The sequence below is a fragment of the Dermacentor variabilis genome, chromosome 3, assembly GCF_050947875.1.
Source record: "Dermacentor variabilis isolate Ectoservices chromosome 3, ASM5094787v1, whole genome shotgun sequence".
NCBI classification, from domain to species: domain Eukaryota; kingdom Metazoa; phylum Arthropoda; class Arachnida; order Ixodida; family Ixodidae; genus Dermacentor; species Dermacentor variabilis.
This window is the reverse complement of record NC_134570.1, coordinates 15,094,287-15,382,644: the sequence shown is the minus strand read 5'-3', so window position 1 is coordinate 15,382,644 and position 288,358 is coordinate 15,094,287. Positions and strand designations below refer to the sequence as shown.

General features: G+C 47.0%; 2 protein-coding genes and 1 pseudogene across 5 annotated transcripts; 1 reads left to right on the top strand and 2 right to left on the bottom strand.

Annotated features, from left to right (window-relative positions):
• Positions 1-58,119: 58,119 nt before the first annotated feature.
• Positions 58,120-58,292, bottom strand: LOC142576793 (U2 spliceosomal RNA; annotated as a pseudogene).
• Positions 58,293-76,853: 18,561 nt separating this feature from the next.
• Positions 76,854-108,520, bottom strand: LOC142575177 (solute carrier family 25 member 35-like). 4 transcript variants are annotated; one of them, XR_012826600.1, is made up of 5 exons: positions 107,338-108,510; positions 103,344-103,562; positions 85,228-85,401; positions 78,535-78,793; positions 76,854-77,148 (listed from the first exon to the last, which is right to left on the bottom strand). XR_012826600.1 is itself a non-coding variant. In XM_075684269.1 (4 exons), the coding sequence occupies exons 1-4, from the start codon at positions 107,710-107,712 to the stop codon at positions 78,641-78,643; spliced, it is 921 nt and encodes a 306-aa protein (XP_075540384.1). In that variant the 5' UTR covers positions 107,713-108,510; the 3' UTR covers positions 76,854-78,640. The 4 variants fall into 4 exon arrangements, 1 of the variants encoding a protein (XP_075540384.1); XR_012826601.1 differs by lacking the exon at positions 76,854-77,148 and adding an exon at positions 91,538-91,695 and having other exon boundaries at positions 78,659-78,793; positions 107,338-108,520; XR_012826602.1 differs by lacking the exon at positions 76,854-77,148 and adding an exon at positions 91,538-91,692 and having other exon boundaries at positions 78,659-78,793; positions 107,338-108,520.
• A 36,920-nt stretch (positions 108,521-145,440) lies between these two features.
• On the top strand, positions 145,441-265,521 carry LOC142575176 (receptor-transporting protein 4-like). Its single transcript, XM_075684268.1, has 4 exons — positions 145,441-145,975; positions 259,883-260,033; positions 260,111-260,278; positions 261,677-265,521. Exons 1-4 carry the CDS (start codon positions 145,830-145,832, stop codon positions 261,830-261,832), a joined length of 621 nt encoding a protein of 206 aa, XP_075540383.1. The 5' UTR covers positions 145,441-145,829; the 3' UTR covers positions 261,833-265,521.
• Positions 265,522-288,358: the final 22,837 nt, after the last annotated feature.

The following is a 288,358-nucleotide window of genomic DNA, read 5'->3' as shown; positions in this document are numbered from 1 at the left end:
CTTCACCACTACGACCCTGATGCTCCCACGGAAGTTCATACGGACGCCAGCGGAGTTGGCCTTGGCGCGGTCCTAGCGCAACGGAAAGCTGGCTATGATGAATACGTCGTCGCTTATGCGAGCCGTACTCTAAAGAAAGCAGAATTAAATTACTCCGTCACAGAAAAGGAGTGCCTAGCGATCATCTGGGCACTAAGCAAGTTTCGCCCATACATTTACGGCTGTTCTTTCGCCGTTGTTACTGACCACCACGCCCTTTGTTGGCTTTCTTCCTTGAAAGACCCTACTAGACGGACGTTGGGCGCTTCGCTTGCAAAAGTACGACATCCGCGTCATATACCGCTCCGGTCGCAAGCACTCCGACGCTGATGCGCTCTCTCGCTCTCCACTGACGCCTGATTTGGCGTCTTTGTCAGCTTCCTCGTCCAACCTGTCACCGTTCACCATCGTTGACATGCTCACAGAGCAGCGCAAGGACCCAACCCTTGCAAAGTTGCTTGACTACTTTGCCGCTCCGTCTGACGTCCCTTCGACACGAGCCCTGCGTCGCCAAGTAACCCACTTTTCCGTGCGGGACAACATTCTATATCGTCGCAACTACATGCCCGACGGACGCAAATGGCTCCTCGCTATGCCTCTTCATATGCGCTCTGACGTCTGCACGTCTTTTCACTCTGATCCCCTAAGCGCCCATGCCGGCATCCTCAAAACTTACACTATGTTGCGTCAGCGTTATCATTGGAGAGGCATGTACAACTTTGTGCAAAAGTACCTACCCAGCGTTTCACAGGACCGTTACAGCCTCTACCATGCCCGTCTCGTCCGTTCGACCGTGTCGGCATCGACCTCTACGGCCCGTTTCCATGCAGCGGGCGTGGAAATCGGTGGATTATTGTCGCGTAGATCACCTTACTCGCTACGCTGAGACTGCAGCTCTGCCAGCAGCGACCGCCCGTGACGTTGGTTTTTTTCATTCTTCGCAATTTTGTTCTTCGCCACGGTGCTCCCCGAGAATTACTGAGTGATAGGGGCCGTGTCTTCCTGTCGGAGGGCATCCATGCCCTTCTCGCTGAGTGCAGGATAATTCATCACAAATCGACCGCGTACCATCCCCAGACCAACGGTCTGACCGAGCGCTTCAATCGCACACTTGGCGACATGTTGCGGATGTATATTTCATCCGACCACTCCAACTGGGACACCGTACTTCCCTTTGTTACGTTCGCGTACAACACCGCGGCGCAAGCGACCACCGGCTTTTCCCCCTTTTTCCTTGTGTATGGCCGTGAGCCTTCATGCCCTTTGGACACCATACTGCCGTACCAACCTGACGCTACAGAGTATACTCCGCTTTCCGAAGTCGCCAAATATGCTGAAGATTGCCGTCAGCTGGCACGTGCCCTGACTAGTGAAACTCAAGAACGTCAAAAGACAAGACATGACCGGGATCATCAACCAGCGCACAACTTTGTTCCTGGTTCGCTTGTGTGGCTTTGGATACCAGCCCACATTCCTGGCCTTTCTTCCAAACTCCTGGACCGTTATGACGTTCCGTACCGTATCATCGAGGCCACTTGACCGGTAAACTACATCGTCGAGCCGCTCACCGTGGCACCAGACCTGCGTCGTCGTGGGCGCGAGACAGTACATGTCAACCGCCTGAAACCGTATTACGACCCGCTCATCTTTTCCGCGCCCTGAGTCGCCAGGATGGCTACGCTTCGCTCCCGGGGCATTGTAATGAAGCAGACGCGCCTCTGCGTATATGCCGTCTGAAGAGGAAGACGAACGGCCGTGCCGTGATCGCGAGCGAGCCCGGTGCTACGGACAGCCCTTGCAGTGCCTTGATTTATCTAGCATTTCACACCGTTCTGAACGACAATAAACCTCGTCGCAATATATATATATATATATATATATATATATATATATATATATATATATATATATATATATATATATATATATATATATATATATATATATATATATACACACACACACAACTTATTTTGATGAAGTGCCATCGAAGAAATCCGCCTAAACATCACAGAGCGTATCCGGCAACAAGAAGCGCTAATAGTTAGGCAGAAAATCAGACGTGATACAAGTGAATTGCTTCGTTGATGAAGCAAATCATAAGGCACCTTGCACCGTCCAGAGGGCGCTCCCATTCGTCGCCCCAGTGCGTGTCGGCATCGGCCGCTAGGGATATGAAGAAAACGAGGCGACGTTAAGGAAGTTGAGGACACAGGCTCCATTGTTCGTCTGGACGTTGGCACTTGTATCCCAAGCATGCAAGAGACACGCGGGTCACGTGGACATCTCGGCGGCCGCAGGTGTCGGTGTCTATAATTCGTCCCATTTCGCTTCACACTAGACTTCCGGCTGCTGCCAACGGTGGGATGCAATTCAGCGCGCGCGCACGCACCCCGTGCACGAAGGGCGCTGTTCTTGTTCCACGCGCTCGTATGCCAGTCGTTCGGCCTCGTGTCCTCTTGCAACCACATACAGTTGACCCGGAAGTTGCGCGCCTTATGAACATCTTGAAAACATCTTGCTACTGTAGGGGTGCTCTTTTTTTCTACATATCGTTACATTCATTTAGATGTAGAAGCTTGGGAAGACAAGGTACATCAGAGCCGGCCATACCAAAATCCGACGTTATGTAGAACGTTTGCATTTTGTTGCGTTATTTTTTTTTCAGTGTACTGACATTTACTTGCTTATGTGCACAATAGATGTGATTCTAATATGCGCTCGGTATAAGATTCGACGTTAATGTGTGGCAGACGCAACGAGTGGTCCAACTATGCGCAGGGTATGCGCCGCTTTTATTCTGTAATTGAGAACTATACGCTTGATTTCGTCACTTTCGTCATTGTTGTTGTTGTTATTTCGTTTCATATAGTCACTGCTATTTATCATCGATGTTTGCGGTGGCCCTCGCGGTGGCACATTTTCCCAGGCTCACATCGCTTAAGGAACAACGACAACAGCAAAATGGAAATATCAGGATAGAAAGCTGAGCGAGTTGGTAGCCTCAAAATAATTCCAATGCACCGAGCTAAGAAGAACACCGGCGAAAGCTACGGTTAAGAAGCACAGCGCACACTTCTTCGCAGCACGGCACAAATGGTCCTTCGCTCTCTCTGTATATGCGAGCAAAGAGAAGGAAACATACTTTTGCACGCGTGTATTTAACGCCTTAGGCCCCTGCGCGTCCAAAGTAGGGCGAGACAAAAAGGCCTTGAGCTGGAAACAGAGTGAGACAATAAACTTCAAGCTTGTTCTGTCCGGCGAAATTCACTTAGAATGTATGATAGTGAAAAAAAAATACAATTTTGTCGTTGATTTTCTGGGCTCCAAGACATGGGCCCTAGTAATATAACCAGCAACGTAGCCTGAACTTTCGTTTGGTAAGTGCTTCCAGACTGCTCATACCTTTTTCTTGGGAAAGGGTTCTCAAAGCAATCAATAAAATTTCTGACGCTGAACCGCCATCAGATTAGACAGATAGTCTAATCGTTGAGGCGAGAAGTTGCGCACATGTGATAGTTACGTGAGGTTAACTCTCCGTATACGTTTCATGAGCGTCGCAATGCTATATCCTCAACTGTTTCTAGCAAATCACAGTTATCTGCGTACATACCAACAACGACGGCGGAAGCAGCGCAATGAAACACCATCTTTGATGTAGTCTGGTCTTCAGAAACGGCCCGTGTGCTCGCATACACGCTGTCCACATGAATCAGTACGTGCGATGCGTCTTCATACAAACTCACTCGTATCGCTCTACCGTGAAAAGCAACTTGTGCAATCGCCCCGCACGACGTGAGCCCCACCGGCAGCACGGTCAGAAACGCTTTGCTTGTCACAAGTAGATGACAGCGATCAAGTTCTCGGATGGTGTTAGATATGCGTTGGGTGCGCTTTGCGTAATTGTCGGGCGTTTCTTGAAGGAATCTCCATGGAGTCGTCGCCGTTTCTATGCGTAGTTCTGGATCCTATCAGCTGCATTCCCTAAGTGCACTTTCATTTGCAGTGCCGCTGCAATATTGTTAGTAGCTCGCACAGCACCTTAGATCGCCTCAATTCAACACGTATATTTAAAGCGTCACTAATTATAACATAACGGTATTAGAACATCATTTATCTTGCTTGATTTTTCACGGCGTGGCATGCATTTTTGCTTTGATTAGTTCACCTCTTTATTACCCTCAAAATTACTTTAAAAATGCTTAAATTTAATTCAGGTAACATTTAACTGTTATTGTGGTCTTCATCTTCGGAACGCGACTCGCTGCGGTGTGCCTAAATGGCATCACTTAAGCGGCGTCTTGGCGCACCGTAGTGTGTAGCGCTAACGAGGCGTATACGATGACCAGCAAACGAAAATGAACACGCAGATGCGGCGTTGTGTTTGTGTGTCTTGAAGGACGCTTCATTTGGCGATGACAGGGTACTCTGAACACTTATAGTGTGCGACCTGATGCATCCCTTTTTTTCTAACATGTATTGATTTCTCATCTCTTCTGCCCTTACCCTAACCCCCTGTGCAGATAGCCAACCAGACACTTAAATTGGTCAACCTCTCTGTCTTTTACCTCTTGTTTTCGCTCCCTAAATATATATCACCGTGTTTCTGTGTTGATGGTTGATGGCTCTTCTTCTGTCCGCCACTTGTTTGCGCTGCACTAATATTCCAAAAGGATCTACGGAGTTTTGCTGACAACGCGTTCGCGGGTTTAATTCTTGGCTGCGGCGGCACTGTTGCGACGGAAAGAAAATGCGGAATCGCTCGTGTTCCTTAATCTGTGTGCACGCTAAATAACACGAGCTGGCCAAATTCGCCCGGAGCTCCCCACTACGGCATCACTTGTAGTACCCTGCTTCGTTTTGGACCGAGGGGCTAATAGGCCTTTGAAAAGCTATGCTGTTCATGTTGGGTTTCGTCTGCTTCGCCCTATCGCCTGATCACCCTTTCATCCCTTTCTTGCCGTTGGAATGTACCTTGAAATTCTCGATCAACTCGCATCAGTTCGAACTAGAGTTAATCAATGTTCCCAGTTAGGCTTGTTGGTTGTTCATCGCACGGGAGAACAGCGCAGAAGTCTGACAGCTCACAATACAGGACACAAGTTTGGTTTAACTTTCGAACTAGCAAATTGTAAAGCGTTGCAGAGAAGTGGTGACGGTTAGAGCAGCAGCTGAAAGTCAACATGGCTGACACTAATCTCGAACCGCACGGTTACATTGAGCGCTAGACCTGCCGCAGTGGCTCAGTGGCCATATGCCGTTCGGCTTCTGAGCACGAGGCGGCGGTTTCGACTCACTGCTACAGCAGTCGCGTTTTGATGGGGGCGAAATGCATACACGCCATTGTTCTTTGATTTCGGCAAAGAACGCAAGGCGGACAAGATTATAAACTAGAGCAGGTGACCTACTGTACAGTTACGAAAAGTTAAACACAACACTTTTATTTGTACCATTGAATGCAAATTTAACGAGCACACTATCAGTCAACCTTATTTCCTTTGGATAGGAGGAGTACGGGACTAAAAGCTTGAGCAGCTTGGCGAGGTCCCGACCCCGCTACAGTTGGCAAAACAGCAGGATGACGGTCAGTCATGCACAAACACTTCAAATAAATCGACGAATATTACATAACATCGAGTAACAAAAAATTTTGTAACAAGGCGCAAAACAATAGAAGCCGTTTGCATAGGCTTGAAATGGCATGAACAGGAAAAGCAGCGATCAACAAGAAGAGGGACAAAAAAAAATCCGAGATAATGTACTATACCTGAAAATAAATGGACTGGGCGAAGCGTTTAATGAGACAATTTTGATTATCCGAATGATTTAAACTTCACGTTTTAATAAGTTTAGAAGGGAAGGTAGCTTGTAGGACAAAGGTTCTTCATCATAGGTAGTTCTAGGGGTGGGTCAACACTACCTAAACTCTGGAAAGGCCTCTGCACTCCCTCTCCCGCCGTCTGATGTCACTGTACCTGGCCCGACCGTTGCCTGATCGTTCGGCGAGGCTATTCGGTACGGCGGTAGATGGCACCAGCGGTCGCTTTTCCGCAATGGTTCCAGGACTTACTTTTGGAAATGCGGTTGTTTGCTCTAAATCAGGGGTACAATCAGGACTTGATGGGAACCAAAGGTGAGTGGGTCGCCTCGCATTTGGCGCTCACGGGAAGACTACAAATGAAGCTGTGCAGGGTGATATGCGCTGGACTAAGTTTGAAGTGAGGGAAGCTCGTAGTAAAATTGACTATAAAGAATGGCTGAGGAATATGGAAGAAAGTAAATGGGCTGGTAGAGTGTTCAGGTATCTGTACAGTATAAACATTGCTTCACAGTGGAGGAAAATAACTAGGAAGCTTACCAGCAAGTATGCGGCCTGTAGGGTGGGCAACACAGCAATAAAGAACGTCAAGCGGAAAGTCAGAGAGGCTGAAATAATCTTATGGGTGGCAGCAATGGAAAAGAAACCTGCCATGAGTAACTACTTAAGAGCAAAAAACGATATCAGGAAAGAAACAATTTATGATAACTGAAAAGGAACTCAACAAAGCTCATTACTTTTCAATGCGAGATCGGGATGCCTTAGGACACGCACCTATAAAGCGATATATAAGAAGGAAGAAGCATGTGCTTGCTGCGGTAAAACTAGGGACACTATGGAGCATGTTTTATTAGAATGTGAAGACGTCTACCCAGCGGTCGATTTAGGTACCACTGGCCTCCTTGAAGCCCTTTGGTTCAGCGAGAGCAGTGGAAAAACAAACATGTGCGTAATAGGCATTGGTAAGAGGCGATAGGAGGATTGGTGGAAGAAAAGTAGGGAAACGACAAAACACGGAGACGTACAAAAGCAGAGTTCGCAATAGGGGGTCAGAAAATTTGATTTTGGGAGTTCATGGTGGTTTTTTTTTCTTTTTTATTGTTTAGATTATAGGTAGGACATTAGGCAGTATAATAGCAAGAGCTTCGTGGTGCAACCCACTGCCCCCTTCCAAAGGGGACGCTCATAACATCCATCCATCCATCCGTGACGGCGGCTTCCCGCAGCCGCGAATCAGTCGCCATTTTTTTTTTCAAACTATGCGGTTGCTTGGCCACGTGCGTGCAGTCCACGCAAAAGAATGGGTCATTTCTGTGTGCCACGCTGCAGAGGCAACTACGATAAGGGGCCGAAGGTTCGTTTGTTCTCATGTCCGAGTGATCCAGAACGAAGAGTCCAATGGCAGCGAGCCGTGCGACGTTCCGACGTCGACGTTGGTCGTCAGAACTATGCCAAGGTAGGCTACCGCTTTTCTAGAACAAAACGTGATTGCTTTGAGTCGTCTCGTTAACGCGTGTGGTATGGTTGCCTGTTTAATTTAATGCGATTGGTTGTGGTATGGTTCTCATGCACAGGTGTGTGAGCGTCATTTCAAGCCTGAGCATCTTCGTACGACGACGATATACACAGATTCCGACGGACGAACCATTGAAGCTCCCATAGGCCTCACACGTATTACGCATGACGCTATACCTAGCATTTGTCCTGGCTGTCCAAGCTACCTGTCAGATACGCGGCATCAACTAGAGGAGCCTGACCTTAAGAGAGAGCGCAAGGAAGAAGCACAACTCCAAGGAGCTATTAAACAGTCAGCCCTTTCTTATGCAACGGAGGTAAAAGATAACAAGCTGGAAACATTAGGTGACATTACCTCTCGTTTGGGACGTTTGCAGGAAAAGAAGTTCCGATCAGTAGTGAGCACTGACAACTGTCTAATATTTGCTCATATAGTACCTACAACACAAGCTCCAAAGCTTCGCATGTCGGTAACTGTTTCGTCAGACTTGTGCGTGCGTGTGTTTTCGAAGTGTGGCGAGCTGATTTCTGGCGAACCGCTGGAAATTCCGACGCGTCTTTCGAACCTCCGCGTGTTGACTCAGCTTTTGGACCGCGTCGAGGACTGCTACGCAAATCGAGGACCCCAGCTAGCTGATCGCATAAGTGGGACACTGAAGCTTGTGTGTGCCTTGTTTGATGATATCGTGGACGAAGGTCAAGAAACAGAGGATAAGACAGCCGCTCTTCTGTTGAATGCTGTGAGGTATTCTTCTGACTTTTTAGTTCTGTGTAGCATTTTGTACACAGTTTCACCTCACGCATGCAACCTTCAGCGAAGTAGCAATAACTTAGTCCTTCCTCATGTATCTACAATCAAGCGAGTTTGTACGACACAAGATGTCGACCCATCCAAAGAACAGAATGATGAAGGATTGTTGAATTTCATGAGACGGAGAGCCAGCTTGCTAAAACCACATGAGAGAAATGTAACGCTGATTTTCAGTACAGGGGTAGATGTCTAACAGGTGCTACAGCAAACTGTGCCGAGCCAGCTACGACGGCTCACGTGTTTGTGGTGCAGTCACTTCTTTCATCTTACACAGACGTCGCACACATACTTCCTGTTTCCGAAATATCAGGAGAGGAGCTGCATAATGTCCTCAGGAAAGTGATCCTGAGTCCAGAAGATGCTGGCCTCCATGTTGTTGCTGTAGTTACTGACAACAATTCAATTAATCGAAACTTAATGTCATTGTTTGGTAATTGCCGGCAAATAGACATAGTATACCCGCATCCAGCAAATTGACAGCAACCCCTCTTTCATGTCATTGACAGCGTGCATCTTTTAAAATGTATCCGCAATAATTGGCTCAATCAGAAGAGTGTTTATAAGTGCCTTTACTACCCTGCTTTGGAGCGTGATGAAAACCAATATGAGATAATGCGAGGAGCTTCATTCAATTCCCTCAGAAAACTTTACGAAGCGCAGCAGGCTAGTGAAGTAAAGGTTGCATGCGGGCTAACATATAAGGCGCTGCACCCAACTAATTTGGAGCGCCAGAATGTGAAGTTGGCTCTGAAGGTCTTTAATAGTTTCGTTTCAGCAGCCCTAAGGATCAGAAGCAGGGAACTCCAGCTATTACTTGCTGAGGTTACCGCAGAGTTCATTGACATAGTTGCACGGTGGTCGAGCATAGTTAATGTTACAACTCCTCACAAGGGACAAAGGCTGCGATACGTCTGGCAAGCGCCAATAAGAAACGTGGTATGTCAGCAGATACAATACCTGGACAAAATTGTCACTTGGCTTGATAGGTTGAGGGCAAAAGAACAGCAAGTTGGTGTCCTGACAAAGGAGACTCACTCAGCCCTGCGATTAACAACAACAGTTTCACGTTACTGCCTGGATGAACTTGGATTTAATTATGTTCTTTTGGGGAAGTTCCAAACTGACTCCCTCGTGGCCATGTTTGGGAAATACAGACAGCTATGTGGATCCCACTACAATGTCTCAATTACTGAAGTCTTTGAGGCAGAAAAGAAGTTACGCCTTCAGGGAACCTTGCTGCTGGCTGATTTTCCAGATTCCTGCAAACCAGATGGCAAAGAGCCGAAAGCCGAATTGCTGGTAGATAAGAGCGCCATTAAGTTGACGGACGACACTTTAAAGAGGCATCGTAAGGACATTCCAGCTCTTGTATACATCGCAGGCTTCTTTGCTCATGCTGCATTAAGGCGACAACCGTGTGTCGGCTGCCGTGCACAACTCACATTAGCAGAGAGAGACCTACCGCCAAGTGACCATGTGCTCATCGAAAACGTGAGCATAGGAAGCCTGAAGTTCCCCAGCCATGTGTAGTAAATGAAGTGCTGTGCACTGAGGTGGTTTTCAAACAAATGACCGATAAGCAGCATGAAAACTTGTTTCTCGCAGAAAGCAAGCAGAGATTGGCCCTGGAAAGCATAATGAAGTTTTTCTTTGCTAACAGAGAAGATCTGGAAACCTGTTCAAGCGGCCATTATCTAAACATCATTCTGAAGAATGTACTCAGAACAGCTAATAACACCCTACTGAAGAACTACGCAGCGGCAAATAAGGATAACATACAGAGAAGTCAGATCCAAGCAAAGCAAAGAAAGGTGATGACTCTCAAGTGATCGGTATTAGTCCGTCCAAATGTTTTGGTGGAGTTGGAGCACAGCACTTCTTCACCATCAGAAAAATTCAAGAATGTGTGCTTGTATGTGGTCACCAACGTGAAAGTTAGAAAACCATTTATAGGAGAGCAGTTTGTATATAGAATAGGGCATTTTTGTTGCTGCAAAAATGTTTAGCAAAAAGAGTTCTCGTGTGGGCAATGTGAATCTCATTGTGTAATATACATGCGATTCCTATGAATTGAACGCTTGTATTATATATAAAGAGGTTATGAATGTAATACTGTCTGCCTTGTTGTTGTAGCCTTCACAAAAAATATTCTATGTGTCTTAGCAGGCTGCCGTCAATGTAAAATATCAGATTTAATGTAAGTATAGTCAATCAAACTTTTCTTGTGGTACATTTGCATTGAATAACCTGTTATGTTTATTTGTAAACACGCGAAAATAAAGTTCACTCTGCAACTTTTGAGACTGGGGAGCCTTAGATGGGATAACTCGCTACACGTTCTCTTGAACCTACGCGCGCAGTGACACGAGGCGTGCGAGGGCCAGGTGTGGTGACGTCATCCGGCAAGTCTAGGTGGTGGTGGGTGGGTACAGTCCACATTTTTTTTGTGCCTGGTTGGACAAACACTTGTGTTTGCTTTTAACTTAGCAAGATTAATTATAGTATCGGCACCATACTTAATAAAAGCTTTACAACACAACATCAGCCTATAATTATATAAACAGAACACTGGAAGAATTTCATACTTTGTAAAAAGAAGTTTTGTAGAAGAAGCATAATGTACAGCAGCAATATCTTGTATAGCTCTTTTCTGCAGCAAATGCAGCTTGCGCAGTATGCTGCAGTACTGCAACAAAGAGGACACTAATGCATTGTAGATCATAATCTTCGCCTTTGTAGGAAGAATACATCGCGTACGTGCAAGGACACCAATGGCAGATGACATCTTAGAATTGAGGTTTTCAACATGTACATTCCATGCAAAGTGTTTGGAAAAATATAGTCCACGGGTTTTACCAGAATCCACCAACTCTAACTGCTGAGAGCCCAGAAATAAATTCAAGTTCTTTGTCAGCGTTTTTCCTTTAGGTGTGTACAATATAACCAGTGTTTTTGAAAGGTTTATTTTTTAAAGAATTCACCGAGGCCCAGGCATATAGGTCAGACAGCATTTTGTTAGCCATCGCTTCTATCTCTGTTTCCAAATTCGCTATAATAAAAACTGCCGTGTCATCAGCATACGAGACGAATGTTGCGTTGTCTGGCAGTGTACAATGTCATTTATGTAAATCAAAAATAATAGTGGCCCTAGAATTCTTCCCTGTGGTGCATCAACCACGACCGGCTTCCTTGCAGATGTTTGATTGTTTGTATGAACTAATTGTGCCCTGTTTGAAAGATAGGATTCCAAAAGCACGTGCACTATTCCACGCACACCATAGTTTTCTAATCTGCTAAGAAGGATGGTATGATCAATGAAGTCAAATATCTTGGAAAAATCGACGTATATGCCTAATGCCATTTCATTACTACTGAATGCACCTATATTTGTTTCTTTTTGAGTCAAGAGGGCTGTTTCGGTAGAGCGATGCTTCCTAAACCCATGTTGAAAATCTTGAAACAGATTGTATTGATTAAAAAATTATAGCAATCTGATATGCAATAATTTCTCGATACCTTTCGAAAACACTGGCATTATCGAAATAGGTCGATAGTTGTTTAGTGCCCCCTTATCACCGTGCTTGAAGACTGGAACGGCGCTTGAAGTCTGCATTTGTTTAGGGAATACGCTTGTAGATAAGTTATAAATATGGGTAAGAACAGGGCATGCAATATCAAGCACATACTTTATGGGGAGAATCTGGATACCATTGGTGTCCAGGGACCGGCTGTTACTTATATCGCTGACGCAAGAAAAGAATTCTAAGGGGCTAGTTGGGACAAGAAATAGAGTGTTACTAAACGCGCTTACAGGCAGGAACTGAGTATAGCTCTTGAGGCCATCAACGTCATTTAACTGGGGTTTTAATGAGAATATTTCATTAAACGCGTTTGGTATAGCATTTCCGGAAGGTTTCTGCCCGTTATAACACAAAACATCTGGAATAGCTGAAATTGAATTAGGCTTTAAGAAACACTCAATTTGCGCCAGATTACATCACTTTTTTATTGGCTGGGTCACTAGAAATTCCCACGAAATAAGCATCCTTAGCAGCCCTAAGCGGATTTGTGAGATTATTTCTACGTTTCCTAAACTACCTGACCAGAGCTAGATCTCTAGATTTCACAAATCGAGCATGCAGGTCATGTTTGTGTTTAACCATACCAAGACGCTCAGGTGTTCGCCAAGGTTTTCGGGCTTTGGATGACCGCGTAATTTTTTTCATGGTGAAGTGTTCATGGTAAGCTGTTTTGAAAGTGCTCATAAAAACAGTATGCGCCGAGTCACTATCTTCTGCTCGGTAAACGCTGTTCCAAGCTATATGAGTAATAGCTTGGCGAAATACTTCAAGATTTGATGAAGTAATGAACTGAATAAAGACTTTTTTTGTTTTACTAGCAATGCAATGAATTATATTTACTATTAATATAATACCCAGATGATCAGTGATATAAGCGTACGCAACTTCGGCCTCTAATGAATCAATATTAATGTTTGAAATGAATACATGTAATAGGGATGCGCCTTCAATAGTCACGCGCGTTGCAGTATATATTGTGTTTGAAACACCATAAGTTGTGATAAGAGATTGAAAATCCTTTTGCAGCGGGGAACACGAAAGCATGCTTATATTGACGTCAACACCTAAGATTACATTGATTTTCTCTTCTAATCTATAACTGAAAAGTTTTTCAAGAAACACAAGAAATCGGTTTGCGGGTTGATGGTGGTCTGTACACAACGGAAAACATATTGCCATGACTCTGCATTGTTAACACCTCGTAGTCAGAAGTTATAGCAGTGAATTCATCTACGGGCTTAGCCATATCGTCCCTGAGCAAAAGCGCGGCACCGCCCTCACGCTTAACCTGATGACTTCGGAAAAACGATTTATAGCCAGGAGGCTGAAACATGTGCGATGTGGGCGTCAACCAAGTTTCAGTTAACATCACTGCTCTAAACGGTACTCCGAAAGTGTCGATTAGCAAGGTCAAGGTGTCTGTTTTATTTGGAAGTGATCGAACATTTTGATGGAAAAACGTCAGTTCCGGCTTTTTAACTGACACTAACGGTTTTATTTCGGATGGAACATAGCCCATTATCAAGCCAAGTGAAACATGGTTAGACCCAATCAGCAAATTTTAGACTGGTCTCTTGCGCTTCCAATGACACACACCCGGCTGAACAAAACTGGACTGGAGCACGCATTGAGCGAGGAAGGTTGAGCTACAGGGAAGCGAAGGAGATACCAGCAACAAAAGCGGCATCAGATGTGAACGGACAAACGCTGCCATTGGATGCGACGAGACGGAGGTCCGACGGAGTCGAGCGCAGCAAGCGCGGACGGGAAGCTGGGTGCCGAACGCGTGCCGGCCTGCAAGCGCAAGTGTAACGACGACGCTTGGCGTCGGCAGTGAGGAACGTGACGGTCACAGAAACCAGAAGACCGAGGGACAGAAACGCTTCCTCGTTACGTTCGTGTATTTCTCAACTTGCCGATCGCTTCTCAGCACTGTGCCAAGTAAACAACACCAGCAACAAGAACAGACTCGAGAAGATGCAAGGCAGAAACACGTTCGGTGCATCGCATAGCATGACGCCCGTGCAACAATGTGAAATGACCGTAGTTGTAGTTGCGTTACGAACACTGGCACTTGTGATGATGCATACAGTAAATAAACTGCGCCTTAAGAGCCGTGGAGGTTCTGTGCAGTGTAAAAGAACAGCAGGCACGTGCGTCTCATCTAAGTAACTTAATGTGCATTCATGTCACGTTGATACACGGACGCCGCCCCTACGTGGAGACATTTGTGTCACTGTCTTACATTCGAGGAATCTCTTTACATCTCCTTAAACATTGCACTTAATTTAGGTCACTTGTGTTACATTTGTGTAAAATTATATCGCCTTTGTGTCACTTTGTGCAAGCATTTCTGTAATTAGCGGTACGTTCGCACATTTGCTTTAACATTTCCGTAAGCATCAAACAAAGCATGCCTTATGTCCAATGCTCGCATATATGAGTGGGATCCGCCGTGGAATCCCGACTTGTTGTCTGACGTCAGTAGACGAGACCGGTGTTTCTTTTTATGCGGACTACGTTCTTTTAAAAGAGAAACCGTCATAACTATAGGCTCCTGCCGTTTTGCAGATCGTCTACGTGCATAGGCAGATATTAGCAACACGAAAATTTCCAACGGTAATTTGGCTATTTAAAACCTAGAATATGAATTTAATTTTTAAAATTTTCGCTTTAAATCACAAGCTGTAATTGCGAAATCTAAACCGAGTAGTAGTGGCGTTCTATCCGCTCAGAGTAGGAGACGTGACTAGAGTAACACAACTTTCGAGATATCTGACACCAAAGTTTGCTTAATTCTGCCTCGTCATTACAGCTAAGATCGTCCCAAATTGTTAGAGGCATGCGTTTGGATTAGCGAAATTATCGCTGAATTTCTTTTCTTGCTACTAATGTCCACTTAGGGTATCCCATCTGCAAAAGCAGCAGGAACCCTGGTAGGATAATTTCTCATAAAAGAAAGAGCTGTACGCATAAAAAGAGACGCCAGGTATAGATACGTCATTCGTTATCAATAAAGACATTTGGAAGCGTTCGACCGTCCTCGTCTCTCTTGCGCTTTCGTGTCGCGTCTCGCGCTGGTGAAATTGTATAGCGACGGAAGTGCGGTTTAACGTTATAAACAATACAAAAAGCAAAATTTTAGGACTCGCTTCAAGTATAAAACAAATTAGAAGTTTTCCGAGCTAAATCATCGCAGGTCGTATTTATTTATTCTTTGAACCAGATATATTTGAAACAGGTTGGTTCCGCGCTGCCGCATTCAGTTGCGGCAAAGCCTTCAGATAACAAGAACGGAGAGAACTGCTACAAAGCGCGTGCCCAGCGTTATAACAGAACGCGGAGTATGTATCTGTCGAGTCCGCTGCTGCTTATCTATCTGACACTTATCTATAGGGTCTGCTGTCGCGCCCAGTAGTGTCAAATAACGCCTCATCACTGCACTTCCCCGAAGCTCTCCTGATTCGCAGACTCAAGTGAGATAGGATTTCAGCTTACTCACTCCAGCAACCAAGCAGGTAATTGCAGTCGGGCACTTTGGCCTTCTTCCGCAAACATTTCTGACCTCCTCAATGTCCAAAGCAAACAGAACCAGGACGGGAAGAAAACAGGAAAGAAGAACTACAGCCTCGAGGAGGCAGGCAGATCTAGTCTCGCGAGGCTTGCCGACCGCTGCTCCGCCTCGGCACCGCCTTTTAGAAAAGTTACGAGAGCGTAAAACGCAAAGCAGGGCGCTTCAGGGCGCTGCGTCGGGCGGGTCGACGCGGCATCGCGCGCTGTGTGGGCTGCATGCGCGGCCGGTGCTGCTGGCCGGCAGAACACAGCGTGGTCTCCCGTCTCGCACTGCGCTCCTGAATGACGACGCACTGAAAGACCATGCGTTGAACTACAAATGTATTTGGTGGAAAGCACATGCATGTGTGTCATCTCCTCGCCAAGAATGATCTCGCGAGCTTATAAGCTTGCAATATACCACTTAGTAATTCGATTCTCTTTTCTATCAGTGACGCTATACCGTGCTGATTCAATCATTCCTTTCATATTTCATTTTACAAAAGCATGTGCGTGTGTGAGAGGGACAGATCACATTTACAAACGGCTGGACCGTCTGCACTGGTACTACATCGTCATGTGGTGCTTCGGGGTTGGGAAATCCGTGGATGTGCTGATGCGCGAATGCTTTGCTTTTGCTTAAGCTCATCGCGGACCCGTTTTGAAAGAGAGTGGCGGTGCACGTGAAATGGAGGACTCATTATGGCAGCAATCTCACGTGCGCGCTCTTTGAAAAATATGTGTTCGTCCGGCCTTCACAACACAGCGGGATCTCGGTCTTTCTTGCCCTTGGCATATTGGGGCACATATTTCTCGCCGCAAAGTCTATACGTCTTTTTTTTTTCTGTCATCAGCCATGTCGATCATTTAGACTTGCCTTGAGCCTCTTTCAAAGATTATTCCCCATAATACCAACTGCAGACAGCACCTTCCCCATCCCCATTGTGCGTCTTGTTGGTAAAAATACATCCGTATTGCTATTCGCGGATTTTTTCCAAACCATCCAACTACACGGTCTGCTCGGTGCAAGCATCCAATACGTTGTTGCTTTCTCGGTGCAGCAAGCTTATGATTGCAACATATTCTTGTGCTAAATCGATCTCGAGAACTTCTGTCCTAGCACCGCAAGCAGAGCAACTGTACACCCTGCTATTTCTAAAGGCAGCGTTTTCAGAACGGGCGTGCGTTAAGCTTGAAAATGAACTTAAAACGACTTACTTTACCAAATTTGAAGATAATGGTTATATCATCACGGCATCACGACAGCTGATGGACGAAGAACTTTAATTTTTACGTATGGCTTCCTGTAATTTTATAGATGTGCTGCGCATATAAATGTACTTTCTTCTTAATAAAATTCAGTTGAAAGGCACTGCTCGTCCTGTCTCTCTGTGTTTTCATCTGTCCTTGTTTTGGTTGCGCCGCATTCTTATTTTGTGACAAACCATATGTAGCCTACTCCAAGATTCGTCTGATTTCCGTCTTCATATATCGCCTCCCTGTATGTGCGTCTGTCTTTGTGTCACTCCGTTCGACTGGCAACCCGTTTTTCCCAAAGCTGGTAGTTTTACACAAGTGTACAGCAGGGTTCAGCATACGACGAACTCACCGGCATTGCCCAGTGTGTTCCGCATGGTTTTGTTTATACGTCCAATAGGGATCAGCATCTCTACTAACGTATACGGAATACTTTCTCTCAGAGATGCACGAATAATTTTTGTACGAATCGTGTAGGCATACATAAATACCCAAAAATGTGAACGTGGGAACAGCTGTCGCCATAAGTGGAGCTGGATATATCGCACGCAATGCGAAGGATGTGGCTTCGGCTCCCACCGACTTCAAGTGTGTTTCTTTTTTTTCGTCCGCTTTGACTTCCCTCATAATTTTCGGCATTTCAATTAAAACCACAAGTTATTTCCCTTTTGCTTTCCTTCGCTTCCTTATCCGTTGGCTTCATATAGTTGTGACTAATAAATAAAGATTGTGGTGGATCCATCCTCTGAAGCTGATTGCCGAAGTTAATGCAATTGGCAATATTTCGTATCACGGGTGTGTAATTGGCGATAATATGCTTTATATGTTGTGATTATTAGAACGATGATTATTGCTATGATCAAAATGATGGTAGTAACGACAGAGTTGCGATATTCACTTCAAGAAAAATATTTAATGCCTGTCGCCGAATTTATTTGCCATCAATCAGCCACGAGCTTTTAATGGCTGGTTAGTTCCAAGTTTTGCCACTCTTCCCTCATGGCAGTTAGCTTTTTGTGATAATATAAAATGCGCACGAACCCTCAGATCTAAAATTACTATAGACCGTCTCGACTGGCGCAGCTTGAAACGGGCGAACGCGACGATTGATGCTCACCGCAATGTGGCACAGGTCGCAAACACAGTGGATGTGATCTGCATAATTTTATCACAGAAGCGGTTTTTCTTTATATAAACGCTCCCGCAGACTTCCGTCTCGCGGAAATTACATTGCATCCCCATTTTACTCGACACAGAAAAAAAACATTGTTAGGTTTTATGCCCCGAAACCACGATCTTATTATGACGCACGCCGTTTGTGCGGGGCTCTGGATTAAATTTGTACACCTGGGGATCTTTAATGCGGACTCAATGCGCGGTGCACGGGTGCTTTTGCATTTCGTCCCCATCTAAATGCGGCCGCCGCGGATGGGTTTCGATCCCGCGACCTCGTGCTTAGCATGCAGCGCAATGCCAAAGCCACTAAGCAGCCATGGTGGTTTCGACACAGGACAGCACACATATAACGAACGAGTCAGCCTATACGTGTAGCCCTCTGCTGTATACGCAGTAGCCAACTGCTGCAGATGCACCAGTCAGTGACTCTGTTCTCTACGGAATGACGCAGCGAAACTAGAACCGCTACATCTAGATATCCTCACTGCAACAGATATTTATGTCTTCAATTGCATCATTTCTTTAATAAGCACAATTTATTTATTTCGTACTGTTCTCATACTCTGACTTTCTCTGCAAAGTGTTTAATAAGCATTTTGCGCATTCACGACAAAATACAGCTAGTAGACAACTTGGGCGTCCGATGTTGGGGACACTCTTTAGTGTGCGAGATCGTCCAACCATCCAAAGTGGCTGAGGTAGCTAAAGAAAGCTTCAAAAATGTAAACCGTCAACTACCTCTGTTACATAATCAGCGTGGAATAAGCTTGTCAATATCACACTCTGGCCCTCTCATCGACGATCCACCGCAGTGGCGTAATGGACATGGAGCTACGTCACTGAGCTCGACGTAGCGTGTGCGGTTTTCGGCCGATGAAGGTGGGACGCGAAATCCCCAACATACTTAGTCAAGTGCATGTTAAGGAACTACATGAAGGTGGCCGAAATTAAGGTATAAGTGATAGTATATTCCTAGAAATTGACCGCATAGGTTAATAGGGAACAGCACGCAATCAACGTTCTGATGAGGCAACTTGTCTTCAGATGGCCATGGCGGCAGCAGTGGGACTGCACGGCTTAGGCTGTGTCTGCTCTTCTATTCCTCGCAGATTACATTTATGACGGATGAATTGTTCACGTTGCTTAAAATACTGCTCTTGCTACTGCCAAAGTCTATTTTTGTCTGTCTTTTTGTTTTTGATACAATGTCTCCTTAAGAGCTAAATATGGTGAAGGGTTTGAAACAGGATATTCGTGAAATACGCACATCTCTGGAAAGAGAATTTAGGAAGGAAGACGGAGAGCTTAAGAATAGCCTGAATCATATGAACAAATGTTTTGAAGGGATAGGTGAACCACCGTGAAGAATATTCAGAAATAAAACGTTGAAATCAAGGCTAAGAAAGCTTTCCTCACTTCCGAGTGCTGAAGAACCGCGTGCTCGAAGCTAAGCTAAAGGCTGTTCAACTAGACCGGTGCTCCAGGAATATGTCCCGTACCACACAGCAACCTCACAAGGGCGCAGGCCGTTGTCATCCGCCGAATTCCAAAGCCACGTCCTCTGGAAATTCGAGGGTCTTCCCCCAACCGGAGATATTCTGCCAGCTTCTTCAGAAACGACATGGTAGACCCTAATACGGTCCCCCTAAGAAAAAGTACAAAAAGCAATCATTGCCTGGGCGGAAGAGGTCGCCGCAAACAGGCCGCCATCTATGAAGCCCTGAAAATTCTTTTTGAATAAAGTTGTTTCTTACAGAAATAACAATCTGTAAATCAACGGTGCTCCAACTTCATAAGGCCAAACTATATCTACCATTCTGAAAAAAATACGGATAAGTTGTCAGTTAGGCCATTTGTGAAACTGACGTTGACATCTGTCACAGTTCCGACGAGGGACTCCGGGCAGTCTAATATGGTGGTTAGGGAAGTGGAGATTGCGGAAGCAGCTGTCGGGCACTTGCCTCGGCTACGCACAGTCTTATGTTGTGTGTGTTAATAAACACCTGTGCTGTGAGCCGAAAAAAAAAACACTTTTTGGTTTGATAATCACACGAAAAAAAAAAGCAAGGAATTGACGTTTCGCTCGGACACGGGACGGCTAAATTTTTGCTGGGAAGGCTGAATCTTCGCGGCCGCTGCAAATACTGCATGTCTCGGAATTTTATAAAATTGAATAACCAAGGTATCATGGTTTCTAATGATGACGTCACGTCTGGAAGTGCTATGCGCGCATCGTATTGACAGGCGTATTTGTTGGCCTTTTACCGATGACCGTGTTTCACCTGCTAACAAATGTTAAATGATATCGCTCAGCGTGAGACGTGCCTTCCTGCATCTGAAGTTCCTCGAGTGTTATCGCCATTCCTTGTCTGTTGTCACCGAACCTTGCACAATCCCATGCGCGGCATGAATTGTGTAAGTGCACTTCTGAAGGCACGCGGGCACCAGCAGTAAGTCGGAGCCTTCGATGAGTCATGTATAAAAGACGACGCGCTTGAACTGCAAATATGATATTCCACGAACGCCGACTGTGCTCGTCGCTATCGTTGTGCTTTGAGTGCCACTTGTTTTGCTGAGCCCAGATTCCTCCAATATAGAGTTAACGTTGTGAAGTCACGCTTATTGCAATGTGTCATTCTACGCCGTCACGACAACCTGACAATACACAGCTTTAGAATATCGTTTGTCGCCTTACGTACAGTCAACAGCAAAAGATTGCGGGATGCGCGAGCGCGTGGCAAAGCGACCCTCCTCCCCTTCTAGCGGTGAACCCCTGGTGTCGAGACCGACGCCTGCACGCGTGCGCGTCCCTCCGAGACTGCAAGCGTGCATGCTTCCGCGCTTCCGCCTTGCGCGCCGGCGATATCCGAATGTAGCCGCGAGGTAGCTCTCTTGCGATATGCGCCGTGGCGCATATCGCGAGAGGGCTACCTCAATTTTTTTTCAATTGCCGCGCAACAGGCCGCTCGAGGCGCTTTGCCTGTAGTCGCGGGCTTCTTTCCCGTTCGGAAAACACTTTTGTGTAGCACGTATTGAGCAACAGCAAGCTGTATCGGAAGTTTTTCATGTCGCTCTACAATTTTCTCATTGACACTTTTCATATAAGTATAATATTTGAGAAGTTGATTAATTCATTAAGACTAATTATCTAATTAAGCGGAATGAAAAAGAAATAGTTTGAGTATCTCCAAGCGACGGCAAACAACATTACCTTTGTTCTGTCCAGCCACGTGGCATTCGCATATTCTTAAGCTCTGGCTAAATTTAGCTGGGACACCCTGTATATCGTGCAACATGTATGTGCATTTAGTCGCTGTTAAACTATCCTGTGTGAGTGGAATTTTGACCAGGTTAAGATTTTTTCTTCCAGAAAGCATCAAGCTTCTCCACTAAATGTTCTTGCTTTTCAGTCAAATTACCCATTATCATCTTGTTTGTGGTACCACGACTCTTACTAATATCGGCACATCATACAGAATACAAGAAAGAAAGCTATCCGTAGTGTTGCGAATGTTCCCCACGACACCAACACCTTTTTAAAAAACTAAACTTACTTCCTATGCCTGATATTTATAAGCAAACACTAATTCAACGGTATAAGACAGGTACTAACAAAAATAATAACACTCTGAACACTATCTGGAACTTAACACGCAGAGATAGGAAGTTAAGTACACGCAGTTGAGAATTCTGGGAGATGCAACGAACAAGGACTAATTACACTTGCCAAATGTTGAGCTTTAGGTTACCGTCTTGTCTAAACAAAATCTACACTGTCTAACATTCGTTACGAGGCTTTTTGTTTTCTTTGTTCTCGCAAAAACAGAAAAATGGCGTTTTTTTTACTGTGTATTTGCCGAATTGTTCATTGCAGTGTGTATCGCGAGACACATTTGTTGATTTCATTTATGTAGGATGTGCACTCGCAATTAGCGTTATTGTCATTTTCTGTTTCAAATGTATCATTACATATGTCCATTCTATATGTACTATATATTCATTCTGTTTCACTCATATGTATTCTATATATGCGCTTTTTTTTTTGTCACTCGTCTTATTGGAACTATGATGACTTTACTGAACATGCAACACCCCACCTTGTGCTCTGCTACTGCTTGTTAAAGAGGACCGTGGACCATGTCAAGTCACAAAAAGGCTTTTTTGTTTGCAGTCCTCAAAATTTCGGTGTTGAAATAACGTGTACTGAATCGAAATTGAAATCCCCTTCTCAAGACGTTCGCTCCACGCTGAGTGCGTGTTCACATCGACGTTCAGCGTATAATTCAGCACCATAATGAACAGGCACATTCATGACCAAAACTGTTGAGCTTGCAAGCACGTGAAAAAGTTGGACGTAAAAGAAGTTTTAAAAAGAAAAGCGCCTTTTATGGTAAAAATGTAGTAGGCTCTATCGTATGGGTGAAATAGGTTTTCAATACAGCGGAGACACATTTTCAAACGTTCGGCCACACGCGTTATCGCATCGGGTCTTGCACGTATGCGACATCGCCTGCTCCGTCTTTCTTCTCCGCCTGCAGAAACGCATGTCAAGCTACGACACGCGTTTTAACAAAAGCTGTCCCTCTAGGAATGTTCGTCTCGTCATTTACTATACTTCCCTCGTTCTTACCACATGGATTCAGATTTATTTGTTCCAAAAAAGAAAAGTAGTTGCAACATCACAAATATACAGGCGAGGGTCCCAAAGTGAAAGAACTGTAGTGGGACCCTCGGTTAATAATAGCAATATTGATGGTGATATTTATATATAGTAAATGAGCATTATCATCAAATAACATGGCCAGATCAAATACATTATTATACATTTCATTTAAAATCAAACAGACACGAAAAAGCACGTTATAAAAGAAAATCGGGAAAGAGCATGGATTAAACGCAAGAAATGACATGCGATACAGAAGTCAAACATACACCGCCAGATCCTAGTTCAGTTATCGCAGGAATTGATGCTTAAGGTAATTTTTAAAGATATCAAGAGAAGCACAGGGTTTTATAGTTGATGGTAATTCATTCCGAAGAAAAATTGCAGCGAACACAGATATTTTTTGCCGTAATTGGTATGAACCACGGGTAACAAAAAGTTGTTAGCCGCAAATCTGGTTACATTCTTATTCTGCAAAAGGTCAACCGTAATGAATGGACACGTAATGTTATCATGAAGGAACTTGTGGAATAAGACGAGCATGTTAAACTGGAACAAATTATTAATAGGCAAGATATTGTACCCGCGAAGTAACACAGAGGCATTGGATTGCATGGCGCTAGAGGTGATAATGCGTATTGGCTGATTTTGATATGTTGAATTGATGATAAGTGACAAGCGTACGTGCTCACCCATGAAACAATGCCGTAATTAATGTGACTATGAATGAAAGCATAATACAACGCTAGCAGAGCCTCACGAGAAAAAAAAGGGCGAGGGTTAATTAATGAACGGATACTGTTACGGTTGGCGTGTAACACCCTGAGCAAGAAGGATGCTTGAAAAACCCTGCTCAACCGAAACGGAGGATGGATTCCTAATTTGCTATGGTTGTCTCGAGTGGTTGCCGGTCTGGCGGGCACCCCGCAGTGTTTACAGGCCCCTTTCTGTGTGTGTGCGACCAAGCGGAGAACCCTTTTCACAAACTGTGCGACTCTAGGAGAGACCCTTTCCGCGCACTGTCCGATTCCAGGGGAGTCCCTTTCCGCAAACCCACGTCGCCTAGAAGAAAGGGTCAGACGCCTACGATCCCGGACCCGCGGGTTGCCGCCAGCGGAGGCAAGCCCGGGCAGCGTCGCCTAGAAGAAAGGGTCAACCGCCAACTCCCGGACCCGCTGGTCGCCACCAGAGGAGGCAAGGTTTGGGTACAGGCTAGTTGGTATTCCATGGTATCAATCGTCACTTACAGCGTTGTGCCTCGTCTATGTATGCGCTGTAAGTGACGATTGATACCAAAGGAGGTAAGCCCGGGCAACGTCGCCTAGAAGAAAGGGTCAGCCGCCTACGATCCCAGATCCGTGGGTTGCCACCAGAGGAGGCAAGGTTTGGGTACGGGCTAGTTGGTATGCCATGGTATTAGTCGTCACATACAGCGTTGTGCCTCGTCTATGTATGCGCTGTAAGTGACGATTGATACCAAAGGAGGCAAGCCCGGGCAACGTCGCCTGGAAGAAAGGGTCAGACGCCAACGATCCCCGACCCGCGGGTTGCCGCCAGCGGAGGCAAGCCCGGGCAACGTCACCTAGAAGAAAGGGTCAGCCGCCTACGATCCCAGATCCGTGGGTTGCCACCAGAGGAGGCAAGGTTTGGGTACGGGCTAGTTGGTATTCCATGGTATTAATCGTCACTTACAGCGTTGTGCCTCGTCTATGTATGCGCTGTAAGTGACGATTGATACCAAAGGAGGCAAGCCCGGGCAACGTCGCCTGGAAGAAAGGGTCAGCCGCCTACGATCCCCGACTCGCGGGTTGCCGCCAGCGGAGGCAAGCCCGGGCAACGTCGCCTATAAGAAAGGGTCAGCCGCCTACGATCCCAGATCCGTGGGTTGCCACCAGAGGAGGCAAGCCCGGGAAACGTCGCCAAGAAGAAAGGGTCAGCCTCCTACGAACTCGGGCCCGCGGGTTGCCACCAGAAGAGGCAAGCCCAGACAACGTCGCCTAGAAGAAAGGGTCAGCCGCCTACGATCCCGGACCCGCGGGTTGCCACCAGAGGAGGCAAGCCCGGACAACGTCGCCTAGAAGAAAGGGTCAGCCGCCTACGATCCCCGACTCGCGGGTTGCCGCCAGCAGAGGCAAGCAAGTGCAACGTCGCCTAGGAAAGTGGGAGAAGCCGCCAAGCACAGAAGGGACTCAGTGCATGTCACGTGACGCTGACGTGAGCAAGATCCCGCCTACGATTTAGTGGGCCTATTTAAGAGGTCCCGCAATGTACTTTTTAAATTGATTCATTCTCTTCTTCTTATCCTTCACCATCCACTGAATAAACAGTGCAAGTTTCGCACTAGAAATCGTCTCGTCCTTGCCTGGCTGCCATGGTCTACTGGATGCCTGCAGCCCGCCGACAACGCTACGCTACCCAATAGTAACGCCGGCTGTGGTTCGAGAAACAGGCGTCGAAACAATACCAAATGCAGTCTTCTGCTTGAGAAGTTGGAAGTGACAGGGAAATATAAGGTTAGGGTCAAGATGTATGCCAAGAAAAGTAACATCGTTGTAAACGGGAATTGAATGAATTCCAAGGTTTAGTTCAGGCATAGAAGTTAAGGACCTCTGAGCACTTTTAAACAACATAAATTCAGTTTTTACAGGATTAAGAACTAAGTAATTGTTGCTACACAATTTCATAATGTTACTCAATGCAATATTTAACTTTGAAGTAAGAGCAGCAACAGATTTATCAAACGAAGATATGGTTGTGTCATCTGCGTATAAAAACGCAATGAACGTAATTGGAGGAGTTAAGAGAATTAATAATAATATTTGGGGTTTTACGTGCCAAAACCACTTTCTGATTATGAGGCACGCCGTAGTGGAGGACTCCGGAAATTTTGACCACCTGGGGTTCTTTAACGTGCACCTAAATCTAAGCACACGGGTGTTTTCGCATTTCGCCCCCATCGAAATGCGGCCGCCGTGGCCGGGATTCGATCCCGCGACCTCGTGCTCAGCAGCCCAAGAGAATCCGAAAGAACATTAATATGAAGAAGGAAAAGCAAAGGGCCTAGAACTGATCCTTGTGGTACACCCTGGTTAATACATTTTGTTACAGAGAAAGTATTTGCTACATGTACTGTGTATGGCCGGTCAAATAAGTAATCATTAAGAATGTTAGCGCAGGACCGGTTATACCATAAGAGTGAAGTTTGTTAAACAGGACTTGATGGTTAACCGTTTCATAAGCTTTATTGAAGTCTAAAAAAATAGATCCGTCTAAGTTTCCCGAATCAATACACTTTTTTATGCAGTCAGAGAGAGCACAGCTAGATTAATGGAACTTCCAGGTCAGAAACCAAATTGTCTGTTCTTTAGCAACTTAAACTTTGTTAAGTAGTTATAAAGTTATTTAACAAATAATTTCTCAATGAGTTTACTAAGGCAAGAAAGGATGGCAATTGGTCGGTAATTATTAACTGTTTGCGTGTCGTCTCTTTTTAAAAAAAAACAGAAATAATCTTAGCGTTCTTTTTTAAACATGGAAGGAATGCACCTTGTTTAAACATAAGGTTGATATGCCTGACACAAATTTTATATAAGCCATGCCGTGTATATTTAACATTAGCAATCGTGGAACACACTTCATTTGGTGTAGCTGGTAACAAGAAGAATGATTGTGTCGCACGGCTCAAAGTATTGTACTCCTGCGCACATAAGTCGTTATTAGTGTATACGGAAGTAGTCCGACAAAGCATTAGCAATTTCGTTGGGCTCAGAAAGAGTGCGACCATTGTAGTTTATTTTGGTTATAGAGGCATCAACAGATGACTTGTTAAGAAAGGAGTTCATCAACTGCCACTGCTTCTTGGGGTTATTCTTATTCTGCTCAAATTTATTTTCGTAGTACCTTTTTTTCGCCTGTCTAAGCAAAACGTTCAGTAATTTACAGTACCTAGTATATCACCTAGCTAGTCCAGTATTAAAGGGCTGACGTTTAGTTTTCTTGTACATATATTTCTTCTTAAACTTTCTAAAAAACCATCCGTCATCCATGGGTTGTGCGCATATTTCTATTTTTTCCCACATTTTACAGTGTGTGTGTGTGTGTTAGTCGAGATGGTTAATAAAAATAAAGAGCAGAATTTGTTTAGTGCTGCTTCGGGATCAAACATATAATTAATTGGCGACCAATCAGTTTCACAGTGATGGCTTCAACAAAGGTATCTGCACTAAATACCGAAGTAGCTATTATCGTTCTCGTGTATTGAGCTCCATCTTGATATATTTCTCTCCTTCTGTCACCTCTTATTCCCTTCACCGCTTTTCCAGCACGGGAATTAACGCTAGTTTAATTCAATGTTTCTCCCTGTCTTTTTTCCTATTCCTCCAGCTTGATCCCGCTTCCCCCAATAGGCCTGGAGCCACTATCTCATTTAAAAAGTTGGACAGAACCCATTCACGAAGATTGTCCCAGTTTTATTTCGCTTGAGGTCGCCTACGTTTAAAACAAGATTAGCGGAACCTGTAGCTTCCAAACGATACACAAAGTGTACGGGATGAAGTGCGCTGAGTAATGCTTTCGCGCCACCGAAATGCAACGCATGGCCCGGCGGCAGTGGGTTAAAGAACTACAACGCTTTGCGACAATGGACTCGGCACGCGTCCGCCCTGCGTGGTGCGGTATCTCGTGCGGCGATAAGGCTGTGCCCCCCCTCGCTTGCTTATCGGGAGGAGTGTGGTGTGACCGACTGCGAACACAAGCGGTGTTCCTTACGTTGCCGCGTGCTTCCTCTCCGGCAGCTTATCAAAGTATACGCATGCAAGCGATACGGTGTCAAAACTACGCAGAAGCGAGCGCCAGGGTGCGTTAGCCTGCAGCGGGATTCGACGAGAAGCGAGCGACGCCTTCGTCGAGTCTCCGCTGAACGGAGAAGCCACAAATAACGCGAGATATGCCTTCGTGGCAGAATACGTGAGCGCGCCTGATACGGTGTTGATATGGGTTCAAAAAAAGTTATCCTTTCGAAGAAAACGGCGAAGCTCTTGAATGGGCCAACACCCGCGCTTTGAATGACATTCGCGGAAGTCTGTAGCAGAGCGGCGCTTCGGCGAAAATCGTCAGTTTTCCGTCTTTCATGCATCTCTCCATTCGCGCTGAAACTGTGGCAGCTTTGGAACAGCCCCTGCCCCCCCCCCCTTTCTTTCCCACAGCGCGCAGAAGTCCGCCGCTATGTATTTTCAGTATAAAAGACTATGTCTACGCACGCACACACATGTGTTCATACATCTGCGAACTAGGGCACCGATTATTGTTCGATTTTGCAAGCTTCTGTTCGAGAATGTTTCTGTATAACTTTATCATTTACGTCCATGTAACACAAAGTCCCAACGTCAACCGTGTCTTTATTTTTCCTTAACAGTCCAATTTTACTTTTGCCCTCTCGCTGAAACTCCTTTTACTCATGATAAGTGTTCTAATGCGCTTGAGTAAGGAAATTTCATCTATAACTTGGTTGCGCGAGGCGGTGAAACCATTTCCATATAAGGGAGCCATGCTATCGGCTCAGGCCCACAGCGTCCTGGACTAGAGATGCCAGCCACTTCGGATGATTCTACCGTCGGCTCGCTCCTATGAATAACGTTTATTCCGCCTCCTTATCCGTTTTCTTTTCCTTCATTTTCTTAACAAAGTGGAGCAAGAGCTATGCGAACGCGCGCGCCGATGTCAACGTCCCTCGGAAGATATGACCCAACTTTTGGAAAACGAAAGGACACGCCTCGCAAAAGGGCAAGCGTTATTCTGAGACTTCGCACGAGAGGCGCATGCTTCTTAGAAATTCGGCAGTTCACCAGCCGACACTGTGGTGCGCTTGCTTTTCTTTCGCTACACGAACGCAGCTCTGTTTGGGACGGACCGTTGCTCAACGAACGGAAACACAGCCACGGTGCAAACACACGGTGCGAGAGTGGGTCGAGTGTGGGTCGCCCATTCGCTCGATCCCATGGCAGCAACTCTTGAACCGCGAGCCGACCCTAGCAATGGCGGCCGAGAGAAGCGTTGCCCATGTGTGGTGTAAGGTGAGCTGCTTTGACCGCTTAATGACGGACCTGCGGCAGTTGTTTGTATTCGGGATTTTTTCTTTCGCGCGACCGCCAGTTCTGTCGCTGTTTTCACTACAAGCATCCGCTTTACGAAGTTGCGATCCGGAATTCATGAATATAGTCACATGTTGCCCGCAGTTTGTTGCTTGCAAAGTGACGAGAGCTAGCCATGCCATAATCGTAATAAATAACAAAAACCCCACTGAGAATATGTACATTAACGCCTCGACGTTAACTTCTTCAACGCGTTTGCCGCATTATCGGGCTGTCTCCCCTCAACTCCACATATTTCTCGCGATGTTAGTAAATGGCACATCCGCAGGAGAATTTGACAAAATTGACCGTACTCTGGAATGCGCGCTTAATTCTTATTTGAGTCGTTTCCCACCGCGTTCGCAAAGATTTGACAAGTCTAGCACAGCATTCATTTCATTTCATGTCATTTATTATCACCTTGAAGGCCCGAAGGCATTACACAAGGAGGGGCAATACAAACGTGTGTAAGAGTGGTTTCTTGCAAAACAACTAAAATAAGAAAAGAAACACATTGCTGATTTTGTACGACTTTAAACAATCAAAGAAAAAAATTCGAAGAGAAAGCACGCGCAAATAAACGCTATATAGGAGACGTAAGTTTACGGATAACGCTACGAAGCGAAGAGCAGGACGAGACATACGCTATTGTCAATCTAGTTCTGTAATGTTTTGTGTTAAACAGTGAGCGTGATTGAGCTCCGGGAATAAGACGCGGCGGCGCTGCGAAGGTTACCAAGTTCGACGTGCTATTGAGGTACCCTATACACCAGGCTTTATACTATACTACGTTATATTGGAATTTAAGTCTTTAATTTGGAGGGTCACACCAGCTGGTGGACCGTTCTGTATACCACCGCAAGGGGCGGTGATGCCAACATGATTCCGATGCAGTCCATCGGCTCGGTCGTCTACCACACTACAGGTCTGCATGTGCCTGCAGGTCGGAAAGTCATCGCGCGTGGCCACTTTGTGACGCGACCATGTCCCTCTTTCCTCAGCCAGATAGCAGCGTAACACGGCCAAGGGAAAGTGCTGCTGACTGACCTAACGTCGGACACGTGCCTCCTCCGAGTGTCGCTGGCACACGGCCAGCGGTTTGGTAACGGGGCACGGCCGTCACATGCGCGTGCACGAATGTGCGACATTGGGAAACAGTCTATTGCGCTTGCGAGCAATGACGCCGTTTCGCCCACACCCCAGCTGAGCGCTGTCGCCAAACAGGACAGCGTGATGAAATAGTGTTTTTATCATCGCGAAGTAAGCAAGAAGAAGCTCTAGAATGCCACAATCCAGACGCCTGTCGGACAACAACATTTCCCGCTTGTCTTCGTCAGAGGGGCGCGCTTTTCAGTTCTGCTTTGCTCCCGCTTTTGCCTCGCGACGTCTGCGCTGTACGATACGTGCATGAATGCATGAAAAAGCGAAAAGGAAAGGAAAAGTGGATTCGCGGCGGTCTGGTTTAATCAGACATGTGGTATCCCTGCAGAAGTAGTACTATGACGCAGTAAGAACACGTATGCAGCTTACATGTAGTGTGATTGCTCGCCTCAGGGACGAACATCCATGTAACACGGCCAGAAACGACGCCGCCAAGTCTTTCAATCTATCGCTCGGACAGCGAAAACATTTCGGACATTTGAAAAGGCCGAAAGCCCGTGTTTTCAGCAGCGGACACGTATACGAGCGTGCGTAGGCGTTTGTGTCCCTGGGCGAAACGTTCCCCCTTTCCCTCGCGCGCGCGGCGTCAGCGCGGCGTCCCGGCAAGCCCGCACCATAGCCTCCTCTATGTTAAAGATAGACGAGGCGCTGCCCAAACACTGTGCGTGCTGCCGTCGACGGTTTCGTGGGCCAATGTTCCTTCGTCGTTCGTTCTCGAGCACAAGCTTTTAGAGCACAGCTCCCGTTCCTGCGACGAACGTCGGCGTCCTGCCTCGTAACCGTGCGAACAAGCACAGCGAAAGATGAGAGCGAACACGGAACATAGCAGGCGATGAAAGATAGCGAGAGCTAAGAGAGAGCGAGTAGGAAAGCAGAAGAGGAGGATTTATTGGAAGCACGATGCGGTGTTACGTTTCGCCTACGACGCGCGGTTTAGCCGGCGCGACTGCAACAAAGCGGCAGACATTTTGGCCCGTTCGGCGTCGCCGCTACGCTCCCCGCCAAGCGCGTCCAGGCATGTTCCGATGCCACGTGTCTTCATGTGCGTGTGTGAGTGTATGTGCCATTGTGCCCGACCGGAGGCGCTACGAGAGTAGAAGTCACCTTCTCCTCCCAGCCATTGTGCCCGACCGAAGGCGCTACGAGAGTAGAAGTCTCCTTCTCCTCCCAGCCATTGTGCCCGACCGAAGGCGCTACGAGAGTAGAAGTTACCTTCTCCTCCCAGTCTTTGTGCCCGACCGGCGGCGCTACGACAGTATGCGTCACCTTATCTCATTGTACAATCACGTGCTCGTCTATTGAGGGGTTCCTTCTTGCCCTCAACTGCGAGAGTATAAAAGCAGCTGCCCCCGGACGCCAAAGGAGGGCTCCGATTTCTTCTGTTGAGTAAAGTGCTCTCCCGTCTCTCTACTTCGGTCAACCTGACCGCCAACTCTTTGCGATGTTAAAATAAACAAGTTGTTTTGTTGTTACCAGTCGACTCATGCTTTGCCGGGACCTTCGGATGCTTCCAGTTGTACCCCAGGCCGCCAGGCCAACGCTACCCTTGGGGCTTGCGACCCAGGTGCAACCACGGTCGTCAGCGCCGAGTTCCCAACAGGTCGTACCATCGGTGCGACCACAACAACCGTTGCCATCGGTGGGATTCAAACAGCGGAAACCGGAAGAGGAGGGTATGGCGAAAGCGTGAGAAGAAAAGCGCAGTGCCGCGCAAGACGGACTACGGCGACGATGGCTACGAGGTGGCACCAGAGTAGCACGCGTCGTATGTGCTCGCTCACATTCGCTGCGCGAAGGTGCGAGCACATACGACGCACAGCGCGAGCGGAGGTCTGTCTGCAGGGGCCGCTGTGAATCGCGCCCACACATCACCCACCCGCAGCTTCTCGCAATCTCGAAGTGCCTCGAGCGGCCAAGTCGCGCGGCAATTTTGCGTGTATTCGCGGGCTTCTTTCACGCTCCGGAAAGCACTTTTATGTAGCACGTATTGAGCAACAGAAAGCTCTATCGGGAGTTTTAACAGCGGAGCTGTTCTAAGTCGAGCCTTCGCGCGGTGTCACGCAGGGGAGGGGGGGCAAGTTATAGGTGCAAACCCACTAGGGGAATGGGCCATAGGAGTGGGGAGGAGAGGAGTGCAGGAGCAGATGTTTCGCCGGCGCGCGCCCTTTCGCCCTATGGATTCCATTCGGCGCCAGCGGCAGCGCCGACGTCGCGCAAATCCCGAGCTTCGAGAGCGAGGAGCGCACGCAAAGCGCCAGCGGAGGGGAAGCCGCTACCTCCGTGGATGTAGAACGGGAAGCGCAAGCCAAGCGCCGGTGGAGGCAGGCTAACCCCCAACTTCGAGAGTAGCCAGGAGGCCGAGCAGAGACGTCGACGCAGAGAGATTCCTCACACGGAGGGTGCCGATGGACGGTTCAAGACAGAATTCCTCGACCGTGAGTGCGGCCACAGCTGCAAGGTGTGTCATAGACTGTGTTTCAATGACAACCTCACGCTACTGAAGATTGTGCGCACTCCGGAACCGAATCTCGTATCTAGCAAAACGACGACAACGAGACAAAAGAGTTTCATGAAAATCGCGCTAAACACGAGTTCAAACTTGAGAAAACGACCACCAGCTTCGCTGTTTTGACAGCTTTCACTGCGTGGAACTGGCTTTACTTTTTCATGCTACTCTACAACTTTCTCATTGACACCTTTCATCTAATTACAATACCTGAGAAGTTGATTGATTAATTAAAGCTAATTATGTAATTAGGCTGAATTTAAAGAATAATCTGAGTGTCTCCAAGTGATGGCAAACAACATTACCTCGGTTCTGTCCAGCTGCGTGGCATTTGCTTATCTTTAAAGTTTGGCTAAAGTTACGTGAGACACTCTGCATACAGTTGAAACTTGATTTAACGAAGTCATGAGCAGGCTACAATTATTTCGATAAATCAAGAAGTTCGTAAAATTGACAAAGGAGTTTTTCGGTCCCTCAAAATCTAAAATTGTAACGTAGCGACACATAAAGGCTACCGCGGCATTGTATTTGCCGCTAATCCCTCCATCTGTCACATAAACCATGGAATAACCCAGTGGCGTAGCTAGGTTGTCTGGCACCCGGGGCCCATAGGTCTTCTGTCACCCCCCCCCCCCCCTGATGTAGTCGAGGAAGGCGAGGATATCGACAATTTCCGGGTTTCAGCTCCAGTACAGCCACCTTGGATTCCTCGCACGTTCCCCCGGTTCCCCTCTCCTTCGCTTTATTTCCCAGAGATCGCGAATGCAGCAAATATACACGCTGTTCTTCCTGCGCCAAATAACACAGGGTGCTGCACTGATAACGTATGATAAGCCCATGTGCACATCTTCTGTCAGATTGTAAGGCTTGGCAGCCAATACAAATGCAGCATCGTGGAAAACATGACTCACGTCACAAGTAACAAAAAATATCTTTATAATAAGGTTTTAATTACCAATTTTAGCGGCAATATTGAAGCCAGACATTCATATCTTACCCAACAACAACTTCACAAAAATCATCGTAGGTACTACGGCACGCAGTATTTTGTCTGTGGGCAGCTCTGAACGAAAACGAAAATTAAATTGTTTGTCAGTGACGCTGATCTCCCCACCCTATTAGAAAACGCTACCTGCCTCCCCGCCGCGCGGGCGCCAATGCTATGACAATTACGAGTTCTCTTCATTCTGATCAATAAAGCCTTGTTTCCATTTGCTGCTATACGGACAAACGTGATAATCCGAGCTGCGGTACCACCACAAGATTGGGAACAGAATAGAGCACGCTTCGCGTCGATTCTTGGCGTCACCATAAAAAAAGAAACAAAAGGCCGCGATGAAGCCCGTGCCAGCGAAAGCTTGATCTACTGTTGGTCTGCACTCGCTATGGAGAGGATTAAGGGATCAACGTCACTGGTCCACTATTTCATATTTCTTTCGCTGCTGCCGTATACTGGGCGCCGCTCGCAGTGCCAAAGTATTGTAGGTTGTAGCACCCAAAACGATTTTGTTTAAGAAGTTTTTGTTGAGGTAATAATATGACTTTGAGTCCTCAATTCTCGAATTGAAGTGCTTCCTCTATAAGTACTAATTACGGGATTATTAAGGATATGGTCATTACTTATCTGCCGTATTTTTCGCGCTACTGAGTTCCTAGTAAGCACAAAAAGACATAACTTCATAGAATATCGATCGGAATACATCCTTACAAAATTCACCTTTTTTTATAAAATTCTGTGCAGCTGATACAGACACTGTACTGTTTCACTTCGCGCTAGAAGCCAAAATCATGTTACCGTACCAACTCGCCCAACTGTCTATCCTTTTGCACATGAAGTCACACAACAACTTTTCTGAAACTTTCGAGAGTAAGAAGGAAAGCGTGAAACATAACGGCAGGTTTCGCAGCGGCTTCTCGGAGCGAGCGGGAGAGGGGAAGTAAAAGCGAGCCAGACATCGCGGCGGACCCGCGACTACAGCCTGTCGAGTCGTACGCCGCCAAACTCTTCGGCCGAACCGAGTCTGAAGACGATCCAGAGAATCTCATTCGCGACTTTTGACGGCCCCACTTGTGCAACGTCGCTCTCAACGAATGCTTCGCCGTAAACGCGAGCGCCCGGCGCGCTGGTTGAACGCCCTCTTGCTGCTGTCTTTGTTCGTCTTCGCTGCGCGTTCTGAACGGAAGAGGGACCCGAGAGCCCCAACGCTTTACGACGCCTCACTGTATGTTTAGCGACTCCTGCTCCCAGCATGAACGCACAACGCGAGCGCAACCCACATGAAACGTTCCGCTAAGGCGAGTAGTTTAGCGACCATTTCTCGAATGAAATTTCTTTAGCCCGCGCATTCGTGCAATTATTTCGTGGGGCGTTGATAGAGAGTCAGCCGACAATTCTGCGGCGCAACGCATCGGGTGCATGAGCTCGGGCTACTGGATGCCGGAGCATTTGTTGCAATTTGCGCCCAGTAAAGTCGGCGGAAAGAGGGGTGTCTTGAGACGTATATGAAACCCCCCGCCCCACCCACTGGCCCCCTGCACCCGGGGCCCACGGCCCCCCGGCCCCCCCTGTTGCTACGCCACTGGAATAACCACCACCTATTGCTAACCAGGTCCTACTGTTTGGCGTTCCTTTTATATCTCAGGTTGGACTGCTATCGTTGCTGCTGAACCTAGATGAGAAGAAAAGCAATGAATTAAACGGTGTACCGAACTGTTTTTAGAAGGGTATCTGAGCCAGTAAGTAAATTCCTTTCCCCGATTTTTTTTCAATGTCGCTACGCGAAGGCCGCTTACCATCAGAATGGAAAGTCGCTAAAGTAGTCCCCGTGCTCAAATCAGGAAACCCATCCACACCAGATAACTTTCGTCTCGTATTCCTCACCTGCACATGTTGTAAATTACTAGAGCATATCATTTTAAAGTACATCACAGAGTTTGTAGAAGATCCCAGCTTACTTAATTCAAATAAACATGGTTTTCGATCCGGCCTATCCACCATTACCCAGCTAATTGAAACGGCAGAAGCTAATTGAGCTTCTACCGTGTGTTTCACACCAAATTGCTCTCTAAACTGCAGAAGCTGATTGGAGATGGATCAATTCTTTGTTGGATTAGAGATTACCTCACAGAGCGCTATCAGTTTGTACAGCTTGGTGACTATAATTCGGACACGGCTCGTGTTCTATCCGGTGTTCCGAAGGGCTCCGTACTAGCTACGCTATTATTTCTGCTGTACATTAATGACGGAACAAATTATATAAACGCCAATCTTTGACGATTCACGGACGACTGCGTGATTTATTGTGAAATGAAAAGCCCCAGTTACCGAGTGAACTTCAACAATGCCCTCAACCGCGTCGCACAGTGGTGCAATAAATGGCAAATGGTTATGAACACAGACAAAACTGTTTCCATGACAATTACGAAGGAAAAGGCGCCATTAAATTTTCAATATCGTATTAACGTACCGCTACGTAAAGCGCATGAGTATCGATACTTGGGCCTATCAATAACTTCAGATATTCTACCCCCAGCACAAAGCAACTCTCATACGTCACCCTCATTTGTCCAGTTCTTGAATACGCCAATATGGCCTGGTTTCCGCACGTGAAAAATGAAGCAGCCATGTCAGAACGCTTGCAGTGCAAGGCTGTACGGTTTGTCTTCAACAGATACCGTCGAACCGATTCCCCAACAGAACTACTGCATTGTGCATGCCTCCCGACGCTGAACAATCGAGCAAAGGTACATCGCTCGAAATGTTTATTCTTACTGCTCCACAATTGTTTTAAGATTGATCATTTAGCCTTTATCAGTATCAACCATTCCAGACATACACGTCACAAACATGGTGTCACACTTCAGGAATTTTCATGCAACAATAACACGTTTTGCTATTCTTTCTTTCCACTGGCAGTGCGCGAGTGGAACAAACTGTGCCGGGCAACAGAGCTCGCCTAAAATGTTTGTGCAGCTAGTAGAAGAAACACTCCTCTGGCCAAACGCACAATGAATATTTTTCCTGATATGACGTCATTTTTTGTATTGATACCTTCTTTTCAGTGTGTACTGTGACACTTTGTTCTGCATGTATATTAAGCGCCTAACTGTACCACTTGTTTTATATACGTACGTTGATACACAATAAGGATTCTACTGCTTGCCTATTTTGTGTGACTATCCTCGGACTTGCACTGTAATTATTTTGAGCAGTCGATTTTGCCGCTCTGTCTCCTGGTATATTTGTTTTTTTCGAAACTGTGTACCAACATGTTATTGTACCCACCCCTGTTACAGTCCCACCAGGGATTGACAGTATCTTGAGATAAATAAATTAATAACAAAAGCAACCACTGCCGCCCTTAGCGAGGAGGTGTTAAGTCGGCTGTTCCGTGCATGGGCGCGGCGTGCAACGTCGTCAAAGTAACACTAGGGGTGTGACCAGGGCGCCTAGATGTCTTGAGCGATAGCTGTAGAGCGCACACTCGAAGAAGAACCCGTCTGTATCAAAATTAGAAAAATATCACCTCTTTTTTTACTAATTTCAGGAAAGACTTCGTCAAATCGAGTTCGGCCAAGTTTGTTTCGTTAATTCGGGTTGATGATAATATTGAACCCTATGGGCACCATGAGGGGAATGTAAATTTCTTCACTAGATCGAGAACTCCGTAAAATCGGGTTTCGTTAGTTAGATCAAGTTCTAACTGTGTACATATATATATATATATATATATATATATATATATATATATATATATATATATATATATATATATATATATATATAACAGCTCCGAAGGACCGGGGATATTGGCACACTACAAGTGCATGCGCAAACAATCGTTTCTAAAATTTGGCTGGTTCTCTACACCGACCACTTGAAATGCCGACTAACAGAAGGCTCATTACGTCTCCTTTACAAAACTAACCTCCCTATTTTATGTACTAATGCACTGTATATTTCATTATTGCCGGTATTCTATAGCAATCTTTATTCATAATGTGAGTTTCTGATTTCTAATCGCGTCGTTATTTCATCATAATTATGCTTCAAACTGTGCTACTTGTTGCTGGGTGAAGGGAAAGGTGGGGCCAGTCAATCTGCTGTGCATGCAGCTTCTTTCTCACTTTCCTCATGAAAAAATCTGCAATATCTATACATTTTTGTGTGGAAGAAATACGTACTAAACATACCAAACCGTATTTTGCCGATCTCGCGTGCGACCGAGATCGCTGCCGCTCAAGTCTGTCGCTTGCCGCCAAATCTCGTACGAGCGACGGCTGCAGGCGACGCCCCGACGAGGAGGCAGAGCGATAGGCTTGCTTGCTTGCGGCCTTAGTAAACAACGCTGTTAGCGGAGGGCTCTTACTTTCCATTGGCCTTTCTTGGGTTTATTGCTGAAACGGCGCGATTTCCTAGCCAAGATACCGCCACTTGCATAACTAAACACATGGAGTGAAACTGAACTGAAAAACTAAACTGAAACTGAGTCATGTCAAGTTATCGCTTCTTGGGGCTCCGAACTGAAATACCTTCGGCAACGTTCCATTAGCCAGTACATACAGCCGACGGAAACGGCGACATTATTGTATTTCATCACGAGATCCTGCGGCAATGGGCACGCAAAACAGACTGAGTTTTTCCTACCGAGTAGAAGACATGTTCCGCCGCAACACACAGAGAAGCACCAGTGACGTAATAAAGGTCAAGCAAGTGTCGATGCTAAAGAATGCAAGGTCGACGTACATGGTGGTTCAAATAATTGTATAATTAAATGTTGATCATATCTCCCTATTCAATGTCTTTTTCAAAGTCTCATTTCGTATCCCTCCATGCGCAATTACATCGACCTTGTCTTCTTTAGCATCGACACTCGGTGCTCGGCCTCCTCCTTGTAGAATTTGTCCAAGGATCAAATACATGAATAATAACTGCATTTCGATTGCCAAAAATGCTGCAAACAAATTCTTGAACGCTACGCACTGTCAAGACAAGTAAAATATGTATTTTTTCATAAAAGACTATACTCGTAGGTCCCAAAAATTGTGCCCGAAATAAGTGATAACACACGGACTTAAAACTATCTCAGTCCGAAAGTGGACGTGGAGGAGCCCGAACGGCGAGACTAGAAATGAAATAGACTTCATACTCTGCGCTAACCCTGGCATCATACAAGATGTGGACGTGCCCGGCAAGGTGCGCTGCAGTGACCACAGTATGGTAAGAACTCGAATTAGCCTAGACCTGAGGAGGGAACGGGAGAAACTGGTACATAAGAAGCCGATCAATGAGTTAGCGGTAAGATGGAAAATAGAGCGATTCCAGATCAAGCTACAGAACAGGTATTCGGCTTTAACTCAGGAAGAGGACTTTAGTGTTGAAGCAATGAACGACAATCTTGTGGGCATAATTAAGGAGTGTGCAATGGAAGTCGGTGGGAACTCTGTTAGGCAGGATACCAGTAAACTATCGCAGGAGACAAAACATCTGATCAAGAAACGCCAATGTATGAAAGCCTCTAACCCTACAGCTAGAACAGAACTGGCAGAACTTTCGAAGTTAATCAACAAGCGTAAGACAGCTGACATAAGGAAGTATAATATGGATAGAATTGAACATGCTCTCAGGAACGGAGGAAGCCTAAAAGCAGTGAAGAAGAAACTAGGAATTAAGAATCAGATGTATGCGTTAAGAGACAAAGCCGGCAATATCATTACTAATATGGATGAGATAGTTCAAGTGGCTGAGGAGTTCTACAGAGATTCATACAGTACCAGCGGCACCCACGACAATAATGGAAGAGAAAATAGTCTACAGGAATTCGAAATTCCACAGGTAACGCTGGAAGAAGTAAAGAAAGCCTTGGGAGATATGCAAAGGGGGAAGGCAGCTGGGGTGGATCAGGTAACAGCAGATTTGTTGAAGGATGGTGGACAGATTGTTCTAGAGAAACTGGCCACCCTGTATACGCAATGCCTCATGACCTCGAGCGTACCGGAATCTTGGAAGAACGCTAACATAATCCTAATCCATAAGAAAGGGGACGCCAAAGACTTGAAAAATTATAGACCGATCAGCTTACTCTCAGTTGCCTACAAACTATTTACTAAGGTAATCGCAAATAAAATCTGGAACACCTTAGACTTCTGTCAAGCAAACGACCAGGCAGGATTCCGTAAAGGCTACTCAACAATAGACCATATTCCCACTATCAATCAGGTGATAGAGAAATGTGCGGGATATAACCAACCCTTATATATAGCTTTCATTGATTACGAGAAAGCGTTTCATTCTGTCGAAACCTCAGCAGTCATGGAGGCATTGCGGAACCAGGGTGTAGACGAGCCGCATGTAAAAATACTGAAAGATATATATAGCGGCTCCACAGCCACCGTAGTCCTCCATAAAGCAAGCAACAAAATCCCAATAAAGAAAGGCGTCAGGCAGGGAGATACGATCTCTCCAATGCTATTCACAGCGTGTTTACAGGAGGTATTCAGAGACCTGGATTGGGAAGAATTGGCGATAAAAGTTAATGGAGAATACCTTAGTAACTTGCGATTCGCTGATGATATTGCCTTGCTTAGTAACTCAGGGGACCAATTGCAATGCATGCTCACTGACCTGGAGAGGCAAAGCAGAAGAGTGGGTCTAAAAATTAATCTGCAGAAAACTAAAGTAATGTTTAACACTCTCGGAAGAGAACAGCAATTTACAATAGGTAGCGAGGCACTGGAAGTGGTAAGGGAATACATCTACTTAGGGCAGGTAGTGCCGGTGGATCCGGATCATGAGACGGAAATAATCAGATGAATAAAAATGGGCTGGGGTGCGTTTGGCAGGCATTCTCAGATCATGAACAGCAGGTTGCCATTATCCCTCAAGAGAAAAGTGTATAATAGCTGTGTCGTACCACTACTCACCTACGGGGCAGAAACCTGGAGGCTTACGAAAAGGGTTCTACCCAAATTGAGGACGACGCAACGAGCTATGGAAAGAAGAATGATAGCGTACCGGTAAGGGATAAGAAAAGAGCAGATTGGGTGAGGGAACAAACGCGAGCTAATGACATCTTAGTTGAAATCAAGAAAAAGAAATGGGGGCATGGGCAGGACATGTAATGAGGAGGGAAAATAACCGATGGTCATTAAGGGTTACGGACTGGATTCCCAGGGAAGGGAAGCGTAGCAGAGGGCAGCAGAAGGTTAGGTGGGCGGATGAGATTAAGAAGTTTGCAAGAATGACATGGCCGCAATTAGTACATGACCGGGGTTGTTGGAGAACTATGGGAGAGACCTTTGCCCTGCAATGGGCGTAACCAGGCTGATGATGATGATGATGAGTTCGAAACCAGCAACGCAGTGTAAGTCACTGATTTGGAAAATCTAAAGGCCATGAAATGATCAAGTTGAGGACAAATATTTTAATGAAACTTTGTCATTCCAGAGCCTAGTTTGTTATAAGATAGGATAGAAATAACTTTATTAAAATGCCGACAACCGGCGGTTTAACGCGTCGTGACGTTGGCCAAGCGTCGACCCGGGGCTATGCCCTACTCTGCACTACCCCAGTTCGGCCCGTTTGTGGTGAGTCGTGAGGCTTGTGCTTTTCGAGTGCACCCCGGGCCTGCTGGACGGTCCATAATTGAGTGTCCTTGTCTGTAGACTGCAGTGCACTTTGAAGTCCAGGCGGGTATGTCCTGGAGGTAGCTTCGGTTGGGAACCTGGCATAGTACCACATGATGTGCCATTAGTCCGCCGGACCCACTGCACAAACACGACACACACCACTCGGATAGAGTTCTGGGTGAAGCACGTGTAGCACTGCCGGGGCGAGGAGTGACCCGGTCTGTATCTGGCTTAGGATGACGGCCTCGTCCCGACTGAGTGCCGGGTGGGGAGGCGGCATCGTCCGTCGAGCTAAGGGGTAATACTTGGTAACTTCGCCATAACTGGTCACTCGGCCCTTGGTTTCGAACCACCACACGAACGATCACTCTCGGGGCGCGGAGGGTAAGCGCTCGCGCCACCGAATGGGCCGTCTTGTTGTTTTAACGCGATAGCGTTAAGGAGCTCGTGTCGCAGAAAAGCCGGTGTCGTCGGCGTCGGTGTTGGTGTCGGCGTCCGCGGCGTTGGCCGTGAGCGATAAATCACGGCAGGCACTTCATAAATAAAAAGCAACTTCCAAGATGGGCTGGGTGGGAATCGAACCAGGGTCTCCGGAGTGTGAGACGGAGACGTTACCACTGAGCCACGAGTTCGATGCTTCAAAGCGGTACAAAAGCGCCTCTAGTGAACGCGGTGTTGCCTTAGATACGAGCTGTTTCTAAGGCTCAGGCGTGCGTCGCTTGCTCAGGCGCACATTTCGTTGTCGCGCCGAACGCTGCGTTGCTCGACGCTCACCGCGTCCGATGCGGGGCGCGTAGTCGCTGCGCCGTAGCCCATTGTCTTACACCCCTTGGCGGGTCGACGGGAACGCTGTCGCGTTCCACTCTTGAAGGCGAAGCTTAAGCGTCCTCCAATTTTTTCGGTGAGGATGCGCACTCGCCGGCAACCACTTGATACGGATGGTGCTGCCGTAGTTTTGGAGCTGGAGCTTGCCGATGATGGCGGCCGGCGGCGCCCATACTCGTCCCTTGGCAAAGTTGCGCACGACGTTCCTCGAGTCACTGACCACGGTGCGGCACTCGGCCTCGGAGATCGCCAGAGCGATGGCAACCTCCTGGGCTTTCGTGGCGTCCGTGCACCGCACGCTCGCTGCCGTTGTCTTGGTGCCGGTAGCCGCCGCAACGACCACTGCCGCAAAGCCTTCCCGCTTGTGTTCCGCTGCGTTCACGGACCGGGCGTACAGGTCTTGGGCGTGTTGTTCGGTGAGCGCCTTGGCCCACGCCTGCCGCCGTTCTTTTTTGTAATTGGGGTGCATGTCCTTCTGGATGGGGTCCTTCTGGATGTGGGCCCGCGCCTCCTCATTCATCTCGCACGGTTGCCGGCTGGGAGCTTGGGGGTTGAAACCCAGGGACATCAGCATACTGCGGCCCGTCTTGGTGGCAGAGAGGCGCTCCATGTGCGCGGTGAGCTGCACCTCGGCTATTCCTTCTAGGGTGTTATGGACGCCGAGCTGCAGGAGCCGAACCGTACTCGTGGTCTCTATTAAGCCCAGCGCCGTCTTGTAAGCCCGTCTGATCAGCGTGTTGATCTTAGTCCTGTCAGTGACCTGCCCTTTGAGGTAGGCCACAACGTAGGCGATGTGACTCATCACGAACGACTCGACGAGGCGCACGAGGCTGTCTTCACGCATTCTCGCCCGTCGTGTTGAGACTCGCTGTATGAGCCGGATGGCGTCCATTGCCTTGGTGGTGAGCTTGTTTATGGTCTCGTCGTTGCGGCCGCTCTTGTTGAGCAGCAGGCCCAGGACTCTGATCTTGGGAACTTCGGGGATGCATTGCCCCGGTGCAGTCACGATGTTGATGTGATCCCCCTCCCGAGGGGTAGCGCGTTTCCGTCCCGGTCATAGCAGTGTGAGGACGAACTGCTCGGATTTGGCGGGTGAGCACGTTAGGCCGGTGCCGTCAAGGTGCTGCTCGATGGTGGTAACCGCCGCTTGCAGTTGTTGTTCAATGCTGGGGTCGGTGCCACCGGCTGCCCACATGGTAATGTCGTCGGCGTAGATCTTATGCCGGACGCCGGTCCGCGCTACTGCCTTCGCTACTCCGATCATGACGAGGTTGAAGAGCAACGGCGAGATGACGGGACCCTGAGGGGTACCGTGCTGCCGAGCTTGCGTTCGGGGAGCTTGAGGTCTCCGGCGTGCAGTTCCACCATGCGGTTGTTTACCTTGTTTAAATTTTTGTACATATGCAACGGCCTGGGAAAAATTTAAATGACTTTGTCCTTTGTTCTAATGCATTGCGCAGGAGCAGCTGTCACCTATCGTGTATTGTAATTACACCGAAATTATAGTCGCAACAGAGGGCACATATAAAAAGCAGGAGTTCTGCAAAATATACGAGGGCTAGTCAAATGAAAGTGAGCCAATGCGAATATATGACAAACGGGGTACTTTATTTTAATGTAGTCTCATGAGCATTTAGACATTTGTCCCAGTGCCTAACGAGTCGCGTGATTTCAGTCTCCTAAAATTCCTTGGATTGCTGCTTCAAAACGTCTGTAACTGACTCTTTCACGACTTCTTGCGACACGAATCTGGTTCCCTTGAGCTGTTTCTTCAACTGCCCTATAATGTGGAAGTCGCAAGGCGACAGGCCGGGGCTGCATGGGGGATGTTGCAGCGTTTCCCACTTGAACTTTGCCAGTTTTGTGTTAAGCGCATCAGCAACGTGGGTATGGGCATTGTCGTGGAGCAAGATGACCCTATTCAATTTACCACGTCGTTTGTTCTTAATTGTGGCCCGCCGCCGACCCAGCGTTTCAAAATATCGGAAACGATTGATAGTTTCTCTAGGTTTAGCAAATTCTATCAGTAATGACCCCTGACGATCGAAAAAAAGTCAACAACAGCTTTCCGGTGGAAATGACGACTTTCGCCTTCTTTTGTGGTGGTGAATTCGAATGTTTCCACTGTAAGCTTTGCCGTCGTGTTTCAGGCTCGCAGTAGTGGCACATATAATTCGTCCCGGTCACAATTGCAGACAAGAAGTCGTCACCCTCATTGTGATACCGGATCAGATGAGTCAAGGCAGCGTCGAACCTCTCCGTCTTCTGGTGGTGGTTCAAAGTCTTGGGCATCGATTACGCACACAAGAGCCGACAATCGGGATGGTAAGTAATTATGGTGTAAACCAAACAGTCATTGATCTTCACACACTCGGATAGTTCATCGATTCTTATCTTTAGTTTTTGCCTAATCAGCTCTTCAACCTTTGCAATTGTGTTGGGGCTGATTGCACGGTGGTTTTGGTCCAGTCTTGGATCGTCTTTGCAACTTTCACGTCCTTCTTTCAACCGTTTGCTCCAACGCTTCACAGTGGCAAATGAAATGCAATGTTCAACGTACACGGCAGACATACGGCGACTAATTTACTCTTGGGAAACATCTTCAGCTGTCAAAAACCTCACGACACCACGTTGTTCGACTTTTGGAGCGTCTGTTATATCACGCAACCATGTTCAACTCAGTGTATTAGGGCATTAAAGAACATTTATCCTCACACCTGCGTGTCACTTTTGTAATGAGAGATACCTGTGTGCTATGCGCATGCCTCACAGATCATGAACTGAACCATTATAGCACGGGATACGCTGGCTCACTTTCATTTGACTCACCCTCGTACATTAGAAATGCGAAGATACAATAAAATATACAAATGCGAAGAAACAGCTTGATAAAGGGCAAAAAAGTGTCACTGGAAACAAAGGTCACTGCACGCATACGCAAAACCTCGCAACAAGGCATTTAAATATACTTATATAAGTTTCCAATAAATCTACGTACGAGGGCAGATCAAAAAGTTCTGCAACTTGGCTATAACCAAGTATCTGACAGTGATTGCTCTCTACCTTTTGTTTAGGTCATCTCTGCAGCCTAGCAAGGTCTGAATATCAAGCCGTCCAGTTAATTACTTGGTCTGCATCAGTCAATGAAACATGGCGTCCTCCCACTATTTCAAGCTCGAGTACCGAAACTATATCAAGTGATTGTGCAATGAAGGAAGTTCCGCCAAAGAAATCCACAGTAGGATGGTTAATGGGTATGGCAGTGAATTTTCTTCATATGCTACCCATACTTGGTGGTTCAAGGAGTTTAAACGTGGCCGCGTGTAGGTGGAAGACGACCCAAGCTCAGGGCGGCCGACCACTCAGCCTCAGCAGAGAGCCTTATCATGAATAATCGCCGAATCAAGATGTCTGAAGTTGCCGGAGAATTGAACATTTCATATGGCACTGCTTTGACTATCATCCACGGTGTTTTGGGCATGTCGAAGGTGTCGACACGATAGATGTCACGGAACCCCTCAGCGCAAGATCGACACCACCGCGTGCATTCATCAAGGGAACTTTTGCAGCTGTATACAAGCGACCCAGAAAATTGTATCTCCCGCTGTGTGGCTGGGGATGAGACGTGGCTGTATCAGTGGGACCCAGAAACAAAGCAGCAGTCTATGTAGTGTAGGCATTCGGAGTCCCCTCCCTCGAAAAAATTCAAGACCCAACGATCAAGGAGGAAAGTGGTCGCGACACCTTTTTGGGACACAAAAGGGATCCTGCTCGGTGCTCATTGAGTATATTGAAAACAGTAAAACAGTTATAGGCGAGTACTAAGCCAACGTTCTTCGAAAACTACGCAAAACCTTCGTGTAAAAACACCGAAGATTAGTGACAAAAGATGCCCTCCTCCGGCACGATAACGCCCCGGTTCATAGGTCTCGTGCTGCCCAAGGTGCCATTCGAGAGTAGTTTCGAGCAGCTGGACCACCCACCTTACAGTCCCGACCTGGCCTTGAGTGACTTTTGTTTATTTTCGTATTTGAGAAAACACCTCAAGGGGGCGAGGTTTGATGACTTGAATTCGCTTCAAACTGCCGCAGAGGAGTGGCTTGGAAACCAGAAAGAAATATTTTTGTAAGGTATCAAAAGACTTCCAGGAAAGTGGTAGAAGTGCATTAGTGTGAGGAGAAATTGTGTTGAAAAATAAGAATTTTTCTGAGGTCTGGCAGTTTTCCTGATATGTGAGTTGCAAAACATTTTGATCACCCCCTCGTATCTGAGAAAAATTCACATGCAATGCGTCAAACAAGCAAATAAACATGTTGCCCAATCACAGATTCACAGATCACAGAATCCTAAGCCCCCCCCTCCCTACACTTTCCCTCACGTATCGCGTGCGAGGGAAGGTGGCGCGCTTCCAGCCCGCTTTTCTTCCTTGCGCACACAAGACTGAGCTACCATCGTCGGCTCACCCAAGCCGCCCCCTCCCCACCCCTACGCTTTCAATCGCACATGCAGCATGCGGTGCGTGGTCACGATGTTATCGCTTGGACCTTATACGGAACATGAGGGCGACGGCGACTGCAGGAATGCGCTTGGAGTGTCCATAAAATTGCTATCGCAATAATACAATAATAATATCTGGCGAATGAAGAATCCCGTGGCCCATTACTTTCCGCAAGAAGTAACAAAATCTAACTTTCACCATGCGACAATTCGTTGCGCCGCAACAATGTCTTCTTTTTTTCTTTTGTGAGGTGGGGGCACAGAATTAAAAAAAAACGCAAAGGAAACCATGTCTTCCACAATCGAATGCGTACTTTGGGCACCTAATGTGGCTACCGAAGGAATATCGAAGAAAACGTGAGACGCTTGGTCCACAGAGAATCGTACGCATACTACTCGGTATCCTACGCTGCTGAGACAAGACTTTCAAGGGAAGTTGCACTCAAGAGAACGCATTGCAATCCGTTGAGTCCCCACAGTGATGGCAGTGACCCATGATTGCTTCTTTTTCTCGTCTTCTAGCCAGAAAGCGGCCAAAGCTCTGCGAGGGCAGAATCCACTCGGCCAGAGAAAAACGAACGCGCACCGAAGTGCGCCGCGCGGTGGTCGGGACAACACGAGAAAAACGCGTGCGCTCTGGCTGGCTCTGGTAGCCCGCGGGTAGCGAGAACAAGAAAATTGAAGAGGCCCAATGTGTCTTGGGGAATAAGAATCAAAGTTAAGAAAAGTCAAAAATAACTAAGAACGTAGTTACCTTTGCTGGCTTTAGTGTCTTGACATGGATGCTTCGGCGCACGCGAAAAAAAATTTTGATATCCTTTTCTGTGACCTGAAGCACAAATGAACCACCAAAACGCTTCGTCTCATCGGACCTCGCGGCGTGCTTTGTCAACTTGTTTGACAGTGTGTTGATTTGGCTTGTCTTGTTGTATGGTCCGATGTACGACTTTAGAAAAGTCAATGCACCTTTGGCATCAAATGTTATAAAAACCCACAAATTTTCGGAATTAAAAATCTAAAGCATGACTTTGGAAATATCAATGCACCTTTCGCATCAAAAGTTTATGAGAACTTTATGCTCATAACGTTTCGGAATTCAAATCCATGTACTCCGTGCATTCCACGGCCTTCACAAGATCATCAATGTAGATATTTGGGCTTGTTGGTGTGATATTTTGAAGTTTCCCTTGTAGCGCAAAAAACAGGAGGACGCAGAAGAAAAAACCAGACACACAGGCGCTAACTTCTTACAAACAGCACATAAGACATCATGTCCATTCTGAGTGGCACAGCAGCTCTTCAAGAAAGTGTAGGCACAGCTGTGACTGCAGCAAGGTGTTCGCCAGTTTTACAGCCAGAGGACCATGACTACACACACCGTGTAGACTATCCTGAGAACCTGCCATCTTTTGCTGAATCTGTAGTGCCTTATATCGCAGGCTTTGTTGCCATAAAGGTTGCCGTGACAAACCATTGTGAGCAATGGGTGGTGGCTCTGCAAGCAAATCTGCAATCACCAACTAGCTAACCACCACCAACCCAACTAGCCCAGTTATCCATCATGTCATTTCTGGAAGTTAGCGCCTGTGTGTGTTTGTCTTTCTTTTCTTCGTCCTCGTGTTTGTTGCGCTACAAGAAAAGCTTAAAAAAGAACTCCACAAGATGCCGCGACGAGCCCGCTCGCCATCAAACGCCCTTAAAACTTTGTGCTCGGATGGGGCTCCTTGCGTTATGAGACTTCAGGTGCATGGGCATTGCCATAAAATCCAGCTGAAGTTTGCAATGTTCGCGCTGAAATGTCTTTTCGAGTGTGAAAAAAGACATTCTTGACAAAATCCAGTATGATTTCTGGAGCCAGAGGTTGTTTTGGTCGGCGGTGCATGAAAGCACGAAAAAAATATTTCGGTGAGGGGGGAGGGCTGAAACCCCATAGCCCCCCATCCCTGGCTACGCCCCTGAAGCTAACGTAAATAGGTATTGAGGTTGTTTCACTGACATTTAGTGGCACTGCATCAAACATCACCACGGCAAAGTTACTCGGTGCAGACCTCCGACCTAACTCTGAGCACTTTTCAACATGCTGTGAGAACCCGTGCGACCCTATCAAAAAGTATATATAATCTTGGATGCGTGTCACATGGTCAAGCTCATTTTAACCCCTTGGCAACCGTCAGTCGCTTGTTTGGTGGTGACGGCAACTATGTGAAGTGGGCATACATAAAAGTACTTCAAGGACTTCAACAAAAAGAAGGGCTGCGGCTAGGCAATAAGCTCAAGAATGCCCGCGTGAAATGAGAAAAGCAGAAAATGAAGGTGAAACTCGCTGTCCAGGGATTAAGTGCGTTAGCCGATGCTCCGGATTTTTGTGAGACTGAACTAAAGTTGCTCGAATTCAAAGGTGCAAGTGATACTGCAAGATTTATAAGAAATTTTAACCAGCTTTTTGACGTGCTCGACCCCAGAAATTGTCTCGCCAAGTCGTTCAAGGCACCATTGATAAGCAAAATGAAGCTTTCTGGAGGCTGTTCTTTTGCAAAGCCAAAGCCTACATAATGGCTATGAAAAATTCGAAATGGTAACCCATCTTAGAAAATGCAAAGAAGACTGGATTTTCTGGTTTCCTTGTGAACATAGAAAGCACTGAAAAAAAATATTTGACAAGCTGGTCGGTCAAGGCGACCTCAAGTACAACCTGACTAACAAAATGAGTCAAGGCCACGAGGAAACGTTTTTGGATGCATTAAAGGACGAGGCGGGTACAACAATAACCCGACAACAGGACAGTTCATCGCCTCGTACAAGCGTCTCCTGGTGCCAATTGAGGTTAAATCTTCAAGTAGTGGAAACTTCGCGCAAGATATCAACTCCATTCTGAGTGGCACAGCAGCTCTTCAAAAAAGTGTATGCACAGCTATGACTGTAGCAAGGCGGTCGCCAGTTTTACAGCCAGAGGACCGTGACTACACACACCGTGTAGACTATCCTGAGAGCCTGACATCTTTTGCTGAATCTGTAGTGCCTTATATCACAGGCTTTGTTGCCAGAAAGGTGGCCGTGACAAACCATTGTGAGGAATGCGTGGTGGCTCTGCAAGCAAATCAGCAACCACCCCCCAACTAGCTGCCCACCACCAACCCAACTAGCCCAGTTATCTATTCTGTACACCCCTAGTGAGGCAGAAGAGCCGAGGTGGGCTTGTTTCTTCTTCGCAGGACATAATCGAGATTCGCACGGCTGCTGTGAAGGTGTTCCGACGACTGCAAGCTGAATGCCCAAATTTGAAGTACGTTCATGAAAAGTCAAAATTCTTGGTTTTGGAGGTCCTGAGCGTGTCTTCAGGAAAGAAATCGTTTTAAAGCCTCGATGAGAATATCCTTCACTGTGATGCTTTGGACAACCACATTTATTTTCTGTGCAAGTGGCCAAACTCTACATAAGCATCAGACTCACATTACGGAAGAAAGAGGGAAATGAGTGCTGAAAAAATTATGTCTGCTCTTACAAGGCTGATTATATTTAAAAGCCAGTGATACAGACCCTTCACCGGTGTTCATACGCTTGCAAGGAGAACGCCGAAAGAAATCAAATAAAGTTGATTGCATTTGACTTCTTATTATTGACTACTTCCTCCTTAGTGCTCGCCATAACTAATAAAAACTACGGCGGGGAGACGCAGTCAGCGTGGCGGCCGCGCTGCGGCTCCCGTTTCTTGCCTATGGCAAGATGGCCACCACGCGCGCGGCGTGGCTTCACCGCCGCCCATTGGTAGGTAAAGACGACCTCCACTGTAGCAGTTTTATTTAAACCTCCTCGAGTCCAAGTGAATCGGCTCCATTTCCCAAATGTGTGCCGTGCGGCGGCTTTGCCTCAGCATATCTATATTTACGGCAGTGCACGCTTCACAGGCGTTTACTGCAATGTGGTAAAATTTCGACTATACTTGCTCTACTTACGCCCGTACAGTTAATTTTACCTTCTCTGCGACTAGTTCTAGCTTCTTGTCTCGTTGAGACCTACATTTAGGTGCCATTTGCGCGTCGCTGTAAGACGTTATGGAGGCGCGAAAGAACCGTTTCTTTCTTCTGGAATTGGTTACAAGATTACACAACCCGATTGAAGTCAGTCAGCAACTGAAATGAGTAATCTGGAGGTGCGACGGCCTGTTCCGTCACTCTTCCCGCGCAAGATTGCTCAAATGTGCGCCAACTGCACGTCTCACAGTGCCAGGAACGCTTTCGGACGTCTTTATAGGCGCGCCTGGTGCCCTACGAGTTCTTTTAAAAGTGAAGCTTCTCTTTGTGAGCATCGATGTATTTTGTGGCCGTGCCTGCAGACTTACTGCTCCTTTTCTCGAATAAGCCAACCAATCGCAGCGGAGCACGCGCGCCTCCGTGCATTCGCGGCAGCTGCTGCGCCGGAAGTGCGGGGGAATAAAACAAAGTTGACAGTGCCCTTACGGGATTTGAATGTGAAAGAATGAACGCGTCTCTAAGTTAGGACCTTAAAATTAATGCCTACCTTAATCCTCCTTGCTCTACTTTGCACCAACCTTATTCCACGTTAATCCACTTTAATCCACTTTCATCCGCTTTAATCCACTTAAATCCACCTTAATACAATTTTAACAGAGGGCCATGTCGGGGTTCTTTTTTTTTGGGGGGGGGGGGAGGGGGGGTGCACGGCGCCTGTCCGACGCCGTGGCTGTTCACCGTAGCATTATGCAGTGCGAGTCGCAGGAGCTCCAGCGCAAAGAACGCGTCGTCATCACTTGATCACGTGAGTTGTGGTACCATCGGATGATAACGCTGAACGCCGGACACCGGGTTTTCCGCTTCATGGGGCATATAATGCTTTCGCATTAAAAAATAACAAGAAAGCTCGCGTTCGCGCGTCCACGGCTGTACGGTAATGAGGAAGCAAGTTTCTTGAGGATAGAATGGATTCGAATTGCTCGACATACGCATGCGCATGCTGCCTGTGACCCTAATGCGTTCAAGGTGTCCTTTGTGCTTGCTAGTAGTCATCAATATCGCTAAATAAAAGGCTCAGTATAATTTATGTGCGCCGGCGTTCGTTCGTGTGCGTGCGTGCGTGCGTGCGTGCGTGTGTGCGCGCGTGTGTGTGTGTGCGTGCGCGTGTGTGGGGGGGAGGGAGGAGGAGGAGGTGCGTGTGTGTGCGCGCGCGCTTCGACACTTTATGCGCTCGCGCATAGCTTCGCTGCATATAGATTCCAACTGCTCCCCTTTATTTAAACGACAGAACTTTTCCGTATCGCGTGTGTCTCTGGCCTTTTACGTATAGAATGTCACGAGATCTCTTAACAGAGGGCAGAAGGAGCGCGATTGACCACGGAGGGTGGAGAAGGTAGACGACGGTTGGCTGGCTGCCTTTGTACCAGTCGTACGAAGCCACGATGCGTAGCCAAGCAAGGCGCCTTTCCTTGCTTGGCTACGCATCGTGGCTTCGTACGACTGGTACAAAGGCAGCCAGCCAACCGTCGTCTACCTTCTCCACCCTCCGTGGTCAATCGCGCTCCTTCTGGCCTCTGTTAAGAGATCTCGTGACATTATATATATATATATATATATATATATATATATATATATATATATATATATATATATATATATATATATATATATATATATGTGTGTGTGTGTGTGTGTGTGTGTGTGTGTGTGTGTGTGTGTGTGTGTGTGTGTGTGTGTGTGTGTGTGTGTGTTTTAAATAAACAATCAAGTTCTCCAACGGCAGGATTCGAACAGAGGACCTCCTGCACACTAGCTCGATGATCTAACCATTAGATCATGGGCGCATGCCATAATAGGCGAAATGGATGAGTGACGAATTCTGTTGCTTTACTTGCCAAAACCACGATCTGATTATCAGGCATGCCATAGTGGGGGCTCCGGAATTATTTGGACCACCTGGGGTTCTTTAACGTGCACGTCAATCTAAGTACACAGGTCTTTTCGAATTTCGCCCCCATTGAAATGCGGCTGCCGTGGCCGGGATTCAATTCCGCGACCTCATGCTTAGCAGCGCAACACCATAGCCACTAAGCAACCTCTGTGAATGTTGTATTTCAATATAATATATATGAACATTCCATGCGATCTGTCGCCGTCATCGATAATTATACATAAAAATACTGATTTCTTCAGTTTTATTACGTTTTCTAGAGAACATTACTGAAATTAACTGTTCACTTTCCCTTTTCATCTTAATATTGCTACGGAACAGTAATTGTGATGACAAAGAGGCCAGGAGGGTGAAGACGACAACGACGATTAGAGGCTAGCGCGGGCTGTTGCCTCTTGGCCAAGTGCGGCGTATTGCCTTGTAAATATACTTGTATATAGCTTTTCGTCGGCGTCTTCCTACGTAATATATCTGGTGGAGGTGGACGTTCCCTGTACCTCGTCACGGAGCTTCGAAGTGGACGGATGGCTTCGAATGGCTCCCGGCAACGACAACTCGACTCCGCCGGATCCGACACCTGCTGCCACTTCGCCGACCTACATCATGCTCCCCGCTCCCCGTGATCCTGGCGTATTCTCTGACAAAGATGGGGAAGACGTCGAGGACTGGATCAGCCTGTACGAACACGTCAGCCGCAATAACCGGTGGGACCCTACTATCATACTCGCCAACGTAGTCTTTTACCTCGGTGGCACACCTCGAGTTTGGTTTCGGACGCACGAAGATGAACTCACCAGTTGGGATTCGCTTAAGCAAAAGCTCCGAGGCTTGTTCGGCAACCCCTATGGTCACCAACTTGCCGCGCAGAAGGCGCTTTCCGGTAGTGTGCAGACGTCAACAGAGCCCTACGTCACGTACATGCAGGACGTCTTGGCTCTGTGCCGCAATGTTGACACACAGATGACTGAATGAGATAAAGTTTCCCACATCCTCAAAGGCATTGCCGATGACGCCTTCAACTTGCTCGTTTTCAACAACGTGGTAACGGTGGATGCAGTTATAGAAGAGTGCCGCCGCCTGGAACTCGCTAAAAGCCGATGTATCGACCAGCAGTTTGCCCGTCTGCGCAACACCCCAGCGACATCTTCCTGTGCCGACGCTCCTAGCCCCGCTCAACTCAACTGTGCCGACGCTCAACTAGCCCAGCTGTCCATACTTATCGTCCCAACAACACTGGCGATGTTACTAGAATCATCCGGCATAAGATCGAGGCCGCCTATCCGGCTGCCTTCGACTCCAGCCCCACCAACGCACCTGCAGTCACGGTTTCCCTGATCCAGGCAGTTGTCCGCCAGGAGTTCGCAAACATGGGTCTTCACACCATCTGCTCAGCCCATCGCCCTGATTCCCACCCGGCTTCTTCGATTCCACCCCGCCCCGCATCTTCTTACCCACCATGTTACCGCAACCCGCCTGAATGGCGCACTGCTGACGACAAGCCCATTTGTTTTCACTGCCATCGAATCGGGCACATTTTTCGGTACTGTCGTAGTCGCTGGAGTTCCCCGAATTGGTCTACTCATACTGCCTACTCTCGCCCTTCAAGTGGCCCTTCTCGTCCCTAAGCTGCCCACTCCGATAATGCCGCCACAGATTCTCCTGCACCGAACCGCCCCTATTATCGTTCGCCTTCGCCCCAACGACGACAATCTCGCTCCCCCCAGCCCCGTCGCTCCTTTTCGCCGACTCCCTTCGGACGCCGCTCCCAGCCGGAAAACTAGACGATGCACCGCCTCGAGGTGATGCTGCATTGCTCCTTACGCCGCGAAATCCTCTACTGACGTTGCCCACTCATCTGAACCTTCTTGGCGTGCAAGTCAACGGTATTTCTGTATTTGCTCTCATAGACACTGTGGCGCATTTGTCGGTAATGAGCGCTGACCTTCGTAACCGGCTGAAGAAAATAATCACGCCCGCCACGACGCCTGTTGTCCGTGTCGCCGATGGCGGAACAGCCCCTGTAATTGGTATGTGTGCCGCCCGCGTCTCCTTCGCCGATCGCTCCACTATCGTGCTATTCACAGTCATCGCCCACTGTCCTGTCCCCACGACATCATCCTCGGCTTAGACTTTCTCTCCGCACATTCTGCTCTCATCGATTGTTCCGCCAGTACTCTCCGCCTTGACCTCCCTGTTCTGGATCCCGCTGAACCACACCGCAGTCGCCTCAGTTCCGTCGACTTCGTTCGCTTGCCACCTTCGGCACTGACTTACGTTGACTTCGTGTCATCCCCACCAGTCCCCGACGGTCACAACATCGTGGCTCCTATGCAAGACGTCCTCCTTACACACGGGATCACAATAGCTCATACAGTTTTATCTATTACGGCGAATTGCGTCCGCCTGCCAGTGGCCAATTTTGGCTTGACGACACAATTGCTGCCACGCGGGATGTCTCTGGCCCAGCTTTGCTCATTTCAGGATCACTCAGTAGCATCTATAGCAGTAGACGACAATTCAGCCGATCCTCCTCTACCATCGCAGTCGGCAACTTGTACCATCGTCGACTTACAGAAAATGGTTGCGCCCGACATGCCGTCCGAGCACGCTCGTGAGCTCTACCACGTTCTGTTTTCCTACCACGATATTTTTTTTTACTTTAACGATCGTCCTTTGGCCCAACTACAGCTGTTAAACATCGCATTAATACCGGCGATGCCCCTCCTATACATCGCCGCCCGCATCGAGTATCACCGGCTGAGCGTCAAGTTATTCAAGCCGAAGTTTGCAAAATGCTTGCCAAGAACATTATTGAACCGTCATGTAGTCCATGGGCATCACCTGTTCTACTGGTAAAAAAAGAAGAATGGATCATGGTGCTTTTGCGTGGATTATCGGCACCTTAACAGGGTTGCCAAAAAGGACGTGTATCCCCTACCTCGGATTGATGACGCCCTTGGCTGCTTCCATGGTGCTCGCTATTTTTCCTCTATTGACCTTCGCTCCGGCTACTGGCAGATTGCCTTAGACGATCTCGACCGCGAGAAGACTGCCTTTGTAACACCCGACGGTCTTTATCAATTCAAAGTGATGCCGTTCGGTCTATGCAACGCTCCTGCCACTGTTGAACGCATGATGGACTCCCTTCTGCACGGTTTCAAATGGTCCACGTGCCTGTGCTACTTGGACGACGCTATAGTATTCTCCCCAACGTTCGCTACATACCTCGAGCGCCTCTCAGCAGTACTGGACGTGTTTCGTCGAGCCGGTCTGCAACTCAACGCATCGAAGTGCCAATTCGGCCGTCGCCAGATTACCGTCCTTGTACATCTCGTTGACGCGACCGGACCCAGGCAAGATCCATGCTGTTACGCACATCCTTGTTCCAAAGTGTGTCAAGGATGTACGCAGCTTCATCGGCATTTGCTCGTACTTCCGACGTTTCGTGAAAAATTTCGCGGCCATAGTACAATCCCTAACCGAGCTTTTGAACAAAGACGCCCCTTTCCAGTGGGGCGATAACCAGGCCTCTGCATTCTCGCTTCTAATCGACCTTCTCACAAAGCATTTCCGTTCTGGCCCATTTCGATCCTTCGGCGCCTACCAAAGTCCGTACTGATGCCAGCGGTCACGGAATTGGCGCAGTACTGGCACAACGCCAGCGCGGCCACGACCGTATTATCGCTTACGCCAGCAGGCTCCTCTCGCCCGCGGAGCGCAACTATTCTATCACTGAGCGTGAGTGTCTGGTCCTAGTTTCGGCGGTTGCAAAGTTCCGCCCAGACTTATATGGCCGACCTTTTCCCGTTGTCACAGACCATCACGCGCTTTGCTGGTTATGCTCACTGAAAGATCCTACAGGAAGACTTGGTCGCTGGGCCTTACGCCTCCAAGAATATTCGTATTCTGTCACCTACAAATCTGGCCGACTACACAAGGACGCTGACTGCCTGTCTCGCTACCCGGTAGACGATCCTGACGAGCTTGTAGTACCGCCAACGGCATTTTCTCTGTGTCTGCTTTCGCTAACATCGCCGATGAGCAATACCGAGACCTATCTCTGCGAGTACTCATCGAGCGTCTGCGCTCTACACCTACCGACGCATCCGTTCGCCGATATGTCCTCCAGGGCGGCATTCCGTACCGAAGGAACTTCCTCCCTGACGGATCTGATCTTCTTCTTGACGTGCCAAAACATCTACGACAGACTGTGCTCTTTGAGATGCATGACGCACCCACTGCAGGGTATCTTGGGGTAACCCGCACATACGACCACGTCCGCCGCCGCTTCTATTGGCCTGGTCTCGCTCGCTCCGTCCGACGCTATGTTGCTGCCTGTGATCCCTGCCAGCGTCGGAAAACACCTCAGGTGCTACCTGCCGGTCATCTGCAGCCGATAACCGTCCCTGTGGAACCGTTCTTTCGTGTTGGATTAGACCTCCTCGGTCCCTTTCCCACTTCATCATCTGACAACAAATGGGTAGCCGTCGCAACGGATTACGCCACCCGATACGCTATCACGCGGGCTCTCCCTACCAGTTGCGCCACTTACGTCGCGGACTTTCTCTTGCGTGACATTATCTTACTTCATGGCGCCCCGCGACAGCTGCTTGCTGACCGTGGACGTAACTTCCTCTCGAAAGTCATCGCCGACATTGTGCGTTCCTGCTCCATACAACACAAGCTGACTACCTCATACCATCCTCAAACCAATGGCCTGACAGAGCGGTTAAACCGTACTCTTACCGATATGCTGTCCAAGTACGTTTCCAAGGACCACCACGACTGGGACATTGCCCTTCCTTACGTCACATATGCGTACAATTCTTCCCGGCACGACACCGCCGGATTTTCTCCATTTTATCTATTGTACGGTCACGAACCTACCTCGCCCCTAGACACGGCACTTCTTCCTGCTGCGATCTCAACAACCGAGTATGCGCGCGACGCCATCGCCCTCGCCGACCATGCACGCTAGCTTGCCCGTACCCGACTGACGGCCTCGCAAACCCCTCAGCAGCGTCAGTACAACGCCCGCCACCGTGACGTACAGTTTTCGCCTGGTGCGCTCATGCTCCTGTGGTCGCCCTGTCATCACGTCGGACTTTCAGAGAAGTCCTTCCGCGATACACGGGGCCCTACTGCGTGCTGCGCCAGGTGACGCCTATGACGTAAGAAATTGCTCCTGTGCGTTCAACCTCATCCTCTACTCTGGCATCTAGTGATGTTGTGCACGTCAGTAGGCTCAAGGCCTACTACACTGCTTCCGAGTCCGGCGTTTAGTCGCTCCGGGACGGCGCTTTTGCCGCCGGGGATAGTGCTACGGAACAGTATTTGCGATGACAAAGAGGCGAGCAGGGTGAATACGACGACGACGATTATAGGCTAGCGCGGGCAGCCTCTTGGCCAAGTGTGGCGTATTGCCTTGTAAGTATACTCGTATATAGCTTTTCGTCGGCGTCTTCCTACGTAACAATATTAGCACCAGGTGGCGAAGTATGTATAGGTGTATTCGTGTTCCAATCGCAGAGACTGGTTCATAGAAGCAGCTGCATTTCATACCTAAAGTTAGACAGCTTTGCTTGCTGGAACGAATTGCAACACAGCTATACAGACCCGGCCAGCTTGTGCCATCGTTTGCCTATACGTAGTAGCCATGGCAGTACCTCTTCATGCGGTGTTTCTGAAGCGAAGCACCACGTCCCAAGCATCGCGAAAACACGCTTCGACGCTCCTCCTACTCTCCTCACGCCAGTATAGTGACGCGATAAAATGTGATGCGCTGTGTCCCCGCGACTCTCATCCCCCACTTCGTCTTTCATTGACTTTCATTGACTTCAACTGGAGGTTTAATCGCCTTCCATCTTTTTTTTTTAATGTTAATGCGCCGTTTCCTCATGACGATGCACTAAAGCTTCGATCACTTACTCCCACAGAGCGCGAGATCTCAGTGATTTTTTTACAGCACAGCTGTATCTGGCTAGGTTCTGGGAAAAAATTCCATGCGTCTATCGAGCTGTGTAGATCGAAAATTTCTCCATATACGTCGGTCGATCCCGAAGATAGTGCAATACCGTGCCGTCTCGCGGCGGAGGTGGAGCAGGCTTTAAGTACTCCGCCAGCTTGCAAAAGTAAGTTTAATATCTTAGGTCCAAATACAACCCGTATCTGATAAGAACAGATACTAAACTTTGTCCCGCATTGGGCATGTCTACGTTTGCACCGCCCTCTCTTTGTCGGCGTTCCAAGCACTTGCGTGTCTCCTTTCCTTTCCTTCCATTCTTCCATGGTGGCAGTCCGGTAAGCGTGCTGCCCGTCAGGACCGCAAGGCGGAAAGAAATGCGAACCGTCCATGTTGCCCCGATCCCGCAAACTTTGTGAGTTTGTGGGGAAGCAATTTTGTGTGGCCTGTGTTATGTATGACCGCTTGTGGTTTTAGAGTAACCTCACCGCCATTACTGCACTGTGGAACGTGGACCAACGCAGGATTGCCTCGGCTACGGTTAAGCAGTGTGTGCCCTCGGAGTGCGGTGAGGTGCGTGTCTGTTCTACGTGCTGGGAGTCATTAGGGAAAGGTGTCACGTTTCGCAGCAATACATGTATATACCCTCTGGTGCCCCATCATCTTCCGAGGCTCAACATCGTGGAGGAGTGACTAGTCGCGCCTTGCCTTCTGCACACGGAGTTTGACGCACGACAGTTCGCCATCGTACACAGCTTCGCTGGTCATCCATCTTCAGAGAGAGGAACGGCACCTAATTTTTTTTATATTGAGAATATTTATGCTCGGCGAGACAGGCCACAACTACACGCCACATTCCGGAAAAGTAGCAAAGAAAGCTCCGTTTAAACTTAGTAAAATGGACATCACATGGTGCAACCGCATCTGTTACTGTAAGAAATTACATCAAACTCTTTCTGCAAACTTCTATATGAACATTCCAGGATAAAATTGCGTCCTCACAGTTAATAAAACAATGTCCTACTTTCAGGCGTATCGCAAAGACGACAGTTAATGGATATGAAACGAAAATATCATTTTCCTGATGCCATATTCTAACTGGCTATGTTTCAGTGTGTAAACTGTAAAAGAAAATTTTTTGTAGATAGGAAAACTGAAATTTTCCACACTCTTGCAGAACATCATGTCCTGTTTAATGTATATCGAGAAGCAAATTCTCGATGCGAACAGCCCTCATATTAAGTCTATATAATGTTTTTTATCGCGACAAAATGAATACTCAGAAAGAAAACCGAAAAATTGACTGCGCGTATCAACTCCTATGAATAAGATCCTGAAATAGTTTTTGTAATAATTGTAATTAACACCATGAAAGAAAGAAATGCGCCTGCCGCCTACTGAATGAAGCGTTCGAAAAGAATTGTTCTGAAATTTAATTCGCCCGCTATGGAAACCGACTTCTCTGTTGCCTTTGTCAATTCCCAAACCTTTGCTATTCCCGACCTTTGCCACTCCCATAATTTACTTTGCCCAACTACAAAATGAATTGACCCACATTCAAAACCGATCTGGCCCACTACCAAAATTGGCTTGAACTACTATAATTTGGGTGGCCCACCCTCAGAACTGACATCGCCGAATTCTAGCACATGACCAAGTGAAAAGTATCGCGCGGAAGAGTCTTACTGCTTTCGCAATTAATGCACGTAAGGAGTGCCTCTATAACGTTTTATTCCTCAACGACCGGAGAGAGGCAATATTTCTTTAAAATGACTATTTTGACCACACGCCTGTTTTGTTCGCTGCTGACCTGTCATCCACTGTTTCGTGATCATGGGAACGCAATAAAAGCACATCGCCGACAGTCGGACTGCAAGGTAGCCTTAATTGTACGTAATGAATTACGTGTAAATAATTACGTGCAATTAATTACATTGTTTGTAATTTGGTAATTGATCAGTTACCTTTTGCGCAGTAACGCTCACTGTAATTCACTTAGTTTTTTCAGTAACTAATTATATCTAACCAGTTATTTAAGGAGATAAGGTAGAACAGGCCGTGCCGCATTGAGCAGGCGAGTTTGCCGGGAACTACAGCAGGATGCCCGCAGCTAGTCGTGCCACGTTGCAACCACGCGGTTCCGCATGTTGATAGAGGCACACCCGGCGCTTTGTCTTTGATTCATCCTACAGGCGAGTCGCACTGCCTGTATTGCTCGCGTGACATTCTGTGTCCCGTCATGGCTTCGTGTTTCTATGCGGCACGAACGGCATCCCGTCAGAAAGCTCATCTTCAGCGAGCTTACATTGCATAAATGCTGCAAATACGACGAGCAGGCCTGGCTCTCTCTCACTGCGTCTTCTGCAGCCCATAACACGTTGTTTATCTTCGCTAGGAATTTGTTTTCAAAATTTTCGGCGTTTTAATATTTTCAACATCTTCCCGCGTTTTCTTGTGAGCACATCACCAGTGACGCTGAAAGTTTGCTCGATGTGCGCGCCGTGCGGTGTTCTAATGCGCGAACATCGGACGGGAAAATCGGGAGTTTGGGAACTATACTAACGAATCGAAGTTGGGAGGAACGAACGTAGAAGTAAGCGATTACATTTTAGTAATTCTTACTTACATTCGTGGGACAGTAATAGTCCCTGTAATAGTTAAATTTTTGAATGACATAATTGTGATTGCTATCAGTTACTTTTTCTTCTGTAACGTACGTGCACAAGTCTGCTCCAGGGTCACTCTTCCTGTTTGGTCACAAATGACAAAACTGTGACCACCCAGTGACACCAGTGACGTCCTATCGATATTATATGGGCATCCACGGCCAAGACACTGGATATCCGAGGGATGCGTCGAATACGTCCTGCGGACATCCCTAACCTGATCGTTTGGCCACTTTTTCCGTTTCCTGCGGACACCCCTTGCCGATCTGCGAAGGATATCATGGGGACATGCTAGGTGCATATTTTACGGACATATGCGAGGGCTTTTTTCAGTGTTTGCCACAATTTGCATGACGCTTCAGCACACGCTATATGACAGATGCAACGCGCAGAGCGCCCACGCACGTGTGCGAAAGCGCAGCGTCCTGCTCCTCCTCGGCCTTCGGCCACGCACAAGTGTCTTATTGGACCAGCTGAAGTTTTCAGATTGTGTCAGAAAATTCGTGCACTACAACTTACACACAAGCTGCAGACACAAACCGCTTCGGATTGTAATTCGAACATGCGAGAAACGTAGTTCTGTTACTAGGAAACTCAAAGACAAAGCCTCAATTGGAGGACGAATATCACGTTTATGCCGGTCCATGTGGGGTAACCTTGAGGGATCCGTAGTAGGATAGGATATCCGAAACACAACTCTATATAGCCTACCTTACTTTATGTTTAGAGCATAATGGCTTACACGGTAACTCAGATCGACTATCTTTGCTTGAACGAAAGTGCGCCGACATTTCACAGCGCCTGACCGCCGACGTCACCCGTTATGTCAGAACATGCCGAGACTGTCAGCGACGCAAGACACCGCCGACAAGGCCAGCCGGATTACTACAGCTAATCGAGCCTCCTTGACGACCATTCCAGCAGATCGGGATGGACTTGCTGAGACCCTTTCCGACGTCAACAACCGCAAATAAGTGGATCGTCGTGGCGACGGACTACTCCACCCGCTTCGCTGAAACTAAAGCACTGCCGAAAGGTAGCGTAGCTGAACTGGCGAAATTCTTTATCGAAAACATCTTGCTGCGACATGGCGCCCCAGAAGTCCTCATCACCGACAGAGGAACGGCCTTTACAGCGGAGCTCACCCAAGCGATTCTGCAATACAGTCAGACAAGGCACAGGAGGACAACGACCTACCACCCACTGACGAATGGTCTTACGGAGCGGCTGAATAAGACCCTCGCCGACATGCTAGCGATGTACGTCGACGTCGAACACAAGACCTGGGATGCCGTCCTGCCCTACGTAGCATTCGCTTACAACACGGCGGTGCAAGAGACAACACAGATCACGCCGTTCAAGCTGGTCTACGGCAGGAAACCGACGACGACGCTCGACGCCATGCTGCCGCACGTCACTGACGAGGAGAACCTTGACGTCGCTAGCTATCTCCAGCGCGTCGAAGAAGCCCGACAGCTCGCCCATCTGCGGATCAAAAACCAGCAGAGGACCGACAGCCGACACTACAACCTCCGACGACGCTTCGTCGAGTACCAGCCCGGCGACCGTGTTTGGGTATGGACCCCGATACGCCGACGAGGACTCAGTGAGAAACTACTGCGACGCTATTTCGGACCCTACAAGGTCATCCGACGTATTGGCGCACTGGACTATGAGGTTGTGCCAGACGGCATTTCGCATTCACAGCGGCGCCACGCACGATCTGAAGTGGTCCACGTGGTGCGCCTTAAACCCTTTTATGGACGCTGACCAACTTCCTTATTTTGTTGTTTTTGTTGCTACGAGTGCTTTTTTATTACTTTCGTTTGTTTGCAGCACCGGGTCGATGCTTTTTAAGAGGGGGGTATTGACACGTGTACTTATCTTTATCGGGCGACCACGTTCCGCCGCCTAACGAATGTTATCGCATAGCGCGGGACGAACCTATATATATAGATGTATCTGAAGTTTCTGGAAAGTTATCGATGCTTCTATCCGGGCTGTCTGTTGTCGCCGAACCTCGTGTTATCTGATTTCATCGCGTAACGCGAATGGTGTAGAACTTTGTGGAAGGCACGCGGGTCCCAACAATTAGTCTGGAACGTTCGACGACTGCTGTATAAAAGCCGACGCGCTTGACCCGCTGATCAGATTTTCGACGATCGCTGACTGTGTTCGCCGCTCTCGTTGTGCTATAAGTGTAGCCTGTTTTGTGGGCACAGGTTCGCCCAATAAAATCTAGTTTTGCCTTTCACAGTATTGCTACTGTGTTCTTTGACGTCACGACCACGTGACAATATGCCTGTTTTTTACGGCATTTGACAACGTAAATGTAAGGAAAAATTATGGAGTTGCACATATAACTGAATTAGGTTACGGATGGCTTAAAAATTAAATTATTGAGGCCGACTTCGAACAAATTTGTTTTGACAATTGTGGGGTTTCGAGCACTCGCAATAGTGCGACGCCGTTGCGTTTCCGGGAACCCCGTTTCCCTTTCCTCCCTGCCTGGACGGGATGGCAGCGAGTCATAAAACACTGGCACTCCGCAGTCATCCCGGCCATGGGAAGATCAACGGGTTTCACCCATTGGCCAATTTTTTTGGCGGGATTCGGGCCCTCCTTGCGTGCGCCACGGTTACACGCGCGCAAGACGGGGCCTGCGAAGGCCACATCGGGACGGTGGCCCTTTGTCCGCCGCCGGCGATGGTTACTCCGGCTCTCCGGGGTCCCGGCCTCAGCGCACTCTTCCGTCGTCTCAACGTCCCGAGGCAGCGCCTTCCGGCCGTGCCCCGTCTGTTCTATTCCCATTTTCTCTGCTCCGGGGTGCGCGATGGAAGGCGCGGGCAGAAGGATGGGCAGCCTCTTTCTGCGAGGTTCTTTGTACCTGGTTTTCCTCTGTCGCGGTGCGCCGGCCACCGGCGGCCATTTGGCCATGCATTGTGTCGCAATTAGATTTAGATTCGGACGTGTCGCTGAAACTTGTGTTTGTATCGAACCCCAGCCTAATGACTACGAATTGCCCTGCACCAGGCCCTGCAGCAGCCCTCGCAGAAGGCCAGGGCTTCTCGTTTGTCTCAAACAGTCCAGAACTGTGCGAGAAGCTGCGCACGCCAACACTCACTGGCTGTAATAGCATACCAAGCAGTCTGGGACAAGAAATTAAAGAGGCCCAGTGCATGCATGCATGACGAATATAAGAAACAGCTAAAAATAGTACAAAGCACATCCACTTGATGTCAATAGGGATATCTATAAATGTTGCGGATACAACCATATGTAGTACAATGGATGTCCTCTGGACATAAGTGTGGTTAATACGGATATAGTAGATGTAGTAAATATATAGTAGGTGTTGTGCACATTTATGAAATGTTAAATATACCCAGCCCTGATATTCCTACAACGTACCACTTACATGTTCAGGATGCATCTGCGAAGATCCATAGTACATCCATGCAACGTTTTCTGGATAAACCTGGATATCTAATGGACGCACTGAATGTTCAAGGTGTACCATACTGTGTACATTTAATCGATTAATCTGGCTATCTGGGTGGGTGCTTTGTTATCCGCAACACCTGGCCCTTGGATTCTTAGCGGATATTTTAAAGCACACCACCTGCTCTGGGGGAGTTAGAAGATGGACTCCAAAGGAAAAAAGCTAGCAGCGTTTGCTTCGGACCAAGAGCTTTATTGTTTCAATGACAGCAGCCCGACATTTTTATGGGGTCTGACCTACAGAGCAGTCTGGACTTGACTTTGGTCTGTCGGTGCCTTCGAAGCAGAGTAAAGTGGTTCTCAGACATAGAAACCCACTGAAGTGATCACGTTCCTACTGTGGGTGAAGAAAAACCAGGCAAACGCTGGTGCCTGGTGTCCACAAATTATATTTTTAGCCGAGCCTGCTCAATCAGGCGGAAACCTGATTTCGCCGATTCCACTGCTTGCGCATCGTGAGCGTGCTGGGCACGTCCTCGTCGTCTTTTGTGACAGGACCATTGTGGCACCTAGCACTGAGCTGCAGCCCCACCCTCTCCCCCTTATATCGAGGAAGCCGTGAGCTGGACGAATGGCGAAGCGCGGATGGCGGTGGTGCGAAACGCACGCGGTGAATTAATAGGCCTGGTCGGGAGGCAATGTGACCGCAGAAGTGGCTAAAGCGTCTCAGTCCACGTAGGCAGGCTTCAGAGGGTCGACAAAGACCGCATCTTCTCGGGCGTTGACGAGCAGTAGAAAGTGTTCAGGCGCACGCTTGAGTACTTTGAACGGACCATCATACGGGGGTCGCAAGGGAGGACGCACAGCGTCGTGGCGCACAAAGACATGCGTGCACTTATCAAGGCCAGGGTTGGCGCATACACGCCGGCAAGAACGTCGTTGTTGGGGGGGGGGGGGGGGGGAGAACGACAGTACGCATAACGCTGCACAGATGGTAGGTGTAGTCGGAAACGTCAGCAGGTATAGTGGGCGAGTCGCCGAAGAATTCGCATTCGCTAAGGAGTTGTAAAGTGGTGCCAAACGTAAGCTCGGCGACGCTGGTGAAAGAGTCTCTGCAAAGAGCGGTGCGGATGCCAAGCATAACGAAAGGAGGGCGCTCGATCCATGATGAAGGAAAAGTCGAAGCCATGAGTGAAGCCTTCAGTTGGCGGCGAAAACGTTCAATAATCCCATTGGATATCGGGTGGTACGAAACTAAGAGGTGGTCTTCGTGTGACTGACGCCGAGTAGCCGAGATAAATTAGCGAACAATGTTGAGTCGAATTGGCGACCGAGGTGAGTCGTAACGGTGGAAGGAGCACCGTAGCGGCCAATCTAGAGTGTGATGAGTGCTCGAGCTATCGACTCCGCCGTTATTTTCAGAAAAGACATCGCTTCAGGCCATCTGGTGGACCTGTCAATGCAGGTTAACAGGTAGCGATGGTTCCCGCAAGGAGGAAGGGGGCCAACAATATTGACGTGCAGATGGCTGAAGCGGGCGTCAGGTGACGGGAATGTGCCAAGAGGAGTCGCAGTGTGGCGATGTATTGTAGACTGTTGGCAGTTGAGGAACGCGCGTGACCAGCGACGAAAGTGTACGTTAATACTGGGCCACACACAACGAAAAGTGATGAGTCGCTGTGTTGCGCGAATGCCAGTACGGCTAAAGAATGGAGGGCATCAAAGACGACCCGGCGTATGGCCGAGGCATGTAAGCACGAGTACGTCCAGTTGACTTATCACAAAAGAGGGCCGCGTCGCAGTGAGCAAGCAAGATATCTTCAAACACCAGAGAGATAGCGCTCGTGCGAAGGAGCTGGAGCTCGGCGTTAACACTCTGGCAGTAGCCATGACCGTGAAGTCGATGACCGGTCGGCCGTGATCCGTTGCATGGATGCCGGCGCGAGAAAGTGTGTCGGCGACGGCGTTGCCGTAAGCAGCACGTAAGCAGACTTAAGTGCCTCTGTAACTGTTTTTTCGTACTTAGGCCTCGTTGGCTCTGCAAGAGTTCCCGAAACTCGCCATGTTGAATATTTGGCTCCTTTTATAAGTCTACCGCTAAGGCCAGCCTATGGACAAAGATGCAAAATCCATGTCGTCACAGCGAGCTGCTGGAACTTGAAGGAAAGCCGTCTTTTGTTATTGCGCTTTTTCTGGCATGCGTCTTATCATTGTAAGGGTAGTGTTTTTGATATATGGTAGAAGGGTAGTTTACCGATATAAGACAGTGTTAGTTTAGCGCACGCTATATCATTGCGTAAGCTGTAATATAGCAGGTCGTTATTGCGCATGCGCAGAACGCTAAACGACTCAGCGTATAGCGTACGCACGCTATTTCTCAGATTTAGCGTTAGCGTCTTTGCGTGGTTTGCGTTGATTGTGTGAACTGCTTTCGCTTAGTCTCAGGCCGCTTCGACGACAGAGTGTTATGGATAACCTTGTGGAGTTTTCGAGATGGCTTCTCGTTTCGAACGAGTCGAAGCTTAACGAAAGAATGGGTGGATGGATGGATTTTATGAGCCTCACCTGTGGTGGGTTGCGCCACCAAGCTCGTTTTATTTTATTGCATAATCTCCTACCTAGGTTAAAGAAGAAGAAAAAAGAAAAGGAAAAAAAGAACACGATGAGTTCCCATTACCAAATTTTCTGACCCCCTATTGTGAACTTTGTTTTTGTACGTCTCCGTTTTTTGTCGTTTCCCTACTTTTCTTCCAACAGTCTTCCAATTGCCGCTTATCAAACTCTATTGCTAATATGTTTACTTTCCCTTTGCTCTCGCTGAACCGAAGGGCTTCAAGGAAGCCAGTGGTGCCTAAATCGACCGCTGTGCAGATATCTTCACATTCTAATAAAACATGCTCCATCGTTTCCCTAACTTTACCGAAGCAAGCACATGCTTCTTCAAGGCTGATTCTTGGGCTAGTTGGTACGGTTTACTCATTGGACGGACGGACGGACGGATGGATGGATGGATGGATGGATGGATGGATGGATGGATGGATGGATGGATGGATGGATGGATGGATGGATGGATGGATCTCAACCCTTTGAATCGGGCGGCTGCGGCGCGCGCCACCTAGCCTTGAATGGTACTATATGCATGCATACCCATGCATTTACTCCTTTACTTTTGCGTTGATATTATCTACCAATCAGATAGCCTCCGTTTAGTTATTTCTACCTGTTCAAAGTCTGTTTTACTTTCACTGTCTTTAAAACCCAAAGCTTTGAATAGTTCCCCGTTACATTCAACTGCAGAGTGAAGTTGTTTACAAGCAAGTGTCAGGTGTTCAACCGTTTCCTCCTCCTCTCCACAAGCCCCGCACAACAAGTCTATCTCCTGGTATCTGGCTCGATACGTTTTGGTCCGCAGTACACCTGTCCTGGCCTCAAACAACAATGAGCTTCCCTTTGAGTTATCGTAAATATTTTCTTTGGCTATTTCTTGCTTAAACATTCTGTATGTCTCTAATGACGATTTGGTTTGAATCTCTGTTTTCCACATACCCCTCTTTGTCTCGTTAACCTTTTTCTTGACGGATGATTCCTTACCTGTCACCCCCTGCTGCCCAAGTATTTGCTTGACAATTTTCTACTTCGCTTGCTCCACCTTGAGTCAACATTCCTCGTGTATAAGTAACTGAAAACCTTCCTAGCCCACCGCATTTCCCCCATTTTTCTAAATCGCCCCTCAAATGCTATCTTCCTACTAGCCTCTCTGCCCTCGAAAGAAGACCATCCCAGATCCCCCTGCACCCCAAGATTTGGTGTCTTGCCATGTGCTCCCAGAGCGAGCCTACCCACACCACGTTGCCTAGTTTGCAACTGTGCCCGGGTCTCTGCTCTCATACATAGAACTTCATTGGCAAAAGTCAGGCCCGGAACCATTACCCCCTTCCATATCCCTCGTACTACCTCGTACCTATTGTAGTTCCACAGTGCCCTACTCTTCATAATCGCTGCACTTCTGTTACCTTTAGTCGTTACATATTTTTCTTCGTATGTCAGATACTCAATTTCATTATTTATCCACACCCCAAGATACTCGTACTTATCGACTATCTCAAGCGTGGCCTCCTATATCTTATGCTCGCCGCAAATGTTATCATTAAAAATCATGACTGCTGATTTTTCTTTGCTAAACTTCAAGCCTAATCTGTCTCCTTCTGTACCACATGTGTCCTTCAATCCCTGAAGATCAGAAGATCAGAAGATACTTGTACTTATCGACTATCTCAAGCGTGGCCTCCTATATCTTATGCTCGCCGCAAATGTTATCATTAAAAATCATGACTGGTGATTTTTCTTTGCTAACCTTCAAGCCTAATCTGTCTCCTTCTGTACCACATGTGTCCTTCAATCCCTGTAGATCTTCTGTATTGTCAGCCATTAATGCAATATCATCCGCATGCATCAGTCCTGGTAATGACTGTTCAATCAATTTTCTTTGTTTGAAAAATGATAGGTTGAAGCCGAGTCCGCTTTGCTGTATTTTGGCCTCTAATCCTTGTAGGTACAGTATAAACAACAGAGGTGGCAATGGACACCCCTGCCTAAGCTCCTGCCGAATCATTACAGGCTCCAAAACCTGCTTTTCCCATTCTATAATCACCCGTTACATTTATAGATATCTTTTAAGAAATTGGTTGCTCCATCTTGCACTCCTAAAGTTTCCAGAACGCCCCACAAGTCCTCTTGAAGTACACTGTCATAGGCTCCCTTGATATCCAAAAAAGCCAGCCATAGGGGTCTGTGTTCCTTTTCAGCTATTTCAATGCACTGTCAGTGAGAACAGATTGTCTTCTAGCCTCCTATGCTTCCGGAACCCATTTTGTAGCTCTCCAAGCACCCCCTCGTTCTCTACCCATGCCTGCAGTCTGTCCTTTATAATCTCCATAACCACCCTGTAAACCACTGACGTCCTGTTATAGGCCGGTAGTTATTTATGTCAGCTTTGTCCCCCTATCCCTTATATAGCATTCTCATCCTACTTAGCCTCCATTCGTCAGGCACTTTACCATCCATTAGCATTTTGCTCACGACCTCCCTTAATGCTTTCTTAGATTTCGGGCCCAATTTCTTTATTAACATAATTGGAATACCATCGAGGCCTGCCGATGTGCTACTTGGTACCCTCTTCTCGGCCCTTTCCCACTCTCTTTGCCAAGCGAAAGCAGTGGATTGACCGGGCTATCCCTCTCCGACATACTGCATGTACCATTTCTCTGTTTTGTAAATTTTTTTCCTCATCATGGCTCCTATACCTCTGCTCTACTATACCTCTGCTCTAGGCTTGTCCTATTACCCAAGGAGTTCAGATGTTGCCAGAATTTTCTAGCTGCCTGTTTATCTTTTTTACTGTTTACTTCTGACAGCCATTGGGACCTTATTGTCTTGATTTTCTCGTTGATCAAATAGGATGCTTCCTTTCTGCATTTTATGTAGTTTACCCATTTTCTCTCTACTTCTGCTTCAGGTTCTCCCTTACTTTTCGAATACCTGTGTTCCCTGGAGGCTTCCTGACGTTTCTTTATGGCCTTCTTAACCTCTTCATCCCACCAGCTCTTGAGTTTTCGTATCCCTTGCCTTGTTTTCCTGACTCACGCCTTACCTAGCTCACGCTCAAATAGTCTCATTAACTTTGGGTAAGTCCAATCAGTTTAAATACCCTCTGATATTTTCTCTTCAATTTGTTTGGCCGCTATTTGCACTTGCTCTTCTGAGTAAAAAATCCCATCTGGCTCTTCCTCAGGCCTCTTTCGTGCTTTAGTTTCCCTCTTAAAACTCACCTTGATACGTTTGTGGTCCCTACCTATACTTCTGGAGCCCTGTTAATCTATAATCATGGCTCCTAATCTATCATACATCATATGCGACATTAACGCATAATCTATTGTCGAGTGTCGACCCCCTACCTCCCATGTTATGATCCCGTCACACTTCTCAGTAGAGTTACAGACAACTAAGTTATGCCTCTCACACATATCCAGCAGCATGTTACCTGTTGTTACGTTTCGCCTACGACGCGCGGTTTAGCCGGCGCGGCTGCAACGGACGCCGGGGCTTCGTTCAAAGCGGCAGACATTTTGGCCCGTTCGGCGCCGCCGCTACGCCTCCCCGCCAAGCGCGTCCAGGCCTGTTCTAATGCCACGTGTCTTCATGTGCGTGTGTGTGTGTATGTGCATGTTGGTGCCCACGCTTGTCGAAGCGCGGCAGCCGGGGAGAGGAGCTCCCCCAACTGTGAAGCGAGGGGGTCTGACCGGCGCCGACACGACGTATGCGCCACCTTCTCATCCCATTGTGCCCGAGCGGCACAGTCACGTGCTCGTCTATAGAGGGGTTCCTTCTTGCCCTCAACTGCGAGAGTATAAAAGCAGCTGCCCCCGGACGCCAAGGGAGGCTCCGATTTCTTCTGTTGAGTAACGTGCACTCCCGTCTCTCTACTTCGGTCAACCTGACCGCCAACTCTTTGCGATGTTAGAATAAACAAGTTGTTTTGTTGTTACCAGTCGACTCATGCTTTGCCGGGACCTTCGGATGCTTCCAGTTGTACCCCAGGCCGCCAGGCCAACGCTACCCTTGGGGCTTGCGACCCAGGTGCAACAACGGGCGTCAGCGCCGAGTTCCCAACAACTCGTGCCAGCGGTGCGATTCCAACACTGTGGAGTCTGTGTACCCGTCCATATCTTCAACATGCGCATTCATGCCTCCTAAAACAATTATCTCACATCCTTTTCCCAGCTCATTGATGTCCGCTGCTATACAGTCCAACATCTTTTTTTGTTTTCCTCTTTAGAATTTGATCCTGTCCAAAGGTATACAAAGCCTAGAAGTGTTTCGCCCCCACTACTTTTCCTTTTAGCCATAAATGCTCCTTGCATTCCTGTTTGACCCTTTGCCAATTTATATTTTTATGAATGGGTGCTCCAATTTCCCCGCCCTTTCTGCTACTCTGCACTCTGTTGCAGTATTCCGATGAATAATCAGGGTTACAGGACAGTTGTTCCATGTCCCTAAGATGTGTCTCTACAAACCTATAAACCATTAAGTTCTCCTGCCTTAGTTGCTCTTCGATTTCCTCCCATTTTAACCTATTTCGGCCACCTTGCATGTTAATGAACCCTATGTCTGACTTAATTTGGCTCTGGTGCTTACTTCTGTTGCCTCTCCTACAGTACCGATGCTTGCTTGTAGCTCCTGCCTCGAATCGTCCACGCCTACACTGGTTCCTTCAGGGTTCTGGGTCCCCCTAAAGAAGCTGTTGCCTGGCGACCCATCCTGCCCCCCATCCTTTTGCCAGTGGCACCACTGTAGTGAATGCCATCCTGCACAAAAGGCCAGGAGCCGGCTCCGTACACGTCCCTGTTGACCTCCATCACGCTGTACCCGAGTCGTCGGCTCAGACTCCTAATGACCCGATTGGCATCAACGACCCTCCTTTCTATCTGGTCAGTCTGACCCTGGACCTCTGGGATAGTGCATATGGTCACATGCACCCTCACGGAGGCCTCTCTAAGCTTACGCAGCCCAGTCTCAATGTGCCTCTTAAGGTCCCGACTTATCCCCTTAAGCACGTCATTGAGCCCAGCGTGTATAATGACCAAGCTGTCGCTCTCCGTGCTGTCCCCTACCACTTCCCGCGCCTTGGTCATCGCTTCTGCCATGCCCTTGCCCGCTCGCGCCTCCCTCCACCTGCACTCGCCCGTCCGCCTTCACTCTCGCCTTCATGCCTTCTTCAGCCCTCCCCACGTTGGAGTCACCAGGACCCTTCTGCGCGCGAACCATTCGCCTGGCCTACATTTGCCTGCACTGCCCAGCTCGTAGCACCGATACGGTGTCAGCCTTCTGGCACCTCTGGACTCCGAGCCTCCAGGCGCTGATGTTCCCTGTGGGCTCACCGCACACTCCAAGCACTCCTACACGTTGCGCGGGAGGCCAATCTCTCCGCCCATAGTCGAAGGTAGACCCACACTGCTTGGGGAAAGCTCACTCCTCTCTTTCAGTCAGCGGCCATGTGCTGCACTTTGCTCCATGGCCAGGTACTGTACAGGTGCTGCAGGAACTCGATCAAGCTGCGATAGAGCGGCTTTTTCTCCTGCCACTTTTTTCGCTGTGTGCTGATTGCATAAGGTGAAAATTGAGATTGTTTGATTTCATTGACCTCGTCAGGATATCGGGCACACAACGATACATAAGTTCACTAGCTTTATAAATAGAAATTTGAAAGCAAGAAAGCTAGAAATGAAAAATATTTCACGAGCAATTGGTACGGAAGTATAAAAATTAAAATCAAATGAACGTGTGACAAAAAGTACCACAGCACGGAACGCACCTCCAGCAGCAACGTTGAGGATGATGCTGCTGTTGACTTGTGAAGTGCATTGCAAGTCGCCCTGTGGGTGCGGCTGTGTGGCGAAGCTTCAAACGGTAATACGGAACTGTCACCGAAAACGAAACGTGACGAAGAACGAGTGCAAGGAAAATATTCTGACACGCGCACACTTTTTTGTATTGGCCAGGTCAACTGAGCTTCACTGAATAGGACAGGCAAACATTGAAGCTTAACGTCAAAAAGGTAATATTTATCCAATCATTCATGTTAGTTATGTGCCTATGCTGTGCTGAGCCTTTTTTCGTTTAGAGAAAAAGTGCGCTAAAGGTGCCATGTTCTGCCACAGTGCAATGTTACCGTTCGGCAACACACATTTTCCATGTGTGTGTGTGTGTGTGTGTGTGTGTGTGTGTGTGCGTGTCGCCAGAAGACGACAGCGATTAAGTGCGCGTGCACTGATGGTTTTGGCACCAGTGGATGAAAAAACCAACCGGCCGCAGTTGGGCACGAACTCACGTATTCGCATTACGCGTACGATGCTCTTACCAAATGAGGTAACGCGGCGCCGTTTTTCCATTCACTTTCTGGGGCATTTATGTTCATCTACCACAGTTAAAGGTGGAAGCGTTAGCCAGCGCCACACCATGCCACACCTCACGACTTTGACGACGGATGTGGGACATCGTTTGTTTGTCGCAAGCGTCACGTGTACGTGATCTTTTTGGGTGAAGACAACTCGTTAAGAAACTCGCACATGCTACCTCAAGGCAAATCTTGAGCGCCAAAAGCGAACATATACTGTCGCTACGTGAACAACCGAGGAAAGAAGGAAAACAAGAGGGCAAGGAAGTCCCGTAGGCTAGAGTCACTGGAAAAAATTTCAGAGTACTGCATTCGTTTTCCCCGCGCCGCCGACGCGTTCATTGGCCCAACCGTACCACGTGACTTTGGGGCGCCATATACCTTCCAAGCGCCGGGCGGGCCGGCTGAGTTGGAGCGCAGGCAGCGCAGGTTCCCAACGTTTTTTGTGTTCTGATTGTCGCGCTCGCATTTGACTGCAAGGCAATCATGCTTCGCTGCTGCGCCTTCGGATGCATCAACCAAACTCAGTCTGGAAAGACTTTTTTCTAGATTCCGACCGGGAAAATGACCGAGAGCGTCGTTCTGCGTGGTTACACAGAATCGGCCGGGAGAACTTCAAGCCTACAAAAAACACCCGCGTGTGCGAGGTATAAGTACACCTTGCTTGTGCTTTTCGGCATTGTTTTAGAAGATATTTAAGCGAAGTGCACGCGTTCTTAGCGACGCTACGAAAATAGTTCATTGCAGGGATCGTTCGCGTCTTGCACGCTTGACGCGGGTACACGTGTACGCGTTTGTTGCTCAACACACGCGGTTACTCCGTGCTCGTGGCACGCGAAGGCACACTTGTCGCGCGAGAATTCCGCGTCCTCACGTGCACCAGGTACTCGCATGATTTCTCCGCGCACGTGAGCGCGCTCTCGCCTCGAGTCACTCGACCCACATGGCACTTGTTTTTCGCAGATCGTGACGATCGCCGTCAATAAAAACATGGTCAATACGAGGCCCATGATACTTCCTTTTTTCCACTTATCCTTTGCTCATTTATACATAAGCATTTCGAGCTTGAAACCAATGGCCAGGTGATATTCACAACACATACTTCAAATTTTGAGCTTGTAAGCCGAGCACATATGCAATGAACTGAAGTCAGCATACATATTATGTTTTATGTTGAAATGATATGGTGCACACCCAAATAATGTTGTGCTTGATACATAACAAGAAATACAAAACAACAGAACATCCAGTAGCTCTAGTTTGACACTGTCACTATGCATGTTACATAAACCGCTCTAAAAGCACAAGAATTTTATACATCGCCTATGTAACTTAGAAAAAAAAAAGTGCTGCGTCACCAGCGGACGTTCCTGCTTTTGTTTGTTTTTTTACACAGGCAGCAAATCTTGGCAGTCTAAGAAAACAGTCGAAAATGTTGAGAAGTGTAGCCGCTCATGAACGCACCAGACAGCCCCGTTCATAAATCGCAATGTAGCAAACTCTCGCTCATTATCAGTGTACAGAAGTACATATATACGTTGCTGTAATTACGCAAATGGCTCATATTGGCCTTCCACAATATTTAGTGCGCAAAATGGTCATCGAAGTTGGTTTTTACGCCTGCTGTTCACAGATAGTCTTACGATCACGGCCAAACACCGGTGCGCACACGGCAGCCGCAGTGTGTCGTGCGTATACGGCGGCCGAAGTCGCCCGGCAGAATCGAGAACGCGCGGTATCCGTTTACAAACTAAATTAAATGTATCCGATTTAGCTTGTGAAATTATACAATGAACGTACGCGCCTGTGAAACTGTCAGGTGTTAGTTTCGTCCTGCTTGGAAACATTCAATAGAAGCCGACGGCGGTCCCCGATGTTCATACCCAAAAGCACAAGCTTGCCTCATTCCGGCTCGAATTGACGAAATGTTTCCTTCGTAGCTAGCTCCGCGGAAGGGGAATAAACGCGTGCATAAGCTCTCGACAGCAGCGCTAAGCTGCTGCCCACAATCGTAGCACAGTTCCAGCAGTAAACACGATCGGCGTGCAGAACAATCACCGGCTGCATTACTTCGCACAAAATAACATTTTCTTTTCGCTCTCAGCAACCATTATCTCCGGGCACAAAGTATTTGTACTTGAGTAAACACTCAACCCGATGTGTCACCGAACATCAAGCTCTTCCAACACGGCGGCCTTCCCGCGACGCAGTCGGCTTGGAAGGTATATGGCGGTGGCCGCTCAGTGTTGCCAGTCAAATCCCGACCTTTGCGGTACTCTGAAAATTTTTTAGTGACTCTAGTCGCACAACAATTTACTTATAAAAGTGAACACGAGTTTCCCCCATCCTTCACCTGTGGCAGCTAGCACTCCGAGACACTACAACACTGCCTTCATCATTGGCCCAGTTTATTTATCCAGTGCACTACCTTTGCGATTGACCCAGGTCGGCGGCAGATAGGATGTGCCCTGCATCGACTGTTGTGCAACGCTATACACGACAAAAATGAGGCACATTTGCGACCAAGCTCATCTTCGAAATAGAACAGTGCAATATGCATGAAGGACAAAGACTGACAACAGGGGCACCGAGTTGCCCAAATCTTGGTCACTCATCTGTTTTATGCTGTTTGATTTCCATGTTAACCTACCAACTCAGTAGGACAGACACATGTCTCGGTCATGCCTGCACTGGACTGCGAGCTGCAAACATGCAACAGTGGAACAGAACTACAAGCATTCAATTAGACAAGAACACAGAGACGAGCACAGTACAGTACAAAGCAGTACAAGCTTCGCCTACCTTGACAATAATTTTCCATGCTTTGTCCACTTGTTTTTCATTTTTATCTTTTTACATTTTTTTTCTTTTCCCTGACGATAATGGCTGGTGTGCTTGCAGCTAATGCATATGACCTGTCATATACTTGGCAATAATTCAGTCTCAATCATGTAGGGTCACCGACAGTTGATTGACAAATAGCTGTGCACATTTATTATTGGGGTATGATTCACATAGACTGTCTGGCTAGCATATTTGTTTCGTACTGTACAGTCGCACGTGGGCAGATAATGCACAGTGTGCTAACAAGTGCAATTATTGATCCTTTCCTATCATTCTTTCTCGGGTGTTCTCTCACTAACATTAACACAATGCCCTGTCTGATCAATGAAGGTAGTTCCACACGACAAAGGCAACTGACACACCACACGAGTGGCACATGAAATGGAAGGATTTTTGTATGCAATTTCACATTGTCTTCTCTCATTACTGCGTCTTCCTTTAAAAAAAAATTGAAACCGAGGACTACTTGCTGCCAGTGAGAGCCATAGACATAACAGTACGGCAGTGACTGTCCCTCAATCCACACTGTTTGGCATTTGTGCGCATGTGCTAAGCCTAGCTATGTTATCCAACATCCCTAATGATCATGGCAGCACCATGGAGCTACAACACACATCAGGCAAGGCCAATGTGCATGAAAAAGATTGGTTAATTGGAGTTCAGAGTAAAAGAGGCTGTGAGAGAGACACTATGAGACTGTAGTAGATAATAATGACCACATGGGGTTCTTTAACGAGCACTCAAAGCTTGGTACATGAGCATCTTTACCTGCTGCCTCCATTGGAACATAGCTGCAACAAACTAGGAATTGAATGCACAACCTTATGGTCACCAGCAGAATGCCACACTGACCTATCCCAGCATGTATGTGAATGGAGCTGTGTGCATGCAAAGTAAAACAGAGGAGACACAGCTTTAGTGTTGCTTTTTATTTTCCAGTCTATGCTCCAATTGTCCAATAGTATGCATCTTTGACGTAGTGGGAAACAAGTGTCGCACTAAATTATACATCTCGGGAATAAAAAAAAAATATATGTTTACCTGTGCTCTACATCTGAACCCACAGGTACACAAGCTAATGAAACACAAGTAGAGGGCCTCACCTTACCACTGCATGCACATACTCGTGCCAATATAAGGAAATAAACCTACAGGTATTGTTTTTAACATAAGGACACATGAAATGCAACAGCATAGCAGCATCTGCAATGAACAATAAATGTTGCTTTAGTCATACAAGGAAAAATAAACCATCTGAAGCACTCATTAAAAGCGGCAAAGAAAAATAGTCACTGGTAAGATATGTACTTCAAGTACAAATAGTGACGGCATGCAAGATGGTTCAACAAAAGTAGTTACGAGCACAGATGAGATTCTGCAATATTCAGAAAGCTCCGCTTTCTTTACGTGGTTTTACTGGAGATCACAGGTCAACAAAGGGGAAATTAAACAAAGATTTCCACCTCGAAATAGCGTTCTCATAGTTAAAGCTACACAGCTATTTTTCATTAAATGAAGCTGGCACAATTTCACAGGATCAGGCACTAGATTCCTCAATATAACATTAATGTTAGCATTAAACACAGATGAATAAAATATATTAACAGCATAGAAAGTAGCTGTATTACCCAACTTGTTCTACGATTATACCTGTACAAAACCATAACAACCATTTCCAACCATTTGGAGAGACAAGGAGCTTGCCGAAAAAGCACACGTTTTATCATAAATCGGCTATCAAACAGTCATCAATGCCCTAAAATAAGTTCCAGTTCTATGGGTGAGAAAATGTTGAACTAAAGTTAAAATACTCCTATATATTTCCTTCTAGCCAAGGTCACACACAAGCTTGCAGGTAAACCACTACAGTAAAAGACAAGGCAAAAGAAGCATCAGTGGAAATATATTCTTTCACAGGTGTCATAATAAAGGCTGTTGGAATAAACAGTTGAGGCTTTTATCGCTCATTCATTCAGAATGTACACTTGTAAACTCTCAAAACCTCTTCAGCATATTTTGTTCCATAGCTCAACATGCTCCTGCGCACTTGAGTGAATACATCCATGTAAAAACTGTACACACAGAGAACACAGGGCACCATCAGCATAGCCAATGCTGATGCCCTGCTGCCACCAATCCTAAAAACTTTGCAATATGTGCCTAGTGAAAAGTATGATACAGAGATCTCAGCCATGCTGCCAACAGTCTTCAATAAGCACACAAGATTAGCCATTTTTTATAAGAGTGGAGGGGAGCTTAAATACTGTACAGGGAGAGAAGCTCCATTCCTTATAACTGTAGGGCTTCAACAGGGCGAGGAACAATGAACCAGAAATTTTCCTGTCATTACAAAACACCACCAGTCCACCTTCAAGGCCGCACCACGCTTCGGATGCTGAACAAGACAGCATTTGTACTTCCTTGAACAAAGCCTTACAAAACAGCAAGTCCCATACTTATCTCTGCAGCAGATAAGCAAAGTGAACATTTGGCCCAAAGTGTTAAAACACACTTTCTTGACAGTGTAGCTGCAAAGAGGCAACGCACACACAAACATTAAAGATCATGCTGCATCACAATTGTGCCCACCTTCAGTCATTTGGTAAAGCCAAGCGAAGTCCTGGATGTCTGACAATGATGCCAAGTCTAAAGAACAAGGAAGGGGAGCAAGAAACTAAACGTGGGACCAGAATCGTCAGGCAGCCTCGACACTGGGCTGTGAGAAGAGTGCATACTCTCGCCGCAGTTCCGACCAGAAGACGAGACTCAGCACAGTGTGGGGGCCAAGCCTGAGGAAGCTGGCTGTCACGCCCTTGTAGAAACCCAAAGGTCCTTCTGTCTTGAACACCTGCATCAATTTCAACAAGATGCCGTCAGGCATGTTAAGCAGAAAACGCCGTTTGCATGGCACAGTTGGCAGCAGTTCTTCGGTAAAAGATTCATGCATGTCCAAGGACTTCCCAAGGTCCTGAAAAAGCACTTCGAAGGATTAAAGAAATATGTTTGAGGTGTTGAAAACAAAATGCATAACAGGCAAACTTTTCTTATTGTGAACAAACAAAAATGGTACACAAGAAAGAGCTTATCGATCAAACCAGCTGCTCGACCACCACCAGCCAGCATAAATCTAAACCTGATTGGGTTCACTTAACTTGCAGATAGCACCAGCCTTGAATCCATATTTTTAAGGAATATCTGTTAAGCACAATGAAAAATAACATTTAAGACATTCTAGCACTTCATAAATCTCAAAGGTGCGCTAACACCTTTGATACCCGAGAAACATGCCAGAATGAATGCAATGCTGTTCTATAAGTGGATTCTGAAAGAAATTTCTTGAAAAGTAAATAATACAGTTGGAGAGATAAGGAGTTCCACATTTACCTTCCCCATTCTCCCTCGAATAATTGCTTCCTCTCTTATTGTGCAGCACAGACACCAATGCCCTGCCTACGTCTTTTTTCCTTATGTTGTGGTGGCAACAGGCTGCACACACAGGTTCCACACCGGAAGCACAAGTACTACAGTACCAGCACCACAGGGCATGGCAAAAAAGATCTGCCCAAGACTCTTTGGACACCACCTAGTGGTGAACATCAAAGTCTCCGCTGCTGCTCGTTCATTTTCTCACACATTGTTAGTCACACTTATGCTGTGGCAGACGCCATGGCAACCTGTAACCCAACTGACAGTTGGAAACACCTCATTACCTAGCATGTCAGAGGATCCTTTTGGAATGTTGACTACAACTAGCTGGCCTGCTCAAAGGGTCATATAGTAGCTCCAAACACAATATATGCTTTCCAAATGTACATGTGGTTGACATCCATTGCTGCTGCAAGTTTGAAGTGAACCGTCATAGTCAGGGAGGAACAGCAGCACAGAGAGTGCCAAGGCATAGCACCATGGGCACCCCTGTATCATTACAACTGCCACTTCCCCATTTTCATTCCCATGCTTACGATTTCACACTCGTATGCTCTCATTAGCCATGCAGGGTTTGTAGCAGTTTTTGAAACCCTTGAACACAAAAATGACATCCTAAAGGACTTCAAAACCCTTAAAGGAGTACTGAAATATTTCTTTAACATCACTGGCTTTGGTACGATGCTTCTGCCATATTTCGGTCACTTAAGCATTCCTTTCTGCTTCAGGAGCTCAGAACCAACATGTTATGAAATCCATAGGCATGCACAGGGATACCCAAAAGGGAGGGGGCCAAGCCATATTGCAGCCCCCGCCCAGGTTGCACCAAGTTGGCGTGCATTGAAAAACGAGACTCTGCAACAGTGACGAATGCAAAAAACATTTTAAGAAAAAAATAAGAAAAAAGTCGAAAAGGTGCACTGCAGTTGATTGAAGCTACAAGCACTTGGCACTTCCGACCAGTCGCACCGGTTCAGCAGCGAAAAGGTATCCAGGGAGCTTAAAGCATAAGGGAGCATAAAGTGCAGCCTACTTTATGTATTTTGCCAGTGGTCCATTGGTGCTACCCTTTAGTGACGTGGGGGAGGTGGGGAGCAAATGCTGCTGAAGGATTTGTGTGCCATAACAGGGTGTCTACCATGTTGACATTTCCAAATTCCCCGAGTTTTCCAGGTTTTCCCTGAGTGCCGTTGCACACTTCCCTGAGTGATGCAGAACTATGTTTTACGTCAAGACGGGCTGAAACCATATCGCTTGATGCAGTCACTCTCTAGTAAGCACATGAAAAAAAATAAAAAGCGACTTAATCCAATTTGAATACTAAGGAGTAGTGTTTATGTTATTCAAAAAGAGAACAGAAGGCAGGGGTTAGTAAAATGCACAGCAAATAAAGTGTCTTCGAAAAAAATTGCAAATGAAGTCAGACATTCACAAATACGAATAAAAAGGAGATGCACATAGAAGCAAATATATTCGAATATGAGCTATTTCTATCAACTGATAGCAAGCTCATGCAGTGGTATGAGGCCCGAACTCTGTCAGAATTGAGATTCTCTTTCAACCGCTCGTCAGTCAACCTCAACTCTCCTGACATACTCTCAGCCCGCGCACGACGCGTGAGTGTTGTGTTTCACTGCTTTAATTAGATTATTTTGGTTTGGATGAGGGACACCTGCATCTCGCCATCAGCCAAAATTTTGTTTTTCGAGCTCAAACTTCTTCAAAACGGCGGCAGCAAGCTTCCTTTCCCGTTTATTCCTCAATGCATACATCATTTCTGTTCTTGTCCTCCTCCTTCCACTCGTTCACCCTAAGGACCATTTGAAGCATCTTGGCCAGTTGCACAGTACATGACCGATTTATAGAACTCCCTAGGGGTCGGGAAAACGGTCGAAAAATCGGCCAGTTGGAAAAAAATAAATGCGTGTCATTTACTGCCCTTAGGGGCTCAAACCTCGACAGGCACATTCGAAAACGCTCTGAAGGCCTGTCGGTACACATATTAGGCATATCGGCGCTCGTACTGCGACAGGAAATACAGGGTGCACCCGTGTATAATTAAGGAATGCATACTGTGTTCCGTGCCAATAGCCCCTTCCCACGCTTATGCTTCACTGCAATACTTCTGCGTATGCTTCACCATGTAACATTTCTGTACAGAGGCGAAGCTGACTTTCGGGAACCGGCATTATGCAACGCACCGTGTTTTCTAAGTTACTAAGCCAATCACGAGGACCACAAATTCGGAGTCCGTGCCATTGCTGACAGCAGCTAATTCTTTCAATAAAAATACTCGGCATCCGACGGCAAGAAGCTTCATAGCGAACGTCGAAGCAGCTAGGCCTAGCGTTGCCGCAGTGGTGGCAACGGCTGTCAGCGGATCTACGTGCAAGAGTGCCGGTTCGAGGTGGCGAAGTAATCAAAACAGCAGCGGTGGTACCTTTGATTATTGCAGTTCCGGACCCGCGGTCACGGCAAAACGTCCGGAAAATCAGACGGCGAAGAGTTCTTGCGTCCGAAATTTTACACGTTCTGATACGTTGACTCTATGGGTTATGTGGCGGTGCCGCGAAGCCGTCCGAATTATCGGGAATCGGGAAAGCCAGTCGTTGACTGCACACTGGCAACTCCTCCAGCCGACGACAGCGCGTCAAAGACGATTCATTACGATTCCTGTCTATTGCTTGAGCCAGCATTACCGCGACTTTCGACCCTTTCAACAAAATTGGCGCTAATTTTCCCTGATAGAGGCCCAAATTCCCTAAGTTTTCCCTGACTTTTTCCAGACTACTCAAAATCCCTGAGAATTCTCGGTTTTCCCGGTTGGTAGACACCCTGCATAAATATAAGTAAAAGGGCAATTTGCAAGGAAGACTGCAATAATTTTAGCATAAAAGATGAAACTACTACTTGACTAGACTGCCAACAACACTGAATGACGGACTACATGCAAAAATCACAGGCTATCGCGTTGGCTTCCTCCACGACACTAAGGTGGCTTGCATTATTTGTTTTGTTTATGCACTGCTTCAAAAACGTTTGTCATATCGCTTCTGATAATTTGCAGTACAGTGGAACCCTGATTATAAGATTTTCTCGGGAACGCGAAAAAGTGTAGTAAAATGCGGGCGTTGTAAAATCCGAACATAAATTATGCCTATAAAAATACTACTTATATTGCGCGATGGATTTACGAGAAACTTGAATGTAAACTACTAACATACTCTACAGGGCTTGAAAACCCAAATTACCAAAAAAGTAAATCCGATAAGAATTAATGCTGGAGTACAGGTACCAAACAAACCTTTACGGCACTCCACTGCCCACTGCCGTGATTCCCGCCAGCCGGCGTGAACTTTAAAAAAAGTCGGTTTCTTTTGGACCTTGTTTGATCCGTGAACCAAGAGCTTTCGCTTGAGTTGCGCAACATCCAAAAGGAGGTCCTCTGCGGCGTCACGTGAACAGATAAAGTTACGGATGCCGTCTATGTGCCGTAGCACCTCGGTGAACGTGGTAGGCACTCACAGGCACGGCATCTACAGCGTCATCGTTGTCCTCGTCCAATGTCGCAGCGGTGTCGGCAAACTTTCCAACAACGAGCATGGGCAGCCTCTCGGAACCATTCTCATTAGCACAGAATAGTGCTGTCACACACTCTTTACTACGCTTGCCACCATGACAGCTGTCACCCGTAAACGCAAGGGTTCGCTCGGGCTGCATATGGTAAAAAATACCACTCTCATCGGCGTTGAAAACGTTGCAGGGCTTGTATGCAGCAATCATCTCCGGCAGCGACTCCATCCACTCGTTCACTGTCGAAACGTCCACGGAAGTGCTTTCTCCGCAGGAGCGGCTGTACACAATTTTATTTCATTTTTTAAAGTGCTCCAGCCACCCGTTCGATGCCTGAAAGCCATCAATGCCCAGACGCAATGCAACAAGGTCCACCTTTTCTTTCAGAATGGCACCGTCAGCGTTGATCACAGAGCTCCGTGCTTGATGCAGCCGCTTGATGAGAACTTTTTCTAACTTCTCATGCTGTCCTTCTTTTGCCGCCGCTTTCCGCTTGAGCACGAACCTGTTGGCATTCTGCAATAACACCGCTTTGTTTGCCAGGACGGTCTTAAGTGAAGATTCGGGTATCTTAAAGTCCCGGGCAAAGCTGGCTTTCGTGGCTCCATGCTGCTTTTCCGCTTTCTTGATAAGATTCAGCTTATCACCGAGTGACAGAACTGTCCACTTTAGGGACATTGTGCGTCGCGTTGCTCCACACAACTCAACACCTCCACTGAACGCTGGTCGCTAGGATTACGCCATAGAACACGTGCGATAAACCTAGGCCTCTCCGCGCTACCTTGTCGGCGATCTGCTGCTGGGAAACTGGAAGGAGAGAAATGCTTCCCCAACATGACGAGAGGCAACACCGAGAAGAGAGGGAGAAAGTGATTGTGGAGAAGAAAAGGTGCTATTTCAGCACAGCGGGCGTCGCGGGTGGCTGCTGGTGGGGGGGAGAGAAACGCATGCGGAGAGACGGAGCGAGGAAAGAGACCCGCGGTACTTTCCTTTCATCCGCCGTTCCGTCCCACGCTTCGCGAGGGTCGTCGTATAACGCAGGTCAGGCGTAAAATTGCGTCAGATAACCGGGGTTTTTAATGCACTGCTTCAATGGGGACTTCGCCGGGTCTGCGCTAATCTGTCATAAAACCCAGGTTGTCGCATAACCGGGGTTCCACAGTACGTTGTTTAGCAGATGGAGAACAGAAACCACTCTTTTAACAGTTGGGATTTAATATTTGGCTTGTTTTTTCATTCAAAAATACTGAATAGCTCTTTTTTGAACATGAACACGAATAGCGAGTGTGCAACAATCAATTCGTATTCGCAACTTTGACTGTTTGCCCACCCCTAACACAGTCAAATACCTTTCTTATAACGAAAGTGCTCAAGTGCTCCAAAATTCTTCGTTATACAGGTCACTTCGCTGTAAAGACACAGCACCACACCACAGTTAGACAAAAAACAACCTTATCTAACACGAATTCAATAGATACTTAGAGAAGTATAGTAGGTCACTAAACTTTTTGTGTTCACTTCATTTGACAGAATGTACCGAGGTTCACAGGATGGTCCGAGGGGAAAGGCAGGAGCTACGCAAAGCAAAGCTGCACATCATCGAATGCTGCTATTGCTTCCCTTATCAAAATTCTGAGTTCACTTAAGGGATCTTCATCACTGTTGCCTTCGTTGACATTCACATCTTTTCTGCCCTAGAAGGCTTCAAATATGTCGCCGGTCGTCAGTTACGATTAAAACATCACGTCGTCACCAACTACGACCCATTCGTCAGTTGTCACAACCACTGATGCATTACAACAAGCAGCATACAAGTTCACTGATTCCTGGAGCAATGCAGCAGGGCTATTACTGATATAGGCATGCTCATCAAGTGCATCGCTAGCATTATACATAGCACAGAGCGCACCTTGGCGACACATGTGGAGGGCAACAACGGTACCACTACGTGAAGTTCGTTGTAAAGCAACAAAGAATCCATTGGAGACACCTACATTTCTTCATTGTAAAGACCAATTCGTTGTAGTGGTCTTTGTTGTAGAGGCATTAACAATATGTATGAAAGATAGAAATTTAACAGGTACATATTCAATCCTTCATTATACAGGCCATTTCAATGTAGAGACGTTCATTGTAGAGGTGTTCGACTATACTAATCTTGGCACACAAAAAAAAATTCCTGAGCTACTACTAAGACCTGTTCATAAGGGTTCAATAATACTATATAACAGCACAATGCTAGTGACTGCAGCTGACTAGGTATGCTAGGGAAAAAGAAATTACCTTTGCAAAGCAGTCAAACACGTTTTTATACATGAGGCCTTTGCCAGTAGCATCTGTAGGCTGGTTGTACAGACGCGTGCAGCAGACGTCAAACGGAGTCATGGTGGCCACAACCACCAACCCACTTGCTGAACTGGCCACGAGTGCTTCAAGCCAGGACCGCTCTCGAAATATCTGCAAGCAGAAGGAACACTGCATAAAATGCACAAGTTTCTCAATGCTGCTCATGAAGAGCAGCCAAAAGAAACCAATGCACAGCAGCAATGGGCTTGAGCCAGGTGTTGTTTCAAGGTGCCTGAACGTGCCATGTGATCATGATTTCATCTGCCAGCACAGCATCATAAATTTTAGCTGCAACTGGCATCAAGCACAGAGGCAAAATGGCACAAAATGAGAGTTGACCAGATCAGCTGGGATGAGAAAAATGCTTATGAGGCACTACAGAAAGAAGGAGACCATGTGTTCTAAGTAACATTGCAGCACAAAAAAAAATAGGATGTCCATATGGCTGCCGAGTTCAAATGAACAAAGCATGGCCCCAAAAAAAGAAAAACAAATAATGGGTGCACAATAGCTAATCAGGGCTTCTTTACTGGAGCACATTTATCATGGAGTAAATATTGACCCGACCATTGCCAACAAGTGCACCCCACATGTTCCTGGGCTTCCCTAGGAATGTCATTAAAGCTTGTGATATTAAGAAGCATGAAGCAGTGGCTCTCAAACCTCAGTGCTGAAGAATTCTATCACAACTGCATAATTATGCAGGCCCCTTATTATGCAAGCAAATAAAATTGGGTACTTGCACTACACATGCGAGCAAAAATAAGCCAAATGATCCGTAGCACAGCATGCTGATCAGTTTTGCGGCATACACAAGCATGTGGTAACTGGCACGAAATATCCCTTTCAAGAATGTCTAAAAAGTACGGCAAATACAATCGCACTGTTCTAGGCACTTTTCATAGTGGCAATATGGCTGCACAATTTTTCTTGCTTACTAACATGTAAACTGCATTAGCTACATTAAAGAGGCCCTGAAGCACTTTTCTAGCTAATCACAGAATGGCATCACTATTAAAGAATGTTCTCATACAAATTTCCTGCCGCAAACATTTTTTGTACCCTTATAGTATAAGCAAAGTTAGATGTGGTTATTGCACCAATGAGTGGCTTTCTCTCTCCTTTCGTCCTCACTAGCCTGCCGGAAGCTACACTGGGGAAGTGGCAAGGGGCAAAGGTCCACCCGAAAGTTGAGTGGCTCACTGGCGAGACCCTGTGGGGACAGCAGTATCTACGCTATGCAGCACGCAGCGGCTATCTAGGAGGCCACATAGTTACACACAATTGTCGTGTGTAGACCAACAATGCAAAGATGAAATGCTTTTTCCATCTTTTTGGGTTCTGAAATATATATTTACCTTAAATTGAGCAATAAAAGAATTATAGAGAATGTGCTCATGATCGTGAAATCAGCCAAGTTGGTGGGCTTCGCTGCTTGCGATGAGAACATCGTGAAGGCAAGAGAAAGCGATTTTTTACTGTTTCTGACATGAGATTGCAAATTCCCTGCTGCATGCAGTGCAATAACATTTGGCTCATATGTTCACAGGAGCCTCTTCCACAGATCAGCAGCATTTTTTTTTTTTTTGCTATGTTCAAAAAGTGCTTTAGGGCCCCTTTAACTGCAACTAACAACGTGGTGCTCCAATAAACACTGGACAATACCACAGGATTATGGCACAATGCCCCAGGCAACCCGTGAACCGGCAGAGTTGCATGCTTGTTGACACGGGTCCCTTTCTCGTCATTCCAATTTAAATGTGTTCCTGCAAGTGAGCCTTGGCATTGCTTATATAAAACAGAGAAACATCAATTATGATAGTATGGATGTGCACATGACCTGTGAAGATTTGCAAGTTCTGCATAAGCCAAGGTGGGTCATAAAATTCTTTTTTTACTTTATTATTTTCAATGCCGTTAAAAAATATTATGAGTGCTATTGTAGCCTTTTCCTAAAGGCACCTCCATGATAGCTTCGAGTGATCAGCACAGTGGTTGAACAGAAGTGTTGCTGGAGTCAACATCCTTACAAGGGGAACTTCTATTCAGCAAGGCAAAGACAAGCCCCCTTTCGAAACATTAGCTTCCAGTGGTATTTCTTGTTCTACCACTGTTCATCACTTCAAGCCTTTGTCTTCCTGTAATCATATGCCTTGTTTGGATACGCAATGGATTAATACAATAGAAGCACCACTTTAGTTCTGCTGTGATGGTTAGAATTCAGTTATAAAAGCCAGTAATTGGCATTTTTCTCCTCCTTAATGTGCCATCACTTTTCAGTAGACTGCAACAGATGCAATTTTCTCACCATTATTTTGTGCCTGGATTTCGACCGATTTCTTATTTACGATATGCAACTTTTGTTTGAACATTTCCCTCTTAATTTGTATTTTTGTATGTTTGTCTTATTATGCATTTGACATTGCATGCTGTCTAAGCAGATAGAATTTGCACATCAACACTGCTACTGCCATTACTTGTGCAAGCGCACTGTAGAGTGCAAGCATTTGCATATTTGAACCTACAGTAGGTGCCCTGCTACATTTGAAAGGGACACTAGAGGCAAATATTAGGTCAAGCTAAAGTAAGAGATGAATACTAAGCAAATCTAAGATGTGAATATTACCAAAAACAGAGCTTTAGTAAGTGACAGAATGAAGTAAGCATAGGACACGATTTGAGACTTGAAAGGGATTTTCCACCACTAGACCAATCACATAACACTGTTTCACTATAATTGTGTCACTAGTGGTCAAACACTAATAAAAAAGATTATTGCACCACATTTCAATATCGAAGATAATGCTGCTTGTCAACTTCAATTCTCAGAAAGAGCTCATTCACGCTACCCTTGACGATGCTGACCCAGGATGAAGAGCTTCCGTTTTTGCTCGTGCTCTCCCGTTTTGGTAGTTTCAACACTATGCAAGGGTGCGCTGGTTCTGCTGACTCGCAAAGCTCATGCTGACTGCATGAAGCAGAAAATGACCCACTCATGTAATGCTGCGAGCATAAATCACTGGAATGCAGGACAGCACCACAAGTCAACGTGTTGTTATCGGAAGCGTCAACAAGTTCCACAAGTGACAAGCTTTTAAAGATGATTGGCAGGTTGTGTTCATGATAGGCACGTGCTACGTTTTGGCCTTGTCAACACAATTTGGCTCTGTTTCCAACCACCCTGTCAGGTTTCATGCAAAAAAAAAAAAAGAAAAAACATAGCACCACTCACCGGTTACTCACTGACGGTGGCAAACAGTGGTGATGATGTATGTTTTGTCCCACTCCCTTGCTTATCAGGGGTGAAATGCATTAAAGCATCAGGGTGAAATGCATTAGAAATGCATTAAAGGTATGCAGTCCCTTCAGTTGCAATTTTCTCTGCAACGAAGTCGTTTCTCAGTACAAAATAAATTCTGCAAAGTTTCTGGTATGGTATTTTAACAGTATGCACTGATATTTGCCTTTAGTGCCCAGTGAGCTCAAATATAATAACATTGCACACAGTAAACTACTAAGTAAGCTTAAGTGTCAGTGCAAAGAATGATGCAGCAATCAACCAGGCCCAGCAAACCCGCTGTGCCAGTGATGGTAGCTATGCTCCTGCTCGCCAGAAAGCACAGCCTGTCAGAGTGACTGCAAGGTTTACATCCTAGCTCCTGCGTCAGCCACAAATGCAGCACAATGTGCGGTGCCATTTTAAAGCGAAAGCTTTAAGAGACCCGTTATGCAGAAAATCCGGCGGCATTGTTTGTGCACTGACTGTACGTTGTACATGCGCAAAAACTCCCAATGTAAGTAATGAATTAATAAAAATCATTAAGAGGTCGAAGAATGTTCACAGTGATGCCAAATTTCTCAGGAAGTTTCCTGTAACCAAAGGAAAGTAATTGAACAGTAAAGAAAATTGGGGTTTAGGTGAAAATAGAACCCAGGAACTTCAGGAAGCGAAACAGCCACAAAGGCTCATTGGTTCAAACGTGTTAGAGGGGGTCGTAGTGAATGTTTGTGGTCCGACTTAGTAAAGTGTCTTAGAGAAATGTACTGTTGCATACATGGTACTTATGAGCACAGTAATTAAGAATAGGTTAATTAGACTGAAATGAATAATAAATAAAAGTGTTGGGATGGTTCATTGCAGTTAAACAAATGAATGTGTGTGCATGTGTGACGTATCGATAAGCAGGCTGTTCTGACTTGGTAAAGTGTCTTGAAGAAACGTACCGACACACACATGGCAATTGTGAGTATATAAATTATGAATGAGGTAATTAGACTCAAGTAAAGGAGTGTGGTGGTTCACTGAACTTAAACGAATGAATGCATGTGTATGTGTGATGTATCGATGAGAAGGTTGTGGTTTGAATATATAGTATCGTTAATGAGTAAGTTAATTACAGGTTTTATGCGAGTGTTTGCATGCTTCACTGAATTTGAATTGAAGTGAATTATGTGAAGAGAATGATGTATTGAAGCAAAAAATTGTAAGAGAAAAAGTTTGATGAAAGCATATAATGTGAACAGTGATGTGATGGAAAGCAAATGGTGATACAAAGTAAACAATGTCATAGCAATGAGAAGCAAGTGATTGTGTGAAATTGATGTACAACAGGAAGTCGGTCATTGTATGCGTCGAGAGCATGAGAAGCAGGCAGTGGCGAGAAACGAGAGCATGAGAAGTAGTCAAGGCCCTTTAATGCTATTGCATTCTACAGTTAAATATGAAGCTTATGCGTTTCCCAAGTTTTTTCAGGGAAATCTACAGCTAAGCTCCATTCAGGTGTGTTTACATTTGCATGCTTCCTGTGCACAGTTGTCACAGTGTAAATCAACAAACTCCATCCACATCATTTATTTTATTGATGTCTCTCTATTCATGCCTTTCACCTATGACGAAGTATATGTCCCGTTCACTAATGAAGCAACCTTACTGGCTAGAGTAATGCTTCTGTTTGATTCTGCTCACAGAAAAGCTCTCCAAATAGATAACATCAACCACTGTCCAAAAATTATGCTCTTTGATAGGATTCTACTGCAAATACTAGCCTAATGCGACACCAAAGCAGCAAACGGAGCATGCACCACCACTGAATATACGGTGCACACTACTGGTCCCTGACTGTGCCATGCTTATTTTCGGAATATCATGTACCTATAAACCAATGAAAAACTTGTGTTGTTAAAGATGTGCACAAGGTGCTGCCACCTCAGGCATCACATCATGATACAGGAGCCAGAGAACACACAGTGTCGCTGTTACAGACTTTTGATGCTCTTTGTATTCTCACTTTCTCTGCTGGCAACTACATTGCTTACCCAATCAGCAAAACTGCAGTGTTTTCTCATTTCCTATTCATTGCACACTGAACATGCGACATGAAGTTCTCTTCTGTGCTCTTATGGCTATCATCTCACAATTCCTACTAGTACTAGAGGCCCATAACATGGCAAAACAGTTGCATTTATCAATGCCGCTGTACTCAAGCACTTTGTTCTCCAAACACGTTTCTTTCATTAATATATCCACAGTATTGCGGGTATTACGACCTTGGTCATTGTGATGAAGATGATGACAGGGAGCTTGGCTATTCTGGGACTTGGCTACTGTAAAATGCTATTCCTCGGAGAACCCGGGATCTCATATAATTAGTATTTATAAGCAAGTCAAAACACGCTGGTCTTCTTTCTTTTTAAAACTTTGCCAAATGTGTGCCTGTGTGCTTGCTCCACTTTGAATAACTATATACAGAACCCACAGTTAGAGATGAGGGCATAGCATGATCCACTGTTTACAGTGACAGTGCAATACACAGCATGTTAGCACTGTTGCTTATCAAGCCAGACTACTTCTACACCGTTCTTGTTTTTGCTTTGTCTTTTTCTTCTAATATGCTGGCTAAACTTGTGTTCTAGTGTTGGAACTCATTTTATAGTAGCAAAGGTTTATGACAATATCACATGAACCGATGAAGTGCTACTTTTCTAAGGGTTCACTCTTTTTCAGATCACATATCAGAGCAGAGGAGCACCCTGTTAGAGGTACCAGCATCTCATTGCAAACATTTAATATTAAGAAATAGAAGATAAGGCAATGGCAACAATGGCAGTTCAGTACACCTTTGTGCACATTTTCTTTCACTGTTGTGGAATAAAAGCGGGGAAGTGTTTGCCAAGCCACACGGTTTTGGATGGCAAGTACGGCTACAAAGCAAGAACACACTGTTGGCAACAGGGCTGCACAGCAAACCTTCCACAGTGCCGAAGGGGGCTCTCTGGCACCGCACGCTGCACCGGCCGCAGACAGGAGCTGCAGGCATGGGAATCACACCTCGAGGAATGATGTGTCCCCTTCCATTGGGTGGCTGAGCCAGGGTTCGAGCAAACACCTTCATGTCTGCACGCCTGCTTTATGAAACAAGGGGCGAACGCTAAGGCAGAGAGAGACACTCCGCTCCTTTCACGGCCATCTGTCGCTCACAGGGCAATGGAACTGCCTTCCATTGTGCAGAGATTGATAGGAATGCGAAAATAAAACACAAGACCATATTTGGAAGATGTTCAACATTTCAAGAAGAAAGAGCAAGAAAAAAATGTTTCATGTTATGTAGGGGTGTGCAAATATTCGAAATTTTGAATATGAATTGTCTTTTCTATACCATTGCATTCGAGAAATTGCTATTCGAAATTGTCGAACATTCCTTGCCATTCAAATATAACATTTATTACTGGCTACAGGGAGAGAGGCTTATACAAGTCAGGATTGTTATGAATGATTCTCTTGCAGGAAAGCGGCAGTTGTAGCCAAGAAAGCAGTTTCGAGGCAAACACATGGCATAGATAGCTACTGCTTAACACTTTCCTGTCTTTCAATAAGAATGCCTCGCTCTTAGGCAGCCTATATACGAATTTATTTTCTCGATTTAGGCTAAGTAACTTATTATTTGGCAAACATCTCCATGTCTGCACCTCTCTAAAACAATGTGCAGGGCTGTAGTACTACCGCTTCTCTCCTTCAACATAGACAGCATCTCGTGCACTTGCTGTTCCCTTGCTTCATTATTCTCATGATGCACTGAATAGCTTAAGGCAACTGTTCCCAATTTCTAAGCTACCCAACTAGACATCCAGCTGCAAAGGGTATTACATGCATTTATCAAATAATCTATATAACCCTCTCCTTTTTTTTTTTTTTTACCAAACGAACCCTATGCGACCTTTTTTTTTTTGTTTAGAAATGAGAAAATATTTTATATTCTATTCAATACTCGGAGGTCATCTTTCTCGAATATTCATGCTTAATTCAGCAATTTCACTACTCAAACACCCCTATGCTATGCAAAAAGAGTCAAATAGTTCATCACAAGTGGCAATCATCATACTTGTCAGCCCCAATCCACTTTCAATTGAGCTTTCAAAACGGAGTCTGGGTGCAGTATTGCAGCTGCATTGGAGATTACCAAGATGCCTACATTTTAAGCGAAAACATTTTTTTTATCTACCAGGCAAAGACAATTTGGTTGCAAATTTCACCATGCTACACTGCCATGATATGTGTATAAGTGTCTATTAATGTGTGACATAACTACAGCAATATTATTGTCAAGCACTAAAAACAAATCTAGAAAAAGAAAATTTTTCATACCATATTTCATTTAGTTGCTATGAATCGGGCACTTCCAGTTCCCCCCATTCTTCTCACTTTCTGCATGAATGTGTTTCATGCAATAATCAATGCACTGTACACAATACTGTACATCTTTTGAAAGAAATGTTTCTGGTCATAAGAGGATGTTTCAGCACTATGCGAATACATGGAAAATGTGCAAATACTCTCATTATGCAACTGCTGAATTTATTTGATTGAAATTCATAGCTTTTAAGGAAAGGTCATATTCTAGGAACTGTAGGTAGTAGACTTCCTATTCAGACTTCTTTCTGGCAAGATTAAGAAAAGAAATGGGCACATCAAGTCAACTTCATCACTTTACAACAAAAATAGATAGTGCAGTTCCGTAAACAGTATTTAATAGTGTGTTTAAATTATAAGAAAGTTGGTGCATTACATATGACTCCAGAAAGTGAACATCGGCAAATCATACATGAAGGATGTTCCTTACATATACTGTAACTTAACAAATTTTAAACTTCAGGCATAATTTTTCAATTTATTTACTCTGATTGAAATTTCATTATGTCCACCCACACCTGCACAACATCTCAAGCCTTGAATTAAAAACCAAGTAAGTGTCACTAAAATTTGCAACATTAGCAACAAACTTTATGAATATCAGTTAATCAAGTGAATGTCTAAAGACAGCACTGCTCCGTTTCATATGTATTTAAATAAGGGAGGACTCAAGCTAAAGCTTCCCCTGGCAGGTAATGAAAACAAATTGAATAATAAACTGTTCAAATATAGCCACTCACGAGTTTTTCAGCCCTTCCCATTCATAGTTAGAAGAAACTAATTTCTCTGCTTCAGGCTTCAAGTAAGGATTCTCAAGGATCAACTGCTGTTAATGTAAGAAATGTTGATTCAAAACTAGCTCTGTAAATAAATACAAAAATTTTGTGTACACAGGTCTGTACACAGTGAATTAATAACAACATTTAGTGAGAGCTTTCAACATTGGCTTTTAGATTTTCTACAGCTAGAGATAAACATTTATGTGGACAATCAGACTAGGATAGACAATTCGACGGCAAATGCAGATCATTATATGGTGTTGAAAGTTGGAAAACTACACTTTGGGGCACATATTAGGCATCAGAATGGAGGGGGTCTGAATTAATCTGACCCATAGAGCAAGTTCCTCATTCTACTTTATCAGAATGTGGTTGCAGCAGCCCAGAAATGAACCTTCTACTTGTGCTCAGCAGCAGAATATCGCAGCGACTGAGCTACCTGGAAAAATATATGCCTTGTTTATCCCTTGTACAATCAACTCCCGTTAATCCGACCATCAACAAAATTGACTGAGTTATCTGGTAGGTCAAATTAAACAAGATGCAGGAAAAATGCCAGAACACAGCCAATTCATTTGACAACAGTATTTTCCCCATTCTAACAAGCTACCAAAACAAATGTATGCATGTCCAAAGTAGAAGACTGATGTGGAAATGACATTAAAGCTTCTAAACAAAGTAGAAGAAGTTACTAATGTGGTCATTACAGGCATCAGGCATGTGCGTGCCGATTGGTCCAAGTTCGAATGATCTGGTGACAGCCATTTATGGATCGAAATAACCAAAGTTTGGGCACTGTTGAAGCTTGGGCAAGTTGGTGTGACATTCTTTCTTCAACAGCATTTCAATGTTGCGTATGTGCACACATACCGTCCTTGTCCTTTGTGCTGCTAAAGAAGAAAAAGTTTGGGCCCACAGAAATGCATGGGTGCTGGACAGGACCTTCGGCCAGGATTGAATTAACCGGAGTCGAAATAATGAAAGTCTACTGTATTCAATGAAGGGTCTAAAAGACCCTGTTCCAAGAGATTTTTTTAATATGTATATAAAATAATTCTGTATTGTCTGAATGTGTGGCAGTGAAGCAAATTCAATCTACAATCATGGGCAATAAAGACTCATTCTTGGCAATACCAGTACAAACTGACACTGTAACCTCACTAAACATTTGAAGTGAACCACTAAATTTATGCTCAAGAAAGATGTTTTCTACTTTCAACATTCAGTTCATGTTTGATCTTGTCGCCTAAATCTTTTTTTTCAACTATACCTAGACTTCCATTATTTGATTCTGGTTGATTCAATTTTTCAGAAAATTCGATCCCAACCAAAGGTCCCAGCAGGCACCAATACATTTATATGGGATGAAACATCCGTTACTTCGATCTCAAAATATGCCTTTGCCGAATAATTAGAACTTGACTGATCAGCTTCGCCGCTATACAGCTGCGACATGCGGTGAAGCATACCAAGACTGAAAAGGGGCTGTTATCACTGGACAGTCCAGTGTGCTTGGGGCACATTTCCCCCCTCAATACCCGAGTGCTCTTTGCAAGTTATGTCAGGCAACTAGAGCAACGCTCTCACACATGTTGTGGGAGTGTCCTGTTATATCAGCTAAAATGGCAGTAGCTCTGGAGGCTCTTGCATCGAAGTGGGCCACCACTCTGCGCAGTTCCAACTTCAAGATGGAGTGGGCAGTCCAGCGGACCCGAGAGGTGGCGACTAGGCAAGGCCTCAAAGTCGCCCGATTGGAGACCTGAGCCAAGGTCATTAAAACTTTGCCGGATTAACAATGAAGTTGTTTCCATCCATAAGCGTTTAATTATACCGTGCACGCGCAGTCTCCAGTCGGTACGAATACCTAGATGCTAAATAAGCATACTGGCAGCCATTCAGAGCCATTTCAGTGGTGATTTGAGCCCTCGTTTCCCCCACGATGCATGTCACGTATATGTGACTGTTAACGGGGCCCAGTAAACATTCCTTCATTATACATGCAAACAGACGCCGCGCACCAAGAAGCAGAGAAAAATCATCCGTGTTTTGGGAAAGTAGCAAGATGAAAAAAAGCTCAAGAAGTTCAGGGAACGTTTACAGCCAACAAAAGAGCACGGGTCTTTCTTAAGCTCTAAAGGCCTGCCAGTAAACTTATTAGGCATCTCGGTGCTCGTACTGGACACGTGTAAATTAAAGAACACATTCTACATCTCTGACAGGGACCCCTTTCCCTGGTTGGTATGCTTCACCACACAACAGCTGTATTGTGGCGAAGCTAACATCAAAGGCAAATACTGCCAAGTAACTTAACATGTTCCGGCGTTTTTTTTTTTTTTTTTTTCATTTCGACCCACTGGATAATTTGACCAGTTTCGTCGGTCCCGCCAGGGCCAATTAACGTAAGTCGACTGTGCACATATTCATTTATTTGCACTGACCAAGTGCAGTGTGCACGACATAAAAAACAAGAACAATAGTTTTCATTACGAGAAGCACAGAAATTATTTTTCCCGACTGCTTGTTCCAACATAGCTGGATAGAATGCTTATACGAAGTTCTTTTGAAACATCTGCAGGAACACCATAACAATAGTGAACCAAGAATGCTCTTTCTACGGTACTAAAAAGTGTGATCTCAATGCTGGACATGCCAGGTGCAGCAATGACCTCACTGATAAAACTCAGCAAAGGAAAGAGCAGCTAGGTGTTGGTTATTCTGCAAAGTGACACGTAGAAACTGTATTGCTTGAAACAGCACATGGAGAGTACAAGAAAAACAAGTGCTATCCATCAGCTGTCCATGTTTACATACGAATATAGAACTTTCATGAAACATAAAAGAAAGTACTAGCAAAGGATAAGCAACAAAAAAGATTTGGGAGCAGTGTCTGAAATTACCAAATTTGTTTTGGTCACAGAAAACTACGTGCATTTAGACATGATGGGAGGGTAAGAGAGTAGTATTTTTCAGTGTATAAAATAATCCACGTGTACAGCCGACAAAAATAACTGCAACGCTTCAAACTTTTATGAAAACAGTCTCCGTTCAGCGGATGCACGACTAGCTCATCCATGTCACGCATCTTCTGCCTGTTGCTCTCTGTTCCCCAGCTCACTCTTCAGAGATGCAAATAAACCTGGATTCACACGTCGGATTTGATCACAGACAAATCAGTCACATGATGTGAATCGGATCATTTTGCAGCTAGCATTCATGCAGCTGAGCTAGCCGAGATTCAGGACAGTGCAGCGTGCACCACACTGACCTGAATCACACCTCATGGTGGAATTCTGCCCCCCCCCCCCCCCACCAACTTTACTATTATATTTTTATGATTTTTGGTGCACGTTATACATGAAAAAATGTGTACTGCCAGAACTTGTTATACTGAATTCAAATTATTAGGGAAACCAAATTCTTGTCAAAATTTTCTAAGTATTGTAACATTAAAATTTGTATCTGCATCTGTAGCTGCACCAAATCTGCATCGGCACACAAAGGACATATGCAATACTCCACAATTGGAGAATATACACTTTAAACACATGCAGCAGGCTTCTCCACAGCACTTCGTCAATCAAAGTCAGAAAAATGATTTGTTTGGACGAAGTAGTTGTCCTGACATTGACTGAATTAGTCTTGTTCAGAATTTTTTTTTTTTTTCTTTGTACAAGCTTAACTTAGGCTACAAGAACAATTTTGAGAACGTCAAATGTTCGTTATAACAAGGTTGGACTGTCACTGTGTCCGCTGATCAGGATGGAAGCAGCAGTGCAAGATATATTTTTCTGCTGCTCAAAGCAGCAGATGGTACAGTAGAACCTAGTTCATACATTTTGGAAAAGGCCATGAGAAAAAACATACTAATCAGGAAAATGCACGATCCAAAGTACCAAAAATTTTGATGGACAACTATTGCAGACCTCTACGTAATGCGAGGCATCGCGCAGATCGTTGTGGCAAGAGACGCCGATGTGCATCTAGCTGTTGGTGCTCCAGTGGACCGAGACGCATTTTGTTATTTTCCTATTGTGTGGTGTTTTAAGGGGGCAACAGGAAACTGAAATGAAACCTAGCTGGTGGGCAATGCCGGATGCCACCGAACGCCACCTGCAGCAGGGAACGTCGGCACATATGGATTATCACCCACTAAAAGCATGCAGTACGCTACCAATGGCAGTACGCACCACGTGCTGTAAAACAGATGGGTGAAGATGCTTATCGCAATAGGTTTGGAGGCGGTAGCTGTGAATGCTATGTGCGACGACCCAGGCGGAGATCTGCTGATACCGAAATTAGAAAGTTTGCATGCAGTCATTTTCATGTGAGATGGGCAGCTCCTGTTCTCGATCACGCACAGCTCGCGCCGTTTCTTGTTTACATGGAATCTAGCGGCTGGAACACATATAATACGATCGCAATTTGTCGGCGTACTGAACACTGGTGCTGAAAAAAAAATAGTGTTTTCCAGGAACGTATGAACTGGTAAAGAATGAGTGTAACTCTATTGCGTCCTTTCTAGTGTTCTCTAATGCGAGCGTTGGTGCCAGGAAAACATACGTAATGGGAACATATCAACAAGGTTCTACTGTATTCTGAAGCCAATGCACTCTTATTAATTGCCAGCGCTTCAGTAATCTGTTGTTAACTGGTACAGGTCTTTTTCCACGATCACGGTGCTATGCATCGATCTTGATTGCATTGACTTACTGCACGGCCAGGTGCCCAGATGGTGCATTCTTTGAGAAGAGGGAGAATTAGGATAGAAGAGTTGTTCGCCAACTATCCCATTTGGCAGTTTAAAAAATTATGGGGTTCAATGTTTCAAAACTGCACAGTGGCTCACGAGTATTGGAAGGTTCCGGAAAACTTTGGTCACCTAGGGTTCTTTAACGTGCACCTGAAACTAGTATGTATATGAGAGTATTTTGCACCTCTTTTTTGTACTTGGCAACAGAACGCCCAGCTACATCGCTACCGCACCTTGTCATTTGACTGTCATAGGAGAGGGGAATTCACATACCATGTTGGTATGGTGCACACTCGTTCCAATGTTGCTTTGAGCCTCCCTAGATGCACACCCAAAGTGATGTACTGGTCCATTATAGACACCTTGTTCAAGGAACAGAAGACCACCAAAGCAAGAGGCATACAACGAAGAATGTCGTGTTCACGCGTTAGTATGCCCATGCAATCATGCACTATCTAAAAATGTTGCTGCAAATGAAGGCACATGCATGTGGTGATTGTGTTCTGAACACACAGAAGTGCTGTCTGATAACATTTTGTAAAAGAAAATAACAGTTGACACTTTGCACTCGCCTTGTCCTCTCGCAGTGCTTTTCCAAGTAATCCATTCAAGACCAATACCTACAATGGCTGACGAATGGCCACGCAAACAATTTTGCTTACGACGTTGGTGTGTAGGAAAGGCACCCGAGACAGCCAGGCCATTTACCAGCAGATACTTATGGTACGCATGGACACTGTAGCTTAGAATTATCTTAGGTGATGCCGAGGCTACTGACGAAAGGAAAAGTAGTGGCAGATCTCTCCAACTGCTGATTCAGAGAATTACTGTTAAGGAGCTAATAATACCGCAGAACAACACAAAGTGCAGCAAGTCTACACACACACCCACATACACGTCAAGTGAACAGTCTAAAGAAAAATGATGCCAAGAATACAGGCACTGCCTTGTCTCGTAACTACGAACTTACATTGCAAGAACATACTACAGTTGATCCTGAATATATAGAACTCGAAGAGTGCATGAAATAGTTCGATATATCAATAATATTATTCAAAGTATAATATATGCCTCTCTGAAAATCTTGTACACACGTCTCTGATAGTTCCTAGGGATTGCCAAAACCAGGAATTTACCAATTTGTTTCTCCAAGGCCATGTCAAACGCACAAAAGTTTACCGATATTTTGCACATACCTCAGAAGTCACTCATGTTTTGACATACTGTACTACTATGTTGTAAGGATGCCCTTTCCAGATGCCTTTCAGCACTTTTCACATTCATGAGTGGCCATGTTCGATGCCGAAAGGCATTGCTAAGCATTGGCAAATGGCATCACTAGAAAATAGCAGCCCTTATCGTAACACTAACCCTGAAAGCCCACATCGCCAGTCTGCAACACCACAATGCCCCTCACACATGCCGATGCTTTTGTTGCACATTATTATACAGGAAAAGCTAAAAACATGTGCAGGACAGAATCAAGCAAGCATGTGTGGATATGCAATGTGCCACCATTAAAGCATTTGTACTGCAAATTGCACATGGATATGCCTTGACAAGACAGCTTATTCTCATACTTCAGCATTGAGTTGACTGTTACATTCAAAAGTGGCTTTCAGCTTGCAGAGCATCCAAGTCTGTTCCGATTCACGTGTAACCCTGCGTGGACAAATCGCTTAGTGTGGACCATGGGCCCACAGATAGCACAGCAATGCCTCACATGTCCCCTGGTCTTTCCATGAAGTGCGGATGTGACATGTGGTGTTTTTCTTAACCCTTTGAAGGTTTTCGCTGTAGAGGTAAGGCGGCGCTAATCCATCCTGCATGTTTTTTTTACTTAAATGTATGGTGCCAATCTTAAGTTTAATATACTGTGCATATTCAACACTACTGGTTATGGAGAGCTACTCCCATGTCTATGGAGCTGCCCAAAGTCATTTGAAATTGCATTTCTACTAACCAAGGCACACTACTCGACTTGTTTATTTCCGAGCGCTTGCTCACGTGGTCATGCACGTCATCTGCTACTTCCAAAGCGTGTGTGGAGGAGGGGCTATCCTCATTTACAACCGCCGCTATAGTGTTTCAAATGCATTAATTCTGGGATTTTACATCCCAATATCAGGATTTGATTACGAGGCACGCCATAGTGGGGAACTCCAGATTAGTTTCGACCACCAGGGGATCCATAACCTGCCCCCAATGCACTTTTGCGTTTTACCCATATCAAACTGTGGTCACCACGGCGAGGATTTGATCCTGCGACCTCGCGCTTAGCAGTGCAACACCATAGCTGCTAAGCCAGCATGGTAGGTTATCTTGTTTCCAGTAGCTTAGATATAGCCGTGTGTGGCCAAAGTTCAGATACTAATAAGTTTTCTTTTTCTTTGTCTTCAGTTGCAATTTGCTATTCACACACACTGGATTGCACGCAGTTGCAATTTTGGTATGGCCATGCACAGTGCCTCTTCTCACGGCGCCTGCTCAAAGTTTTTCTTCCAACTCATTTCTGACCTGCTTCTTCTGATGAAATGCGTTTTTCGGACAACAAATTGTTTGCCATAAGTTTTGCAAGACATTTTTATCTATCTTTTATTGTATCATAAGCATGGAGTACATGCATATTTGTGTATACTGTTGGTGCGAGTCAAGAATTTTTTATACAAAATATTGCTTGCGATAAGTTTTTTTTTTCTGTATTCACGAGTTTTTAATCATTTCCTTCTACTGGAAACAGCACTAAAAAAAATGAGGTATGGGGACACTTTCTTTTTGACCCTCAGAATGTTAAATTCAAGCTGTAATGCATTGAAGTGGCGGTAGGGGTCGGATTTTTTTGTTCTTATATTGGTGTAACAGTTCTGCATAAACTCGCTAGGTGGACAGAAGTAATTAATAAAGGGAAAATGAGAAATCCACCCAATCATAGCAATTACTGCAAAGGAAACCCATAAGGGTTCCTCGAAAGGAAAGCCTCACAGTTGAAGAAAAATTAGTCCTGGTCCGGGACTCGAACCCGGGACCACAGCCTTTCCGGGGCAGCCACTCTACCATCTGAGCTAACCAAGCAGCTAGCAGATGGTAGGGCGAAGTCGAATTCATCAACTCGAAGCAAAGACAAGGGTTTGGCGTAATAGTTCTGCAGAAAACAGCAAGGCGGACAGAAGTAATTAATAAAGGGTAAATAAGACATCTACCCAATCATAGCAATTGCTACAAAGGAAACCCATATGGGTTCCTCAAAAGAAAAGCCTCACCTTACATTCTTATAAACACCTGCTTTACAAGAAAACAAGCCCAGTAGCACAGACATCTCCAGTAAGGCATCCCATGCTCAGAACCACTCACTGAAGAGATTGAGTGTCATCCATGCTTTTTGTTGAATGAGCATCAGATCGGGAGGCCCTTGACGTTCTTGAAGCAGAGTTGTGATCTGCTCTTGCTGATAACAAACGCCTGCTGTCTGCATGAGTTATCTATACATGCAGGGAGCAAAACAGACACACAACTTGCTCATTCTTCCTCCAAAGCAAGTGTTGCTATTGAGTATTGCTATTGAATATTTCAGAAAGTGGGAGAAGTGCTCGAGGCCCCCATTAGAAGTGCACTTGCACGGGTGCGGAGCAGCATCCAATGTATTAAATTTGCAAGAAATTTTACAAGGAATCTTTAAGGGAATGTTATGACTGCTCAACATAGACAATAATTTAGTATGTCCAAGTTTCATATATCTGGGATCAACTGTAGTATATGTGTTTCTAGGTTTTCTATTTCCAGATATCTGCAGTTACACTTTACTCACACATATGCAGTAAATGTAGCAAGGGCATCATTAAACATATTCACAACCTTAATGAGCATGTCAAGAAATATATGTATAGGTGCTCGTTCAAGAGGGTGGGGGGGATGCAGAGGGGGCTGCTCACTTACTTCAAAAGACATTAGCCATCATAGATCATCATCACTGTAATGAGAGTCTTTTTGGCAAAGTTCAACACTATTATACTCTTCTCTTACCAGCAACATGGCAAACCACAAAAGCAACAAAGTGAACCAAGAAGACTGCAGCCATTGGAAACACTGCTGTTCCTAAAGGATCACTAGGATTCTACACAATGTGCAAGCCTACAACAGATCAGCTGTTCTATTCAGCTAGCCATGTAACTGAACCTTGTAAAACCGTTGAACCATGCAGGTTGAATCTTCCATACAAGACCAGCACTGCTGCCCTGAGGCAGGCAAAATATATAACACAAATAATTCATGTAACGAAAACATCAACGCTATGGAGAATACATGTAATATTGCAGTTCTTGACTTGCACATACACAGATCTCATGCATATTCAAACAGGTTGCACTGTTTGACATGTGACATGCAGGCAAGAAATAAACATGTTTTAAGCAAAGTTACCGAATAGATATTGCTGACCAGAATGTCTTGTTTGACTGGTTGGCGTACCTTTGGCAACAGAATTTGCCACATAAATTAACACTGCACACAAACAGATAACACAAAATGTGTGCTTGTGGTGTGTATGTCTCTGTATGTAGTGCAATATTTTCACAGCAAATTCTTTCACCAAAATCATATACTAAAGTAAAATAAAGGGAAAGAACACTCCGCCATGCATATAAGAATTCTAGCTTTCAAGGAAACGAACCTAGGCAAATTACATTAAGCTCAGATGGCATTCAATGCCGAGCATTAGAGAAGTCCCTGTTGCCTTTCATGTTCACTAGGTTGCAGAGGAAACGTGTGACAAAACAAGTGACACGCTGAGCTATGCTGAGAAGCAGTAGACTTGTAGGACAAGCAGCAATGGAATACCCACAGCGATGTGGTTGATCTGAGACCTGATCTTGGAGAATGTGGTCAGCTGTACCGCTGAGCCAGAGGAGACTCGAAGCAAGGCAGCATTCACGCCTCGCCACAGGCCCCGTAGGTGGTCTCTGCGGTAGATGCGCAGAAATGCCGCCAGCATACCCTCATGGTTGTGCTGGTAGCCCACAGCTATGGACGTTGCTGACTGTGCCTGCAACTGCACCTTGACCTGAACAAAGAATGTGCAAAATGTAAAAGAAAGGCAGTAGAAAAAAAGGTGCCAACAATATCTTTTGTCTGTCAATGTGCAACCCAGTGAACTGCTAATCTATCTTAGCAATGGAGACCTTTGCACAAATTTCGTTTATTCATTGTCTTCGTAACATACACTGCTTTGTGTACGGGCCTGTGGAGGGGGGGGGGGGGGAGAGAGGATTCAACGTCCCACCCATAACTGCACCGTGGGCTATGAGGGACGCTGTAGTAGAGTACGAGGGGTCCTTTAACACGTACCTAAATCTAAGTACACAAAATAAGTACCTTCAAAATACAGCTGCTGGGGCCAGGAATCAAACCCATGATCTGGTGCTTAAGAGCAGAATGCCATAGCTACCGATTAATCCAGCCCTGCACTAACATCAACTTGCTTTTGCATTGGATCAGTTAGTGCAGCGACTTCCCTATTGTGGCATTACTCCTGCATTCAATTACCAAATCAATTTTTTTCCCAATGTTTTACAAGACTGAGCTGGTCTCAAGTGAAACTCCTTAGCTATGTCTTCACCAAGAATAAAGCTTACCTTCCAGCAATAACAACCTTGTGGTTGCTTTAAGGGCATAAAAAAAAATTACATTCTGGGGTTTTACATGCCAAAACCACAATATGATTATGAGGCACACCATAATTGGAGATTCTGGGTTAATTTCAACCTCCTGGGGTTCTTTAACATGCACCCTGCTTTAAGAGCTACTGCATGTACACATAGTCATGCTGAGTATTCCAGAACGAAAAAGGTACTGTACATGCAATGTTACCAGGAAAGTATGCCAAGAGTTGATGAACTCCATTTAAGAATAAGAGATTTTACTATCGAGTCCATGTCCACTGGTGTTTGATATTGCTGAACAATAAAGTGCTATGAACTACAATGAGCACTCCAGTTTTTACAGGTCACACAGTTTAGAGTACTCTGCACATGCTTTGCATAATAATGCAGAGATTAACTAGATCAGTACAATAACTGCAAACAGATCATTTCTCCTTTACATAATTCAAATAAAGGTGTCTGCAGAGTCAAAAGGAATCTACAGACCACACTAAACTTTGTCTACTCGTGTTTGTTTCCATGCCAGTAAATTCTGACTAAATCTGGGGAATCTGTTGAACTGGGGAATGAACAGAAGCTGTTGGCCACCTGCTACAGCACATTATGTCCAAAGACGGTACTGTTGCATGTCACTTGCATTTTTTGTTTAATGTGTGCAACTTCACTTGTACTGAACATTACACAACATGAGAATGCCACCAGAAACTGTTGCATTACACTTCCTTCTGAAGCACTAGACAACTTTATTCAGAAGCACCTGTAAAGGAAATGCTGGTTAACTAAGCGGTATCCAAATGCTCAACAGATATAAAATAATCTCGCCCAAATTCAGCAGTATCCTTTTCCCTGCACCTTTCTTTAAACATGCAAGAAACTGTACCAAAAAAAAGAAAACTTCATTCACAAATGAAACCCTTGTTTCACACATAACTGCCCTACAGAAATGTGCACTTTCACACACTGCAATGAATATAAATATTTCAATCATTTTACAACTAATGTAAACATTTTCTCCTGCTCTGCCACTTAAAAATTGACATTTTTCTCTAAGCGCAAAATTATTATATAACTTGTTTTCCTCACACTTCACTTCGCTCTCTTTAGAACAGACGTCAAAAAATTCCCCATGCCCTCTTCTGAAAGTCCACTTGTGGTCGTTTTTTTTTTTTTTTTAAAGCACTGTAAATAAAGATATTGACACTTGCTCTCAACAGCTCATAGGAAAAATAGCAAGTCATGTTGCTATGTGATGCAAGGAATCACGCCACTTTTAGTCCAGAGATAGGATGTTATCAGCTGCCCACAAGCTAAAGGCAGGACTAAAGTGTCACATCCAGCTCTTATCTACTGAAAGGAGTAGGATAAGGTGCCACAGACCCAAACAGATAAGCTTGTAACACAGCTATGATTGATCTAACCATGACATGGCAGTTTCAGAGCATCCCATTTTTTGCCACACACATGTCATTGCAACTTTATATATTAGTGAGCTTTGGCAAGCAGACTTCAATATATACGTATAAGGGGACATTGCACTAGCGCATAAAAAAAGACACACCAAACAAAAAAATATATGCAAGCTGCATTTGCAGCCTAAACATAGAAAGGAAGACATATAGGAGATGCACACGCGTACCCATTAAAGGGGCTTAAAATTAAGCTTTTCACAGACTTTTTATACTTTAAAGAAAAACATGCTGCTTTTCCAAGCCAGCAACTTCAGTCAGGTGCAGGGGCGCTACCCCGATAAACAACAGAAGAAATCCACAATATAAGTTCAGATGATGGTCGCACAGGTGTTCAACAAAAAAAAAAAAAAAAAGAAAAGAAAAGACATGGCTGAAACCAGAGAATGAGCCAGTGCAATGAAAAAGCTTGAACAAATGAAGGAAAATTCGATTACAGAAACATCCTGGCAGACTACCCTCACTTGCACATTATACTCATGCGACATGATCAGGGCTCCTGTTTTGCTGACTCATATTTGCATTTTATGGGTCAACAATTCGTCCTATTCACTCAGGATTAACCAAAACTCACTAACACGAAATGTTCAACAGACAGTAGACAAAGAGAGAAAGGAAGAAAATTAGTGTATCACTAAATTCTTACCAACTCACCCAGCTGACAACATCATAATGCACCAAAACTGGCAGTCGGTGCACTCGTTAGGCCCCCGCTTTACATTGTCTTGGGACATGCAAGAGTCTTTGCAAGAGCTTTTACAGGACAGACTGAGGGCTTAGCTGGTTTGGAATTTCATAGGAAAAAGCACAAATGCATGACAATGTTGTAAGTAAAACCTGTATTCATTCTTGCCTGTTGAACTTGCACACTTTGTTGTGAGAAGTTTCAAAGCCAATGCAAATGCAACCGGTCCACACAGGGGCACCTGCAGAACTTTCGTTGAGCAACAGCAGCCCTCACCTTCATGAGCTTCGTCACCAGGCAAGCTACAGGAGCCGTAGAACAGCTTCCAGCTACAGGCGCTCTTACTCATGGGGAAGCTATGGCCTTTCAACAAAGACCACGAAGGCTAGGCCCCTTCCCCAAATGCAGACCTGAGATGCACAATAAACATTTATCTTACTCCTGTCTGGAACATGGTTATTGAAAAAATCTGCATGTAGTGGCGTTTGCTAGGATATGCGTTAACAACCAGTCTTTTTTCCTATGGCTACCACTGCACATATGAAGCACTGCTTGCCTCAATTTTTTTTACGGGGTTTTACGTGCCAAAACCACTTTCCGATTATGAGGCATGCCGCAGTGGGGGTCTCCGGAAATGTGTACCACCTGGGGTTCCTTAAAATGCACCCAAATCTAAGTACACGGGTGTTTTCGCATTTCGCCCCCATCGAAATGCGACCGCCGTGTTGCCTCACGTCCAGGCATGAGCTTTTGCGTGACCCCAAATTCAGCAACCTTTCACAATGTGCATTAAAGCATCCTCAAGCTTCTAATTTATACATATAATGCTCACACCATTGAACCTCTCCCTACCTGTACCTAACGTGTTCCAAATCATGGAACAGTAGGGTCCATTTCCAGCAGCTAGCCACGACGCAATGCTAAATCTGTAACATGCCATTCCATAGCAATAATGCCCGAAACATGCAGATTACGCGATGCTTCGAGCAATGCACGCAATCTGCCCGCTCCTGCTTGGAGGCTCACCAGGTAGAGGGGACTCCCCACGAAGGCGCCGACGCAGCCGGCCACGGCGCCAGCCGCGATGCTGCAGGGCACGTTGATGCTGCCGTTCTTGTTTTTGGTGAGTTGCAGGTCTTCCATGATGTGGTAGGCGCCCAGGCGGGTGCCATTCATAAAGAACTGGTACCACAGTGCCGGCGACAGGCCGCTCTGCAGCGCCCGGAGGCCGTCGTGCTTGCCGATGGCGTAGAACGCGTGAAACACATTGCGGTAGTGAACTGTGTAGTGTCCGCGAGCCTGCAGCTCGCCCTGCAACTGAATACGTGTCTTCACCACTTCCAAAGGATTGGTGAAAAAGCCAGCACCACACGCGGCCAGTCCGCCAAGCAAAAATTCCATGCTGCGTGCCGCTGAGGCTCAAGGCAGTAGTAACCTTCAGCGGCCCGCACCTAAAGCTATTTCCCGCGCGTGATCTCGCTGCCGAGTCCCTTGCTCACCGCCTGCTGAGGGTGTTGCTGCTGTGCCTAACAACCACCCGCTGCCACAAAGAAGTGCGAGCGTTTGCGGATAGGAAGACAAGGCGATCGGCTGTCTCGAGCACAGACAGGTGCTCCAATTATTCAGTTCGTCAGACTCCGCGGCGCATAAGCCGCTATATGGACACGGGGACGGTATATATAGCAGCGGCGAGCCCCCAGGATCTCTTTACGATAAACGAGGCTGCGGTCCGATTTCATGCATAGCTGGAAAGATAAGCGCAGGGTTGCATCGAAACATCCTTGTTACGTCTAGGGAGGCGCGGTCGCGACAGGTATCAGAGATAGCTGGAGCGAAAGCGAGAATGAATGAAAAACTTGGCCCAGCCGAGCGCAACGTCACCTCAAGAGCTTGTTAGGAACTCACTTTCTTCTGCAAACAAAAAGTTTAGTGCGGTCTGGCACAGTCATAAATTGCTCTTATCAATAAATGTGCATGTCGGAATCGCTTTAGTCTCGTCAATTTTGGACAGGAAAGTAATAATTACCACAAAACATCACCGGCACACGTGCAGTTGCTGGCTCCCCGGTCGACTGGTGTCCGAGTCGGGAAAACGCAAAGTTATTTACGCACTTCTGAATAATGATTAACGGCTACGTCTGAAAACACAGACTAAAATTGTGCTTGCAAATGAGATCTACTGACCTAGTAACGCGAAATTTTTGGCATTTAATCGCGCTCCCAATCACTTCCGCAAAACGATTGTTGCGCCCTCTGCAAACAACTCTCGCAAATACAATATTTTATTTGGTTTCAGTTTCACTTTTGAGGCGGAGCCATTTACTGTTATATTATTGAGTGTTGCATTTTTATAATACAAAAAGTAAGAACGAAATAAACAATAGAAAAACCGCAAGTTTTAAAAGTTATGCTTTTTTTAAACGATGTTACAAGAACATTCTAACTGCTCTATCCTCACGAAGTTCGGCATCCGCGAGGCGCGCCAATTTTTTTCACTCATCATGTTCCATGAAATGAAAGTTAAAGCATATAAATCACACAAAAACACACTGGCGACTCTTTTGCTTTGTACAAAACACTATAATAATAACTTTTTACACTAGTTTCGGTTTCGGCAGCAAAGAGGTGGGCGCGCTGTGCATGATGCTCCGCCCAGCCATGGACTTGGACTTTCTCCAAATTGATATGTTAGAATAAGGAAATTGGTAGTGACAACGTGTCGTTGTTCAATGATCCACGACCGCTAAAGCAGTAACCGTTCTGCCTTGAGCGCGCATTGAACGGAGCGTTGAGGTGCAGAGAAGTGCATAAAGAATGTCTTCCATTTGCATCATTTTGTGCAAACATTTCCGTCATTAGTAGTTCGTTTTGCATTAATATTTAGACCCAACATTTCCGCAACCATTAAAGAAAGATTCGCTTACACAAGAGAACCCTAAGCAATGGAACATTCACAATGACCACTACAGGTTCATACGGCGTGTCGCTACATCGATTGAATGCTAATCGCATTAACGTCGACAGTTGTGGTTAGATGGGCTAAAATTCTCTTTATTAGCAACGCCATGATACATAGCCTTATTGTGTCCTACGTCACTTCATCTAAAGCCGTGCTAATGAGCTACATGACATCATCAAACTTTGTTCTTATCAATACTTGTTGCTTGGCTAGTTGGTTCATCTGATTCTCCGAAGTTAAGACGCAACCAAGAGCGGAAAGAAGCTTTAGGACAGGAAATAACGTCTGTGTCAGCGATACATCTGTTGCTTTACGAAGCACTGAGCGACAGTTTCTGCACTGTATGGTTGGATAACCATGCAAACTTTGTGTGAGTACTGTGCGTAAGCGTATGTGCGCGCATGGCCACCTTCGCCTATAAATATCATCCCGTCTGCTTTCAATAAACTAGTTGCAAGTGACGCTCTTTCCTGTCCTAAAGCTTTTTTCCGCCCCTAGGAGAATAAGCTTTGTTCTGTGTCATCAAGTCGTCAAACAGTGTTTGTAGAACAACTTTGATATCAAATTAGAGCCTCTTATAAGTGTTTTCCGAACCGTGATACTTGCTTAACTGTCAACCTTTTACGCGCGAGAAGCGTGTGGCAGTTTCTACAACATCGAAAATATACGTCAGTACTCCTTTAGATGGAAGGAAACTTGCGGCTGATGGGAGCCGTACCTACGAGTAGGGTACTGAACCAGAAGTCAACCGAACACCGGAGGAACAATTAAGCTGTATTTTAGCGCGAACCGGGATAAACCGGAATGTTACGAATTTTTTTCACTCCTGAACGAAACCGAAACGAAAAAGGCGAAAGCCTGTGCGCTCACGAGACATTCATTAAATTACTTGACATTCTCATTCGAATGTGCTGTTACTTCCTACTACTTGTTTTCTTCCGCCAAAGGTCGTGGGTTCGAGTGCCTTAATTAATTCTAGCATAATTAAATGTGCCTTAATTAACTTTGCCCTAAGTAATACCAAAGGTCGTGGGTTCTGCTCCCCCAGTGGTCGCTGCTTCGACCATCAATGGTGGCACCATCAGTTTTGGTATCATTGAATTTTGGTCCCGCCAAAGGTAGAGGGTTTGACTCCCACCAATGGTCGTTGGTTCGACCATCAATAGTGGCACCGTCATTTATGGTGTCATTGAATTTCGGTCCTGCCAAAGGTCGTGGGTTCGACTCCCTAAAATGGTCGTGGGTTAGAGTGTCTCAATTAACTTTGCCTTAATTAACACCAATGGTCATCGGTTCTACTCCCACAATGGTCGTTGGTTCGACCATAAATGATGGCACCATCAGTTTTGATGTCATTGAATTTTGGTCCCGCCAAAGGTAGAGGGTTTGACTCCCACCAATGGTTGTTGATTCGACCATCAATAGTGGCACCGTCATTTATGGTGTCATTGAATTTCGGTCCTGCCAAAGGTCGTGGGTTCGACTCCCTAAATAGGTCGTGGGTTAGAGTGTCTTAACTTTGCCTTAATTAACACCAATGGTTGTTGGTTCGACCATGAATGATGGCACCGCACCATCAGTTTTGTTGTCATTGAATTTTGGTCCTGCCAAAGGTTGTGGGTTCGAGTGTCTTAATTAACCTTGCCTTAATTAACAGACCATCAATTAACAGACCCTCAATGGTGGCACCATCTATTTTGGTGTCATAGAATTTTGATCTAGCCAAACGTCGAGGGTTCGACCACCACAAAAGGTCGTGGGTTTGACGATCATTTGTGGCACCATCAATTTTGCAGCCGCCGTGCTTGCTCAATGGCTATGGTGTTGGGCTGCTGATCACGAGGTCGCGGGATCGAACCCCGGCCACGGCGGCCGTATTTCGATGGGGGCGAAATGCGAAAACACCCATGTACTTAAATTTAGGCGCACGTTAAAGAACCCCAGGTGGTCGAAATTTCCGGAGTCCTCCACTACGGTGTGCCTCATAATCAGAAAAGGATTTTGGCACGTAAAACCCCATAATTTAATTTAATTTTGGAGCCATTGAACTTTGATCCCACCTATGGTTGTGTGTTTGACTCCCACCGAAGGTCGTGCGCGGCACCATCAATTTCGGTGCCATTAAATTTTGGTGCCATAACGCCGGACGATCAATTTTTTCTATAATAGCGGACAACGGATCTTTCGACCCATGAGACACTTAAGGCTTTCCCCTTAATATAACGGCTTTCGATTCAGGTAGGCCGTATTTCATGCGTGTATTGCTGCATTTGCATGCATACTATACGTGCCTTGCCTCATTTTATGGGTGTCTGAATGTTTCTAAACTCTCGAATAACGAGTCGAATATTCGCCTATTATATTTGGTTTTCGAATCTAATAGTTACTAGTCGCAAGTGCAAATATTTTTTTAATAGTTTTCGAATAATTCACATGGTCAGATCTGTACATTAAACATAAAACTGATGCAAGAAAGTCGCAGTTTCGCCCGCAAGACGAAGAATTGATAGTGATGGCAAAGTATGGTTAGGGATTTCGACTGGCTGTATAAATTGCAGTACACATTCGCTTACTAATTAAATTAACAAGCATGGTGTCACGCTCACACAGGCAAATATGAACAGGGGCGTTTCTCTGGACACTGTCAAATTCCACCATATTGTCAAATTTGGTAATGGTGGCATTTTGAGCCAATCATAGGAGCGCCAGTAGCCTCCTGGTCAGCGGCGAGCGAACTCCTTGTGCTGCCTTTCGTTTCTCCGCGTCTCGGAAATTTTACGCGACCTCTAACACCAGGCGCGCGGGAAACCACCAGCAATCTCTGCTCGCCCTTAGCCCCCGCCGCAGCTCAGCTTAACTTGTCGCAATAAAATGCGATACATTTCATGCCAGCAAATAGCGAACTTAAACAACAAGGAATTACCTATCGGAGCGGGCGACGTCGCTTAGGGAGCCAGGCACTTCCGGATAAACCGCGACGAGATATACGGCAGTGCGTAATTTATGGACGCTGCACGCTGCACCTCTTGTGACTAAATCTCAATACGCTTGGTTGCAACACTTGATAGAACAGTGGCCCCACCCAAGGGGTGGCACACCGGGCACGTGTACCCCCCTCCTCCCCCTCGAATTTACTGTGTCTATAAGAGGCCTGCCCAGAGCTTTTCCCCTCTTCACCCCCGTTCCCGGCCAAATGGGACCATTTCTGGCTACGCCAGGTACCATCATCCGCGACCATTTTAACTAACGAGTCTGCTTTTGTCACCTTGCCGTTGCCTTAGGCGACTCTCTTTCCGAGTGCAAACATATATTTTAGCTGGCCCACAAGACTGCCTTTCTAAATTTCATTACAACAATGTATAAGCACATAGGCTAGCACATAGGCTAGCACATAGGCTAAGGGTCAGTATGCGAATAAGTTGCATGCTTATTTGTTCCTAATATGTGCATAATAACGTGCGGCATATGACAGGAACTTGTCAATCTTGTGAATGTTAGCATCGTCTTTAGTTTTAATGCTGAAAAGGCTCTCAATTATTTAAAGAGTATTCAATATTCGATTCGCTTCGATTCGCTTCTGGCACCATCGGATTCGTATTTGGTTCGGTCTCAGAAATTAAAATAAGACTCCATACGCTTTGGCTATGTTTGTTGCACACCTCATCGCTTCCGCCGTTGAAAACACTCTCCAAGAACAGCAGACGCTCCGGAGGTATGAAATACGGCGCCATTTTGAAGAGGTCGCATGACGACGGTTTTGTTTGCTTGTGTGATTAATTAACACAACCCCGCGCAGTCGGCGTGCCTTGGTTGCCAACTGCTGTCTTTTTTGTTTTGTCTTTATGCTGTATGCTACACAGGCAGGCCTATAGCAGATGCCGTCAAATCCATGACGCCACCGCAGCAAGCTGGCGCGGGAACTTCAAGGCCGCGTCGCCACCCGTAAGCGATGTGACCTCTCTCTCTCTCTCTCTCTCTCTCTCTCTCTCTCTCTATATATATATATATATATATATATATATATATATATATATATATATATATATATATATATATATATATATATATATATATATATATATTGACGCGTCTATTCTAGGCAGACGACAACGAAGACAGGGACATTAACGTACTTCATCTAGTGGGTCAGTGGGATTCGGCGAGGACGAAGAAGACGTGCCTCTGGCCTGTTTTGTATTTGAAAAGCATGCTTACGGTTCAAACCTACTTAAGAGCTTATGATTCTTCGCTACGACGTGGACAATATGCATTTATTAGTGAACCAGGTCCATTTTTTGAGACCACGTGGTCACGGTTCCATACCCCGTAAGCTCTATTTGTGCAAGCACAATGAGCACTTTTAAATGTTCGCCTTAGAGAAATAATCCCGCTCCATAGGTCTCCGGGGTCACTGAAAATTGAATTTGCAGACATTTTTTCACACAATGCGAAATTTCTGCCCACAACATATTTGAATGACCGTTTGCAAGATTATTTGGCCCGTTTCAAAATAAACGTAATAGAGACCGATGCTTCTTCGTGTGAAGAGAAGGCAGGTGTGGGTATCTACTCACCATCCCTCAATTGGTCTTTTTCACTTCGCCTACCAGATTACACATCAGTTTTTCATGCCGAACTTCTGGCAATAGTTCTTGCCTTGCGGAAATTACCCATTCATATTACAAGAGTTATTATCGTCACAGATTCTCTATTTGTATGCAGTGCACTTACTGCGTCTACAAAGTCGCCAACCGGAAACACATTTTAGTCATTAGCTCCACCTCACTTAAGTTTAGTGCATATAGTATGGGTCCCTGGCCACCGAGACATTCATATTAATGAAAAAGCCGATTCCTTAGCAAGTGCTTCTTTAGCAGGTCCTGTGCTATTTGTGCTGCCGGCAACTGCGCACATTACTGCAGCCAGATATCGGCAATTTTATTTGAGCGAGGACAAAAAAGCTCTGTCATTAGCAAAATCTACAGATTTTTTACACTTAAATTATTCTTGGAACCGGCAATGGTGTCCTAACCGGAAATTTGAAGTTTCATTTACTAGGCTGCGTTGCCGTATTCCATCACTTAATTTTTACTTGCACAGATGTGGTCTGGCGGTATCCCCTCTATGCTACCTCTGCAATGAACCAGAAACTATAGATCATTTTCTATTATCATGCCGGCGGTTTTCTAATCATCGAAAACTATGTCTAGAAATTCCACTTCAAAATTTAGGATTACCTTTAAGCAGCACTGTTATACTCTCCCTTGGAGCAACAGTTTTGGGATATAGCCACAGGAACGTTTGCCTAGCCATTTATAATTTCCTATGTGGCACAAAAAGAATGCCTTGTAAATAGTTTTTAGTTTCAAGAATTGATTTATTTCTACTGCAGTTTAGAAAATTCAAAAAGTAAAAGCACAAATTCACAGTTCAGATCTTACTATTATTATTCCTAATTTACCTTACTCAAGTATAAGTATATCCTTTTTTTTAAATTCCTATCAACGCAAGGCTTACTATAGTATTGATCAATACTTCATCTCATGTATTCATAGTTTATTTCACATCTTGGATTATTTGTTTTCCTTTCTTTTTGCGTGTTATTTATTTATTAACCAATTTATTTTATTTCATTTATTGAGTCATATTACCACCCGATTCGTGGCCTATCCCCCTCAGTGGGTTTGTGCCATTACCTGAGGCTTCATCATCATCATCATCATCATCATCATCATCATCATCATCATCATCAAGTTGTCCTGAGGTTCTTGAACGTCCCCCTGTCTACTGTCCGCGTTGTACTGCGACACTGGTGGAGGTGCTGGGTACTGACCACGCCTGATGCTCGGGAGTCCTTCCGGGAGTCGTTCCTCTATAGCCCGGACGCGTTATCACCAGTTAAGACCCCAGTGCATCGCTTTAGTCGTCGACTGCTAGGCCTTGCCCCGGAGTTCTCCCCTCTTCAATCACCTCTCTCCAGGAGCTCCACACATCTCGCAAAGGCCGAAACCAGCCCACCGCAAGCACCTCAAAGCAGCCGGTTTTTCAGTCCACAGCCGTTCTGCATTCTCTGGTTCCCGATCGCTATCGCGGAGCAGTCTTCGAAGACATTGAAGACTGGCTTGACAATAATGAACGCGTTGCACAGATTAATCAGTGGACTGAGCAGCAAAAGCTCTCCCACGTCTATTTCGCCCTTGACGACAGTCGCCGTACTTGGTACGAAAACCGCGAAGCTATAGCCTAACGACATGGAATGACTTTCGTCAGAAAATCACGGATACTTTTGCGAGTGCCGACCGACGCGACCGTGCCCAGCAGATGATGGAGCTAAGGGTACAACAACCTAATGAGTCGGTCACAATGTTCGCCGAAGACATGGCCCGCCTCTTTCGTAGAGCCGACCCGAACATGACTGAAGAAAGGAAGTTGCGCTACCTCATGCGAGGTGTAAAAGAGCAGTTGTTCGCAGGACTTGTGCGGAATCCACCAGTCCCCGTCGCTGACTTTATAAAAGAGGCTACGGCTATTGAGCGGGCCCTTCATCAGAGATGCAGACAGTACGATCGACTGTCCACCAGCACCACAATCAATACCGCCGCAGTGATCTGAACCCCTTGCGGGAATTGATCAGAGAACTCGTCAGAGAAGTAGTTCAAAAGGTTGTGACACCGACAGTGGATAGACCCGTAGCGTCAATCGCCGGAGTGGTACGTGACGAAATCAGGCAGGCGTTACCGGCAGCGGATCTTCAAAATCACCAGCGTCCCATGACCTACGCAGCCGCTGTCCGATGTCCACCACCCGTCACAACCACACCGCCATACCACCAGCCTCCGACAGTCGCTCCTTGGTCGCCGCCGCAAGAAGAGGCTTCGAGGCGCGCACCCGTTATGCCGCTGCAGTCCCACCAGCAGCCGTCGTTCGCCGCGCCTTGGTGAACACCGCAAAACAACGCTACGGGACGGCCGCAATTTCGGAGGACCGACGTATGGCGTACCGTCAATAGGCGCCCACTGTTGCGTACTCCAGGGTAGCGTACCGTACTGCTGCTAAGTAGCGACGCCTGCCTATCGAAGCTCGACCGACATTACTCATTGGGTAGCGTGGCGTTGTCGGCGGGCTGCAGGCATCCGGTAGATCATGGCGACCAAGCAGGGGCGAGACGATTTGCTAGTGCGAAACTTGCACTGTTTATTCAAAGGTAGTTGAAAGAAAATAAGAAAAGCATGAAGTATGAAGTCTCAAGTATGAAGTCTCTCAAAGTACATTTCGGAGCCCCTTAAATAGGCTCTCTACAAGTGTGGGCGGGATCTTGCTTCCGTCGAATGACACGTGACAGGCACGGAGAGAGGTCGCCCGTGGGCTCCGGCTCAGGGGGTAGGGTGAATGACCTCTCCGGCGCCGTGGGGTCCGGCCAAGAGAAGGTGAAGGGGATGAGGTCGCCCGTGGGCTCCGGCTCAGAGGGTAGGGTGAATGTCCTGTCGCCACGTGGTGCCAGACGCCAACCCTAACACCACTCTGTTTTCACTGCGGAGGCGCCGGCCACATTTCGCGTCATTGCTGGCATCACGACACGTCATTTCGACCTTTTCGTCCGTGGTCCTATGGTCGACGTGCAACTGACGACTCCATGCTACGGCGCGAAGAAACTGCTTTTCAGGGACCTCCAATAACGCACCCGAATGACGAATCTGTGCCGCATGTTCAGTCCGATTTCGGCCGTCGGTCGCGCTCCTCCAACCCCTCCACGCCAGATGCCTTCCCCTACTGGACGTACTTTTGCTGACCTCCGAGCCCACGCCGGGGAAACTGAAGGCGGCGACCTCTGTGGGTAAGGTTGCAGGCCCACCGCAAGAAATAAAAAAACCCCGACACTCTCGCCGCAGAACGACGTGAAGCCGATAAACCCCTCCACCGAAGAAATTGTGAGCGCCGACATTGATGTTTTGGTGGATGGACAGCCGGTGACAGCGTTAGTCGACAATGGTGCCGACTTCTCTATAATGAGTCAGGAACTCGTCCTCCGCCTGAAGAAAGTAAAGACACCATGGACGGGACCCACATAAGGACGGCAGGCGGGCAATTACTGATGCCTATTGGAATATGTACTGCTAGAATTAGCATCCGGGATTCTTCTTTCGTGGCCACTTTTATCGTTCTTCCTGTGTGCTGTGAAGATTTGATTATTGGGATGGATTTCCTGAAAGAATATGGCGCCGTAATTAACATTCCGGACCGCATGGTGACTTTTTATAAGAGGCCTGGTTTAGTCCATTGCTTATCGCCGCAACGCAACTCCTTTCGTCTATAGCAGAAGACGACGTCGTCATCCCACCTCGATCATGTACCCTTGTTTCGGTAGCATGTGACGCACCGTTTCATTGCGAGAGAGTTGCCGACCAAATAACCACGTTGTTGCTTACTCACGGTATCTCGTTCGCACGAGGAATCGTAAATGTCACCGAGGGGCGCACTAACTTGTTACTAACCAATTTTAGCACAGAGCGATGGTACCTTCCAAAGGACACGGCTGTGGCTTATTTTGATGGTGTTGCGTATGTTCGTGGCTGCTGTTCGCTACTCGAAGAAGCACCTACGCAAGATCCAGCTTTTGCACTTGACGTAAGCACTGCTTTGTCACAGCACGAAAGAGAGCGGCATCTCACGCTATTGTCGAAGTTCAATGACTGCTTTGCGTCGACGTCCAGCGTTGGACGGACGCCTCTAACGAAGCATCGGATAATTACAGAGGATACGGCAAGACCAATTCACCAAAATCTTTATCGTGTGGCTCCCAGGGAACGTGAAGCCATACAACAACAAGTGACAAAAATGCTGGAAGATGGCGTGATTCAACCATCAACGAGTCCCTGGGCATCTCCTGTAGTTCTAGTTAAGAAAAAAAACGGCAGCTTGCGTTTATGCGTGGACTACCGAAAACTAAATCAAGTGACAAAGAAAGACGTGTACTCGCTTCCCGGTATAGATGATTCACTCGACAGGCTTCGTCACGCACGTTACTTCTCTTCAATGGATATTAAAAGCGGATATTGGCAAATCGAGGTACATCCGAGAGACCGGGAAAAAACTGCTTTTGTGGCGCCAGACGGCCTATACGAATTTAAAGTCTTGCTTTTCGGCTTGTGCTCTGCCCCTGCTACATTCCAACGCCTCATGGATACTGTGCTTTCGGGTCTGAAGTGGAAAACCTGCTTAGTGTACCTGGACGACGTCACCGTGTTCTCCGCAACTTTTGAAGAACACCTCGAATGGCTTGAAGCGGTTCTGCCGTCCATCCGGTCCGCCGGTTTCACCCTGAAGCCGGAGAAGTGCCACTTTGGCTTCGCGGAACTACAGTTTCTCGGTCACGTCGTCAGCCACGCAGGTGTTCGCCCAGATCTTGAGAAAATTGCCGCCGTAGCACAGTTTCCCGTACCATCCGTTAAAAAGGCTGTCAGGCGCTTCCTCGGCCTCTGTGCCTATTACCGGCGGTTTATTGCGGACTTTGCTCGCGTTGCGTCGCCGTTAACTCGCCTGATGAGAGACGACGTTGCTATTGTATGGGGTGACGAAGAGCAAGGTGCATTCAACGACTTGCGGGAACGTCTCCAGACACCTCCAGTGCTTGCTCACTTTGATTAAACCGCTCCTACATTGCTCCACACTGATGCCAGCAATGTTGGCTTGGGAGCTGTTCTTGTGCAGCGGCAGGAGGGCACAGAAAGAGTACTTGCCTATGCCAGCAGAACACTCTCACGCACAGAGGCTAATTACTCCACAACTGAGAAGGAATGCCTCGCTGTAGTGTGGGCGGTTATGAAATTTCGCCCATATTTGTATGGCCGCCACTTCCCAGTTATCGGCGACCACCATTCAGTGTGTTGGTTGACAAACCTTAAAGACCCTTCGGGATGACTGGCGCGTTGGAGCCTACGGTTGCAAGAGTTTGACATGACTGTCAAGTACAAGGCGGGGAAACGACATACGGATGCTGACTGCCTGTCTCGATCGCCGATAGAGTCATCTGCTCCACCCGAAGAAGACTCGGCATTCCTCTGTGTTCTGGACACATCCACCATCGCTCAACAACAACGGGACGACCCTGAGTTGCTTCAACTCATCAATTACTTAGAGGGCAGATCTGCGAAACCGCCTAGAGTTTTCGCAAGAGGACTGTTGTCGTTTTGTTTGCGGACCAAAGTCCTCTACAAAAGAAACTTTTCTTCGACCGGGTCCCCCTATCTGCTCGTCATTCCTGCAGCTCTTCGTACGGAAGTACTTCAAGCCTGTCACAACGAGGTGACTTCTGATCACTTAGGCTACACGAGAACGTAGGCCAGAGTGCAGCAGAGGTACTACTGGCCGTGGCTTAACACCACCGTGAAACATCACGTTCGCACTTGCCTCGACTGCCAGAGGCGCAAGTCGCCTCCGTCGAAACCAGCCGGCCTCCTGCAACCCGTCCAGGTTCCTCGCAGACCTTTTGAGCAAATCGGAATGGATATATTGGGTCCACTTCCTACTTCTACTGCAAGGAATCGCTTTGTTATCGTAGCAACCGACTATCTCACAGGTTACGCTGAAACAAAGGCAATCCAGAGAAGCCCAGCGGAAGAGGTGGCGCGCTTTTTCACTGAGCACATTGTGTTGCGACACGGCGCACCAACCGTCGTAATAAAAGACCGAGGAACCGCATTCACGGCTGCACGGCTACTGTCCGCGTTGTACTGCGACAGTATATATATATATATATATATATATATATATATATATATATATATATATATATATATATATATATATATATATATATATATATATATATATATATATATATGAATACGTTCTTCCGCAAGCGGGACAGCCGAAAGTGAACCTGGAGGAGCCCGAACGGCGAGACTAGAAATGAAATAGACTTCATACTCTGCGCTAACCCTGGCATCATACAAGATGTGGACGTGCTCGGCAAGGTGCGCTGCAGTGACCACAGAATGGTAAGAACTCGAATTAGCCTAGACCTGAGGAGGGAACGGAAGAAACTGGTACATAAGAAGCCGATTAATGAGTTAGCGGTAAGAGGGAAAATAGAGGAATTCCAGATCAAGCTACAGAACAGGTATTCGGCTTTAACTCCGGAAGAGAACCTTAGTGTTGAAGCAATGAACGACAATCTTGTGGGCATCATTAAGGAGTGTGCAATGGAAGTCGGTGGTAACTCCGTTAGGCAGGATACCAGCAAACTATCGCAGGAGACGAAAGATCTGATCAAGAAACGCCAATGTATGAAAGCATCTAACCCTACAGCTAGACTAGAACTGGCAGAACTTTCGAAGTTAATCAACAAGCGTAAGACAGCTGACATAAGGAACTACAATATGGATAGAAATGAACAAGCTCTCAGGAACAGAGAGAGCCTAAAAGCAGTGAAGAAGAAACTAGGAATAGGCAAGAATCAGACGTATGCGTTAAGAGACAAAGCCGGCAATATCATTACTAATATGGATGAAATAGTTCAAGTGGCTGAGGAGTTCTATAGAGATTTATACAGTACCAGTGGCACCCTCGACGATAATGGAAGAGAAATTAGTCCAGAGTAATTCGAAATACCAAAGGTAACGCCGGAAGAAGTAAAGAAAGCCTTGGGAGAAATGCAAAGGGGGAAGGCAGCTGGGCAGGATCAGGTAACAACAGATTTGTTGAAGGATGGTGGACAGATTGTTCTAGAGAAACTGGCCACCCTGTATACGCAATGCCTCATGACCTCGAGCGTACCGGAATCTTGGAAGAACGCTAACATAATCCTAATTCATAAGAAAGGGGACGCCAAAGACTTGAAAAATTATAGACCGATCAGCTTACTGTCCGTTGCCTACAAACTATTTACTAAGGTAATCGCAAATAGAATCAGGAACACCTTAGACTTCTGTCAAGCAAAGGACCAGGCAGGATTCCGTAAAGGCTACTCAACAATAGATCATATTCACACTATCAATCAGGTGATAGAGAAATGTGCGGAATATAACCAACCCTTATATATAGCTTTCATTGATTACGAGAAAGCGTTTGATTCTGTCGAAACCTCAGCAGTCATAGAGGCATTACGGAATCAGGGTGTAGACGAGCCGTATGTAAAGATACTGAAAGATATGTATAGCGGCTCCACAGCTACCGTAGTCCTCCATAAAGCAAGCAACACAATCCCAATAAAGAAAGGCGTCAGGCAGGGAGATACGATATCTCCAATGCTATTCACAGCGTGTTTACAGGAGGTATTCAGAGACCTGGATTGGGAAGAATTGGGGATAAAAGTTAATGGAGAATACCTTAGTAACTTGCGATTCGCTGATGATATTGCCTTGCTTAGTAACTCAGGGGACCAATTGCAATGCATGCTCACTGACCTGGAGAGGCAAAGCAGAAGAGTGGGTCTAAAAATTAATCTGCAGAAAACTAAAGTAATGCTTAACAGCCTCGGAAGAGAACAGCAATTTACAATAGGCAGCAAGGCACTGGAAGTAGTTATCATTCACATATAGGCAACCATAGGGGCCCGAAAAATTATTTGAATTTGCACCTATTTCTTGTAATTTTGTAAAATCTCAAGATGCTGCAGGGGCAAGAGGAAAGCAGTGCTTCACAGAGGTCCCAGATTTCGCCCAGTAGCAGCAGTACAGCGCACATAAAAATGCGCATTTGCTACGAACAATTTTATTAATTAAACAAATAATTTAACTTGGTGTTTACGTCTACAGCATAAATGTATCGATAGTTTACATAGCAGTATTGTCAAGGTTACAGGCAACGAAGTACAATCAACATAAATTACTTCCAATATTCACAAGGAGAAGACAGCAGATGTGAGCGACCTTGGAGCATTAAAACCCTATTTCCAGCAAAAACGTTTTAGTTTCTTGTAGTTATATCACATACTTAAAGAAATTCCCCGTATATATATGACTGTTCCGTCTGAAAGCTTGCCCGCATGTCATGCTTTGCCACCTTTGTGGTTGTAAATTTTTAACAAGCCAGTAATTGATCAACAGTGTTCTGTCAGGGCAGCGGCTTAAATCTTCCCGCTCGTTAGACACGTTCGAAACACTCTAAAGTGCTTGCATACGTAATTTATTGCTAAAGCCCAATTAACCATCTATTTTGAACTTCACCTGCACATCACTTTTTAACTTGTCCTTGAAGCTCCACACATATGGAAGTTGTCTCCTCTATAGTGCGGTGAGGACACCAGGCGAAACTAATATATCATGCATGAGAAACTAAAAAAAAGGAATGAGGGCTCAATAATTATTCGTAACGCTTCTAATTAAGCCAGAGACGTTAAAGCTACACGACACATTGCAAATAAAATGCTGCCCATTCCTTCAAAGTATAAAATAACTTAAACGCAGAGTGCTCTTGGGACATTGGGAAAGAAGGAGTATTTTAATGATTGGAAAATGTAGAGAGGTCGGCCGGATATTGGAGCATCTGGCCTACTACTCTACGTAAGGGAAGGGGAAGAGGGGAAGAAAAAGGGTCACAATGGGGGATGATAATGGGAGGAACGAAGTGAAGGAAACATACAACTGGTATCACAGGCGTGAGTCCAGGCCCGTGTCACCTAGGAAACGTGAAAATGCACGCATTGTGTCTGTCGTCTGCCAACTCTGTGGCCAAGCGCCTAGCAAGAGGTCCTCCGACAGTGGTCCATTTTGTAAATGTCTCAATGTATCTGCCATTGTCAGTCTTTCGCGCGCATACTCAGGGCGCACCACGAGCACATGTTCTATAGTCTCTACAGTACCACACACTGAACGGTCCGGGGAGTCTGTCCGTCCAATAATGTGCAAATATTTGCGCCTGAAGGCGACGCCTAATCGCAAATTGTGTATCAGGCATGCATGAGGGCGTGGAATTCCACGCAGAATAGGAAATTTCATATCGGGATCCAGCCTTTTAAGGCGGACGTGACGAGCGTCTGGCTGGGCCCAGTATCTTCTCGACGCACTCCTCATTAATTCCGACAGGAGGCATGTGATGTCCGGTCTGGAGAATGGCACTACAGTTCGCAGGCCATTGCTGAGGGCGCGTCTTGCTGCAGCATCAGCCATCTCATTACCGTTGAGCCCACAGTGTCCCGGGATCCATTGGAACACTATGCGATGGTGTTTTTCTTGAGCGCATGAAAGTAGCTCGGTGATCTACAGTGCCAGAACCTGATATGCGGTGTGACGCAGGAAGCATCTCAAAATTTGCAGCGCGGGTTTTGAGTCCGTGAAAATGCACCGCTCTTGAGGTCTTCCCCGCAGATGTTGCGAATCGCTTCCCGAATAGCCACAAGCTCTGCAGTGGTTGATGTAGAATTATGGTCTAGTATGAAACCTCGAGTCATCTGTTGGGCTGGTATCACCACAGCTGCTGTCGATGCCTTTGGTGACGCGGAGCCGTCTGTGTAAACATGAACATATGTCTGGTATTCTGACCAGATGTACGCGAGAGCAAGTTGTTGTAGTCCACTGACGGGAACCAATGATTTTTTTAGTATGCCGGGGACATGTACGCATACGGAAGGTTGAACCATCACCCATGGTGGTTTGACGGGGTGATATGGAAGGTCATAGCCTGATGTTATGTGGGGTAGATGGCAGCGGAGTGCACTTGTGAAACTGCTGTCCGGCCGCTCACGTAGAACCGACGTCAATGGATGGCAATGGTCTCGTGTCAGTAAGCGTAAATACACACGAAGTGGTTCGTGGGACAGGTATATCGATAATGGGCATACGTGGGCTTCCTCAATTGTGCCTTTGTTGGAGGCACGCCTTGGCAACCCGAGGCATATTTTGAGTGCCTGCGCTTGGACGCTCTCTAATGTCCGTAAGCAGGAAATGCTCAAGTTTGAGAGTATCGGAAGGCTGTATCGAATGTAGCCTACGAAAAGAGACTGATAAAGTCTTAGTAATGAGCCTTCCGTGGGGCCCCATTTGATACTTGTTGCGAAGCGAAGAACATGGCAAAACAGATTAAGTTTTTGCTTCAACATATGCCTTCAACATGCCTCGTCCATGACAAATCGCGGTCGATGATAATGCCCAAGAATCTGTGGTGGGAGACATAAGGTATTATGACACCGTTAATGGAGATCGGGTAGCGGCAGACGGATTTGCGCGTGAATGCAACCACAGCACATTTTTCGGCAGCTAATCGCAAACCCTGACGCCGTATGTATCGTGAAGTAGATGACACAGCCCGTTGTAATTTCGCACGTAGTTGTGGGCGTGTTGTACCAGAAGCCCAGATGCAGATGTCATCTGCATATGCACTGATGTGGATGTGAGGTGGAAGTTCGCTCACCAGGCCAATCAGTGCCACATTAAATAATGTTGGGCTGAGAACTCCTCCCTGAGGAACTCCACGGCATACCTGATGACGGTTAGTCACTCCGTCAGGTGTGGACATGTAAACGAAACGGCCGCTGAGGTAGCTCACAATCCACAGGTAGAGCCGGCCGCCAATACCCAAGTCATCTAGGGCATCGAGAATAGCTTCATGAAGGATGTTGTCGTAGGCCCCTTTGATATCTAAGAAAACAGCGGTGACGAGTCGGCGTTGACGTTTTTCATGTTCCACTGTCGTAACGAGGTCAATGACGCTGTCAATTGAAGAACGACCCCGCCGAAAACCGGTCATCATGTTCGGATAAAGATCATTTCTTTCCAGAAACCATTCGAGCCTCGCCAGGACCATTCGTTCCATAACTTTTCCAACACAGTTGGCTAATGCAACTGGGCGGTATGAGGTAAGCTCATAAGGAGTGTTTCCAGGCTTCAAGAGAGCAACCAGGCGGCTGATCTCCCACTGCTGCGGAACAATACCGGAGACCCATGTGTCGTTGTAGTAATTGAGCAGCGCAGTGCGACCAGCCCTGCCAAGGTGAGATAGAGACGAGTACGAAATCCCATCAGGGCCAGGAGCAGATGAATGCCGACACGACGCAAGAGCAGCCTCTAATTCGGGCATCGTAAAGAGCAAGTCGTAGTGGTCACTTGAGGAAGGTGGCGCACAAACTTCGAATTGGATTGAGGCTGGTTGAGCTGTGCCCACAATCATTTTGCAGAAGTCATCCGCTACCTCTACATCATTGCGGCGTTGGAAAAGGGCCAGAGCTCTGAAAGGGTACCTTTCTTGTGGGGGAAAACGTAGGCTCCTGACTACATGCCAAATACGTGACAGCGGCTTGCGAGGATCCAGTGATGAGCAGAACTTTCTCCAGCGCTTCCTTCCTAATTTCTCGAGATGGCACTTTATTTGTCGTTGAGCTCGGCGACAAAGGGCGAGATCGTACGTGGATTTCGTCCTTCTATATTTCCTTTCAGCGCGCCGTCGGACTGCGCGCAACCTCTCGAATTCCACGTCGATAGGAGACCCAGGTGTAGGTGCACATATGTTCCGCGTGGCCTCACCAAGGGCGGACGTGATCAAGTCTTCTATTTGGGCTGGTGACTCGAGATTCGCACAGGAATTCTCCACGAATGTCTTAAAAGTGGGCCAGTCTGCGCACCGCACATGAGACGAAGTGGTAGGTGCGAACCACTTTACGCAGATATACGTTGGCATGTGATCACTGCCATGTGTTTCCACATCACTGAACCATCTAATAGAAGACTGTAGTCGTGAGGAAACAAACGTCAGGTCCAAGCAGCTACTGTAGGACGTGCCACGCAGAAACGTAGGAGAGTCATCGTTAATATTGACGAAATCCTGTGAGTGCATAAAGTCGGACAAGGCTTTGCCTCGGTTATTCATTACTGTACTTCCCCATCGGGGGTGATGAGCATTGAAGTCGCCCACAATAATATGGGGAGCTGTGCAACTCTGGATTGCTGAGGACAGATACGAGAAATCAATGTGATCTCTGGGTGGAATGTAACCGCCGAGTATCGAGAAGACCCGTCCTTTAAGCCTTAACGTCAAGCAAATGTAGTGGTTCGTGTTGTGGGGCTGGAGGGCATGGCGGTAGTGTGGAATATCTCGGCGTATGCAGACTAATACCTTGCTGGTTTCATCAGCTTCTCGAGACCACAGCAATACATATCTAGAAAGGCGGAAAGCAGAAGGCATGTTGGGCTCACATATAACAATCACGGGGAAGCGGTATTTCTGGACGCGCTGTCGGAAGTCACTTAGGCGACCACGGAGGCCTCGGGCATTCCACTGCATCACTACACTGCGACGTATGTGCATCGACACAGAGGAGGGGTTGTGTGGTAGCGCCATAATGAACTACTGCAGTGCCGCCAAAAGCGGCTCAATTGCATCCAAAAACTGAACAACAACCCTTGCTGTTGGCGTATTGAGGCCTGAAAGCAGCGTGCGCATGGAATGTAAGAGTTGTTTCAGAAGAACGTTCACCTGCTGGCCTTCCGGCTTGTCCTTATTGTCCGCTGGAACGGCACGGAATGATGGACGCGTTGGTTCGACGACTTTGGATGACAGAGCAGGCGATTCCACATAAGAGGAGGTGGATAATGTACCCGCATCTTTCTGAACCACCGTGGTAATATGGGGCGCTGCAGCAGGCGGCGTCTTATCATTCTGCGGCTAAAGACGTTGAGGCAACGGACCTGAGAGTTGCTGTGACGGCGGCTGAGACAGACTAGTGACGTGTGACTCTAGGCGTCGGCGTCGGAAACGACGTTTGCGGCGACGAATAGACGCGGCCGCTTCTTGGTGACTTGAGTTGTCTTTTACCATCTTCTTCAGGATAAGCCTCTCGTTCTTCATCCTGGGACAGTCTTTAGCCGTCGCCTCATGAGCGCCGAAGCAGTTGGTGCACTTGACTGTCTCCGTCTTGCAAGTGTTATGCTGGTGTGATCCGCCGCATCGACGGCAGGATATTTCGTTTCTGCAAACAGCACTCACATGGCCAATCCTGTTGCATTTGTGGCATTGAACAGGCTTGGGAACATACAGACGGACAGGATGCCGCACATAGCCCACCTTGACGTGGGATGGGATAGAGTCGGCTTCAAAAACTATTTTAACACCCTGTGTTCGGCCGAAACGATGAATGTCGACTATCCTGGCCGTAGAAATGATAAGTGTCCGCAGGTCGCTGTCCGTTATTTCAGGGTCTACATCTGTAATAACTCCAGCGGAAGTCCGTTTTCCGTGAGAGAGATAGGGGCGGACCGGCATACCGCCTAACACTCCAATTTCTTTCAGTTTGTCTACGGATGCCCGAGATTTCACATCTACCGTAAAGACATTCTTCCAAGCGTTGATTCTGACCTCTTGGACTTGTCCCGGAATCAGCTGGTCGAAGAATTGGGACAGCCGCTGTCTGTTGATGGTACTCAAATTAGCCGTCTCCGTTGTGGCTACGAAAGCCACAGAGAACCCGTCAAGTGCGTCAACATTCTCTGTAGGCAACTCCCTCGCTGCTGATGTCCGGCGCAACGCGCCAAGTTTGTCAACAGTCTTTGTAGTCGACTCACCAGCTGTTGATGTCCGGCGCAGCTTCCTTTTCAGGCGGCGCGATTCAACAGGCGTGAAGCTGCTACTGTCGGAATCCATCTCAGTCACCGTGGAGTCATCTGCCGAATCTGGAAGCTCCACGTCGGTGACGGCTGTAGCACAGAAGGCATCGGCCGGCCGAGCAGCAGCTGGGTCGACTGCGTCGGCGGGAAGCTGCACGGGACGTGTGCCCGCCATCCCGAAGGATGACGCGATCACTGTGTGCGCACAAAATTAAAATGCTACAGAAAAGTGGAAAAGCCGAAAACACAGACGTTCTCTATCGTCACTTCTTCTTTTTTTTTTTTTTTCGACATTGGGAAACATAACTAAAAGCAGCAGCCTGATACTTTCGAACGCTTGCTTAAAATTTTTTTAGCGCTGTATTTGATCAATACGCATTTACCATCGCACATAAACTGGGCGCATTGTTCCCCTTACGTTCGCAAAATTTAACCTCAGTTAATTGTAGTTGTAATTATGCCAGCGCAACCGTCTAAGTTTTACACCGCTCGTAAAACAGACTAACAACGCCATGGACCACTTGAATGTGCGTATTCTACTGGAACATGCGCATTTAACCCACCAATTTCGAGCACTGCCTAGACATTGACCATGCCATGCCCCTAATTTTTCCCCAGATATAAACACGATGCCTTGTTTAGCTCACCGATCGACGCTCGAGAAACAAACTACGAATACCCGCCGTGGTTGCTTGATGGCTATATATAGTGTTGGACTGCTACGCACGAGGTCGCGGGATCGAATCCTGGCCACGGCAGCCGCATTTCTATGGAGACGGAATGCGAAAACGCCCGTGTACTTAGATTTAGGTGCGCGTTAAAGAACCCCAGGTGGTATAAATTTCCGGGGTCCCTCACTCACGCAAAACCCCATAATTTAATTTTTTTTTACTGCGAATCTCGTATGATGCACGAAAACACATGGCAAAACGGCAGTTTAGTAATAATCTGCAACACTTGCATTTAAAAGAGGAAAGTAAAAATTACGCAACCCATTCCGTTTAAAATTCTATTTTCACGAAATTTCAACAGTCTCTCGTGTGGTTGTTTTAGGAGTCTGGGAAACATTTCGATTAGCGGCAGCACAATGCCCTGGAACGCTTCAATGAGTAAATTTCTACGAACGCTGTAATGAACCTACACTGAACAAACATATATCGCTAGTCACTCAGTACATTGCTTCGCACTTCGAATAAATATAAACACCGTTCCCCCCATATTTTACCGAGGGCACCGGGGGAAGACAGGCATAACGCATAAAAAATTGAGTCGCTGTAACATACGCCAAAGAGGGTGAACGCGAAAGTCTGCGCGCTCAGGAGACATTAATTAAATCACTCAACATTGTCATTCAAATGCCTGTTACTTCTTATTACTTGTTTTCTTCCACAAAAGGTCGTGGGTACGAGCGCCTTAATTGACGCTACCTTAACTGTGCATTAATTAACATCGTTCCTGATTACCAAAAAAGGTCGGGGGTGCGACTCGCACCAAAGGTCGCGTGTTCGAGTGCCTTAATTAACTGCACATTAATTAACTGTGTCTTAACTAACTTCGCCTTAACACCAAAGGTCATGGGTTCGACTTCCACATAAGCTCGAGGGTTCGACTGCCACCGAATGTCGTGGGTTGGAGTGCCTGATTCAACTCTATCTTAATTAACTTTACCTTTTCTTTAGCACGATGAGCGTCATCGGAGCCAGTTGTGGAAGAAGACGGCGACGAACGCGCGAGCAGAGGCACGAGCGCGTGTCTGCACGAGGCGAGCCCACGTGACCTCCTGTATCGCACGCCGCGTTTTCCAGAGCATCGAGGGCATGAGCCACTTAAGGCTTTCGCCTTGAAATTGGGAGAAAGCGACTATTCAGTAACTTTTCAGAGCGCAGAAGCAACCTACACGGTGTAAATTTTCGGTACACGTGATCAAAAAGTGACCCTGATTGTTTCAAAATACGAAATATCTGATGTTATTGCTCCTGACGGGAAACAAGGAATAGTGTAGGTCTTATTTATAAACCGTCTGAAAATGAAATCGTCAAAGTCAGAAGTAACACATTCCTTTAGAAAAAATGCAATTCAGTGTTCTCTTGGTATTTAAATGGCTCTGCACGTTCGACCAAGGTCATTTTCACGAGCACATCTGCGATAAGTCGTGATTACCAAATCAAATTCGACAGCTATACCTGTAAGATGCTTGATTAGATTTTTGATGGTGATAAGATACTGAGACTGCAACGTTATGTAGACGATATCTGGACATAGATTAAATGGTTCGAGCATTTGATAACCCAACGATTTCATGCCGTAGGGCGCCCCAGTCGTTGGGCGCGACTGTTTATAATACTTTATCTGGACCTCCCCCTCAACCGCAGGTTGAGGGGGAGGTCACAATCACACAATCACAATCAAAACACAATCAGCAAGCCGATTGTGTTTTCGAATACGGATACAGCAGTCTGAAAAAACTGAACATGGTGCAAGTTGCGCAAGCAGACAGTTCGTTAGAGCGGGGACTGCCCAGCGCCAGGCGTTCTCCACAACGCGAGCGTGTGTGGCGAATCCCGCGCGTCGTCCGCTGCAGCACAAAAGACAATCCTCGCTCTCCAAGCAGGGGATGCGTACTACAGAAAAGCATCGCATATGTGGCCACTACAATAGCAAAATTTAGCTTCAGCTGTAGTTTTGTTGGACTTTCCAGAGTGCAGCCGAAAGTGCCTGCTTTCAAAAGTTGGGGGGGGATGACATACTTTGCCCCCCCCACTATCAGAAAGGGGGGGGGGCAAGTGCCCCCTTGCCTCCCCCCCCCCCCGGTAGATACTCCTATGACTAGCTTTCCAAAGACATTAAATTAATGGTTACTGAAGGAAGACCAGGAATTGTGAAAAAAGAAAGCAAGAAAGCTGGTGAGGAGAAGGCTTGTGTGCCGTAAGCACTCGTTGAAGCATAAAATGTAAAACTGCTACATGGCTAGACTACCGAAGACATAAATGACACGATAAGAGCAAAAATCACGGCTGTCATAAGGCTTTCAGCGCAAAGCGAGAAATGAAGCTTGCATTACCCATTTCGTTTCTGCATTGCTTCGAAAACTTTTGCCATTGTCTGACTTCTGACAATTCCCGATACTTTGTTTAGTAGACAGAGAACAGTAGCAAGACTTTAAAAATCAGTTGTGTGGAAATGGTTAGTTTCGAGTATTTCAAAATGTCGAATAGTTCCTTTTCGAACACGAATACGAATAGTAACTGTGTATATTTATATTTGTATTCGGAACTTGAAATATACGCCCACCCCTGGCTAGTAGTAGCAAGGCTGTATAGTGTTTGTGGCTGAATTATTAGTTTTCGAAATAATTAGTCAACCGCCGTTTTCTCCCAAGCGTTACGAGGTTTGTAGTCGGTTTTCCCAGTATCTTGGGGGAATTAAATGAGGTACCTTGTTTATATTTTGTGAAAATAAGGAAAGTCTTAACCGTGAAGAAACGTCAACGTTTAGGAAGCGCTGGGATTCAAAGCGGATAGAAGAATTAAAAGGTCAGCAATCGAGATAAGCAACTTAAATTAAGAGTATTGGCAGAAAAATAAAAGCAGGTTGATAGGACCGGATCCGTTCCAAGCATAGGTAACTGTGCAAGGTAGATATAGAGGCTACAAGGCAGAGAGACAAGATTAAGATATATATTGATGGGCATGTATAGATTACCTGATTGGCTTAAGCAGGCTAGGCGACTATTTGTCACCGCCCCGTTTCGATTCGAATGCCAATAAATCAAAATCATCGCCGTCGTCGTCATCATCATCATCATCATAGACATACAAGGCATGGATTCGACCGGCGACCGGACCGGCTGATTCCGACAAGGTCATCCTGGACCCGTATTTTGGTTTCGCCAAGGATTCTCACCTCCAAGGATGGCTCCGAATATTCCCCAACTTTCCACGTCTGCCCGATCGAACCTCAAACCGGCCTTGGACATGAAAGGTTTCCATCATCATCATCATCATCATCATCATCATCATCATCATCCAGTACCTTAGCCACGGGAAGGCACGCCAGGCACGTGCGCTCCTGTAGCTTTTTGACCGCTTACCTTCGGAGCCGCTTTATTATCGCGTTTTTGTTGAAGCACAACGATGCCCCAGCGATGTCGTACCATTGATGCGTCCTTTCCCTTCAGACGGGCCCGTCAGATAAGCTTGACGCGCATGCTCCGAGGTTCCTGGAGCGAGTTACGAACGACGAACGGGTGCTGAGCTGTCGGGATGGATTCGACGCCCGACGTTCAAGCCCGCTACTTCCGCCACCGAGTTTCTAAAAAAAAATATATTAAGTTATGAGGTTTTACGTGCCAAAACCACTTTCTGATTATGAGGCGCGCCGTAGTGGGGGGCTTGGGAAATTTAGACCACCTGGGGTTCTTTGAAGTGCAATCTAAGTACGCGGGTGTTCTCGCATTGTCGCCCCCTTCGAAAGGCGGCCGCCGTGCCGCCGAGTTTCTCTGCGGGCACAAGAGAACTGCTGTGTCACCTTATTGCTCTTCGACTCATTATTTTGACCTTCTTGCGCACCGCCGCTACTGTGTGACAGTATTCATTTCGGTAGTGGCACATTCATTTACCGTAGAGTATATAGCTTTACTTTATTAGGAGATAACGCGACCGTGTCATTGTATTGAAGAAGTGTTTTCACGAGGCATTTTTATAATATATGCGCACATATTCTTGCTCATCTCTACGGGCGTAAGCAATCTGTGCTCAAGTGCTCATCTTGTAATTATAATTTTCATTATTCTTGCCCTTCGTCACACGACGACGCCCGTGCACCAGCAGCGTCGTACAATGCCACGGATGAAAAGAAGAGAACGTAATCGGAGCGAGAACCTTTATTACGGTCCCGGAGCTCCGGTCTTATTCATAAGTTGATACGTGTCCGGTTTGGCACACAGCGTCATTGTCGTCTGCAGAAAAGTGGATTTTGGTGGCGCAACTTAGGCGAAATATTGCAAAACGTTTGCGGGACCATTGTTAAATCACCCCCCACCATTTCACGCTTAAGAAAGCTATGCAGAGAAATCATAAGCTTACGGAAAGCTGTCAGCTCTCAGATGCCAAGCGTGACGACCATAGTATATAGAAAAGTCTGGTGGGCAGTGGCGTAGCTAGGTCGTCTGGCACCCGGGGCCCATAGGTCTTCTGTCACCCCCCTCCCCGGGTGTAGCTGGCGGAAAGAGGGGTGTCTTCAGACGCATATGACACCCCTCCCCCCCTCCTCTCTGGCCGCTTGCACCCGGGGCCCACGGCCCCCCGGCCCCCCCTGTTGCTACGCCACTGCTGGTGGGTATGGCTCTATAACGACGCAACCATAGCCTCAGAAACGATGAAGCGGGCTGTCTGGAAACACCGGTGGTAATAGACTAATAAAGGCTGTTTATGAACGTTAATCACGCTTTTATTTTCCATTTTTGTACATAAAGCACACTGACTCGTGACAGCGACGGCACTTACCCGCCGCAGTGGCTTAGCGGCCATAGAAGCTGTTGCGCTGCCAAGCACGAGGTCGCGGCATCAAAGCCCCGCGGCGGCCGCATTTCGATGGGGACGAAACCCGGAATTCAGTGCAGCGACGGCACTGTTGGGCGCTGCACAAAGGGCTGCAGCTACGTTCACCGTCTTCAACCAAGAACCGCTCATATATCTAAGGTCATTCGTTTCACCTGCAGTGTCTCTGAATAGGCATCTATAGCTTCCGTAAGATTGCTTTTCAGTATACCACGGAACGTGATATTGCAGAAAATGACGTCTAAAATGGACAGCTGCAATGGTAAAATGGTAGACGAATAAATAAAACCAAAGTCTGTGCACATACGCCGGCTATATGTGTATAGCTGAGGGACGCTCCTGACACTGCCCAGGCGGCGCGTCCGAGCAGCGATCGTCAGCTCCTCTTGCGGCACCTTCCGTCAAAACTGACACTGACGGACCACGCTACTCACGCTGCCCTCGCGGATCTGCCAACGTGATCGCATGTTCATGCTTGTTTTGAAAGGAACAAATGGCGCAAGTTTTGCTATGTGGTTTCAGACCAATCTCAAAATTACACGGTCGGATACGCCCTGCCATTCGTCGTAAAGGGGAAAAGCTCTACGCTGCCGGGCGCGTTCACAGCGTGAAAGAAGTCGCCGGTGAGACTGTGCTGGCGAAGTGTCACAACCATTAAGGCAAACACAACTGCAGCGTATGTCTGGCCTGAGTAGGCTCAACTATCATATTATGCTTTGATCAAGCAGCTCAATTGAGTGTGCAGGCATGGCTGAGCTTATTAAGCATTAGGCGTAGTTGTTCTTATCCAACCATTTGAGTTACCGCAGACAAAATGTGTCCTTCCATGCTGCTGCTTTGACACGCTTGCAAAGCCTCATTTGCCAGGGAGGATGGGCGCCATATCTTTTAGAATTATTAAAAGGCTCTTTTAAGCAAATTGCACAAAAATGTTAATAGACTGCTATGTTCTGCCAAGCAACTGCAGTACTTTGTTTACACGCTAAAACAAAATTACACCCTTTGGGTTGTATCTTGCCACACAACAATAAACGTCATCTGTCTTGTCCGTATTTCCTTTCTTTAAGGCTGGGAGCCCGGTACTTCCCAGTAACGAACGGCATGCGCGTTATCGGCATGACATATCATTCCCGATAGGAAAGTAGCGGGAGCGGCGTTTTCAAGAAAGGAAACCCAAACAAGGCAGATGACGATTATCGTTGTGTGGCAGATATACACCCCCGGGGGGGAGGTACCTTTGTCCAAGAGTACACAACTGCCGAGGCACCGGCACGACCTTGAGCCGCTCCGGCCGCCAAGACTCTGGTGACCGTATTCGGCAACCTGGACCCAAGCAGAGCCACACAGCGTGAAGTGCTCAGCGACTCACGCAAGCCAGTACATCTGCAACCACCACGCAGTACGCTTCGTACAGCAAAATAAATAGCTCTAAAAGATATGGACAGTTTGCAAAAATATGTAAGTTATCTGCCCGGCAAGACTCTTTCTCGACCAAAAACTTCAGTCTACTGACTACAATAATTTCTAGTGCGGTCCTCCAGGAAGGAAGCGCAAGCACAAAACCACGGCCGGCCAGGAAATCTGTACAGTCGGAGAGCAGGCAGCCCTGCACGGCCGTTACAGCCTTTGACGCAGCAGTACCGCCGTCCCCACGCTATTTTTTCCTGGGCTGTTTTCGATGTCTTGCACATTTGCCATCGTAAAACAGTGGTATGAGAACGTTTGCCCGCAGGACGGTGGCGCACGTAGTTCGGAAGTTTCGAATCACACGCAGTAATAACAACAATACGTGCGCCAGCTGGATTCTACGCCGTCGACTGAAGTTGTATCAGTACCAGAGTTGCGCTTTCGACGCTACAGGTGGCGCGGCCGTCGCCGGGAAACTCCACTGTCAGGAGCCTATAAGCGCACACTCATAATCTTTTTTCGTTGTCCCTCGCCAGCACAAAGCTTCTGGCTTGTGTACACAAGGTATCCCACCTTACTTGAGCCAAACATTAAAAATATGCAAATGCCACGCAGCTGGACAGAACCGAGGTAACGTTGTTTGTCGCCCCTCGGAGATATTCAGATTATTTTTTCATTCAGCCTACTTAGATAATTAGTCCTAATAATGAATCAACTTCTCAAATATTATTAGGTGAAAAGTTTCAATGAGAAAGTTGTAGAGCGACGTGAAAAACTTCCGATACAGCGTTTTGTTGCTCGATACGTGCAGAGTGTTTTTCCGAGCGTGAAAGAAGCCCGCGAATGCACGCAAAGTGCCTCGAGCGGCCAGTCGCGCGACAATTTTGTGCGTATTCGCGGGCTAATTTCACGCTAGGAAAAACACTCTGCACGTATCGAGCAACAAAACGCTGTATCGGAAGTTTTTCACGTCGCTCTACAACTTTCTCATTGAAACTTTTCACCTAATAATATTTGAGAAGTTGATTCATTATTAGGACTAATTATCTAAGTAGGCTGAATGAAAAAGTAATCAAAATATCTCCGAGCGGCGACAAACAACGTTACCTCGGTTCTGTCCAGCTGCGTGGCATTTGCATATTTTTAATGTTTGGCTCAAGTTAGGTGGGACACCCTGTATATATACAACGCCGTCATGCTGCCGACGCGTGGTGTCCTGCTGCCTCTGACGCGCCCCTCTCCTGCCTCTAATATCCTGTTTGACGTGCAAACGTTTTTCAACGCCACAAGGACAATCACAGAGGCCGTGTATTTCGCGTAGCCTCTACGATGGCTAATCCTTCACCCTGCGCTAAGTCACCCCGGCGGCCGTGTCTCCTTCCTCACTGCTGTTCATCACAGCGCGCCAAGCGTCAACGTTGCACTTGCGAGGCAATTTGGCACGCTGTCGGGAAGACTCGATCCTTTGCGCTGAAGGAAATGCCAGCAGTGGCACGGGAGCAGACGAACAAGAGCGACTTAAAGGAAGAACGCACAGACAAAACGAAGAAGAAGAAAAAAAGGTCGAAAGCAACCGCCTGCAAACAGGACTGCACGGAGATTGTCGTGAGAATTGCGAGCATACTTTACCCAGCAGACGCTGTAAAAAAAAAAGTTGAAAAAGGAAATAAACTAAGAGCCCACGACTCACTCGCATCATGAAGCCAGAGACAGTGCGGCGCCCTTCCCCGTGAATGCGTCGCCGATTCGCGCGATGTCGGCGCCATGCCGTGCGGAAGTTGCTACGTTTCCACGCCGAATTTTACGTGCACTTCCACCAGGTACACAGTGTGCAAAGAATAGGAGAGAAACATATCTGTCACGATAAATTTAGGCTACGGATACACTGCGCACTTGACAAGAGGTCCGCTTATGATAATTCGTAATCTGGTAAAAGGATAGAATGATAGGCGATCGCACATCTGAGTACGAAGCAGGAAACATTGCGAAATTCGGCATCGACGAAACTGGCCAGGAGATTGCCGCGGTAATGATCGCACGTATTGTATGCTTAGTGCCATGTCGTGGCCAGCAGTCATGACGCGACGAAATTAATCCTGCGGAAAGCCGCAAGGAGCGATGGAAAGGAAAGTTGGCATCCGCCGGAAGAAGCTATGCAGAGGAAGCTGACGCAGCTTGCTCGGAAGTGACGGTGCGAATAGCGCCACTCCCACACGTCCCTTGTGCATATTATTGCACGCTGCCTTCAATTCTGGTCACGGTTCACTAGAAAGCCATCTTGGGACATATTCTGCCTGATTCATGCGGAATGACTCTGTCAAACTGATGTAATCATATTCATGCCGCCTGTTTTCGAGAGAAATGAGAATGAGATAACGTAGGTTGTTGTGTAGTCAAACACAACAGCAACGGAGTGCGCTTTGAATACTGTTAAACGACACGAACATATGATGCAGCGTCAGTGTGTCCACAGCCACCACACGGCGTTATAACTTTCCACCACCGCGGGTTTAGGCTAAGAAAAGCGCCTTTTTGCTATATCAAAAATGAATAGTATTATTTTTTATAATAGAATTATTTTAAAGCTTGCCTCTAGCACGCGCCTTTTTAGGAACATGCACAGACAAACTTTATTGACGATTATTTACGTTCAAACGCAAAGCACGAGCAGCCAGAGGCTTGGATAAGCAAATATTGACAAGTAACGCAATTAATCAGTTATTGACAAGCAAAAAATCGTTTTTAGATGACAGTGACTTCTTCATCGACTTTTCTGCCTCCGATTTCGCCTGTTTCAGGAACTCCTCTGCTTGAACTTACTCGTAGCAAGTGCTTGCATTGCGTTCTTTCATCATCGGAACACCTCCTACGGAAGGTTCGGAGAACGACAAGTGGACGTTATTCGCGAACTAAAGTTGTTTTTCATAAATCTTGACGCAACATACGTAAAATCGTGAAACGAGCACAAATTCGTAAACATTACGAAAAAAAAATCGGGAGAGTTCACCGCAAAGCGCATAATAATTCAATAATGCAGAAAAGTTATCATTACACTGAACTGACGCGAAACTAGTGCTCCGTAATGATACCATACCCACCGCAGCCACCACAAAATATTGACAACGTGGTTGACCAAGTGACGCTGGCTGACACACCCGCGGCTACAGAGAGCCACACACAGCACACGAGAGAGAACAACGGGACTGAATCAATACCAACTTGCCCAGCAAGAAGTTCTCGAAGGCTACAGAGAGGTTCAGCGGATGCCCCGCACGCCAATGCGGATGGATATGACGAAAAAAAAGAAGTGATGTGCACAGTTCACACACAGATACACAATATATATACACAACACTGAAAGTGACTCGTTGAGGCCAGTGTCTAAGAAAACATAGAAGTGCCTTCGTTGCGCAAAATGCAAAGGCAGTGCTGCAGTCCATGAGCCAAGGATCGAAGGACGACAGTTGGTGAAGGTCGCTGTGGTTTGCTACAACGCTCACCGCCGACGCCTGTGGGTTCGGCTTCCACGCAGCAGCGCCTCGCGTTGATATTCATTTTGCTTTATATCACTTTACTGAGAATATAGCAAATATATCCGTCGTTCATAATTAATTAATGATACATTTCAACTTAGAATCTGTTAACTTTACCATATAGTTTTTCTTAGCTTTATGCGCTGTTTACGAAGCGCTATTTTAAGCGTAAAACCACGTGTAAGTTTCACATGATGTAGCGCTTAGTAGAGTAGACCTTCTTCTTGCTCAGCACTACCTCCGCCAGCCTGCTTCTCGCTTTCACTTTCTTGTCAAGTGTATATATGCCTGCAAAAAAAAAAAAATAATAATAATCGCCCCGCTACATTGCATTTCACCGAATCAATGGTTTCTGCGAGTTACTTCCTTTTCACGTTCCATAAAGTTATTGGCGTAAAAGCCAATTTGGTATGAAAACTTGTAATTTATGTAAAAGCGTTACCTCGCTCACGTTGGTTTTTCAAAGGTCTCCGTTAACGAACCGATCAATACGACCCCCCGCTTGTCCGCTTTATTCGATGTTTAAAGACGGGTACCATACTTCTCAGTCTGTACGCGTTTAAGTTTCTTTCTTTCTTTCTTTCTTTCTTTCTTTCTTTCTTTCTTTCTTTCTTTCTGTCTTTTAATGTGTGCTATTCTTAAATTGGAATCTTGCATTCGCTATTTAAAACTGAATTTTTTTTTATGGACAAAAATATTTGATTCAAATGGCATTCTTGAGTTCATCTTGTCCGAAAAATTGCATTCGGGTCGGAGGTAATGCCCGCTCTGGGCCTACGAAAAAAAAAACAGGAAATTTGTAACAAACCCGCTTTTGCTACGAGTACAAGCGGTCGACACCAACGATGCCGTTTGCGCGGGCGGGGCATGCATAATTACTTCGGCACTGGGTCCAAAGAAGCTCAGAAAAAACAGGAGGAAGGGCGTCTCTGAGCATGTTTCGAAAAGGGGGAAAAATAAAAATTTAGTAAAGGCGCCAAACAGCGAGAGAGGAGGGGGAATAATGCGCTGTCGCAAAGCTGCGTTCGGCCTGCGACCCCTCTCCACGTTCGTGCGTAGACAAGGCGCGAAACGTATTTCTCTTTCTGCTGGTTCATTTCCTGAAGACCAAACTCGCGGCCTGTTTGCCTCTCCGAAAGAAAGAACGGCGCGGACAATGGGGATGCGGGGGGAACGCCTCTGCCCGCAAGTCAACGTCCCGATGGGGAGTCCGGTCCTCTTTCGTTTTGGCTCCAGAAGCAGGCGTGCGGCGGCGTGCTTTGACGACGAGCCGCTGCGCTGCCGGCGCCTCCGGCGATTTCGGCTCGGGTGGGCCGACGCACGGCGCTCACGCGGGGGTCACGCTGTGGAATGTCTACGGCGCGTCTCGTGCGCCGCCGAGGCTGAACCGGCAGCGTGGGCTCGCTGTTCGATGAAACACGCTGTTGGTCGAGTTGCTCGATAGCGTTTCCGAACGTGCGCCAAAGACAAACGAGGACGAGAGGGCATCGACCCGGACGAGCTTGTTGTGAGTTCACGACGGTCTGCTACTCGGCATCGGGGACACGTGAAAACAAGAAACGACGAACATAGCGCGGCTGTGCATCCCCGACACAGATGCCTGGTAGGCGTAGCACACATCCCAGGTAAACTGTGAACAACGCCTTTTAGAAGTTACAACGCGGCACGCTCACTCTGTTTTCTTCTGTGTCGCCGAGGTGAAGCGTGGCATCCTTTTTCTTTACGAAGTTAGTGCTGTACACTTGTTTCAATGGAGACCTGGAGTCGTACTCGCAGTGCTCTCAGTTAAAAAATGTTGTTTGCCGTGGACCGGCCGCCTTCGAAAATGATTTGTCCAGCGTCGCGATATTTATTTAGGCATTCTCACTTTTTTAAATTGTTATTCGGATATCTTGAGCAATTCCCATGAAAAGAGGAAAAGGAGGCTATCTATCTTCCGACTGGGCGTACTCTTCGGGCTACACTTCGGACAGGTATAACAAAGCAAAACGCGAAACAAAACAATGCTTATGGAAAATTAGTTCTGCCGAAGCCCGCAAGATGGATGAAAGTGCATGAAAGACAGAAATTGTTATCCACCTGAGTGTAGCCCGAAGCTACATACGGTTCTCAGAAGATAAGCTGCTAGAAGGAACTCTTGATATTCCCGCCTTCTTTTATATCTCTCACTCTCTCACAAAGATAGCGCCGCAATTGAAGAAAAATTCGTAAGGGTTCAGGATTCCAACCCGGGACCAACACCTTTCTTCGGTGCTGCCCGCTCTGCCATCAGAGCTAACTATGAAGCTAGCAGACCGCAAGAGCGAGGGTAAATTAGTCGACAACTCGAAGCAAAGGGGCATTGAATATGGCAGATCAGAAAGAATGTATAATATTTGCAGAGAAGACGTACATCAACACAAGCACTAAACAACAAGGCAAATAAACACACACACAAAACAATTCTTTCTTTAAGCCACGCTTTTGGTGAAGTACGCACGAGGCGTGTGGTAGTCATACAACAATGTGTGTCCAACTACACATGACACATTTGCATAAAAGCAAGCAGTCAGCAAAATATGACGAAAAAAATGACTAATTTAGCAGCACGCATTTGTACTAAATTTGATACATACGTCATGAACCAATACACTGTAGTATATTTTATATCTGCATGAAAACAGATAGTTGATTTTCTTAACGCATGGGCAAATTTCTTCTTAAATTGCTATACGTTAATCGTCTCTCTTGCATATTCGCTGATTTCCGGATGTTTATAAGATAGTGAAACAATTCGGTTAACTATATACTGCCCTCCGGAGTATTTTGGCCCGACCTACAACACGCAGATTATGTGAAATATTTCTGCTCAGGAACATGCCAGAAAGAAAAGTTGGAAATATTGTTTTCTTTTCGCAAATACCAGTTGAAATTTGTATACCAATAGAAAAGAATGGCACCGCCACGAAAAAAGTGACGTGTCCTTATTGGGTTGTGTGATTAATGAGACCTAATGCGAATTTTTTTAAAGGGAAAACTGTCTGCCTACTTGCATACGTTTTGTTACAGGTGCCAGCAGAGCAGAATGCAATGCATAAGTTGGGAAGACATAAGGAAAAAATGTAACTTACAATATCGTTTTTATTATTATTGCTGTTACTGTTGTGCTAAATGGTGTAGCGATCCCCATTACACGGTTGACTACACCCCATCCTTTCATTTCAATAAGTACATATAGCTGCTGCTTAACCCTGCTGACAAGAAGCTAATGCGAACTGCGAATAAGGCAGACAAACCTTGGTATTTTTACTCGAATGTTATCGATATGGTCAGACTTGCTCAGGTCCCTTCGGGAGCATACTAAAAAAAAATAATTATGGGAGTGCACCTGTGCAGTGCTTTAGATGCAAATAAACGTACAGCATAACATGTCAGCTTGTTTGTGGCCTAAAGAGCATAAATTACTTTTCCTTACGTTTGTTCCTAATTCTAATTGGCATAAAAGAAAGCCGTGCTTTTTCATTTATGCAGCCAGCAATTCAATTTCTGCTATTTTTTTTAATTTATGTTAAAAAGAGAGACGTTCGTGTTTTCCGCGCGCAAGACAACGTGAAGAATGAAAGGAACATTTACGATGTCCTTTATGTCCCGTACATGAAGAGCAAAGGGCTGAGGATTGACCCTCGCAGGACGCCGTTCCTGATAGCACCTAAGTCAGATTTAATGTCACGAATACGTGTGTGCTGTTTTCTATATTGCTAAGATAGCTTTTCATGAGAGATTGGCTAGCATATGCTCCTATACATATAAAAGAAAACATTATTTAGAATCAGTTTGGCCGCGGTCTAAGAACATGGGCCCTATAACGTAAAACTATTACAATATGTTTGTATTCCAATCTCCTGACGTCAAACTTGCGTAACCGTCGACGCAAGCATCGGGCGGTGACCCGCAGGGTTGTCTGAACAGGCCAATCAAACACTGTCCTCGTTTATGGTAGGTCACTTTTGTTTGCTTTAAAAAGGATAAACGAATAACATTTCCTACACTGAGCGGCTTGTCTTATCTAATTGGCTGACTAGAGGGTGGTGCCGGCGTCCGTGATTGGTCCGCTTTCCCTCACTTAGCTTGCGGTGGCTGGTCGAAAATCACTGCGGCATGCAACGGAAGGTTAAGAATGCCGCTAAAGCTGATAGTCAGCAAAGAGTTGGCAGAACAAGGTCGTAAACGTGCCGAAAGTTCTCGAAAACGTTACACGGCCACGCAAAAAGCGTTAGCGTACGCACATAAGCCTATGCTCTCCGGCAGGTGCGAGTAGCCAGTGCCTGAGCGATCGGCGGCAGCCATCTTTTATTCCTTTCGGAACGGGGCAGCCTGCGGCTATTCGGAAAAAAAATTCAGTTTTGTTCAGCTTATTAATGCGTCTTTAATGCGTACGCGTCACTTTGATTGGGTGAGTTTTCTTGGTTTTGTGACGTCGCTTGACAGGCAGGTGAAGTGGGCGTATTTATAACCCGAAAACTTTTGACCAATAGCCAAGGCCTAATAGCGAAAAGCGTCGAATCAAAAATAACTATTTTCATTTTGTTCTGTCCAATCCTGCATAATCAGTGTGTGCACGTCATATCAGATGGGCAGCTATCGCGGTTTTCGTGACGTCGCGTGACAGACAGGCGAAGTGGGAGTGGTCCGAAAAAGTTTTGGCCAATCGCGGAGGGCTGATTGCAGAATTGGAATAGAAAAGTTTGGAATAGCTTTACGTTATAGCGCCCCACTTGTAGGTTACACTTACAATACTTACAACTTATGCAGCATACTTACAACACTTATGCTGGAACAGAGATCGAGAGCACTGTAGCTCAGCCTTTTGTTAGAGGGAGAGAGAGAAAAAAATAAGGCCTACGACTACGCGTTTCACGTCGAGCCACACACACACGCAAAAAAAAAGAATAGAAGTCCTGAGGCGAACATATCTACGTAGGCCGTGTGCCACTCGAACTTAAGGACACCAGACACCGTTAAAACAAATAATAAATAGGGGTCAGCTGATGCTACATCTTACAGATCAGCTACGAATCAGCTACGTGTATATATATATATATATATATATGCATGCAAGACCCCGGAATGGCGTTGTAAACAAAGCAACGTGGCCAGCCTGACCAAGTGGACTGCTCTCGAGTTTCGGGGGCTCCGTGCAATGCGCCCCGCAGAGCTGAAAGCCGTATTGTACACGGCGCTCTCGACATGGCTGACGTCGGTGGTGCAAGAAGAGCGCCAGCCAACATGCCGTTCAGACAGCTTAAGTAAGCTGATGATAAATGAAAGGCAATACCCTAGTGTCATGGCAAATTCTTCTCGCAAGGTTGGACAAATCAGGGGTAAGCATCTTTTTGTCACGCACGTCTTACACATAGAAACACGGCTAACAAACTTGACGTCTGTCGGGAACACAGCAGTGTTAATGTACTACCGTGCAATGTACTTTGGAAATCCATTTGTCTACCACAGATCAGTTCCGAACAAGTGCAGCCACCTATGCCCTGCTGCTGCGAAGTGTGCACGCCGAATGTACAGAACCATTCTGCAAAGTCTCACTGGAGTGATCAGGAGACGATGCAGGCGCGCAAGTGCACGCTGGAAATTGCGAGACTCCACAGATGCAGCACCACTGCATTAAGACACAACATCGAAAATCCAAAACCAGGTCGCCTGCCGAAAAACAGTCAAATGAACCGGCGTGTGCGAAAACCGTCGCCAGCTGTGACCAAAAATATTTGCCACACAATCTCCCGAGTCCTCTCCAGATTTTCCCGGCCACCACACGGGAGATCTTCAAAGCTCTGGCAACACTACTTTCGTCTCGAAGAGGTGCTCGGTGGACTCGGAAACCTCCCAAGATTAAACGCCCGGCAGTGGTTGCACAAAAAACATCAGAGAGAGAGAGAGAGAGAGAGACTAAGGGGCAGTTCTACTCCTCACAACGCAGCCTTGTGACATTCCAGACGTAGTAAGTGAGCTGAGTGCAGAACATACCACTGCCGAGTAGTGACGCAATATGCGATGAATATATTGATAGGCTAACTTCACTACACGCAAGCAGAATGTTAGCAGACCTAGAGCATTATAGATGCTCGGTTATTTCAGCCACTTCATTTGTCTCGAATTGTTTTCAGCCTGCTATACTTAAGGGTGGTGTAGGCATTTTCCCCGCGTGTACGTTTGGTGTTAAAAACTACATAATATTTATAGCAGCCGCATGCTACGTGTGGAAGGCATCTTGTCAAATTTACGACATTTCAGGAGGAATGAGAAATAAGCGGAGTGACTGCGTAGTATCGCCGTTTGAGAATGCTTCCTCACCAGCATGCGAGTTATAACAAAAACCCCCGGTGCACCAGTAACGATGAATTTAAGTGCAGGGTGCAGAAGCGCAACTCTGAGACGCTGCTCTTTATTTCACGTATATAACTGATCGAGCAAGTGTTCCTGCAACAAAACTGAGATTAGCCCGATACTCCGTGATGTACTATGAGAGCAGGAATGATTTCCAGTCCCTGCTTGGAGCAAGACAAGGGATTTCCGTGACAGACTGAGTTGGTTAAGGACGACCACGTCAGTGGTGAGTTGCCGGATCGCAGCATCAGAGGTGATACACATGTCGCAAGCATGTAGTTGAGGACAGACTGGAAGCGTTCGTACTAATGTCATCTATCCTTGACCGGGTCCCATTGGCCAGCACACGTCCGGTGATCCGGTCATATCATCCCAGCTCGCCAACCCCGGTTCGTCGGGCCCAACACAAGAGGCATTTGACGATGCGATGAAGCGGCGCTGCATCTCGAATAGCGGGCAGCTCGAGTAGCTGAGTTGCGGACCGGCCGCGAACTAGGCGTCAGCTGCAACGGCGTCTCCCCTTTCCGCGCAGCGCGTCAGATCCGCATATGAGGACCACAGAATCCAACTGTCCCCGGTGAGCCGAAATGGTTCTCCCGAAGCGAAGCGTAACGTGCGAGAGGGCACGGTGTACAAGCGATCCGGAGGAGAAGGCGAGGGAACGCGTGTGTGTGCGTACTGCGGCAGCCGCGGAAACAACGGCCCGCTGCAGGCCCCTTCGTTCTCCGCCAAAAGCGGCGACCAACCAACACGCGCCGCCGCCGGCTGTGGCGTACCGCTCTTCTTTCCCGCGTCTAGTGCGCCTCTCGTGTTGCACACCTACTCGCACCCATCGCTCGCGGCGGCACTATGCTAGTGGCGGGGAGAGGGCGTTGAGAGGGACCCGACGGCAGGCGCGTGGACACAGCGCGCGGCTCCTGGGAGTCGAACGGGCACGCTGACAACTCCACCGACTCGGCAGTGAGTCGAGAAAGCCATCCGCACCATCCATGCTTGGAACAGCTGAGGCGAGGGACCTACAGGTGGCGGCAAGAAGCGGGGACCCGTGATACACCTGCAGGGGTGTGTCGACCGCCCGGTCGTCTGTGCCGCGTTCCTGCAGCGCTCGGTGCGGTGCCCGGAGGACAGCGAGCGGAAAGCAGCGCTGACGGCGATGGTCGTGTGCCTCACCTGGGGCTGCCAGGCCCCCGCGGCAGCCCTGTGCGCACCCCCGGTGCTGGGCCCGCCGCAGCCTCCGCCGCCGACGACCGCCACAACGTTCTGCTCCGTGATCCCCATCCACCCCTGGAAGCAGTCATAGTGAGTACGCCACTCTGATCGCGGCGGCGGTGTGCCTCTTGCGCGAATCAAGTCTCGCAGCGCGATACTCAGATGGAACGCGCTCGTGAAGCGAAAGTTTGGAATACGTGCACTGGTAAGTGAAAGGCAGTTAAGGCAGCTTCGCGGCTCGTTCCTTCTGACTTCGTCATATGGGCCTTTGGAAAACGCTTACGCCACCTCGTGCACCACGGAAACACAGCCGTTATACACGTATGGTTATCGTTGATGGGTTGGTCGGCTCTAACTGAACAGTCTGTTTTTGCAGGATTTCCATGTTTAATAAATAAGAGCTGCTCACAACTTCCGATAACTCTGGCACAGGATTTGTGTTCATCGTAGAGTGTCGCGGGTCACTACGAGGTCAGCTCATCGACCAAGTGTGCGCACGTTCCAAAATACTTACGCTAGAGGGATAGCGTGTACAAACAGCGACAGCGTATTTGTGCTGCTTTCGTTGAGACGAGACAGCTGCCGCCTGTTGGCACGAAATTGGTGTCCGACCCTGCAGATATATATATATATATATATATATATATATATATATATATATATATATATATATATATATATATATATATATATACATACATGTGTGTGTGTGTGTGTGTGTGTGTGTGTGTGTGTGTGTGTGTGTGTGTGTGTGTGTGTGTGTGTGTGTGTAAAGAGATCTTGTCATTATCGTTACTCCGAAACGACATTTCGAAGTCCATGCAGTTTCTTTGCACAGACAATTATAACAGCTGGCGCCCAGGCCTTGTAACCATGCTGGGAATCTGTGCAATGTTTCCGGCGAAAGAGAGTAAGGGAGTAAGCTTCATACCTTAGTTACTCATGCACATGACATCGTAACCACCGTGGGCGATACTTTCATTCATTCATTTCGGCATTACGGTGCATTACAGCATGTACAAAAATGCTGGGGGCACAGACTAAAAGCCAGAAGCTTGACGGGGTCTGTACCCTATAGTTGCACTTTCCCAAGGGCAACAGGAAATGTTTGTATGCCACAAGCTTACGATGCCAAAACTATACGTTTGAAGAGAGAGAGAAATTTATTTACAGAAAGGCAGAGAGGTCAGCCTGAGCTATACCTTGCTCTGGCCTGCTACTCTACACTGGGGAAAATGGACGGGGAGGGAAAGGGCTGATGAATGATGATGGTATAAGGAAGAGATGCGTATATACAAATTCACAGAGTTGTGGCATCTCTAAAGCCGTGCGTCCTGCCCAGTGGCTTGGAGAAAAGCTATAGCGGCACTTGTTACCAGGGCTGCACTGTTTGCATTAGGCCAAGGACCTAAAGGAAACTCGTCTGATAGCAGTCTCTTATGGATCGTTGCAATGGAAGAGACAAGTTTCTGTCGTTCTTGCGCGTACGCGCGACACACGCAAAATATATGTTCAAGTGTTTCTGGCACCTCACAGTATTCACAGTTTGTGCTAGTATCACTGGCACCTATCCGATGTCTATAACGGTTGGTGAATGCGACACCAAGGAGAATCCGGTGCACCATGCTCGTGTGGCTTCTTTTGAACTTGTGAGGCATACGAAATTTCCTTTCTTTGTCCCATTTGTGTAATCGCTTGTGTCGTCGATCTGGTCGGATCCAGTGTTCCAACGTACGGTTGCGTATTACGCAACGAAGTAGGGCGTTTGTGTCTGTTCGTGAGAACGGAATTCGTACTTCACAAGCATTATCTAAAGCAGTTTTCGCTTCAGCGGCTGCCTGTTCGTTCCCGATCACGCCACGGTGTGAGGGTACCCATTGAAAGGTGACATTGTGGCCATTTCTAGTTGCGTGTTCGAGACGCTCTGTAATTTCCACAGCCATGGAATAATACGGGCCCCGTCTGAGGACACAGTCAATCGTTTGAAAAGCTGGCTTGCAATATCAGAATGTCGTCCACGTGTGAGGAGGCTCCTCAGAGAGAAATCAAAGCGCCGCCTCTCAGATAGCAACAAGTTCTGCGGCAGTTGATGTTGAGCTATGGTCTAGTTTAAACCGCCGAGCGATGATCATATTTGGATTTGGAAAACCACTCAAGGCGCTCTAACCTCCTCTTTTATGGCATTCAAGACACGGGTGATTCGGAAGACTGGGAAACGTCCGAGCAAATAGTAACTAAATTCTGCAAAGATCAACTAGGAGTATCAACAGCTTCAATCGCACGTGCGCATCGCCTCGGACGATTCTCAAATGAACGCACTGGACCAATTATTGTGAAATTTTTCAATGAAAAAGAAATCGAAACAGTGCTTAGTAATGGCCACAAGCTGAAAGATACTAACTTTGGCATTTCTCGTGATTACTCTGAGGCGGTTCGCGATAAAAGACGTAAACTTTGGCAGTTCTCTAAAACCATAAAGAAAGAAAAAGACCGTGTAAGCCTTGTCTTTAACAAACTAAAAATTAACAAGGAAGTATACGTATGGGACACTCAAGCAAATTGTGCGAAGCTCGTTTCCCCGGTTGTGTCTCCAGTTTCACATAGCGCCAACTTTTCAACTTCACCTAAGGTTCCACAAACATTAATAAATAGTACGATTAATACTGAGGACGGTTGCTGCTTTTTATACACTAACATTAGAAGCGTTATGTCTAAAAATGTCGCACTATCTTCACTAATCGACTCAACATCGGCAACAGTAATAGCATTAACTGAAACTTGGTTGAACGATGCTACTCCTAATGAAAACATATTCGTTTGTGAAGCTGATTTTAATATCTTTCGTTGCGATAGGAAAAATCGTCGAGGTCCTCCTTGCAATAACCAGACAGTATGTTGTAATGCCCGTTGTTATTAGCACTTTCCTTGAATGCGTAGTAACTTGTTTTAAATTCAGATCAAGTAACTTAATTATTGGTGTCTTTTATCGCCCACCGGACCTTACTCATGGGTTCACAGCGGAATTTCATGGCATTTTTACTGAACTTACTCATCGGTTTCCACATTCTAATGTAATCATTTTTGGTGATTTTAATTTCCCAGACATAGCATGGTCCACACAATCAACCTATAGCACACAGTCTGAGTCGCATGCGTTCCTCCAGTGTTGTCTTGATTTCAGCCTAACCCAATTAATTTCAAGCCCGACACAATGTTCTGCGCACTCTTCTAATATCCTTGATATGATCTTAACGAACAATCCTGATATATGTTCTGAAATAACTCAGATTACTGGTCTATCCGATCATGATGTTTTAACTGGTCGCTTTGTTCCTTCACCTATCGAAAGGCAAACTATCAGCAAGCAGATTAGGTGTTACAAAAGAGCTAACTTTGATCGTATTAACAATGAACTATCGCTTTTTTCTATCGACTTTCTGAGAGATTACTTGTCGCGGACAGTAGAAGAAAACTGGTTACTACTTAAAAACGCACTCACTAACCTCATAGATAAATACATCCCGGTCATTTCCATAAAATCCGACAACACTGCTCCTTGGTTTTCGCTGAACCTTCGTCGCCTAAATAACAAGAAAAAAAGATTATTCAGGCAAGCTAACAGAAATCGATTATCTAAATCCTGGCGTCGGTACAAAGCATGTGACGAAGAATACCAAAGTTTACTCAAAGCCACGCGCAGACAATTCTATAAACGGGACCTCTCATCGATGTTAACAACTAACCCTCGGCGCTTTTGGCGTGTCATTAATCCCAAGCATAATTCTGACATCGTCCTTACTGATCATGACGGCGCAGCGTTAACTGACACTGATTGTTCCGAACTACTGAACGAAACCTTTTCATCGGTATTCACGCGCGAATGTTTGGAACCGTTAGCCACCATGACTCGCACTGGTTCGTTTATGCCGGAAATAATAATTACCGATTCTGGAATTTATTCTCTCCTCACTAATCTTAAGATTTCATCTTCCGCTGATAATACTGGCTTAAATAAGACAATTCTAAAAAATATTGCCCCAAGCATCTTTCCAGTACTGTCCGCCTTATTTTCACAATCACTATCAACAGGCGTTATTCCTCACGAATGGAAGGTGGCTAAGGTAGTGCCATTTTTCAAGTCTGGGGATCGTTCTTCACCGCTTAACTATCGACCAATTTCTTTAACAAGTAACATTTGTAAATTAATCGAACATATCATACACTACCAGGTCATTAACTACCTTGAAGAACATAACCTCATATTTAAGCAACAGCACGGTTTTCGCAGAGGCTATTCATGTGACACTCAGCTCGCTGGTTTTATTCACGACATACATTCATCAATAGACACCGGAATTCAAGTAGATGCCGTATTCCTAGATTATTCAAAAGCATTCGACCGTGTCCCTCATCGTCGACTTATTCACAAACTTACACAGCTGGACATTGACTCTACTGTTGTAACATGGATAAAAGACTTTCTTTCTAACAGAATGCAATTTACATCGGTTAACAATCACAACTCATCTCTAGTCCCCGTAACATCTGGTGTACCACAGGGAAGTGTGCTTGGGCCCCTACTTTTTCTAATTTATATTAATGATCTACCAGACGGCATCAAATCCAATATCAGACTATTTGCTGATGATTGCGTCATATATCGTAATATTCACTCTAACTATGATCACGACATTCTTCAATCTGACCTAAACGCAATAAACGTATGGCGTTCAACTTGGCTAATGCCTCTAAATCTGACTAAAACTAAATTCATGTCTTTTACTAATCAGGCGCCCCGAACATCAACATCTTACATCTTAAACAACAGCCTTGTTGAACAAGTTTCCAGCTACAAATATCTTGGCGTACACTTAACCCCTAACTTGACGTGGAATAATCACATTAACCATATCCTCGCTTCTGCAAACCGTTCGCTTGGTTTCCTTAAACATAACCTCAAACAAGCTCCCGTACACTTACGCAAATTGGCATACACAACACTAATACGCCATAAAATAGAGTACGCGTCAGCCATATGGGATCCCCATCAAGCATACCTAATAACTGACTTAGAAGCCCTGCAGAACCGTGCTGTACGCTTCATCTTTTCAGATTATTCACGAGAAACAAATATAACAGCATTAAAAAATCGCGCCGAACTTGAAGCCTTGTCACTTCGCCGTAATATATCTCGTTTAACACTATTCCATAAGCTCTACTATCACGTTTCCCTTCATAACGAGTTCATGCGTAAACCCTCAGTCATTTTTCCGCGTCGGGATCATTCTTGCAAAGTTAAATGCATAATGTGTCATTCCCTCGCATTTGGTCAGTCATTCATACCTCGCACCTCGAAAGAATGGAATAATCTGCCATCGCACATTGTCACCGAAACAAATGCCTTAAAATTTACAGACGCTCTACGCAGTACCATGAATACCTAATATATCACGTCTGACTCTCTGATTTGTAAACACATTTCTTTTTTCTTTTTTTGTTTGTTAATGCGCCGTTAACCAAGCTTCCACGACAGTGTCACATTTTGTACAAACCATTTAGAGTTCCTGTACTGATAACTATCATTATTTTTTTGTGTTTGTACGTTGATGCACTGTAATTAATCTTTTCCCAGTTTTGTTTTTCCATTGTATTTACATTACGCACTGTTCACCTCTCCTATGTAACATTTACCTATGTAATACCCTCCCTAGAGGGCCTTTAGGGTTATTGTGAAATAAATAAATAAATAAAATATATGGAATGACGAAGGCTGCAGTGGAGGCATATGGTGTGACAGAGCCATTGGTATACACGTGTACAGTATGTCCGTACTCTGCAGAAATGTGCAACAGGGTCAGTTGCCTGAGGCCAATAGATGCAACGGATGACTTTTTTATAATTCCAGGGATCTGTAATGTAACGACGTTTGAAAAATAAAACTAAAAGTGTTGAAATTAACATTAAAACGGAAATACTTTAGTTTTATGCGCGACATCAAAATTTATGAAAACTTGTAGATGATTAAACAAGCTATAAAAATATCGTTCTTTTTGTCAGCGCAAAAACCTATTTGTTTTATTCCGATGTTTCCTAAACGCTTGTAAATCGGAGGCGCTTTTTGTCCTAAGGAACGTTTGAAACAGTGCATTTATATCGATGATAGCTTTCAAGCATGCCGATGTAAGCCGCGGCTTTCTTGCCTTACGGGGACGCGTCTTTTTGATGTAAGCAAAACTAGCGGCGAAGGCTGTGCTAGTTTTGTCCACTAGTGGTTCGCACGCGCGAGTAGCGTCACCACTGCCACAGATGGTGGAGCGCCGGTCGGCGGTCAAGCGGAGTGGAACGAAAACTGTGTTACGGTATGTGACAGAACTTTCGTGTTTGTTTTTTGAGCTTCTTTGTTTAAAGCTTTGTATTATGTACATGGGCAAATGGTCACTAATATGTGATCCGAGAACTCTTGAGTCAGTTGTCTGGTTTTGACAGTTTGTTATAAAAGCATCAATACATGTTCACGTACTTAACTGTATACGTGTCGGTTGTTTTATCACATTTACCAACGCATTTACTTCGAGCAATTCCGTAAGTTGTGCCTGCGGCACTGAATTGCTCAAGAAATCAATGTTAAGATCACCTCCCAAAATTAGTTTGTAATTATTGTCGTTGATTCAAGCGAGAAATTCGTCTAAAAAGATAAAAATGAAGGTAGTGTCCCTCCAGTTGGGCGACACATAACCGATAAAATACCATATTTGCACTTCACCGTAAGAATTTCACAATCATCTGTAATTCGAGAGTAATTCGAGAGCAGTTCGCTTTCAAATCTGTCTTGAACTATTAACGTAAGACCACTCCCTTTTTTACCGCGACGTTTTAGAAGTGCAGGCAATTTGAGTTCGTGCCTGTCTGCTGCACGTGTTCGTCGATCTTCATTAGGTCAGCGGCACATGTTATTTGAAGCGCATTGGAAGACTCAGTCCTTCTTACGAATGTTTTACCATCTGTGGTCCACACAAAGCGTCATTTTCTTGTTCCTTCTTTTTCTCAATGGTCATGGCAAGCAACTTTTTGAGCTGTGGACAAAGATGCTCATTTGTGCGTACGGGAGATTTTCCAGAACAGCCGATGTCAGCCACGGAAGGACGCAGCTTTCGTGCCTCCCGAAGCCCAGAGTCGCGCTTTGACCTGTTTTTGAATTGAACAATGAGCGAACACGGTGGCACACATCAATGTCATTTTTCGCGATGGGTTCATTTATCGCATTTCCAAGCACGTCAAGCATTTGAAACAAGTTTTCATTTGTAGCAAGTGGTACATTCAATGTTTTTGTTACGGGAATACTGTTCTAGCGCGATCGTGCTCTTGCCAGTGTCAGAAACCTAGTTCTTTAGTTTCACATAATCCTTCATGAGTGCCTCATTTCGAGTTCTAACATTGACACTTATATGCTCTTAATTATGTCACGTATGTCTGGACATTTATTTATTTATTTATTTATTTATTTATTTATTTATTTATTTATTTATTTATTTATTTATTTATTTCGTGTACTTCCAAGACCCGAAGGCGTTCAAGAAAGAAGTGGCGTCAAAAACAAAAAAGTAATGCAGTAAAAGACAACCGAAATGTTAGCAAAAGGCATTCTGAACATTGAAGTTGGCGGAGTCGGTGATGAGTGCGACTGATGCGGAAAGGCGATTCCAGTCCGTGCTTGTCCTAGGGATCAATGAGTCATTGTAACGGTTTATGCGACACGATCGCACCCCGACTTCTAAGGCTGTGGTCAGTGCGGGACGAAATATAAGACGGAGTAGGAAACAAATGTTTCTTTGAAAAGGGGGGTTCAAATGAAACAGTGTAAAAAAGGCAGAGACGGGAACATTTACGGCCTGACAAAAGATCAGGTAAGTTAAGAGTTCGTTTCATTGATGAGATACTTGCATACCGAGAATAATTAGACAAGATAAAGCGTGCACCTCGGTTTCGAATACTTTCCAGAGTAGAAACTGATCAAGACTGAGTTGGATCCCAAATGGCTGAAGCATACTGCAATTTGCAGCGTTTTATGAAGGGTTAACTTGAGGGAGGAAGGGCCCAAGCAAAAATTACGGCGTAAGTACCCAAGCGTGCGGTTAACGTTATTAGTAACATAGTCAATATGCGAATGCCAAGAAAGGCTTTGATATGTGAAGGCCGAGATACTTGTAAGACGTAACTGACGTCCCCACATGAGTACCATTAATAAAGTACGTGTACATGGCAGCGTTACGAGATATTCGCATGGCCTTGCATATATTTGAATTAAGTTGCATGCACCAATTAGTACACCATTCAGTTACGCGATTAAGTCGTCCTGCAGTTCTATAATCGGAATTATTAGTAATTTTACTGTAGAGAACACAGTCATCCGCGAATAGTTTTATGGGAGAAGAAATAACGCAATACGACAGGTCGATAATATAGATTAAAAAGAGAAGTGGACCCAGGACTGAGCTTTGAGGAACACCTGTTGGTACATTCGAAAATCGAGAATTACAGTTATTAGTGTTTACAAACTGCGTCCTGTTAGAAAGCAATTTTTTTATCCACTCGACCACCTTTACATCCAGGCTTGAAATGTAACCTGGAAACTGCGCCACTTGAAATAATTTTTCTTTAAAAACTAGCATGTCTAACATTCGTACTCCCAAAGATAGAATACGATGCATCTATCTGGTGTCCTTCCCAATCATATCTCGCCTCTGACCTAGAAACAGTACAAAACCGCGCTGCTCGGTTTACAACTTCCCAATATTCTAGTGAAGTCAGCGTAACCACAGTAAAACGTACAATTTAATTACCATCACTTCTCTCACCCGATCATCTCTCGTCTCCGCTTTCATCATTCACCCCTACCCTTCCCCCCCCCCTTTCTTTCCTTTATTTTTTTTTCTGATCCATTCGCACTCTAGGCATTCTGTGTTAAACCCACTCCAACACGGATATCTTCCCGCTTAAAACACAGCAGTGCCATAGAACGCATTATCACCCGGACGCCTCATTTTCCCCGATGCAATAACCCATTGGAACATCCTTACAGACAGCAAGATGGCGATTCGGCCTGATTGGTCGATGTTCAAAACACAATTCAGCCTTCCAGACAACTTAGTCACTGACTGTAAATCATTCCGGGAAAAGTTCCCTAAATAACCATCTTGCCTTTTTTTTTCTTTTTCTTGCTTCCCAATTTACCTTTGCTTTTGTATATTTGACATTTTGTAATATTTGTTCTGTTATTTTTTATGTTTCTGTTCGTTATGTTCTGTTAGAGAGAGAGAGAGAGATGCAAATGAGAGAAAGGCAGGGAGGCCAACCAAAATGAAAGCCTCCGGTTTGCTACCCTGCACTAAGGGAAAAGAAAGGGGAAGTAAAGACGGAGAGAGTAGCGGGGACAAAAGAAAGGCTTGAAAAGAAAGGACGGGATCATTATAGTCTTTCTAATTAATAAGCCACTGCCACGTAAAAAGATCAACAAAGCCTCGACCGACTTCCGGCGCGACGACAGTTCCTGTCGGCATTCCAAGACTGTCTGTCCTGAAAGCGACCTGTCGTCAAGGCGTGCCAACACGGCCGCTAGCGACAGCCGGTGCGCGCTGTATCATTATGTTCTGCTAAGCATGCAGTAGTGTCGCGTTCGTAGAAGGAAGCAATCTTCTGTAATGCCTCCTGGCTTTTAAGGTGTGCAATAAATGAAATTAAATGAAGGCTGCTACATTCAACTGACCCCCAAACACTATCGCCATCGTTGGTTTGTATTACTGAAACCTAATTTTTAAAAATGCGTCGCTGATCCTTTGTTTGCGTCACTAACTTTCCCGATCGCAAGAAAAGATCGATATATAAGTCGAGACAGCAACGTTGCCCTCTTCATTGGGTACGAAATCGTCCTATAACCAGCCGGCGAAATAGTGCTGCTCTTCGATCTACCTTATTGACCCCACATCCCAAGAGAGAGAGAGAGAGAGAGAGAGAGAAGAAAGGCAGGGAGGTTAACCAGAGGCGAGTTTCCGGTTTGCTACCTTGCACTGGGGCGGAGGATATAGAGTTTGTAACGGCGACAAAGAGCGAGACGAAAAAGAGGGAAAAAACGAACACAAAGAAAAAGAAAGAAAAAACAGGCAACAGAAAAGGCGTTCCAATCACAGGCGTTAACGCAGGCCGGTCGATCTCAAGATGCTTGCACGGCCTTCTGATGCGATGTTAAGTCACGTCGATGTTTCAAAATCCTTTCTTCCGACAGAGGCTCGTCGTCCAACTGCTTCAGCACGACAGAAAGCGATCGTCTCTGCACTCTGTACTGCGGGCACTGGCAAAGAACGTGACGAATTGTTTCCGTGTCGCCCACATTCCAAACTATCTTAACTCTGATAGCGCCTAAATTGGTACGCATACACTAGTTCTTACAAAACGAAAAAGTGACACCTCTTGTTTTAAAATTTGGTCACGGAAGAGTGCACAATGGGATGAGATCGACTGGAATTCCTTGAGCTTAGCTGGTCATGCTGTATAATGTCTCGCGGTGATATAGTTGACGTTTTCGACTTACGATGCCAGTGCTGGCGCTCTGACTTCATTTTGTGTTTCTTCAGATGGTTGTGACTAATAAAAAAAATTGAGCCCCTTGGATCTCAATCTCGCTCATTGCATGCGAAGTTGTACTTAGCACCGCTTGTATTGGTTTGTAACGTACTGCCGAACCCCTCAACAGCGAACGCCTCCACTACGAAATGACCTGAACAACAATAATAGTGATAACGTCCTGGCCGCATTTCTATCGTTCATATAACTGAGAACGCTTCTACAACAAATATCTACAACAACGAATTTTCCTGTACAGCGAAGGAATTTAGATTTGTCGCTTTACAACGAACGCCGCGCACCGGTGCCGCCACTGCCCTCGAGAGACGCCGTTGAGCTTCGCTCTGCACTGGCGCCAACGGCAGCGCTAGCGACGCACCCGACGAGCGGGCCGGTCTCATCGAGTGTTGCAGCACTGCTGCACTGGAATTGATCAGCTCGTACGCTGCTCGTTGTGAAGGAACAGCGGGTGCGAGTACAGCTGACGAATACGCCGTAGTTGATGGCAGGGTGATGACGTAAATGAAACTGACGACCGACCACGCTTTCAAAGCCATCTAGGGCGGAAAGGGCGCGAATGTCATGGAAGGAAACAGCGATGAAGAGCTTGTAAATTAACCAAGAATTTTCGCAGCAATAGAGGCGATAGCGGAATTCTCGAGGATCTGCAGCTTTAACTTACGTCGCTCCCGCATTTCGCCACGAAGCATGCAATGTACTTCGGTGCAATCAGGTTGACTACAATCGAAGATTCCGTAATAGGAAATGTGCACGAAAAAGTGGCGGCTTACTTCGCTAAGTCTCTCTTGAATCCGAATGAAATGAAGGTTCTCTCTGGTTGAACATTCTAACCAAGCTTAATATCACCTACCACAGTCAACATGGAGACAAACACCCAATACCACGCGACATTCAGCAATGGATACACGCCTACCCTATTCCGAAAAACATGCACCCAGACCACAACAAAGAACGCAGGAAGGCACGAGTTACCTCCCTCATCAAAGCTTATGCCAACACCGCGGGCGTCACCTTCGTCGACGCAGCTGAGTACCAAGATGGACAGCGCTTTGCGGCGGTTACCACAGCAGGCGGCTTGCTCCGACATGCTGCCAGCATCGTTACCCAAAATGCCGAGACGGCCGAGAAAGTGGCCATCGCCCTGGCCACTCTTGACCCAGCCTGTGACACCATACTGAGCGATTCTCGCACAGCAATCAACAACTACATCAAAGGTCGTATTTCTCAGCAATCACTCCGTATCTTACAACAAGCCCCGCATTCGTCTGAAAATCAAATCACCCTCGTCTGGATCCCAGCACACGCCGGCGTTGTCCACCCGGACCTCACCAACCTCAACGAGGTTACACACTCCGTAGCACGAGGACTAGTCAACCGTGCCGGAGACGGTGCAGGTGCACCCGCAGGACGCGACCGCCTTACAAGATACAGCGACCTTGTGAAGTCATTTTACCTCGCAAGAAGAACCTTCCCCACTCCTCACCGCAAGTTAAACAGAGCACACACAGGCAACCACCTTTCGCCTGTTACAGACGAATACATACCCCTCCCTCACACGCTATCACACCATATACCCCGACATCTACCCGAGCCAGACGTGCAAGGTCTGTAAAACTGAATCAGCAACACTCCCCCACATGCTATGGGAGTACAAACATCAACACCCAGACCTTAATCCCGTGACGCTCTCGTCGAGATGGCACGCCGCCCTGCGCAGCTCCCATCTCGACGACCAACTCTGGGCGACCCAGCAGGCCTACGATGCGGCGAAGAGGCAAGACCTCGACGTCCCATCGTGGGAGGCCTAGGCCCAGCCGACTGAGCTGCTGGTGCTCATTAAAGTTCACTCTCTCTCTCTCTCTCTCTCTGGTTGAACATGCTTAGCCTGCTCTATAGAGTGAGCGGTACGCGGTGCGTGATCTTTACAACGAAGTGAACTGTATAACGAAGGATTCTGGAAATTTCCATGCTCTAGACACTTCGTGCTGCACGTGCGTTCAATTAGACAAACAGGTTGAATGAGGTGACTTCATGCTTAGTGACTATGATGTTGTACTGCCAAGCACGAGGTCGCGGGATCGAATCCCGGCCACGCCGGCCGCATTTTGATGGGGGCGAAATGCGAAAACACCCGTGTACTTAGATTTAGATACACGTTAAAAAACCCCAGGTAGTCCAAATTTCCGGAGTCCCCTACTACGGCGTGCCTCATAATTAGATCGTGGTTTGGGCACCTAAAACCCCATAATTTAATTTTTAATTTTTAAGGTGACTTCGTCATTTGTTAGTCTGCTACATTGCCGTCTAATGCGTCACAATCCAGATATGCATGTCCATCACGAGCTTATGTGCTTTTGGTGGCTACCGGTGCCTCCGATCTGTGCTGCATTGAGTCGGTCGCGTAGAAGAAAGCAGCTTACTTAAGGTATAAAGGGTCCATGCAACATCAAACGAACCACATGTCCCACGCTGCACAAGAACTGCTCAGGTGGCTCACTCGCTTGGAAAGACGTGCGTCACATGTACACATATCCCGCTATAAAGCAGTCGTAAGCGTTTATTTTTTCTTGCTTCTTCTTTTGCATTAGCGGGCATGTTTATTGCTGCCATGCCGCTGGTTGTGTGCACAAGTCCCTCTGCAAAATTGTGCCAATTTGAGTTTTTCGTTTCTTCTTATTTTTTTCAACCACTTGGCATCTCACGTCGCCTAGCGCCATTCATGCAGAGACAGAGAGAGAGTGAGAACACATCATTCATTTGGTCTTGGTGATTGGAGCTTCTTCAACCCCTCCCACGCCACGTCCACTCGTCAACTGCGAACGTTCAGCGAGTGCCAGCAGTCGGCACCTCTTCCTTTTGGATCCCAGAATGCCAAGCACAATTGCTGCACATCCGCAGAACCGACGCGCAGCTGCGGAGCTGTGCGTATACCGATGAGGATAATGAAAAGTGCGACCTGGCGATAAAACTCAGTCGGGGCAACCCCGTTCCATAAATATCGTGCCAACCCCCGGTAATCGCTAAGGAAGCTTTGATGATAATTGAATGAAAGAAAATACTTTGTTAAATGTATCTGACGCATATACTGAACGCCAATTCGGCGTGTTAAAATTCGTGTTAGGTTAAAATTGCACTTTAAAAAATTCGGGAAGCAGGCAGGCCAATACATAAAAAAGCTGCTATCCAGCTTTAAGAAAGGTATTCTCTTGTTCCTGTTTTGCCCAGTCGCATTACCTAGAGTAATTGTGTTTTCTACCTGCGAGGATAACATTATATACTGTGTTTAGTTCATAATAAGAGGCCTATTAATGTGCTGGTATTCAAAGTTATAAGGGCTTACGCGTCTCTTGATACATTATTCCTGCTTTCTGAAATAAGTTTTTATTTATATACACATACGCTCATCTGTACTGGACCCTTGCTGTACTAGTAAGTTCTTGGCTATCGGGTCCTATACCATATCATCTTTACATAACCGATCCAGCGTCAGACAGACAGACAGACAGACAGACAGACAGACAGACAGACAGACAGACAGACAGACAGACAGACGGACGGACGGACGGACAGACAGATTTTTCTAATATATGTGTATAAATTGTATCAGTTGTACACCTCTCCCCCTTTATGTAATACCCTCATCTGAGGGTCATAGGGTCATTATTGATTGATTGATTGATTGATTGATTGATTGATTGATTGATTGATTGATTGATTGATTGATTGATTGATTGATTGATTGATTGATTGATTGATTGAAGCAGATATCTGGAGGTTTCATGAGGCTCATAGCTGGCACAGCGAAAGCTTACGCAACGTTTCATCTAGGAATTATCGAGAGCTTGATTTCTATCCACGCTGTTTCGCGCATTGATGTGGGCAGAAGGAAATTACTTCTGTTAGATGAAGCATGATGGAAACGTGGCGCCGCGAGCCTTCGCCCGTGGCTCCGCGCGGAGAACCGCGGGCCGCGTGCCGGGCGCGTTCGCTGTCCGTGGCTGCCGCCTCGTAGACGCCGAGTTGCCGCAGCGTTCGCACGTTTCGTTGCTCACTTTGTTCGGAACATGACACGCGTCACTAAGTTGCCCGTGCGAGAGAAACGCGCCAGGTATGCAACGTCCGTGGGCGACGGTGCCGGGGAGATCGCGAGCGTGCGATTTTCGGCATACGCTCAGTCATTCAGCTTGCATGAAAAATACCAGACCATAGAAATAGTGTGTCAGTCCAAATCCACTTACCGACTGCGTGCAGCTCGAACAAGGCAGTGCAAAGGAGCAGCACGCGTGCATTCTCCTTCCGTCCCTTTCCAGCTGTAAAAAGCGTGCTCACTGTTGGCGAGGTTGAATAAGTGAAACTTGTCGTGATAACCACTTGCGCATTGAAGAATCTTCATACGCACTGCGCGCGGCTGCTGCCATGAAGTGTGCGCGGAGAAAACGTGCCCGTCTGCGTGAGCGTCGAGAATAAACGTTCCTTCACTCACGAGACCCTCCGTGAGAAGTGCAGTAAGTCCAATTGCGTTACGAGTGATGCACCGTAGGATTTTTCTGAAGCTCCTTGGCGAAGAAATGTATTCCGTTTGATAAAGTCGTATCTTGACAGAACGACACGGGCCTGTATTTCAATTCAGTCTAATTCAATTTTATTGTTAAGTAACTTAGTGCAGAGACAGTTGTATACAATACAGGAAGTGGTCCCAAAGGAAAAACTGCAGATAACAGGGCTACCCCCTGTTATCGGCAGATCATTCTGTCGCTAACATTCGTGTCAGATAAGGACTGTGCTTATCTTCATAGAAAGCAAAGAAGACAGGTTCGCAGGAAGCTGAAAACTTGGAGTGATCCCTCCGAACGAGAGCTGTCTTAGGCTGGAACCAACGAACGAACACTCACCGGCATATACGTTGGCTCCACCATGAGACAGGTCTTGTTCGACCACTGTGGATCAATTTCTATGCGAAACGTAATGATGACTGCCATCATTTTTCAAGGGTGAATTCTACTCGGTCACTATTTACGTGCGTTTCTTTCCTTGACGCGCCTTTTTAAATCGTTGCTTATAAAGTGGCTAGCAAGCCAAGCGGTTCAGGAAGTCCCTCGTCGGAAGCTTCGGGCTGGTCAGACGGCCAAAGGACGTGTCGTCCGGATCCTGCACGTGGCTGTGTACGGCAGATGCTCGACACCTGCTGTGGCTGCGCATGCATGGGGCGCTGTGGGCGCCTGTATATATTCTGTGTAGCATCGTCACTCGCCGTGTGCATGTATTCCACGAGAAGCAGCAGACCGTTTAAGACATGCGTGCTTCCGCTTCTGCGCCCGGGGAAACGTGCGAGGAGGCTAAAGATTAAAAAAAAAACAGAATGAACCCGGATGTACGAGTAAAGTACAACCGTATAGCTGCAATTCATGCACAAGGCGAAGCTGTAGGCGCGGTTTCTTGATTATTATTATTATTATTATTATTATTATTATTATTATTATTATTATTATTATTATTATTATTATTATTATTATTATTATTATTGCTGTTTTTTTTTCACTGTGCGCCAGCACTCAGGCGTCAGTATTATTGCTGGCCACACTAAATGTTTGTTTGATCGGTCGATCGATTGGTCGCTTGATTGATGCCTGGTGGTAAATATTGCTAATTGGAAAGAAAGAAATGAAAGAAAAAGAGCCACCTCCAATCAGATTCTGTCGATATATCGGCTGCGGGAAAATCAAGGCCGCGACGCCACTCGCGCCTGTCGTATCATCTCCGTCTGTAGTCAACCGTCGTTGACCAAGCCTCTGATTACGGTGCGACTGACCTCGTTGACATTCGAAGAGCGTGATATGCCAGTCCAGCATAACTCGGCATGTTTCATTACGGCGTCTTTTCAACAGCGACGAACGCATGCGTCCCCACCAGCGCGCACTTCGCCATCCACTGTCATTTCTCCGCATATGCATCCGAGCACGGACACTCGCACACAGATACACGCCGTTCGCATCTGCGAACTAGCGAACAGAGCTTTGTAGCACGAAGGTACTGGGGATCCAGAATGCGAGCGAGGCACATGTACAGCGGTCCCGTCGTGCGATTTAACGGAGTTGAGCTCGAACGCGGCTGCCCCTGTCGGGGCCATAGCTGCCTTGGCGTGTTTTCTACACCATGAACCAAGAGCGCCAAGCGACCAGCTCTTCCGAGGCCCATGTTCTAAACGGGCGTGCAAAGGGCCTTCGGCCAACTCACCGCTCTGTTTCGATGGAGCATTTATCTACCGCAACGTCATTTTCCAACGAGCAGAAGACGCAATCGGCGACAGAGAACGCCGCCGCGCGTTCCTCAACAACAACGAAGACGCCCGAGGTGGATACCGCGGGAGTGGCCGCCGATCCCATCGTCGCCAATTTTCCCTCCCAACAGCGAGTGGTGGACACTCTGACCGGGGAAAGGATGGAGGAAGATGCTGCCCCGAACATTTACGACGACAAAACCGACGACGACACAGGTGGCTGTTGGAAGACAGTCATACATAAGCGACGCATCCGTCAAACGCGCGCTAAGACGCAACCCTCCGAGAACATCTTGGGCATTCCGGACGCCTCCCAGCCTACCGTACGCAAGCGCATTCGGAATCAGAACTTCCCTCAACTTCCTTTGCACGATGAAAAGATAATTCTGCGGCCTCATGGAGGACTTTGTCTCGATAAGTGGACGCGCCCAGAACCCGCCAGTGCTCTATGGAGTGCAGCCGGCTTGACCACCGACGATCGTCAGGACATCATATTCCGACTGCGACCTCAGCAGAACTTGGCAATCATCAGCACACCCCAGTCACACGTAGCCGACGCATTGTACAAGGTGAGGAAGCTGAACCTTGGTCAGCAGGTCTATCCCATCACGACATATTTTGCGGCCCCAGACAACTCATGCAAAGGAATTGTTCCTGGTTTTTTGCCCGGTACACCGTCTTCCAAGCTAGTGGATGAGCTTTTGGCTCCTGGAACTCAAATACTTCAAGCACGAATGATGGGTCAAACCAACGTTGCGTTGGTAACATTTGAAGGACTTAAAGTGCCTCGCTACGTGCGTTTCTATGGTGCAGAACTCCGCTGCTACCCCCATCGACCCCGCCAACTGGTTTGCAAGATATGTCACAAGCTCGGCCATTGGGCTGATTACTGTCCTACGCTGCACGTGGTCATTTGCGCGACGTGCGGGACTGACAACCCCACCCCGTCACATCCGTGCACCCCACACTGCAGATCCTGTGACGGCACCCACCCTACAGCGGATCCAAACTGCCCGCGGCGTGCTAGGCAGACACTGAACAAAGCTTGGCTGCGGAAAGCTCTCGAGAAAGAGCAGCGTGAACTCCAACCCTCCAGCGACCTGACGACTACCACAGATACGGTGGAGACCCGAACGTCGCGCGCCCCAACGACGGAGACCAGAAAAATCCGGTCGGAGACCCGTTCGAGATCCCGTCGCAAGTTCAAGTCTCGGTCCCGATCCCGCGAGGCATCGGTGCGCCTCACAGAGAAGCGCCCTCCTTCCCCATCTTCCCAACAACCCTACAAGAAGGCCCTGCAGAACAACGCCCAAGCCAAGGTGACCCTGGTCTCTTCAGTGGTGCAGCGGACCCCGGAGAAGAAAACAGCAATGGAGGCGCCTCGGTAGGTAGGTCTGGCGGAGCGTGCTCCACAGCTCGCTCCGCCCCGTAAATCTCTCCCTACCCCTTCCCCTATTACCAACTCGTTACCAAATCCCGATCCTCTAATAGAAATAGCCCGCCTACGTCGTGACATGGAGGCGCGCTGTGAGCGCCTGCAAAAACAAATGGACGCGCTGGTGGCAGAAATGAGCACTAGTATGCAGGCGGCTCTGGACAGGGTAGAACGCCAAATGGAGGCCCTTCAAATAGGGATTACGGAGCAAGTAAAATCATGTATAGAGTGCACTTTCGCACGCATGCAAGTTCCTGAGCTTAGCGGTAACAACGAAAGCGCGCTTTCCGACCAAGGCTCTCGGCCGCAACCTTCAAATATGGGCACCCGGCGCCCGCATCCCTATGCACGACCGCCTGCTTCCTTTCGCGATGATGATGGCGCCGCGTAACGCGGAGCAACTAGTGGTGTGGAAGTGGAATTGTAGGGTATTCCGCCGAAAACGAGGTTCCCTACAGCAGTATATCGCCACATCCACGAACCCTCCCGATGTCATCCTCTTACAGGAGGCCAATTGCACCCCTTCTGTATCCGGCTACAGCACGCTCTCGGGTGTCTCTCCTCTTGTGGGAGCCTTAGTTTCGAAACATGTTACATGTCGCATGCATACCACTAACATTGACATTCCTCACCAAATATTGGAAATAATTACGGAAGGTAAACGCAGCGAGAGTCTGTTTATACTCAATGCATACCAATGCATACGGAGTTCCCTCTGTTCGCGAACGCACTGTTTTCAGCCCCTACTAACAGAATTTGGTAGGTTTGGACGGGTTTGTGTAGTGGTCGGCGAGTTTAACGCTCCGCTTACTGCATGGGGTTACGTTAAATCGAAGGCTAACGGGACCCGCTTATGGAATGCCATCTGTAACATGAGATACACACTGCTTACCGACCCAGAGCACCGCACTCGGATGGGCAACAGCGTATCTCGTGACACCTGCCGTGACCTTACCTTCGTGCGCAATACTAGCTCAGTCGTTGCGCACGGGCCTTTAGAGGAGCACCTTGGTAGTGACCACTACATTGTGGCGACCACCTTGTCATTACGGGGTGCGCGCAGGCCCGAGCGAATGTGCGTATATAACGGATTGGGCGAAATTCAGGGTACGTCGCCAGGACCCACCTGAGCGCCAAGGGTACGAACGCTGGCTTGACTCTCTCGCACAAGATCTAGAGGCCACCACGAGCACACTGCGCACCACAACCGAGACACCAGACATAGACCCGCATTTACTTCATCTTTGGAACGCCCGCAGAGGGTTGACACGACGATGGAAAAGACAACGCCTCAACCGCAAACTTAGGAAACGTATAGATCAAATTACACGGGAATCTCAGGAGTATGCAGAGATCCTTACGAGGAATAACTGGCGTGGATTTTGCGATCGCCTCTCAGGCACATTGAGCACAGCAAAAACGTGGTCGATTCTTCGCTCACTCACAGATCCCACCACAACAAAGGGAAAAACATTTCAACAGCTGCACATCCTAATGCACGAGTGCAGGGACGATGTCTCGACACTCCTCAGAGAGCTAAAGAAGCATTTCATACCCACAGGCCCGCCGCCGCAGTACCCTGACTATCCTTATGTAGGCGAGCCGAACGAATTGCTCGATGCAGACATCACATCTGACGAGGTGCGGGTGGTCCTACAAGACCTACGCCGCAACACGGCACCGGGAGCCGACCACATCCGATTCACCATCCTTCGTAACCTCAGTGACGCGGATATTAACCACCTCACCCATACCTTCAATGATTGCTGGCGCAAGGGCATGCTTCCCCAAGCATGGCGACACGCCATCACACTGATCCCCAAACCGGGCAAGCCTGTTAAGGTTGAAAACTTACCGACCCACCTCCCTAACATCCTGTATTGGTAAGCTCATGGAGCATGTACTCTTGCGGCGTCTGCAGCCCTTCCTCGAAGAAAAATAATTCTTTTCTAACTCTCAATTCGGATATCGGGCTCATCTGTCTGCCGAAGATGTGCTTTTACAATTGCTGGAGGAAGTCATAGGACCTCCGTCGTCCGCCCAAACGAGAGCACTCATCGCATTAGACCTAAAAGGGGCATTCGATAATGTTGAACATGACCTCATCCTTCGCAATGCTGCACATTCACACTGTGGAATTCGTATGTACAACTATATCCGCGCATTTCTTCGAAATCGCACAGTCACCGTAGGAATGGGACCTCATCGATCCGGTATGATTCGCCTTGTAGGACGTGGGACACCCCAGGGCTCAGTTCTTTCCCCTACTCTATTCAATATCGCGCTCGCAGGGCTCCCCCGGCTACTCGACCAGATACCTGATGTCGCCCACGCTATTTATGCGGACGACATTACTATCTGGTCGACACGGGGTTCCGACGGAGCCATCCAATCCAAGACCAACTGCAACAAGCAGTCGATACAGTTTCCGAGTACGCGAGAAAATGCGGCTTAAGATGTGCTCCGGAAAAGTCGGAGCTCATAATCATTCGCCCCCGGAGCCGTTCCTTTACTCCCCCTATCACTGTGCACGTGGATGGCACACCGATACCACAGGTTAATCGTGCTCGTATCCTCGGCCTTCACGTCCAAGCGGATGGCAGGTCAAACTACACTGTTTCCCTTCTATCCAGACAGATTGAGCAAATTCTGGCCATGATCCGGAGGGTCTCCAACAGGCGCTCGGGCCTTCGAGAAGAGGACCTGCTGCGCTTGGTGGAGGCATGCGTGATCAGCCGCCTTACATACCATCTCCCATTTCAGCGGTTGACCCAAGCGCAACAACTTCGCATAGACGCAATGATTCGCAGAGCGACGAAGCTGGCCCATGGCCTCCCGAACTATACTTCCACACACCGTCTCCTTAACTTAGGGACACATAACACACTAGGCGAGCTGCTAGAGGCACATTGGGTCAGCCATCGCCAGCGCCTCCTACTCACTCCTACTGGTCGCTATCTTCTCACACGACTAGGATACTCTGTCCCACCCCTTGAGTCTGAAAGCCGTCCAACGATCTTGTCGTCAGCGATACGCCAAGCACTAAGTATTCATCCATTGCCACGTAATATGCACCCCGAGCATGACAAAGGGCGGCGCAAAGCCCCTGTACGATACATTGGCGCATGCTTGCAAACATCCCGGAAACACATACTTTATAGACGGACACATCACGCACTCAAGAGGGCTATACCTCAGTAGTTTTGGATGGCACCGAATCCCTGAGAGACTCTGCTGCAATGCGCGGAACAAATGCCGCTTACGGAGAAATTCCCGGTGTTGCTCTTGCAATTCGATGCGCCATCCGTGTTCCTGAGGAAGTGTATATATTGAAGGACTCGCAACAAGCATGCCGGGTGTTCCTATCAGGACATGGCATCCCGAGAGCGCCGCACCAAATTCTCAAACAGATCCCGCAAAATACACCAACCACACCTCCCCGCATCCACTTACTCTGGACCCCTGGTCATACCTCGCTGCCGGGTAACGAACGCGCACATGCGGTTGCCCGAGAAATTTCCCTCCGGGCAACTCGGCGTGGTGAGGCAATTAGTTCAGAGTGGGGGGATCCCTTGCTCCGTTACAAAGACATACTCCGTCATTATACACGCATTCGTCGCACCCACGCCGCACCACCGCCGTCCTTCTCGCGGGAAGAAGCAGTGGCATTACGCCAGTTACAAACCGCAACTTTTCCAAATCTTGGCTCTCTCAATAAATTCTACCCACACTGTTATGCAGATCGTTGCCCTGGCTGTGGCAGCTCGCCCACAATCTTCCACGTCACGATTCAGTGCACTGCAAACCTCTTTCCTCCCTTGCCAACTCTCCTTTACCCCCTACGCAACAAAGAGCTGTGGGACGATGCCTTCCGCGACGGACCTCCCGAGGTACTCCGAGCTGTGATACAGCGGACTCGAAACATCGGCGGAATCATCTTAGGGAACCTGGACTGAGGGTTACTCCCACACTGCTCTCGCCATTCAAATAGTATTAATAAAGATGTTTTACTCTCTCTCTAACGGAGTTCGCGCTAGTGCTTTCGCAGCACTAGCCTTTATGTACCGCGGCGAGCATAATACCTATGTTATCCATCTCTCTCTCTCTCGAGTCGAGGTCGATGTTCTGCAAAGCCAGGTGTGGATCCAGTGTAGTCACCAGCGGGTTGTGGCTCACAAAGCACACGGAGAACAGGAGAAAGAGGGAGGGTGGGGCGTCACTAGCTCCCCGACCCCCCCTCTGCTGAATTCGCCAGTTTAAGTAGATTGCATTTGATGGCCGTCATTTTCCGGCATCTTCATATGAGCGTCACATATAACTCACGTTGTCATTCATCAGGTTTCTCGGGCCGTCAAAGTGACAAAATTATGGTCTACAGTTTCGTGCAAGAACCTATAATAGATATAATTACGACTTCCGCTGTTGTATTGATCTCTAATCCACTATCCTGGCACTACGATGAGAGCAAATCAACGTATAGCGTGTGTTGTGTTTGTGTGGCGGAAAGGGGGGGGATTAAGTGGGGGAGAGCGCACGCGAAAGACGACGGCGTATTCACCGGCTGGTTTGTGTTCTTAACATATTGTAATCTCCACAGCACACGGCTGCAGTTTCACGTTTGCGGCACGCCGCGAAATTCGACCTCGGTCACGCGCGGTGACCGAACGCCGGCTGGCGGCCGCGCACGATCGGCGTCGGGCTCGCGGAACCTGACCACGAGCACCGCTTGCGGAGAAGTGCCAGCGCGGCAAAAGCCGCCGGGACCCCTTTTGCGCGCTCGCGGGCGCCCAGAGCAACACGCTCTCGAGGAGCAGCTCGGAGCGACAGAAGGACTTCGGCCGCTCGGACGGCAACCCGACGCCCGCAGGAAATGCGTGTTGGCTGCCAGGAAAACCGATACGCTTCGAGCGCATTGAATGAAGACGGACGGGCCAGCTCAACGCCAGGTGCTGTCGCCGGTCGAGACCTCGTGTAAATACGTGTTCGCAGCTATACGCACCAGCGGTGAGATAGCACTTCAACTGGCACACCATCGCCCTGTTCAGTTGTAGTTAGCGCTGTGGTGCGACCATCTATGCATACATGTATAGCTGGATTTTAATAAGCGTATAGCTGGTACGGGATTTTATTACCGATACCGGTTAGGTGGTTCCGGCATTCCAGCTATATCTGGACTTCATACATGCTGCCCGGTAATTTTGGTGCATAGTGGGGGATTGTCCTGCGTGTACCCACCCCAACGTCACTGGCAGAAACACAAGCTGCGTTCATTCGATGCGACGCCACGGCTAGCGATGCGTGCCTTCAAGCAACCTGCGGGAACTCGGCGGTTGTATCGCGATAGCAATTGTGTGGACACTCCAGGCGCATCTCTGCCGTCGGCGTCGGCGTGAGGTTTCGCGTAAAGTCTCAAGATGAAATCTTCGGCCCTCGCCGTATGCTGTAGGTGTGAGTGGAAGCTTGCGAGGTTAAGCCGGCGAACGCGACTCAATCTCGCGTGTGCGAGCGAGGAAAGCGGGCCAGAAGCGCGCCCTCTCCTGTCCCACGCGAGGCACGGGGGGAGGGCGGGAGGCGAGGTGGGGGGAGGGCGTTCTTCTCCGGCGAGAGCTGCTTGGCATCGGCCTGCGGGCGCCGTATCTTGAAGGCGATCCGCCAAACTGCGCGCCCGCGCGGACCTCATCTTCAAAGCGATCTGCGATGTTTGCAGAGGGCGTGTATATAGTGCCTGTAGCTTCGTATGCTCTGTGCTTTTGACGTTTCGTTCGCGTTGAAGCGGGAGATGCACGACAGTCAGTTCGATCGCCGCTGCGGCTGCGATTCCTCACTCCAGCATTTCGACAGCGAGTTTCTGCACTCATCGAGAGAGATGTGCTCATGTTTACCTGCGCGCGCGTGACACCGTGCTTGTTAATTTAGTTAAAACACGTTGGCTGGCTAGTTGGTTTGGAACATTGATAGAATGTGTAAGCGCGACTGAACGAGGACGCAGAAACAAACAGACACACAGAGACAGCGCTGTCTCTGTATGTCTGTTTCTTACTAGGTCTTCGTTCAGTTGCGCTGGCATAATATATATCACTGTTAATTTAGTTCGTAAGCGAATGTTTACAAGTTAACACGGTCGATAAAACTACTATACTTAGTTCGTATAGCTATCTAATAATTTGCTATCGCAATCGCTGCTTCGCTTTTCGGCAGAAACTGCGATTTTTTTTAAAACGCCACACCTCCATATTGAGCCAATGCACAGAAACGCATTGACTTCTTCGAATAGTGTTTATTTATTTATTTATTTTTGTTTGTTTGTTTGATTGTTTGTTTGTTTGTTTCTACTGAATGGAACGCAATGAAACACGGGCCGCGCAGTCTCTGGTAGCACCTGATTACAGCACGTCAATGTCTATACGGGATCTGTAGCCTAACCAGCCACAATGCGTCGAGGATTGCGCGCACAAAGCATTGACATTGCGTGACATTGCAAAATCTATTTTGTTCCGCTCAAAACCGGAGTGGCGCTGGCAGTGTTGAATGGAACACCGCCCAACATATTTTATTTGTCGCCTAGGGTGCTCACTGACGCTCGCAAACTGAAACTGAAAGGCTGTCAACAGCACAGCAGCTTGCACGCGGCAATTGACAGCTGTCTTCCACAACGTTCCTTATCCTTCACAGTGTTCATTGTAGTTCAAGGCTTTTCTGCGGCTTTTGCGAAATATATGTATCCAGCATAATCGGGGCAGCATTACCAAGGCGTCGGTGAATAAGTGAACGAATGATTGGCACAAGAAATCAAAGAGTTACAAGATGCGTTTCTTCTTCATCCTGTTATTATAACGCTGCGACGCTTGTGTGAACATGACCCCTCTCCAAGAATGTATCCTATTTAATGGCGCCTATCCTTAAATTTCACCGCCGATAAATCCAGTGTTTACTGGCGTCTGTCATCGGCATCGACCACGTCACTCTTTGTACGCCAGTTCTCGTCATACCTTCGGCATTGTCCATCGGTCAGTCCTTGGGAGACCGGCAAAGTGATCTTTACAGTACATGCCACCTGGGTCCGTTCTGACGTCCTATCGGCGCCGACGCCAGGCCAAACAAGGGAGGCTGCATCGTTGTACACCTGTATATCATCTTCCGCATTGACTTCTGCAGTACACGTCCTTTCTACGGCGAAGCTGTATGGTTATGCCTGCCAATGGGTATGTGGCGACAGTAGGCAAAAACTCGGAAGACCCACGCCGCATGCGACGCTGCAGGTTCCTTGCAGCGCCAGCAGATGGCACTCGCCTTCGCGCATAGCGTTCGCCGCGCAGGCATTTCCCGGCAAAGATTTCGGCTGCATAAGCTGCAGTTGCCGGGAAGCGGTATCTGTAGCATAAAAAGCAGGGAGAGACGTTATTACACTTTCATGTGAAGAACCCGCCTAGCAACTGATTTCGTTTGTGTGGTGATGGTGCTATGGAAAGGCCACGCACAATTAGGACTCCCGATGAGCAGCGTGAATGCGATGCGCGGCGACGGGATGAGCAACGTCAATATACACGACGGCGTCGTGCTCGGGCTAAGCAGGACACAGCGGCTGCTGCCCAAAGCAAGCCACGTACGGACGGCTGAAGAGCAGCGCGCAGGCCGTTGAAATGGCTAATAATTGGGTAAAGTGCATGTCGCTATGTGAATAATTTCCAGCTACGTCGCGATGGGTAACCGTTCTAGTTATCGTTTACAGTTTCGCTGTCCAACCACTTTCACAGCCTGGATTGAAGACTCCATCCCTTTCTTTTTCGACACGGGGGGTTCCTGCCAAGGGGAGCGGAGCGCCCGCGGCCGGCGCGTAGCGAGTGAGGGGGGCGTAGGTTAATGCCACTTTAGCGGCCGCAGACTAATAATTAATGACGCGTTATTTTGTTTCATGTGTTAACGACACGTTGATTTATTGCAAAATGTCTATTTGGAGGCTATACGTAAATTGATGGCTGAGTGGAACATACGCCACGCGTGCCCTTTGTGGCACGTTCTGAAAAGCTCTCCTCACGGAGACCACTCTGGAAGGACGAGTGTTCGTGGCTCCTCCTTCGCCTACAGATGAGGTACCCGCTCTTCGTTAAGCGCGCTAATCCCGCTATTCGCGACTCGGGCGGTCACTCTCGGCAACCGCGCAAGCCCTCACCCCCTGGAAATGGTGCCTTTCGCACGACTCTTCCCAAATTGACACGACAACTGCATCCGGTAATAAGTCTGTGGATTCCCGGTGATGTCTGGTGATGTTCCACGCAAAGACCGTTCGGCGCAGTGCGCCCGTCGCTCGTCACCAATTACGAAACGCTAACAACTGCGGAAAAAGGCGACGTGGCCGTGAAAGAGAAGCGCCAAGAGCGCATCTTTTGTCTCGCACCGTCCCCGAGCAGAGACGGGCTTGACGGACGGGTTTTTGTGCCGCCGGCGTTTTCTGACGTTCCCTTTCGTTGTGTGACGGAGAACGCGCGCCAGCCGACGCCGGCGGCGGGCGCACGCAGCCGTGTCCTCCGCGCAGTCGTTGCGCGCGTCGTAGCCGTCGGTGCACCCTCCCGACTCGTGCATTATGCCTGCTTTTCGCTTCAACGCGCCACGGTTGCTTACGCGCGGGCATTAGTGTGAAGCAATGAGTGCGCCGAGATGCCAAAGTGTATGCAACGTGGCCTTTGGGTCTCGTGTTACGACTGGCTTCCCTTGAAAAAGAGACAGAGAGAGCGTAAATAAAAGAAGAAAGCTGGAAGGACTTGAGTTTTCGCTGTTTCTTTGTTTCTTTCTATGCGAATGCACAGAACCCATAGGCCCTATAGCCTACAACTATTCCAATCTGTCTTCATTACATTGCGTTCCCGCCGACACAAGCACCAGGCGGTGACCCACAGTGTTGTTTGAACAGGCCAACGAAACGCTTTGCTCGTTTACAGGAGCTTTTCTTTTACCTTTCCTTCTTTCTTTTTTTCTTTTAAAGCGAATAGCATTGCCTGCATTGAGCAATTTTTCTTATCTAATTGGCTGACAAGAGGCGAGGAGCACGCAGAAGTGAAGAAGGTTCTGATGGGGCCGGGGCTTGCGCAGTGTAAGTATAGATAATCGTATGAGGAGGATAGTACTACTGCCGGCGATGGGCCCGCTTCTCCCGTCTTGGCCGTTCGAAAATCGCGGCGGTGTGCAGCGGAAGGGTAGGGATACCGCTAAAAACGATCCTCAGTGAAGAAGAGCTGGCAGGGCCAAGTCGTATACGTGCCGAAAGGGATCGACAACGTGATGCTGCCAGGCAAAAAAAAAAATTATTATTCGGAAATAAATCCATTGTTTTCCCGGCAGCTCCGTGTAGACGATCGGCGGGTAGCCATCTTCTATTAATTTAGGAACGAGGTAGTCTATGGCAATTCAAGAAAAAGGAAGAAAATCAGTTTAATTGCGCCTATTAATGCATCTGTAATGAGTACACGTCACTTTGACGTGGCGAGTTCCCGCGGTTTTGTGACCACGTGACCGGCACATGAAGTGGGTGCAGTCCGAAAGCTTTTGATCGGTAGTGGAGAGCTGATGGCGAACAAGGCGTAGAATCGGAAATAATTATTTTTCTTTTGTTCGGGTTAATCAAGTGTAATCAGTGTGTACATATTATATCAGATTAGGAGTTTTCGCAACTTTCCTGGCGTCGCTGACAGGCAAGCGAAGTGGGGGTGGCGAGAAACATTTTGGACCAATCGTAGAAAAGTTTCGAATAGCTTTACGCTATAACACCCCAAGTGCGACGTCATAAGAAAACAGATTCGTGCATAAACTCCTATGGGAGTTGTCCAAAAATGCGTAAGCATTGTACCACTTGCTCATCTCCACGAACCCCGGTGTCATTATCGACGTTGTTAAACTTGATCCAACCAGTTTAAACCATCGACAACCCTCATCGGTCGTTATTAGCCTTATCGAACTCGATCCTACCATTATCACCCCTTACCGGCCTTTATCAACCTTATAGGACTTGATCCGACCCTTACCGGTGCTTGTTAACTTTATCAGAATCACTCCGACCATTATGAGCCCTTATCGCTAGGGTTGAGGGTTGGGCGATTTGGTATTGCATTCTGAAACTGGTACAGCGCAACACAGAAAGGAAGAGACAAGCCAAGTCAGCCAGATGAAAGAACAGAGCGTTGAAAGTCAGATGAAAACAGAACGTTGGAAGTCAACGCTCTGTTCCTCCGTCTGACCGGCTCGGCTTGTTTCTTCCTTTCTATGTTGCGCTGTGCCAGCTTTAGAAAGCCCTTATCGCTCTTTAACATCTCATCCATCCGCGTCAAACCATTATCAACCGTGATGATTGATGAACTCACTGATCGTCTGTGTTGCGCGACACGAAGCGCATGAGCCCTCAGAGATCGGCGGCATCTCGGTCGGCAAAGGAGCAGAAGGCGCAACCCGCGGCCACCGAAACGCATCGGGGATGTGGCGTGCTTGGCGTGAAATCTTCACGAAATTGTAGAATTTTCCTGGTGTCTATACAATGCTCCAAGTCGTCTCTACATGATGTCTTAGAGATGCCTTTTATTCCTCCATCACCAAATCTTTCAACGAAGTCTGCACAGAAACCGTTCTTTCTTTATATTTGTGCCGCCGGTACAACACATTCATATGGTTCAGATATATGTACCCTCTTCTGCAAGCGTGGATGTTTTGCCCAGTGGCTAAACACTCGGCTTCTGTCCGTGGGGTCGTAGGTTCGAAACTCGCTACCGCCAAAGTCTTTCCTTTAAGATTTGTTTTGTTGTGTGCATTCATTTCTTTATAGCGGTGTCATACGTGACAGACGGACGGGCGGTTTTGCTCGTTGGGTAGACATAGAAATTCTTGCGCATTTAACAGAGCACGACAGTCTTGGCTGGTTTATTGGTAACGTAGTCTTGGCCATGCAGTTGGTGCGGAATTAATTCTAGTGAAGCAACACGTCGTCGGCTTTTAATTTCTATAACTTCATTATTTTAGGCATTGTACGTTGTCAACGTTACTAGTGTTCCTTTACCACTCTCCACTTATTTATTTTTTTTCAGGAAAGGGGGCGGGGCGATCATTTCGTTGTTCCCACGACTGCTTTTTTGTTTCTTTCCGTATTTCTCACTCGTGTTTGGAATATTTGATTGATTTATGTTTGATATGTGACATATTTTCACGTTGCGAATTTAATGTGTAATGTTTGGTTTGTGCGTATTTCCTCGTGTTTTGACGTTGTCGCAAGTTTTTTTCCCTTTGGGTATCCCATTCCAAGCTTTTCGTGTTTACGCTAGCTTTTGATGCATTTCAGTGGGTATACGTTTGATCCGCGGCTCCATGGTGTTTACATGCCTATCTGAAATTTTCAGTGCCCCTTTTATTTGAGCTTCATGTATTTTAGGCCAAACCCGCATTTGTTCACCTTTTGGCCTGCAGCATGAAATGAATGTTTGAATTAATTAATCAATTAATTAATTGATTAAAAATTTTCGGTGTCAGCGTGGACAGGTAATGATGGCAATGAATAATACATGGAGGACGTTTGTGTCATCACAGTCATTGTAATCATCTTAAAACTCAACTTAAGTAAACTTAAAAAGCGGAAGCACGTCACGAGGCACCTGCTCTCGTGGAACAAGCTGAGCCCATGTCGGCGCCTCGGCTGTCACGCTACATGACACTTTACTAGAGGTTCGACAGGCCTCTTATGAATCAGAACCACGTTGCCGAGGACGGCGTCGTGATTTAAGAGGAAGCTCGGTAGCTCCTATCTAAATACAAGTAAAAGGAGAATTCGTCTTCCTCGGCAACCACTGCACCAAATTTGGTGAGGTTTGTTGCCTTTAAAAGAAAAACGTAAAATATAGTGACTGCTGGTTTCGAATTTCTTATTTAGGTCGTCAATATTTTATTAAATATTGGCAAAAATCGAAAATCCCCAGAAAACGAAACTATCAAGTTTACAACTATGTAACTCCGCAATGAAAAATCATATCACAATTCAGTGAATTGAATCTAATAGTACATCTAAAGCGCACAAAATTGATACGTTACACATGAATCTAAAAAAATTTGGTAATATGAATATACAGCTTTTGCAGAACCCTTGTACATAACGTAACAAATTCACGTTAGATATAAAATGACATATTGAATTTGTCCGCTTTTAATGACCTAATGGGTGCCGTTTACAGAACCTCGATATCTATTCTTTGTGCGGAGCTATTATTTGTAAACATTGTGCTTCTATTTCTTCAAATTTGCGAACTTTAAAAAATCTTTTTAGCAAAATTCAGGCCCTAAATCGAAATTCCGCTTCCAACAGTCACTAGAATTTAACTTTCCCTCAAATGCAACAAATTTCATTGAAATCGGTCCAGTGGTTATCTCAGAAAAACGTTTTTGCGTTTTACATGTATTTGAATAGGCTGAGTCGGAGTTGGACCCGAGCTAAAGCTTCCTCTTAAGTTCAATCACAGTATGCTGTGTATTCTACGAAAGAAAACGCAAACAAAATGTCGGTGTGTGGGTACGCCCCACGATTCTGCGTATCGAAGCGTACATCTAGTACATCGCACTCGTCCGTGTAACGGGAAATTTTATATTTATTTATTTATTTCATTTTATTTATTATTACCCTCAAGGCCAAAGGCATTAACGAGGGCAGTGGGTTACAGCAAATAAGGAAAGAAACAAATATAAGCAGTTAGGACGTTTAAGTACAAAGGCTTCTGATTATACAGTTTTAGCTCAACAACGTCATGATAAATTGGTAGCAAAGTAGGATAGCAAAACGGTAAATACAAAAGTACTTAGGTTACAACCATACAGTAAACAACAAGAACAAAGAATATGCTTCAATTATGCAATATTAGCTAGAAACGCTAGAAACCTTTGGTTATCGTAAATGGCTACGACCTCACCAGGAAGATGGTTCCATTACTGCCCATGTGCTCGCTGTGACTAGCACTTTTTTTGTTTCTATCATCATCAGACGGTTCACGGCGACGTGGAATATGTCAGGTATATTTGTTGAAAAATTGCAAATGCGCGGTAAATGAAAATAAAAACAAAACATAAACCTTGGCCGAGAGGTTGCCACGACGACATGGAATAAGAGAGAGCGAGCGGCGAACATTCCCCCCGCAATTCTCGGCCGCGTTCTCGGCCCAGAAACGCAAGCTGCGGGCACAGCACGTGTGCAAGAGACGTGAAGCAGGCCGCTAACGATGACGACGATGCTGATGACGATACCGGCAGATCATCCATCGGAAAGAGCTAAATAAACAATTACCCAGGAGCGGTTTCGTGTGCCCGAACATGCAAACGCGAAACGCAGGGGTTAACGCCGACTTCAAACAGCTTCCTATAACGTCACACACTATACGGCGACACATACTATAGTGGTAGTTTTCACTTCGCTTCCTGGTCCTTCACGCCCGGACCCAGTTTCGAGTCGCGTCGTGGTGTCACACGAGCGGCCGCCACAGTGCGGAACTGCGTTGGTGACGCGCTCTCGGTGACACATGTGTTCGGCGCACCTGTGCGACGGCGGCCACGCTTTCGTCAACTGCACTGTAACCGCGACAGCCGCGACCGACAATGAAAACAACACTTGGGGCGTACGGAGCTCGTAATTTACCACGGGCCATATGGCTAACTCCTCGCAGCAGGTTCTGCGGCCTGTATGTACAAGCAGCCGTTTCTTGCTTTCATTAACGGCGAACTTATTGAAAGCGAGACCACCAAATAGTGAACTCGAAATCTGCTTACGTGGAATATCGCTATAAATTGGAGACGGAACGCCATGTCGCTTTGTCCAATTTACAATCGTGAATCAAGCATCGCCGCGCGACAACGTTTACTGGGTTGACTCTGACCGGCTGGCTGGCTGAGTAAGTGAGTGAGTGAGTGAGTGAGTGAGTGAGTGAGTGAGTGAGTGAGTGAGTGAGTGAGTGAGTGAGTGAGTGAGTGAGTGAGTGAGTGAGTGAGTGAGTGAGTGAGTGAGTGAGTGTTTGAGTGAGTGAGTGAGTGAGTGAGTGAGTGAGTGAGTGAGTGAGTGAGTGAGTGAGTGAGTGAGTGAGTGAATTTTCGAGGGCTTCTCTTGTGCTTTGAAAGACGTCATTTATCAGGGAGCAACGGGAAAAAGATAGTCTACTGAAAACAGGTTATCTCGAAAATACATAAAAACAAATACCTGCAATTTTCGTTTGTTTTGTTGCAATAAATGGCACGAAAATGACAGAAAACTGTTTTACGTGCTATTAAATGCCATAACGGTAAAATCAAGCCTCTAAAGTTAGAACAAGGACTATCGAAAACCTTTTTACTCACGAAGACTTTGGAGGCGCAAGTTCATAATCAGCGCATGGTATGCAAACTCCACAATAGCCTGAGGAGGTTATGCTGAAAAGGATTGCTTGATACCATACAAAAATTACTAACTCGATGTAAGGCCGAGCTTTAAGGACATCAGATGCGTCGTGGAATTATGCTGCACGATTGACAGCAAAGCAGTCAAGTCCACGAGAGAGGGAAAAATAATTCGCACTGCGTGGTGAGCACAGGTTGAGGATCGTGACAGCTGCGAGAGGACGACGGTGGCACGAGCGTCGCCTCGCGCTCCTCACAAGAGCCGCCGATGAAAACAACAGCGCGAAAGGTGCCACTCTGCGACAAAGAAGAACGCGGGCACGACCCGATTTTCTAAGCTCCCTTTATGGACTCCATACAGTGTTATATATTATAGTGCGATTAAAGGCACTTGCAATCGCGCTCTTGATGAAGGTCGGGCTCCGGCCTAAACGTAAGTAACGTCCTGTTATTTCTCCTACGTGCTTCTTTATATATCAAAAGAAGCCAACAAGCAAAGACACCAAGAACAAGACAACACAGGGCGAATTACTTGTACTTACTAATTGAATTAAAGAAATTATAGATTAATGGAAAAGGAAAGTGGATGAAAAAACAACTTGACGCAGGTGGGGAACGATTCCACGTCTTCGCGTTACGCGTGCGATGCTCTACCGATTGGGCTACCGGGTGCGCAGTTTTCCCATCCACTTTCTGGGGTATTTATGTGTTACTACTTGAACTCTGGGAGCGTTAGCCAGCGCCACCACCCTCAAACTTTGGGGGTGGATGTGGATCATCCTTTCTGCCTCAGGCGTCACGAGTACGTTATATATATATATATATATATATATATATATATATATATATATATATGCTCAGTGGGCAACGCATTCAGCACTGTTGCATGAAGATTCGTCGAGTTTGATGTGGAATATCCGGACACTTCCTACCACTATACTATTTTTCATAAGTTGGCTTACTCACACGTGTACAGATAGCTGGCTTGAACACCTGCGCAAGGTCATGAGTTTGACAGTTGCTGCCGCTGCATTTGAAGGTGAATACGCTCTAAGCGGTGTCCCTTCTACGCGAACAGCATGAGGAAGGAGCCTCCGCCTTCGAGACGCCTTCGAGCCTTGCGAGCAATAACATTTTCGAAATGTTGTTGCTGTTCCAAGTTGATTCAATCAATCTGTGCAAGTTAACCTCTTCCAACCATTTTCCCCATCAGAGTAACGTGTTGAAACCAGAAAGCGAGCAAAATACGGAAACCTTTGTTACCCGTTTTCTCAAAAACGAGCTGCATGAAAGGCCTTCGTTATCCATTAGCACCAAGAAGCCATCAGCTTCAAATAACTTTGGACGTGTCGAAAAGTTCGATCAACACTCGTCTGGTCAGCTAGGCATATGTGTATAGAGATGCAAAGGTATGGTCGCTAACCAAGTCAAAAGTTCACTGCCTTTCGGAATCCACGCGTGTTTGTTTACGATGCAGCAGACATTATACAGGTCGCCGTCAGTTTAAGTGCGCATAACGTGATCAGGATTAAACTTGGGACTGATGCCGTCCGTCTGGTTCGTGGTGTCGGGCGTCGGCACTGTCAAAAAATTATTCGAAACCCGTCCCCGTTCCTTTTCTCGGCATTTTCAGGTTCGAGAAACGACCGCAAAGCTCGCGTTCGCATTCTCGAAGCTCGTATTAAAACGGCAGTGTGGTTAAACCATGGTATGCGTTATTCGCCCAAGTTCGTTCGCGGTTTTGCGGACGGCTCGGCTTCGAAGAGGTTGCCTAAGCCGAGTGCGCAGGCAACCGGTCGAGTGATCGCGCGTCAGACGCAAGCCGGCAGCCGCAGGCCGTGTGCGCATGCCATTACTGCGCCGTTGCGCCACACGTGCGCCTTTTCTCCACCCGGCGAGATGAGAGAACGGGAATCCTCGGCACAGTGCTGTGCACCGCGAGCGCGCTTGCTGCACGTGGCTGCCGCTTCGGGACCGCAAGACTTTGCGAGTGATGACGGCGTGCACATAGCTGCCGCTCAGCACGGCATCACTACTGGGCTATGATTTCCGCACAACGTAGTGTGTGTGTCTCTTTTAATGCGTTAGCATGAGGAATGTCAAGGCGGAAAAAGTACGTGTGCTCGAAATGTGTGAGGCGTGGGAAGCTGGTTACGTGGTAGGGTTGCGTAGATATATATCTTTAGTTACTAACGTTCCGGCCGTGGCACGGCCTTCGTCAGAATATATTTTTTTGTACTCTGACGAAGGCCGTGCCACGGTTGAAACGTTAGTAACCAAACCCGCGTTTTTCGCATGTGTGCTACTTTCTAAACTGCGTGCATACTAAACCTACAGAACACTCTATCTATTATTGCATATATATGAACGAGAAGAGAAAAAACCGAGGGACCCGATTTTTCTTAGTTAAAGGAAGCCAACAAACAATGACGCCAAGGACAGCGTAGCGGAAATACTCCGTAGTTTTTATTGAGTCAAAGAAATTGCGAATAAATGGAAATGAAAAGTGCATGAAGAGGCAGGTCGTGTGTCGAGTGAGCTCCAGAGCGACACTTTGCAGCGCGGTGAACTCATTTTAGGTCGCGGATCCGGGACCTTAATGCTAACGCACTTCTGCCGCATTTACCGCTAAATCGCCACTGAATCCCTTTTTTTTTCTTTTTAATTTGGTGGACTCGAATGTATTAAGTTTGGGGTTTGACGTTCCACAGCCACGATTTGATCACGAGGCACACCGTAGCGGGGGAGTGAGCGAGCGAGAGAGCTCCATTTCGAGTCGGAACGATTCGCGCCCGGCGAGTTAGCGGGCACCCGCCGAGCTTAGTAGGGCCGAGAGTTGTTGCCTCTTCCTTGGCCCGCTGGACCGCCCAGAGTTGGTCTTCTAGGTTTGAGCTGAGCAGCGCGGCCTGCCATCGCGCGCGGAGGCTGTCGATGGAGACTGCGCTCGCATTGTCCTGTATTAGTTCCTGGCATTCCCATAGCATGTGTTGTAGCGTGGCTCTTGTGCCACACTCTTTGCATCTATGTGTTGTGTATATGTCTGGATAAATAGCGTGCATTAATATCGGGTTCTTGTAGGGTTTGGTTTGTAGTTGTCGCCACTGGACAGTTTACGATCTAGTGAGTTGGGGATAGGGTGGTGGATAAGTGCATCTTTGCATTTTGTAATGGTTGGTGATGTCGTTGAACCTGGTCAATCTGTCTTCCCATTCCCATACTTCGGAGGGGCCTGTCGAGGGGTCTACGTTCATCGTAGCTCGGAAAGTCAGTCCTCGAGCTACGTTGTGTGCCGCCGCGTTAGGGTTGTCCTCTCCCGTTTAGTCGGTGGTGTGGGCTGGTATCCATAGGATTTGGACACACCTGTCTTGCCTTGTTGGTTTGCCTTTTATGAGTATGTTTAGCGCCTCAACTGAGATCCGGCCGTTCGCGAAGTTGCGTACTGCCGTCGGGGAATCGCTGGGACTCGGGATTAATTTTGATCACCAGCGGATCCTCAGCGTGCCCCGAAAGCACGGGGCACGGCGTTTTTGCATTTCGCCTCCATCCAAATCCGGCCGCCGCGACCAGGATTCGATCCCGCGACCTCGTGCTTAGCAGCGCAACACTACAGCCGCTAAGCCATCGGGGCGGATTATTTGGTGCACTTGTCGCCAGGAATATGTAGGTACTTGAAGAGTTACTAATGCATTTTCGAATTATTCGCTTCATGACATTTCTTGAAATTGCGAAACTGGAGCCGACCAGTAATGTCATGTCTGCTCAGCAGAAATCCTCAGGCTACAACCATTGTCGAGATCCGCCCTAAGAAGGTGCTACGGAATGCATTCGGCCATTCCAGTTCTGTGTCCTAAAAGCCTACCTCGTGCAGTTCGAGACGGCGTGAACTAAAACTTAATTTGCACATTATGGCAGGTTTTGGGAGCGAATAGCTGCATTTGTGTTAAGCAGACATAACTTCACTACTGCTCGTCTTCACTTTTTCTATTGCAAAGTGTGCCTTAAGGGTAATTATTAAAGAGGCAATTAGCTACCTGGACATTGCGATTTGTCGTGCTAGTAAAGTCCGCCTCATCGGGTACTCCGCCTGAACAAACAGAGATTGCACTGTCTTGCAACAGGTGTTCGAACTTAAAAGAAGTGAATGCATTGTATTTTGCGGATATTGTGATTAACATTTCACGTTGAGAGACCGGCAATTCGGAAAACTGCACAACCACGCACAAAGTGCGGCCACCTTTTAACGAGAGCGATCAGCGCCTGGTGCACGTGCCGCTTCCTCGGCGTGCCTCGCGCGCAGGTCCGCGGTTGCAGTGCGCCAACATGCAGTTTTTTTTTTCTAAATATCGCTGTTGACATACGTTTGCGGGATAAACGCGTCTGCTCGGATCCGTGACAGAGAGAGCAAGCTGCGAGTTTCCACAAAGCCAACTCTTCGCAGTAAATGCGCTATATATAGATCTAAAGACAGATGGCGCCACCCCGACTTCTTGCGAGCACCTGACGCGGCCGCATAAGTTGACAGCCATTTTGGTAACCGGGAAGCAATGCCTTTCGCGGAAGAAAAGTGACACATAGAACGAGTAAGAAAACGATACCCACGTACATCGCGGTCGCTTGGCGCAAAAAAGAAATTGAAATGTTTCCGTGGCTCGGTTTAATCCGCTTAGCCTCTCGGTGCAAGCGCCCGATAACCCTGCAGGCGCACACGTGGCGTGTGTGTGCTCACACATGCGCGAATAGCTGAGAAACAGCGCTTTCCCGTCTCGTTTGTCGGACTCTGGCGGTGCGCTTTCCTGCGGGACGGTGTCCGTGTACAGGCGTACAAATGCATTGGCGCGAGCAGCGGGCGCGCTTCGTGTTTGCGTTCGACCGCACTTCGCCGACGTCGTCAATTCTCTCCCGAGCTCGTGCTGCCGCCCTGCTGCTCGTTCTGCGCCGCGTCTGAAGCGCGCAACATCGGCAGAGAGGGTGTCACCCGTAGGCGAAGGAGGCAAGGCACGGGGGGGACCACGCTTTCCTTTTTTTTCTTCTCCAACGCGACTGCCTAAACCACTCGCGAGTGGTGCGCCAGGGCAGGAGGCTCTCGCATACCGGCGCATCAAAGCGAGCAGAGCAGTGCGTGCAAGCTGCGACGAGGAAATGACCGAGCCTTTTTTGAGGGAGTGGTTGGCACGCTAAATGCAACAAGAAAAAATGCTTACAGTCCTCGCACACAGGAAAAGTGAAATGAATGAAGAGGAATAGACGCTATACGATGCTGATCCAGGGAACGAAGGCGCTGGTTCGCCGAACTCCGTCGGATAAGCTGGCGTGCGAGCGCGCTTGTAGTCCTTGTATTCAGATCTGCATGCGCTCTTAATGGACACTGGAAAACATGCACCGCAGTCGTCACTGCCGCGGGCAGATCGAGCTGCTGCATCAGCTTGGTCATTTCCTACGACGCCGCAGCGACTTGGAAGTCATTTAAGGACGACGTCGAGCCCTGGCTCTCTCGACCGTGGTGAGCTGACCTTATATCCGCGACAAGTTGTTGTCCACGTCGTAATGCAGAGAGTGAACCCTGGAGGGCTGCTTTACAATCGCAGAAGATGGCGTTTCCTGATTGACGAATCCAAGCGCTGCACGCAGGGCTGCAAGTCTGGCGGCCGTCGTCGATTGCAAATGGGCTGTTTTGAATGTGACCTCAATAGATTTAGCCGGGACGAGCGCTGCAGCTCCTGAACTAGAGCGCATGGCCGATCCACTGGTGTAAATATGTAGGCAGACACTGTGGAGTTCGTAAAGTAGTAACTATGTCGCCTGTTTCAACGCTACTGACAAAATTTATGCATTCTCGATGACTTCGATATGCAATGACTTCGATAGTAACGCTGTAGTAACGCTAGTAACGCAATGATACGCTGCAATGACTTCGATAGTAACGCTGAGTGGTGAACAGTAATGATACGGTTAAAAATCGTATGCGGCCTAGCTGTTGGTAAGCGTGCAAGATGGCAAAGAGGTACCGTTTCAACATGTCGAATGAACACTCTTAGAGCGTCGACCGCAATGTACGTTGCTATCGGGTGGTCACGCGTTATGGCGATAGGGGCTGTTGTGGATGCACACTTATACATGACGGCCTAGACACGTGAGCATGCCAGGCAAGCCACCTCAGCGCCTTCCCGTGACTTTCAACCGTGCTTCCAGCCACACGATAGGCTCGTCAATTAGTACAAACCTATAGGTCGCCGCATATATCCGATAAGGGAAAACAAGCCAAATTCACGTCCCAAATGCATTCTCAGAAAAGTAGTGACCTGGTAGAGTTGGTATAGATTATGTCCTTCTTTTTCTGTACTATGAAAATTGAAGTTTATTGTTGCTTATAGAGAATAAGTGGCACACCATTGTTCTTTTCGGAAGAAATTCCTAGAGAAAATTTGTCTGGAGATCGAGCCTCCTGTCATATGGCGGATGAGTAAGTGTGACTGACGATGTCGGAGCTGCAGCGAAATATAAGATACAGAATAAAGTTGTTGCTAATCAGTACAGTCAAAAACACTGACAGAAAAAGTGTGATCAAGAGCAGAATTATAAAGTTGATATTCACTATAACCAGATCAGACGCTTGACCAATGTTTACATGATAATCAGTACTGACATACTACACATAAAAACAAGGCGACGACGAATTTGCAATTTCACATATTTAGCAGCTGCAGAGAAGTGCGCATTGAGGCTTTTAAAGAGGCCCGCTCCCATGGGTTCCTCGCAGAACTTTCCACTCGACCATTTCGTTTTTCACAGGCGTCGAACCGCGATGACGCCGCGGCGCACTGCATATCAGGTCAAAAGCCACTCAAGCCGAGAAAATCTTGGAAAAAAAAGAGTAAGATCTGGAACACGAACAGCGTAATAACGAGACAGGAAAATGAGGCAGACAGAATTATATGGCTGCGCAACAGAAAACTTTGTGTTCTCGTTTTCTTAACAACGCCTAACACGGCAAAAGGCTGAAGTAATCATAGCACTAGAAGTAGACTGATGACTCTATTACACGCACGTCATCTGTCGTTGGTGTGTGTATTCCGTCTGCGAGTGTTACCATCTCTGCCACTCTCTGCCACCGCACTTGAGATACAGCCATTGAGCTGGATGCACTGCGGGCAGCGTTTATTTCCATCATAGACCAGACAGCCGAGTCTTGAGCCATCTTCTCCGACTCACTAGCTGCACTGCAGTCCTTGAAGTCACCACACACACAGGAATCGTGGACATCAGGCGCATTTGAAGCCTGCGAACGGCATTGCAACACTGTGTTGCCATGGTTACCTGTCCGCTGCGGTGCACGAGGCAAATGTTCAGGTTCACTGTGCTGCCGAAGTTGCACACGACACTTCGACAGAATTGATCCATAGGTGTCGCCCTCAAGACCCGGCGACTATAGCTATACGTTGCGCATTGTCGCGTGCATGTACGGCCGGCTGTTGAGCGCCGCAACGGTGTCGTCGTGCTCGCGACGCCACACTTATGCGTGTCCGCTTGCGGCCGCATTTGCCCGTGCTGCTTGGTTTGGTGTTCCAGCGCACGTGTGTTTCGCCTGGCACAAATAGATGTTGCATTCAGAACGCACAGACATCGGCAGCACAGGAAGAGGCACGGGCGGCAAAATCGCTGCAGCAGTGCAGTCCGTTAAAGGGCACCCATACTCCGTCGTTTACTTGGTGAGATGCGTTCACTGCGCTGCTGCAGTTCGTCGTAGTTCGCATGCTAACGCGAAGGTAGTGACTGAAATCAAAACACGCCATCACGCCAGCTGCTTCACCATTTCAATGTACTAGCCCAAAAAAATTTCCTTGATTTCCACAAATTCCTCTTTCTCCCTAAACAATGATGAACATCCCTTGATCCAAGGAAACTTCACCAGAGATGGCAGTACTGTGCGAGGCACTGACAAGCAAGATCAAGCATGCCTTCATCGCATCGTACTTAACGTTGCCATCATGAACTAATTTAGGTGAAAAAATTCATTGGACAGACTTGCCAATGTGGTCTGTGTGTAACACTTCTGAAGACTCGCAATTCGTACTATGTGACTGCTGCAGCTATTCGTCAGACAGACAGTGTTTGAAGGCCGCCAACGCTCGTAGCGCGACTTAAGCTTGGGGTAGGGGCACATTCTTGGCCCGTGGAAAGACAACGCCTGCGCGTTGCGCGCTGTTTAAATATAGGAAAGCGCTGCTGACGTGTACAGAGTCCGCGAGCCTTAACGACACCTTCTCATCATCATAATCATCAGTTTAATTACAGTCTCATTCATTATATCTATGTTACATTCATCTTCCTGTTCTAAAAACCTCATATTTGTTCGCGAGCATTAGTCTGAATCAAATCGATGTTGCTTTGACTGCTTCTATAGATTGGCCTAAACTGCTTCTAGATCTTGACTCATTTAGCTTTATAACGAAAGTTTTTAAATAGCTATATTGTGTAGTTGTGTACCTGTGAGTTTATGCGATGTTAGTGTGTTCAAGTGGTCATTGTGCATATCATAATTATCACCCTGCACCTGGCGTAGCATGCTGGGCGATCAGCCAGGCTAGTATCACCAGAATATCGCTAAAGTTTGTATCTTTTTCTAGCTCTCTCTCTGTGTACATAAATCTGTGTTGCGAGTTAAACTATGGGTGTGGTATAACCACACGTGCGAAACATGCACAACGAAGCTTATCAGTCTGTGTCTTTTCGTGCGTTTGTATGCGCGCATGAACGGGCGTTCATCTTGTAGACAGACGTCGTGTTCGCAGCTGAATTGAACGCTCGAGCTGCAGGCATCCTAGGTGGCGCGCTCAAACGCTCGCAGTGGGATCCGAACGGCGCGGTGTGGCGCCCCTTATCTTTACTGGCTCGCGCTACGGGCCGAAATCTTTACGGTGCTGACACATCGGCGCCAGACAGTTTTTACGCCAACCGTTGACGGCAAGTCGGGCAGGCACCTCGTTGCCCCGGAAAGGGCGCACAAGAACACGGAACTGGTCAGCTATTGGTTCGTATAATATATAATCGCGCTCTGTGGTCCCATTATCTTGACTCTAGATTAAATTCTGGGCTTTTAATTATGTGCCAAAACCAAGATATGATTATAAGGCACGTCTTAGTGGGGATCTCCGGATTAGTTTGGCCACCTGGGGTTCTTTAACGTGTGCCCAATGCACGGAACGTGGGCGCTTTTTTGCATTTCGCTCTGATCGAAATGTGGCCGCCGCGACCGGGATTTGATGCCGCGACCTCGGGCTCAGCAGCGTAACACCGACGCCACTGCACCACCACGGCGGGTTACCGTGACTCTCATTTAAGGAAGAAAAAAAAAACGAATGGGGATGAATGAATGAATGAATGAATGAATGAATGAATGAATGAATGAATGAATGAATGAATGAATGAATGAATGAATGAATGAATGAATGTTCGTTTGTGCATTTCCCACTGGATATATCATCACAGTTCACTGCGTACAAAGCCGCCCGAAACCGAAAGGAGCACAGACTCCATCGGGAGGGAGGCCGTGCCCACTTCCCCTAAATAGGTTTACTGACTGCGTGTCGAGTTCGTCTCTCCTGCCGAGCAGGACTCGTCGGACACAGGCGAAAGGTTTCGGCCTTCTTCTGCCTACCGCAACTCATTCCCTTCAAGAACTATCTCAAGAGTGAACCCATCTCCCTGTTCTCGCAATGGACAGAGCAGACCAACTACGTTTAAACAGCGCCTTAGCTAACTGTTCCTATCAAATTTCAATCGTTTTATATTGTTTCATTTTATTTGGTTTACGGTCTTAATTATGGCACCCACTTTCTAAATATATTGCATCTTTTTTCAGCGTTTGCGCATTTCAGCGTCGTTTTACTGTGATTCTATGTATTATTACTCTTCAACCACGCACCCCCCCTCCTCCCGGATTGCATCGGACCTGAGGGTGACAATAAATAATTGGGTGATACAATGAATGTCATAGAATGACGGCCCTGGCAATGCTACATTACGAAATAAAGATACGAGGAATTAAAAAAAAACTGAGATGATGATATAAAGAAAAAAATTATGTTAAGAAAAAAATTTCAGAGGGGAAATAACATAAATTGAAAAGTGGCCTCGCTGCACGTTTTCCCATAACACAAAACTCAACCGCGCGTGAATTTTTTAGGACAACAACAACAACAAAACGAAACCTGGTATTGAAGCCAGCGCTCTGGTCAAGATAACAGCCGGACACGTCGAGAACGGTCATATATTCAATGTGGGCAGTCTGAGAAAATATGATGCACAAAAATAAAACTGCACGGTACCCTGAAAACAACGCAGAGTATATTCGTAAGACGCCTGAAGTCGCGAGACAGTTCAGGTGTCCGGGTGGGAAGTGGGGCACTTACGAGACCCGTGGCCCTTTCGTTCTTCTTCCTTCATAATATAATGTACTACTACTACTACCACTACTACGACGAAAAAACAACTATAATAATAATCAATACGCCAATAATATTTAACGTGGCCAGGAACAACAGTGCTGGTGCACATAGAAACAAGAACAAAAAAAAGATATAGAAATGTAAAACAACAACTAAAGTAACGGGATAAAATAAGCCAGACGAGAAACGAGAAACGACTGCAAAAGCAGGTAAGCAACAAGGCAGCGAAAGCGGGACGGGGTGCACACACGCAAGGAGAGGAGCGCAGCGAGACAGAAGGCTCGAGAGAAAGCGGGAAACTCCGAACAACAACAACAAAAAGACAACACGATGTTAAAGATGTCAAGACAGAGCAAATAACAGTCATACAGACTTTGCATTCTCTTGAGAGGCGAGTGTACGCCGAAAGAAACAGGAACGCGGACGGGTCTGTGCTCCCTGGCAGCCGATCTTCTGCGGAAACCGCAGTGAAACCGAAGCTAGCAGGTCCGGCGAGCATGTAACATTTCCATGAATGATTTTGTGTAAAAAGAGCGCGTTGGTACGACTACGTCTACAGCAAAGTGGCGGAAGTGTGGAATGATTAGTCAGAATTGAGAAATTATTGATGCGCGAGGTCCGAAAACGATGTTTATATATGGTTATGAACTTTTTCTGTGCACGCTCATTTAGTATGCTATTTGAATTGTTTGTGCACTTCCACGCCTCTGGGACGTATTCCAGTTATGGGAGGCATATGGAAGTCAAGTATTTGAGGAAGGGAAGTGGTGTACGGAATAAGTCTGCAGATGGAACCGAGCGTGTGCAGGCCACGTGATTAATTAACTTAATTAACATACTATCAAAAAGCACACCGATATTGCTTACTTCAGCTACCCTGGCCAGAACTGCACGATCAACAGAGTGCTGCAATACGATATTATATATGTTTTGATCGAATATGACTAAATTCTGATTTCAGATTAATTTAAGGTCAGCCCGTTTAATTGGCAACATTCAGGGAATTCTCTTCAGCGTCTTCTCGTAGGCGATAGGCTGTCCATTAATTTTGACTACGTACGGTCTCATTGCTTTTCGCGAGAAAGCGACCATAGAGCACTTCTCGGAGAACACCTCCAGACCTCTCGCTCCAAGATAACCTGATGTTAGCGTGGCCGCTTTTTGGAGACTGGCGCGCACTTAGGGATGCGTCGCTCATGATGACCAAATGCATATATCGTCTGCATAGATCGATACATGGACGGATTGGGTATGAACCAGGTCGATGAGCACGAGGTGAATTAGAGTGGGGCTCAAGATTCCGCCTTGTGGTACGCCACGGTAGGTGTTGTGTTATGATGACGCACCATCCCCTGTTTGCACAAAGACTGACCTGTCCTTCAAGTAGCTGAATATCCACCGAAAAACAAGGCCGCCTAGGCGTCCAAGGCGTCCTCCTGTCAGCAGAAAGGCTAAAGCCGCACCTCGCGACAATGCACGAGAAGGTGGCGTATGCTTGCGCGCTCGCTTGACGTTTGTAGCCGACATTATATAGACACTTACATATATATATATATATATTCTTCCGTTTCTCTACCTCGGGTGCGCTTTAGAACCACGGCGCTGCAATTATGCTTCAGTAATTTTCCTTTTCTTCTTTTTTTTTTCCTCCCTTAAACTCGTTATCTTAACTACTACACGTAGAAACAAAGGAACAGCGCTCGCATTCGATTACATAAATGAGAATATATATATATATATATATATATATATATATATATATATATATATATATATATATATCGAGAGAGAGAGAGAGAGAGAGAGAGAGACAATATTATCAGTCATAGCACTCGTAGTACAGCCCTCTGGGCCGTTCTCTTTTCGAAAGTAGTCATATTCGGGTAAATTCGCCTCTCGTTTTATCTATTGCCGAATGGAACTCGCTACCTGCAAACATTGTCTCGCTTACGGAATCATCATCATTTCATGCAGCACTACTAACCTGTTTAGAGTGTGTCAACCTGTCAGAACCCACATTTTCTTGAATATTTACTTAAACAGCGTTTTAAAGTGCTTGGCATTGTGTAAAATTCACTCCGTTTCATCTGCTATGTATCTGTGTCGGCTGTTTACCTAAACGTTTATTTGATCTGAGTACCCATCGTGTTCCGATGGGTGCTGATTGTTTGCATCACATTCTAGGTTCTTATGCGTGTTTCACACTACTAAACATTGTATAAATTTCGTTACCCTTTTCTTTCTTTCTTTCTTTTTTTTGTTTGCTTCTGCTAGATGTTTTTTATGGTTCCTAATGCCTTCATATATTTACATTGTACAGATTTCACTCATGCTTGAACTTTTTCGTCCCCCCCTATGTAATGCCCTAATGGGCCCTTAGGGTACTCAAATAAATAAATAAATAAATAAATTATAATTAGACAAAGGTATTTCGCTCTCGGGAGCATCACTCCTTGGGACAGTTACTCGGCCGAGCTTCCCACGCCAAGCGTGCCGCGCTCGCCAAGCACCTGCTCAAGCTTTTCGTCGTCTCTAGAGCCGCTCGAGTTCCCTCCCATCGACGGGCGACCATTTTTCCAAGAAAGTATGCCTTCCAAAATCGACAATCGCGGACAACATCAGTCTCTTTCCACGTAAGTACAAGGCTCTGGACAGGAGCTATGCCGCTTCAATTTAATCTGGGGCCTGACGTACCAACCGACTGAGCTATCTCTCCGGGCAACATCCGAGGGTCACGAGTTCAAATTCCTTGTTCTCTTCCTTTTTTTAATTTTCCTTCTTCCCCCCTTTTTTATCTCTTTTCTTCTAGTTTATCACTTCACCAGGGAATTTCATATCTTCACCACGACCGTCCGCACGGGGACCCTCTTAAAAAAAAAAATTCTTGAAACACTAGTAATTTTTTTTCTCCTCTATTATGTATGGCCACTCATATGCAGGTCATAACCTACCAGGTTTCTCCAGTTTAGTGCCATCTGTGCGGTTTAACCGGGCTCAGATTGGTCGACCATGACTGATCGAAGAAGGCACCACTGTAGGTTAAATGAGGCGTACAACTCCTGCGGTGGCGAAGAGGTACAGTATTCGCCCAGCGTGCAAAATGACCGTGGTTCAAATCCCGGTGCTGCGCAATTTTCCACCGAAAAAAAAAGACAAGAAAATCCGCGTGTTGACAAAATTGCATATACAGGCCTGGAGTGTGGCCTGATCCCGGTGACCAGAACCGGTAACGCGCTCTCTCACCAGAGCAGGATTGGCCACCCTGGTGCAGTACTTGGCCACAACCTCCTATATGAATACAACAATCAAACCCCGGCCCTCAGTCCCCAGCAGCCGCGAAGCAACTGACCACGGCGGCGGTCAGACCTGTGACGCAGCAGAGGGTGCTAAGAATCCCTGGCTCCGGACAGGCCGCCATTGCAATCTGAACCTGGCAACGTTTAACGTTAGAACGTTATCTAGTGAGGCGAGTCTAGCAGTGTTGTTGGAGGAATTAGAGGGTAGTAAATGGGATATAATAGTGCTCGAAGGGAGGTTAGGAGGACAAAAGAAGCGTATAAAGTGCTAAAAAGCGGGCACGTCTTGTGCTACCGGGGCTTAGCGGAGAGACGAGAACTAGCAGTCAGATTCCTGATTATTAAGGATATAGCTTGTAACATACAGGGATTCTATAGCATTAACGAGAGGGTGGCAGGTCTTGTTGTGAAACTTAATAAGAGGTACAAATTGAAGGTCGTACTGGTCTACGCCCCTACATCCAGTCATGATGACCAGGAAGTCGAAAGCTTTTATGAAGACATGGTATCGGCGATGGGTAAAGTCAAAACAAAATACACTATACTGATGGGCGACTTCAATGCCAGGGTAGGCAAGAAGCAGGCTGGAGATAAGTCAGTGGTGGAATATGGCGTAGGCTCTAGGAATAGCAGGGGAGAGTTATTGGTAGAGTTTGCAGAAGAGAATAATATGCGGATAATGAATACCTTCTTCCGCAAGCGGGTTAGCCGAAAGTGGACGTGGAGGAGCCCAAATGGCGAGACTAGGAATGAAATAGACTTCATACTCAGTGCTAACCCTGGCATCATACAAGATGTGGACGTGCTCGGCAAGGTGCGCTGCAGTGACCATAGAATGGTAAGAACTCGAATTGGCCTAGACTTGAGGAAGGAACCGAAGAAACTGGTACATAAGAAGCCAATCAATGAGTTAGCGGTAAGAGGGAAACTAGAGGAATTCCGGATCAAGCTACAGAACAGGTATTCGGCTTTAACTCAGGAAGAAAACCTTAGTGTTGAAGCAATGAACGACAATCTTGTGGGCATAATTAAGGAGTGTGCAATGGAAGTCGGTGGGAACTCTGTTAGGCAGGATACCAGTAAACTATCGCAGGAGACGAAACATCTGATCAAGAAGCGCCAATGTATGAAAGCCTCCAACCCTACAGCTAGAATAGAACTGGCAGAACTTTCCAAGTTAATCAACAAGGGTAAGACAGCTGACATAAGGAACTATAATATGGATAGAAATGAACAAGCTCTCAGGAACAGAGAAAGCCTAAAAGCAGTGAAGAAGAAACTAAGAATAGGCAAGAATCAGACGTAGGCGTTAAGAGACAAAGCCGGCAATATCATTACTAATATGGATGAAATAGTTCAAGTGGCTGAGGAGTTCTATAGAGATTTATACAGTACCAGTTGCACCCACGACGATAATTTGAGAGAGAATAGTCTAGCGGAATTTGAAATCCCGCAAGTAACGCCGGAAGAAGTAAAGAACGCCTTGGGAGATATGCAAAGGGGGAAGGCAGCTGGGGAGGATCAGGTAACCGCAGATTTGTTGAAGGATGGTGAGCAGATTGTTCTAGAAAAACTGGCCACCCTGTATATGCAATGCCTCATGACCTCGAGTGTGCCGGAATCTTGGAACAACGCTAACATAATCCTAATCCATAAGAGAGGGGACGCCAAAGACTTGAAAAATTATAGACCGATCAGCTTACTGTCCGTTGCCTACAAAGTATTTACTAAGGTAATCGCAAATAGAATCAAGAACACCTAAGACTTCTGTCAACCAAAGGACCAGGCAGGATTCCGTAAAGGCTACTCAACGATAGACCATATTCACACTATCAATCAGGTGATAGAGAAATGTGCGGAATATAACCAACCCTTATATATAGCTTTCATTGATTACGAAAAAGCGTTTGATTCAGTCGAAACCGCAGCAGTCATGGAGGCATTACGGAATCAGGGTGTACACGAGCCATATGTAAATATACTGAAAGGTATCTATAGCGGCTCCACAGCCACCGTAGTCCTCCATAAAGAAAGCAACAAAATCACAATAAAGAAAGGCGTCAGGCAGGGAGATACGATCTCTCCAATGCTATTCACAGCGTGTTTACAGGAGGTATTCAGAGACCTGGATTGGGAAGAATTTGGGATAAGAGTTAATGGAGAATACCTTAGTAACTTGCGATTCGCTGATGATATTGCCTTGCTTAGTAACTCAGGAGACCAATTGCAATGCATGCTCACTGACCTGGAGAGGCAAAGCAGAAGGGCGGGTCTAAAAATTAATCTGCAGAAAACTAAAGTAATGTTTAACAGTCTCTGAAGAGAACAGCAGTTTACGATAGGTAGCGAGGCACTGGAAGTGGTAAGCGAATACATCTACAGATAGTGACCACGGATCCGGATCATGAGACTGAAATAATCAGAAGAATAAGAATGGGCTAGGGTGCGTTTGGCAGGCATTCTCAAATCATCAACAGCAGGTTGCCACTATCCCTCAAGAGAAAGGTATATAACAGCTGTGTCTTACCAGTACTCACGTATGGGGCAGAAACGTGGAGGCTTACGAAAAGGGTTCTGGTTAAATTGAGCACGACGCAACGAGGCATGGAAAGAAGAATGGTGAATGTAACGTTAAGGGATAAGAAAAGAGCAGATTGGGTGAGGGAACAAACGCGGGTTAATGACAGCCTTTCCACAAGAACCACTTTTCTTAGTTGAAATCAAGAAAAAGAAATGGGGGCGTGGGCAGGACATGTAATGAGCAGGGAAGATAACCGATGGTCATTAAGGGTTACGAACTGGATTCCCAGGGAAGGGAAGCGTAGCAATGGGCGGGAGAAAGTTAGGGGTGGGCGGATGACATCAAGAAGTTTGCAGGGACAACATGGCCACAATTAGTACATGACCGGGGTAGTTGGAGAAGTATGGGAGAGGCCTTTGCCCTGCAGTGGGCGTAACTTGGCTGATGATGATGACGACGATGACGACGACGACGACGACGATGATGATGATGATGATTATGTAGGCACTTCAAAGCTCCGGCCCAATACTGGCGTAAAATGTGGTGCTCATTTTGGAAGTTCAGGAAGGGTTCGCCTCATTACCCAATAAATAATGATGATAATGTTATTTCGAAACTTGAATCTCTCTTGGACAAAAATGCCGGGATTTCGGTAATGAAAGAACTGTCAAAAGTTCTGACCGGCGAGCTCTCTATTTCCAGAGGGCGTTGGGCTATCCACCGTTCCGAAGTGCAGATATGTGTCCCTAACTACGGTGAGGGCTGATTGTTTCTCTTTTGCATACAAACAATGCTCAGTGAAGAAAGGCGCAACAGGGGGCCCGAAAATCTTAAGATTGTGCCTCGTTGTCACTGTTCTCAGAACTTTTCTCGTGATGTGGGACTTGAGGTCAATCTTGATCACCTGGAGTGCTTTGAAGTGCACAAAAAGAAATGCACGCTGCACGAGCCTGCATTTATGCGCGTCCATCGAAATGCCACCGCGGCCGAAAACCGAACCCGCGACCTTGGGCTTGGCTCCGCAACGCCACAGCCGTACAACGGTGGATTTCTCGTGGCATCTGTATAGTCAAACTATAAATTTCAGATAACTCTTGTAACCAGCGCAACTTGCTTCATTCTGAAAAGGAAACACTGCGCCAACAACGGGGGCCAAGGCAAGGAGCGCTGAGCGCCCTACCTTGCTTTATCGATTTCGTTCGAAGATGCATCTCATATTTATAGAACATTCACCATACATTGGGCAGTGGATCATTAACACCATCTCTGTGACGTATACAACAACTTGTTTATAGCGATGCGGAGAAAACCGGCAACCAAGTATCACTTTGAGACATTACACACGCGCGCGCGGTGACATGGAAGCGACACATGTGACCTGCTAGGTGCGCTAACGCTGTGACCTTGCCGTCTTTGTTCTGTCCTTCTCTGTCACGAAATTGCACTGCTTCTGCTTGATTTATACTGACCCGCAAATTAAACCGTATATTGTACGCATTTCACAATGAAATGATCACTCCAAAATGGGCGTTTGCATTGTTTTCCTGCTGCAATTCTTTTCTCTTCTATTTATTTGTTGCGTTCGAGACAGGTGCGAGAATTAGACGCCCCTCAGGCTCTCGCATATGTGATTTCAAGCTGTATACAACGGTAAATTTACGGACGCACATCCACCAGTGCGTGTATTTGCAAGTTCATGTCCGATCTCCTGCAGCGCACAGACCTCGTTCAAATACACGCACTCGTACACACGTCGCTTGCCGTGCGTTCGTGCACAGTATCGGGACCGTATGACCTTGAGAGCCACCGAAACTGCCCAGCGTAGCCGATCGTTTCGCCTGGGAGACACTTCTGGCAAACGGTGCTTCCGACGCTTCCTCCATCCGCTGTAAGGCTTAACCGCTGTGGCGCTCAAACGCTCACTTCCGCGTGCGCGAGTGAACGAGCTGACGCGTGTATGATCAGCGCTGTCGTCGCCACCTTTGGAGCCCATATCTTCCCGTCAAATCTCACGGAAAATCCGGCGGTACAACCGTTACTGCTGTACTGCGAACCGTAATCACCCCTTCACCCGACTTTTCTTCTCCTTCTTGTTCTTGTTCTTTGAGGGGAAGACCACCTGCCGCCACAGGTGATCTCCTCGTAATCACACGCAAAGAAGCTATTAGGTAAAGCTGATCCCCACGAGACTATTGATAGGGTCAGTCACTCTACTACTCGTCGTTTCCATTTGTTACAAGATATTCTGAAGCAAGGAAGGAAGCAGGAATAAACGAAAAGACAGGGAGGTTAGCCAGTTCTCAGACCGCGGCTGGCTACCCTGTGCTGGGGAAAGAGGGTAAGGGAATGAAAGATAACAGAAAAGAGAGGTCGCAAAGAAAAGAGAAAGTGCAAAAAGGAAAGGGGAAAGGAGAGGAGAATACGGCACTGCTTAAAGCCTGTCTCTAAGACCAGTTCTCCGCAAGAAGCGCAACAACGCTTTCAAAGCCTTCTGTGGTGGGGACGGTCTCGGCCAGTGTCCCATCCGACAAAGAATGTTTGTCAAGAATATCTAACACACTTGAAAGTGCTTTCCTGGGCGCACTGAAGCGGGTACACTCACAGAGAAGGAAGGCGATTGTTTCCTCGCACATTCTAGAACTGCTACAGTGCAACAAACGAATACAAGCCCAACAGAAGCCCAACAAAGAAATAATGAACGAAAGAGGCCGGTAGTCATACCATATTTACATAACGTCTCTAAGAGATTAAAAATGATTGGCCGCAAGGGTAGCGTGAAAGTAATGTTTTCCGCGCTGGATACGGGAGCACGCACCCAATCATGGTGGAGGTCAAAGGAGACTACATCCTGCGAGTCCTGGAGCTCCATATACAACACAACCGTAAAAGCGGAGATTCTATCCAACGCCTCAGCAACCAAGCTATTCAAATACGAAGGCTGCTCTCTCGCATTGCCACCAAACAAACGGGAATGGAAGAGGACAACCTGGTACGATTAGTACAAGCCTTTATTATCAGCCGCATCGTGCACGTAACACCCTTCGTACGCCCTCAAACGCCGAGAAACACAGGGTTAACATGATTATAAAGAAGTCATACAAGCAAGCCCTGCACGTCCCTCAATCGACGGCGAATCAGAAGCTAACAGAATTGGGCCTACATAACACCATTGATGAGGTAATTGAGGCCCATCGCATTGCCACTACGAGCGGCTCTCACAAACGAATACCGGGCGGCGTATCCTCCGCACAATGGACATCCAATACCTTACGGGAGCCAAGGTCCGCATGCCCCCAGACCTACAAGGCACGTTCCTCATCCCTCCCATCCCACGCAATATGCACCCTGCCAACAATGCAGAACGGCGCGCCGACCGCGCGAGTCAGCACAACAAGCTTTACGAAGGGGCCACGCATGTGGCTTACGCAGACACAGCGGAGTACGCGCAACTACCGGCCATGGCCCCAGCTGTGGTCGCGGGGCCGAACCATACCACTACCACCACCAGCTCCATAAGCAGCACACAACCCGAAGAGGGCAAAGAAGCTTCCATCGCCTTAGCCTACTCAACGTCTACGGGCCCTTGCATCATTAGAGACTCCAAGATGGCTATCCGCAACTTCACCGGAGGCCTCATCTCACCGCAAGCAAACCGCATGCTCTCAAGCAAGCACATCCCCATCCCGTCACCGCCGCGTTCAGTTTATCCGGGCCCCGGGCCAGTCGGGCCTTGCCGGTGACGAAGCCGCTCACGACGCTGCCCGTGAAATCGATCACCGGGTGCGTCACCCGTCATCGGAGCAGCGACCTGCCGCCCCCACTCCCACCGACGATCCGCAGCTCAGCACGCGGAAGAAGAGGCAGTCGTCTCCTGGAGCGGCCACGCGAAAAACAGAATGGTTACACATGTTGAAACACTCATGCATTACCGTAAGGCCAAAATGAAGTACCCACCTCCTGACAGGTCACTCAGTAAGTACCAGTCAACAACGTGGCGATTGTTACAGACACGCACATTCCCCACACCCTCACTGTTAAGTCACATCTACCCATTTGTTTACACACTAACATCACAATGCAAAGCGTGCGGGGCGGCTCCCACCGATGTCGACCACACTATCTGGGCATGTCCCACAGCGACAGACACCATTAAACGCAGCACCAACCCTACGTTTAAATTCACCGCGCCCCAGCAGCTGTGCTGCTGAGCTCACGCCCGGAGGATTTCAGGGCAGTCCGAGTGGCCGACGACACCGCCAAAGGTCGGGGTCTCGTCGCTGCCTGAGGAAGGGGGGCTCCGGTGGGGCTAGTCTCTCGGCCCCCGCCTCGCTTGGCCCCAGCAAGGACATTTAAGAAAGTTTTGTATCTGTTCTATAAGCACGATATTCGATTACACGTTTCCGATTACGAGAGCCGAGTGACCTAGCAATGTTTATACTTCAAGGTTGTCGGCTCCAGTCACCCAAAGAAATGTACAGTGAACCAGAAAAGTTCGCCGACCACGAGATCTCAGAAAACGTTGAATTTCCGAGGGGCCTTTAACAGCAGTCAGTAAAACCGAACATCACAATGTGTTCCACATATACTGGCAAAGGTTGTAAATACGAATACTAGGCTGCATTGTGAGGCTGCGCAGATATTCGGCTTTCTCTCGGGTTTTCGTGTTCAATAAAGTTTTGTGGTTGACTGTACGTTGATGACGGTCTAGCAGTGAGTGCCTGAGGAGAGCCAGACGGCGGAAAGGCGGCGAAAGAAAGGCAAGTCTGCGTCGCTACAGCACCGCGATGGTTCCCGGAAATTCCCGCGCGCGGCTCCTTGGTCGGTGCGGCGGGCTGCCCGGCGGATGCGCAGCGGCGCGCTTCGGGCCCATTGTGCGCGCAGCCAGAAACGGTGTCGCCGCCGCCGACGACACGCGCGCGCACCCAACGGGAGCGGAAGCCCGACGCCAATCACGAGCGTTCAAGCGCCCAACGCTAAACGCAAACATTCAACGCAAGCAGGGGGCGAGCCTCGCACCCCAAGGTTCCGAGACGGGATCGCAAAAGTGTCTTAAAGCGCTCGCCCGTGCTGCTTCTGTTTTTCGCGTCCGGACCTGCCCCCCGGAATTTGTGTACCGGGGATACCTGGCATAGAACGGCCAAGTGCCAACCGCAGCCCCTTGAGGCGCACGTGCTCTCTCGCGCGAGGCCTTTGTGGCGTCCGAAGCTGCTGTGGTCGGTGGCGGTGCATGATTGAAATCATGTAGGACGACCATTCCACGTAGAAATCATTCAGAACGAATGGTCCAAATCTGGCCTCCGTGGTGCAAACGATGCGGGAGATGCGCAGCCGTTGCCATGGCGTCGTCGCCGCTGCTCCATCGCAATTCCATTGCCGTGTTGGTCGTGCTGCCGTCTTCGTCGTGCCGTCATCTTCGCCGTCGTCGTCGCGTTGTCACGTCGCCGTTAACTTGTGCCGTTAATCAAACACCGTTACGAGATCAGCCGTGTACTTAGGAAGTATTGCTAGCGTGTCCGCTTGAATCCTGCGGTTCGCACAAAATATTCGCTTATACTTTACAACTTTCGATGGTTCCTGCGCCATTTTTTTTTCTTTGTTGCCTAAACTTCTACGCAACTCACCGATTACCTCGGCCAAGTCCAGTGGGCATCATGATCGCTAGCATACTTCAATATGTCGTATACTCCGGTCCTGAAGCGGATATTTTGTTTCTCGCCTGCTTATCTAAGAGAGCGAATTCCACGAAGTACTGCGCAGAAACTGCAAGAAAAAAAGAACTGCACACGAAATTCCACTGCCAATGAAATTTCACTGCACAGAAAACCAGGCGTACCCGCCGTGGTTGCGCAGTGGCTACGGCGTTGCGCTGTTAAGCACGAGGTCGCGGCGGCCGCATTTCGATGCGGGTGAAATGCAAAAGCACCCGCGTATACCGTGCAGTGGGTGCACGTTAAAGCACCCTGGTGGTCAAAATTAGTCCCCGGAGATTAGTCCCCGTACGCCGTGCCTCATGATCAGATCGTGGCTTTGGCACGTAAAACACCAGCATTTATTATATATATATATATATATATATATATATATATATATATATATATATATATATATATATATATATATATATATATATAAAAAGCGTGCTTTCGTGCGCGCATCCTTGGGCGCCCGTTCCAACTGATGTGATGATAATAGGTCCTCGGTTGGGTTATTGCCGCAGGGCTCCTACTTTCAGAGCGCTCGTAGATCGTATACGTTTCGTGTTCTCGTCATCTTTACGCAAAATGAAATAACGTAGTGATAAATGGCAAACGACAGTATTTTCCAACCTTGTACGTTGTGCAAAATGGAAAGCGGCGAGACAAAAAGTGAAAACTGGCGTCGAGTTCAGTTCACACTAGTTCGAGGCCCTCTAACCAAGCAAAACAGCGTGAAAAGAATTTACATACGCTCAAAACCTACGAAACAGGCAATATTTCGAACTCAATACACCTTCGTACACTTAATTATGACAAAATATTTAATACTGAGCAAATAACTCAATATTACTCAGAAAATCGTAAACGAAATACTATAAAAAGTGTGTGCGTGTGTGTGCTATGCAATATGCGATTGCAGATATGCAAGTGCGTGACCATTTTGTTCGCAGTGCCTGCGGTCCCCCATAGCTCGGAAAATATCAGCTGCTTGCGACAGTAAAACATTCTGAAGCTTTAGATTAACATTGTTTATCTACCGTTGGCGTTATCAACCGTGCCCTCTAATCAAGATCGGTGTTGTGCAGTGATGTGACACTCGGTCTTGGCTGAGAGGGTAGCGGTAGAGCCTCATAGGTACAACACTTCTGCCGTCGCGTTTTTAGAGCGAGATAGATATCTTCGATGGCCAAGCAAGCGAGTGACCACCAGACGACGTCGTCCTTCCGGCATTGTAGCGGTCTACCCTTTTCGGAAATTGTGAGAGGACGATGCACTCAGTGACGCGATCGGTGCAGTTCAGTGAAAGAAGAGGATGACCCCGCTCTGTCCAGTGGCGTACCAGCTACTTTTCGAGGGGGGGGGGGGGGCAAGTCATCCCTCCCTCCCCACCTCTCTCTCTCTCTCTCTCTCTCTCTCTCTCTCTCTCTCTCTCTCTCTATGTATATATATATAGATATATATTGGAAAGTGATCTTTGCAGTACGTGCCACCTGAGATCGCTCTGCCGCCTCTACTCCGTCCGCATTGACGCCACGCCAACAACGGCAGCTGCACTACTCTAAACGTGCATATAGCTATACAATTTCCCCCTTGACTTACACGTTCGTGTTTCGCATGCTTTATCACAAAGCCCGACGCGGAGGGCTCCTTCCAATGGGAGCGGGCGAGCCGGCGCGCAGCGCGGGTGCGTGGAGGAGGAGGAGGTTACGTAGATTTAGCGGTCAATCAACGATGACACGTTCTTTAATGTGTTAGTGACGTGTTGATTTGTTGGAAAATATTCATTGGAGGTTATACGGTAGTACACGTTCACGAATAGACGGAGAATGCATACTCAGAGCGGGCCCAGGTGGCACGCCTCCCTTGCGGATTACCCCATTGCCATTGCAATAAGAAAGGCTCAGACATGCGTAAGTGAAAGTTATCTTTGTCATCGACAGATCTGGTTTTCAATCGTGCATTATGAACCATTACAGTCTAGTGTTGCCAACATTTGAGGAAACGTGTCACTGAAGTGAGACAAAATAAAAGTCGCTAAAATTCTCGCTATAACTGTGAATTGGATTTTAAGAATGCAGCTGTTTTGAAACATTCTAATATTAGCTAGCTAAAGAAAATAATTTACCCAGACGTGTCACGCTAGTCTGGTGTTCGTGCATCTGAAGGAAAATAGTGAATTTACCAACAGAGTATAGAGGGTTTTAGCTTTAGTAATGTATTTACTGTGGGATAGGCGAATATCGAAGTTTCGAATAGGAATAGTTGTTGTGTAATATTTTATTGGTATTGGAAAATGTACTATTCGGTATTTTCGAATATCAAAACTAACCAAATATTTCGCAACAAACGACTGTTCAAATCGGGTTACTGTTCTCCACCTGCTAAACAAAGTATCGCAAATCATAATTATCAGAAGTAAAACAGCGACAAAGTTTTCGAAGCGATGCAGAAACAAAATTGGCACTGCAAGCTTTGTTTTCAGTTCTGCGGTAGAAGTGTGGCACTGTTTAACACTCCTTGAGGTTACATCTTGTGCGCACGCGTAAATAACGCATGGACGTGGCACAACGTGCAGCGCAACGCGCGCGTAATGCAGAGGTTGCGGCTCGCACTGTCAGCCGAGTTGAGCTTTCCTCCATTTCCCATTAGATTCTCCTTTTTGCACTTCAATTCGAAACGACAAATAATTTGTCCTATGCTTTTCGTTTCTTCATTATCTGTTGGTTTCGTATGGTTCCTACTAAGAAATACGTGCGAACGTTCTTACAAAAACGGTGCCCTTACAAAACCGGGCCCCTCGGTTTTCCTTCTTTTCGTCCTATACATGACAATCGGCTATATTGTGCTTATGGCCTGCCAATAAGTCTTTCTTGCAGCCTAGTCATGTAGGAGTTTTATCTCTTACGTTACAACCAGTGATGTTGTTTTTTTATCTTGTATAACGCTATGTATTCTGTATAGGGCAGACAAATACCTCCTTAGCGTTTTATTTTTATTTTCCATAAGTTCTGATATTTTTTCAACAACTACACATTATGCGTTTTTGAAAAGTTCGTTAGTTTCAAATGCCTGTCATTCTTGCAAATCTTGTTTGCCACCAAGCTTAAAGGTGTCAAGTGGCTACTCGTGTAGTTTCTTTTCATGACTGTTGTGATCTTGTGTTTAAATCGACCTTAATTGTGCGTTATAGTTAACTGTCTATGAAGTGTAAGCATGTTTCTAATTATACTGAAACAAATATTCCTGCTGTACATATGTGCGTCTGCGTTTGTCTATTCGATATTCATACTTACTATTCGTATTCGATTCGTATTTGAAAAAAGTCGATATTCGATCGCCTACCTCTAATATTTACATACTGGACTATGACAGCTTACATTCTTCATTATCCTCAGATTGGAAGGCTACAAATACACCACCATTCAAAAAGAACACAAGCAACGTAATTTTCTTAGCATGAAAATGCATTTAGTCTGCATATTATCCATACATTTTTTGTGCTTCCCGACATTCGTGGTAGCAGAACTAGATTCTGTGGAACGCGCTTGGCCGCATGTTGTTAACATGGCAACGACAATTACCCGAGCTCTGTACAGGTTAATACCATATTTTCGCCCTTGATCTACCTGAAAGCCGCCGTGATGTACCGATTGGTCCAAAAGGCGTGAGAAACGGAAGCGATTTGTTCAGTCGCACGTGAACGAGCTAAGCCGTCCCGATATTTACGCCTTTTTTACGCAGTCGATATGTCTCATGCGTCTTCTGTGTTCTAAATCAGAACAGAAAATTTATTCCTCTTGGTTTTGGTACATTAGTTTTCTGACACGTTAGCCAAGCGCCTACCAAACGAATGGATTTAGTGACACCGCTGAACCCGCAGCGTTGAAACGCATTCAAATAGGTTTTGTAAATGATAAGGAAACTTCAATTTTGTGACCACCATGTCAAGGCTATGACGACCACTGCGCTGCGCGCTGTTATGCACAATCACAATGTGAAGGCTACCAATGTGAAGGAAACCGTTGGTTCATCATGGTCATGGAGCCTATGCGTTATAGAGCGAGTCTCGGCCACTTACATTTGCTTTTGAATACCAAAGCGAGTTCTTGAAGGCCATTTTCCAAGCAATTTTTCTAACTTATAAGTCATCAAACTATCGCCAACTGTTCATTAAAGTCTCTAAAAAAGTCACTGATTGCTAAATAGCAAGCTTTGCCGTAAACAGGTAAAAAGGTCACTAAATCTAGCGTCAAAATCGCTAAAATGGCAACCCTGATAAACTACCAGTAAATTATGAAAGCAAATTTGATTTCGTGTTTTCAAAGATGGTTAGGCTAGAAGGCCCCAACAAACACTGGATGATGCAAGTGATGGCAGATTAAACTTGTTTTGGACAGCCTAGCGACAGCTTTCTCAGCAATGCAGGCTTGCAAAGCACGCCCCGCAGGCGTCTCGCACCGCAGAGTACGGGGTTGGCTGCTTAGCGCGGCCGGTCCAGCGTCGTCTGCTACAGCACGTGGAGGCGAGGCCCGGAAGCAGGCGATGCGTAATAAATAGATCGTACTTATGTGAGCCCAACTCTGAGAAAAAAACTTGGCCTCAGCTGTTGTTTTGTTGTATTTGTGCAGTGTGCAGCCGACAGTGCCCGCTTTCACAATTGTGTGCGTGTAGGGGGGGGGGGGTGGAGGGATAAATGGCTTACTTTCCCTTTTTGATTCTGACTGCGGGGAGAAGGGCATATACCCCCCCCCCCCCCGAACCGGAAGATACACATATGACAAGCACGGTGTCACGCACGTACAGGCAAATATAAACACATCTCACTCGATGACCACGAGCACTCGTTGTTACAACGCTGACGTCATGAAGAGCGTCGGCAGCGAGAAGCGAAGGCTCCGTGCTGTCTCAGTTTCACCACGAGAAAACCTTTCACGACCAAATAAGTGAAAGCAGTTTGGATAGTTCTGTGGACCTCAATTGCACTATTGACAGACCAAGTAGCCCGAATCAGTTTCTAGATAAAGACTTGAAGGACTACTGCAGACTTGCAGAGGTAGGGAAATTTACGAACTGTTACCGAGTAGACTCTGTGTGCTATATATATATATATATATATATATATATATATATATATATATATATATATATATATATATATATATATATATATATATATATATATATATATATATATATATATATATATATATATACCAGTGATTAGTGCGCTGAAGAACCAATGTGGCCGAGACTCCAAGTGCAGCTGGTGGAGAGGCCAGACCCCCATTATGAGTGCTTCAAGCCACTTTCTGTAGACCCGAGCGATCTTGGTTGGGCCTATAGGCGCATATATTCCCGGGCTTCAAAGGGAGGGGGGCAAATGACCTATCTTGCCCCCCCCAGTTCTGAGAGTGGGGGGCAAGTGCCCCCCTTGCCCCCCCCCCCGGTAGATACGCCTATGGCTCTGTCACGTGACTCTGACGTAATCACCCTACGCCCACCTCCTCCTCTTCGGAGGAGCCTTGCACCTTGACCTCTTCGCCTCTTTCCTTTTCTTCTTCCAGCTGTTTCCGGTTACAACCCACAACGTCAAGCGCCCTTGAGTGATCCACATAAGGGTATCGCATTAAAATGAAAGTTACAAGAACACACTATTTCTCTACGGACTTACTGTCTGTATTATTGGTCTGTATCAGGCAGATATGTATCTATTCGGAGATCAATGTTCCTTTAATTGACTGGGTTAATTTATCCTTATCGTGTCGTATGTGCACAAGCTTTATTAGCTTAACATTAGATTTTAACCTATTTCAACCAGTTAATTAACCAACTCATAATTCCAATCTTTTGGATTTCATTTTAACAACAGCTCCAGGAACTGTCACACGCATAACTTATTTAGATGGATTCAGTGATCACCAGCTACTCCAAGTGGCCATCGATATTCCGTACGCGTCCACCGGTTTCACAACAAAGCAAATTAGAGACTACAATAAAGGTAATTGCAGTATCATTAGCTCAGAACTAGACAACTTTTTATTGATGTATTGGAGCCATCTTTTTACAGCAGATCTGTCAATGAAAATTTGGTTATACTCAGAGATAAGCTGTCTGCATTAATTGAAAAGTACATCCCTCTTGTTACTATAACTAACGATAATTCCAACCCATGGTTTACTAAAACTCTTTACAGAATGAGAAACAAGAGAAAACGCCTATATGAAAACGCGAAGTGCGTACAAACAACATTGGTTTGGGATAAATACAAAAACTACCTAAAAGAGTACTGCGCAGCTTTATTGGTCGCCAAAGATAAATATTTCTCAAATGATCTACCAGGAATCCTTACAAGTAATCCAGGAAAATTCTGGAACATATTTAACCCTAGTAATGAGTGCAATAATATTTTATTGCAGAATAAAAACAACTCACCTGTTCCTGACAGTCATGTCCGACAGCATTCAACTCATTTTTCATTTTTCACATCCGCCTTTACAGGAGAAGATAGTTCTAACATACCTTTTGTACCCGATTTTGATTTCTAGTACATGGCTCCCATCACTATCACTCTAAAAGAAGTGGTCGATTTTATAGATAACCTTAAGATGTCTCCATCCTCTCGCATAGATGGTATAAATTCTAATATACTAAAAAACACAATACTAGTAGCGAGCAATATTCTGCTACACCTATTTAACTGATATGCTTCCTACATACTGAAAGATAGCAAAAGTAGTGCCTGTCTTTAAGAAAGGTAACAAGAGTTCTAGTGAAAATTACCGTCCTATATCACTAACGTGCATTTGCTGCAAAATGTTAGAACACATTATCGCACCCCGCATATATTCTCATCTTGAATTTAATAATTTTTTTACCTGAAACAGCAGGGTTTCCGAAAAGGAATTTCTTGCGAAACCCAACTACAAGAATTCACGTGAGACCTGCACTTTGATATGAACAGTAATAAACAAATCGACTGCATCTATTTGGACTTCTCTAAAGCATTCGATCGTGTAGCCCACAGTCGCCTGGTATCAAAGCTCTATGAAATTAAACTTGACTCACTTACCCTATCATGGATTCGTAATTTTCTTTCTAATCGAGAACAGTTCACTGTTGTTGGTAACTTTTCCTCTGCCCTGTCTGACGTCACCTCCGGTGTACCTCAAGGCTGTGTACTCAGACCTCTTCTCTTTTTAATTTACATTAACGACTTACCGAATAATATATCCTCTTCTGTACGATTATTTGCTGACGACTGCATTGTATACCGTTCGATTGACTGTTCTGCTGATCAAGCGGCACTCCAATATGATCTTGCTCATATCAGTGATTGGTGTGCTACGTGGCTCACATCCTTAAACGTCTCGAAGTCCAAAGTAGTTTTCTTTTCTCAAAAAACTGTTAACTCTCACTTTTCTTATCATTTGGATTCTAACATAGTTGACCACACCACAGAATATAAGTACTTAGGAGTGCTCCTTACGCACAATCGTTCATGGACTAATCACATCACCTCCATTTCAGCTAACGCCTCCAGATCATTAGGTTTTCTCCGCCGCAACTTAAGAACTGCGCCTTCACCACTAAGAAAACTAGCTTACATAACTATTGTACGGTCACAAATTGAGTACGCCTCTTGTATATGGTCTCCTCAACAAAAATACTTCATCGACTCCTGGAGAGCATTCAGAATAGAGCGAGCAGTTTTATTTCAAAAAATTATAGTAACTAGTCAAGTGTAACCCAAATAAAAGTCGATCTTTCGTTGCAACCACTAAGCACTCGCCGTAATATTTCCCTTCTATTATTATTTCATAGATTCATTCACACACTTGACCTATCGTTATCAAACCTGAAAAAAGCATCCTCGACGTCACAAAGACTGAACAATCAGTTAAGCTACACCCGAATTTATGGAAATACACGCGCTTTTAATTTTTCAGCTTTACTCCGTGAGGTCCGTTTATAGAACGCTCTACCAGGTGTTTGGATCGGACTGCTGGTACGATCTGTTGGGAACTCGGCGCTGACGCCCGTGGTTGTACCTGGGTCGCAAGCCCCAAGGGTAGCGTTGGCCTGGCGGCCTGGGGTACAACTGCAAGCATCCGAAGGTCCCGGCAAAGCATGAGTCGACAGGTAACAACGAAACAACTTGTTTATTTTAACATCGCAAAGAGTTGGCGGTCAGGTTTGACCGAAGTAGAGAGACGGGAGAGCACTTCACTCAACGGAAGAAATCGGAGCCCTCCTCTGGCGTCCGGGGGCAGCTGTTTTTATACTCTCGCAGTTGAGGGCAAGAAGGAACCCCTCAAAAGACGAGCACGTGAATGTACAATGGGCTAATGGTGACGCACACTGTCGTAGCGATGCCGTAGCACCATGTCGTGGCGCTGCGCACGATCTCGTAGCACCTGGTCGTGGCGCTGCGCAGCACACTGTCGTGGCGCTGCCGGTCGGACACAATGACTGTAACGAGAAGATGGTCCCTGCTTTGGCATCGCCTGTTTCGGGCCCAATAACTGGAAGGAGATCCCTGCTTTGGCCTCGCCTGTTTCGGGCACAATGACTGGAACGAAATCCCTAGGCGGTCGCATCGCCGCAGACGCGCCTGGAAACACCTGGCGATGAGTGTTGCGGTGACGACGATCGGGCCAAAATGTCCGCCGCCCCGCCGCCGTCGCGCCGGCAAAACCACGTGTCGCAGGCGAAACGCAACAGACCGCCCCGCCGGGGAAAGGAGATCCCGATGGACAGGGGACTGCATCCGCTGTCCGGAGGGATGTCGCTCGATGATGCTCATAACCGAAGTCGGGCGTCCCTTGACGTTTCTTGAGCGCAGCGCACAGAGAAGGCCTCGTTCTCTCGTTCAGGTTCGCACGGGACACTGCAAAGTGACTTCGGGAGAGTTCACATTTTTGTTCTCGTTCCCGGCAAGCGTTAGAACTACGCTGAAAACTCAACCGCTCAGTCAGCAAGCACGGCACAACCCTCACTAAGCCCTGCCAGGCTCTTTCCCCTTTTTATACCACCGCCTAGTTCCTTACAGTAGTCTAGCATCACTCAGAACGCGTCCACAAATTGAAAAATTGCACTAGAAAGCATATCATCACTTTGAAACACTAAACAAAAGCAATATGTTAAAAAAAATCCTGCCTCAGGAAGAAAAACATCAGTAACAAACAATTTTGAGGCTGATTCCTACGTTAGGGGCTTCGACTTAAGCCATCGGCGTTACCGTTGAGACTCCCCTTTTTGTAACGCACCTCAAAGGAATATTGTTGTAAAGCGAGGCTCCAGCGCAGGAGGCGGCCATTTTTGGGAGAGATGGTCTGCAGCCATTGGAGAGGGCAGTGATCTGTCTCAATGATAAACCTCGAGCCGGCTAGATAGCATGACAATTTCTGAACGGCCCACACGAGACATGCACACTCTTTCTCGGTGGCGCTATACGCCTGCTCACGACTGGTCAGCTTACGACTAGCATACAGGACGGGGTGTTCTACTTCTCCATTTTCCCGTTGGCACAGTACAACGCCCATGCCTCGCTCACTAGCATCGCATTGAACAATGAACCCTTTTGTATAGTCTGGCGATCGTAGCACAGGCTGGCTTGTTAGGGCACTCTTTAGGGCGCTAAAAGCTCTTTCCTTTGTCTCGTCCCAGACGACTGTTTGAGGCTCTGTCTTTCTTAGAGCATCCGTCAGGGGAGCCGCGATATCAGAGTACCTAGGAATGTACCTCTGATAGTAGCCGGCGACACCTAAGAACGACCGAATATCGGTCTTTGTGCGCGGTTGCGGAAAGTCTCGCACAGCGGCCACTTTTATTTCAGAGGGGCGGCGACGACCCTGACCAATCACGTGACCGAGGTAGACAACCTCGGCCTGTGCTAACTGGCACTTAGGAGCCTTTACTGTCAAGCCTGCTTCGCGCAGGCGGGTTAGCACTGCCCGCAAGTGTGTCATATGCTCAGACCAGGATGCGGAGAATATCGCTACGTCGTCTAGATACGGTAAAGCGAATTCTTGCTGTCCCCGCAACACTTTATCCATGAGACTTGAAAAACAGTATGGCGCGTTCTTCAAACCAAAACTCAACACTTTAGGACGGAATGTTCCCATTGGTGAAATGAACGCCGCATACCTACTAGCCTCTTCTGTAAGTGGAACCTGCCAATAACCCCTGACAAGATCTAGGGTGGAAATAAACTGAGCGCTACTAACTTTCTCAAGGCGCTCCTCGATGTTAGGGATCGGATAAATTTGATCCTTAGTGATGGAATTAAGCCTGCGGTAGTCGACGCAAGGACGAGGTTCCTTGCCCGGTACCTCAACTAAAATCAAAGGGGAGGTATAATCACTCTCACCTGCCTCAATAACACCGAGCTGTAGCATTTTCTTTACCTCAGCCTCCATAATATCGCTCTGGCGGGGTGACACCCGATACGCCTTGGATCGTACTGGCTCTGTGGAGGTAAGTTCTATATCATGAGTAAGTACAGAAGTCCTACCAGGCCTCTCAGAGAACAGACCTTGAAACTCTTGTAATAGCTGGTGTAGTTCGGTTTTCTGCTCAGGCGACAGCGGTGCTTTACTGATAAGGTCACTAATGACTTGACCGGTGTCTTCCCTGTTCGTCACTGAGCCTAGTCCTGGAAGCTCGACTGGAAGCTCTTCAGGAACGTTTACCATCATGCACACCACTGCTTCCCTTTGTCTATAAGGTTTGAGCAGATTACAGTGGTAAACTTGCTGTGCTTTCCGCTTTCCTGGCAGACTTACCACGTAGTTAACGTCCGACAGTTTCTGAACAATTCGCGCTGGGCCCTCCCACTGCACGTCTAGTTTGTTGTTTAGCGATGTGCGCAATATCATGACCTCATCGCCAACCTCAAAACGACGGGCCCTGGCTGTCCGATCATAATAAACCTTGGCCCTCTGCTGGGCCTTTGCCATTGCTTCACCTGACAACTCCTGTGCCCTTCTTAAGCGTTCGAGGAGCTTAAGCACGTACTCCACCACGACTGGGTCGTCGCCCCTACCTTCCCATGATTCTCGAAGCATGCGAAGCGGAGATCGAAGCGAGCGACCGTACACCAGTTCAGCTGGCGAAAACCCCGTAGCCGCATGCGGCGCGGTCCTTAAAGCAAACATCACCCCAGGCAGACACAGCTCCCAGTCAGTTCGATGTTCAAAACACAACGCTCTCAACACGCGCTTCATGACGGAGTGGAGCTTCTCAACGGAATTCGACTGTGGGTGGTACACTGAGCTGTGTAACAGCTTTACCCCACACCTTTCGAGAAAAGTTGTCGTCAAAGCGCTAGTAAACACTGTGCCCTGATCTGATTGAATTTCTGCAGGAAAACCAACTCGCGCAAATATGGACAGTAGTGCATTAACTATCTCAACTGAGCTGAGTTCTTTAAGCGGCACTGCTTCAGGGAACTTTGTCGCTGGGCAGATCACAGTCAAAATGTGTCTGTACCCCGTGGCTGTTACCGGCAGAGGTCCCACTGTATCAATAACGAGCCGTCTAAAAGGCTCCGTAATGATAGGTACCAATTTCAACGGCGCCCTCGATTTGTCCCCTGGTTTGCCCACCCGCTGACAAGTGTCACATGTCCTCACGAAATGGTCTGCGTCCCGAAAACACCCTGGCCAATAGTACTCTTGCAAGAGACGGTCCTTAGTTTTCTTAACTCCTAGGTGTCCGGACCACGAACCCCCATGTGACAAGCGCAACAGATCCTGACGATAGCATTGAGGCACGACCAGCTGATCGAACTCCACTCCTCGGCGGTCTAGATACTTCCGGTACAGGACTCCACCTCTTTCCACAAAACGCGCAGTTTTCCTGGCGATACCTTCTTTGACATTGCAGCGCACGTTTTCCAGGCTGCCATCCTTTTTTTGCTCGGCTATCAAAGCCGTCCGGCTGACTTTTAGCAACCTATCAAGTCCGTCTGACGTAGGCGCGATGAGCAAATCAGTAGATAGCTCTTCTAACTTTCCCGCGTCGGGATTTTCCTCTCCAGTATCTGGCGCCTTCAACGCTACAGACTCAATTTTATTCTGTTCGGGCGTGCTCTGAATATCAGCTTGCTGCGCCTCTGACCCTTTTTCGTTGTTTGATAACGTCGGCCCCGCAACTACCGCCTTTGCAGCGAGCTCCCGAACCTTCGATCTGGTTAAGGCCTGAACACTAGCTTCACCAAACAAAAGCCCCTTCTCGCGCAGGAGGTGATCGGACCTGTTTGAAAATAGGTACGGGTACTGGGGTGGCAGCATAGATGACACTGCCGCCTCTGTCTCAAGCGCTCCGAAAGGTCCTTCAATAAGCACTTTTGCTACTGGCAGACACACGCTATGAGCTTCCACGGCTTGCTTGATCCACGCGCACTCGCCCGTGAACATATGGGGTTCTACGTAAGACGGGTGAACTACATCCATCGTAGCTGCGGAATCGCGAAGCACTCGGCACTCTTTCCCGTTTACGAGGAGGTCTCGCATGTAAGGCTCAAGAAGCTTCATGTTCTCGTCAGTGCTGCCTATTGAAAAAAACACAACTTTTGGTGTTGTTTCCGGACACTGCGCCGAAAAGTGACCCGGCTTCTGGCACGTATAACAAACGCCCGCTCGCCTCATCTCGAACCGCTTTCTGCGTTCGGCTTCGGCTGCCGTCTCTTTACGTTTGGTCGGATTGCTTTCACTCGCATCCTCACTACGCGTGTCCCCCTTAAATCTCATGGGCGTGAACCTTGGCCTCTCAGACTTGGAGCCAAATTCACCCTTTTGACCGTCCTTAGCTCCGCGAGCTCGACGCGTCACAAACTCCTCGGCTAGCTCAGCGGCTCTAGCCACCGTACTCACGTCTGGCCTATCCAAGACCCAGTATCGCACGTTCTCCGGTAACCGACTATAAAACTGTTCTAGCCCGAAACACTGCAGAACTTTATCGTGGTCACCAAACGCTTTCTCTTCTTTGAGCCACTCCTGCATGTTCGACATAAGCCTATACGCAAACTCTGTATATGACTCACTTCTGCCTTTCTCATTTTCCCGAAACTTCCGACGGAACGCTTCCGCAGACAGCCGGTACTTTTTTAGCAGACTCGATTTTACTTTGTCGAAATCCTCTGCTTCCTCTCTATCCAAGCGAGCGACTACGTCGGCCGCCTCGCCGGGTAACAAAGTGAGCAAGCGCTGTGGCCACGTTTCCCGAGAGAACCCCTGCTTCTCGCACGTTCGCTCAAAGTTAACCAGGAACAAACCAATGTCCTCTCCAAGCTTAAACGGCCGCATCAGGTCAGTCATTTTGAACAATACGCGTTCTCCTGCACCGTGTGCCTGACTTCCATTACGAGCGCGTTCCATCTCTATCTCGAGACGCTTCATTTCCAAAGCGTGTTCGCGCTCTTCTTTTTCTTTCTGCTCTTTAAGTTCGCGCTCCTGTTTCTCTTTTTGCTCTTTAAGTTCGCGCTCATATTTCTCTTTTTGCTCTTTAAGTTCGCGCTCATGTTTCTCTTTTTGCTCTTTAAGTTCGCGCTCCTGTCTTTTTGACCTCTCCTCAATAGTCTCAAGGCATTCCGACAGCTCGTCATCCTCAGCCTCTAACTCAAGAATAGCCTTTAGCAGTTCTGGTTTTCTGAGTTTGTCTGAGACATCCAGACCCAACTCTCTTGCAAGCTCCAACAATTTCGGTTTGCGCAACGACTTCAAATCCATGGCTGCTCTGAATGCTGCTTTCTCTACTGCTTACTATTGTCTTGCCGCAAACTAACCCGGCAGCAACGACAACCACAATTACCAGCTCTGTTTCTGACACTAACAAAAGCCTGGCAAAGCTCAGAAGAAGAAAGTCCCGCACTCACCAAACCTCGCAGGCAGGAATTCCGCGCAGTCGTTCCGCTGCAGGCAACCAGTCGTCACACAGGGCTCGTTGCACTGCTCCCGGATCGTCGATGAGCTGCTCAGCATACTGTCAACTGCATCTCTCTGCTGCTGGCCTCCGTTGTCGCGATCTCGCCGCTGGCAGACCGTTGTTTGAAGTCGTAGGCGATCTCACCGCTGCCAACCAGATATTTGGATCGGACTGCTGGTACGATCTGTTGGGAACTCGGCGCTGACGCCCGTGGTTGTACCTGGGTCGCAAGCCCCAAGGGTAGCGTTGGCCTGGCGGCCTGGGGTACAACTGCAAGCATCCGAAGGTCCCGGCAAAGCATGAGTCGACAGGTAACAACGAAACAACTTGTTTATTTTAACATCGCAAAGAGTTGGCGGTCAGGTTTGACCGAAGTAGAGAGACGGGAGAGCACTTCACTCAACGGAAGAAATCGGAGCCCTCCTCTGGCGTCCGGGGGCAGCTGTTTTTATACTCTCGCAGTTGAGGGCAAGAAGGAACCCCTCAAAAGACGAGCACGTGAATGTACAATGGGCTAATGGTGACGCACACTGTCGTAGCGATGCCGTAGCACCATGTCGTGGCGCTGCGCACGATCTCGTAGCACCTGGTCGTGGCGCTGCGCAGCACACTGTCGTGGCGCTGCCGGTCGGACACAATGACTGTAACGAGAAGATGGTCCCTGCTTTGGCATCGCCTGTTTCGGGCCCAATAACTGGAAGGAGATCCCTGCTTTGGCCTCGCCTGTTTCGGGCACAATGACTGGAACGAAATCCCTAGGCGGTCGCATCGCCGCAGACGCGCCTGGAAACACCTGGCGATGAGTGTTGCGGTGACGACGATCGGGCCAAAATGTCCGCCGCCCCGCCGCCGTCGCGCCGGCAAAACCACGTGTCGCAGGCGAAACGCAACACAGGTAACATCGCCTGCCAATCGAAACACAGTGCATTTCGCAATCTCCTAATCGATCAATATGCCGTTTCAATCGTTTAACACGTCTTGCATTCTTTTAATTTCTTTCCTGTATGCTTCTACAAGTTCATAAAAGAATATCACTGATCCAAATTTTTTTTACTATACTTAATAGTATATACATGCAAAGACGTTTATAATGTGATTATGCTACTTTGTTATTGTGTTTACTGTTTCTTGTTATTTCTCTTCATATTGTATTTGCTAATGTCGTTTTAAGTTTCCTTGTTGCGTGAATATTCCATTCATTGTACTGATGTCAACACACAATGCCCTTACACAATGCCTTCTCGAAGGCCCGTAAGGTTCACGTAAATAAATAAATAAATTAGGTGGGATACGAACAATATGGAGGTTGGAAAGCAGGACGGATCCTCTGTTGACACGTCGCCTAGTTCGCTGAGCTTGCATAATATCCAAAGATGCAAGAAACGGTGTGTTCTTGAGCTCCACACAAGCAGGCGTTCTCCTCGCATTTGAGGGCGTAAAAAAAGAACAGCCAGAACTGCGTCAGCGCCAAGTGCACCGACACTCCTCGATAGCTGCTGTTGCGTTTCGCCTGCGACACGTGGTTTTGCCGGCGCGACTGCGGCGGGGCGGCAGACATTTTGGCCCGATCGTCGTCGCCGCAACGCTCATCGGCAGGTGTTTCCAGGCGCGACTGCGGCGATGCGACCGCAAAGGATCACCCTCGCATTCCAGTCATTGTGCCAGAACCAGGCGCTGCGAAAGCAGGGATCATCCTCTCATTACAGTCATTGTGCCCGACCGGCAGCGCTACAACAGGGTGCTACGAGATCGTGCTCGACATGGTGCTACGGCATCGCTACAACAGGGTGCTACGAGATCGTGCTCGACATGGTGCTACGGCATCGCTACAACAGGGTGCTACGAGATCGTGCTCGACATGGTGCTACGGCAGCGCTACGACAGTGTGCGTCACCATTAGCCCATTGTACATTCACGTGCTCGTCTTTTGAGGGGTTCCTTCTTGCCCTCAACTGCGAGAGTATAAAAACAGCTGCCCCGGACGCCAAAAGGAGGGCTCCGATTTCTTCTGTTGAGTGAAGTGCTCTCCCGTCTCTCTACTTCGGTCAACCTGACCGCCAACTCTCTGAGATGTTAAAATAAACAAGTTGTTTTGTTGTTACCAGTCGACTCATGCTTTGCCGGGACCTCCGGATGCTTCCAGTTGTACCCCAGGCCGCCAGGCCAACGCTACCCTTGGGGCTTGCGACCCAGGTACAACCACGGGCGTCAGCGCCGAGTTCCCAACAGATCGTACCAGCAGTCCGATCAAAACATCTGGTTGGCAGCGGTGAGATCGCCTACGACTTCAAACAACTGTCTGCCAGCGGTGAGATCGCGACAACGGAGGCCAGCAGCGAAGAGATGCAGTTGACTGTATGCTGAGCAGCTCAACGACGATCCGGGAGCAGTGCAACGAGCCCTGTGTGACGACTGGTTGCCTGCAGCGGAACGACTGCGCGGAATTCCTGCCTGCGAGGTTTGGTGAGTGCGGGACTTTCTTCTTCTGAGCTTTGCCAGGCTTTTGTTAGTGTCAGAAACAGAGCTGGTAATTGTGGTTGTCGTTGCTGCCGGGTTAGTTTGCGGCAAGACAATAGTAAGCAGTAGAGAAAGCAGCATTCAGAGCAGCCATGGATTTGAAGTCGTTGCGCAAACCGAAATTGTTGGAGCTTGCAAGAGAGTTGGGTCTGGATGTCTCAGACAAACTAAGAAAACCTGAACTGCTAAAGGCTATTCTTGAGTTAGAGGCTGAGGATGACGAGCTGTCGGAATGCCTTGAGACCATTGAAGAGAGGGAGACTGCAAAAAGACAGGAGCGCGAACTTAAAGAGCAAAAAGAAAAAGAAGAGCGCGAACTTAAAGAACAGAAAGAAAAACAAGAGCGTGACCGTCAACACGCTTTGGAAATGAAGCGTCTTGAGGTAGAGATGGAACGCGCTCGTAATGGAAGTCAGGCACACGGTGCAGGAGAACGCGTATTGTTCAAAATGACTGACCTGATGCGGCCGTTTAAGCTTGGAGAGGACATTGGTTTGTTCCTGGTTAACTTTGAGCGAACGTGCGAGAAGCAGGGGTTCTCTCGGGAAACGTGGCCACAGCGCTTGCTCACTTTGTTACCCGGCGAGGCGGCCGACGTAGTCGCTCGCTTGGATAGAGAGGAGGCAGAGGACTTCGACACAGTGAAATCGAGTCTTCTAAAAAAGTACCGGCTGTCTGCGGAGGCGTTCCGTCGGAAGTTTCGGGAAAATGAGAAAGGCAAAAGTGAGTCATATACAGAGTTTGCGTATAGGCTTATGTCGAACATGCAGGAGTGGCTCAAAGAAGAGAAAGCGTTTGGTGACCACGATAAAGTTCTGCAGTGTTTCGGGCTAGAACAGTTTTATAGTCGGTTACCGGAGAACGTGCGATACTGGGTCTTGGATAGGCCAGACGTTTGTACGGTGGCTAAAGCCGCTGAGCTAGCCGAGGAGTTTGTGACGCGTCGGGCTCGCGGAGCTAAGGACGGTCAAAAGGGTGAATTTGGCTCGAAGTTTGAGAGGCCGAAGTTCACACCCATGAGAGCAAAGGGGAACACGCGTAGTGCGGATGCGAGTGGAAGCAGTGCGACCGAACCTAAGGAGACGGCGGCAGCCGAAGCCGAACGCAGAAAGCGGTTCGAGATGAGGCAAGCGCGCGTTTGTTATACGTGCCAGAAGCCGGGTCACTTTTCGGCGCAGTGTCCGGAAACAGCACCAAAAGTTGTGTTTTTTTCAATAGGCAGCACTGACGAGAACATGAAGCTTCTCGAGCCTTACATGCGAGACCTCCTCGTGAACGGGAAAGAGTGCCGAGTGCTTCGCGATTCCGCAGCTACGATGGATGTAGTTCACCCGTCTTACGTAGAACCCCATATGTTCACGGGCGAGTGCGCATGGATCAAGCAAGCCGTGGAAGCTCATAGCGTGTGTCTGCCGGTAGCAAAAGTGCTTATTGAAGGACCTTTCGGAGCGCTTGAGACGGAGGCGGCAGTGTCATCTATGCTGCCCCCCCAGTACCCGTACCTATTTTCAAACAGGTCCGATCACCTCCTGCGCGAGAAGGGGCTTTTGTTTGGTGAAGCTAGTGTTCAGGCCTTAACCAGATCGAAGGTTCGGGAGCTCGCTGCAAAGGCGGTAGTTGCGGGGCCGATGTTATCAAACAACGAAAAAGGGTCAGAGGCGCAGCAAGCTGATATTCCGAGCACGCCCGAACTGAATAAACTTGAGTCTGTAACGTTAAAGGCGCCAGATACTGGAGAGGAAACGCCCGACGCGGGAAAGTTAGAAGAGCTATCTACTGATTTGCTCATCGCGCCTACGTCAGACGGACTTGATAGGTTGCTAAAAGTCAGCCGGTCGGCTTTGATAGCCGAGCAAAAAAAAGGATGGCAGCCTGGAAAACGTGCGCTGCAATGTCAAAGAAGGTATCGCCAGGAAAACTGCGCGTTTTGTGGAAAGAGGTGGAGTCCTGTACCGGAAGTATCTAGACCGCAGAGGAGTGGAGTTCGATCAGCTGATCGTTCCTCAATGCTATCGTCAGGATCTGTTGCGCTTGTCGCATGGGGGTTCGTGGTCCGGACACCTAGGAGTTAAGAAAACTAAGGACCGTCTCTTGCAAGAGTACTATTGGCCAGGGTGTTTTCGGGACGCAGACCATTTCGTGAGGACATGTGACACTTGTCAGCGGGTGGGCAAACCAGGGGACAAATCGAGGGCGCCGTTGAAATTGGTACCTATCATTACGGAGCCTTTTAGACGGCTCGTTATTGATACTGTGGGACCTCTGCCGGTAACAGCCACGGGGTACAGACACATTTTGACTGTGATCTGCCCAGCGACAAAGTTCCCTGAAGCAGTGCCGCTTAAAGAACTCAGCTCAGTTGAGATAGTTAATGCACTACTGTCCATATTTGCGCGAGTTGGTTTTCCTGCAGAAATTCAATCAGATCAGGGCACAGTGTTTACTAGCACTTTGACGACAACTTTTCTCGAAAGGTGTGGGGTAAAGCTGCTACACAGCTCAGTGTACCACCCACAGTCGAATTCCGTTGAGAAGCTCCACTCCGTCATGAAGCGCGTGTTGAGAGCCTTGTGTTTTGAACATCAAACTAGACGTGCAGTGGGAGGGCCCAGCACGAATTGTTCAGAAACTGTCGGACGTTAACTACGTGGTAAGTCTGCCAGGAAGGCGGAAAGCACAGCAAGTTTACCACTGTAATCTGCTCAAACCTTATAGACAAAGGGAAGCAGTGGTGTGCATGATGGTAAACGTTCCTGAAGAGCTTCCGGTCGAGCTTCCGGGACTAGGCTCAGTGACGAACAGGGAAGACACCGGTCAAGTCATTAGTGACCTTATCAGTAAAGCACCGCTGTCGCCTGAGCAGAAAACCGAACTACACCAGCTATTACAAGAGTTTCAAGGTCTGTTCTCTGAGAGGCCTGGTAGGACTTCTGTACTTACTCATGATATAGAACTTACCTCCACAGAGCCAGTACGATCCAAGGCGTATCGGGTGTCAACCCGCCAGAGCGATATTATGGAGGCTTAGGTAAAGAAAATGCTACAGCTCGGTGTTATTGAGGCAGGTGAGAGTGATTATACCTCCCCTTTGATTTTAGTTGAGGTACCGGGCAAGGAACCTCGTCCTTGCGTCGACTACCGCAGGCTTAATTCCATCATTAAGGATCAAATTTATCCGATCCCTAACATCGAGGAGCGCCTTGAGAAAGTTAGTAGCGCTCAGTTTATTTCCACCCTAGATCTTGTCAGGGGTTATTGGCAGGTTCCACTTACAGAAGAGGCTAGTAGGTATGCGGCGTTCATTTCACCAATGGGAACATTCCGTCCTAAAGTGTTGAGTTTTGGTTTGAAGAACGCGCCATACTGTTTTTCAAGCCTCATGGATAAAGTGTTGCGGGGACAGCAAGAATTCGCTTTACCGTATCTAGACGACGTAGCGATATTCTCCGCATCCTGGTCTGAGCATATGGCACACTTGCGGGCAGTGCTAACCCGCCTGCGCGAAGCGGGCTTGACAGTCAAGGCTCCTAAGTGCCAGTTAGCACAGGCCGAGGTTGTCTACCTCGGTCACGTGATTGGTCAGGGTCGTCGCCGCCCCTCTGAAATAAAAGTGGCCGCTGTGCGAGACTTTCCGCAACCGCGCACCAAGACCGATATTCGGTCGTTCTTGGGTGTCGCCGGCTACTATCAGAGGTACATCCCTAGGTACTCTGATATCGCGGCTCCCCTGACGGATGCTCTAAGAAAGACAGAGCCTCAAACAGTCGTCTGGGACGAGACAAAGGAAAGAGCTTTTAGCGCCCTAAAGAGTGCCCTAACAAGCCAGCCTGTGCTACGATCGCCAGACTATACAAAAGGGTTCATTGTTCAGTGCGATGCTAGTGAGCGAGGCATGGGCGTTGTACTGTGCCAACGGGAAAATGGAGAAGTAGAACACCCCGTCCTGTATGCTAGTCGTAAGCTGACCAGTCGTGAGCAGGCGTATAGCGCCACCGAGAAAGAGTGTGCGTGTCTCGTGTGGGCCGTTCAGAAATTGTCATGCTATCTAGCCGGCTCGAGGTTTATCATTGAGACGGATCACTGCCCTCTCCAATGGCTGCAGACCATCTCTCCCAAAAATGGCCGCCTCCTGCGCTGGAGCCTCGCTGTACAACAATATTCCTTTGAGGTGCGTTACAAAAAGGGGAGTCTCAACGGTAACGCCGATGGCTTAAGTCGAAGCCCCTAACGTAGGAATCAGCCTCAAAATTGTTTGTTACTGATGTTTTTCTTCCTGAGGCAGGATTTTTTTTAACATATTGCTTTTGTTTAGTGTTTCAAAGTGATGATATGCTTTCTAGTGCAATTTTTCAATTTGTGGACGCGTTCTGAGTGATGCTAGACTACTGTAAGGAACTAGGCAGTGGTATAAAAAGGGGGAAGAGCCTGGCAGGGCTTAGTGAGGGTTGTGCCGTGCTTGCTGACTGAGCGGTTGAGTTTCAGCGTAGTTCTAACGCTTGCCGGGAACGAGAACAAAAATGTGAACTCTCCCGAAGTCACTTTGCAGTGTCCCGTGCGAACCTGAACTAGAGAACGAGGCCTTCTCTGTGCGCTGCGCTCAAGAAACGTCGAGGGACGCCCGACTTCGGTTATGAGCATCATCGAGCGACATCCCTCCGGACAGCGGATGCAGTCCCCTGTCCATCGGGATCTCCTTCCCCCGGCGGGGCGGTCTGTTGCGTTTCGCCTGCGACACGTGGTTTTGCCGGCGCGACTGCGGCGGGGCGGCAGACATTTTGGCCCGATCGTCGTCGCCGCAACGCTCATCGGCAGGTGTTTCCAGGCGCGACTGCGGCGATGCGACCGCAAAGGATCACCCTCGCATTCCAGTCATTGTGCCAGAACCAGGCGCTGCGAAAGCAGGGATCATCCTCTCATTACAGTCATTGTGCCCGACCGGCAGCGCTACAACAGGGTGCTACGAGATCGTGCTCGACATGGTGCTACGGCATCGCTACAACAGGGTGCTACGAGATCGTGCTCGACATGGTGCTACGGCATCGCTACAACAGGGTGCTAGGAGATCGTGCTCGACATGGTGCTACGGCAGCGCTACGACAGTGTGCGTCACCATTAGCCCATTGTACATTCACGTGCTCGTCTTTTGAGGGGTTCCTTCTTGCCCTCAACTGCGAGAGTATAAAAACAGCTGCCCCGGACGCCAAAAGGAGGGCTCCGATTTCTTCTGTTGAGTGAAGTGCTCTCCCGTCTCTCTACTTCGGTCAACCTGACCGCCAACTCTCTGAGATGTTAAAATAAACAAGTTGTTTTGTTGTTACCAGTCGACTCATGCTTTGCCGGGACCTTCGGATGCTTCCAGTTGTACCCCAGGCCGCCAGGCCAACGCTACCCTTGGGGCTTGCGACCCAGGTACAACCACGGGCGTCAGCGCCGAGTTCCCAACAGATCGTACCAGCAGTCCGATCAAAACACTGCCCGCGCGTGCCTCGCGGGCGGCGACCTCGTTCATCAGAGTGACGTCTCTCTCCTTTACAGACTTTTGATTCCGTGCACACTATGACGCACTCGGGCACGCTCAGTACACCTCGAACTTTCGGCTAGATGCCTCCGAAATGGGTGCGGTCAGCCTGTAATGCGATTGCATTATAAAAAAAAAAAAAAAATCGCGCTGCTTACAATTGAGGGCTGCGCAAAGCGAGTGTGAGTCTGCCTCGACAACTTCGATAGTCTGAGGCGTGTGAACGCTCTTTGTTTTAATGTAGCACTGAAAGAGAAAGTGTGTGGTGGAGGAGGGGACACAGCTGTATAAAGTAGAAACATCACTGCGAAGCCTCAGTTTTTGTAGCCATTCCACTTTGGTTTTTTTCCTTTGCCCTGCAAACTAACAAAGAAACCGAGGTATTTCTCCACGCTATTGTGCCGTCCTGGCCCGTACCACGTCCTGCAACGACGTTTTCGACGTCAACGCAGGCCGGAGGTGCTCGCGCACAGCAGGGAGGGCGACGCGTGCCTGTGCACAGAACTGCGGCGCATCCGCTTCGCTCTGTCGAACGCGCACACCGGCGGCGGCGTCTCCTGCGAAGCGCTCCCGTTTGCGCGGGCGACAACCGTTTTCACGGCTCAGCGAGCAAGGCGCGCGCGGTTTACCTGCCCGATTGTATGCTGATGCCGGGACGGGTGCCGTACGTGGAAGCCGCCCACACCGGCGTGCACCCGTTACATTCGCCCGAGCACTGCGCAGTTCGCAAAACCGCACCGTTACGCGTATACGCTGTGCGCCAGGACAAACATGCAGTGCTGCCGACGCGTTTTCGGTGTTTTTGTGCCGCTGTTTGCCGGGGTTCGTTGGCAGCCAGACGAGTCGCAGCGACCGCGCGAATGCCGGGGAGACGGGGGCCAACGGCTGCGGTGAAGCGTGCGAAGCGCCGGAGGCTCGGTCTGATCATTTAGAGCCTACAGGGGATCGCGAGAGCTCGGGTAGCTGGGTGTTTACGTGTAATTCGAGAGCGACAGGAAAGACGCCGACCACGACGGAATCATCAAAAGTTTAGATAGCTTTTCTTCCAACCTAATAAAGAGGATGATGTTTCGGTTCGCGGGAAGGAAGCTTGTCTACGGTGACGTCTAGGAGCTGCACCCGTGACAATCCATCTACCACATGTTCGATTGCGTGCGCGCTCGTTGTGATCGAAGCCTCCACGTGGGAGACGAAATTCCATCACGTGATAGGCTCGACAGCACGCACTGTTTCACGACACTATACGCTCAAGACGCGCGCGTCACCGGCACGCTACAAGCTCTGAATCGCAATCAGAACAGTTCGCTAAATATATCTTCACCAGCTGAAGAAACATTGCTGGCTTTAATTTTTGAACCGTCAGCCGTAGAAGCAACCTAGAGCTCTCCACACAATCGGCGGCGGCGCCTCGATGCAGGGGCTTTAAGACAACCTGCTCAGGTTGCACGCTAAGAGAACGAGCTCTTGAATCCAGGAAATGTATAAACGGAATACCCGCGACACCATGTTCTCAGCGACAGTAATTAAATTTTGGCACGCGGTAAAGCGTTCATCGGAATATCGCTTATAAAGGTGTTTCATCTAACTAGAACCAAAATTTAAGAATGGAATGGTACACCTTAGAGGTTTAGACTAACGCGATCAACGGTAATGATGTTCTCATTATGTTCTTGAGTTAGGCAGAGTAATTTTTAAAGTGCGATTAGTTAGTTAATTATTTAAATTTAATCATGCAATATTTTAAACATTTGTTTATGGCAGGAGTTGTATTTGAAAAAGTTGTCTAGAACGTGTTTATCAGAAACACCGAATGAAGTTGTTTCCGTGTTGTTATCTCTTGCGTGTTTCTTTTTTTTTTTTGTCTGGTCTCTGAGGAAAGTTCGCGAAGTAAACAAAGAAGTTGAAAAGCGATTGAACCCATATATAACTGACTTCAGTGAAAGAAAAGTTTTCCCTGAGCGAGTTGTGGGTGAGAATGGGGTGTACGAACCATATAGTTTACTCTGAGGTCCGCAGTGCCTCAAACGATAGCTTTTGCGTCTTCGAGCATAGGCACAGCGTCTCAACTGCAGCGTCTCTAAACGCTAGCTTTTAAAGATGGAAGAACGTTGAGAGCGTTCACCTTACCACCGCGGTAGTAATACCACCGTTCGAAGCGTGCTTTTTCTCAAGCCATCCATGCGCTGCGCAAAACACCGCTACCACCAACTCGCCCAAGCTTCCACCCTTGTACCGGTAGCAGATCCACATTCGGGAATGGCGCATATTGACGCGACAGCATTAAGGAGCCCGTGCCGCGAAAATCCGGCGTTCAGCGTCGGACATCGCATTGACACAGGCCTTCCATATGGTGCAAGGAATTGACTGAACTAATTGAATTTCTCAAGCCAAAATGCGTAGAAAACTTGTAAGCTACTACTTGCACACAAAGGACATGCATGATAGCTAGCTCTCTGATTGTAATTTGACTATATGAGAAAACATATTTCTGTTACTCGAAAAAAAAAAAAGCCTTCGCGTACACTAACCCGCCGCGGCGTCCGCCATTTTGCGCGCGCCCGTGCGATGGGTGTCTTGGGGGCCACGGAGCGGCGCGCCCGGTTCCTTTTTAGAATAGGGGTCCCAATAGTTTGGGGCCCCAAAGAGCTTTGCGGGTGTTAGCGTTGGGACACGCAGGAGTGAGAAGATTTAAAACAGGGCTTTGCGTTTGCAGAAAGCGTCTTGCGCTGACAGCGCCACTACGGCGTCAAAGAAAAGCTATTAGAATAATTAAATAAAATATACCATCTTATGATAAGAATACTAATTTTGATTTTCATGTTATCGCGTTCAATTACAATTTAGAGGCTATTCTGTAAGCAGCAAACAATTAGTTGCGCTTAGTTTTGAGTAACCAACTTTAAATGCCTTCACGAGCCAAGCTAAGCCGTGTTATACCTACACTCTTAGGCAAAGTTACACCCTTTGGCTTGCCCCTTCTGCCACACAACAATAATCGTTATCTGCCTTGATGCGTTTCCTTTCTTTAACGCTGCGAGCCCGTAACTTTCCAGTAACGAACGGCACGCGCGTTATCAGAAGGGGCACTCCAAAGGCTGTAAAATGTTCTCTGCTGATAACGCGCGTGCCGTTCGTTACTGGAAAGTACCGGGCTTGCAGCGTTAAAGAAAGGAAACGCAGCAAGGCAGATAACGATTATTGCTGTGTGGCAGAAGGGGCAAGCCAAAGGGTGTAACTTTGCCTAAGAGTGTACGAGCCATGAAATCCACAATCGAATTCGAAATCAGCGACGTCTAAAGAATCAGTCTTCATAACACACGCTAGTTGAGAAAAAGCGATAACCAGAAATGTTTGCTTGGCGATCCAAAATTACCTCATTGAAACCAATCGATTTCCATATTAGATTGATCGTACTCCCTCCCAAACATAGCTTTGTTTTATTTCTTATCTATTATTATTATTATTATTATTATTATTATTATTATTATTATTATTATTATTATTATTATTATTATTATTATTATTTTATACCCGGTTTTCATCTGATTATTTCCTTTTTTCTCCAAACACAAAACGTTTACGTTTCAACTCACACGCGCAAATTGTTAACTACCTTGTTATCATTATTTTTATGCACCTAATTGAACCACCCGATTCTTGGCCAATCCCCCACTGTGGGTATGTGCCACGGCCACTCAGGACAACAACAACAACAACAACAACAACAACAACAACAACAACAACAACAACACTTCTAGCTTGCGCACTTCGCGCGTTACCACGAATCGAGCCCAGTTTGGTGCTAGGTTAGAGCCGTGGTTAGAGCCGTCGCTTCGATGGGTGCCGCCATGCTTGTTTACGCAAATCTTTTGGGGCAACTTTTGGGGCTCCCGCTAAATCAGTGAAATAGCGTGCCTGACACAAAACCCAAACGCAGCTTGCGTCTCGCGCATGCGCAGTGGCTTCGACGCTACTTTATTTTTATTTCTTTTGGGGGGGGGGGGGAGGCAAACGTTTGGGGCCCCTATTCCAAAACTATTGGCGCTCGCCTCCGCCGCATCGTGGCCCACCGCAAGAGGCCGCGGTTCCACCACAAAGCTTGCCTTCGTGCCTAGCGTTCGCGACAAGCGTTTCCAGGTAAACACTGAGGTTACATGCGCTCCAGTTGCCGGAAAGCTTGAGAAGCAGTCAGGGATCTTTGAATGCTATTGCGTTCCACTCTTAAGAGGAAGCTTTAGCTCGGGCCCAACTCCGACGCGGCCTATTCAAATACATGTAAAACGCAAAAACGTTTTTATGAGATAACCCCTGGACCGATTTTGATGAAATTTGTCGCATTTGAAAGAGAAAGTTAAATTCTAGTGACTGTTGGAAGCGGAATTTCGATTTAGGGCTTGAATTTTCTTAAAACGATTTTCAAATATTTGACCGTTTGAAAAAAATAGAAGCACGAAGTTTATAAATTCATAGCTCTGCATCAAGAACCGATATCGCGGTTCTGTAAACGGCATCCATTAGATAATTCAGAGCGGACAAATTCAATATGTCATTTTACATCTTACGTGAATTTGTTACGTCGGTTACAACGGTTTTGCAAAAGTTGTATTTCTCTATGATTAAATTTTTTTTATATTCATGTTTAACATATCAATTTTGTCCGCTTTAGATGTACTATTAGATGCAATTCACAGAATTGTATTATCATTTTTAGTGGTTAAGTTACAGAGTTGTAAACTTGATAGTTTCGTTTTCTGAAAGTTTTCGATTTTTGCCAATGTTTAATAAAAAATTGACGGTCGAACTCAAAAATTCGAAACCAACAGTCACTAGATTTTAAGTTTGTCTTTTAAATGCAACAAACCTTGTCAAATTTGGTGCAGTGGTTGCCGAGAAAAACGAATTCTCCTTGTACATGTATTTAGATAGGAGCACTTGAGCTAAAGCTTCCTCTTAAAGGCGAAGCTTAAGCGTCCTCCATTTTTTTAGACTGTACTATCTCATGGACCAGCCTGCGAAGGAGGCTAGAGACATACCCGATGCAGAAAACTCGATTTTTTTTTAATCACGTAACATGCGCTTTTGAGTGTCCGAATGGCAGAGCTCCCATCACGTTCCAAAAGAAAAAGCAAGCCCGCGTCCCCAGTCATAGTATAGCTGACAAGTGCGTTTGTATTCGTGCTCAGCGCCTCTTGTCGTTTAGGACAGCGGCGCATTTCGACCTTCAGAACGAGGGCGTTCGTGGACGCCGTAGCCGCTTTCCTTCTTTTGCAACGTGCATGCAGGCTTTTTTATTTTTTTTATGCGAAAGCATCGAATGGCCCATTGAGCGAAAAAGCCGGCGTCTGTAGCAGTTAAACGGCACCTAAATTCCCGGTGGCTGCGACGCCACTCCACGAGCGCGCTTCGACGGAGCCAAGCGGCCGAAAGGCAACATGCGCTGCCGCACTGCCGCGTCGGGTATTGATGATGATAGTGATCTAAAAAAAGGAAAGACGCTTGATTCTGCAAAGGGTACTGCGTGAGGGGAGAGGGCATTGCCGCGACACCAAGTCACCCTCGCTCTTGAAAGCTTGTGTTATTCGCGCGTTTCCTGTCCGCGCAGGCTCTCTACTGGGTTCTAACTTCGCCTCGCTAATCGCCATCTATAAAGAAATGAATGCATAAAAAAGACAATAAATTCGAAAGAAAAAACATTGGCGGTTGTGAGTTTCGAAACTACGACCCCACACTATATTCACGACCCCATTATATCAGTTTGTATAGGTGTTCTGTGATTATATCCTATGGCAAGTCGGGCGAAGTAGTATGACGTCACGGATCGAAGTGCACCGGCCTTGCGGCAAAGCGTCCGCGAGGAGTTCGCAACTCGAGGAGGGTCGCTCAGTGGCGTTCAGATGGACTTCGCATTCGCAGCCCATAAGAGATGATCAGGTGTCCTTTAACTCTTTCTTTTTTCTTTCGAAAAGCGGTTTAGAGAGCTGCCATTCAGACGTGCAAAAGCGCAGATTTGTTATACATCGCTGGCTTTCTGCAGACCCCAGAAAAAAGAACAAAGTAAAAAGGCATGTTTAAGGAAACGTCATTATTCGGTGTTTCTAAGCGCGCTCCGCAGCTTTTCATACGCGAGCTATACTCTAAACGAACATTTAATATGTTGCATAAGTAAACTTACTTAATTAGCTTCCTAATCGCACTTGAAAAATTGAAAATTGCCTTTACCTTCCTTGTAAAACAAATTGGGGGAAACACCGCATACTGAAAGCTAACAAAGCATAGCTTGTATGCGCTTGAGGCCCAACATAAGAGCAACAAAAACGGCAGTCAGTAGAAAAGTAATACCATAATACATTTTTACAAGATTACGCTCAATCGAAATAGGAATTGCAAAAATAAGCATTCATATATACAGGTTTGAAATGTTTAAACCACGGTAAATAGCAACCCAAAATCCGAAATTTAGCGCCCTTACAAGTTGAAATAAATAATAAATACTTAAAATACTATGTGGACAATTTACATAAACTGACAGGCTTATATGTACTGGACATTACAACATAACGCTTGAATCTCGTAAGTGGCAAACATATTGCCTTTCTTCTTTTTTTTTTCGTATGTATTGACACGTGAACTCGTTTATCTTTTACGGGTGAGCGCTTTTAACGTCTAAGAAATGTTATCGCTCAGCGCAGGACGCGTCTACATGTATCGGAAGTTACGCGTTTCTATAGAATCGCAAGACGACGAGGACGATGACGCATTCCTTGGAATAATAAGCGCGGAAGATTTCACTAAACAGAAACGAGCCGACCCGGAGCTAAAAGGCCTCGTCGAGTATTTGGATGGGAACACCGACGTTGTCCCTAGGGCATTTAAGCGCGGATTGTCTTCGTTCACGCTACAAAACAACCTGCTCGTGAAGAACATCTCACCAGTTCGCGCCAACTACCTTCTTGTTGTTCCGTTAGCGCGGCGTCCAGTAGTACTGCACGCCCTACATGACGATCCAACCGCTGTGCACCTCGGATTCTCCCGGACGCTGTCGAGGATACAGGAAAGGTATTACTGGCCGCGTCTGACCGCCGACGTGGCCCGTTACGTCAAGACATGCCGAGACTATCAGCGACGCAAGACACCACCGAAAAGGCCAGCAGGATTACTACAGCCGATCGAACCTCCTTGCCGACCATTTCAGCAGCTCGGGATGGATTTGTTGGGACCGTTTCCGACGTCAACATCTGGAAATAAGTGGATCATTGTGGCGACAGACTATGTCGCCCGCTTCGCTGGAACTAAAGCTCTACCGAAAGGAAGCGCAGCCGAAGTGGCGAAATTTTTCGTCGAGAACATTCTGCTGCGACGTGGTGCCCCAGAAGTCCTCATCACCGACAGAGGAACGGCCTTTACAGCAGAGCTCCCCCCAAGCCATTCTGCAGTGCAGCCAGACAAGCCGCAGGAGGACAACTGCCCGCCACCCGCAGACGAATGGTGTCACGGAGCGCCTGAACAAAACCCTCGCCGGCACGCTAGCAATGTACGTCGACGGCATCGACTGCGTGGAGCCCCCTCTCCCCTTTGCGGCGACTACGGCGCGATCGAGACACTCCAGCACCTGCTTTGTGAGTGCCCCAACTTTTCGCTCGCGCGCGCGTCTCTCGCCCGTGTTTACCGTGGGCACGGCCTGCCGTGCGACACCGTGACTGAACTCCTGCACCCCTCGGGCTGCCCTTCACGACACAGGACACTACTACGTGCGCTCCTGACATTCGCCGAGGCTGTCGGCCTCGCCGACCGCCTTTAGCTCCATCACATTTCCGCGGCGTGCTGCTGTTTCTGATGCACTCTCTCTCCCTCTACTTTCATTCCCTACCCCCTGTGCAGCGCGGTTGAGGTGTCCTCTGCTGAGAGACAGTTACTGCGCTGCACTTTACCCCAACCTTTCCTTCCCATCATCAAGAATCTCCTTCTCTCTCTCTCGGCACAAGACGTGGGACGCGTCTCCAGCGCGCCGAAGCCCGACAGCTCGCCCGCCTGCGGATCAAGAACCAACAGAGGACCAACAGCCGACACTACAACCTACGGCGACGCTATGTTGAGTACCAGCCCGGCAACCGCTTTTGGGTTTGGACCGCTATACGCCGACGAGGACTGAACGAGAAGCTTTTACGCCGCTATTTCGGACCATACAAGATCATTGCACTCATTGGCGCACTCGACTATGAGGTCGTGCCAGACGGCATTTCGCTATCGCAGCGACGCCGCTCACGACCTGAAGTAGTTGATGTTGTGCGACTTAAGCCGTTCCACCAGCGCTAACGAACTTTGGGGACGTCGCATAGCTGAACTTTGGACTTTTTTTTTATTGTGTCACCTTGGGCTTTGTTTTTTCTTTTGTTGTTGTTGTTACTCTGTTTAACAATTGACCTTTTGTGTTTCACTCTCCTGTTATGTTTGTAGCATCGGGACGATGTCATTTAAGAGGGGCGAATTGACATGTGAACTCGTTCATCTTTTACAGGTGAGCGCTTTTAACGTCTAAGAAATGTTATCGCTCAGCGCGGGACGCGTCTACACGTATCGGAAGTTTCTAGAATGTTATCGTTGCTTCTATCCGCTGTCTGTTGTCGCCGAACCTTGTGTAATCTGATTGCATATATGCGCGACGCGAATGGTGTATCTTTGTGGAAGGCACGCGGGTCGCAGCGGTTACTCTGGAACATTCGACGACTGATCTATAAAAGCCGACGCGCTTGACCCGCTGATCAAATTTTGACGATCGCCGACTGTGTTCGCCGTTGTCGCCGTTCTTTAAGTGTAGCCTGTTTTTGTGGGCACAGGTTCGCCCAATAAAAGTTAGATTCGTATTTCGCAGTATTGCTACTGTGTTCTTCATACGTCACTCCACGTGACAGTATTTAAAAAAATCATTGGTAGTGGGAATTGCCATAGATTCAAGGAACTATCCACTTTTCAGCGCATCTAGTACGAACAACTTTATTCCTTTGAGGTTATGACAGCAAGGCATTTCAGAAAGGCAGTCTTTAGTCTACGTAACTCAGTAACTAACTTAACCATTAGTCTGAGTAGCTCAATACGACTGCGAACAATATATCATTTGTCTCGTTCATCGAAGGTGCAGCATTCTTTATCGATATTAGGCTTTGGATAAGCGATACCAACATCACCGAATTCGACCGTTACTGCTATTCTTGTGCGTTAACCTGCCATGACGTAGTTGCACTGTTGGGGTCGGCGTTGCGATGCTAAAACCCACGCAGACACTGTGCGTCCGTTACACGCAAAGGGGTCAAAAGTGTGCGCAGCGTAATAATAAAAACACAGAGAGAGAGAGAGAGAGAGAGAGAGATGGCGAAGAGGCAGTCTGGTTAAGTTAAAGTAAAAATGTGAACCTCGCCCTGTCCGCGTTGTGGCCTTGGCCTCATTTACTCGCTCAAGCATGAATGCCTGCAGGTTGCAAATATACTCGCACCTGTGCCGAAATGCTGCGCCGGCAAGATTTCCCTTCCCTTGCTCACCGCCATTCTCTTCGTTTTCCTTTCTTTTTTTTTCCTGGCTTACAGCGCTGTGCACTTCAGCATGGTGCACGCGGAGCCCTTCGTTACAAGTGGAAAGAGACAAAATTTGCTCTGCTGATTTCGCCATGCGAAGTCCGTGGACGCATATCACGCACTACCTCGGTTCCCTCGTACCTCCGAGGACTTCATGTTCGTATGGGGGCCTTCCGTGACGCGCACTCCTCCATTCCGCCTTTAACTGCTGTCTTCAGAAGGGGCAGAGAGAGCATGCTCATAAACAGTGAATGAAATTGTGTCCTCTACGATCCCTCCGAAAACGAAGAGCATCGAATGCATCCAAGGTCATTCAGCGCGCGAAGTAAGTTAAAAGTGGCCGCGAGGAGAGCAAGCGTCAACGTCGAGCAAGAATAACACAAGGGCAACACGCAGCCCTCAATGTAGTCGGACGCGGTTGACAACGAACGCAAAAAGCAGTGGCCAACAGACTGAGGCACATCGCGTGAACAAGAAGTGGACGCAAAAAGCCCGCTCTATTGGGAATGAGATGACGAGGCAGGGAGACAACGTGACGCACATGCGCATGTGCACGCATAGTTTAGTTTTGCATCGTGCATAGATGAATATTTATGCACGCGTAAACAAAAAAAAAGGCTTGCAAATAGGGACAAGTTGGTAGCAATCTGTACAGCAAAAGCACCACTTACAAAGAACAGGAACGAGCAAAGACAGGACAAACACAGACCACATTGACCCTTTTCACGAAGCAGTTTGCTTTAGAGAAACGAGATGTCGCTTTCGGCGGCGCGCCGCACGTTGCCTCAGCGAAAGCGCACGGATGCGAAACCATTACCTCTTGTGCCCTGCATCTGTGCGATCGGCTGTCGGAAATGCAACTGGGTTTTAGCTAACGCACTGTGCTGCATAATATGGAGCGGTGAAGACCTGTGCAGTAGTTGGCTGCAAACACTGTGGCTGACATATTAAGGAATGGAATGAATCTGTGTGTCCAAGTTCACGGTCCGCTTTTACATAAGGACTGCCTGTGTTGTCGGCTCGTCGAGTTGCACGGCTTCCCTTGCGGATCAAAAAAAAAGTTCACTCATCCGCCAGCGTTGTACTGCTATAACCTCGAAGGAAAGGACTTCAACCCTGGATCGTCTGCACGAGTGAGTACCGCTCGTTATACGGTGACAAAGAGAGTAGCGCCGCTTCTTAATTGGCACATAAGTTTCTCGCACGTTATTTATACACACTCACCCCAAATTACATGCAAACTTACGCCTGCTCTATCGCCAACGTATCAAGAATAAGTGAACGGGGACCCACTTGAATCAATGCGTCAAAGCATGGGTGACGATGGCTATACCGGCAGCACACTAATGTTCGAAGCTGAACTAGTCTGAACGTTTCGTAACGGTCCACACAGTAAGGAAGTGATTAGTGATCATACGTATTTGCTACGAGCTATAAGGTACATAACATCTACGTTACAAGCCGTGTGCCCAGCAAGCTTTATCTATCACAACTGAGCACACCCACGAGCGATCAGATAGAAAATAAACAACCAAATAGTGACCGCCCGGGGAACTTTACCGAGTAAGAAACTTGACAAGCCGCTTCTTAAATGTATTTGCTGAATAAAGAACGAAGAGCTGTGCACACTGATACTAATTCAATTCATATGCGGAAAGTTAGGATAGCTTGGAATACATTTTTAGTCCCGCTTTTATTATAAGCGCCGAATTGGGGGCGAAGACTTACGGAGTCGCCATCTGTCGGAAGCACCTCACATGCGTAGCACGAGGGATAACGCGGCGCGCTCCTCATAGGTTTGGCTGTCGGCGCTCAATAATAACATCACTCAGTAGCCCTCCTGGGCATTTCTGTAAGTACTCTCAAAAGGAAGGAAGTTCCTCACTCTTAAAATAATAATCTTGGGCAAACAGAAGACGCAGACTGGTTGCCGAATACGTACAGTGAACGCCCATTGCGCGCTTACGTGAAAGGTAGGCAATCGCTGAGAGGAAACTATGCGAAATATGTTCTTTTAGTGGACTGTCTGTGTAGCCAGATAGAGCGTAACAGAATGAAGCCTCAATGCAGCGATGGCACGGGTTCGCGGTGACCGACTGCGCGTGTGCATGCACGACCACGCACAACGTTACGCGCCATGCCGTGAGCTTTAGGTCGCAGCATATGAGCGTTTGACAGTACACAAACAACCATTGTTGCGTGGACACTAGCAGAGCTGTTCAAAAATAATCTTGTTATAAATATAGGGACTTCGACGCCTACGACGGCGACTTGTGATGTCCCGTCGTGACGATTCAATCTTTTTTTTCTTCTAAATTATTGAACGTTACAATATCATTATTTCTCTAGTTGCATCTCACTGTATGTTTATCGGTCTTCTCAGCGAGCAATTACTGGCTGCTCCTTTTTCTTCATCCAGTACATTTCATTGTTTGGTGCTACACAAGCATGAGCACATGCCACGCCTTTTTTAATGTGCTTTTTACCGTCCCTGTTACATTCCAGCGAACTTGCCATTATCTAGCACCAACAAGTTTGTAGACTAAAGCTTCATGACATTAGCCGGGCAGCGCACGCGGACGAGTGTCTCAGTGCGCGTTTTCTGCTACTAACCGCGAACATCGCAGCCCCGACACTGTATCAGAAATCTTCCTCGCGGAAGTGCTCACTGCACGCCCGAGTTGTAGCCGATAGCTGCTTGCTGGTTCTAAATTTAGCGATCCAAGCTTCACGCAGCTCCTTGTCCTGCGGGTACGTGTGAAGGCTGACACCGGGCTCCGTTGCATACGTCCGGCACTGCGGCACAGAGCAGTAGTCTGCCATGTTGGACAGCTTAAAAGGCAGCCACTACCTATTATAGAGCTTTCAGGTGTTGTCAAGCACACACCAGAAGCGGCAAGAACCTCCCCATTAAATCAAAGCCGGAGCGCAGGCGGGACTTTAAACTTTCGTTTTCAGCTCGCTTCGGCGCTTCCGAAGCAGCCGACGCGGCCGCTGTGTCCGTGTGATCCCTCATTCCACGTCACGCCGACGGTGACGCCAGTTTTTTCAGTGGTGGAGCTCGTCCCCAATACGCTGCTCGCGCCGTTGGGCAAAACGTAATGATCTTTGAAATCGCTTCCACCTCCTTTGAAATTAAAGCCAAAGCTTTGCGCGTCGTCCACCCAGTCACCGTCTACGACATCCGCCCAAAACATAGGTCTGCAGAGCCGCACCGGCGTCATGTACGTCCATTGTGAACACAGATGCAACGGAGGCGACTGAGGCAAACGATGGACGCGTCGCCAGGGGGGCCTCGTTTTACCCCGGGCGGCGCGGCCGACTGACCGCGCGCGCCCGGGCCGCTGTACCTCGGAAGCCACCGGCGACAGGGGAACAGTCAGCCGCGCGCTGTTTTCGCGGCTTAGTTCGCGTTGGATGCGAGACGCAGCACGAAGGTGAGTTCCCTCGCTGCTGCTGCCGCGCTTCCTCGCGCCAGCGTTCTGACAGCGAGTTTCCGCGGTGATCGAGTGAGATGCGTTCATATTTGATTGTGCGCGCGTGACACCATGCTAATTGATTTAGTTAGTATGCCTACATGTTTACAAGTTTCTACGGCCGATAAAACTACTATCCTTACTTCGTATAGCTGTCCACTAATTTGCTATCGCAATCGATGCTTCGCCTTTCGCGTGAAACGGACTTTTTACAGCGAAGCTGTATATGGCTAGCCGATTCCTCCATCCGTCCGTCCGGTCGCCTGTACGCCGAAGACTCCCTCGGCGCAACCCCATGCGCATGAGCGAGAAAAAAAGACAGAGAGAAAGAAAGGCGCGCGATTAGCCAACGCCACCTAGATAGCACAAGGCATGTTTAATCCGAAATCCCCATTGACAAGGCTGGCGTTATGAAAGCGATGACGTTAAAATCATTGTTGCCTAGTCGGGAGCCTCCCCATTAGAATCTGTGGCAGTCGGGGCAGGTAACATGACGTCATGGATTGGAGTGTAAGGCCTTGTGCTATCTAGGCGATGTTGGACTAGCTGCGCCAGTAGTGACTTCGTTGCTTCCGTCGCAGCCGAGAGCGCGCGCAGCAGTGTCCTAACGGCTCCGAAGTGGGCAGGCCACGCGCCATACGTACTCCTCAGGAGCAGGCAGCTTTTGATCAGCAACTCTGCGAGCAGAACCGGGAACGAGCTCGTCTACGTGGTGCCGATGCTGCAGCCCGGGCGCAAGAACAGGCTCGTGCAACCCAGCGCAAGCAGCAACCGCGTACCGAGGACCCGGCAGCCTGCCAAGCCGTCGTTTAATGAACCGTCGTGATTAACCCAGTGATAAACACCGGGCTGCAGATTTCAGCTGCGCTGGTTAATAATTTGTATGGAGTGCTTGCGCGGTGATCTTTATTTATTTATTTATTTATTTATTTATTTATTTATTTATTTATTTATTTATTTATTTATTTATTACACCCCTAGCGCAAGGGGCATGAAGTTCACAAGAGTAGCTTGGGCTTGTTGGTGTACATAACGTCGGAGCAATAGCGCTAGCTTTCAAAAAATATTTTTTTAAAGCGGTACATACCTATATATATATACATATATATATATATATATATATATATATATATATGCATTATTACAGTGAGTGCGCGTGATCACAAAACTATTGCTGATTTTAAATAGTTTCGTGATCATGCGAACTCACTGTCATTCATGCATGTACACAGATATGTCCTGCCTCAAATAAACATTTGTTGAATGTTAGCGCTTGTGTTATCTTGCCTCCTCTGTCCCTGTCTCAAATTTGCGCTATTGCCCCGCAAAGGCTTAAAGGGGGAAGTCGTTTCAAAATGGCAACAAAATACAACAGTGCAGTGAGTGACAATGATAACCTAACTGTTACTATTTACAAGGTAAGCTAATGTTTTTCAGAAGCAATAATTATCATTAATAGATATTCAGGCTAACTATACAAACAGTGACTAAATAACAAGAGATGCGAGAAAAGAGAAGAGAGGGGGTTAACCGAGGGTCCCAACAAACAATGACACCAAGGACAACATAGGGGAAATTACTTGTGCTTAATAAATGAAATAAAGAAATGATAAATTAATGGAAATCAAAGTCTCTTCAATCAAATACGAACGAATTTTAATGGAATGCGTATTTCGCATTCCATTTTTTTGCAACCTTCGCATTTCGAAATGCAAAGGTTGTGGGATCATTCCGTACCTGCGGCAAGTTGTTTTTTCATCCACATTAATTTCCTTTAATTTATCATTTCTTTATTTCACTTATTAAGCACAAGTAATTTCCCCTACGTTGTCCTTGGTGTCAGTGTTTGTTGGCTTCTTAATAAATGCGAGAGTTATTTAAACATGGGTGTTTACCTATGCGATGTTACCTAGCGCTTTGAGAATTAAATGTGGTTATTATTAATAGCAATAAATTCCGCGGGAAGGTCTTTCCATTCTAGTGGGTTGCGGAGAGGAAGTGAATGGGAAAATATTTTTTTTTCGTATGACACGATTAATTTTCTGCATCTTACGACAATGGCCAACGCTATGCAACATATACTGTGGTCGTGTAATTCCTCACATAACGCATGCAGAGGGTGCTACAACTTATAAAACGAAGTTAAACGGGACATTTTTCTGCGAGATGTTAACGACCATAAAGCGAGATTATTTCGCGTGGTACACGAAGAACCTAATAGGAATTACTTTCAGACAACCGCATAGTTCGTGTCTTTTGATGCGCGGACGGCCTTTTAATCCTGTTAAATACTATCTCTGACTCTTGAAGAGATAGCGAAATACATTCTTCAGTCCATTAAATGCGCAGCCACCAAGTTGAATTTTACCTTTTAATTCCCTGAGAATGCTTCTTTGCCGTTTTTAGACATAAGGCTGTTCTTCGGTGATGAGGACCACCTATGTTGATCGCACTTGCCTTGTTAGAATAAGGCACTCCTGTCGTTTGATTTTTTTTTCCCTCAAAGCTGGTTAAGAAGTGTATTGCGGTGTCATGCTTGAGGTCATATCTTGCCAAGTCATGTGACCATAAGGTCCAAGCTAGTTTCTCCTCCCAGGTGAAACGTCTCCATAATACAGGTTTTCCGCAGACTCCAGGCCATAGCTGAGTCGCTGTTAAAGGCCACGTGCTACCATATCACCGACACATATGGGGTTGAAATAGGAGAAAAGAGAGAGAGAGAGAGGTGGAATTTTTAGGTAATGCCATATGTCCACAAGGTATCGCATGGGATGGAGAGGGTGGCCAGAAAATTCGGTGTTGATTTGATTTTTTTCAGCGCCCCGGCAAGTTGTCGCGTTTATGAGCCCTGTCTAATGTAGATAAACCTGAGAGTGATAGATGTGGCATAAAACAAAGACGCACGTATGTATCGTGTAGAACAGAGGTGGTGTACGAGTTTCCGCTGACCTGTGGAATGTTCTATGTGGGGCAAACCGGAAGATGTATTAATGAGCGTTTAATGGAGCACTCGGACTCATGGCAGCGGAAAGCACCTGCCAGTTCATTGTAGGTCATGTGGGAAGAAGAGCAAGCCGATTTTCGACAAAACGAAGGCGTTAGGGCGTTCAAAGGACGAAAGGGCACGTGTAATCTTGTAATCTTCCTTGATAGCAACACATGGCCCAGATAGGTGCGTCAATGTCAGCGTATCTTTTCAACAAAGAGCTTGATGTTTTGATGTAGATAGGGGCTTTGCGAGGGAGCGTTCCACGGTCACGCGGTAAACATTGGGCTTGCGCATTGTTCGAAGAGGCAGCGGCGGGGGAAGAAGACACCCTATAGGGCGCATGACCGACGCCATCTGTGGAACACATAGTGGCCTCGATGTGACGCGCTTCCGGTGGGGGCAGTGCTCCCCCCCGCAGTTGGACAGAAGTGCGCCGCTCGCTCGGCGTCCCTGCACCGCGTGCACAGCGCAACGAGCTCACCTGAACAACAAAACATTTGCAGGCTGCTCGTCAATGCCGAATCCATCAGCAGTGTGCCTTTCGTTTGATCTGTGTCGCTTTGAAAGCCACCTTTTCTTGTCTTTTCTGATCGCGTATTTCACTTGATATCGACGCTGTTATTTCTCTCTGGCAGCTATGCACTGACTACAACGGCTACAAGTCCCATGAAATGAGGATCCAGGAATGCGAGCATTTTTTCAACCGCAATTCGCATCGATGGCTAGTAAATCGCTATACCCTACAGATGTGACTCAAATTTATCGTAGGAAGCCGTGCACATCTTTCTTCCTGTTAAACGCTCAGTCAGCGCGCAATAAGTCTGATGAGCTGTGTGCCTTGCTTTCACGTTTTGGCTTTCCATTTGATGTTATTATGCTCTGTGAAACTTGGAACTGACACGAACACGAAGTAATACAGATCCCGGGTTACACAAGACACTACTTAAATCGCTCAGTCAAGAACGGTGGAGGAGTACTTTTCATGGCCAGAGAAAGTTTTCACTGTGATAAAATCGACGACTTTACGGCGGTCACACCGGACTTTGAAATTTTGACTGTCATTCATAACAAAAGCATATTTTCTGTTTTATATCGCCCTCCAGGCGGGAACGTGGCAAAGTTTTTTACATATATGGAAAACTTCTTATCCTGGATAAATGAAAACAGTTATGAACTCGTCCTGGGCGGTGATATAAATATTAACATGTTGAACGAAACACAGCTACGTATTGATTTCACTCGACTATAAGAAGCTAATGAATGTTTTAACACAATTACTGCTCCAACTCGCATTAGCAACGACGTGAAAGTTTGCTTGATATTTTTATTACAAACATTGAATCTCGAACTATTAACTCCGGAGTAATCAGCGCTCATATTAGCGATCATTTGCCAGTATTTCTTCTCTTAGAATCGTATATCTCGGCTAAAGAACCGAAGCAGTGTCCCCCATTGACTATTCAGGATATTAATCCGTCTACACTTGAGTATTTCTGCACAAAAATATCAAAAATAAATTGGCTCGAGGTGTACAATCAGCCTGACGTAGATGCCGCGTACGAGTCATTTCTGTGTCTTTTCAAAAAGGCTTACTCGGAATCTTTTCCTCCTAAAACACTGAAGCCTAGAAAAGCTAGAAAACCTTGGATAACCAATGCACTTCTGAAACTAATCAAACAAAAAGATATTCTATTCAAACGTTTTTTGGACACAAGAGACACATGCCATCTATCCGAATGTAAGAAATTTCGAAATAAGTTAACTGCTACTCTCAGAGAAGCCAAGTAAGATTGCCTGCATATAGGTTGTTTAATCCTGAAGCTATAAAGCTAACAGATATCACGTGGAGAAACCTTAGCACAGTGCTTAACATTGGACGTCAGCATTCAGAGGGCGTACGAGAATTTATAATTAACGGGGAACGTTCATCAGGTGCGCATTTAGCAAACGCTTTTAATAATTATCTTGTGGCCCTCGTAAATAGTTTCCACGATCCACGCTCCGAAGAGTACCTCAATTCCAGAAATTGTGATAGTGCCTTTTTACTTCCAACTAGCGCCGAAGAAATTTATCTCACGTTCCCCGCTCTGCGAAATAGTAAAAGCTGCGATATTGATGACCTGCAAATACGCCCCGTGAAACACGTTTTAGATCTGATATGCCCAGTTCTTGAGCATGTGTACAATCTGTGCTTTGTAAACGCTATATTTCCCAAGCGCATGCAGCTCGCAAAGGTTACAGTGCTCTTCAAAGCCGGTGATAAAAACAACCTGTCTAACTACAGACCAATATCCATTTTGCCTGTATTTTCAAAATGCATAGAAAAATTAATAACACTGAGAATGACCGCTTTCTGCGAAAAACACATTATTATTACTGACTGTCAGTTCGGTTTCCGACAGGGTCGCTCGACAGAGTTAGCTCTACTAACACAAAAGGAACTAATACTATACGCATTTTAGCAAAATTTAGTGACACTAGGCGTTTTCATCGATTTTTCAAAGGCCTTTGACGCAATTAACCACACCACTCTGCTAACAAAACTTCAAATTTACGGTTTCAGGGGCCCCTTCCTTGGCTTAATCAAAAGCTATCTGAAGTTCAGGTGTCAGAGGATTTCAATAAATAACTGTATTTCCGATAACTTACCCATTCATTCTGGTGTACCTCAAGGAAGCATTCTTGGACCTTTGTTATTTAATATTTACGTAAACGACATAATGAATATTGACACCACTGCCCGATTCATCATATACGCTGATGACACTAGTCTGTCCTTTACATCTTGTTGTGCAAGGGACCTGTTGGCTCTTGCGAACGCTGTTTTAAGTGAACTTAATCGATGGAGTTTATTGAATTCACTGTCTATAAATAAAAACAACACAAAGGCTTTACTTTTTCAACCTAAAAACAAAAATGTCCACATTGACGGCCATTTGCAAATGAGTTCCTCGATTATCAACTTTGTGCCATCAATTAAATGCCTCGGGGTCGTATTTCACGAGAACTTACTTTGGAATCTTTATACAGACTCAGTTGCTAACAAAATCGCTCGCTTTGTGGGAATACTAACGAAACTTCGATTGTTTCTTCCCTTGAGCGTCAAAAAAACTGCTTTATAACTCTCTCTTCCTGTCCCAATTGAATTACTATAATTTAGTCTGGGGAAACGCCACGATGTCTAACATCACAAAACTTCTTCTATTGCAGAAGAAAGCAGTGCGCCCTATCGCCGATTCTTCACATGACGCTCATAGGCAGCCTCTTTTCAGCGCCCTTAATTTACAACCGGTCACCTCCATATATCGTAGTATTTTACTCAAGCGTTTCACTACTGCGAAAAAACAGAACACAAAATTTTTCGAGCATTTATCTCTATTGACAATGAATTCTAATATTTACAACACACGTTACAGAGAAACATGGTACATTCCTAAAGCGCGCACTAACTACGGTCAACAAATGTTACGCCACGCACTGCCATCTTTGTTAAACTCATTAGAAACTCAATAGACACCTATCTCTCCTTTTAATGGGCTCATTGTGGATTCCCTTTTTTTTCTTTTGCTCTGGCATACACTGACGCCATGTATGCTTAACCAATTTTCTCTGCTTGTCAATAACTTATTATTTATAAATGTGAATTTCAAGGCTGTATTATTTGTATCATTTTATACTATTCGCTTTCTGTAATATAATTTCTTGCAGCATTCTATTGTTGATATTTTTACCCGTATGCATTCCTGTTATACAATATTCACTTCTTTTTCTCGTTTATCCATTATTGTATGTTTGTGTTCTCTTTATTGTGCACAGAGCCATTTCTGTAGGGGGTGCAGACCCCGTCAAGCCGAATTCGTTCTGTACTCCCGTCATCTGTACATGTATAGATGCAAATAAACTTAAATTATGACGAACAGCACGTTTGCGCACTGGCGACGAGCCTTCTAGCAATGTTCAGAAAGTTATCTGATCTCAACGCACCGTGCAAGTGTTCGGCGATCCGCGAAGGTGTGCCAGCGGCGGCGCGAGTTTCGTCAGGCGTTGCGATGGCAAACAAATCGAGCAGGGCGGAACACGGGGAGGACCTCTTTTGCGCTGTTCGACGCCCCACGCAGACATGCGCCACTCAGCCCAATTCGGCAAACTGTCGTGACAGAAAGTTTGTGGACCATGGGGGTAAAAAAAAAAGAAAAGCAAAGAAAAACAAAGAACAGCTAGAGTGTACGATCATGAGATCTACGGTGTTCGGTCATCGGTCGTCTTCCGCTACTACGGGATTATTTTTTTCTGTTCTCCGGATCGTTCGACAAAATAATTAAACAAATTTTTAATTTATAAGTTCAGGACATGGATTACGATGGGAAAACAATTATTGCATCGTAAAACAGCCCATTGATTTGTTCCCATCGCGCCATGTCCTGCATAATTATTTTTTTCACGCTTAACTCGTAGCGCGCGAAATCCGAAAGGTGCATCGTGACCGCGCGCCCGCGACGCCAGTGGTCCCCAGAAGCGGTTTGAAGCAACTCAGTCGGCGGCCGTCGTGGAAGTGGCTCGCTGATCGCGATCAACGCGTGGCGATCCGGGCAGCGAGCGGAGTCGGCGGAGTGATTTCCGTCAGATCACACGTGAGACCACTTTCGTCGGCGGCGGCATCGAGGCACCCTTTGAAACCACTGCCTTCGCGGCGCCGCGAAATCGCGATGCACCTTTCGGAATGCGCGCTATAATCGGGCAAAGCGTGGAGAACATAATTACGCAGGGCATAGCGCCTTGGGCCGCAATAACAGTTTCCCCATTGGAAGCCATGCACAGAGTTCTAAAATGAGAAACTTGTTTATTTATATTATCTAATTGGTCGGATTATTCGCACACAATCTCTGTCTTGCTGGAAGGAGAAGGGTGGTGACCGAGCACAATAAGTCGCATAATCGTATATTCCCCACATCTTTTCTTAAATTTTATAGCTGAGTATAGAGGGTCATCGAAGGTTGACTATCAGTAATCTTAGTGGACAGGCTATGCTAATCTTGAAAATATTGAAGATTTCACCCAATTCGAAATATTCGTAATCGAGTTAAAAAGCTCAATCGAGACAGTATCGAAATTGAGCGCGTCAGATGGGAACGTCCCGTCAAGAATTAAGTGCGCGGTGATCGAAGCGACACCCCGACCCGACGCACAGCCGCACATGCTTGCCGTACACTGCCGCCACGACTGGCCGAGACGTTCGGTTTCAAACTCAGTCCGTGCGCTTGTCGTGACGGGGCTGTCGGACGGAAAGTCTGATACGATAGCGGGGCCGCCTTTTCCGAGCTCGGTTTCGGTATTGCCTGGATTTACTGTTGTAATTCGATTACAAATATCTCGAATTAGGCGCAACTTTCAAGATTTAAAAAATTCGCCTAAGATTACGGTGCTCCCTAATGCGAATTTTGAGCGCAGCTGTTTGTGTGTTTTGAATTCGCGATACATTGTGACAAAGAATCTGATTCTGAACGGCAGGGTCTGTATTCATTAGTTCCTCTCGGCGGTGGCGGCGCAGGCGAAGTAGTGCATGCGCAGTAAGTCTGAAGCCCACGCGAGCGCTTTGTTGCCATATATATATATATATATATATATATCGGTGGACGCGCTCGCCGCATGCCTTGTCGACGCCGTGGAGCCCGTCCCGTGCGGCACTCCGCTTTCCTCCTCATGCTTCCGTTGCACCCTCCTCCTCCCGCTATTTCCGCCGTCTTTCATCCCCGGCTGCGCTCCACGTTCGCTCTTTAGTCCTTTGCTGTGCTCGTTCGCTCGGTTAGGCCGACGCAGGAACGGGCTCTTAAAGGGACACTAAAGGTTACTATTAAGTGAACGTGGACTGTTGAAATACCATCCCAGAAACCTCGAAACGCTTGTTTCGTGCCAAGGAGAGACTTATTTTAAGAGAAAATGCGCTCTGAAGCTTCCCCGTACCTCTAGCGCAGTTCAAATCGCCCGCCCTCCGATCGAGGAGTACTGACATCATGGTCTCATAGTGACGTTGCGCCATCGGTGAGTAGAACGGCGTCCGCAGACGGCGCTACGGCTTTTCTGCGCAAAACACAAACGCGCGGCCAGAAACAGAGCCAAGACAGAGCCGACAGCAGAGCGAAAGCGGGAGTATGGTGGCAAGCGGAAGGAGAAACGCGCACCATAAGCTGGTACTTTATTCTATGACGCAAACTTCGACGCTCGTCACAATGGACCCTGACAACGACAGATTGGCTCGCGATGCTGGGCTCAACTTCAGCGATTTGAGCACTGACGAGCGCGACCTGCTGCTGAGGACTCGCGCTGCCGGCGTCGTTGCGTACTACGACGGCGGCCTCGACACCGGCTCTCCGGAGCGGGAAAGCAACGAGGGCTTCCCACGACACACGCACGCACGCGTCAGCGAACTTTCCACAATTTCATTCTTTCCTTCCCTCCTCTCTCTCCCTGTGATCTTTGCTTTCCCCTTTCCCATTCCCCCGGTGTAGGGTAGCCAACCGGACGTTATTCTGGTTAACCTCCCTGCCTTCTTCTTTTCTCTTTCCTCCCACGACATCACATGGACGTGGTATTCTCACTGCTTGTTCGAAATGAAAGTTTCGCGAGCAAGCGGAACCCGCACAGCACGACGCGATAACGAAACTACTGAAAATACAAAGCGTGCGCGGCGCAGAGTCGAGCGAAAACGAAACCTTTCGACCACCCATACTACTGAAGGGTAACGTCAAAATGTTATTTTTTCTTAGAATCGAATAGACGTAGACAAGTAGCATTTTCTTCCGTCTTATAATCGAATAAAATGATATTTTAATATGGGTAGTTGAGTATTAGTAACACAAATTATGAGGAGTACTTTCGTCATCGGGCTAGTACCGCAATGTCGCTGGGAGGTCTCACATCGTGTCATGCATTTACCTCAATTTCTCGGTTACTAAAGCTCTGTTCGCGATTAGATTGACGCCTTAGACGTTCTAGAACATTGCTCTACCCCTTTAACTTGACTATCTGGTAACCTTTAGTGTCCCTTTAAGAGCTGCGCTCTAAAAGTAAGAGTGTCATAAAATGTGGCTGACTTCAAGTTCGTCATTTAAGCAACTGCCGCTAAGGCACAAATAAAAAAAGTTGAATTGAAGAATGTTTCTTCATTAGCCTTCTGAAGCTCACGCTATTAGCGGCGAAGTACGTCCACCTCGGCTATAGGAACTCCTCCGCAAAAACGCCATGTTTGCTGCGCTTATAGCCCTTTCATAAAAGATCGGTGTTCTCTAAAAAAATGGCCTCCAATCAAAGCTGTGAAGGTGGTTGGCCAGCGAAGTTGTGGTACGTAGCTTGAACTGGATCCAGCCGAGCCTGAGCACGACGCCGTTGTTCATATTGACGTTGCTGTTCCTTTCGTCACGTCGCTCCTCGTATTCGCGGTGCTCTTCAGGCGTCCTAACTGTACGTGGCTTGCTTTGGGCAGGAACCGGAGCAGTTTTTTCAATCGAGATCTTTCTTCGTCAGCTGGTAACTGGCCTTTAGAATTTCGTGTTGGAATGGCGGAAGAAATAGAGAAAAGGACCATTATTCAAGGCGTATTTAAGGCGTAAAGCGCGCGACGTTGAGAGTTCGTGTTGCTGAAACACGACGCAAGCACGCGGTGTACTCAAACACGCGCGTAATCACCAAAGTTTCAGGTGCTGACAGCGTGAAAGTGTGTGTGCGTGGTTTCGTAGGTTCATTTACGTACCTGCAGGATACTTTTGTTCGGCCGGCGCGTGAGAGATTCCGGCTGTGTGCGTTCAGCAATGCCGGGCAACAGGGCCGTTTTTTTCATTGCGGGGTGCTTTGGTAACCGTGACGATATATTTTTTTTTTTCAAGTACTGCTCCACGAGGGCGCATGTAATGGCTAACGGAGGCCTCTGAAGAGCACGTGACGTTAAATAATGCAGGCGTCGCAGGGAGGGTTCGCATACAAAATTGGCAGTCCGCGATCTTATACCCTCTTGGCATGCACAGGCTTCGGCGAGCCCCATCCAGCCCTGGTTCTAGCTTTGGTGTTCCCGTTGCCACTTTGGTGCCCTGGAGACGCCGTCAGTAATACGAAATAATGACAAGTTGTTACAACTAGTAAATAAAATTTATTGAAGAAATACAATCGCGCCGAGGCGCCAACTTCTAAAGCAGCGCTAGCACGCCCGCGCGAGTATTATGAAACGCCAACGAGGAATTTACCGGCCCACGTACGACTCTACGATCAAAGTGCACGTTAAACATCTCCAGGCGAGCTAGATAAAGTTATCCGGAGCCATCCACTACGACCTCCATTCTAGCCTTAGTCGCTTTGGAACGTTAAAAACGTTAATCACCACAAACCAAATCAATACATGCGGGCGTACATTCGAAGCTAAAAGACTGCATCGTAAGTCATAGTGAGCCTTGCAAGAGCGTCGAGAATGTGCTAACTTCTGGTGGAGCTCAAAACACACCCGGAATAAAGGAGCTTTTATGTCACAGGCCAGCTGCAGATGCGTGCATTTTACCGCAAGACGCGACGACATGAAAGAGAGCACATTCGAAAAAAAAAGTCAAACAACGCGCTAAAAACCACGCAGAGCATGAACACACAATTTTTCGAAACGGAAGGCGTGAACTAGGCTCAAAATAAGAGGTTGTGTGTAGCCGTGGCCCTTACTTCACTAAGCCGTGCGTTCTTTGCCACTTCCTCGAAGTCAGCCCGCCCGATCCTGCGAATCCACACTTCTTTTTGCGTTGCGCCCGCCGGACGGCAAAGCAAACAGCTTTTTGCCCTCGCTGTGTCTGTTGCGGCAACCGAAGGCGCAACAGCATGGCATCGCAATTAAGTTCTCGGCCCTACACATTCTATTACGCTAACGCACTCCGCCAGTCCGCCTGCCGTACTTTCGTCGCGCAGGCCCAACAATGGAGGTCGGCGCGCGCTGGAAAGAAAAAATATACAAAAGCGCGGCGCTTGCTTCCACGTGACACAGATTGGCCAATGGGGGAGCGGAGGAGGCTGGGGCGGCAGGAGGCGTGGAGGAGAACGCGCCAGGACGAGCGGGGTGGCGGAAAGATCTAAGAATGGCGCTACTTTTGAAAAATTGAGGGGTTTTAGACGGTGCGCTCCCTTGGCGCCATCTCGAAGCGGTCGGCGCAAGTCTTGCGCGGCACTACGCTTTTCTTATCACCGCTGCGCTCTGCGTTCGCTGTCAGCTTCGCTGTGCTCGTCCGCTCGGTTACGCCGAGGGACAACGCCGACGCTTGCCGCAGGAAAGGGTGCCTGAGAGCTGCGCTCTAAAGGCAGTCGAACAGTCACACTTATTTGTCTTAAGGCCAGAATACATGGAGCGAATGTGCGACGAATAGTCGGCGTTCGACGCCCGGCGGCGTACGCGCGACGCGCGGCGGCGGAGAAAACGTCGTTCGCCGCCGATCCAGCCGGCGCAGAAAAGTTCGTCGGGCGGCGACGATACCGGAAGCGGCAAACGAGCGGCGCCCCAAAGCGAGCCAATCAGGTCTCACTATCTGCCCCGACTTCCGGCTAGGCTTCCCCGCGTATCCCGATCCCGCTCTATCGTTCACGCCGGTCTCTCGCTTTTCGTATTCATGGCATCCAGAGTGGCGCGGCTGGAATTTAACAAGTTAATAACAGCCATGGTTAGACAAGCTCACGTGCGCTACTTTCGGGTCCGCTTGCTTCGGCCGCGCGCGCGTTGAGCCACAGAACAGAGCCGCGGAGTTGGAGGAGCCGAAAGTTGTTTACCCGCCCAGTGTTGCCACAACGCATAGCATCGCCGCTTTCTTTAAACTACATCGGCACATGAATGTCTCAAACACATAAAAAAGACTAGAACTCATTTCTAAACAAAATTTTACGCGTTTTTAGAGTGCTCCGTACTTCAAAAGCGATAATAATTGTCGTTAAAGTTTTTTTTTTTGTCAAGTGTTTCACGACAGCGCACTTGCCTCGTCTAGCCACACTGATAACAACGCAGCGACTCGCCGGCGGCGGCCGGCCTGTCTTGGCTCCATCAGCTCCATGTAGCGCAGCCCGACGAACATACGGCGTCGCGCCGCGGCAGATTTTCTGCCGCCCGAACTTCGTCGTGAAAGTTCGCTCCATGTATTCTGGCCTTTAGTCGGTCCTCTTTCGCCGGCGCGCTTTTGTTTGTTTGTTCGGTTGGTTGTTTGAGATGAAAATAAAGAAAGAAGTATATCGCTGTTATTTAAGCAGTTATTGAAACATTGAAATACTAAGAATAATTTGCGCATATATTGCGCCAGGTAATGATTTGTTAAAAAATGAAGACAAAGCAGAGAAACGAAAGCGAAGTGCCCCACGTGCTCCAGGCAGCACGCCGATTCGGGATCTTTTGTGGCTGTTGCTTGGACGCAGCCGGTGCGGGAAACGAAGGAGGTATACGTCAACGTCCCGGCCTCTAATAAGTCGAGGAACAGTCGCTCTCTGCAGTCGGGTTCGTCTTCACGGAAGTCTAGACCGCGAATATTTCATTATCGTGGAACGTGAAAAGTGCGTCACGAACACGTGCGTGTGTGTAATCGTGGCGTTCGTCTTCAAAGTTTCCGTTAATTAGGCTCGCACGAAGGCAGTCAGAATCCTGGTGCGCGTACGCGCATTTTTTTTTTTTTTTTTTTTAAACAGCGTCGTTCCCGAAAGAGGGAAACCTTTCTTGTTCGCCACCGCGAGCTGTGCGACGGGACGTCGGATCACCGTTGGCGAGCTTCTCTGCCCCTGGTTTGCCGCGACACCGTCCCCTCTCGGTTCTTACCAGACGTCGCAGTGATGCTCCAGCAGTGCAGAAACGTCGAAAGCTCGGGCCCGGTCACAATAGTCAGATAGTTGCCGTGCTGTGTCTCAGCACATACACCGCAGTTCAGGCGCGTGACGACGCATCGGTGACACTGCGCACTCGCTGGGGATCGCGGAGCGTGCCGAGTCGACAGCGCAAGGGAAACATTGAAGGGCCTCGCATTGTTTCCTCCACACACGTCAACGTGCGGCTCTCCGTGCGGACTGAAGCGGAAAACACGCAGGCGCTCACGACGGCTCGTTTGTGTGACCGAAGTGGCGAATCGTAGCAGAGCGGCACGCATTTATGCGGTGTGTACTGCGTTCGTGCATCGCGGTAGCTACAAGCTGCGCGCCCAGTTGACACCGTGCACGTTCTACAAGCACGATGTGGGTCAGAGAAGCCCTTTGAGTCCGCGTCCGTTGCCGCTCTTGAGGAAGGAAGACGCATTGACGCTGTTCTGGCTGCTTCTCAGGTCGTCCCTTGACACGACCATTCTGCCTCAGTTTGTCATTCGCACATATGTATTTTATTTTTCTGTGCATCTAGGCAAAGGGCGGCTCTAATGTGCGACAAAATGGTTGGACACGTCTGGCTCATTTTATACACGCAGCTTGGAGCTACTATATTAAGTTTTTCCAACGGACGGCATCCGTAGTTTACGCGACCAAAGCTGAAGAAGCCTCGCTGTCACGCCGTCGTTCTCCGGCCGATTGGGTCACCTGAGTTTCCCGCCGAGCACTTATTTGACGTTCTCCGGTATTTTGCCATCACGGACCGATACACTACGATCTCCCTTCCTCCATTTCTTTTCCTATTGCCGAAGTCGTTCCTTGAAGCATTAATATCCAACTGAACGCCGCTGAGCGGTCCTTCTAGTTCTGCGCCGTGAGTAATGTTTGCGTCCGCCCGCCGTGTAGTGGGAGAGTTGACGACGACGACGCTGGATTTCGCTGCCTGCCTTTTCGCTCGTTTTGCTGCGTTCTTACGCCCCCATGCTTCGCCTGCGATGCACTGGCGTGGACGGCCTCGTTTCGCTACTGCCGAGGTTGCGGCCGCCGACGATGTAGATGCTTTCTCTGTGGTAGAAGCTTAGACCCCATAGCGGTACGTGCTGCCCGAGCCAGCAAGCACAAGTCAGCGTCACGAGCGCGCGTGGCATTTGACGCTTTCGCATGATTAAATAAAAACTGGTAGTAGCGCCCGAAAGAGAATAATTAAAAGAGACAGCAAAGTTGCGCTGAAGGAGCCTCAGAACGCTGGCGTGAAAATAAGCAACGCCAGTGCCGTCGCACCTTGGTGATGCGCGATGTGGGACGATTGGGCGGGCGCGAATGCCCGTTACGCTCAGACCAGCGTATGTCGCCACCACGACCGGCTTTATCCCGGTCGTGGCCGCCACGATGTGGTGGGCAACCATAAAACAAAGAACCAACGTTCATGTTTGCGCGCGCGCGACGCTCGTGCCAGCCAGTGTTGCCAACTGAGTGTGCCGTATTGTCCCTAGATTGATGCAAAAAAATCCCTAGATTGCGAGACGACGCTGTGCTTCATGGGGCTGCCTACCTTTGGTGTGCTTCTGTTCACATCTTTATCATCATCAGCAGCAGCAGCATCCTGGTTACGCCCACTGCATGCAGGCAAAGGCCTTTCCCATACTTCTCCAACTACCCCGGTCATTTACTAATTGTGGCCATGTTGTCCCTGCAAACTTCTTAATCTCATCCGCCCACCTAACTTTCTGCCGCCCCCTGCTACGCTTCCCTTCCCTTGGAATCCAGTCTGTAACCCTTTACGACTATCGGTTATCTTCCCTCCTCATTACATGTCCTGCTCATGCCCATTTCTTTTTCTTGATTTCAACTAAGATATCGTTTACCCGCGTTTGTTGCCTCACCCAATCTGCTCTTTTCTTATCCCTTAACGTCACACCCATCATTCTTCTTTCCATAGCTCGTTGCGTCGTCCTCAATTTAACTAGAACCCTTTTCGTAAGCCTTCAGGTTTCTGCCCCGTAGGTGAGTGCTGGTAAGACACAGCTGTTACACACTTTTATCTTGAGGGATAATGGCAACCTGCTGTTCATGATCTGAGAATGCTTGTTAAACGTACCCCAGCCCATTCTTATTCTTCTGATTATTTCAGTCTCATGATCCGGATCCGCGGTCACTACCTGTCCTAAGTAGATGTATTCCTTACCACTTCAAGTGCCTCGCTACCTATCGCAAACTGCTGTTCTCTTCTGAGACTTTTAAACATTACTTTAATTTTCTGCAGATTAATTTTTAGACCCACCCTTCGGCTTTGCCTCTCCAGGTCAGTGAGCATGCATTGCAGTTGGTACTCTGAGTTACTAAGCAAAGGCAGTATCATCAGCGAATCGCAATTTACTAAGGTATTCTCCATTAACTCTTATCCCCAATTCTTCCCAGTCTCTGAATACCTCCTGTAAACACGCTGTGAATAGCATTGGAGAGATCGTATCTCCCTGCCTGACGCCTTTCTTTATTGGGATTTTGTTGCTTCATGTCGTCGCATCTTTATATGTCGTGTTGAATGGTAAAGTAAATTGGGCTTTTTTTTCTTTTACTCAGCTCACCTTGCTTCCCCGCCCGTTCTAGATTCTAGTTCTAGAAATCATCTAGATTTCTCGAATTGGGTCCTCACAAAAGCCGATGAGTCACCGGATTTTTTGAGCAACATCCTGTGCACAGATGAAGCCAATTTTCCCAGAAACGCCTAGGTAAATTTGCCTAATGCACGCTATTGGAGGGACTCAAATCCACACTAGGTAAAGCGCAATCGGCACCAATAGCAGTGGTCACTCATCTTATTCTATCACACAGTGAACTGGACAGCGTTACGTGAACGAAATCCTTGAAAGAGTGCTAGATGAGTTTCTCAACGAAGTCCCATTGTTACATCTTCCACTTCTGTCGTATCAGCAAAATGGGGCACCTGCACACAGCAGCAGCTGAGCACGAAACTGGTTGGATGCGACTTTTCATGCGCAATAGATTGGAAGGCACGGGCCTGTAATTTGGCCGGCTAGGTCACCTGACCTCTCTCCACTGGATTTCTTTCTTCGGGGTTATGTGAAAGATCGTGCTTACATGATCGAGACGGACGTCAGATTATCTCAAGACAAGGATAACGGATGTCTGCCGTAGAATTCCGGGGTCGGTCATCAAGAAAGCCACTGAAGATGTGATAAGACTGACGCAGCACTGCGTTGCTGCAAAAGAAGACCTAATCGAATACGTCCTCTGGTAGTAGCTGGTGTTCAACGGAGCTTATGAATTCATAAATAATAAAGGCACACTGAAATCTGATGGTCTTTTTTTTTTTGTGCAGGCTACTGATTGTCAATTTGGCTCATTTAGAAGTGGTATATTTACTTTCTTGAACGCATCGGTTTTGCTTTTTCTCTACGCGTCGGTCGCTTCCCGGTTTCTTTATTTCGCTTTTATTTTTCGACATGAACCTGTTCTTGCAGCGCGTATACGCGTAGTGCGCGCCGATGGACGCGCCACTGGTGGCGGCCTTGCGCATAACACATGGGAGACGAGCCAACCGCGCGCCGTAGTTTGCTGTGTCGTTGATAGTGCTTCTCTGTCTTACTCACGTTTTCAGAGCAAAATAGGCAACACCCTTCGCACGTGGGGGGTGGCCAAAGCTTCAAGGAGCGTCGAAGAAGAATTGTTGCCCGGTGGGGGACTCAAATACCGGCGGAAAAGTGCCGGCGATACAGTTCTAATCATTCCCTGAAAGCCTCATCAGTGGGAGCAACGGTAGCAATGGATCGTCGCTTCGGCGGGAAATTTCTTGTTCTCATCCTTTCCTTTGTCGCTTCGGTGTTTCTTTTTTTTTTTACACTCGATCGTAGTTAGACGCCTAAGCAACGAATTTCGTCTGCAGTGCAGCATGAGGTTTAAAGGCATTTCGCTAAAGTTCGGAATGCCGTTTGCCGCTTACATTGTTTTCCGCTTCATTATCGCGTTGGGCTAGCTAGGTAGCACGACTGCACGAGCGCATTGTGTTGTATGTTAAAGCTACAAAAGTTTGCAAGAATTGGAATTGTTAGTTTTATGTGACCCGGTAAATCCTCGCACCAGCTGTCGTGCACTTCTTGTTTTTACATCTATTTTATGCGTGGCTTCGCACATGTTTAACTGTTGCTAGTTGCTTCATGCGTAACTCTTGTTGATTCTTTTGAGCTGCGAGGTTTTCACCCTGCCTAGTTTGTAAAAGGTATAAATCACGCTGTGTCTTATCGGAATGATACCAAGGAAGTGCTTCGTTAACAGCTTTATTCTTTTCGCCCGAGGGCATCTTAGATATTGTGGTTTTTTGGGAAATGTGTTTAGAAAATAGGTATTTCAGGGCGAGAATTGCTAATAGTTGCTGCATATGGTATTTTTGTTCAATTTTTCGCTGAAAAGTTCGCGTCACGTTTGGGAAGTCATCACTCCTCGATGCTGTCTGAGCAGACTTGACATGCCGAGTGATTTGTTTGTTTCACAACGTAGTCGCTTCTTTCATGTGAATTTTGTACTCAGCTGAATTATTTCTTATTATGCTTATGCCGCAGAGGACTAAACCCGGCCTTGCCGCCAGCGCTCACCTACTTTGACTGTCTGCCTTTAAGTATATCATGTGGCACCTCTCTCTAGTAACATTTCAAAAAAGTACTGAAAAGTTATTCAGACTTTAGCTTTGTACGTTTCCAAGCAGCTCCCTTGGGGAACATAAAATTGCAAAAGCTGCAGCGGGAACGGCAGTTCATCGGCGGTACAGCGCTAACACGCGCTCTTATTAACCCGTGCGTTTGGTGACTTCGTTGTCTAGTGTACGCGTTTCCATCAATAAATTCGCAATTACTCTTCTTGAGGCGACTTTGACTGCACTTATTTGGTGATGTCACATGTATTCATCGGCAGAAAAATCAAAACGGAATATGCAGACATCGCACCGTGCGGATTTGATATAACTTTGCACTAACGAAGGGTGCTTATTATTGAGGCACAGAAGCTGCATTACGGCAAGGGTAGAATTTAAAAAAAAAACACGATCGAGACATCGCATTAGTCAACAAAATTTATCGGCTAGTGAACATGATCTCCGCTTCATGTAAATGGCGTTCACGGCGTTTGTCTGCGGGACACACCTTGCACGTATGTGGACCATGTTGTCCCAAACACCGGTAACATCGTGTTCATATCCGCTCGCACAGAGGTCAGCTTCTTCCCTACAGCTGTCACCGCAGAAGCAGCAGCCTGGCACCCGAACAAAGGAGAAATCGCAGCCGCGAACTTCAGCCATCCTTGCTGCAAAGGGTTGTCGTCTGCTACTGCTCCCGCGCGTACTGTTGGAAGCGTCCGCTAGGTGGCTTTCAGTGGCGCCTCTATAGGCGGTGCACGAGGCATATACACTTTTATGAAAAAATAAAACGGTCACTTTAATTTGGATTTGGTCCCAAGCAAGTTTCTGGCGCAAAATATAAAGGCTTTAGCGAAATATACCTTCGCGCGCACTCTTTCGTTGCCGTGCCAGCAATGCCGGGATTTTTTTTTAGCTCAGTGGCTATGGTATCGGGCTGCTGAGCACGAGGTCGCGGGATCGAATCCCGGCCGCGGCAGCCGCATTTCGATGGGGGCGAAATGCGAAAACATCCGTATACTTAGATTTAGATGCACGTTAAAGAACCCCAGGTAGTCGAAATTTCCCGAGTCCTCCACTACGGCGTGCCTCATAATCAGAAAGTGGTTTTGGCACGTAAAACCCCATAATTCAATTTTTAATGCCGGGATTTTGAATCATTCTATGCCCATTAAATTGCGTTTCGCATTTCGTGCGTGGTCAGAGCGGCGCTTCGGCCGCGTTATCAAGGGGCTTTTGTTATCAATGTGATCAGACGGCCTTGAGAGACGGATAATAAGTGTGACGTAGAAATGAGAGGAAGGAAAAGAACATGCGACACGAGCTTCTCGGATCGTCTCTTCTGTGACACTCGTGCACAACGCGACAGCATTAAGGGCCCATCGACGCCCGCGCGTCGCTCGGCGAATCATTCTGAACCACAACCGCGCAGGCCCTCCACGTGGCGCATACCTTGTGTTACATTCTCTACAAAGTTACTCCTCGGAATTTTGAGAATGACAGCTCATTAACAAGTGTCACGAAACAAAACACCCATAGCGCATGCCTTTTATGCTTCTGTTACGTGGCCGCGTCTCAAGCACGTCCCGACGTGGCGTCATCCGCGTGCGAGACGACGACGGCGGCAGCACCGAGAAACTCGTCCACCACTCCTCCAAGGATTTCGTCTACGTAACGCTGTGCAGTCATTGTGTGATCAAAAAAGATGAGACTCATCATAGCACCATCGTAAATTCCGAACGGCACATTGAACGACCACTGGTACCGATGCCGAGTGCGCTTTATACCCAGTGTGGATTGGAGTCATTCCAATAGTGTGCATTATGCAAAGTTACCTGGCCGTTTCTGCAAAATTGGCTTCACCTGTACACACGATGTTGCTCAAAAAGTCTTGTGTTTCATTGGCTTTTGTGAGGACCCAATTCGAGAAATCTATAGACGATTCTACAGGTGCCTGTCTTCTAAGCATTGGTGCTGGTTAAGGTGGTACGGGTGAAAGGCCGTCGTTTAGAATCCACTAAACTGATTACTCCGAAATTGGTGCCTGGGCGGCCACATCCCACAAGCTAGCATGAGAGTTTGAGGCCATAAATGCTAGATCATACGTGTGTATATAGGACTCAAAGATGGAGTCCTCCGCCGCTCTTTCTGGAAGCTGCCGGTTCGTCTCAGCTTCTCATAATTTCTGGTGATAGTCGACGCGTTTGGTCTACCGCCACACCTCCATAACTGATATATATTTGCGGCCTTCCTTTTGTTCCCATTTGTAGCACCCAAGGCAAGGGTCATGTTTTCATTCTGCTCATTAGAAAGACATGGCGACTGGGACGAAACAAAAGGCACCCTTAAACCTTTGCACTGACGTTGTCAATTCGCTTTCGCGGCGATAAGTCTTGAGGCAAAAAAAAAAAAAAGCACATCCACGCACTTAGTCTGTGTTAATACAAAGCTATCACAGCTTGTTTCCAACTGGCACCAAACGCGATGTGTTACTTCGGCCGGGCGCGGCAGATCACGTGGTATTTTTTATATTTCGCCGGGTTTATTTAACAGTCGGAAAAAAATAGTACGCAATTAGTACGTCGCTGAATATACCGCAATTAGATGTCCCTTGGCTGTACGTACAAATGTCTCATTGACACTTCGATAATTAGGCTAGTACACCTCGAGTTAGATAATTAATTACAATTACCGAATTAAATCGCAGTAATAAAAAGATACTGGCAGCTACTCCACTTTACCGGAAACATTATGTACTAGGTTCTCTTCGAGTAGAGCAATTGCTCTTTTTAATATCTTCGTGCACGCTAGTTAATTGGGACATCCTGTATATATTTATGACCTTTGCGTGCAAGCAACGATGGTTCCATCCCTAATAAATGTTGTTATTAGAAGAGTTTTCTCTTCTCATGAGTTGTTAGCATTGCTTACTGGAAAGAGGAGCAATACTGAGGCACATGTCATTCACGTGCATTTCGTACGCTGTTGATGAAAGACTGCCGAAAGGTTCAGTGAAGTCTGCAGATTTATTTCAGGGTCAAAAAAACACGCAAAGCAATTTGAAGTGAGGTAACATAAGGCAACATATTGATTCTCTAGGCATAGGCTATCTATACCATTAGAAATAATTTTAATTTGCTACCTCCTTGTCTTTCAGAAATATAATAAACTTTGTCCTTTGTATATATTTAAATATATTACGTATGTGCATGGTGTTTACCATGGAAATTTAAAACAATGTTGAAGTGAGTAAATACGGATGAGGCAGCCGCTGCTCGTGCTTCTAATGCGCGTGTCCTGCTACTGCCAGGATTTGCAGAAATAAAGCGAAAGTATGAATAAAAACCCGTGCACGTCCGCGCCAACAATGATGTAGCAAGCTATTAATCGCAATAAAATTTTTAGAGGTAGCTTTAGCTCGGGCCCAACTCCGACGCGGTCTATTCAAATACATGTAAAACGCAAAAACGTTTTTCTGAGATAACCACTGGACCAATTTTAATAAAATCTGTTGCATTTGAAAGAGAAAGTTAAATTTTAGTGACTGCAGGAAGCGGAATGTCGATTGGGATCCTGAATATAATTAAGAAGGTTTTCGAAAATTCGAAAGTTTGAAAAAAATAGAAGCACGAAGTTTCCAAATTGATAGCTCTGCATCAAGAACAGATATCGCGGTTCTGTAAACGGCATCCATTAGACCATTGAAAGCGGACAAATTTAGTATGTCATTTTATATCTTAAGTGAATTTGTTACATTGTGTACAAATGTTCTGCAAAAGCTGTATTTCCATATTACTAAATTCTTTTTTTAGATTCATGTGTAACATATCAATTTTGTCCGCTTTAGATGTACTCTAAATTACGGCTGCCTCGTATGGGGGACAACTTCAGCCACAAATATTCAAAAGCTGTTTGTTATCCAGAAGAAATTTCTTCGTGTCATTTGTAATAAGCCTCGTGATTTTCATTCCGCTCCTCTTTTCAGCGCGCTTAAAACCCTTAAATTGCCTGCCCTAATAAACCTGCGCTTGTTGACAACCTACAGGAGATATGAGAAAAATATTGGTGCCCTCAGCTCTCTCGCTAATCTCACAAAACGAGAAACCCCCTACACAACTCGAGCTCCTGAGACTTGGTGTGTTCCTCAACTTCGGACTAATTATGGCCAGCAAATGTTATGCTACTGGCTGCCCAGTCTACTCAATGATCTTACCAGATGCAATATCGATGTGTTGACTTGTTCCGCGAAAAATCTGCGTGATATGTTCCTCCAATCTTGACTGTGTACCGTTGTACTTAGTGATCTTTTGCCCTTAGTGCTTTTGCTCTTCTCTCTTTTCTTTCCTTCCTTTCTTCTCTTTTTTTTCCCCCCTTACCGTTTCCCACCTGCCCTGCTGCTGCCATTGTAAACGGAACGTGGGGCCAGTCAAGCTGCTTCTCCGCAGCTTTTTTCCCCTTGTTTTTCCGCCACAACCATGTACCTCCTTGCTTGTGGAAACAAATAAATAATTGTGATATCATTTTTCATTACCAAGTTACAGCGTTGTAAACTTAATAATTTCGTGTTCTGAAATTGTTTTTTTATTTTTGCCACATTTTAATAAATGATTGACGACTTAAATAAGAAATTCGATACCAACAATCACTAGATTTAAAATTTTTCTTTTAAATGCAACAGACCACGCCAAATTCGGTGCAGTGGTTGCCGAGGAAAACGAATTCTCCTTTACATGTATTCAGATAGAAGCACCCGAGCTAAAGCTTCCTCTTAAGTGAGAAGGTCGAGGGAAGTCAAAAGAAACCTCAAATGATGTGGGTGATAAAACTGTGGTGCGTGTGTGTGTGAGGGGGTGTACGCTTCGGCGCATCGCCAAGGAGGGGACTCGCCCCCCCCCCCCCCTTTCCCCGTAGTAGGCGCCTATGACTATGGTGACAAAAAGAACTATGGTGACAAAAATATAAAAAGATTGTGCTACTTTTGTGGCTACCTCGGTTTCGCTTCACCCCCCCCCCCCCCCCAGCTTACCTCAACTGACAAATGCAATACGTCGGGAATTAGGCCGGTAACGTAATGGTGCAATGTAGTTAGTCACAACTATGTGTCAACGTCAACCGTGTTCGTTTCTTTCGATTTATATGAAAAAATGCCGCTTCCCATTCATGTAGTACGTCCACTGCAAATGGTTCACGTCTCTCTTCCTCTCGTTTGTAAGACGCGCCTTTTATGGCCATAGAGGGGCCCCGCGGCACCTGAACTACCTCAAGGCACCCTGCCGTTCCCTTTGGCCACGTTATGAAACATTGCCCTGCTCGGCGGCGCAGCCGACCTATTAACGTCTGCATGCCCACAGAAGAAATCGCAAAATGCGGCAAAGCTCGGATGCTTCGCGGTCGAGTCAAGCGCAGTGTGGAATTAATAATCTTGCTCGTGGAATTTATTCCAAAGCGGAGTGTTGCCTCCAATGATGCTCAAGCCACGAAAGATTTGTATGTTTTTGCTAACACCGCCTTTCGAAAGCTTGTGGCCAGCGCGAGGACATGCTAGAGTGTGCGCATAGGTGTCGCTGCTGACAAACAGCCGCAAAGGCAAATTGCATTTCGTATTTTTAGTACACCTGCAGGAATATCGCGAGAAGCTGAAGCATTTGGTTTCTTTGTACATCTTATGCTCCCAAAAATGTGTTGTGCCTTGGCCTTGCATAAAGTGATCACTTCGCAGAACCCTTCCCATAGCAGACGTCGAGGTACACAAAATGACGTTGAGACACCAACTCGAGAGGGATTCCGCGTGGGGAGGAGACTGTGACAGCGCCCTTTGTCGTACGCAGTGGCATGGAGCAAGTGTGGCAGGCCGAGTTCCAGAAGCTGTTCTCGCAGTACGTGCCCCAGACGTGGTACCTGCTGCCGGTCGTGCAGCGCCCCATCGGCGTCAACTGGCAGACGTTCGTCGACTCGGCCAAAGTGCGCTTCTGCTGCGAGGTGCGCGCGCCAACACTGATAGCGCCCTCCTGCGGCTGGGTAGGCACCTTAACGACGCGCTGCTCACTGCCGCGCAGGAATGCGGCCACGGCTGGACGTCCATGAAGGGGCGCATCTCGTTCTGGTTCCTGCTGACGAGCCACGGCGAGGGCCTGGTCACCTTCAAGCTGTACGGCCAGCAGTGCGACAAGTGCAAGGTGGGCCGCTATGAGCCGGCCATGTGGTACCCGGAGGAAGTGGTCAAGGTCAGCCCTCAATTAGTACATGCCACGAAGCGTGGGTGCTGATGTGCTGCCATTTTGGGTGGAAGAAGCACGCGTATTTACTCGAGGGGCAGATATACAGAAGGAAAGGCAAGAAGCTTAGCTATGGCGGCGCCTCGGTTGGTTATGTTACGCGTGGGAAAGGGCGAATAAAGATAACAAGGAAGAGCGCGCAGAAGCTTTGCGCTTCAGAGAATCGCCGCATGTACACTTAATTGTCAGCAGAGTAAACATGAGCACTGACCGCTGCGTAGAACGGCGGACGCGTGTCACTAGTAGTCAGCTGACATGCGTGCTCTCGTTATAACGTTTCCCATCGCGGTGCTTCTTTCGTGTCTCCACACGAAAGTCACTTCAGGCGACACCAGAAGGGTTCTTTTCTGTACGACTTTGCTGCCGCGCGGAAAAGCAATGGAAAACGAGAAGGGGCAGCCAGTGAAGCAGGAGATGGTGCACTGCGTGGAAAAGGGCGTTGCACCCACCTGCCAACCCATTGATATCCAACCTTCCAAAAAGAAATCCGACTTCGCAATTTTCTTCACGGTGTTACAGTGCCTAAACAAAAAAGAACAATGCAAAAATACATTTATTTATATTTAGTTAGTTAGTTAGTTAGTTAGTTAGTTAGTTAGTTAGTTAGTTAGTTAGTTAGTTAGTTAGTTAGTTAGTTAGTTAGTTAGTTAGTTAGTTAGTTAGCTGGTTAGTTGTTATAGTTGGCCTATAGTGGGCAGAAACATCGCGAAGACCTCAGATCTCTAGATGCTCACGGTGGTTTTAGAATTTTGCAGTGCTTAGAACTAAGAAGGAGGCTTTACATAAAAATACACCGCGAGATGAGCCCACGGACGCCAGAGAAGTGCGGAGGTTGAAGTTGGCATGACGACGTCGGGCTTGGGTACAGTGAACTAGAAATAGTTCTAGTTCACTGGTAGCCTTGGGCACAGAACTAGTCGCGCTAACAGGGGTGCGCGCATTAGGCGGCAACTAACTATTTGCCCAAGATGTCTTCCATGTCACGTCGAAGGAGCGGCGAGGCCGTACTAGGGAAGAACTGGAGCGACAGCGTGTGATGACAGAGTTGACGCTGTCTTTGGTGCGTGCTTACTAAAGCTAAATTTCTGCTACGGGTTGCTTGAAGTACTCCTGATTTTTATTTTTCTCATACAGCATGCAAAGGAAGTGCGTCAGGAAACAATTAAGAAAGCCTTGTGCAACGTTTTTTCTTCACGGGATGGCACGGTGATAGACATACAACAGGAAGCTATTGCGTACTTTAACAATCGTCTTCATGAGTGGTTTCTATCCCAATTTTCCCCTTCCTTCTGCCGCGTCATACGCATGCAGCGGTGTCACTGCAAGCACTTGACTGGGCGCTCGCAGGTGCTGGTGAACATCTACAACCGGGTGGGCCAAGTTTACTACGGCTTCCAGCAGCCGCCCATCCACAAGAACCGGCGGCCGGGAAAGCCGCGAAACCCGCACAACGCCGAACTGTGCCAGGCCTGCAAGGACGGTGTCTGCTCCGAACGGAGGTGATTGCGACGCAGCACGAAAGGCGACCCAGCGGAGACCACGGCGCATGACGGGGCTCTTCGATCACACCTGTTGCGAAACTCAATATTGGACCCACGGCTCATGAACGGCCGCGCTGATTGGACCATTAGTTGAAAACGTAGTCGCGAAGCTTAGTTGAAGAAGCTATGGGGCAAGCACGATACGCAGATGGTTGTGGTTGCGCTTAGATTCAAAGCATTCAAAGCGATAAATGTCAATTATAGGGCATGCTGCTAGCCCTCAACGTATTGGTCACAATCCGTGGCCGAATTCTGAAGTGCGGTTTCGCTAGAGCACGGGTGTTAGTGAATATAATTTTGCCGAGGTTGAGAAATTCAGACCCACGAGCGCTGGCTTTTCGATCACAGCCAAGCATCGGTCGCACACACGTCAACGTGAGCCACACGATGGGGCGTTCCTAAACGAATATAAGCTTGCTGCAAGGCAGGTGCGCACTTCCCTTATCGATAGTATTCGCGAACAATTTGTCAAAAACGCGCACCTCACGTACACTCACCTTCCATACGAGGCGTTGGACCACGACTATCACATTTGCGTCAGACTCCTATAAAGATTATGTAAAAGCCCAATGGGGAAGACATTTCCACAGGGATGAATGGAAAGAAAAAAGAAAGTGCTCGAGCAGCTCTATAAACAATTTATTAACGGTACATGCGGTTAGTAAAGCAGAGCTCTGCTTTTCCTTATAGCTGTTCAAAGTGTCTCCCCAATCATGTTGTACCAACAAGCCCATCTCTCTTCTCACAGAAGAGTGCTGCGAAGCAGGAATCGCCAGCATGAATGTATCAAAGCGGCAATATGCATAATTACGCACCAAACCAGTTTCCTTCTTTTTTCTTTTCAACCATATGCCAATGGTCAGATAATGCCGAATTATATTGCCTATTTGTTTCTCTCTGGATATTTGTTCTGTCTGCTGGTCACTATAAATGCTGTCCAGCAGGTTGCTTTATAACTATGCAATTTGACATATGTTTCCAAAGGATGGGGCAGTTAACGTGAAGCAGGACAAAGATCACTCAACGCCCTTTTTCATTAACTACTGCTAACACAACAAGGTCAAAATATGTTTTTGACTGGCTCCTGATTTGGCTCGACGCGATTGCTACAACAGAGGTACCAGTGCTTTCGACCCCGCAATCATAAGTCAAGTTTCCTGTGGGAATCTGTTCATAAATGCTTGCTGGCAGGTTGCTGTCTACCAGGACTGTTCTATGAACATGTCGCATATTTCTTGTTCCTTTTTCGTTAACTACTGATAACACGACATGGCCAAAAATCTGTTTTCAACTGGCTCCTGATTTGGCTCGACGCGATTGCTACTACAGGTACCAGTGCTTTCGACCCCACAATCACTGGTCAAGTTTCTTGCCGGAATCTGTTCATAAATGCTTGCTGGCAGAATGCTATCTACCAGGACTGTTCTATGAACATTTCGCATATTTTTGTTCTTTTGAAAGAAAAATTTCGAGTTAAGGAAATTTGCAATTTAATGAAGTTTTTTGCTGCAAGTGCAATGTCAATGCATTAAAGTTGGACATTTATAGCCAACTTTTAAGTAATATATCAGTTTCATCAAAACTGGACACCTTGATTCATGCAGTTACAGCATTGATGTGTTTTTATTGAGAGTTTAAACTTTAGGCTTTTTCTTTGTCTTTCGGCTAGTTTTGGTAAAAAATAAGATTGAGTGCGTAATAAGAAACCTTCACCAAACAACCACTAGAATTTAACTTTCGCTATTAAGTGCAACAAATTATATTAAAGACACAGTGGTTACCCAAAACCAACATTATCTATAAACGTTGCTCAAGACGGGCATTTCTGCAATTCACAATTATTTGAGTAGGTGGGTTCATGCAATGTCGCCTCTTAACACTCTTCAGGAAATGAAAAGCCGCGTGCCTTCTTATGTTGATGCATTACCTCTAGTGCATCCGACTGTGTGAATATGCCAAAACGATAAATGGGAGCCATAGCCTTTCTCACACCTGTCAGCCCTTACACCCAGTTTCCTTTTTTGTAAAGTAAAACTTTACTCCTGCCACACAAACACACACAAGAAAAAAGAAGCTTGCACCTGCACTGGTGATTAAGTGACACTAATGGTGAAAAACTGAAAACGTCTAACTATGATGCTCAAGGTAGAATGCATGCGTGTTAAAATTACGATTTCCCTGAGGCATGCACTTTGCCTGCAGTCACCATGACTTGCAGTAAAGTGGATTGAGAGAGAGAACCTGATTTGCTGTCCAGTACCAAGTAAACAAAACACTGCTTGCATTTGGACAACCCCTACCAAGCATAACTACAGGCTTCGTATAACATATTAAAACTAGTACAACTGTCATTAGAGTGCTCAGGAGTTTGTGCCGTCTTGAATTTACAGTGACAGCATACTTCTACGCCATAATATTTAGGACTATCATAATGTTGTTTTCAAGCTTGAATCTTTACCAAGGTACCGTTTCATGCCATACCGCAGTGCATGGCATGCTGCAGTGCATTTCATGCAGTGCATAAATAATTTGAGAAATATGAAGGGCCAACTTGCCCATTTGTTCTATTTCATAAAGAAGTATGGCCACACATTTCTGAGCACAAACTAGAGGTAGTGAGAGAGAGAACGACTATTTAAAGCAAGCCCTAGTCCGAGTCCAAAGAGGGAGTGATGCTGAAGCAATAAAAGAAATCAAGTTTTCAGAAAGCTGAGAGTTGAAACAAACTTTGTCAACAATCTCGATACTAACAGTCTGGGCAGCAGCAGTAAATATAAAAATTCTTGAGGAACATCTCACTGTTGAGGAACAACTAGCATTCTTACAAGTGCTTACCTCAGTTGTTTTTATTATGTGCTCACAGCATGGTGGAACACTACTTTTGAGTACACCTTGCATGACTGTTAGCAATTTTTGTAAAGGTATGGGAACTATTTTGTTTTTCCTGCCTTGCTTCATTTTGATGACTGCTCAACAAGCAACCTATAGTTGTAAGCGATATAATAGTGATGTAGAATGTTTACTGAAAGGTGATAACGATAAATAAAGCAGTAATCCTCCTGCTGTTAATATTCAAAGCAAATTTCTTAATAAATTTGATGCAATAGAAGACTCACTTTGTGTCCAAAGAACATAAGTATGTACACACTATGCTTGCTTTTCCAGAACCGTTTCCCTAGTTGCCAATATGTTTATATTAGCACCAATGTTGTTGCTTGTTACAAGTAGTTTCTTCTTAAAGCTACATTTCTAAATGAACAAGTGCCTGCTTGTTGTCTTTCTCATGTTTACAACATTACGGTAAACACTAGCGAATGCTATTCATGCATGCCTTATTACTGTGGTCAAGTGTTGGGCTGATGCATAACCTCAAGTAACATGCCTACCCATTTACGAGTGTTTAGCAATGCACATAGCTTTTGCCACAAAGTGCACCAGCAATCTCAATTGCTCTTTCTGTTCCTGACTGTGTTTACATCAGCTGTGATGCACCTTTTTTTTGCTTGTTTTATCATAACAATGTCGCTTGCCTGTTGTTGTTCTATTGATGTCAATTGTTGAAAACTTCAATTCCAAGTTATGTGTACAGTAGCATACTTGTGTATGCTCAAAACATACTGTGCTGTGCAATAAACTAATTCTGCGACATTATGTTTCTTCACTCTGTACCTTCAGACTTTTCTGGCTGCAATGAATGCACCTTTATGCAGCCGATTGCGAAACGTTTACATGTGAACATTTTTGCACACAAAAGAACACCACATTAAAATCAGCGTGTATATGCCATCACAGTTTCCTAGATAATCACTACTGCAACCTTGGCACAAATAACCCAAGTGTATTTACTATGTTGTGGGCCATGCCATGTATTCCTAATCATCATCATCAGTGGCAGCAGTCCGTTTTATCACAGAACACCTACATAAAGTTTTATGTCCACTGCAGGACGAAGGCCTCTCCCTGTGATCTCCAATTACCCCTGTCCTGTGCCAGCCGATTCCAACTAGCACCCGCGAATTTCCTGATTTCATCGCTCCACCTAGTCTTCTGCTGTCATCGACTGTGTTTCCCTTTTCTTGGTACCCATTCTGTAAACCTAATGGTCCAGCGGTTACCCAACTGGCACATTACATCACCAGCCCAGCTCCATTTTTTTCTCTTGGTGTCAAGTACAATATCGTCTATACCCGTTTGCTCTCTGATCCAAACCGCTCTCTTTCTGTGTCTTAACATTACGCCTAGCAATCTTCATTCCATCACTCTTTGCGCGGTCCTTAACTTGTTGTCAAGCTTCTTTGTCAGTCTCCAAGTCCTTGCCCTATATGTCAGCACTGGTAAAATGCAGTGATTGTACACCTTCCTTTTCAATAATAATGGTAAGCTTCCAGTCAGGAGCTGACAATTTCTGCCATATGCGATCCAACCTATTTTTATTCTTCTATGAATTTCCTTCTCATGATCAGGGTTCCCTGTGATTAATTGACCTAGGCAAATGTACTCCTGCACAGACTCTAGAAGCTGACTGGCGATCTTGAACTCTTGTTCCCTTGCCCGGCTATTCATCATTATCTTTGTCTTCTGCATATTAATATTTAACCCCACTCTTACACTCTCTCTGTTAAGGTCTTCAATCATCTGTTGTAACTCGTCTGCATTGTTGCTGAATAGAACAATGTCATCGGCAAACCGAAGGTTGCCGAGATATTCGCCATCGATCCTTACTCCTAAGCCTTCCCAGTTTAATAGCTTGAATACTTCTTCCAAGCACGCGGTGAATAGCATTGGAGAGATTGTGTCTTCCTAGCTGTCTGCACCCTTTCTTTATAGGTATCTTCCTGCTTTTCTTGTGTAGAATTAAGGTAGCTGTAGAACCTCGGTAGATATTTTCCAAGGTATTTGCGTCTAGGTATTTACTGTCCAGTAAAAGTATTTACTGTTTAGTAGCAACTATATTATAGGTGTTCCCTATGGTGTGCAAGTGGCATTTTTGCAAAAAAAGTTGGCTTGGTTGAAAAATGTTTGTTGCATCCAGTTGCACTGGCACATCATAAACCTCCAGTTGGGCAGAAATACACGAGCCGCCCAGCCAGTGAGCATGGCACACCATACAAAAAATCGAATATGCCCCTTACAGTGTAACATGCCTGGTGAAACACACCTGGACTACTTGTTTTATGAAAGCTCTAAAGTAGTTTCTCGCCAAGTAACCAGCACAGGAAAGGTGCTAACTACAAGGAGGGAAGGTTTGACGAAAGGGGAGGCATAGTTGTTGGCAGGAACAGTGTGACTTTGGCCTGCTACTACACACTGGGGTAAAGGGGAAGGTGACAGAAAGAGGATGAGGAATGATTTAGCAATACAATGAGCTAATCACATGTTCTCGGATGCCATAGTTGATCACTATCCCTAACAAGCACAAAAAAAGACACGCAAACCACACGTGCAGCGAAGTAAATGCAGATGTAATTCTAAGTCACCCAACAAAGACTAATAATTTGACTGCAAGAAGCGGTGACTGCGGTAGCAGAGCAAGATGAACCACGGAATAAAATGGAGTCGGCCAAGTGAGCATTATAGTACTGATGCAAGCATCACTGTTGATGTTTTTTCTCATCATTCTCGTGGTTCATGCATTTTCTGTGCAGACTGCCTGCTATAAATTTATTATTCCAACTTTTACAAACGAACCACATTACACTTGTTGTTGCTTCCATGTAGTTTGCAAGGCACAACGAACATACTCTTTGTTACGTTTCGCCTACGACGCGCGGTTTAGCCGGCGCGGCTGCAACAAAGCGGCAGACATTTTGGCCCGTTCGGCGTCGCCGCTACGCCTCCCCGCCAAGCGCGTCCAGGCATGTTCCGATGCAACGTGTCTTCATGTGCGTGTGTGAGTGTATGTGCATATTGGTGCCCACGCTTGTCGAAACGCGGCAGCCGGGGAGAGGAGCTCCCAACCCCTGTGAAGCGAGGGGGTCTGACAGGCGACACGACAGTGTGAGCCACCTTCTCCTCCCCATTGTGCCCGACCGGCGGCGACACGACAGTATGCGTCACCTTCTCCTCCCCATTGTGCCCGACCGGCGGCGACACGACAGTGTGAGCCACCTTCTCCTCCCCATTGTGCCCGACCGGCGGCGACACGACAGTATGCGTCACCTTCTCCTCCCCGTTGTGCCCGACCGGCGGCGACACGACAGTATGCGTCACCTTATCCCATTGTGCCCGAGCAGGCACAGTCACGTGCTCGTCTATAGAGGGGTTCCTTCTTGCCCTCAACTGCGAGAGTATAAAAGCAGCTGCCCCCGGACGCCAAAGGAGGGCTCCGATTTCTTCTGTTGAGTAAAGTGCACTCCCGTCTCTCTACTTCGGTCAACCTGACCGCCAACTCTTTGCGATGTTAGAATAAACAAGTTGTTTTGTTGTTACCAGTCGACTCATGCTTTGCCGGGACCTTCGGATGCTTCCAGTTGTACCCCAGGCCGCCAGGCCAACGCTACCCTTGGGGCTTGCGACCCAGGTGCAACAACGGGCGTCAGCGCCGAGTTCCCAACAACTCGTACCAGCAGTCCGACCACAACATCTTGCTCACACAAGCTCAAAAAAGTAAAAGAAAATAAAGAATGTGGGAAACCAAAACCCCATGTAGCAGCTCGACGTGTTACACAATCGGTTATGCAATCTTTTCGTGGCATGTAAAAAAAAGTGTGTTAAATCAAGATTTCAGAGGAATGTTTTGCCTGGAGCCGGCTCCTACCTACTACTTCATGAAGCACATAATCATAGTATAATACCACTATGCATTTGTCACACTTAAGAAAGACCCCTAAATTCTACTTATTGAAATAAACTAAACTTTGATTTAGGATCTCATACTTTTTACAAAATTGCAGAAACTCAGTTAAAATTGTGGAAATTGAAACACAGTGTTTACATCTTTCAAACTCAGCACAAAAACATAATCATAATTCTGGAAACTCTATTTGTTAGGTTACGTAAAGTGGACAAACATGTGTTAGTTTACAGCTTACATGAAATAATCATTACATTGTTCACATGAGTTTTGCAGAATTCCTATTCACAAATTATTGGTATAAATTATAATTGTGTAGATCAATTTTTTTGCTTTAGGTGTAGCTTTTACATGCAACAAAACCTCATTAACCCTTTCAATGCCACCGACGTAACATTGCGTTTTCGCATTTCTTTCCCACCGTGTCACTCATGTCCGATGTCAATGACATAGTGGGACAGAAACGAGAGGACTGTGAAGACTATATCAAGAGAGTATTTGCCGTTATCCGTGTCATTTTTGCCCTTCTGCATAACCAAAAATAAACCGTTGTGTTCGTTTTCAATATCCGAGAAAAAAAACCTGATGCTGAAGGTGCATCACCTTCAAAAAAACCCGACATTGAAAAGGCAAAATTCCGTACAGCAAGATGAAGAATTTCTTCAATCCCATGTGTTAATATAAGAACTTGCGAGATAAAGCTTTTCCTTAAAAGCTCTTCCAATGAATATGCCAACTGGTATCGCAAATGGAATTCAGATTTTGACGGAAGCCTGTATGGTCGGGATGGAACATAGTAGTACGTAGACAAAAACTCGGGTCACTATGCCAACCAAAGTAAAATTTAAAGCAAAACAATACATCTTGGCTCCCACACGGGAGCTTTGTTCACAGGTAAAAGAAACAAATGTGTTGAGCAGCTAGTTTAAATAGTCTTGAACAGGTGATGCAGGCAGCGCGCATACACTGACAGCAGATTGCCATCGCTCCTGTTCAAAGCATGTGGCGTAGCCTGACTCTTGAGCAACTCAAGATAAAGGGGTCGAGATAGCACTTTTTCCCTGGCAAGGACACGTGCCTTCCCCCTAGTCGGTTGCGTGGCCACTTGAAGCGACATGCTCAGACAAAGCGCTGGATTTCACATTTTCTTTTCTCACGTCATAATTGTGCTGTTTAAGACTCTTTTCAATGTCACCAGTTTCGCCAATATACAAGTAGTCACAATCCGCGCATGGGACAACGTACACAACGCCTGGCAATTTCTCTTTTGGTAATTTGTCCTTAACATTGATGAGCGATTGTCATATTTTGTGGTTTGGAATGTGTGCCACTTGAACACTGTAGGAACACGGAACACGGCTCAGAGCTTCACTTGTGGACAGGATATATGGTATTCCGGCACGCTTTTGACCAGAGGCAGCATAGGGTAACTGTGAATGTGCCATTTGGCTTTCAACAGCATCCAAAAAAGAACAAGGGTAACCACAGGCTGTTAATTTCCCCCATATCACCCTTACGTGGGCTGCGTATTCTTTCTGTCATGTGCAGATTTTCTCCGTGCGTTAAATGCAAGTAGCGTCCTGTGTGAGTTCGCTTTCTGAAAACTCCGAACAACAAAGTAGATCCCTTTCTTTCAATCAGCATATCAAGGAACTGGAGCTTGCCATCGACTTACCCTCCCACCGTAAACTGGATCGCTGGTTTCATGCTGTTCAGGTGTGAAGTGAACAACGGAACTGCCTCTTTGTGAGTGATGAAAAAACAGTCGTCCATGCAACAAAACAATGCCTTACGAACAGGGCTAAACGAAGAGAGCGCTCTACTTTCAAGTGATTCCATTGTCAAATTAGCGGCGGTTACCGATATAGAAGCTCCCATAGCCATTCCGTGGAGTGGACTTGTTTGTACAAACTAGTTTGGCATGTAATGTACATGTCTGACAAACAGAACTGCAACAGCCGAGCTAGGTCCAGTGCATCGACAGGTCATCTTTCGGGTAGAGTTGCATCCGACTCCAGAGCAGTCTTGCATACATCCACGACCAGTTCCATTGGCATACTAGTGAAAAGCGATTTCACGTCAAAAGAGACCAAGATGTCGTCTTGATCCAGTACTACATCGCGGACATTGTCTATCAAGTCATAGGAGTTGCGGATGTGAGTAGCACATTGTCCAACAAGGGGCAAAATGACACGATGTAAATACCCTGATAGCTTGTGGAGAGGGGAGCATGTAAAATCTACAACTGGACGCATGGGGATGCCTGGCTTGTGAACCTTGGGGAGGCCATACAGAGCTGGTGCTGAACCATTGCGACAAAGTAATGGGAAATACAGTGACTTGCGTTCAGGGGGGACCATGCGGAAGACATTGGCCAAAAGCTTCTGGTAGTCTCTTCGCACCTTCAGTGTTGAATCCCAGTCAAGTTTAATGTACGTCCTTGTGTCTCCTAACAGCGCCAACATCCCTACCAACCCCTATGGGAGTAGTCGGCTTTGTCAAACAGAACAGTCGCGTTCCCCTTATCCGCGGGAAGGATCACGACTTTAAGGTTGCCGCAAAGCCTCTCTACTGCTTGACATTCTTCTGAAGATAGGGATGAGGAAGGAGCCCCCGTAGTCTGGAGAGAACAGACACAACATGAGTGCGGACCTCATCATGGTGCGTGGGACCAACTTGACTAACGTTGTTTCCCACGGCACATACAAGCGTTTTATCCATTGATGCTCTGGTGGTGAAATTGGGCCCAAGGATGCGGACTGAAAACTCAGTTTCATCTGGTTTGTACGAGGACATGTTGAGAACCGTGCACTTCCCTGCTTTGCATTGTATGTCGCTTTGGTGGACTTGAAGTGTGCGAATCTTGCTGTCGTGCGACAGAACATTTTTCCATGCATGAAGGCTTGCTTGAAAATTGGCATGTAGCTGTACGCTCGCGAAATCATTCAACACGCAAAACTCGAGGCCACGGCTAACAAAGAAACTTGATTCTCATGGAAGCAGCGATCCAGTTCATGGTGGAAGAGGAAGTCAATGACAAGCTTCCATTACTTGATATGCTGATTGAAAGAAAGGGGTTTACTTTGTCGTTCTGAGTTCTCAGAAAGCCAACTTACGCAGGACGCTACTTGCATTGCGGCTCTATGTAACCTGCTTTTCATCGAATGGCAGTGGTTTCCACGCTTCTACGACGCGCAGAGAAAACCTGCACAAGACAGGAAGACTACGCAGCCCAGGTAAGCAGGGTATGGTGGGAACTATCAGCTGTGGTTACCCATGTTCTTTCTCAGATACTGTAGAACGACAAATGGCACGTCCACAGTAACCCTATGCTGCCTTTGGTCAGAAGAGCGCCGGAATGCCATATATCCCTTCCACAAGTGAAGCTCTGAGCCGTGTTCTGTGTTCTTACAATGTGCTCAAGTGGCACACCATTCCAAACCAGAAACTACGACAATCGCTAGTCAATGACAAGGACAAATTACAAAAAGAGTAATTGCCAGGTGTTGTGTACGTTGTCCCATGCGGGGATTGTGACTATGTGTATAATGGCGAAACTGGTGATATTGAAAGGCGTCTTAAACAACACAATTATGATGTGAGAAAAGAAAATCTGAAATCCAGTGCTTTGGCTAAGCATGCCACTTCAAGCGGCCACACAATTGACTGGGGGAAGGCACCTGTCCTTGGCAGGGAAAAATGGCTATCTTGGCGCCTTTATGTTGAGTCGCTCATGATTCAGACAACGCCACACATTCTGAACAGGAGCGATGGCAATCTGCCATCAGTGTATGTGCGCTGCCTGCATCACGTGTTCAAGACTATTTAAACTAACTGCTCGAACACATTTGTTTCTTTTACCTGTGAACAAGGCTCCTGTGGGGGAGCTGAAACGTCTTTTCTTTTAAATTTTACTTTGGTCGGCGTAGTGCACTCAGCTTTTGTCTACCTTTTCCCCATGGTACTGAAAATATTCACACTCACAGTTTAGCCAAAAGTGATACTGCCATGACTAGCAGGACGGCAAAAGCTCCATTGAATACTCACCTAAGAGTATAAAGATGCTTCTAAATTTCCCAGTTGCCTTTTCAGAGTGCTGCAACTTTCACAATTGACTTGAATTCAACTCTGGGGTTTTACATGCGAAAACCAGAATTTGGATTATGAGGAACGCCCTAGTTGGGGACTCCATATTAATTTTGACCACCAGGGGATCTTTGACGTGCCCCCAATGCATGGGACACGAGCGTTTCGCAATTTGCCCTCACCAACTTACATAATTAGCTGCAAAAAATGCATGGCAACATGTAAAGCCAACAGTTTCGATTACCGAAAACCTGGCAAATGGCATGAGCGAAAGCATGGAAATAACAAAATGCAGACTAGTGAGCAGAATAACGGAGGGTGTGAACTACGTAGGTGTACATTTGACGAAGGTGGTCAGGATTTTGAACAGGTGCAGTACAGAACAAGAAAACTAAAGCGTGCTCGAAAGTCCAGTCCTCCAAAAAGTGGCCGAGTTGATCTCACGTGTTTAGTAGCATGCAGGTTTATGTGCCACATTTTGCTCAAGGCAAGCACACTCGCAGGGTACCCTAGCTTATCAGGTTTTAAATCCCAGGTCAATGTCTTGGGCAATGAGAAATCTTACAATGGAAGACTCTAGATTAACCTGCACTTTAAGAGGCCCCTAACCAGGTCTGACCATTTTGAGCTGACAAGCGCCGTGCATACAGCGCGCGTTAGCGATTGTATCTGCTAAGTATTACATCGCTACGCGCCGTGGAAAGAGCTGAAATTTCAAACTGAATGCCATTTGCCCTTCTCTTCGCGGGCGCCGCAATCCCAGACAGAAAGTCAACATATATCGCACAAGTGTGCCTACACACATCGCACTGCTGTGACGTCACTCGTAGTGACGCGCGACTTCAAGAATTATTCAAGGCAACATCTGTTACTTGTGTAATCTGTTGCTTAAAGTTTAGAAAAATAATAAAACCCAATCTGAATGTCTGCGTGTTTTTCTTCTACTTTGTAAAGCAGCAAGAGAGATGTACTTCCATTTTGTCTGCTTGTTCCCACGTCGTGCAGTCACGCGTGCAAAGAAAGTATACCACCTTCTAGCGTGTTCCAGCGTGTGATAATGCTCTATGAACCACTTATGTCTGCCTCTGTATTTACGTAGCCTGACTTATACCGCTAGTCAGGTGTTCTCATGCACAGCGCGCAAAATCGTGTGCTGCGCGAAACGAGACAAACGCAACAGCTTGCGCGCAACACCGTCAGCGGACGTGCACTGTGCAGCAAAAAAGTGAGGGAAAAAAATGAAGGCGGGGCCCGTGACATTTGCATCACGCGATTCTCGAGCTCTGGTATGGGAGAATGCAGGGAAGGAATTTTGCTTGCGGAGGGTAGATGGGGGAAGTGGAGAGAGCGTCTCTGTTTGGGCAGAGCTGCCAACTCCATGGTAACTTCCCTAGATCCAGGGATTTTGACTAAGAAAGCACTGCTGCAACACCACAACCATCGATATTTGGAACTGCTGCTGTGAAGGCCTGTTTTTATTTCTTTAACCACAAATTACCATCGCATTACCATGTGAAGCATGAGTTACAATCACACTGCAGCTTGGTGAACGCACCACGCCAAGCAAACTACAGGGTGTGGATGCCCTGGACTGCTGACCGAAGCACTGATTTTGCACTGATTGCTGTTGTACTGTGGATATCCATGCACTTTGAAGGAAATTTTGATTTGTCACCAGCGAAACTTGCGCATGCCGCAACACCGAACAATGCAGCAAGGCAAATCTTGGTGTAAGCTGACAGATACATACTATACTGCCGAGTACAAGGCGGTCTCGGCTCTGAGCAGCAGACTAGTGCATGACTAACAAGCAAAATTCTACATCCTTTACGTTGGTATCTTGTAGTGGCATGCTGCACCTGACCTCTCTTACATTCTGTAAGAGGTCAGGTACCCATCTTTCGTTGAATCCCAAAAAGGTTTCGTGAAAGTCTTGTTTTGCATGTTGAGAAAAGTAGACATTTGTTGACTTGTTCTCCCGTGAATTACTTCATGCTAGACTGTGTTCTTCAACTAACTTGCACTGCAACATAATTTCAGCTTTAGTCCAGTAAAATTCTATTGAAATATTTCAAATTGAGATTGGAAATAAGCATAGACTTCAAGGTGTATTTACATAACAGAATATTTTTGTGTGCAGAGTTCACATTGGCAAACTGAACAACTGCAGCTAGCGAAAATCTAGAGAACTCTAGGGAATTTTGAAAGCCAAGTTAGGGGAAAACTGGCTTCAGAGGTTGGCAACACTGCTCTTGGCAGTGGCCCTCACTACAGTGTACAGTGCACTAGAAAATATTGGGTAGTGGAAGAAGCGGCGGTCCGGGCGCGAGGCATATTGTGCAGAAGCTCACCAGATGGCGCGAGCTCTCACTTCCCGAGCACCGGCTGAGGGAGTATGCGGCAGAACGCAGCAAGCGAGTGCGGCGGCACAGAGTTTCAGAATGCTGCGTTCATTTTTCCTCATGCCAAACATGTAAATATGGTTTTATGTAAGCTACCATAAGATCTGTAGCATCGGATGGCAGGGCACAGCACGTACCTGCAATGTCTGTTATAGCGATGCACGCACTTCGTGCGCCCCCCTCCTCCCTGCAGCGACAGAGTGCACTTCTAGCATTAAAATTTCACTTCTTTTTTTTACCCAGCTGCAGCAGTAACAAGTCCTGTTCATACCATAGAAAATCTATTTGTGCTGAATGCATGCATATTTATTTATTTATTTATTTGTAGAGAACCTTACAAGGCCCCTACATGGGGATTGAGTAAGGGGGGCATAGAATCAATTAAGTACACACAATCTAGTAACAACAACAATATGAAATAATAATAAAAAGCACCAGCCAAGTGCACAGCCTAAAAGTTGAGAAACATAATAGCTACATAATGCTGTATATAAGTACAATAAAAAAGAACTCTTAGGTTTGTGACAAACGTATTATAGTGCAAGAAAAAGGTAGGAAAAATAACACAGAACAGTGAGTGTGATATCAATGGTTAACAAAGGTTAAGCGAGTTGAATGAGTGCCTGAATTTTTCACGATCAGTTTCCACAACTATGTTGTCGGGGAGGCTGTTCCAGAGCTGAATGGCACGGGGAATTGCAGACGAGTTGAATGCTTCTGTTTTACCATAGATGCGCGTAAAGCTATCATGATTGTGTAATCTGTACGACGTGTGCGATGACGTTTCTAGGTGTAGGGAGCGTTTGTTAGTGTTGTGAGCGTATTGATGAAATAATGACAAAAAGGCTATGTCGCGACGATTACTTAGCATCTGAAGTGAAAGGTGAATTTTTATTTGGGTTACGCTAGAACGGTAGTCCTAATTTCGGGAAATGAAACGTGCGGCTCTATTTTAGATTGATTCCAGCATGGTAATTAGGTAATTTTGGTGGGGAGACCAGAGTGAAGCGGCGAACTCAAGTCGAGGGCGAACAAATGTTTGAAATGCCAGATTGCGGATAAGTGGAGGTGAGTTCCGAACGTTACGTCGCAGGTAACCCAGTGATCGAGAAGCACTGGCACAGATGTTAGTAATGTGAGAAGTCCAGGAGAGGTTTGTTGAAAGATTTACGTCTAGATATTTAAATGCATGATGAGGTCCGAGATAATGGGACATTTTTACTGCAGTAGAAATAGTCCAAGCTAGTGCGTTTGCGGGTGAAGAACATCACTTTACATTTTGATGAATTTAGAGTCATTAGCCAGGTGTCACACCAATTAATAATTTGGTTAAGATCATTTTGGAGGATCAGGTGGTCATCAGAGCTGTTAATAGAACGATAGACAATGCAGTCGTCAGTGAAAATGCGCATGCATGATAAGTTATTGGGTATGTCATTAATGTATATCAGAAAGAGTAAGGGACCAAGAACGCTTCCTTGTGGTACACCAGATGGAACATCTGAAAGGGGCGAGGAGAAGCTGTTAGCGAAAGTAAACTGCTGCCTGTTAGAAAGAAAATTTCGAAGCCAGGATAGAGTTAGTGAATCAAGTTTTAATGATGATAACTTCAAAAACAGGCGACAATGGGCTACGGTCAAAAGCTTTAGAAAAATCCAGAAAGATGCTGTTAGTTTGAAGGTTTGAGTTTATGTTAAAGTGTAAATCTGTCATAAATTCAAGCAATTGCGTTTCGCACGACATCCCTCCTGAAACTCCTGCATTATTCTATCATGATGATTTAAGCAAGCCATGAGCATGTGCATTTCAGAAGCATGATCGAGCCTCCTGAAGACAGTTTATTTCAGTCACAGTATCAGTGGGTAGGGGGAGGCATTTTCAAGAAACATACTGCAACAGAAGAATTCCACGGTAGGGAGTACACAATACCATTTCACATACTTATGTACAGCGGCTCAACTTCAGATATCTTGAGGTCTCCCGACCGTTATCTTTCGAATGGTTTGAGGACTTCACAAAAAAGTGCAGCCGTGTGGTAACATGAAAAGCTACAATCTTCACCGTCAATGATTCTGCATGGCTATCCGGTCTTGGCGGTTTCTCTAAACAATACCAATAACATCCATAACACTCTCATGATGCAGCTCTTGTGTACTGAATGTACACAAGAGCTGCACCTACCTCGACCACCGCATGCAGCTCCCATTCGGTCAGGTACGTCAGAAACGAAAGAAGCTTTTCCATAGAAGCAGATTCTGGCCGTAGGGCCGCTCCCATTTTCCCATTCCTCTCCCATTGTTTTCGCCGGTCATTGTCTTTAGGCGCTCCAAAAAGAGACAACGTGCGCCCATTTACTTCCCGAAAACCCGGATACCCGCTCTTGCATCCGGGCGCATAACAATGCGTATCGCTTTTTTTCTTCTTCTCTTCCATTATCCAAAAAGCGACAACAGGGCAGCATCGAACAGAGAAACGGTCACGCTCGGCACTTTCACTAGCTTCACTTGCAAAAATGCGAAAAGCACGGTGGCTCGTAGCAACAAGAATGACGCGGGAAAGCGCACGTGGGCAACGCGAGCTCCAACCGGCACGGTCTCCTCGGGAAGAGCACACCAGCGCCCCTAGCGGGAGTCTTCGCTCTTGGCTTCACGCTAGGGTGGCTAGAACTGGGAGGTGTGAAGACCGCGGCGTCGCCGCCATTGCCTAGGGTGGCCCCGCTGCGCGTTCCTCCCACTGGGGGAAAATTTGGCGCTTCCGTCGGGGGCGCGGGTAGGGTGGCTAGCGCGGGGGCGCCGTAAGCTTGTCAGTCTCGTAGGCCACGGTGCAGTACAATGTAACTCTCGTGGTCGGTGCAGTGCAGCTGCGTTTTTCTCGCGTTTCCTAAGTTTTTCTTCAAAGTAGGTGATGTGAGCTGCTGTCGCTATCCCCTGACACCCTGTGAACATGTTGCAACGACATGGAAGGTCGACAGCAGTGCCTTGACATTGAAAGTTGCACCCAAGTTGACATATTCACACATATACCCTATGGATTTGAAAAGATGCGGATAAATCTGGCCTTCAATATTATCAACAGTGCAGTTGTGCACGCCATGAACTTACACAAAGAAAAAATTGAGCAACAGTACTCAAATCTGGAGCCAACAAGGGTGTTCATTGACGTGATTGCTCAAACAATTGAAGCCATGACATCACGGTTTCTAGCTGAAGCTTTGAGGTATGCACACCGCAACTGTGCTCAATTTCGTGTGCCGGTGGTAAATGCTTTTCGTGTTGTTTCAGACGTGGCAGTGCTCAAGAAACTGCACTTCACAGCATGCTGGCGTTTCTGGATCAGTGGGAGGCCCATGCTAAAGGGCTCGGCTTCTTAAGCAAGGGCACATCAGAAGGTCTGCGTGTGACCATACATTCCACTGAAGACCTCTTGACGTATCTAACTGAGAAGGTTGAGTTCAGGTTCTTGATGACTTCCCGCCTCAGTCAGGATTGCCTGGAGCGTTCATTTGGTATTGTGAGACAGTCCAGCGGAGCCAATGATCAGCCCACTCCTGCGCAGTTCATCATTATAATGAAGTATGTAAGCTTATGCATTTCAGTCTGGGGGGGGGCCTCAGTATCCCTTAGTCTGTCTATACAACCTCATTCAGCCACTGGACAGGTTTGCTCGGGCATTTAGCACTACGCAACTGCACGCAAAAGTTGTCAAGAATTTATTGCTTCTAGCAGCCAATGTGGCACAGATTTGCTGCAGGAAGCATTCCGCTGATCAAACAGGATCGGCGTCTAGGTTTTATTGTATAACACGTATTCACTTTTTAAAAATCAGTGTGTCATCCACAACAAAGCCAAGAAGGTTAAACCTTGTGTTTTGTAAAAATGTGATATTATGCAATTATTGTGTTATTTCCAATAAACATGTATTAAGTCGCAAGCGCTTTGTACTTTCCAGAATTTCTTCACCACAATGCTGATATATTGCATGAACTTCTTCCATTTGATGTTACAATCCCAAATATGTGACTTATGTGCGGGCGACACATTCAAGGTTATTCCAATGCGCTGGCCTTGCGCGGCGGTTCCTATGAACTATACTTTCGGCGAGGCATTGGCGCGCTAATCTCGGCAAGAGGTGGTCGCAAAAACCGTTGCTGAGTCCGCTGCATAGTCGGTGCTCGCTGTTTCCATGTGGAATGAGAGCAGCGAAACATTAAATTCTCTCAGCATCTACAATGTAGAGAAAAAAGTCTGGTCAGATTCTAACGCATTCAAACGCTAAAACTAAGCGCTACCAAATCATTTTCCCGCCCGGAGGTATGCAGACGCCGCGAGAAATTACGGCGCCCTAAACGGCGCCCCGGCCGGCAGCGCCGTCATGCGGCAGGAACGCGTTTTGGGGCCAGCTTCCGGAGGCCGGTCTTCACACCTCCCCATTCTAGCCACCCTATTCACGCTGCCTGTGCGCCCAGCCCTCCGCTCTTTCCACTACCCAATACTTCTAGCTCGCTGTACTACAGTCGCTAGAATAGGGAAGTGTGGCGACCAGTACGGAGCGCCTACGAGACGCAGTGAAGCCGCCCACAGGGGAGCCGCGAGGGGGCGCGCGCTGACGTTTACACGTCATCAGAGCTGTTTTGAGATTTACCTAGAAAATACTGTTTGCGTTGAATGGGAAGGGATGAGGAGCGCGGAGAAAGTTCATATCAACAAGGGACTGAGGCAGGGGTGCCCTTTATCCCCGCTGCTGTTTATGATGTACATGGTGAGGATGGAGAGGGCGCTAGAAGGAAGTAATATCGGGTTTAATCTCTCATACAAACAGGCAGGTGCAGTAATAGAGCAGCAACTCCCAGGTTTATTTTATGCGGACGACATTGTGTTGCTCGCAAACCAGCAAAGTGATTTGCAACGTCTGGCTAATATCTGTGGACAGGAAGGCAACAATTTAGGTTTGAAATTTAGTGTTAGAAAATCAGGTGTTATTGTATTCAATGAAAACAGTGAACAGACAGTGGAGATACAGGGCCAAGAAATACCTCGGGTAACAGAATATAAATACCTTGATATATGGACAAACGAGGGCAACGGATATATGGAAACACAGGAAAAAACCATAACAGTCAAGGGGAAGAGAAATGCAGCCATAATGAAGCACAGAGCGCTATGGGGATACAATAGGTACGAGGTCCTCCGAGGTATGTGGAAAGGGGTAATGGTTCCAGGACTTACTTTTGGAAATGCGGTTGTTTGCTTTAAATCAGGGGTACAATCAGGACTCGACGGAAACCAAAGGTCAGTGGGTCGCCTCGCATTGGGCGCTCACGGGAAGACTACAAATGAAGCTGTGCAAGGGGATATGGGCAGGACTAGTTTTGAAGTGAGGGAAGCTCGCCGTAAAATTGAGTATGAAGAACGGCTGAGGAATATGGAGGAAAGTAAATGGGCTGGGAGAGTGTTCAGGTATCTGTACAGGCAAAACATTGATTCACAGTGGAGGAAAAGAACTAGGAAGCTTACCAGCAAGTATGCGGCCTGTGGGGTGGGCAACACAGCAACAAAGAAGGTCAAGCGGAAAGTCAGAGAGGCTGAATTAATCTCATGGGTGGCGGCAATGGAAAAGAAACCTGCCATGAGTAACTACTTAAGGGGAAAAAACGAAATTAGGAGAGAAACCATTTATGATAACTCAAAGGGAAGCTCATTACTTTTCGAAGCGAGATCGGGATGCCTTAGAACACGCACCTATAAAGCGAGATATAAGAAGGAAGAAGAAGCATGTGCTTGCTGCGGTAAAGCTAGGGAAACGACGGAGCATATTTTATTAGAATGTGAAGACGTCTATCCAGCGGTCGATTTAGGCACCACTGGCCTCCTTGAAGCCCTTGGGTTCAGCGGGAGCAGTGGTAAAGCAAACAGGTCCGCAATAGACATCAGTAAGAGGCGATTGGAGGATTGGTGGAAGAAAAGTAGGGAAACGACAAAAGACGGAGACGTACAAAAGCACAGTTCGCAATAGGGTATCAGAAAATTTGGACGTGGTAGTTCATAGTGTTTTTTTTTTTCATTGGTTAACCTAGGTAAGATATTAGGTAGCATAGTAGCAAGTGCTTGGTGGCGCAAGCCACCGCCCCGTTCCAAAGGGGACGCTCATAACATCCGTCCATCCAACGTCGCCCGGTGAGACATAGAGAATGGGTGAGAGTTGCGCCATGCGCCGGCTCTGCTGCTTTAGCAACGCCACGCGCCCTGACCTCTGGGAAGTAGTGCTCGTTTCTTTTTCTGCTGCAGCAATTTGAAAACGTAGAAGAGCGCACGCACAAGCCACTTGCCGGCTTAAAGTCTAGCTGTCACCTTACACTCAAACTATTGAGAAACTGAAGAGACAAAAAAGCAGAACTTGAAAAGGGCGTCCTCGCAGACCGGTTACACGCCCTTCCACCGAAGCAAAGACTTGCTGTTATGCAATGCTTTCAAGCTGCTCGCCAAAAATCAACGAAAGGTATATAGTACAATCCGGACTGGTGGCTGGATTGCGTGATAATGCTAATGAAAAACTCTAGGCTCGACGAGCATGTCGGGCGGGAAGGCATACTCATCCTCCCAAGCGGAAGCTGTTTGAAGGTGCACATGCGGAAATACAAGGGTGGGTTTGGCCTCAACCCTGCTATTATCACGGGCATTGAAAGAAAAACCAAATCTATGGAGGAATTCAAGTGCCACGGTGGCCCGATTGTGGACGAAATGAAGCTGTCAGAGTTCTTGAATGTTGGCGCAGGAGGGAAAGTAGAAGGAGTGGTGGACTTTGGGAAAATTCACATTGGAAAATGACAAACATCTTCTCTGCAATCACGGTCTTGTGATCATGTTTCAACCTTTCACTGGTTCCTATAGCTGGCACCGGGTATTCGGCGTTTTCGCTTCCAGGGGAGATGTGAAGGCTGCTTTTGTGCAAGATCTTAACAGAAGCCTTGTAGCTCGGAGAAAAGGCTGGGCTGAAGGTAGATTGTATCAAGGCGGACGGAGCTTCATGGAACCGTTCAATGTGGCGGCTTTTTGTGATTGCTGGCTCCTCGACGTCCATAAAACCATCTGCACCATATCCTGTTGACACCGCAAGACGCCTCTTCATTTCGGATTTTCCGAGCCTGATAAAATGTGTTCGAAATGGCCTTCTTAAAGCAAGGTGCAAAAGGCCTGAAGGGTCTGTTTATACTGAGCACATCAGAGCAGCACACATAGAGGATAAGTGTCCACTTACCCTTAAAGTGATGCCGAAGATCACTCTTGCTGACGTGAGACCTAACAACTTTGAAAAGATTAGGGTAAACCTGGCATTGCACCTTTTCATTCCCCAGGTGCTTCGGGGCCTGTTTTTCTACAAGAAGCAATTAAAGGAGCACTGGGGTGACCCCGCACCAAGTCAAGCCTTTGTTCTGCTAATGTGGAAGCTAGTAAAAGCAATGACAGCACGGATTCCACCTGAGGGATTGAAACCTGACTCTGAACATGAAAGGCACGTCAAGGACGTATTAGACTGCTTAAACGAATGGGAGGCTCACGCGGGAACGTCACCAGCAGGATTTCTTTCAGCAAGCACTGCCATGGGACTATAAGGGTCACCCTTCAGGCCACGCTTGATCTAATGAAGTACCTTCGTGAGAAACTTGGCTTTAAAGGGGTTGGGACACCAAATTTTGAGGCTATAAAAAAGCATGTTGTAGGCTGCTTCCGTATGCAAGGACACCCAGAACGAGGTATTGGACGCTGCAAACATTTCAAAATAATTTTAATTCAGCTCCAAAAAGTCATTAAAAACTCCTTCTCGTAGTCGAGACCCATCACTAGCGCGGCAGTTACTACGTCACAGAGGAGGAACGAAAATATTGACGTCATAGTACACTAGCACAAAAACGTGACGTTTTATGAGTAGCGATGAAATGCCGATTACGAAGCCTGCTGAGCCGAGCGACCGAGCATAGCCTCCACTATGACCGAGCTACAGGCATATAGAAATCCTTTCTTAATGCAAAGAAGGAGTAAGGCGTGCAGACCCGGACACAAGAGGAGAGAAGTGGACAACACGAACGCCGCACGGCGGCCCGCGAACGGCAAACTGCGTGCGGCGAGTTGCCGTGAGGACGGGCCTTCACACGTTTGAGTGTAACACTAGCCGGCCGACTCCGAAAGGGACCAGGATATGCGGCGTTCGTGTTGTTCGCTTTTCTACTCGCATAGTGGCATAGTTCGGCAGCTCGGAGCGGTCTCGTTCGCTTGGCCTTTCTCAATGTGAGGGCCCGTCCACGTTACCGGCACGGAAACTCGCCGCACGCCGTTTGCCGTTCGCGGGCCCCCGTGCGACGGCGGTTTTGCTCGCGAATGGTGAGATTTCCTCGCCGTAGAGAGGACGGGCCCGGGACCCATTTGTGCGGCAGCCGTACGGCGAAGCGGCCAATCAGCAACTGAGGAGTGGTCACTCTGGCACCGACGGCAGCTTCACCGCCTCTGATCGTTCGGCGCCGCCGATATCGTCGCTAGGCCTTTTCTGGTTCACTTCAAAGCTAAAGCTTACGGCGCTTCGGAATGAATCACCGACTCTCACAAGCCGCAATATTTTCCTACCGTTGTTGTCGCTCTTCGCAATAATTATAATAATCGCGACATGCACTTCGAATCGCCAGTTGTTGACCTCTGCTGGCAGAGCACGCGTATGCGCGAGCAGACGACGCAGCATAGTCGTACGTCACTATTTTTTGTGGGCCACGTGACCAAGCCATATTGCGTTTCCTCCTCTGTGACGTCATAGCATCCCCCGGAGCCCAGAAACCGAAACCGAAATTGCTCGGTATAGTAATGCTAATATTAAATTATTTATCGGATATATATGAATCCCGCTGTGTGTATCGTGCTCCCTGAAGCATGACGCAACGTTTGAATCAACAAACGCATGAACGAAAATTTTGATGTCTCCACCCCTTTAAGTAGCTGCTGACGTGCCGGCTGAGGCAAGACTGCCTAGAGAAATTGTTTGGTATCATTAGACGATTTTCTGGTGGCAACGACCATCCCTCTTCTGCCCAATTTTTGCTCGTTGTGAACTGTTTGAGTTTTTACGAATTGGTCAAAGCGCCCAGGAGTGGCAACTGTGAAGGGGGCGATCTGACCTTTCTCCTCAGTGGTTAGGATGCAAGCCATAGCGGGAAGGTAGAAGAAGCTTCTCACGTGATAAAGAAGTCCGCAATGCTTCCATACCATGAGTACCTTGAAAAGATGAGCGATCCGCGGCTAGTCTTCTACATGGCAGGGTATATGTTGTACACGAAACAATCCTGAAGACTGCGTGCAAGGAATGCTTTGACGTGCTCCTTGTTTTCGCCGACGAAGCCAAAGAATATCTGGCTATGTTCATCAATTTCTGCGGGGCCTCATATACCCTTCTGAGAAGCTCTTCTCATATGTAGACGCCCTTGAAACTACTTTTTTCGGTCTGGTTCGAAGTTACAACGAGCTGCACAGTGACTTCTTGGAAAAGCTTGTCTTCTGCCTGCAAAAAAAAAAAAAAGAAATAAAGAAACAAAGACGCCATGCTATGCTGTGCACAGCATGGCCCCAAATTCACCAACCAGGTTACAAAATTTATTTTGGTCACCCGTTTGCACATTTCTACACGAAGGCACTCAACAAAGAGCGCGCGTTTTCCTGTGAAAAAGAAGCACCTGAAGCTCAGGTGCGTCACTTAGCAGAGGCTGACAACGTTCTGTTTGAACTGCTTGTAAACTATTTAAACAAAATGTTTTTTTTTTTTTGTTCCCGTGAAAAAAAAAAAAAAGAGCACCAGCTCAGGCGTGTCGCGTATCAAAATATCGTCGATGACTGAGAATGGTTTGCTTTCAACAGATTCTAAGCAATTCTTCAAAATCTGAGTTGTTTGCGCAAGCAATGTGTTGAAAATAAAATGTTTGCTTCCGAGTTACCACTGGGAATTTTCTTGCTTTGCGTTCGATAACCAGATTCTTCAACGGCTAGGGTACCCGCTGACACCTCAGTACTGCAAAGATGAAACACAACTCTTGCCTAACCACATTAGAGATAACATTGTAGTAGACCCTATCCCCAAGAACATGCACCAAACCCACAATCAAGAGAGAAGAGCAGCGCGTGCCCGCATGTTGCACAAACGCTGTTTCAGAGACCCGGATACGTACTACACAGACGCTAGCCCGTATCCCTCGTCGCCACGTTGCGGGCCAAAATACACACTCGCCGTTGTCAATCAGGGGAACCTGGTAGCCTCAGCCTCCACCCGCGCCACATGCAGCGCAGCAGCAGAAGCAGCAACAATCGTTCTCGCACTTCGCGACGCCGAGAGCAAGGGAAGGTCCGCCCGCGTCCTTACTGACTCACAAGCGGCGTGTCGTTTATACATGAATGGAACACTCCCTATACAAGCCATTCGAATCCTGGGTCGCACACTAGAATGGACCCACGGTATCGTCTGGTGCCCCGGGCACTAAGGCCTGCGGGGCAACGAAGAGGCGGACTGCGCAGCTCGAGGTCTCACTAGCCGAGCGGCAGACCACACCATTCTTCAGCCCCCGACAGACCGACGAGCGACCCACGAGTTATTAACGACAGGTCAACAAATACTACAGGACCAACGGCTCGGAAGAACGCAATACGCTTCCCCACACAAAGCTCTCAATAAACTCCAGGCAAGAGACTGGCGCCGCCTGCAAACTAACACATACCCACACTTGTCTCGTCTACACGCAATCTCCCCAGACAGTTATACGTCCCGGACATGTCCCTGGTGTAGCAACCACACAGCGACACTCGCGCACATAACACACGAATGTACCGACCGTCCGGGCGACGCAATTTCGCCACGAGTCACAACACACACACTCACTATGTGGTCTTGGGAGGCGAGACTCTCCGAACTGGACCTGGGAAGCCAACTGGCGACCCTCGACCAGGCCCGGCGAGCCGCGATCGCCAGTGGAGCCCTGTCAGAGGGAACCACCCAGGAATAAACCGCCGCAACAGTTTCTGCAATAATAAAGTTCCTCCTCCTCCTCCTCCTCCTAGACAGCCACCGATCTTGAACTACTGGCCATCGAGCGACCCACCACGAGTTATTAACGACAGGTCAACAAATACTACAGGACCAACGGCTCGGATGAATGGATGGATGATTGAGGCTCACCCTTTGAATCGGGCGGCGGCGGCACACGGCACCTAGCCTTTAATGGTTCTATATGCATGCATACCTATGTATTTACTCCTTTACTTTTGCGTTGATATTATCCACCAATCAGATAGTCTCCGTTTAGTTATTTCTACCTGTTCAAAGTCTATTCTACCTTCACTGTCTTTAAAACCGAAAGCTTTGAATAGTTCCCCGTTAGATTCAACTGCAGGGTGAAGTTGTTTACAAGCAAGTATCAGGTGTTCAGCCGTTTCCTCCTCCTCTCCACGCGCCTCGCACACCAAATCTATCTCCTGGTATCTGGCTCAGTACGTTTTAGTCTGCAGTACACCTGTCCTGGCTTCAAACAACAATGAGCTTGCCTTTGAGTTATCGTAAATATTTTCTTTGGCTATTTCTTGCTTAAACGTCCTGTATGTCTCCAATGCCGATTTTGTTTGCATCTCTGTACTCCACATACCCCTCTCTGTCTCCTTAACCTTTTTCTTGACAGATGATTCCTTACTTGTCCCCCCGCTACTGCCCAAGTATTTGCTTGTCAATTTTCTAGTTTGCTTCCTCCACCTCGTGTCAACGTTTCTCGTGTATAAGTAACTGAAAACCTTCCTAGCCCACCGAATTTCCCCCATTTTTCTCAATCGCTCCTCAAATGCTATCTTGCTACTAGCCTCTCCGCCCTCGAAAGAAGACCATCCCAGATCCCCCTGCACTCCAAGATTTGGTGTCTTGCCATGTGCTCCCAGAGCAAGCCTACCCACACCCCGTTGCCTAATTTCCAACTGTTGCCGGGTCTCTGTTCTAATACATAGAACTGCATTGGCAAAAGTCAGGCCTGGTACCATTACCCCCTTCCATATCCCTCGTACTACCTCGTACCTACTGTAGTTCCACAGTGCCCTACTCTTCATAATCGCTGCACTTCTGTTACCTTTAGTCGTTAGATATTTTTCGTACTCTGTCAGATACTCAATGCCATTATTTATCCACACCCCAAGGTACTTGTATTTATCGAATATCTCCAGCGTGGCCTCCTGTATCTTATGCTCACCGCAAATGTTATCATTAAAAATCATGACTGCTGATTTTTCTTTGCTAAACTTCAAGCCTAATCTGTCTCCTTCTGTACCACATATGTCCATTAATTCCTGCAGATCTTCTGCATTGTCAGCCATTAATACAATATCATCCGCGTACATCAGTCCTGGTAATGACTGTTCAATCAATTTTCCTTGTTTGAAAAATGATAGGTTGAAGCAGAGTCCGCTTTGCTGTATTTTGGCCTCTAAACCTTGTAGGTACAGCATAGACATCAGAGGTGACAATGGGCACCCCTGCCTAAGCCCCCGCCGAATCATTACAGGCTCCGAAACCTGCTTTTCCCATTGTGTAATCACCCGGTTACCATTATAGATATCTTTTAAGAAATTGGTTACTCCATCTTGCACTCCTAAAGTTTCCAGAATGCCCCACAAGCCCTCTTGAAGTACACTGTCATAGGCTCCCTTGATGTCCAAAAAAGCCAGCCATAGGGGTCTGTGTTCCTTTTCAGCTATTTCAATGCACTGTGTTAGCGAGAACAGATTGTCTTCTAGCCTCCTATGCTTCCGGAACCCATATTGTAGCTCTCCAAGTACCCCCTCGTTCTCTACCCATGCCTGCAGTCTGTCCTTTATAATCTCCATAACCACCCTGTAAACCACTGACGTCACTGTTATAGGCCGGTAGTTATTTATGTCAGCTTTGTCCCCCTTTCCCTTATATATCATTCTCATCCTACTTAGCCTCCATTCGTCAGGTACTTTACCATCCACTAGCATTTTGCTCACCACATCCCTCAATGCTTTCTTAGATTTCGGGCCCAATTTCTTTATTAACGTAATTGGAATACCATCGCGGCCTGCCGATGTGCTACTTGGTACCCTCTTCTCAGCCCTTTCCCACTCTTTTTGTACAAGCGAAAGCAGTGGGTTGACCGGGCTATCCCTCTCCGACGTACTGCATGTAC

Excerpts from the sequence above, each read along its gene's own strand:
- LOC142575177 (XM_075684269.1), bottom strand. The coding sequence starts at position 107,712 with ATGGAATTTTTGCTTGGCGGACTGGCCGCGTGTGGTGCTGGCTTTTTC. Across the intron at positions 85,402-103,343 it reads CTCAGATCAACCACATCGCT|ATATTTCGAGAGCGGTCCTG; the intron begins GTGGGTATTCCA and ends TTCTGCTTGCAG. Across the intron at positions 78,794-85,227 it reads TGTTTGACTGCTTTGCAAAG|GTGTTCAAGACAGAAGGACC; the intron begins GTAATTTCTTTT and ends AAATTGATGCAG.
- LOC142575176 (XM_075684268.1), top strand. The coding sequence starts at position 145,830 with ATGGTCGTGTGCCTCACCTGGGGCTGCCAGGCCCCCGCGGCAGCCCTG. Across the intron at positions 145,976-259,882 it reads CACCCCTGGAAGCAGTCATA|TGGCATGGAGCAAGTGTGGC; the intron begins GTGAGTACGCCA and ends TGTCGTACGCAG. Across the intron at positions 260,034-260,110 it reads AAGTGCGCTTCTGCTGCGAG|GAATGCGGCCACGGCTGGAC; the intron begins GTGCGCGCGCCA and ends ACTGCCGCGCAG.